The 286107-nt window shown below is 39.6% G+C and overlaps 7 protein-coding genes and 1 long non-coding RNA gene across 15 annotated transcripts in view; 6 read left to right on the top strand and 2 right to left on the bottom strand.

Moving 5' to 3' along the window:
* The first annotated feature begins 3061 nt into the window (after positions 1-3061).
* LOC122660173 (serine/threonine-protein kinase TOR) lies at positions 3062-114949 on the top strand. Its single transcript, XM_043855365.1, has 57 exons — positions 3062-3379; positions 6466-6804; positions 6905-6979; positions 12763-12935; positions 25988-26086; positions 40445-40604; positions 40733-40876; positions 41017-41186; positions 41267-41471; positions 41546-41743; positions 43676-43828; positions 56746-56867; positions 57055-57154; positions 57226-57321; positions 59481-59611; positions 61202-61304; positions 61386-61568; positions 61638-61730; positions 61817-61852; positions 64050-64148; positions 64244-64342; positions 64447-64609; positions 64730-64854; positions 64968-65020; positions 65532-65655; positions 65757-65942; positions 70532-70684; positions 70758-70910; positions 71496-71567; positions 71719-71853; positions 72230-72291; positions 72481-72578; positions 77828-77937; positions 78016-78189; positions 78276-78341; positions 79541-79609; positions 79699-79809; positions 80204-80344; positions 80452-80577; positions 80689-80854; positions 80940-81154; positions 83431-83637; positions 102061-102174; positions 102266-102469; positions 103158-103238; positions 108415-108489; positions 108585-108651; positions 108743-108903; positions 109048-109221; positions 109333-109461; positions 109677-109760; positions 109847-109908; positions 110004-110076; positions 110208-110342; positions 113320-113496; positions 113590-113861; positions 114691-114949. The coding sequence occupies exons 1-57, from the start codon at positions 3287-3289 to the stop codon at positions 114707-114709; spliced, it is 7407 nt and encodes a 2468-aa protein (XP_043711300.1). The 5' UTR covers positions 3062-3286; the 3' UTR covers positions 114710-114949.
* An 18853-nt stretch (positions 114950-133802) lies between these two features.
* Positions 133803-163241, top strand: LOC122658668 (transcription factor TCP8-like). Of its 6 annotated transcripts, none has more exons than XM_043853719.1 (4): positions 133804-134004; positions 134047-135408; positions 135474-135481; positions 135535-135715. In XM_043853719.1, exons 1-2 carry the CDS (start codon positions 133844-133846, stop codon positions 135392-135394), a joined length of 1509 nt encoding a protein of 502 aa, XP_043709654.1. In that variant the 5' UTR covers positions 133804-133843; the 3' UTR covers positions 135395-135408; positions 135474-135481; positions 135535-135715. The 6 variants fall into 6 exon arrangements, with proteins under 6 accessions (XP_043709652.1, XP_043709648.1, XP_043709651.1 ...); XM_043853718.1 differs by having other exon boundaries at positions 134044-135408; XM_043853717.1 differs by lacking the exons at positions 135474-135481; positions 135535-135715 and adding exons at positions 151419-151432; positions 163225-163241 and having other exon boundaries at positions 133803-135411.
* LOC122658669 (E3 ubiquitin-protein ligase CHFR) lies at positions 160442-237324 on the top strand. 2 transcript variants are annotated; one of them, XM_043853720.1, is made up of 15 exons: positions 160442-160578; positions 162385-162535; positions 166466-166563; positions 173165-173226; positions 173334-173425; positions 173520-173643; positions 177237-177323; positions 191202-191292; positions 203472-203579; positions 207970-208070; positions 208325-208390; positions 208466-208553; positions 214565-214625; positions 231953-232016; positions 237141-237324. In XM_043853720.1, exons 1-15 carry the CDS (start codon positions 160521-160523, stop codon positions 237270-237272), a joined length of 1383 nt encoding a protein of 460 aa, XP_043709655.1. In that variant the 5' UTR covers positions 160442-160520; the 3' UTR covers positions 237273-237324. The 2 variants fall into 2 exon arrangements, with proteins under 2 accessions (XP_043709655.1, XP_043709656.1); XM_043853721.1 differs by lacking the exon at positions 203472-203579.
* LOC122658671 lies at positions 196899-197181 on the bottom strand. Its single transcript, XR_006332476.1, has 2 exons — positions 197055-197181; positions 196899-196955 (listed from the first exon to the last, which is right to left on the bottom strand). It is a non-coding gene; the product is annotated as an uncharacterized LOC122658671 (long non-coding RNA).
* LOC122658670 lies at positions 198016-208977 on the bottom strand. The gene is made up of 2 exons (XM_043853722.1): positions 208971-208977; positions 198016-198701 (listed from the first exon to the last, which is right to left on the bottom strand). The coding sequence occupies exon 2, from the start codon at positions 198663-198665 to the stop codon at positions 198069-198071; it is 597 nt and encodes a 198-aa protein (XP_043709657.1). The 5' UTR covers positions 198666-198701; positions 208971-208977; the 3' UTR covers positions 198016-198068.
* A 15055-nt stretch (positions 237325-252379) lies between the features above and the next one.
* On the top strand, positions 252380-252841 carry LOC122659112 (protein PELPK1-like). Its single transcript, XM_043854260.1, has one exon. The coding sequence runs from the start codon at positions 252380-252382 to the stop codon at positions 252839-252841; it is 462 nt and encodes a 153-aa protein (XP_043710195.1).
* An 18740-nt stretch (positions 252842-271581) lies between these two features.
* Positions 271582-272856, top strand: LOC122659111. Its single transcript, XM_043854259.1, has 2 exons — positions 271582-272404; positions 272543-272856. Exons 1-2 carry the CDS (start codon positions 271582-271584, stop codon positions 272854-272856), a joined length of 1137 nt encoding a protein of 378 aa, XP_043710194.1.
* A 7994-nt stretch (positions 272857-280850) lies between these two features.
* The window catches only part of LOC122660586 (glutathione hydrolase 3-like), a 7442-nt gene continuing 2185 nt past the window's right edge, over positions 280851-286107 (top strand). The window contains exons 1-3 of one of the 2 annotated variants that reach the window (XM_043855958.1): positions 280851-280982; positions 285060-285382; positions 285475-285993. In XM_043855958.1, the coding sequence (XP_043711893.1) occupies positions 280871-280982; positions 285060-285382; positions 285475-285993 (954 nt within the window). In that variant the 5' untranslated portion in view covers positions 280851-280870. Of the gene's footprint in view, positions 280983-285053; positions 285383-285474; positions 285994-286107 lie in introns of both variants that reach the window. The other variant, XM_043855957.1, reaches the window with a different exon arrangement.

The following is a 286107-nucleotide window of genomic DNA, read 5'->3' as shown; positions in this document are numbered from 1 at the left end:
CATTTGATTTAAACGGTTGATTCAACTCCTTGTTGTTTGAAGAAAATCATCTAGTTCAATCCATACACTGTATGTACACTCACACTTGTGCCATGGAATCTTCATTCCTAGGTACACAAAATATAGCGACCATATGAACGAGGTGTCCAATCCTATCCCTACTCGTGAACAATTTTAGGTTAAACCATAAGGATTACCAAGCATGGTTTGTGGTATCTGGAACGGTGGCTATCAGTAACGGTATCACTAGCCACCGTTCCAGATACCATGCTAATACCGTATTGGTGAAATGGTATTTTTAGGAAGACCATGGGCAAGCTTGTCCGATATGGCTGATCGGTATAAGTATTGTATCGGTTTTGAAGGTAATCGATATCAATCTGATACTATACACTAAAACCATGCTACCAAGGCCCATAATTAAATTATGCAAATGAATCTATTTAATCCATACAAATATGGATTTTTTTTTGGTAAAGCGGAATTTATTGAAAGGAGGGACATGAAAAGCACAAGGCTTCATTTACACAGTTCATAGAGCCAGTGAGTAGAGTTTGGCTAGTCTATCTTACATATCATCAACAGGGCCATCTAGGCTAGGGAATGCTCCATACAATTATAACTCATATGAATGAAGTAGAACTAACAACTCTCAAGTTTAGATGCCACAACATGAATGTCTTCAATGATAGGGCGTAGGTGGAATGGGATAGCTTGGAGAGGATCACATAGCACTGAGATAATCTCCTTGAAGTATGATTCAACCAAGATATGCATAGAACCAACAGTTGATGCATGAATCAAACCAGCTCTAATAGTAAGGGCCTCACCCGAATCAACAAAGGAGAAGTCAATATAGTCAGAAGAAGCAAATAACTATGCTCCAAGATGATCACGAGCAATAAATCCCACACCACCTTTAGATCCTTCCAATGAAAATGTTGTGTCACTGTTCAACTTCACCAAACCAACCGAGGGGGGAGACCATCGATGTTGAGCTGAGGAGTTTTAATTCTGCCATTGAGGGATTTGTTTGGGGGGATGGTTGATTTATTGTTTAGAATTCTTGATGGGCTCATTGGGCTGAGAGAAAAACATCTGATGGGGACTAACATTTCTGGTTGAATAGTTGATTGTTTCTCGCCAACCATAACTACCAGTAGATGAATGACCATGAACTCAGATTTTAATGCGCCCTTTTCTTGTCTTGAGCAAAGAATTGATGCCAACTCAAAATCCAATCAGATAATTTAGGGGCTCCAAAGGGGACTAATAATGAGAGGGAACTGCCACACCAAGTAGCACTTGCTGGGCAGTCCATCAGCAATTGGTCATTGGTTTCAATGGCATGGCCGCACCTTAGGCAAGAGGGATCCAGGGATAGTTGTCGCACACGCAAACCGTGACCAGATTCCAAGTCTTACAATTATGGATTTGATGGACATATTTCCAAATAATTTTGATTGATTTTGATGCTAAAATAAATATTTATCAATTATTACAAAAAATAAAATTAAACCAACCAATTAAATTCAATATTAAATTGCAGGTAGGGATCTTAGGGCATTTATAAAATTTGGGTTATATCTAATTTGCAATATATCAAATTTTAAAATTTTTATAAACCAACTTCCAAAAAAAAACTATATTGGAAAGTTCTCCCTCATTAATTAATTTCCTACCAAAAAGTCTGAAGTTTGCATAATGAGGTTTTACATAAGTGAGCCCTACTGAAACCATCCCTAAGAAAGAATGTGATAGTAGTGGAACAATACAATTCTGACATCTTATTTCTTAGGGCTGATTTGGTATGATTTTGATTTCAATTTCGGATTGATTTCACTGAAATAGTCAACAAATAGATGTTTGGTCAAAAAATTGAAATTGTTTTGGTTACATTAATCTAAAAATCTCACGAATAAGAAATCCATTTGGTAGTTCAATTTATGAGAATAAAATCTATCTCTTAATCTTTGCCTATCATATGTTAAAGGCCCACTTGGACTTGTTTAAAAATAAACCAGATTTTATTTCAAATATATGATGCACAAGCCCATATAGTATTTAAGATATAGGTGAAGAGATATCCCCTTCACCCATACTATTTATTTTCCAAAACAATATAGACAAAAATATGTAAAGAGTCAATGAGAGCAATAGCAGTAGATGGGCATGGTTGTTGCAGGAATTGGATCCGTCAGCGGTCTCCAACTAGCAAGCACCTACCAAGAATTCATAAATGGGATCAAAATCCCATACAGTGCCCAGGAAAGTCTCCAGCGTAGAATCAAATTGAAAAGAAACACCATCCTCCATGATAGGTTTAATCTTCGAAAACCCATCACTCAAAAGGCCATGTTGCATCCCAATTTGCATAAATTCAGGATCCAAAATAGAGAAAAACATAAAAAATAAAAATAAGAAGATGAGCTATTGAAATTTCAATCTTTCTAAGTTGCGGGAACATTGTCAACAAATTCTTTTGGAACTGCAATCAAAAATAAAATTTAAGAAAAAAACTTTGGATTGATTATGTAGATGTGTTTCTTCTTTCTCTATTCACAATTCCGCATGTTGTAGTTAAAACACTCAAAAGTACAAAAGAATAAAAACCATAAGGAAAAGAAGGAAAATATGTTTGTTTTCATATGAAATTATTATGTTGTCCATCAAATTTATCATGTGCTTATTAAAGAACAGGAATGAATTTCTCATCTCTTTCAAAATTCAGTGATATTCGATTTCTATTTTACTGAAATAAGGTGTAAAAAGCAAATCAAACAACTTATGCAATCGATAGCAAAACACGCCTTAGGTTTACAAAAAAGAAAAAAAAGAAAGAAAAAAGAAAGAAGAAGACGACAGAAATGGAACATTTGATTCTATTTAAAAAAATAAGCGAGAGAGAGAGAGTGAAGAAATGGAACAACACGGTTTAATGAAGAGGGCAAAGAGGGTACAATATTGTTGGGACGGTTCGCCCAAATTAGGTGTACTCGTGTATGTATGTCCTAACTCCTATCTCTATTACCTAGAAGCGCCGCTTCGGATCAAAGTGGCCGAGAGCGAGCGAGAGCGAGAGAGAGAGAGGGGGGGGAATTTACAGTCCCTAAAGTAGCTCGCCGCCGTGATTATGGCCCCCTCCTACCTTGTTGTTCTCACCACCTACATTAGCAGCAGCTTCATTTCCTACGACAAACGTATCATTGGTTAGGGGGAGAGAGAGAGAGAGAGAGAGAGAGAGAGAGAGAGAGAGAGAGGAGGGAGGGCACGCGTAAGAGCGGAAATGAAAGGAGGTGGAGACGGATTTCTTCCTAAAGCTGGAAGTCTTGAGAAAGTTCCCTGCTTAATTAGGAAGTGCAGGGAGCTTGGCAGCTGGGTATGTTTCTTTTCTTCTTGATATTTTGCCCTAATAGTTTGTTTGGCGGGCTAATGTTTGTTATGTTTTGATTTTCTGTTTGGAGTTTAGATTGTTTTGTGGAACCTTGATAGAATTATTACAATTGATCTTGGAGTTTTTAAATAAGTATTGGGTTTGCAGTGTTTTTTTTTTTTGTGGGGGGTGGTGGTGGTGGTGGTTAATTTCAATGGGAATTTAGTGAAGCTGGGTGTAAAGGACAATTTTTTTTTGCTCTTTCTGCAATACACTGATTGTGGAGATGGGGTGTTGGAATTGTTTGGATTGTAGAGGGCGGGTTGGTATTTGAAATCCAAATCTTTTTGTCTTGATGGAAAAAAATCGAAAATAAATTCGGCCATGTATTCATCTAGATAGGTATTATTAGTTTTATGTACCAGATAGAGTTTAATGTAATAGGATTTCAGTCTACTAATTCTATGAGAAAATGATGTATATCAGTATATGTTATAATATTCAGTTAATTCCTCAATTTGGGTTGAATGATGAGATGGCTCTGGCTGTCACTTAACTAAGTAATTCTATCACAAATAAATTCAATAGCATTCTTTAATCAAACTAGACCATATTGTCTATTCAGGTGCCTCATCCCAGTAAGTTAAGGGGTAGTTATCTGTGTAACAATGGAAGGTGATGTTTTTGAAAATCACAAAACAAATCTGAGCCATTCATTAATCTAAACTCTCTGTTCCCACTCAGAGTTGGGAGAGTGCATACTAGTGTACTGGAAGACATACAGGGGATGTGTACCAATACAAAAGGTGGTATTTAATTAAATTAAACTCTCTGAAATTTGACACATGGCTAATCTTGACCATGTCCCCTTTTTCCAATGACTGGAATGGACATTATCATCTGTCCATGTGGCAGAATAGTTGCTTTGTGACATTTTGGAAAATAGCAAACCTTTGTGACAATAATAATGCACCATAAGTTAATAGACTAGTTCCAGTTGGTTCTGATCTCTGTGATGAAGATACTGATATTTCTGTCATTTCTTAAGGAACAAGAGATGGCATGATACCTTCTCAAACGGACTTAGGGCATTAAATAATTCCTTAGTGATCAACTTTTTGGCCCAAAAAATTCCTCTTCAAACCTAAGGCTGGGTCAAGAAAAGGATATGGAATTATTAAATAGTTCTTTTGCAGATGAGTAATAGTAAGAATTAAAAAAAATAAAAATTAATACGCATCTTTGTTGCACAAGAACAGAAGTAACTGACGAACCCTAGGATATAGATGGACATGCTCAGAGAATAGAAAATACAACATACAATAGAGATGCTAATGCTATGCCATAGGACGCAATCCAAAGCACATGGCTCACTCAATTTCCCAATATTTGGCGATTTGCTTGGCCAAGAATTGCTGGATCCGTCTCTCCACTAGAAGGAGATGTCCTTGGAAATGTGAAGATCTTTATAACTTGTAACTGTTATATGCCCATGGGCCACTTGCAGGGGTTTTGACCAGCCAGATAACTGATGAAGGATCCGCTTCCACCTTTAGGTGGAGTTTGTTGTAGACTTGTAGTATACCTGATAACAAAACCAAAAGTTGAAAACGTTGACCCCATCATTAATGAATCTAATGTGCTTAATAATACCATGGCAGTGTATCTTGATGAGCTGTAAAAGGTGTACCAGTTACTGCTGGACCAGGATTACCTATAGTGCTCCTGTCAAAGTTTAATTTGAGAACTTGAGGGTGGGGCGATCAGCTATTGGCTTGTACCATGGGTGATGGGTAGTTCTTTCAATCTCCCTTCAAATCTTGAATGATATTAGCAAATGTAATACCCTGGAAGGAGTTGACTATAGTCACCCATCTTGCTGCCCTGGTGATAATATTATTGATGCCTTTTTGGCGTTTTGCTGCATAACCCTGAAAAACCTGCTTTTGCACTATTAAATGTTCAAAATAATCATTGAGTGAACATCTACTGAACCTGTTCTTCTGCGAATAGTAATGTAGGGCCAGGGCCATATGAAATTTAGATCTCAATAAAATCATAGGTGTTGCTGAAAAATGCTGACAAAGGGGGTTCCTAGTGTCCTTTTCAAGAATTAGTGGATGGACCATGGACAGTTACACAATTCACCACTAGAAGAAAACATCTGGTTGGCAGTTGTGCAGAATGAAAGTCTAGTTGGACCTCCCTTGCAGCCCAATTGCTGGTGTACACTTTTTTGAGACCAGGTCTTTGCATAAAATTCCACCTTCACCCTTCTTCTTCTAATCCTCCATCAACACACTCCTACCAAAAAAAAAAAAAAAATAAAAAAAAAATAAAAAAAAAAAAAAATAAAAAAAAAAAAAAATAAAAAAAATTGTAACTGATCCCACTTAGTTGGGGTAAAGGCTTAGTAAAAAAGAGTTGAGTTGCCATGTAGTTGGAACAAGAATGAGTTAGATAAATCTGAACCATCGGAATAAGAAGTGGAGAGATATTTAGAATCTGCAAGCCCTGTTTAAAGTTGAAAAAAAAGGATAATGTGGATTAAATTGTTTATCTATGTTTGTGCACTAACTAAATGCTTATTTAATATTATAGTTCAGTGAGGTAGGATAAGCCTGGGCATTGCTGATTAGCTTAGTTCAGGCTCAGATCATGGAGTGGTGAGCTAGCTTTGGTTACTGACAGCCTTAGCTATGTCCATTCAATTACAGAGCATGTAGTTTGTTTCTCTTCACCAATGTACCAATACATGGAATGTTCTTCCGGGTCTTGAGTCTTATACTCCGAAGTTACACTCTTTTATATTAATCCATTTCTACGTTATCTTATGTTAGGCTGATTTTGAGGAATGCGATTATTTTCTCCCTGTTTTAAGACTAGGAAAGAAATTAATGGAATCTGTTTGTTCTTAGATATTTTGTTGAACTAGATACGAAAACGATTATGAAGATATTCCTGTAACTCAGATAATAGCTATTTTGAGAAGGTTCTATATTATGCTTTACTTTCTCTGTAGTTGCTTTTACTCATTCTTTCTAGAAAATCTTTATATGATAGTTTTGTTGGGCATTTATTTTCTTGGACAGGATGGTTTTGCATTATCTTTGAAGAAATATGTGGAGGAAGAAGCTCGGGATCTCAGTGGAGAAGCTTTTTCTCGCTTCATGGATCAGTTGTATGAATCCATTTCTGGATTGCTAGAAAGTAATGATGTTGCTGAAAATTTAGCAGCTCTACGAGCTGTTGATGAGCTGATAGATGTGAATCTTGGGGAGAGTGCCTCCAAGGTCTCAAAATTCTCTAACTACATGCGTAATGTGTTCGAGGTGAAGCGTGATCCTGAAATACTGGTTCTTGCTAGTAGGGTTCTTGGTCATCTAGCCAGAGCTGGAGGGGCAATGACTGCTGATGAAGTGGAGCGCCAGGTTTGTAGCATATCCTCTTGGTTAACTGGATTTTGTTTCAGTGAATTATTTATCTGAAGTCTCTTGTAAGAAGATTATCTGGAGTCCTTTGTTCCTTTAGGTAAAAACTGCACTGGATTGGCTTCATGGGGACAGAATAGAGTATCGTCGTTTTGCAGCTGTCCTGATCTTGAAAGTAAGTGCAATATTTTTCTTTCACATATGTAACTCATTGGGTGACATTTTATTCTTTCCCCTCCTATGGGTTTGTTAAAGTGATGTAGATGCAAGCCTCCTCGAGTTGAAGAAGCCACCCTAAGCATAGGGTCATAGTAGGAGCCATAGTATAGTCCTATACTTAGTTTTATTTCAGCTTTAGGTAATTCTATACTTGGTTTTATTTTAATGTGTTTTGATTGAACCGGTTCAAATTGGTTGCATTCAGTTGGTTCAATTTAAGTTGGTCTAATTTAAGTGAAGTGTTCCTATTGGCTATTAGGACATTATATCCTATTGGTTGATGAGGAATCTTCTTAGTTTAAGAGTTTTAAGTGTTTTAAGTTGATAGGGGTAAGTATGTCTTTTACTTTGAGTTGTTTTAATTAATTCACACTTCTTCCACAGTTTTGGAAGAGAGAAGAGTTTAGATTGTATTAAGGAATTGGGCTTATGGTCTTATTTAAAAAAAACATAATCGTGGGAGGCTGCCCCACAGTTTAGTTTTTGAAAAAAAAATATCGATTTATGTTGCTGCCTTTGCTGCTGCTGCTCTTGCTCTGCTCCAGTCGTGAGTGCTGCCTTGTGGATCTCAAGGTGAAGGGCTAGTGGATTCCAGTGACTCCTTGCATTTGTTCATGATCGGGAGGTCTTCTTCAATCAATCTCCAAGCTGTTTCAAGCTACTGCTTCTGGATCTGTGCAAATCCAGTAAGTTCTTTTTGTTTTCCTGCAATTACCTTCTTCTTCTTCTTCATTCTCCGCTTAACCCTAATTGATCCCCTAAGCCCTAACTCCATCTACCATCCAAAAACCCTAATTTCCCCTCATCTCTGTGAAACCTAAAAACTCCTAAACTCTGTCCAGCCTTATTCGTCCATCCAATCTCAACCAAATTCTTACCACAACCCCCTCTCATCTCCTCCTCCACTCGACCTAACTTGCAGCCTCATCCAACTACTAAAAAAACCCTATTTTACATTGTCTCTGTTAAACCCCGAAAACTCCAAATTCCTGTGTAGACCTAACCAGCCATCAGAATTGCATCATACTACAACTGAACATCCCTCTCATTGCCCCTAGCACTCAACCTTAGCCCCTTGCCCTAATTCCAAGTTTAAACACTAGTTTCAATCTAAATTCTAAAACCCGAAACCCTAACCCTAATTTCTGAAAATTTTAAATTTTGTTTAAACCTTGTTCGAACCTACACTATTAGCTTCTCCTAGACTTGCCCATTAAAACCATATAAGATTTAGCTCCATTCTCATAAACTTAAACCTAATTCTGCCCATTCGAACTAGTAGCCCCCTTTTGATCCTAATGCTTGGCCTCTAATAGGATTCCTCTCCTATTTAGAGCCATGGTACAAAATTTCGTGATATATCATCGAAATTTCGGTAATTTCGACACTACCGAGACGAGATGGGCTTCCGAAATGGAAAAAGTTTAAATTTCGTAGAAATTTTGGTATATTTTGTAGAAATACTGTGTATTGAGCAGTATATTTTGGTAAATTTCGTAGAAATACGTTGTGTATTGAGTATTGAACTATTGACTATTATGAAGTTTACGAGTTATGACTTATGCATTTATGATTTTATGAGTTTAAACTTTAAAGTTTAAACTAAAGGCTACATTTGACTTTATTTTTGTTTCATTACTTTGTTTAAATTTCTTATTATGTCTTTTAGTACTTAAACAATATGTATTTAACTATTTTATACATCAGGGTCCGACTGTATACAGTCAATCAAGGGTGCAAATCCAAAACACCACTTTGAGTTCATTTTTTTTTGCAATATGAAGGTTTAAATGTGTTTATTTAGTTTAAATAAGGGTGTACATGAAGTATCAGGCCTTAATATGGCCAAAAACCCATCGAGATGGAGTGCCGAAATATGGCAGAACAAATACCATATTTCGGCGAAATTTCGGTATATTTCGGATATCTCAACCAGCCCGAGATACCGAGATATCGCGAGATTTCAAACAATGTCTAGAGCTACATTAATTGGTATCAGAGCCATGGATCAACATGGCAATCCAGTGCTAAATACAGTGCTGCCACACCCACCTGATCCTATGGCAGCAATGTTAGAGATGTTTCAGAAGTTTATTGCTGATCAGAAGACCTTAGTTGAAGAGTTTAAAGCTAAACAGAGAGCTATTACTGAGAGGCTGCAAGTAATTGAACATAGCCAACTTGCACCTAATAGGTACCACAATGATCCTCTATTAGAAGATAGTTATCAAGTGAATTCAGAAGTACATGGGACTTTGGGAAGAGAAAGAGATCACAGGGATCATTCCGGAGATCACAGAAATCGCAGAGATCATTCCTGAGATCACAGAGATCACTCCAGAGATCATAGGGAAAGACACAGAGATCACAGAGACAGGCGCAGATATGACAGGTATAACAGAGATGGCCATAGAGAAGAAAGGAACAGAAACAGAGAAGAGCCTAGGAGATCTAATTTTGAAGAGTACATGAGGTCTTATTTTATAGATGAAGTTTCCAATCGAAGGTATGACACTCAGAAGGTGAAGCTCGAGTTAAAGGAGTTCTATGGGAATCATGATCCTCAGGTATTTAATGATTGGCTTGCTGCCCTGGATGACTACTTTGATTGGTATGACTTGCCTGAAGACAGAAAGATGAGATTGGCACGTACCAAGCTGGTTGGCCCTGCTCGAGAATGGTGGAGATCTGCAGAAAGGGACATGGAACTGGATGGCCATGCACCCACTACATGGGCTGATGATATGAGATATGATTTGAGTGAGAAATATCTACCCAGGCATTACAGTCTTACAGAGCACAATTACAAGATCAATTCAACTCCCTGCGCCAAGGGACCATGACTGTATCTGAGTACGTGCAAAAGTTTGATGCTCTTTCTTCTCGCACTGGCACGAGAGAAAGTGCTACTCAGATGTTATCTCGGTTTCGACTGGGATTGACGGCTGATATTATCAAAGATATTGGAGTAGCTGATGTCAGAGATGTGCGGGACTGTTTTGAGAAGGCATTGAAGGCTGAAGAATTATTGGCTGGGGACACCAACGCATCATTTCCAGCCCCCAAGTCTACCACTATTGATTACACACGACCTAGCAACTCTATTGCTGGTCCTACATGATCAGGATACTCTAATGGCAGTACTTCTCGGCCTACAGTTTCCCTACACGTGGACAACAAGGGCATAAACCTGCAGGTGCTATCACTGCAATGAGTTAGGCCACCATGCCAAGGAATGTCCACAAAAGCATAAACCTGTTAATGTGGCTGCAAATGAAGAGGAAATCTCTGATGATGAACAAGGTTTGCATGCTTATCCCCCATCTGATGATGATGACTTAGCTAGGTACTATGATGATTTGGGTGGTAATGATCAAGGTGTTCATCTTATTACTCAAGTCTTCATGGATGCTGTGGCAGAAGATGGAGAAGTGATTATGAACAATCCACAGGAAGACATTCAAGTTGCTGCACTTAAAGAAGTGAAGCTCGATGAGAAGGTTATCAACATTGAAGACCCTATGGAGGTTGAACACATAGAGTTTGTGATGCCCCCTTGGTTCTTTGAAGAGAAGGCTCCACAACTTGAAGACTATGTTCCTCATGTTCTTGCCTCACCAGAATTCTGCCCGGGAAATGTTAGAGCTGTTGCCCACATGTTGCTTCCCCCTCATCATCACAAAGTTCGTGGACGGGTTTCTTCCAAACAACATAGTACTTGGACTCCTACTAATGATGTCAAGAAGCTTAGCTCCTAGTTGCAGGAGTGTTGCATGGATTTCACCTATTCATCGGAGATGAATGTTTCTAAGTCGGGGAGAGTTGATGTAGATCCAAGCCTCCTCAAGTTGAAGAAGCCACCCTAAGCATAGGGTCATAGTAGGAGCCATAGTATAGTCCTATACTTAGTTTTATTTTAGCTTTGGGTAATTCTATACTTAGTTTTATTTTAATGTGTTTTAATTGAACCGGTTCCAAGGTACTAAAACTCGGGTCTCGGTACCAACTCGACTCTTGGAAAAACCAAGACAAGTCGAGATCTCATCGAGTTGATGTATTTTTTTTTTCCAACTCGAAGCCTCAACTTTGGGTCAACCCGAGATCTGGACCCGAGATCCGAGATCTCGGTGATGTCGAGTTTTGTCCAATCAGGTAAGGTATTTAAGTGGTAGGTGGGTTAAAATAATGGGTCGAAACCGAGATCCGAAATCTCGACAAGATATTGCACTTTTGAGACTCGTAGGCAGTCTCGTCTCGGCTTTTCCAAAAACCAAGAAACTCGGTGAGATCTCGGCGCGCGAGTTCTCGAACTATGACCGGTTCAAATTGGTTGCATCCAGTTGATTCAATTTAAGTTGGTCTAATTTAAGTGAAGTGTTCCTATTGGCTATTAGGATCTTATATCCTATTGGTTGATGAGGAATCTTCTTAGTTTAAGAGTTTTAAGTGTTTTAAGTTGATAGGGGTAAGTATGTCTTTTACTTTGAGTTGTTTTAATTAATTCACACTCCTTCCACGATTTTGGAAGAGAGAAGAGTTTAGATTGTATTAGGAATTGGGCTTATGGCCTTATTTTAAATAAACAGAATCGTGGGAGGCTCCCCCACAGTTTAGTTTATTGATTTATGTTGCTGCTCTGCTCCAGTCGTAAGTGATGCCTTGTGGATCTCAAGGTGAAGGGCTAGTGGATTCCAGTGACTCCTTGCATCTGTTCATGATTGGGAGGTCTTCTTCAATCAATCTCCAAGCTGTTTCAAGCTGTTGCTTCTGGATCTCTGCAAATCCAGTAATTTCTTTTTGTTTTCCTGCAATTACCTTCTTCTGCTTCATTCTCTACTTAACCCTAATTGATCCCCTAAGCCCTAACTCCATCTACCATCCATAAACCCTAATTTCCCCTCATCTCTGTGAAACCTAAAAACTCCTAAAATCTCTCCAGCCTTATTCGTCCATCCAATCTCAATCAAATTCCTACCACAGCCCCCTCTCATCTCCTCCTCCACTCGACCTAACTTGCAGCCCCATCCAACCACTCAAACCCTATTGTCTGCTTCTTCTCACGGCTTCTTCTCCCCCTTTCTTCTGTGTGATTTCTCCCCTCCCCCTCTGGTTTCTTCTTCTACCTCCTTCAATCGTCTTCTCGATTTCTGTCCCGCATTACTTACAATCTTTTTAAAATATTGATGCTTTCTGGCAGAGTTGAGGAGTCTTAAATAGGTAGATATATATAAATGAAAATACTGAACTTGATGAATTACATTGAATTTAATGTATCGACTATCGAGACAATCTCAAGTTATTTGTTTAACTCCTAATCCTGTGGCTGCTGTTGAATGCTTAAGAGTCTCCTTTTTTTTGTGGGAGGGGGATCGACAACAGAAAAGATGCGTAAGATTATACTTAGTGCTTGATCTATGTTTGGTGTTTATGGCATAAGTTGCAATTCCCTGACACTGTAAAACTAAATGCAATTTTCCTTGCAATGTTAGCTTATAAGATTAAAGTACTGATTGGTATGGTGTTTTATTCTTAAAACATCATTTTCTTAGTCTAAAACTTAGTAATTCAAGTATTCAACACAGTTATAGCATATTTAAGACATTAAACGTTGTTTTTGCACTATAGTAAGTTTATTTTCTTTCTTGGAGTGTTTAGTTTACTTCAACTTGAATTTCTCACTTTGAACTGTAAAGGTGATTTTTGTGCTGATATTATGGTATGACCATCCCCCTGTTGTAGGAAATGGCAGAAAATGCATCAACGGTGTTCAATGTTCATGTTCCTGAATTTGTGGATGCCATCTGGGTTGCATTGAGGGATCCAACATTGGCAGTCCGGGAGCGGGCTGTCGAAGCATTGCGTGCTTGCCTTCGTGTAATTGAAAAGCGTGAAACACGGTGGCGTGTGCAATGGTACATTATAAGCTTCAGAGCGAATTAAGTAATAGAATGTAAACATATTTATTCCATTGGTTCATCTATTTGCTTCTGAAATTGCATCTTAGAAGAGAGATGGGGGAAAAACTCAGTAACTGGAATCTTACTAATAACTATTAATGTAGAGATAGGTCTCTAGTAAGTAATTATCAACTCAGTCCACAATAGGATCGTCCAACATTAATAACAGTGCAATGTATCACTAGTTCCCAACAATAGAAACGACAGAAAAACCTAGACAGTAGGTAAACAACAAAGGTAATGTGGTTATCACAACCCTCCGCAATGTCTAGCAGTGTCTTAAGATGATGCCAACCACCATAGAATCAAGCAACTTCAGTTCCTGGTCTACTGCAGGACAGATAACAGGTTAAATCACCAGAAATTCAACAGGACTCAGATATAGTAACTAAACTTTTTTGCTGGGGTTGATATTTCCATCGAGTGCAGGTCTAATAGGGCTGAACCAACCTTCCATATCTCGGACCAGATTAATGGTTAGATTCTGAGATAACAGCAAGTCTCAGAATTAGAAGATTAACCCAGAAATTAGAAACTTTCATGTATCAGCCAATCTAGCTGTTGGATGGGGCTGAAATTAATATTGAAGGGAAGGCCCTTGAAGGGTATTACACTCACAAAAGATGTGCTGGAATGGATGACTTGATCTGGAGTTACAAGTTCTTGAGCTTTCTGCCTAAAATCTTCAGAACCCGGGAGCCACTAGGAAGAAAATTATGATCTGTAGGTCTCCTCCTCAACTGGACTTGATGGAATGGTATTCAAAAATGAACAGCAACTTGATAGTGTGTACAACACCTTTGAGTGCTTAATTGTTGCTTGATATTTGCAGACTCAACAAAATAGAAAGTAGAAATCAGTGGAGGGGGTGAAGAAGGGATAGACGGTTGAGCCTCCTACTCAACCTAGGCCTCTCACCTCACACTGCCTCTCACTGCAACCATGGCTAATTAGCTAACAACCAAGTTTCTTTTTATTCGTTCAAATCGTTAGGGGGAGACTCTAAGGTCTCGATTACATATAGCTACTGCTGCTACTCAGAAAATTGAAAGTAACAAATTAGATAGTCTCTAGAAAGTCTTTTACAAGGCAATATTGAGACTTGTACAAAAAGCTAAGTAAGATCTTAGCTATTAACCAAAATAGAAAGTACTAAGACACATAAATCTAAGCTTACAGAAAAATAGAAACTACTAAACATCAAAATAGAAACTAACTAAAAAGCAAACTTTAAAAGATCTTGGCAGCATCTTTCTTCCAAATCAAGCTGGCATTGGGGCAAACACCACTGTTCACGTGAATAGTGTTCCATGAACAGTAACCTCGAACTGCATCAAATATTGATCCTTAAGGGTTTACTCCATCATGATCATATACTTACCTGAATCTTTTGCGGTTGCATCCAGGATCTGTATATGTTCCTTTGTTTTCTTTTTGCTGATATATATACATAATACAATCTCTCAGATATCGGTTAGTCTGTTTTCCTCTTTTTTTCGTGATTGACCTATACATATGAATACAACTCATCTCTCTCTTGTTGCAGATAACACCCCCCTCCCCGCGAAAGAAAAATTTGCTGAAGCATATAAACTTTACAGCCTGTTTCATGACAGGTGTCATATGGATTTCAGTTTGATTTCCTAGATAAATATGCAGGCAGGGATCAATAATGGAAACTAGGGCAGTGGTTATAAGAAGAATAAGCAGCAGAATTAAGCATAAGGATTCTGGAAAAAAGAATTTAGAAAACAGACTTTCGGGTTTTAAGGAGAAATCATGTAACTTTAAAAAGACTACTAAGAAAGTGGTAAGGTTCTGGTCCAGTAGACTATGAGGGTCAACTGAACCATGCGGTTCTGGTTAGCCTTAATTATCTGGCTTCCAGTTAGGTCTGCCGGGTCCAGAAATGATTTTTGGTCAGAACTTCTGGTTAATAAATAGAGGTTAAATAAGAACAGATAGATGGACTTAACTGCTAGGAAAAGAAACCAAATTGTTGGTAATAAAGCCCACTATACTCATAGTTGTCACGGCGGCACGGCAATCCAAGTCGGTGGAGGGTTGTCACGTCGATATATCGACATGTCGCCCGCCACATGTCGACCATGGCAGAATTGTAATTAAATTCAAAGTTGAATGGCAAACTAGTAGATAAATCAAGATTTATAAAAGCAATGGCAGAATTGTAATTAAATCCAAAGTTGAATGGAAAACTAATAGATAAATCAAAATTTATAAGAGCAATGACAGAATTGTAATTAATCTGAAGCTGTAAAGGAGTGGCAGAACTGTAATTTAATGGAGTTAAAGAGAAAACTGAATGGGCTAAATAGAATAGCAATAGAGAATATAGGGGGTTTTATATAAATAATATAAGTTGTCCTTGCAATTTTAAAGACTTAATGTCTTCTTCAACCTTGCAATAACACGATAGAAAGAGAGGCAGAGAGGCAGTGAACTGGGGTAGTTCCAGCAGGGGAAACTCCTTATGAAGATGATTCTCCCTGCAATTTCTGGAATAAAATCACAGCGCCAAGGTCTGCCGATCCCAACGAGAAATAGCCCCAAAATTCTTCTGGCAACCGAATGGTGAGATCTGAAATCTTCAGATCTGGCGGATGTCTTAGTTGCAGGTTACTTTGGTGGAAGCAGTGTGATATGCATCTTCTAGGTTAAAATAGGAGATTTAGGGAAACAGGGAGTGGGTCTAAGGTTGGGGAAGAAACAAAAAATTAAAGAAGAAGAAATCGAAGAGCGAAAGAGAGACAGGACGCCATGGCGTAGGTCGATATGAACATGTCTCCAGCGCCAGGATGCCATGGCGACGATAGGGCGACGCCATGACAACTATGACTATACTATTTACGGCCCCAAACTGACTGAAGCCCACTATACCATCAAAGGCTCCTGGCAACACCAAAGAATACAGAAAAACCTGCACAAAAGTTAAGGATGGAAAACTGATCCTCTTAGATAATATGAATCTAGTCCGATCCACAGCCCTCACAACATAAATTCCCAGCGAATTGAAGTCCTTCACTGATGCGAAATTACTTCCAATCTACATGGACTATCAACAAATATCTTCTCTGGAAATAATCTGTTCTTTCTTTTAAGGTGGGATTTTGAATCTAGCATTGTGTGTGACATGGATGTCCATATTCTCGGGATAATAAACTATTTAAGTTGTTGCCACAGAACTTGAAATTGCACCTAAATATAAATATTTTCAAATTTATCAACTTGTTATTGTTCTTTTGAATGAACAATGAGATTTTTAGGGTAAAATGAAAGAAATAATAACTACTACAACAATAAAAAAGACCATCAGGGCAAGGGTTTATGATGTAGGACATTTGAGGGCTGCTCTTACTAGCCCTAGCCCTAGCCCTAGCCCAGGCCCAATTAGATACTTCAAGGGATACCGTCTCAGGCCCAAGCCCAAGCCCTACCAGCCTTGCATTTAGTTTATTTATGTTTTATCTTTTATTTTTAGAGTTATTTGGCAGTTATTGCTGTAAAAGTAGTTATTATGGGGCATAGTTGTCATGGCGTCGCCATGGCGTCCTGGCGTTGGGAGAGGGGGCATATCGAGCTACGCCATGGTGGATGTCAATATATCGTTCGATATGGCTTCCATGGCGACGCCATGGCGTCGCCATGGACGCCATACCACGATATGTTGGCATATCGGTCGATATTTGTACATATAAAAGTTAGATTAAAATTTTTTTTTTTTAAACCATTTAATAGCTTAGATGCTTTGCTCCAAATCACATACACTAAAGAAAGACTATTGCTATCAAGCTTCAGATGAAACAGTTAGCCTATCATTTGATTTTTACTATTGCTTTCAATTATTTGATAGGTTAATCTATATTTTCAATTTTTCATACTTTCATATACACTAATGGATATTAGTTACACTTTCATGAATTAAACCATAGTGGCATAGTATATTAGTAGTAGTGTAGTACACTTTCATGTTGATTTTTGATGTTATAGGACATATATTATAGCATACTAAATGACATTAAAAATACAGAAAATAAAAAATTAAACATGGTCGACATGCTCGCCATGGCAACGCCATGGCGGGCGACATGTCGATATATCGACGTGACACCCTTCCACCGACTTGGATCGCCGTGACGCCGTGACAACTATGTTATGGGGCAGTTATTGCTGTAGAAGTAGTTGTTAGGAAGTTATTTCTTCATATTTTTTTTGATTTTGAGTTTTTTGAAGACTGTATTTTGAGAATGAATGATGAACAGAATTGAATGAAGAAAGAATGAATTGAGTTTGTGGCTGTGTGCGTGTGCACTCGTCTCTCCCCCCCTCTTCTTCTTCTCACGGCTTCTTCTCTTTCCCCCCTGCAACTTTGATCCCCCCTCTTCTTCTTCTTCTCACGGTTTCTTGTCTTTTCCCTCTGCAATTCTGATTTCCTTCCCGGATTCTCTTTCTTCCTTTCCCCTCCTGCATTAGATTGGTTGCTAAAGGCTATACTCAGACATATGGTGTTGATTATTTTGAGACTTTCTCTCCTGTTGCCCGCCTGAATTCAGTTCGTATTCTTATTTCTCTGGTTGTTAATTTCGACTAGCCCTTATATCAGATGGATGTTAAAAATGCTTTTCTCTATGGAGATCTTCAAGAGGAGGTTTATATGGAGCAACCTCTAGGGTGTGTTGCTCAGGGGGAGTATTCAACCAAAGTTTGCAAGCTTCGTAAGGCAATTTATGGGTTCAAACAATTTCCAAGAGCATGGTTTGATAAGTTCAGCTCCATTGTCACTTAGGTTGGGTTCTCACAGTGTTATTCTTACCATTTTGTTTTTGTTTGTCGTCAGAATAACAAATTGGTGGTGATGGTAGTCTATGTGGATGATATTATTATATCTGGTAATGATGCTTCTGGTATTGCTTAAAGTTAAATCATATCTTCATCAATATTTTTCAGATGAAAGACTTAGCCGTTCTCAACTATTTTCTTGGTATTGAAGTTTTGAGAAGCAAGAAAGGTGTTAGCTTATCTCAAAGCAAGTGTGTTCTTAACCTTTTAACTGACACTGGCATGCTTGCTTTCAAGCCAGCAGAAACTCCCATTGATCCCAATCAGAAACTTGGGTCCATTGAGAGTGAAGATTTTTCAGATGTTCACCGGTACAAAAGATTTGAGTTATGTAACCCGAAAGGGTATTTTAGGCTTTTCCCCCATAGCTAGTAGAGTCGGCTATGAGGGGGGTTTATTTGTAATTCTGTCCATTCTTTGAATGTTATAAATAAAAGGGCTTGATGATCGCATTGACCATTCAAGCATTGCATCCTAAACTGTTCTGCTAACATGGTATCAGAGCTAACTAATCTGATCTAGGTTTCAGAACACCCCCCCATCGTTTTTCCTTCTCTTCATCTTCTTCTCTCTTTCTCTCGGTCTCTCCTTCTTCAACTTTTTTTTTCTTCTGTTTTTCCATCCTTATTAAAGGGCAGCATTGCAGCTCTAAGGAGGTGATCAAATGATCTAGTTGCTGCCCTCCTTCTTACCGCATCAATTAATGGTATAAAGAAGCTTTCTGGGATAGGTGTTGCTTCCCTCTCTTTTGTGATTTTTAGAGATTACTCTTTTTTGATGATCAAGTCTCAATTACCACTGGAGATTGATTGTTCGTATTGGAGATCCATTTGGGTAGCCTTGGACAGCATCTATCACAAGTCATCATCACCAATTGAAGCCCCCTACCCTACATCGATCTCAACTTTCAGGGTTTTCTAAAACCCTGACATTTATCGATTTTAGGGTTTGGGTTGTCATCTCTTGCTGATTTTTTGAGGGGAGTTCTATCCATAACAGAGGAGCACTCGACCCTAATATCAGCCACAACTGCTGAGTTCTTTTGAAAAAATTCATTTTTTCTTTTTCTTGGATCGATTTCTCTAAATATCGTTCTCCTTTTCTGGTTCCTCTTTGGCTGGCTGCATCGACACCTTGCTGCTTCGGTTGAGTTATCCATCCCTTGCTGGTTCTGTTGATTGGTGTTTGGAAATATGTCGGGTTCAGATCTTACTACTGCTACTTCTAGGATTGATGGGCAGACAAGGACTGAGTATTTACCCTTTGCTGCTCCTATGAGACTTGATGGAACAAACTACTTAATGTGGTCCAGATATACCTATTTGACCATTGCTGGTCGAGGATTTACTGGACATATCATTGGCAATGACACAAAGCCAGCCAAAACTGGTCCTCTTCAGGTTCGATGGGTTTCCAACGATGCTATGGTGATGTCCTATTTGCTGCACTCTATGCAACCTGACCTCTCCAACAACTACTTATTGATGGATACAGCCCATCAAATATGGAGTGCTGCCAAGGAGACTTATGGGCAGGTAGGGAATGATGCTCAGGTGTATGAGATTCAAAAGAAAGTTCATGACACCACATAGAAGGAATTATTAGTCGCTAAATACTATGCTTCCCTAAAGTGTTTATGGCAGCAATTGGATCACTACTCAACTTTTCAGCCTTCCACTGCAGCTGATATTGCTGCCTATTGTGAACACGTGGACAAAATTCGTGTATATGACTTCTTGGCAGGTCTGAATGTTGAATATGATCCCATTCGTGTGCAAGTGCTTAGCTGATCTTTTTTCCCTACATTAGAGCAGTCCTTTGCTTTGGTTCATACTGAGGAGACTCGTAGGGCTGCTATGTTGCACACCACTACTGTTGATAGATCTGCCTTACAAGCTGGTTCCAGCCCTACTCCCATTACCACAATCGATAGTGGTAATGCTGCCTCTAAGGAGCCTGTAAAATGTGAACACTGCAACAAACCCTATCACAGTAAGGCTACCTGCTGGAAATTACATGGGAAACCTGTTGACTTTGAGGCGAAACATGGTCATGGGAAGTCCAAGTCCAAGGCTAATCACATTGAAACTACTGTTGCTGCCCCTTCTATAGACATTGGTCTCACTTCGGATGAACTTCTAGCTTTCCGTTGCATGCTCAAGGCCTCTTCAACTTCACCTGCTTTGGCACCAGCACCCATGGTACTAAATCTCGTTTCTTTTCGGTGTTTCGGTCTGACCAAAATTTCCAATGTCGAAATTTCGTTGAAATATGGTATTTTTCTGTGGGTGTAAAATGCCAAAAATGACCAAGATTTCCGAAATTTTCGAAACGAGATTACCGAAATTACTGAGATTTCCGAAATTTTCGAAACGAGATGACCAAAATTTCCGAAATATTGCATTTTTTCATATCAGACATGCGTTTCGTTTCGGACAGGTCGAGATACTCGAAATATTCGATATCTCGACCGAAATTTCGCGAGTTTTAGTACTATGCCTGCACCGGCTGCCCCTTTTGGTTCCCACTATGCTTTAGGTATTCCAGTCGGTAGTCATTGTGCATCGGCTGTCTCCAGTCTCTGGATTATAGACTCCGGTGCCACTAACCACATGACTGGTTCTTCCCATATTTTTCACCAGTATTCTCCCTCTTTCAGGAAAGACACTGTTCGTGTAGCTAATGGTTCCCTTTCTCCTATATTTGGAAAGTGTTCCATTCATTGCTCTCCTACCCTTACATTATCTTCTGTTTTGCATGGTCCCTCTTTTTCTACTAATCTTCTTTCAATTAGTAGTCTTACCAAAGATCTAAATTGCAAAATAACCTTTTTTCCTTCTAATTGTGTCATACAGGATCTGGTGAAAGGGACGGCGATTGGGGGTACTAAGGTACATGGTGGTCTCTACTGACATGGGCCAGACTTCTCTTCTGCCAGCTTCATCTCTAGCTCATTAGTTACACTTAGCCACGTCTCCTAATGTCTACCTATGGCATTGTCGGCTTGGCCATCCTCTTATTTAGACTTGAGCTTTTTTATTTCCTCAGTTAGTCAAAGATTGTAAATCGGATGAGTTTTTATGTGAGGCTTGTGTTTTGGCTAAACAGACTTGTTCCAGTTATTTTCCTTTGAATAAAAAATGTGTTTCTCCTTTTGCTTCAGTTCATACTAATTTGTGGGGCCCTGCCCATGCTTCCATTTCTGGTTATAGATGGTTTGTTACTTTTATAGATTGTTATACTTGCACCACCTGGGTGTACACGATGTAGCACAAGATTGAGGTTTTTCGATGTTTTCTGCTCTTTCATCGTATGGTTCAGACCCAATTCAATGCAACTCTAAAAACTCTGCGTAGTGATAATGGCAGAGAATACATGGAGGGTCAGTTCCAAACTTATTTAGCTGATAGTGGGATACTTCATCAGACTAGCTGTGTCGACACTCTTGTCCAGAATGGAGTGGCTGAAAGAAAGAATCATAACCTCTTGGAAGTTGCTCGGGCCATTATGTTTGCACGATAGGTTTCTTCTCAATACTGGAGTGATGCTGTCCTTACCGCTGCCTACCTAATAAACCGCATGCCTACCCGTGTTCTTGATGGCCGTGCACCTACAAACATTCTCTAGGGTTCTTCTTCTTTTGTTGTTCCACCGAAAATATTTGGCTGTGTTTGTTTTGCTCGCAACCATCATCCTCATGGGAAGCTTGATCCTCGTGGCATTCGGTGTATCTTTTTGGGCTTCTCAGCTACCCAAAAAGGATACAAGTGTTATCACCCTCTTACTCTGCGTACTTTGGTCACTATGAACATTGTCTTCCATAAATCCCTGGCGTATTATTCTCAGCTACCTCTTCAGGGGGAGCATGATTGAGGTTGACTGTCATTTTGTTCGAGATGCTGTTAAGAAGAAGTTGGTTTCTACTCCCTTTGTTACTACTGCCAACCAACTCGATGATATGTTTACCAAGCTGCTGTTTGGACCTGCCTTCAGAAGAAATTGTTCCAAGCTGGGCCTTGGTGATTTGTACACTCCAGCTTGAGGGGGAGTGTTAATGCATTTGTCTATCGAGCTCCTAGGGTTAGTGTATCTCGATTAGAAGAAGGATATTCTAATTGAGATACTTAGTTCCTAGGTGTCTCACCTTATGGTTGTAATTAGGTGGTCAGTCGTAGTCCTAGTTCTAGTTTGATTCCTAGTATTTTTCTATTTCTTGTGATTCCTAGTAGGATTAGGAATCTTAAGTTGTCACTTGAATTCACATATAAATAAAGGGTTGTGAGAGGGGACTGTGTAGTTCGATCTCTCCTCACTTCAGTCCCCTTCTCTCTTCTCCACCCTCTCAGTCTTGGTTTTCTTGTGCTTATTCTGTTACTAAGTGGATTGCTTCACTATGACTTTTCTGTCTATCTCTTTCATTCATGTTCAATTTCAATATGTCGAGGGTAGACATTGGAATTTCACAAACTAAGAGAAATGTACTGAATCTCTTTTGACTGCCCCTCTGTCTCCCTCTCTAGGCTCCGGCTCCCTCTCCCTCCTCCCCGCCCTGACCTCTGCATCTCCTTGCTGCCCTTTGCATCTCCTATCCCTCTTCAGCTCTGGCTACCCTTACCATTTCCCCTCCCTCTTCGGCTCTGGCTCCCCTGCCCTCTCTCCCCCACCCTCATCTCACCGTTGCCTTTGGATCTGCTTCTAACTTGTACCGAAATGGCCCTGTTTGATGAGTAAAGTGATGGTTTGTTTTCTCTGGCAGAAGTCGAAGGGAAAAGAGTTGAGAAGCAGTTCTGATTCTGGTTCTGCATTTGGGTTGGATAGATTGAGGAGAAATCAAAGAGTAGATCCATCAATCTGTATTGCTGACATTGAACCGTGTTATGGAAGATCTGGAGCTATTACTGCTATCCCTGTAACTTGATACCACTCTTCTTTTCCCCTGCTTTTTGTACGGGGCCCTCTGTTTCACGGTCTTGCTTTCATCTTTGGGCTAGAAATTTTTAGAGAACCATTGCAACAACTGCCTGCTTCTGTTCTTCACTGATCTGATTCTCTTTGTTTGTTGGAGATGATGAACCCAAGTTTGGCACTAGACAAACTGACATAATCATGCTCAGATCTCATGGAGACATCAAATTCAAATCTATGGAAAATAACAAACGCCATAAGATTTTCTTTTTAATTGGGATAAGGCTGAGTTTTTGTTGTTGTATAAGATTTTCTTTTTAAAGGTACTTTGCTATAGAAGACCAGGCAGGCATGGCAACATTCTTGTCCGCTTGCTACTTTGTTTTCCTCGGTTCTCCTGTGATATTCATACTAGCATTCTCACTGCGGCCTCCCACATCCCTCTCTGGCCACTGACTCCCCTCCGCCGTGAGCCCCTGTTGCCCCCCATCTCCCATCTCTGCCATCCTGCAGCCACCACTTTGCCCTGTCCTCCCTTCGGATATCTCCCCGTGAGCCCCTGCTCTCTGTTCACTATTGCCACCGCTCTTCCAATCTCTGCTTGTTGTATCCACCACCTCGGCCCTCCGTCGCCCCTGCCCCCCGGCCTCTGCTCCCCATACCCATCGCCCCTCCTCGCTCTCTGTCGATCCCCTGCCACCCCTCTCCTCCCTCCTGAAGCCGACCACCACTTGATGTAGAATTCCAGCAAGAAGAGATGATGAGCCTGTTGTTTCGGGTTTGTTTTAATTTTTTGGGTCCAACTGAACCTATGGTTCAAGTTGACTTAAGTTAGACTTATTTTGAGTGTCTAATGGTTGTATGGGCCATGGGATTAATATTTTTGAGTTCACTATTGTAATGGATCAATTATAAGACCAAATTTTAGGGGTTTAAGTCTTATACGGGATTAAGTAGTTAATTTTTTTTTTTTGTTATTCTTCTAGATAGTTACTATTTTTGGAAGTTGTAAGGATTCTCCTTTCCTACACGAGGGTTTCTTATTTTGAGTTCTACCCTATTGTTATAAATAAAGAAAAGGGCTGTAGTATCCCCCACAATATTGTGAAGTAGAAAAATTCTGGTTTTGATAACCAATGACTTGTGACATGCCGCTGGACTGAGAATTCAAAACCATTGACTTGTGACATGCAGCTGGACTGAGAAACAGTTCACTACCTTGGTGGGATACTAGGGAACTGGTGGGAAGTTGGTGAGGTCTGAGTGAGAGGCTCAACCATCTGTCCTTCTATCTTTTCGTCTTTTAAATCTGTGATTTAATGTTCTTCTTTGAATTTGCACTGGTATGCCTGCAGTTCTGTGGTTCTTTTTGAAGTAGCTAATCCTTTTTAAGGGTTATTGATGAGGAGTTCTGCTGTGCCTTTTGTTTCTGAAGTTTCTGTTGCATTAAAGTACCCTGCGGTTCTCTTTTTTAAGTGTTTCTGCCTTTCTGGAATACTACTTCAAGGGACAGATGTTTCATCATCTGAACATCGGTTTGCTGTAACATTTTGGGGCTTCCAAGAGGTAAACACACACTACCATCGGCCTTAGTTGTAGCCTGATCTGACGTATGGTTAGAGAGATGCTAGAAGTTACTAATTCTGCTGCCTAGTTACTCAACGCTGAACTGAAGAATCTGGGCAATTGGATTAATATGTATGATATTACATATAATGTCTAGAGGATATGTTGTTAGTTCGATGACGATCTGCTGTGTTGATGTGAAGTTACAGCCTAGTTTTCAAATCAGGAACCATAACTATTTTGGTCCCTCCTATAGCACCCTATCCAACCATTGGATCGGAGTCAAACTTTCAGGAGTTGAAGGACCTAGGGCGACCTAGTATTGTTAGTAATTTGGGACCAGTAAGAGTTGAAGGACCTAGGGCGACTTTGTTCTAACGGTTGTACACTTCTACCATCCTGTTGTGAGTAGGATTCTGAAATCTACTATGGTGTTAGGTTGAATGTCACCACCGCCTTCCTGTTCCGTCTCTGTTGATCCCCTGTGCACTCCACCTCACCTCCCTCCCCATGCGGAGCTGGACACTATCTCTCTACAAGATTCAATTAGAGGTGAATTTACAAATTCTACCCCTCCACTTCAACTCACCTAATGATTTAAAAGGATAGATAAAAAGACAGTGAATTGAAGTACTTTGCTCTTTATGGTGACGCATGGAAGGGCCCTTTTTTTAAAACTACTTGATTGAAGAAAGTCTCAAATCTCTAAGAATATGGTAGACCAATGTGTTTGATACCAACTCTGTTTATCTTTCATGAACATAATATTGTCTTACTCTTATAAGAAAATTTGTTTGCTTGAAATACTGATATTCTGGGTTGATAAGTTTCTTCGATAAACCAAAATTGGAAATCATTGCATTTTGGTTTCAAATTAGTAGATGCTTCATATGTTTTGAATGTCTTAGAAAGCATATTGAAACCATGTACACTGTTCCATGTTGTCTTTCAGAGTGGCATGAACTGTAGTTTTACATTATAGTGACTCTGGCTGTGGATGAGGGGCCTGAGTAGTCAATTCACTTAAGAAATGGAAAATACAATACAAATTCTTCTTTGCTCATTAGCTTCCTTCACTAACTACTACTTGGACAGTTGGACTTGGACTAAGATTGACTAAACTTTTGTCACACCTAGATTTGAAATGAAGGACTTCTAAATCTGCCATGATTTGAAACAAAATTTAGGCTTTTAATCAAGAAAAACCATACTTGGACTTGAAAATACAAAGTAAATCCATATAACTGAATCTGCATATACTTTTCTCATGATATTATCATGACTTGGTCTGAATCATGTGATATTGGGCTAGTCGATAGCTAATTTATAGTCTTTCTAACTCTCTATCAGAGCCGTTGCATTCGGGAACTTCTTGAGGTGGAAAGTGATGACCCAATGTAAATGTGTGGATCTTTATCTTATACTCTTTGGTGATTAATCACTTTATTCTTGCACTCATATTTTCTTGCTTTCGTCTGAACCTAGTACGACATCTTCTGCATCCCTGCATATTCTTAGTTCAAGCCATTATTTTCCCTTATCTCTATTAGGAAAGTGGCAATGCAGTTATTGCTTGATAATGGCTTTGAGTTCATTCTTATATCAGTTGTTGAAGAGTTAATCATATCTTCTCACAGTATTGCTGTTAATTGGTCTACATTCTTTGTTTATTGTCTTAGGTATTATCGTATGTTTGAGGCTACACAAGATGGACTTGGTAGAAATGCTCCTGTTCACAGCATACATGGTTCACTACTTGCAGTTGGTGAGCTCTTAAGGTTGGTAGGAGATGGTCATGTTTTCTCTTCACCTTTTCATTCAATTTGTCTGTTCTGGATTTTATCTTAGGTGTTCAAGCATGCATATTCTCTTGTATTTCTAACTTTGTCGATTCAGTCAAAGTCCAGTTTTTTTTGTCTGTGGATCCAAACAAACAAAATTCTTCGCTTTGTGGAGAGGTAGGCGTTCTTTAGTGAATGATAAACAAGGGGAGCTTCTAAACTTAATTGCTCTGTACGGGCCATAGCTCCTTTAATAAGGGTAAATGGGATCGTCTGCGACAATTTTTGTCCTGTCCTTCACCTTGAATAAGATCAATAGCTGCCCCAGATGGTTGGTTACTTTAGGATGTGACGGAAATGAAATCGGGTGTTCTATAAGGTTTGCTATAGAAAGTTTGAATCGTTACTTAATAGTGCTTTTAGATAATAGGATTCTTGTCAGAATTCACTTGATGGGGATCAGCCTAAAATTATACAGAATAACCCACAATAACAAAATAGGAAAGAAAGCAGTGGAAGAGCTTAATTATCCAGGTGCTCACTATGTATCCATTTACCCCTTTATGCTTGTCGGTCTCTAGAAAATCTTTTTTATTTTTGTGGCTCGTGTAGCCCACAAACATATATTTTCTTGAAGGTTCTTTTGCTGAGGTGTTTTGGTAGTTATAAATTTTATTCATTATTTGGTTTCAGATGTAATTCAAGTGCAGTATATTTATGTTCATGAGTGGACTTGGTAACTGTCAGTTGGGCACTGACTTCTGAGTGGACTTCTGATGTAGAACTAAACTTGAACCAGGGTAACTTGTGTGAGATTAGCTTGCGACAGGATTACAGGAAGCCCTGCATGAGAACACTTCTTCAATTTTTGTATTTCTGTGATTTTTTGTTCCTGAGAACAAAAACATAATAGAAATACTTTGTTACCACCGGTTCATCTTTTTGTTCATGGGAATGAACCAGTTCCTGAGAAACACTAAAAGCTGCTAAGAAAAAAACGAGTGACCCGGTACACGAGGCTCCGCTACTGCAGGGTCTGGGAGGGGGCAAATCTACGCAGCCTTACCCCCTGCTTCGCAGGAGAGGCTGTTTCTAAGTTTTGAACCCGCAACCAATAGGTTGCAATAGCTGCTGAGAAACACAAAAAAGAAGCTTTAATTTGGAACTTCTCTGTTCGAGAAACAAAAGGGAGAAATGGGGGGGGGGGGGAACTACCTCCACCACCTCCATCACCACCACCTCAATGCAACTTCAACCACCACCAACCATAGTTCGAGAACTCGTTTCGTTTTGGTATTTCGGGCTGACCGAAATATTTGAAATTTCGGATATTCGGTCGAAATATTGTATTTTTTTCTGGTATGTTTCGATAGGTCATTTCGTTGGGTTTTAGGCCAAGTTAAGGCCTGAAACTTCATGGAAACCCTATTTTAGGCTATATAAACACATTTAAATGTTCAAATTGCAAAAATAGTCACCCAAAATGGTGTTTTGGATGTGCACCATTGATTGGCAACATACGGTCGAACCCTAATGCATAAGTGTATAACTTAGTTAATTACACATTTACACATACACATTGTACATTAAACAAGTAAATTGACTTGGAACTAAGTTGGAAACATAATGACTCATAAGTTAAGTCATAAATCATAATATTAAGTACATAAGACGTCAAGTCAATAACAAGTAAACAAATAACAACTTAAGAGTTAAGATTTAAGAAGATGATATCAAACATTCCAAATCACAGTATGTCAATATCCCCAATTGTCCCCTACAAGGCTACAAGTCAAGTAGTCAAGTAGTCAACTAGTCATCATTCATCTCAAATGTTTACAAATTTGCTAATAATAACTACTCCGCCGTCCAGGATCAACCCCACTCATGGTCCGCTGGAGCCGACGTGTATTGCTCTCTGACTGTAGGACAAATGCATGCCACGTCATAGTCTAGGAGAAGAAGTGAGTGTAGTCATCCACAGTGGCCATGTAAATTGCATCATCAACATGCTGAAGGTAACCTATCCTAGGATATAGGTCACCAAACTGTGAAGAAGTACTACCCACTGATCCACTGTGAAGAAATGAGCAAAAACCTTCAAAAACCAAGCAAAAGTGCAAAACCAGAGCTGTTTCTCAGTTAATTTCGACCGAGACTGACGAAACATGTTCATTTATATAAAGCAATTTCTCGAGAAACTCGAAATCTCGCGAAATTTTGAAAAAATCTCGAGATATCTCGAAATTTCGAGAATTTCGATCGAACTTTTGTATTTTTTTTATTTGAGGTGGCATTTTGTTTCGAGGAGGTCGAAATATCCGAAATTTCCGAAATCTCGATCGAGATTTCGCGAGATTTTGAACTATGCCACCAACACCAACACCTCTGCCACCACCACCATATTTGGTTTTTTTGGGGTATTGAATGACATTTTTGTAAATTTATAGAAGTTCCAGAAACAGAAATTACTATGCATTACCAAACGCATTTTTTGGGCCCAGAAACAGAAATAACAAAAGTTATGGAATAGAAACATGACCTAGAAACAAAGTGTTATCATGCTGGGCCTATACTGTTGGAACACTCTATTAGGTATAGGAAGCAAACCATCAAAGTTTGAAGCATTCCAAGTTTCCAACGGTCAGATTTTAAAATATGGCAGAATCCTTAATATATGAAACTGAAATTTCTGACAGGAAATCAGAATTCAAAATTAAGAATTGAAGCAACAAACAGAATTCTGAAACATAAAACTGAAGAAGAGTAGGATAAAGAAGAAGTTAAGAAGGATATGATCAGAAATCACCACCTGATCTGCAAGGCTGGAATCATCACCAGTATCCCAACCTTGGAATCATCACTGGGGAGCCTACTGAATCACCACATCAGGGTGCATTCTGAATAACTATAGAACCAAAGGGAGAAACCCAGTGGGCTGCAGATGGGTGTTCTCACTTAAGCATTACTCTGATGGCACAATAGAGAAGTATAAAGCTATATTGGTGGCTAAGGAACATAGCCAAGTGTATGGAGTTGACTATCAAAAGACATTTGCTCCAATTGCAAAATTGAACTCAATTAGAGTGCTCCTATCCCTAACAATGAATCAATATGGCCTCTATATCAATTTGATGTAAAGTATGCCTTCCTCCCATGGGGATTTAGCAGAAAAGGTATACGTGCAAACTCCACTTGGTTTCAAATTGACTACAGCTGGAAATAAAGTGTGTCATCTCAAGAAGGCTCTCTATGGTTTGAAACAGACAACAAAGGCTTGGTTTTACAGATTCAGACAAGCTATGATAAGGGATGAATACTCTCAATGCCTGGCTGATCAGACCTTGTTCATCAAACATGAATTGTTTATGTGCATGATATCATTGTGACAAGAAATGATCAAAAAGAGGTGAAGAGACACAAAACCTACTTGACAGTTGACACAATAATTTGAAACCAAAGACCTTGGCACCCAAAAGTATTTTTAGGGAATTGAAGTGTCAAGATCCAATAGAAGAATCCACATCTATGTGAGGAAGTGTAGAAAACCTAAGACCTGTAACCAGTAACTTGAGAGAGAAGAGAGAAAAGAGAGAAAAGAGAGAATAATAACTTGTTGTATTCATTGATAGGTAAGCCCCTCTATTTATAATAGAGGGGAAATTACAAAGAGACTAAACTAGGCGATGTGGGACTAAAGCCCACATAGCCGACTTAAACTTAATAACATAAAAATAAAATTACCCCAAAAGGACCAGAATACCCCCACGGTATTCTGGATTACATATTCCAACACTCCCCCTCAAGTTGGCACATACAAGGTACTAATGCCCAACTTGAACAAAATGGGAAAAAACTAAGTTGCAGCAGAATCCAGCTTGACATATGAATGCAGCTCCCAAATAAACCTTCAAGAACTTGAAAAAATAGATCTTCAAAACTTGGACAGACATAATCAGCAAACCGGGACTGGACTGTCTTCCAAAAAAGGCAGCTTTCAACGATTTTCAATTGCTATCCAGTGATGAATCTCAGGTTGTCATAGTGAGTCAGTGACAGAGAATCTTGAAGGGAAATAACTAGAGCAACAAGCAACGAAAACAAACTGAATCAGGCAAAAAAAACTGTATCAACCCAGCTGAAGGTCCTCAAATAGGCAACAACCAAATATCTTCAATACTCTTCAATACTTCAATCTCCCCCTTGCGGAAAACTCAACCCAATAACAAAGTAGATACCCATTGGCAATGGTGAAAACTCTGATCTTCTATGTTTTGCACCAAGTGTTCCTGCAAGTTCTGCTTCTACAATGTCTGCAGGTGTACTGTACATAATTCCCCCCTCACGTGTAGTACACGTGGACATAACAGAGATGATGTAAGAGATAGGGCAATAACATAATATTCCCGAATTTTCCAAGAGGTGCCAAGGGTAATGGAAAAGGAAGAAATGGCAAATTAAAGAATACCATTAACTTCCAAAGGGGTTATGGGTATATGCCAAATGTATGGGATATGAAGGGAATTAGAATTATTGAAAGGGAACGGTGTTGGAAAAAAGGATGGCATGGCTGTAATTTGGTGGAATTCCACTTTTAAATACAATCCAAGCCAAAGGGCAAACTGGTAATAAACCAGAATTTTCAAGGGTCAATTGGGTAGTAAAATAGGGGAATGTATGAAAAAATAATGGCAGTTCCGTAAATAACCAGAATTTTGCAAGGGGTCATTTGGTAGATAAAGAGGCAATGGGACATGATGGGAATTAAAATTATTGTAAGGGGACAAACTAGGAAGGGCAGTAAAATTTAGGCTAAGTGGAATAAAAAGAGAAAGGAGGGGTAATATAGTAAATAAACAAGACTGTCCTTCTTAGCAAATAAGAATAATAGTCTTCAACCTTCGATAGTTTGCTGGAACAAGGAGGGCGGTAGAGCCAAGTCTGCTTTCAGCCATGAGAACTCAGCAATAGGAGTTTCGATGGGAGCTGTTACTTTGGGAAGAGGTCGAAAACTTGAGTACCTTCAGGAAAGAGATTGAACTCCAGCCACATATGAGATAAACAAGAGATTGCAAAACAGAGGCAAAGAAACCCATCGAAACCAGCAATGTTTGCAGTAGAAACAGAATCCACGCAACTCCAAATGGAAGGTCAAAGATTAAACAAAAATCCTGCAACTCCAATCTGGCGGTAGGACTCAGAACCAGATATGATTTCCAACTGGTTTCTCACAACTAAAGAGGATTACACTTCAAAAAGGGAAGTAGCGGTAGATATTTGTTCAGTTGAAGGATGGTGGAAGAACAGCTTCAATCAAACCAACAGCAACCAATCGAACCAGTACGTTGATAACAACAAACCTACCAGTAAGCCAATAGCATCAAACTATCAACAAATAACAAATCAGGATCTGAAAAATCGACTTCAAACGATAGCCCCGACTAGCAATCGACAACAGCAAATCAGAAACAGAAAACGTAAATTCAGATTGGGTTTTTCTGAGGGTTTTGAATCGTTGCCAGCAACCAGCAAAGAGAGTGGAAACCTAAACTGGGATGCACGCCATCAAACGGGAGCACTCTCACCAGATATAAGAGCAGCGGCAGTAGGGGATGTGCACCATCAAAATGCAGTTGTGATAAATCTTCATCGAAACCATACAAAACCCTAGTTCTCCTTCTTTTATGAACTAGGGTTTCTCCATAAATCGGAGAAACTTGGAAAGACTCTCAAATCGGCAATCTTGGAGTGAATCAGTTACTGGTTGCCTAGCTCTGATACCATGTAGAAAACCTAAGACCTGTAACCAGTAACTTGAGAGAGAAGAGAAGAGAGAAAAGAGAGAAGGAGAGAATAATAACTTGTTGTATTCATTGATAGGTAAGCAAATAGAGGGGAAATTACAAAGAGACTAAACTAGGTGATGTGGGACTAAAGCCCACATAGCCGACTTAAACTTAATAACATAAAAATAAAATTACCCCAAAAGGACCAGAATACCCCCACGATATTCTGGATTACATACATATTCCAACAGGAAGTATGTGCTGGACTTAATGAAGGAAATGGAAATGTTGGGTTGTATATTTGCTGACTCCCCAATTGACCAAAATCACAAGTTAGGAGAAGATAAGGGCTTTCCACTGATTGAAGCAGAGATGCATCAAAGGCTGGTGGGAAAATTGATTTATCTTTCCCTCACATGCCCAGACATTGCATACACAGTTGTGTGGTAAGCCAATTTCTGCATGCTCCTCGAACAGGACATATGGAGGTCGTGTTTCGTACCATTAGGTATAGGAAGTCCAATCCTGGAAAGGTTTGTTGTTCACCAAACATAATAAGGATTTAAGCTTACACTATTTTAGACTGGGTTGGGTCTGTGACTGATAGAAGATCTACATCAGGATACTGCACATTTGTGGTTGAGAACTTAGTCACTAGGAGAAATAAAAAAAGCAGTCAATTGTGGCTAGATTAAGTGCTGAAGCTCAGTTCAGGGCCATTGCACATTGAATTTGTGTGCTCCTATGGTTGAAGTGGCTAGCGCAAGAGCTGAGATTTAAAGTTGATGGCTTAATGAGACTATGCTGTGATAACAAAGCTGCTATAAGTATAGCTCATAGTCCAGTTCAACATGACTGTACAAAGCATGTTGAAGTTCATTGTCACTTTATAAAAGTAAAGATAGACTCTAGGTGTATTTGTACACCATTTGTAAAGACTGAAGATCAACTGTCAGATGTGCTAACAAAAGGAGTCAATTTTAAACCATTTCATACTCTTCTAGGCAAGCTGGGCATACATGACATCTATTCCCTATCTTGAGGGAGAGTGTTAGAATAGTAGTATGTAAGGGTATAAGGGTATACATGGAACTTTATGTTTTTATGTCTTTAGTTGTAATATCCAATGTTGGAAGGGACATACTTGTACTTTTTTCTCGCATATATAAATGGTGATACTGTGTGGGTCATTAACCAGCACAGTCTTTTCCCTCGTATCTTCTTCTTCCACCAATTGGAATTGGTTCTCCGTCCGTCCTTCCTGATGCAGATCAAGGAATATACATTGCACAAAATACTGTTCATGTTTTACTGTTCACGTGAACAGTGTTGAGGGCCCTATGGACAGTTTGAAATAGAAGAATTTGAGAAGATATCCTCCAGATCTTGTGGGCCTCATGGCCAGTTGTGTGGAGGCAAGATTGAAGACTAATATCTGCTGCGTGGAGGAGTCTTACAACTGTTATAAGTTAGATTTATATTAGATAGATTTAGTCTTTGTTTCTATTTATAGATTTATTTATATATGATGTTATAGGTTTTAGAAAGCAATCTAGGATTAGTTTCCTATTTTAGTTGGGTTTTATTTTGTAATCAATTATAGGGGATTTTATTCCTAGAAGTTTGTCTTAGGTTTTATGAATTAGTAGTTTCCTTTTCTAGGATCCTTTAGTTTCTTAATTAGATTGGGATTGCGTTGCTTTGTAATTGGTTTTTAATTTGGAAAGGTCTAAAGAGCTGTAACCGATTATTATATAAGGAGCAAGGCTGAATACAGGGCACGGTTGAAGATTGAAGAAAATAGAGAGCTATGGCTTGAAGCTGTCAGGGGCAGTGGCTGTAGGATGCAGCAACAGTGAGAGGCTGTGGGTGAGAGACCCTGGACTGAGAGAGTCCCCTATACCCCTTTCATATCCCCTTCTTCTTCTGTACCCTTTTATGTTCTTCTTTCATATGTAAAGGAAAAAGAGCAATAAAACATTCAGTTATTCAATTTTGTTCTTCCTTATTTTATTGATCCTACTACAATCGATCTCCCACTGGTTCTTTCCCTGGTTCGAGTTCGAGTGTGCGTTACTTCCCTTCAACTTTTAAGTTTTAGTGGGCATCAATTCTGGGCCAATTGGTGTGATTCCTCAAGGGCAGACCTCTTCTCCATTTATGATTGAAGTACTTCTATCACATTTAAGGATGTGGACTTGATGCAGTGAATGCACTCCATGGTCAGGAATGGGAGGGTAGTTTAGTCCCACATCAGTTGGGTAGTGTGCGGCAGTTTGACTTATGACCTTGGAAGGGCCTGTCCATCCATAAGTTGGGCTTTTGGGTTGGTCGCCATTAAGTGGTATTAGAGCTGGTTGTTTGTGCACCGGCCATGTGGGGGTCCATGGCCCAAAGTTGGGGGGAGTTGATGCAGTGAATGTGCTCCATGGCCAGGAATGGGAGGGGAGTTTAGTCCCACATCGGTTGGGTATGTACGGCAGTTTGGCTTACGACTTTGGAACGGCCTCTCCACCCATAAGCTCGGGCCTTTGGGTTGGACGCCATTAAGACTTGACATAGAAGGGGCAATACACATTTTGGGAATCCAGATAAGAGATGTAACTCATTAAGGGAATCCAGATGGGAGATGCAGCACATCCTTAACCGTTAGAACCGTAGGGGTATTTTAGACCCCCTCTTCTTATGTTTTTTATGTTTCTGTTATGTGGGCTTTAGTCCCACATTGCTTATTTGTACTTTTGTTCTTTATTCTCATTGATATAAATAAAGAGCTTGGGATGATCATTAATCATCGTAGCCTTACTCTAATGCTAAATCTGTTAACATGGTATCGGAGCAGGTTTTGAATTAGGGTCCTCTACCTTCTATTTTCAGCTCTTTCTTTCTCTCTCTCTCTCTTGATCTCCTCTTCTCTTCTCTTTTCTTCTTTTGTTTTCTATTCTTCAATGGGACAGCACTGATGTGGTGATCCATAGATCCAGCTGCTGCCCTTTCTCACCTCATTCCATGATGAAATAAGTTTTTCGTTATCAACACCACCTTGGCTGCGATATTTGAAGCTTCCCATATTTGATTGATTCCACCTCAACTGTAAGGAATCAATCTCCCATATTGAAGATCAAAAACTGCAGCAGGTTCCTTTGTTGAAGTTTTTTTATCTAAGATCTGCCTTGAAGACCCCCTTGATCAATTTCTCCAAAAACAGGGTTTTTTTAAAAACCTGACAAATATCGATCTAGGGGCTGCTGTCCTCTGTTGGGGCTGATATTTGGAGGGGTGCTTAGTTTCTTCTAGACCCACACTCGAGCCAAGTTTCAGCTCAATCCAGTACTTTTTTTGCAAGTTTTTCTCCCTACATCGATCTCAACAAAATCAGGGTTTTTTTCAAAACCCTGAAAAAATCGATCTCATGGTTTTGAACCTCTGTTGGTGTTGGTTTTTCACTTATAATGACATATCTGCCCCAAATTTGAGCCTCAACAATTCAGTTTTTGGGCCTATTCTTCCCTACATCGATTTCAGCCTAGCTGGGTTTTTTTTCAAAACCCTGAAAAAATCGATCTAGGGGCTACACTTGTCTGCTGTTGCTGATTTTTGAAGACACATCTTGTGACATTGAAAGGTGATTCTCCCCCAATTTTCAGCCTTTAATTTGGAGGATTTCTTGTGTTTCTTGCTACCACAGCCTTCTTTGCGATTTGGTTTGTTCTGCTGCACTTATGGCTGAATCTGAAGTTTCTACTGGAACTTCTATTGATAATGGGTATAGTAGGAATGATACCTGTGATCTTCTCCCTAATCCTATCAAACTGGATGGGAGCAATTACCTGATATGGTCTCACTCTGCCGTGGGCTTACTGGCCGTGGGCTTACTGGCCATATTGATGGCACTACTGTCATGCCAGCTGAAGCTGACCCTTCTTTGACCAGGTGGATCTCCAACAATGGTGAACTTATATCCTATTTGATTGGCTCAATGCACTCAGACCTTGCCGATGGTTTTCTTCTCCTTGATACAACCCATCAAATTTGGTCTGCTTGCAAGGAGACATATGGACAGCTCAGTAATGATGCACTGGTGTATGAGCTCCGGAAGAAGACCAATAATACTACTCAGGGGGAGTTATCTGTCTCCAAATGCTATGCTACTTTACGTAGTCTTTGGCAGCAACTGGACCATTTTTCTAATTACCATCCCACTATAGCTGTTGATATCACTGCATATAAGAAACATCTGGACAAAACCAGGTTCTATGATTTTTTGGCTGGTTTGAACATGGAGTATGATCAGATTCGTGTTCAGGTATTGGGTCATTCCCCTTTTCCCACACTTGAACAATCCTATGCTTTGGTCTCCCTTGAAGAGAACCGTCGGGCTGCTATGCTCCACCCTCCTGTTACTGACAGATCAGCCCTCCAGTCTGCTGCCCAGGCTACTCTTGCCCCTGTCGGAAATGTTTCTCTTGGTGATTCTTCTACAAGAACTGTTACTTGTGAGCATTGTCACAAGCCTTACCAAATCAAAGAGAAGTGCTGGAAACTTCACGGGAAGCTAGCTGACTTTGAGGCTAAACGGGCTGCCAAGAAAAAGACAAAAAATAAGGCAAACCACTATGAATCTATTCCTACAGGCCCGGCTACTGACACTGGCCAATTCCAGGATGATCTACAGGCTTTCCTACGACTACTAAGGTCTTCCGCTGCTGCTCCCTCTACTACATCAGCTCATGCCACCTCTTTTGCTCCTTCAGGTTCACACTTTGTCCGGTCAGGTATTCCATTTGGTGGTCATTGTGATTCTGTAGCTTCCCATCATTGGATCATAGATTCTGGGGCTACGGATCACATGACTGGTTTCTCTAGCCTGTTCCATCGGTATTCTCCCACTTCTGGGAAAGACAAGGTCAAAGTAGCTGATGGTTTCCTTTCCTCCATATTTGGAAAAGGAATCATCAACTGCACTTTCTCCCTTACTTTGTCTTCAGTTTTGCATATTCCTAATTTTACTACTAACCTTCTTTCTATTAGTAGTCTTACTCGTGATCTTAACTGTAAAGTGACTTTTTTTCCTTCCCATTGTGTGTTTCAGGATATGGCCTCTGGGAAGACTATTGGATTGGATAAAGTGCATGGTGGCTTGTACCTGCTTGATGATGGTTGTCTCACTCCACCCCTGTTATCATTTCCACATCAGAATTCCTTAGTCTCTTCTGAAATTTACCAGTGGCACTCTAGATTAGGTCACGCTCCATTAGGAATATTAGCATCGTTATTTCCTACTTTGGTTAAATCATGTGATAAGACCGATTTTTCTGTGAGGCTTGTGTTCTGGCCAAACAGACACGTTCTACTTATTCGGTTTCAAATAAAAGGAGTTCTTCACTTTTTCAATTGGTGCATTCTGATGTTTGGGGCCATAGTCGTAAAACTTCCCTTTCTGGTCATCGTTGGTTTGTTTCTTCTATTGATTGTCATTCTAGGCATACATGGGTTTATCTTATGCACACTAAGAGTCAAGTTTTTTCCTATTTTCAGCATTTCCATAGAATGGTCCAAACTCAGTTCCAGGCTAATCTCAAGGTTTTGATAAGTGATAAAGGCACCGAGTATAAGGAACACCAATTTCAGAAGTATTTGGCTGATAATGGGTTTATTCACCAGACTAGTTGTGTCGATACCCCAACCCAAAATGGTGTGGCTTAAAGGAAGAACCGACATTTGTTGGAACTGACCTGGGCGTTGATGTTTTTGCGCCATGTCCCCTCCCAATATTGGGGGGATGCTATCCTCACTGCAACCTATCTCATTAATCGGTTTGTTTCTCGTGTTCTTGATTCTCGCAGTCCGGTTGAACTTTTACATGGGAATTCCACCTTTGTGATTCGTCGTAAGGTGTTTGGTTGTGTGTGCTATGCCAGAGACATGAAATCTCATGGTAAACTTGACCCTCGTGGGTTGCGGTGTGTTTTTTTGGGTTACTCTCTAACCCAGAAAGGTTATAAGTGTACCATCCCCCTTCCCGTCGTACTTTGGTCAGTATGGATGTTGTTTTTGATGAACGTCTTTTCTATTATCCATCTCCACATCTTCAGGGGAAGAATTCCAGTTCTAGTGAAGATGTGTTTGTGCTTTCTCCCCTTGAGGCTCCTCCTACTTTGGAGCCTATGGCTGCTATCTAGCCTACTTTGGAGCCTACTGTGGCTGCTGCCCCTTTTCCTTTGGCTGCTGCCCCGTCTCCTATGGCTGCTGTCCAGCCTACTTTGGAGCCTACTTTGGCTGCTGCCTCTTCTTCCACAGGGATTCCTCTACAAGGGTAGCTTGTAGAAAATAATGATGGTCATGTTCCTAGTTAGCGGGAGTTGTCTCCTGTCTAGAAGACCATTAGTGAATTTCAGAAGAGAATTGACAACTTGAATGTTATCACCTACCAAAAGAGATGCTCCAAAAGAGGGCAACATCAATCCACTGTGGCACCCATACCTATCCAATTGCTGGCTCAGGATCCAGATCCTTGTCCTCCTCCTCCTGGTGAGACTTCTCCTTCCGAACTACCTATTGCTCTTTGCAAAGGTACTAGGACTTGCACCTTGCATCCCATTTCTCGCGTTGTTTCTTATAGTTCTCTTTCTCTATCTTTTCGTGCATTTGTGTCTTCTCTTTCTTCTGTTTCTGTTCCTAAAAATTGGCAAGAAGCTTATGCAGATGGAAAGTGGAAGGCAGCTATGTTGGAAGAAATGAAAGCCTTAAGAAAAAATAATACTTGGGATCTTGTAGATCTTCCTCCAGGGAAAAAACCAGTGGAATCAAAATGGGTGTTTATGGTTAAACAGAAGGTTGATGGCACTGTGGATCGGTATAAGGCACGTCTGGTTGCAAGAGGCTTCGCTCAGACATATGGGATTGACTACTAGGAGACCTTTGCTCTTGTTGCAAAGTTGAATACAGTTCGGGTTTTGCTAACTTGTGCAGTCAATCTTGGATGGGATCTACAACAGCTGGATGTGAAGAATGCCTTCCTAAATGGAGAACTTGGTGAGGAGGTGTACATGGATATTCCACCAGGGTTTTCTTGTGACAGTAATCAAAGTAAAGTGTGCAAGTTGAAGTGAGCACTTTACGGGCTGAAGCAGTCACCTAGAGCTTGGTTTTGTCGGTTTCATAAGGCCATGATTTCTGTGGGCTATAAATAGAGTAATGTTGATCACACTCTCTTTATAAAAAGAGCTGGAAAAACCATCACTGTTCCTATAGTCTATGTGGATGACATTGTGGTTACTGGCAACAATGGTGAGGAGATCAACCGATTAAAGAAGTTTCTTTGGCAGGAGTTTGAGATTAAAGATCTAGGGAAGCTACAGTACTTTCTAGGGATTGAGGTTGCCAGGTCTTCTAAAGGCATCTTTCTCTCCCAAAGAAAGTATGTCCTAGACTTGTCTGAAATTGGTTTGTTAGGATGTCACCCTTCAGATACTCCTATGGAGGCTACTGTTCGTCTCAAAGAAAAGGAGGGTGAACCTGTTGGTAAAAGCCGGTACCAAAGACTAGCGGGGAAGCTGATTTATCTCTCACACACACGTTCAGACATTGCTGTTGTTGTGAGTACTGTGAGTCAGTTTATGCATGACCCCTATTCTTCTCATATGGAGGCTATCCTTCGGATTCTTCACTACTTGAAGTTAGCTCCTGGAAAAGGCATTCTTCCGTCTCCTCTTGGTCACCTACGGATAGAGGCATATATCGATGCTGACTGGGCTGGTTCTGCTGATCGGAAATCTATCTTTGGGTATTGTTCTTTAGTAGGGGGCAATCTTGTCACTTGGCATAGCAAGAAGCAGAATATGGTGGCTCGGTTTAGTGCTGAAATAGAGTTTCGTGCTACGACACAGGGCATTTGTGAGTTACTTTAGCTGAAAGGCTTGCTACAATACCTTGGTGTTCCTGTTCATCTTCCTATGATGTTGTACTGTGACAACAAAACTGCCATCAGCATTGCTCACAATCCAGTACAACCTGATCGCACCAAGCATGTTGAAGTGGACAGACATTTTATCAAGGAAAAGTTGGAAGACGGATTGATTTGTGTTCCCTTTGTGAAGTCTTCTGATCAGGTTGCTGATATTTTCACCAATGGATTGTCTGGAAAATTGTTCCATCCTAATCTAGTCAAGTTGGGCATGATTGGCATGATTGACATATTTGCTCCAACTTGAGGGGGAGTGTTAGAGCCGTAGGGGTATTTTAGACCCCCTTTTCTAATGTTTTTTATGTTTCTATTATGTGGGCTTTAGTCCCGCATTGCTTATTTGTACCTTTGTTCTCTATTCTCATTGATATAAATAAAGTGCTTGAGATGATCATTAATCATCCAAGCCTTACTCTAATTCTAAATCTGTTAACATTAACCTAATATTTTATAAGATTGTGTCATTAAATGAATGAAAGAATCCGACAGAATCTGGTATGCATCATAGGATCCTTTCTATTTCACATATTTAGCTCTCTACAGTTGGAGGTTTTGTAATATGTGGTATATCTTCTGATTATCTTCCTTTTTTTCTTCCACTAGAAACACTGGCGAGTTTATGATGTCAAGATACAGAGAAGTGGCAGAGATTGTTCTTAGATACCTAGAGCACAAGGATAAACTTGTTCGCCTCAGCATAACTTCTCTGCTTCCCCGTATTGCTCATTTTCTGCGGGACCGTTTTGTTACAAACTACTTGACGGTTTGTATGCTATCTTTTGCATGATATGTTATACTTCTAAAATTGAAGAAGGCAGTTTTGCTTGAGTATTATATTAATATTTGATCACCCTGTTCTCGTAATGACTGTATTTGTGATTTCTTCTGCAGATTTGCATGGATCACATTCTGGCAGTTCTTCGAATACATTCTGAACGTGCTAGTGGGTTTATTGCTCTTGGAGAAATGGCTGGTGCTTTGGATGGGGAACTTATACACTATTTACCAACAATTACTGTTCATTTGCGTGATGCTGTATGTTCTATATTTTTATTGATGAATTTTGGTCTCTAACTAGTTATTCTCTCTTCTTTTGTTATAGTCAATATATTTTATTCGTTTCTTTATTTCTATTTCTGTTCATAATGTTACTGGTCTTTATGGTTGATTTGTAGATTGCACCTCGTAGAGGTAGACCATCTCTCGAGGCTTTGGCTTGTGTTGGAAGCTTTGCGAAAGCCATGGGGCTGGCCATGGAGCCTCATGTTCGCAGCCTTTTGGATGCTATGTTTTCTGCTGGTCTTTCTCCTACACTTGTAGAAGCCCTCGAGCAAATCACCATCAGGTATACTTGTTTATTTCTGCTGTTTTGATTGTTAGATCCTTTAAGGAAGTCTAATATTCTGTTCTCTGGGGACCTTTCAGTATTCCCTCTTTGCTGCCTACCATACAAGACCGCTTGCTTGACTGTATTTCATTAGCCCTGTCGAGGGCCCATTATACGCAGCCCAGGCCAGGTGTTGTAGCAGTTCGTGGAAGTATGATCAATAACCCTCAGCAAGTTTCAGACCTTAGTGGTTCTGCTCTTGTGCAACTTGCTTTGCAAACTCTTGCTCGTTTTAATTTCAAGGTTAGTTTGTGGTTTTCTGTCTGAGCTGTACAACTATTCTTGTCATTTCACCACGGAATTAAATTTTGGTGTAGGGCCATGAACTTCTTGAGTTTGCAAAGGATTCTGTTGTTGTATATTTGGAAGATGAGGATGGTGCGACCCGAAGAGATGCTGCCCTATGTTGTTGCAGATTAGTTGCAAATTCCTTTTCTGGAATAGTGTCTACACAGTTTAGTTCTACTAGGTCAAATCGAACTGGTGGAGGAAAGCGGAGGCGTCTTATTGAGGAGGTTTATTTCAAAACTATTCATCTTGTATTCAAAATTATTCATCATATTTGTTTTATTTGTTTTTGTGTGTGTGTGCGCCCGTGGATGGGTAGGTAGGTGTTGGGGTGTGTGATGTGTGCAGTTTCGCACCAAATACACACAAGTTTTTTCCGTTTGTCATGTTTACTTTGCTGTTGCTGTTTGTTTTATGCATGCTACTTAGATCTTGAGTCTGCCACGATTTCTGATTTTTTTGAATTCTTCGATTGAACTGCATTTTCAATTTTCCCAATTCAGTCCAATTAATGCTGATTGAAGTTAGCATATGAAAGACTCCCCGTGGAGAGGTCTAACTCTTTGGAAAAAGGAGGTAAGGGATGTATTCAAAGGTTTATACATCAGAAGTAAGTTTTTGTGTTGGAGAAACTGTACAACTACTGAATAACAGTCTAAAATAAACTCCAAAAGTATGATTTATACTGCAGTGTAATCTTTGTGTTCAAAGTGGTTTAGCAGTATCTAAATGGAATCGTTTGGATTGAGAAGAATTTTTAGAGGTTGCCAATCTTGGGAAAAGCAAGTTGTGAAATTATATGAGCCGTGGGATTGTATAGGGTATGTTTAGAGTTCTGGGATTGAAATAAAAGGCTTACAGGATTATTGTAAATTTGTAAGGGAGGTGCTGTTGGGATGAAACTGAGATTTGTCAGCAAGCGCTAGGGGTTTCCTTTTTTTTGGGCGGGGGGGGGGCGGGGGAGGGTGGAGGGTGGAGGGGGGTTGGTTGCAAGATTTGGTAAAATAGGTATCTAGTTATAGGCTTAAAGGGTTGCTATAGGGTTTTAGGGGGTCAGGGTTTCTGGGGTCCTGGGGCTCAGTTCCAGGAAGCATGTTGAACTGCGATTTAGGAGTCTAATGGAAGGGAGGAATTGTTCTTAGGGTGAAAAGTTCTTGATTGAAGTCTGTGGGTACTGTCCAATTGTACGAAGTGTTGAAGTAGTTAAGTTGGGGGTCCCTGGAAATGCTGCCAGAAAAGCTGCCAAGATGAAAATTGCTGCCAGTAGAGTGAATCTGTGCCTCATTCTCCTTGGAAATGAAATTCTTTTGTGGTATTGTTTAGGGTCTTTGCTATTCCTTTGCATGCTTACATTAGGGCGATTTTTTTCCAGTGAAATTAAAAGTTACATCCAGACTGATGCCCCTGTGGGTGCTCTCATTGGCCCCCACGCTGGTGCAGGGGCTACATGACCAGGCAGCAATCTCTTGCCTATATTTTAATTAGTTGTGGGGTTCATTAGTGATTAGTTTGGGATTTATATAATAGTAGTTGTTATAGGGAGCTTGTGGGGCCAATTAACTGTTTTGTCTTAAGTAGTAGTCCTATTAGGTTTAGTTTCTGTTTTGGTGGTTTAGTAGTTTAGCAAGTTAGGAGTCCTAATAGGATTTTCTAAGTTGGTTTATTTATTTTGAGAAATTAGGTATTAGGTGGATGAAGAGGGCAGACCTCGGTGCAACGGTAAGGTTGCTCCATTGCGACCTAGTGGTCTTGGGTTTGAGTCCGAAAACAGTCTCTCCGCTAAGTGGGGGTAAGTCTGCATACATTATGACCCTCCCCAGAGCCCGCAGTGGCCAGAGCCTCGTGCATTGGATACACCCTTTTGTTTAGAATAGGGTGGGTGAAGTGGTCAGGAAACAGCCTCTCTGTGAAGCAGGGGTAAGGCTGCGTACATTATGACCCTCCCATATCCTGCAGTGACTGGAGTCTCATGCACTCGGTACGCCCTTTTTTAGGGTGAATGAAGTTGGGGGGGGGGGGGGGAGGTGCATTTGGAGTGTGGTGTCATAAATATTTTGGCAGAATTCTGTGATATATTGTCATTTTTGTTTGTTTTGAACTGAACTTGTTTGGAGTTGTGCCTATCGGTATGTAATGATTAATCTTGGTGTTACATGCAGATTGTGGAAAAGCTTCTCATTGCAGCTGTTGCAGATGCGGATGTTAGTGTTCGGGAGTCAGTATTTTCATCTCTCCATGGAAATGGAGGTTTTGATGAGTTTTTAGCACAAGCTGATAGTCTGAGTGCTGTCTTTGTTGCACTGAATGATGAGGTATGAAAAGCTGTCTTATATGGAATTATAAAATAATTGTCTCGTGATGGAGAGTAATGTCTGAGCAACAAGTCGCATCTTTTAGTTTAATTCGTTATTCTTTGTTCCGTAGGCAAATATGTTGTATCAACATCTTTCCATGTCCATGCTTGACGTAGAGGGTGTGATCAGTGTAATTCATTTCATAGCAAGCACGAAACATAAGATACTCTGAATCTTTCAGGCCATGTTGAAAGTTGCTTTAGACGAGGGGAAGTGCTTTCCTCAACTTATGAACTTCCTGAGTTTCTGAAGGAAAGGAGTAACATGGTGGCACCTTATAATAGGCCAAAAACTATACCTGGCCTACATACTTTGGGCTGTATAGTGCCTCGGCAATCACTTTCCAAAAATTGTAAAATTAACATGTTTCAACTAGCCTTCTCCACAATTTTGACGGTCAGGTTATTAGTTTAAACATTTTTGTCCATGCTCTGGACGGTTGCTCCATATGAATGACTTAATTTGTAGTTTGTGTTGAGTTTTAATCCAGATTGCATGCTTGGTCTATCCTGAGTAAAGCAATCCCTTCGGAGGCCCCAAAAAAACAAGAATTAATTACAACGATAAAGTCAAAAGACCCAATACATCAGAATATGGAGGATTTATAACCAGAAACCTTCTGAATGTTGTCTAGTTGTAACTTCTTAATGCACTGATATATTGGGCATTTTTTTCTTTTATGTCTTGATGGTTTAGGACTTAGTTATGTATGGGGATTGGATTAGATTCTGGGCAGACCTGTTGAGAGATTCTTTTCCTAGACTTTTCACCATGTCAGAGTGGTGTGGGTGTTGTGTATTATGGGAGGCTGTCATCAGTTGAAACCTCAGGTTCAGAAGAGGGTTTATGGAGTCCAAATTTTAGAATGTTCAGGAACTGTTAGACAGCTTGCAGGATGTTTTTTATTTTTTCCCTGATAAATTACAAATTATTGGTAAGAACTAGGAATAGAATACAAACTAGTAATCTGACAACAACAAAGGAACTCTACTGCATAGATAACTCAGCTTGCAGGATGTGATGTAGATTTATCACCAAATTGGGCTTCTTTTATTAGGAATAAGTCTAGGGTTGGGATAGATATATATGTTGGGCCTTTGATCCCAGGGGTTTTCTATGTAATAGGCCGCTTTAATGAGCCTAAACCATAGTTAATAAGTTCGGGAACGGCAACAATACGGGAACGGATACGTACGACAGTCAAATGGACTGTACGGCAATAATACTTTTCGAAAAATCCAGCGCAATAAAATGCTACGGCAATAATACTGTACGTGTATAATACGGTTGCTCTGTAAAAATCCGGGAGCAAAAATACGGGCATATATTCAGTATGCAATAGACATGTACACCTAAGAAACACAATAATAGCATTTACTAAGGTGCCTAAATATATAGTTTGATTGGTTAACAAGCCTAGATTCATTACATTCTTTATAGTATGGATTAGAATGGTCAATCAAAAGGGATGATTGAAATGAACACGTACCGTATTATTGCCGTGTATAATACGGTTTCTCTGCAAATTCAAAACAAACTTCTGCTTCACAGTGATAGCTGAAGGAAGCACAAGAAAAGGAGGAAAAACAAGGGGGATCCAACGAGCAACTACAGATCCGGAAAGTCTCGAGACTATTCCATCCAAATTTTATCTTGTTCAACTAGAAGATGATTAATATCAGTCTTCTGAACATGAAAGGATCCTTCATTAATATGCAGAATCTCTTCTCTTGTGAAAGGGAAAACAAATATGGAGATCAAATTCCAATATAAGAAACATAATCACAACTATCATACGAATTAAGTTAAAAATCCACCATCTACCATACTGTTTTTGTCTAAACTTTACAGCATTTTACATTCAACCAGAGGAAGAAAGCCTTGAAGAACCAGTTTGACGCACAAACACCACTAAACAGTTAACATAAACACTGAATTAAGGTCAACTAACTAATACTAACATCTATAGAAATGCACCTCTCAACCTCTCAAAGCAAAAGACCAACGTTGACAACCGTCAACTGCCTATCATGGTATCACCCCCATCAACAACCTTCCACCCCACTATCTTGGTTTCAGTCCTGAACAAGCTTCAGGTTTGTGTTTCATCAAAAAAAGAAAAGAAAAATAATCACCTATCTAGCAGGTGTACAATGATACATAAAACATTGTCATAAATACCTTAAGTAATCCACTGCTGCAAGTGCATCGTTGTAGTCGCCGGCCTGAAGAAAGCAAGAAGTAATGTTGCAATCTCCGGCGTGAAGAACGCAAGAAGCGTGCTGCAATCGATGGCCTGAAGAACGCAAGAAGAGGAAGAAGAGACAGAGACAAATGTGGAGAGTGAGAACTGAGAAGCAGCCGTTGGACGATGGACGGATGGAGTTCCTTTCGTTTTCCGCTGGAGAAGTCGAGAAGACGAGGGTTTGTTACTTTGGTTTGGTTAATTGGTTTTGGTAAGTGGGTATATTTTAATTTTTTATTTTATCTAACGGTTAATATTATTAAATTGGTTTAACGGTTAAGATCGACTTTAGGTTTTTTTTTTTTAAAATATTTAAGTAAACGTATTATACGCGTATAATACACGTATTATTCGTGTATAATACGTTAGGTCTTAAAGTCCGCGTATTTATCGGACTCTAAAGTATTATACGCAATACAGTGATTTTTTCATTAAAACGTTCGGGTACGTGTATTATATGCATATAATACGCGTATTTACTAATTATGGCCTAAACTAGGGGTATATAGGTTGCATACGGGATTAGCCCAATACTTAGTTTATTTTTATGTTTTTTAATTGAACCGGTTCAAATTGATTGCATCCAATTGGTTCAATTTAAGTGATCATTTGACTTGGTTAAGTGGTCATGTGACAACTTAAGTGATTATGTGATGTAAGTTGGGCTGGATTAGGACTCTGTAAGTCTAGCCATGTTTTGAGTCTATTTCCTTTATTATTCTAGTTTTCTAGTCAGTTTAAGTTACCTAATAGGTTAGGGATAGGGTTTGGCCTTTCCTTTTTAGTGTCTAAGTCTATTTTTGAGTCTTCTATATAAGTTTGTAAGGGAGGCCAGTATTGAATACGCATTTGATTAATAAAAATTAGCTTTATGCTTGCTGCCATTGCTGCTGCTCTTTGTGAGTGTATATCCTTGTGGATCTCAAGGTGGATAGGGTGGGTGGACTCCTGCAACTCCTTGCATCGTGAAGATCGGGAGGTTTCTTCAAGTTCCTAGCTGCTGCCTTGCTGGTTCTTCAAATTAGTAAGTTTACTCTCAATTCCAGAATACATCCTTCTCTCCTTCATCCTCCTACCTAAGCTATCCTTTCCCCATCAGACCTCAAAACCAGTTTTATATCCCCTCCATTCCTTCACTCCATTAAAACCCAAAACCTGCAACACAATTTTGTCCAAAATTGCAGAATTTTAAAACCTTCCCAAGTCCTACTATGTATATGCCATAAAAACACCCTAGACCTGCACATTAATACCCTATAAACCCCTTTCCCAAAATCCAACCCTAACCCTAGGAATTGACCTAAATCCTAGTGCTGTCCATTCGAATCAGCAGCCCCTTTTGTTATTTGATTCTGTTGTTTGGCTCCTAGTAGGTCTCCTACCAATTTAGGACTACATTAGGATGTTTTCCTATCCTTAGAGTTGGATAAATAAATGGTTATGTGGAGTGTAAATAGAACTAGATTTAATGGAGAAGAAAAAGAGGAAGAAGATGATGAAGAAGAAGAGAAGAGGTTGTAATCCTTTGGGGAGAACAACCGTTAAGTGTTGAACTCCCCCTTTCATTAATATATATATATATATAAGAATAGGGTACACAAGAGACAAGAGAGGATAAAATCCCCAAAATAACCCCACTAACCCAGACGCTAATACCGAGATGCTAAATCTCGATATCTAACACTCCCCCTCAAGCTGGACCATGGATGTTAATTATGCCCAGCTTGTTACAAATATAATCAATTCTCACACTTCCCAATGACTTGATAAAAATATCAGCAAGTTGCTCTCCTATACGAACATGTTGTGGAGCAATAAAACCTTTTTGTAGTTTCTCTCGAACAAAATGACAATCAATCTCTATATGCTTCGTCCTCTCATGAAATACAGGATTGGAAGCTATATGGATAGCAATGTGATTATCACACCACAGCTGTATAGGTAACTTTTCCTTAAACTTCGACTCAGTCAACAATTGCTTCATCCGCATTAGCTCGCAAGTAACTTGTGCCATAGCCCGATACTCTGCCTTTGCACCAGATCTCACTACTACTGGCTGTTTCTTGCTCTTCCATGACACCAAATTTCCCCCCACAAAGACAATACCCAGTAGTAGACCTTCTATCCACAGGGGACCCAGCCCAATCTGCATCACAAAACCCCTCAACACGTCCATGACCATGATCAGTGTAGAGTAGACCATGACCTGGAGCTTTCTTGAGGTATCTCGAAATCCGAATCACAACATCTCAATGTGATGTCCTGGGAGAGGACAGAAACTGACTTACTACACTAACTGGAAAGGCAATATCCGGTCGAGTCATAGTGAGATAGTTTAACTTTCCAACAAGTCTTCTATATTTTTCCGGATCATCAAGAGCATCACCACTGTCAGCTGTCAACTTCAAATTTGGATCCATTGGAGTATCCAAAGGTTTAGACCCAAGCATACCTGTTTCTGAAAGCAGGTCACCTTGTCAGTCTAGTCTAGTGGGTCTGTCAGCTAGTCTTTCATTTCTCACTCACTAGTCAAGCCAGTCTCACTCTTGTTCCCGTATGTTCCTCGCTCCAAGCTACCAGTCTAGCTAGAAAGCCAACCAAGAACATATTTTTCTTTGGGAGAGAGAAATACCTTTGCTAGACTGAGCTACCTCAACTCCAAGAATGTACTTCAACTTGCCAAGATCTTTGGTCTTAAATTTACGCTGCAAATGTATCTTCAGCTACTTAATGCCTTCAACATCATCACCAGTGATGACTATATCATCTACATATACCACCAAAAATATCCTGCCCGCCTTGCTATGCCGGTAGAATACCGAATGATCACTGCCACACCGAGTCATCCCAAATTCTAGAACAACATCCGAAAATCTCCCAAACCAGGCTCTGGGAGATTGTTTCAACCATACAACGATTTCTTAAGTTTGCACACTAGACCAGACTCTCCCTCAGCAACAAACCTGTTGCTCCATATAAACTTCCTCATGGAGATCACCATGAAGAAAAGCATTCTTCACATCCAACTGAAAAAGAAGCCAATGATGGGATGCAACAAGAGAGATCAAAAGACGAACAGATGCAAGCTTGGCAACAAGTGAAAAAGTATGAAGATAATTAACCCCATAAACCTGCATATAACCTTTGGCAACCAAGCGTGCCTTCAAATGAGCCAAGGAGCCATCAGGATTCACTTTAACCTCATATACTGACCGACAGCCAACGACCTTCTTGCCAATAGGTAACGGTACCAAGTCCCAAGTGTGATTGTCAGCCAAGGTAACCAATTCCTCCTCCATAGCTATCCTCAGCCAGAGTGGGATAATGCCTCTGAAACAGACTTAGGGGTAGGATAAGACTCAACAGTAGAGAGACAAGTAGAAAAGTTAGCAGACATGCCTATATAAGAAACAAAATTTGACAAAGGATGTTGAGTACAACTACGAACACCTTTACGAATAGCAATGGGAACATCAAGATCAGAAGAAGGAATACTTAACTAAGGAGCAAGATCTGCAGGCGAAGTTGAAGTGGGAGGATCAATCTAGACCAGGGGTGCTGTATCAACTCGAGGACGCCGAACAAAGGTGAACCGAATAGGAGGAGGTGCTGGCCAAACAGGAGGAGGCGGACGCAGAGACGGAGTTGCAGCCGGTTGACCCTGGGAAACATTACGTTGCACCACATATAAAGGAAGATCCTCGTCCAACTCTGAGGAAACAAAAGATGTATCATCATAAGTGGTGGACTAAAAAAAGTTAGCATCAGCAGATACAAAGTACTTTTGAAGAACTGGTGGGTAACACCGATAACCCTTTTGAGTGCGTGAATAACCCAAGAAAATACATTTAATAGCCCTGGGAATTTGGACAGACCTGGACGATGATCACGAATAAAGCACACTCCCAAAAATCCTGGGCGGTAAAACAAAGAGAGGTTCAGTAGGGAATTAAAAAGAATGAGGAATCCCACCCTGTAACACAGAAGATGGCATACGATTTATAAGAAAACAGGCAGTCAAAATAGCATCAGCCCAAAAGATTTTTGATACTTTCATCTAAAAAAGAATTGAAAGGGTCACTTCTATTAAATGTCTATTCTTTCATTCAGCCACATCATTTTGTTGGGGTGTGTCTGAACAAGAAGGCTAGTGCAACATACCACAGTCAACCATAAAAGAATTAAATGGAGATGAAAAATATTCATGTGCATTATCACTACGTAAAACACAAATATTCTTATTAAACTGAGTCTGAATTTCAGTAACAAAGGCACGAAAAATGGCAAACAACTCAGAACGACTTTCATTAAATAAATCCAGGTGACTCTAGAATAGTCATCGACAAAGGTTACAAAATATTTAAATCCCATCTTAGAAATAAACAGGGCAAGGCCCCCCATACATCAGAATGCACTAAAGAAAAAGGGTATGCAGACCGTTTATTGACTCTAGGGGAATAACTCACATGGTGGTGCTTTCCAAACTGACATGATTCAAACTCTAAACTAGAAAGGGAACTAAAATGAGGATCCAACTTCCGTAAACTTTGCAAAGATGGATGGCTCCGCCGACAATGAACTTGGTGTGGAGACAAAACACTTGAATACAACCCCCTTTCTCACGTCCCCTACCAAGCATCTTCTTCGTAATAAGATCTTGAAAAATATAAGATTCAGGATAAAAGGTCGCTGAACAATTGTAGGCTTTAGTAATTTTATAAACAGAAAGCAGGTTACAAGGAAAGTCAGGTAAATGGAGAACAGAAGACAAGGATAAAGACTTAGTTGGGTTGACAGTACCCGTGCCAGTGACTTTGGCAAAGGAACCATCAGCAAATGTAACACTAGATTCTGTAGACCGAAAGGAAGGAAAATTACCTGACTCACCAGACATATGATTAGAGGCACCTGAATCAATGATCTAAGGGCGAGAAGTGGAGAAACACACAATGGCATTACCTATCTGGGAAAAGGTAGCTGTGGGGGAAGATGTAGAAGGCTGAGAAATCTGAAACTGTGTGAACCAAGCATAATCCTCATCAGATAATCTTACCACCTTACCCTCAGAAGGTGTAGCAGGAGACTCGATACTAGCTGCTGAATTAGCATACTGCTGTTGTGGTGGCTTCCCATGAAGTTTCCAACAAAAGCGTTGGATGTGTCCTGGTCAACCACAATGATTACAGGTCTTCACAGAACCAGAATTTTCACCGCCATTACCACTACCATTGCCTCTTCGACCTCCACGGCTAGCTGTACCACCACCGTGGCCCCCATTACGTCTACCATTGCCTCTCCCTTGACTAGAGGCAATAAGGGCTGAACGCTCACCATGAGCAGCTGCTGATTCATGTGAACTATCATGAGAAACACGAAGAATGCGAGAAAAGGTTTCTGCAAGTGAGGCAACTTTATCACCTTTAAGAATAGTGGAGCGTACTGAGTCATATTCCTAGCTCAGTCCTCCCAAAAAGTCCCATGACTGCAAGTTGTTCACGTTGATCTTGCATCTGTTTCACATCCAAACTAATGGGCAGCAATGCATTCAATTATTCAAACTTTTGTTTATAATCCGCAAAATATTTGGTTAATAGACTCCCCTTCCTATCAGCACGATAGAATTCTTGTGACAGCTCATATATACAGGATAAATTATTCTGTCCAGAATACACAACATGTAAGTAATCCCATAACTCCTTCACAGTATCTATGTGAGTTACTAAGTCAACAATCTATGAATCCATACTATTCAACTTCTGTCCCAGAATGTATGCATCTACAATTTTCCACGCTTCATCATCCTCTAGTTTGGCCTTTGTAAGATGTTTCTGTTGGCCACGACTAGTTAAAACAACCCACACAATTTTCTTCCTTTGCTGGAAATTACTCACTCTTTCAATATCTTCTCTGTAATAGACTTGGAAGAGCCCGAAACAACCTCAGAAACAACACCTTTGGAATCATCACCTGGTTCTACCATCTCGACCAAGCAAAACGATGCAGAAAATCACCAACAACTAACAAAAAAGGAGCAAAATCGACGAACCAGCAAGCAAACACAATTGCCAACAGCCACTGAAAATTCAGAAATCAATTTTGTAACAAAATCGATTCAGGGAAAACCTTAAAAACAACCTTCAAATCACCAAAAAAAGGAACTGAAATCGAAAAACAATCTCTTCCCAAAACCCTGAATCGATATCAAGCAATCACCACAAAATCGACAAACTATACCAAAACGCAGCATAGGGTGCTGCAATCCCTTCAAACTGTGGTCACGAAAACCTTCAAATCTGAAACCTTCAAAATTGCAACTCTGTCTTGATCAATCTGAGAGTAATCGAGTAGGTCCTAGGATGTAGAATCGACTCCTAAGGGCCTTGCTCTGATACCATGTAAATAGAACTACATTTAATGGAGGGGAGGACAGGAAGAAGATGAAGAAGAAGAGAAGAGGCTGTAATCCTTTGGGGAGAACAACCGTTAAGTGTTGAACTCCCCCTTTCATTAATATATATAAGTATAGGGTACACAAGAGACAAGAGAGGATAAAATCCCAAAATTAACCCCACTAACCCTTCTCGATATCTAACATGGAGAAAGGAAGAGTCTGTGGATTCTATTCCTGGATCTATTATTTATGCACCGTTTGATAACGTTTCTATTCTGCAGGAGTAATTTCTAGATAAAAGCGTTGTTTTTTGTGATTCTGTTCCGTGGGAGTGATTCTGCGGAGTGGAATGGCGGAAGTGTCTCAGCACTTCTCCCCTTTCAATCCATTCGCTGAAGGCTTTGCTGCAGCCCACTCCCATCCACCATCAACCTCAGCCACCACCACCACCACCACCACCACCACCACCGCAACCACAACCACAACCACAACCACAACCACAACCACAGCTTCCTCCTCACCTCTCAACAACCTTGGCCCTACCACTGCCACTGGAACCAGGGGCAGAAGCCCTAAGAAGGTCACTGGGGCACAGACACATGCAGCAACGCCTGTGTGACGACAACTGGTCCTGTAGGGGACAACTATTTGATGGATTGCCAAAGCCAGAGAGAAAATGAACAGCGCCATTTCCATTACTCTGTGATAACCTTATTCGTCACCTCAACTGGTGCTTGAACCATCAAAGACATAAGAGGCCTTAAACGAAACAAAAATCACAGCCAGCAACGAACACAGAGCTGTTACCCCCAAGTATAGCCATGCGAAAGCATAGGCCATCACAGAAATAATAAGCACCTTAGACAACCAAACACAAGTCCTATCTATTATATGTTTTGGTAGATCCAAAGTTGAAATTGAACTAATTTAGAAAAGCAGATTTGGTGTTGGATGTGCTTTAGTTCTTACATATGATCATGGCTGGTCTGATGATTAAGATGAGAGGGATAAGAATTAGAGAGTATCAGAAATCGTTATTTCTAAGATGAGAAGAAAGTTCCAAATGAAAGAGGGAGTGAAGAGAGAACCACATCGGCTATGACAAGCATAGTTGTCAAGGCGTCGCCTAGGCGTCTAGGTGCCTTGACAACTAGGGTCGCCTAGGCGGGCACCTTGTTGGAGTTGCCTTTTGTCCAGGCCCCCTCTAGCGCCTTGGGTTGCCTAGACGCCATGACAACTATGATGACAAAGATGACAAGAGTAGAGAAGAGGATGGTAGAAATCAACATTGCTGCCAAGAAGAAGAGGGTCTTCAACCCTCTCCAAAGCCGTCTTGATTTCTCATCTTTACACGACCCCATCTCTGTTATCAATCTGTTTTCTTTCTCTCTCTTTATCATCCTCTACCTCAAATCTATTTAATAAGGACGTAAAATGGCTACTTTGGAGCAGCAATATTGGATAGAAAAGGTACAAAGACAGAAAATGGGAAGGTTAATGAGGAAGTCTAGAAGGTATTGGAGGGAGGAAGCATGGAAGTTGCAGACTTGCTGGACGGAAGGGAGTGATGGACTCTCTTAGTCTTTCAGGCTATATTGATTGTGAAAAGCACCAATACTTTATGGAGACACAGAGGACACACGTAGTTTGCCGGTCAAAGTGGAGGCTTCGATTTGCTCCCTTTTCAAATCAATGGTAATTACCACTCAAATAGAACTTCAATGGAGGTAGTACTCACAGCTTTGAAGATTTGACGCAGCGGATGAGGCCCTACCTGAGTTCAGGGAGCTGCAAGGAGGTGCTTTCTTTGAAATTAAATTTGGAGTGATTCTCCAAAAGAAAATCAAACCTGGAATTGCAAAGTGCAATTCCAGTCCATAAAATTGATCTGGTGGGCCTCTCAGTCTCCAGAATTGGAGGCTATTAATATTTCTGACATTAGGTGAAATAAAGGCTGATTAGGAAAAGGCCTTATGACCATTATAAATAAAGGCCAATTCGTGGGAGCTTTCTTCAACTCTCACATTTTTGAAAATTCTGCTCTAAAGCTGTTGCTGCAACTTGTCTTCTCTAAAGGAGATTGTCTTGTGTGTGATCAAGGCTGGTGGGATTGGTGTTTGATCCAATCGACACCTTGTGGTGCGAAGCCCGGGTGGTTCTTCTAGTTCTCTTGGTTCGCCATTGCTGTGGATTCAAGTTCTGGTGTTTATTCAAAGGTCAACATTCAAACAAGCTACTGCCCAAGACAGTTTGCACAACAGTAAGTTTGAATCATCCCAACCCTAGCCATTCTTCTTCTAATCCTAAACAACCAGACCTCCTAGATTCCTCTCCATCTCTAAACCTTTTCTCACATTCCATTCACTGCCCAGACCATTCCAGCCTTTAAAACAGCCCCATATTTGGATTGAATGCTCCCCTGCCCCCTTGGAGAACTCGATCCTAGTTGCAGCCCTAACTGACCACTCTAACCCTAAAAACCCCACTCACATCTCTTTCCCCAAACCTTAACCCTAGACTTCTACCTTGCTGCCGGTTCTAGTTAGCAGTCCTATACCTATTAAACCTTAATAAGACCTTCACTGATGACTCCCCTACATCAACTAACCCTAACACTACCATCAAATCGTAGACCCCACTAAACCTTAACTCTAATTTGATCAAAATCACCTATTTTACCCTGGCCGAATTACTGTTCAGATCAGATCCTGGTTATTTGGCTCCTAGTTTGACTATTCAAACCTAAGTCTAAATTATTAGGTCCCAATGGGATGCCTTCTCTGTATAGGTTTGAAGCTGTAAAGCGGATCTGTATGTAAAGGGTGAGGATATAATTGTGCATTCTGGCTTTGGTATTGAGTGGGGTTGCTTTTTTTTCTTCTGCTAGTTTCTGTAACCAGGCTCAATCCCTTTGTAAAATACTTTATTTACTTTTGGCAAAAAAATCAGGATAAGCGAATTTGGATGCTATGCTCTATAGTAAACTCACTTCCAACTTGTTGTTTTTTGCTTTGTTTGACATGTTTATCCATAGGATGAGGAGAAATCCTCGTAGCCCATTCTCCTTTAAGGTTATTTTGAAGCTGTATTTCCTTGGAAGTGCAAAGCATCGGGTTGGGAGACAATTCAGAATAGGGTGATGATCTTGGGACACATATTAGAATAGAAGGAAGGGTGTGGTTCATCTCCCCTTTTGTTTTTCTTATGCATACGGTGAGTTGTGAATAAACCGATCATCTATTTGTGTTTTGTTCCTTCGCCAAAGAGGTTTTGGCTCCATTGCTGATGGTGTTATGAGTTGATTGGGTGTTCCCAAAAAACATAAGGGAGTTGATGTGCTTATGCCATTTTACTCTTTTTGGGGCTAGATGCCTTTTTTTGGGTGGGGGGGGGGGGCATACCCCATTTTCTGCCGTAGGTGCCTATGGGAGGATTGTTATGCTAGACTTTTTTGGGTATGTCTTATCCTCGGTGCAAGGAATTATACAGAGAGCCAATAATTTAAGGGTGGCTCATTGGGCATTAGCTGGTGCTACCAACCACACCCTAATCCTAACCCTAACCCTGATGCAAGTTAGCTGCTGGCATTAGCCCAGCAATGGGGATAAACTAAAGTGCAAAATAGGGAAGAATAGAAACTGGTTGTGGTGTCTTAATGTTGCAACAGAAAACAATAAAAAAATTCTGGAAAATCTGGATATCAGAATCTTAGATTTTTTTTTTGGTAGAAGAATTTTAGGGTTTTAAGTTGAAATTTAATAACTCAGAAAACAGAAATCCAATAGGGCTGAAACTTAACGCAGTGGTCTGTGGGGCCCAGAGAAGCTTGCGATTCCCCAACTGAGTGCATGTCATTATGTAACGTGGTCCATGAGCAAGTTTGTAAATATGCATTGCTCACCAGAAAGAGAAGGAAATTTGTACCATCTTTGATTATTGTTGGTGTTTCTGGCATACTTTATTTAAATGTTTTGTCCTGTTCTCTTTTCCACTTCCCTGAGCAGTATCTTGTTATACACTTATACCAGCCTAGATATGTCTACTTCTGCCAACTCATGAATTTGTTCACCATCTATTCTGCATTGTTCTTTGTTGTTGTAGGACTTTGATGTTTTGAGAATATGCTTTCTTTCTCCCTCTTTGAACACTTGGATGTTATATTTGAGTCGAAATATGTCTACTAACACCTAATTATGAACATGCTCACCTTGTATTCTGCTTTGTTATTTGTTGCCGTAGGACTTTGATGTTCGAGAATATGCTATCTCAGTGGCTGGGAGATTATCAGAAAAGAATCCGGCGTATGTTCTTCCGGCCCTTCGTCGTCATCTGATACAATTGTTGACGTATCTGAAGCAAAGGTAATGTGAAGGATCTTACTTTCTAATGATGGTCCCCAATGTTATTATTGTTATTGTTACTGTACCACTACCACTACTACCAGAAGATTGCACTGCAGTAGTAGTAATAATGTTGTAATAATTATTCTTCATTTGCATATTTTACTGCTGAGTCTTAGGATATTGACTTATCTTGCTATGTCAGCAGTGCAGATAGCAAATGCAGAGAAGAAAGTGCTAAACTACTGGGTTGCTTAATTCGCAATTGTGAACGCCTAATTCTTCCATATATTGCTCCGATACACAAGGTTCAGCATTGCTGCTTTTACATTAGCCAGTTTAGTGAATTATATTTCTGACATTGGCTGTAATTTTTCAGGCACTTGTGGCAAAGCTTAATGAAGGCAGTGGGGCAAATGCTAATAATGGTGTTATCAATGGAGTGCTTGTAACTGTTGGGGAGCTCGCTAAAGTGGTGGGCAAACTCTCCCCCTCCTCCCCCCCCTCCTGGCTGCCATTTTTGTTTTTCCATACACACACACAAAAAAAAAAAAAAGAAGAAGAGAGTGGTAGCACCATAGGCTCAATGCCCTAATCGAAACTGCCTCTTGACAGTCCACTTGGCACTCAAAATTGGGGCATGGTTATGCCCCACCTGTTCAGTTCAACATTTTTACACATGGTTGAAAAGAGACTGAAAATTGGAAAAAAGTACAGGGTAAACAGTCAGAGCTGTATATATTGATAGTTGAAAATACATAAGGAAAAGACCAGTACAAGGTGGACCATATGGTTGAATTGGACCACCAATTTGACAAGTGGCTAATCCATAGAGGGCCCTACCTATCCAATGGCTGGAACTTGCCACAGCATCCACCGAATGGTTCAAACCAGTGAGCTGTTGGGTTAAGGCCTAAAAATTGACCAATTTGCTGGACTTTTGCCTTTTACTGAAGAAAGAAGAAAAACTTGAAAACTGTTTCAGTTAGAAAATGTCTAATGCCATTTAAAGTTTTAAGGGTCCTTATAACATTCACAAGTGCTACTGAACTGTGTAAAGTTCACAAACCTTTAAATCGTAGTACATTTTAGGCTTTGGGTGGGATATGTTTTAAAGGACCTCCACACATCTCATTGGTTAAATTTCAAACCCAAAATGAACTTGTTATATGTGGTATAAGTGTGTCCAAAGTTGTGGAAAATAGAAAAATGCCACAAAACTTCATTATTACATGATGAGGAGCAAACCCAAGGGAGTGTGGTGGGTGGATTTAATTGAAACAAGGTTATTCTATTTCTGATATATTAGGACAGAAACTAATGTGGAATTGATCTTGAACCAACGAAAGAACCTGTGGGAGATTAATTGTAACAGGAGCCGTGATATAGGGACGAACAAAATCAATAACAGAAACCTTTTTTCAATAACAAATTTTTTTTTTCTTTTTAACATCTGAACGCAAAAATAAAAAGGAGATGACTTGGGCATCCCACTTAAGCCTCGATCAGCATCACACCGACCATGCAAAGCCTCTCACCTTGCAACTGCATATCACAGCCTATCTTTTATCTCACAAGTCACAAGAAAAAACAGCATAAAACCATCATCTTTTCTTTTGTCTAAAATCGTAGGCTAGAGTACAGCGCCCCTCTTTTTATTTATAATCTCAGTGAAAATCAAAATAGGAAACCTCTATTATGGTAGGAGGCTCCCTTTCAATAATATAGTAACTCTCCATAGCTAAGGAAGAGTCACCAAGATAGAAAGTAACTAGTAACTAAAGTAGATCTTAAAACCAGATCTGCAGGTTTTGTACCAGAATCGTAAACCTTCTTTCTTTGCACTATGATCTGCATCAGAAGCAATAAACTCGAATAACTTGAAACTAAACAAGATTCAAGAGGAAAACTTGAAGATGATTGCAGTGTAACAAAGCAAGATCAAGAAAATATTGTGAACCTTTAGAAAATAGAAAAAGAAAGTTTGTAGAAGAGCTTTTGCTTACTTGATAACTCTAGCACTAATTGAACGTTAAGGCTCTATGGAACATTCATTCACCAACAGAAACCTTCTCATTTCAAAAAAACATCCTTACAAAATGTCGCGTAAAGCCGTTATACAAGCATGGGACTTCCCATTCCGTAACTTATCCATAAGATCATAACGCATAAGCCTTAATTCCTTATGTATTAAGCAACTAATTACTTGTACCATTAGCAACTAATTACTTGTATCATTAGCAACTAATTACCTGTGTCACAACTAACTCGTTACTTACACTATAAGTGGCTAAAACTTATCCTGATAAGAAGCTAGAACTTCAAGAGATTACCTTACAAAAATACCCTTATTAAAGGGCGTACCCAGTGCACGAGGCTCCTGCCACTGCGAGGTCTGGGGAGGGTCATAATGTATGCAGCCTTATCCCTGCTTTTGCGGAGAGGCTGTTTCCAGACTCAAACCCGTGACCACTTGGTCACAATGGAGCAACCTTACCATTGCACCTGTCACTCCTACATTGGTAAGGTATGCAGCCTTAATTGTGTGTGTGTGTGTTTTTTTTTAAGTTATTCCTTTTTTAAGCTTGTTGACCAAGTGAGAAATCTTACTTTCTGATTTTGATTTTGGTTTAGGGTGGTTTTGCAATGAGGGAGTATATTCCTGAACTCATGCCCTTAATTGTTGATGCTTTGATGGATGGTGCTGCTGTTACTAAACGTGAAGTGGCTGTAGGAACTCTTGGTCAAGTTGTCCAAAGCACTGGGTATGTTACGTAACTTATATGTAGATCTCCTTTGTATTGTCATGTAACCAGCCATTTAATGCAATTGAGTATAAGTTGAATTTTTCTAGCACTTGCTCTTTGTTCTTTTTGATCTCCAGCATATATTAAGCTGGGTCCTTTGTGGGGTCAATGTAGGAGTGACTTGATGTTAATATCATTCTTATTTGCATGGACACGGATCTCTGTGAGGTTTTGAATGTTGATGTATCTTTGCTCTTAAGGATTGAGGTTGGCTGATTAATGTTCCACTTGTTTTTTTTCTGGTGTTTGAAGCTCTCTTTTACCCCTCCTCTATTGTATCTTTTGTAGCCTCTTCTTTCATAGGTCTCTCTCTGATACTATAATTATGTCTGAAATAGTATTCATATAATTACATGTCAGTAGCAAAATTGACGCTTTTGATGTTTTTGTTACTAAACTTAAGGTTTTTCTTCTAATATTGCAGTGCTAAGAGCCATTTGCATCAGATTATCATAATTCATGGTTAGATTTATTTTTTTAGTTGGCCATGTAACATATTTAATTTTAATTACAAAAGAAGCATATAAAAGTGTGTGTGTGTGTGTGTGTGTGTATATATATAAAATTATAGATATTATTTGGATTGGCTATACCTGTATACCAAAATAAACCTTAGAACTGGTTAACAAAAGGTATTGATATATATATATATATATATATCAGTATTTAAACCCTTACAGTTGCAAAATGCTCACCCCTTAAGTCATTTCTGGAATTGGCCTCAAACTCTTTGGATTGCTCACACCCATTCAGCTTGTCCTGCAGATGTGCACAATCTATACCAGTCATGATATACTTTCATGACACCAAATATAATTTTAGTTTTCTTATTCCACAAAAGTGTGGGTATAGAAATAGGATGTGACCCTGTTCCTTTTCTGCTCTAGTTGGTAAAAGAATATGCATTTACTTAAGGATGGATCTAAATCACCACACAACTGATTGGCAACAAGCCTGGTTTTCATTACTCAAATTTTTATGGAGGCATAGCCCTTACATATGCTTAAATAGAAACAAAAAAACATGATTCAAACTAGGCCTAAAACTCCTTAGCCAATAGCTTACCTTGGAGGTAGTCTACTGCTACTAAAACTTGAAGTCTAAAATAAAGGGAAACAACTTTAAACAAGGCTGGATTCATAGAGACGTAATTCAACCTAACTAAAACACTTTAATAATAATTAAAATAATGAATAGACTCTCACTAGAATAACTAATAAAGTAAATCCTGTATTCATCCCTCCTTCCCATATTTAGGTGCATTAAAGTGGCCTATTACAATAAAAACCCATTGGACCAAAGGTCCAGCATGTATAGAATCCAATCCAAGACTTGATTCCATTAAAATATGCCCATTTATGTTATTTATTTGCATAACCTTGTATTAGGAGAGAGTTCTGATAATTTGAATTATCAGCTGCTGATTGGAGAAAATTTCCCAGCCATGAAATCCTTGTTTTTTACTGCTTTTTTGGTTTTTATCGGAACAGTAGGGAAAAAAAGTTTTTCTTTGATTTTTAGGTTGCAGACTGATTTTTCTCTTGGCAGGTATGTTATTGCTCCATATATTGAATACCCACAGTTACTTGGTCTACTCTTGAAATTATTGAATGGCGAGTTGGCATGGTCTACTAGACGAGAAGTACTAAAGGTACTTGTTTATGAAGTGGTATGCTTTGTGCTGCTTTCCTCGTATTGTTTCCGTATATAACTTGTTCTGTCTCTTCACTAGGTTTTAGGAATAATGGGTGCCTTGGATCCCCATGTCCACAAGCAAAACCAGCAAAGATTGCCAGGATCACATGGAGAGGTTACACGTGCAGCTAGTGACACTGGTCAGCATATTCGGTCTATGGATGAGTTACCTACAGACCTTTGGCCATCTTTTGCAACATCTGAGGATTATTTCTCTACGGTAACTATTTAATAGGACATTGCACCTCTTGTCATCTTTTCTTGTTTCAGTATTGATATTTTGCTGCAGGTTGCCATCAATTCTCTTATGCGTATCCTTCGTGATCCCTCACTATCAAGTTATCATCAAAAAGTGGTTGGATCTCTTATGTTCATATTCAAGGTATCATTTTCTTTAGTTTTTTACGTGTATATTATTCTTTTCAACTGTGGGTTTTTGATTCCTTATTTCCTCTTTTGCGAGATTAGTCAATGGGCCTCGGTTGTGTTCCATACTTGCCTAAGGTAAGCACATATATCCCAATAAAGTTGAGGTTCCCCCAGTTTATATTGATTTTTATTGTTATTTCGTTTCAAATTAAGGATTGTATTAATAAAAAAAAGCAGCATTTACAAGTATGCTGTACAGAAATCTTACAGTTTAAGGGCCCTCTAGATGATTCAAAACAATCTATTCTGCTACCCCCCCACCCCTTTGTGAATTCATCTCAAGTTTGCGACACAGTAGAAGCTTGCAAGCATTGTGTCTCCTGAACTTGGGGACAGCGGACATCCAAGAAGAAACCATTCTCATTGCTTTCCTTCCAACCCTACGCACCAAAGGTTCCTTAGCTTCAACGTTTTGTCCATCTATGTACATGAGAAAACAGCAAAACAAAACATTCTCCATACTAATGTTGCTTCTTTTTACAGGTCCATCTCCCCATTGTCCATATTGTTTATTTCTAATGAAGTTTCTTTCAATGCAAAGGATGCAACATAATGTGAACAAATTTGTTAGATTTATAAGCACAAGGTCTTTTTATTTTTGACCCAAAATAGAAAGTAAGAATTTATAATTGTGATATCGTTCTAGAATTTAGATGGATAACAGAGAAGTCAAATGAGAATCTCACTTTAGGAAGTACAAAGGTAATGTATCCTAGATTGGTAGAGGACCAACTAGGAGCCAAACAACCAGGAACTATTATGAACACGTGAATCGGCTAGGCCAAAATAAGGTTTTTGGTGAAATTAGGGTTAGGGTTTAATGTATGGGTTATGTCAAGTCAAGGTAGGGGAGTCTATTAGTGAAGATCCAAAGCTGTCTTCATGGATGGAAGTGTGTAAACTTGAATGGGCAGCAAGGTTAGGGTTAGGGTTAGGGTTTTGGGTTTTGAAAAGAGGAAAAGATGGATTTTTAGGGTTTATGATGGTCAGATAAGGGAGCAACTTGGATCGAGTTTTCCTCACGGTGAGAGGAGATTTCAATCCAAAAAAGGAGGGATTTTGCTGGCTGGTTTGGTCTGGGCAGGATTTAGGTCTTGGGAAAAGTGAAAGCAAAAAGTGGAACTCCAGGGTTTGGGCTGTGAGAGGATTAGAAGAAGAATTGTAGGGGATGGGGATGTCTCAAACTTACTGTAGTAGCAGATTACTCTTGGCAGCAGCTTGTTTGAGGATGAAACTTGAATAAAAATTGGATCTTTAACTAGAACTTCAAAGAAATCTTCAAGAAACTTGAATAAGAGCTTAAAAAGAACCACCCGGGCTTCACACCACAAGGTGTCGATTGGATCAAACACCAATCCCACCAACGAACCACCCGGACTTCCCACCACAAGGTGTCGATTGGATTAAACACCAATCCCTCCAGCCTTGATCAAACACAAGACAAATCTTCAATGGAAGAGAGCAGCAAAAAGCCTTTTCATTATCAAAATTCGTGTTCAATACTTGCTCCCCTTACAATCTTATAGAAAAGACTAAAAAATAGACTCCTACACTAAAAAGGAAAGGCCTAACCCAATCCTTAACCTACAAGGTAACCTAAACTGACTAGGAAAGTGAAATAACAAAGAAAATAGACTCATGGCTGGACTTATAGAGTCCTAATCCAGCCCCACTTAACTAGTCACATGACCACTTAACCAAGTCACATGATCACTTAAGTGATCACATGACCACTAATTACACAAAAATAAAACTAAGTAAGGAATCCCGTACACAACCTAATTACCCATATTTTAGGCTCATAAAAGTGGCCTATTACATAGAAACCTAAGGGATCAAAGGCCCAACATCTATAGAACCCAACCCTAGATTTATTCCTAATAAAACAAGGCTATTTCCGTGATGAATCTGCATCAAAAGGGGGTTGGGGTTATCTCTGGTGCTGCGGTGGATGTTTTGAAACATAGACGATGTCAAGGTTTGAAGTGCTGATTCTTGTCTGGTGCTGTAGCGGATTGGTGTAATAATTTAGCTTTGGTGCCAAGCATTCCAGGAAGCCGAGTGTTGGCAAATTATGCAATTTGATTATGTCTAAATGTTTATAGAATACCTTTTTTTCAGTCATCCACTGCACATTTTGTGGACCGTAGTTTAACTTCTATTTTTCAGTTTTTTTTGTTCACTTGAAATTGGTGGTGGTGTGATTACTGCTGCACTTGATGAGATATGATTATTCTTGAATGTGGTTGAGATAGTTGGTCCATGTCTATAGGTTCTGCCTGATCTTTTCATCACCGTTCGCAACTGTGAAGATGGGCTGAAGGAGTTTATAACATGGAAGCTAGGAACCCTGGTATCTATTGTGCGCCAGGTATTAATTGTTGTTATTGTTGCTTGTTTCAGCTAGTCATAGATTCATTGACTGTTGGAGTCATTCCAAGAATATTGATTTTGTTGTATCTGCAGCATATCCGTAAATATTTGGGGGAGTTGCTCTCTCTTATAGCTGAACTGTGGTCTTCATTCAGTTTGCCAGCTACTAACCGCCTTGTGCATGGCTCTCCTGTAAGTGTGGCATAGTTATTTTTCTCACACTACCAGCTGTTTTTGGCTTAAACTTTATTGAGGTCATCTTGTATCTTCTTGCTTGGAAAATATCTTCTTTGCAGATTCTGCACCTGGTGGAACAACTTTGTCTGGCTCTCAATGATGAATTCCGAACATATCTTCCTGATATTCTTCCCTGCTGTATTCAAGTGTTGATTGATGCAGAACGGTGCAATGATTACACTTATGTTCCTCATATTTTGCATACCATTGAAGTCTTTGGTGGTTCGTACTCTTCAACTTTGGTTTTGTTTCTGTGTCTATTCACGTCTATCTTAACTATTTCCCCTATATGTGAAGTATAACAAACAGTGTGGCAGTTCTCATAAAACATTCACAATGTAGGAACTTTGGATGAACACATGCATCTGCTTCTTCCTGCACTTATACGTTTGTTTAAGGTGGATGCTTCGGTGGATATACGACGTGCAGGAATTAAGACTCTTACGAGGCTGATCCCTCGTGTGCAGGTTGATATCTAGCTTCTATATGCTATTAATTTGGACTAAACAAGGATTATGATTTCAGAATTTTATTTTTCTTTCTCCATTCTAATGATTATTATTCTTTTCAACTATTTCAGGTTACTGGTCACATATCATCTCTTGTTCATCACTTGAAGCTTGTCTTGGATGGGTCAGTTATTTCTATTCTCTGACAAACTCTTTTCTTGATTCAGGAACTACCATGAATACAGTTTATGTTTATGTTTAATGTGCTTTTTTATTAGTCTGGATCTTGTTGGGTGTGGACTGGATGGGAAAAATCCCATTACCAATGGGTGATTGAAATGTCAAAAAGTGTCAGGGACTGTGGACCTGATTTGTATATGTTTTTCTGCCAAAATATGCTTATCAGATACTCAACTACTCAAATTTGATGTGTTACGGGTTCATTGCTAACAAATGTTCTTTTTCATCCAGTTTATACTAGACTGGATCCCACCTCTTCCTATGACATGATGTGCAAATTAGATTTTTGTTTGTCTTGCACACGTGTCTATGTTTTTTTTTTTTTGTATGTAAATGGGTATGCATTTGTGTCTACTGATCCTATATATTCTATGTTTTTTTGTCCTTTAATCTTGTTCTTTTTTGGTTGTCTTCTTTATTCTACACGTCCACTGTTTAAGTATTTCAATTTGCAGAAAGAATGATGAGCTTCGAAAGGATGCTGTTGACTCCCTTTGCTGTTTGGCTCATGCTCTTGGGGAGGATTTTACCATTTTCATCCCATCAATCCACAAATTATTGTTGAAATATCGTTTGCGGGTCTCATACTTTACCTTATTTTATCATTTTTATTGTCATTAATTTTTTGGTTGACTTCCAGCTTATTATGGAGGTGTTGAATGACACAATTTTCTTTCCAGCACAAGGAGTTTGAGGAAATTGAAAGTCGGTTACAGAGACGTCAGCCACTCATTTCAGGGAGTATCCCTGCACAAAAATTGACTCGTCGGCATCCTGTTGATGTTATTAGTGATCCCTTAAATGATGTAGACCATGACCCATACGAGGAAGGGTCTGAGATTCACAAGCAACTCAGAAGCCACCAGGTAGTTTATTTTCTTTATTTGATTTTTTTTTACAATTTTCTGTAGATACCCTGTTGAATGATCCCAGCCATGTCAAAAATGGACTTCGAGATATGCTTTCATCACTTTCATCAGTGTATGGATAACCTAAATAGGAATTATGCTATTCCTTCTGTTTGTTCAAAGATTTGGAGTTGTGAATGTTGTAGTTTGGACTCTGTCATTGAGCAAATCATTGGGCTTTCTTCAGTCCATGATTGTTATTGGAGTTGAGGTCTTATTCTCCCAGTGCTCGTGTAATTATTGTTTCAAGTGGTAAATTATGTAATTTTGGTAATCTCTGCTATCTCTATTGTCATTAGTGGTAAGAAATGTCTTCTCTTTGATAGTTTCTGTATGCTTCCAGCTTTGAACTGGACTTAGGTTCTATGCATTTCACATTCTTGTTGCTGTTGGGATTACATATCAGGCAATATTTTACAACTTTATTGCTTAAAACATCGTAATATCGTATAAGGTAGTTCTCTTTTGCACTACTCCCAGACCATGTTGGTACAACATTGAGACTTGAGAGCATGATTAAAGATTCTGAGTTCGTAGTTCGTACTCCAGTGGGCCTTCCTTATTTTAAATTTACTTAGGGATAAGCCATGCCTAAAATTTAAACCCTTTTTACTCCAGCTCTTTTGTTTCCATATTCAAACAATATATGCTCATTTTGGAAGTGTGTAGTGGAAGTTCTCCCTCATGCTAACTGGTGGGTGTGGCCGTGTGGGAAGAAATGAAAACGAGGAGTTGAGGACGTCTGGGAGAAACTTTCTGTTCCTCGTACTTTGATGTCATGCCGGTAATAACTCATTGGGCAATTGGTTTCAATGACTGTAAAAAAAAATATATTGACTTTATTCTATTGTGAGATATTGGAGACCTTTAGCTTGGTCATCTCCTTCCACTTGTTTATGGAAGAATACTTCTGATGGAGGGTTAAACTCAATTTGAGGACTAAGCTAGGACTTATGAGGCCAAGGATCTGTTTTGGGAATGATGTTCCTTTTGTGACAAGTAATCTTTGTTTTTGTTGTGTTCATGCTAGTTGTGAGTCTAGTTTTAGGTCTTCAGTCTGTACCTAATATATTCTTTTATCAATTCCATATCTTGTTGCTTTTATAAAGAAAGGAAATGAAAAAGGAACAAATATGCAGTCTTGAAAGAATACCCGTTAAGGATTCAAGTTCCTTCAGTCTTTACCCTCTATTTAGACTTGGAGTTTACTTCAATCTTCACTCTCGTTTGGAACTCTGCAGACATCACACGACAAGCATATATGTTTCTGATGTGACATACTTTGCATAACATCAAATGGAGGGGGTGAGAAAAATGTTTCTTTTCCTTACCATGTATCAGAAGGCTTGATGCAAACCAGATTGCATCAAAGTACCTACATCCACTCGATGGTTCCAAGGAACCACAGCAGTTTGAAATCTGATGTATGATGTAAGAAATCAATGAGGTTGTGGAGATATGTCTGGTTAGTAGGAGAAAATAAACAAAAGGTTTCTATGATATTGATGGAAGATTAAAGCTAAGTGGCCAAATGAATACAGATCAATGGCAAGGAATAGAAGTTGAAGTAGCAGCAGCAGTAGCATGTAATTTTTTCTCTAGGGTTAACTTTGGGTAGTAAAAAATTGTCCATTTTGTGTGATTTTGGTAGTCTGAAATGTTATTATAAGTTACCTATCCAACGAGAACAAGTTATGAATTGAAGATTAAACTCAAACCAGGGAAATCCAGTTGGAAACTTGGAATTTAGCTCAAACAGGATCGCAGGTGGGTTTGGAACAATAGGATGGAAACAGAGAAAGTCAATGAACAATTCAGGTCAGATAGGTCTGAAACTGTAGTTGATGGGTTAATTTAGCATGTAGATTAGGGCTGCAAAGTTTGATCAAAACGTGATGGTTGGATTGTGAAATCTGAAGCAAATCTACTGCAACTAGGGAACCTAAAAACTGCAGAACCGATAAGAGAATGCTAAGAGTTCAAAACAGAGTTTAGTGAGAGATTTGCTCATAGGTTATAGCAATAAATTGAGGTCATATTCAGCCAAATAAATCGGAGTTGAAAATAAGCAGAATTTTATTCTAACTAGGAAATCAGAATTCGACTAGAAGTTTGGGGTTTTTTAAAACTGAAGTTAAATATGAGAATAATGAGGCAACTTGAAATCATATTTGAGCAGAATATAGCAACTAGAATTCAAAATCAAAAGCAAACCTGAAGGCAGAACCTGAAGATATGTTAGAACAGTATAGCCACAGGTAATAGGGTTAAGAATTCTGACCTGAAATTACTTGGATGACACAGAAAAAACAGAGAACGATAAAAGAACAGATGGAAAAATAGGATAATGGGGCAGGAATCCACCAAAAATCAGTGAAGCATAGCTGTCAAGGTGCCGCCTAGGCTTTGAGGCGGGTTTATAAGGGCTGGGTGGTTAACCACCTTTCACAAACTCACCAAGGTGGGTGCCTTGTGTGGAATTCTTTTTTTTTAACATATTAATTTGATGCTTTTTTAAAACATTTTTAGTGGACAGTGTATATAATTTCAATGCACTGTTATGTATAGAATTGTTAATATGTATCAACAAAAATCAAATTGATACCCCATTTAGTTTTTTGATTGGTTGTGTACACTATTAAGTTACACTGCATTTCACTTTATCATACATGGTTATTAAAACACCCAAGGGCATCGAAGACGAAGTCAAAAAGAAAATAGTACTAGAAGAGGAACTCAATGGAACTCGATGCCGACGCAGATTCCTCTGCTGCAATCGACATAGATGCCGCTGCCAGGTAGGTTCTTTCAGGTATGTTTCTTCCTCCTCCTGTTTCTGGCTTCTATTTTTCGTTTCATTTTTTCTGCTTCTACCGGCCTCCTCTTCTCTATTTCCCCCTCCCTTTTTTTCTCTTCTTCTTCCGGAGTCCTCTTCTTCTCCTTCTGGTTCCTGGTTTCTTTTTGTTTTCTTTCTTTTTTTGCTTCTAATGCTTCTTCGGATGCTTGAGTGGCTACTTCTGGTGGCACTTCGGCACTCCTCCCTGAAAACTTCTTTTTCCCTGCATATTTTTTATTTCTTTATTCTTCTCATTCTTCTTCCCTTCTCTATTCCGTGTTGTGTTTTTTTTTTCTCTCCTCATCCTTTGCCGCCTTCTTCTATGGCTGTGGCAGTAGTGGTGGCTCGCTGGCTGGCTTCTGCAAGTGTTGGCCGGTGGCTTTGGCTGCTACTACTATAATTCCATGATTTAAAATTCTATGGTTGCTGGAATACTAACAAATGCATTGCATAACTAATAATAAATATGAATGCCATCGAAAAAAATAAATTCTATATTTTTTTCGATGGCATTGATATTTAGTATTAGTTATGCAATGTATCTGTTAGTATATGTTATGCAATTATATGACTGTAGTTTTGTGATTATGTGATTCACTGATTTTGTAATTCTGTGCTTATGTGATTTTGCAATACCTTGATTATGTAATTCAATTGTGCAATATGACCCTGAACATCAGTTTCTAGGTTTAACCCACTCATACATTCCTAGGGAGCCTTGTCGCCTAAGTGCTTAGGCTCCCCTCCACCGCCTTGGGTCACCTTGTCTCCTTGAGAACTATGCAGTGAAGAGAATCTACTCTTCCACTAAGGAATCCACCTTAGTTTTCACTTGGAATCCACCAAGTAACACCACTGAATCCACAGCAGTCAGTACTAAATCCACAGCAGCAAAATTTCACAAAAATTGAAAGCTATATTTTATAAATCCGTGTGCCTGAATGGCTGGATATATATATATATATATATTATCTAAAAAAAGGATTCCTAAGGCTTATTTCCGCTAAAATATGCTCCCTTTTGTAATTTTCCTGCATCACCAGCATCTTTCAATTTCGAGTTCTATCAGGAAAGTTATGATGGTTTATTGAAGGGATGCTAATTTGCAACGAGATTCCTACTTTGGATGCTTAGTTAGTTTAAGAGTTTTAGCAAGGTTATTTTAGTCTTTTATTTATATACTTGCCATCAGATTACATTAGAATAGACGGTGACGATTGGTTCTTAGTAGGGTTTTTCTTATATAAGCATTATAAAGGTCAGAAGCTTGGATTCTTGTTATTTTTAATGGTATTGCTGAGTTGATTCTCTCTCTCTCTAATTTTCTGCCCTTTATTTTTTGGGTTTTGGCAAGCTTCAGTGTTACTTGTCGATTCTAACAAGGTATTGCTGGTTAGCTTGGTTCCAGGCATTGATTGAACCTTTATGTTTGATGATATTTGCCAAATGAATAATGGGTGAAGTAGAAAACTCATGGTTCTCTTTTGGGTTCTTACGTGTAAGAGAAAGTTGACTGTTTAATCTTATTCACTATTGTTTCTTGTATTTGGCATTTTTCAGTTTAATAACCAAAAGCTCTTTAGAGAATCTCATATACAACCTGGATTATAGATAGTGGACAACAAGCCAGTTGTTTGAGTAATTTGATTTCTTCTTGTCATTTCTTGCTTTGGAGCCAGGATTATTTATATCTTTTGCAAGTTTCTTTTAGGTTAATGATGGTCGACTGCGGACTGCTGGGGAGGCCTCTCAGCGCAGTACTAAGGAAGATTGGGCAGAATGGATGAGGCATTTTAGCATTGAGCTTCTCAAGGAATCTCCTTCCCCAGCATTACGAACTTGTGCAAGGCTTGCACAATTGCAGGTGTGACAAGCTGTTTTCACTTTTATTACTTAAATCTTCACTGAGCCTTCAATTCTATCTTACACATTCGCAGCCTTTTGTTGGGCGGGAGTTGTTCGCCGCTGGTTTTGTTAGTTGTTGGTCACAACTGAATGAAAGTAATCAGCAACAGCTAGTTCGGAGTTTAGAGATGGCATTTTCTTCTCCAAATATTCCTCCAGAAATTCTAGCAACACTGCTTAATTTGGTAAATCTTTCTGCTTGAATGAATATCTTTCCACATTCTTAAAATGTGTTAACACGTTACTTTATTTCTTCTCTTACCCAGGTAGGTCTTGAGAGTTAACTAGGTACCAAGTCACTTAAACCTACACATATTGTAAGAAAGAATGGGTGCCCAAATGCACCTAAGCTAATTGGCAGTTGCTATGTAATTTAATGGCACAACTTTATGGTGTTATTATTTTTAAAATTACTGGTTATATTGACATCATATTTCCGAAGCATGACAGCTGAAATTAGCAATAACGTTCAGTTCTTAAAGAGAATGCTAGCTGTAAATAATAATAATTATTCTGACAAACTTTTCAGTCATGTAAGGGTGATAAATCTGCTCCATTTGAAGTAAATATGAACAGATTGATGAATGACCGACTATTGAAGCTAAAATTATGGGAAGACTCAGAATAAAAAATTTTGTTCTGCAACCCAAAGGGCTTAAGTTGGCTATATGTGGGGCTAGATTGCCTAGAGTTCACAGTATTCATTTAACTTTGGATGTTTGAATTACATTTTGACACCATGAAGAGGTTTTGTTACTGTATCTTTACAGGCAGAGTTTATGGAACATGATGAGAAACCTCTACCCATAGATATTCGACTGCTTGGTGCTCTTGCAGAAAAAGTAAGTTTTTCATATTGTGCGACTGATCAAACTCAGCAAAGATCCTCTATAGTGGGTTTTGGATTTCAGTGCCTATGCTATTGATTATTTTGCCTTTGAAAAGATTCTTTTTATTTTTAAATTTATAATATTGAATCATCCCTTCCTTCAGTGTCGAGCATTTGCAAAGGCTCTGCATTACAAAGAAATGGAGTTTGAAGGTGCTCGCTCCAAAAAGATGGATGCAAATCCAGTTGCTGTGGTGGAAGCTCTTATACACATAAATAATCAATTGCACCAGCATGAGGTCCTATATTCATCTTTTTCTTCTGTTTTTTTTTGTTTGGAGGGGGGGAGATAGGCAAGAAAGAGGAAGAACTTATCAGAGAATAATGAGAGGATAGAAAAAAACACGATCCCAAGACGGGAAGACCAGAATACTTTTCCCTAACCGTTAATAGCAGCCATATACAGCCATGAAACACAGACCCCTCTAAATCACGATCCTTACAATCCACATCCACTTCATGAACGAGACCAGGATTCTATATTTTTCTTTGTAGGAACCGATTTTGTTTCAGTTAACAAGCTGGTGCATTGTAAAATTTCATTTAAATCTTTGTCATAAACATTTGGTAGTGTGCTGGTGCACTCTATGTACTAATGAAAATTTGTTTTCTCAGGCAGCAGTTGGGATACTGACATATGCCCAGCAACATTTGGATGTTCAACTGAAGGAGTCGTGGTAAGTTTTTCGATGGATACTTCATATAATTACTCTAAATTCTTTTTCTTTTGTATATCGTTAAATAAAATACAGGATGATTGTTACGTATCGGCGCATTTTGGGCATCTCTTTCGTATTGTTGTAGTTTCTCTTCTCCTACTGCCTTTTCAGGTGAGACTAATTGTTCATATCCTGGATTTTGATTAGGTATGAAAAACTGCAGCGATGGGACGATGCTCTAAAGGCATACACTGTTAAAGCGTCTCAAGCGACGACTCCACATCTTGTTTTGGATGCTACATTAGGTTTGTAGTAGATTATGTCGTCTTATCGCCTAATGTGCATACCTGATTAGTTTAATTGTAGTTTATCGACACTATTTATCATTTTATCGTAGTTTTTGGTGGTTTAACCGTAGGAACTATCAATATTGGCTTTCCTGCTTGGGTGTAAACCGTAATTGGTATTGTAGTAAAATCAAATGTCACCAACTAGAATCTATGAAGAAGAAGACGAGAGGAAGAAATAAAGAAGAGAACTGAGAGAGAGAAAGAGATAGAGAGCCACCATAGGAATTGGAAAAATATCCCTATCGTGGTCTAGCCCCACAATATGTATTATATTTAGGAAACTGTGGAGATTTGAGAATGTCATTTTCCATTTTTCATTTCTCATCCCTCTCTTCTCATCTCTTCATTCCCCTTTTTTTGTCTAGAACTCAATTTTCCTTACGTTGTTTTGTTTGGATCCATGTAGCCGACCCCATTAAGTTGGGATAAGGCTGAGTTTGTTGTTGTTGTGGAGATTTGAGAATAATGGCTTGTGACTTTATGATCACAGCCCCTCTTTATTTATAATAGATGAGAGAACATTCTAGAATAGGTACAAGGACAGAAATACCCCTAGGACAAAAATACTGCCCTTAAACCCATTTTACAACACTCCCCCTCAAGTTGGTGCATAAATATCAAACATGTCCAACTTGCTGACAATAGATAAAAAAAACTTCTACTATTAGTCCCCTTAGTAAAGATATCAGCTAATTGATCACTAGATTGAACGAACGGAATGCATATTGCTCTTTGCTCCAGCTTCTCCTTAATGAATTGACGATCGATCTCAATATGCTTAATATGATCGTGTTGAACTGGGTTCTGAGCAATGCTTATTGCTGATTTGCTGTCACAGTATGGATGCATATGCAGCTCAACAGGAACACATTGATGTAGGCAAGCTGATGTTTGACAAGCATTATGCTAGGAGTAAGCATAAAAAAAGGGCTGGTTCACTTGGCCAATTGGTGAACCAACCCCTTGGGCCATGGGTCTAACGTCCCTTGAGTTGGGCTGGGAGTTGCTGGGTCTCTCAAACCCAGATCGTAGGGGGTATATTAGTCAACATCTTATTGTCATTCTTCAAGGATATCTGCTGGCCGATGGGTACTCATGGTGGGGACCACATTATTGCAACTTTGACAAAGAATATTCCAGTGGGGTTCACAGGAAAGGAGAGCTGGCTGCTGTATTTCTAGAAGACAATATTTAGTTTCTTTTTTCAGTAAATCCATCTATTTTCTAGTTGCTAATCTTAGAACATTGTCAAGTTAGTTTCTATTTTCGTGTAACTTGAGAGGCAAGCTATTGCCCTCTATTTATATGTAAAGCTTTTAGAAGCCAACTCCCATGATTAATGAAGTTGATTTGAGATTGCTTTGTGCAATTTTTATTGTTCTATTGTGAGGATGATGGGATTAGAGGCCTGGTTGAGAGAGCTGAATTCTTTTCCCCCTTTATCTTCTTTCCCTTCTTTCCCTGCCCTACTCGATTCCCTATAGTGCTGCTGTTGCCTGTGACTGCTACAACTACTGGAATGCATCTTGAAGACTAGAATCGAGCCCCCTCTCAGGTCCAGATCTGTTTCTGCTGCATCAAGCCAAAGGAGGACATTGATTTCCCATGGCTCTGCTGTTCTGTCCAGATTCCTCCACCAACTTTGAGTCTCAATATCTCTGCAACAATAGCTCATATTCAGCAGAGGTTTGGAGGGCTGAATCAGACCTTCAAGAGCCCCACTTGATCCCTGGTTTGGTGTCCTAAAATCCACTGGTTTGGAAGATCTGTCCTAACCTTCCAATTTTGACTCTACTTCAAATCTCAGCAACCAGCCATCACAACAAGCTGAAATTTGGAGCACAAGACTTACCCAGCTCCTACTCCACTCGATCCAAGTGTGATCCCACCCTGCTGGCTGGTTTGTTTCTACACACAAATCTCTACCTTCTAATTTTGGTGATCTGCTGATACTAGTGTTTCTGGCAATTCAAATCCGCCCCAACTTGGTGGCTTTATTGAAGATCCCAAGGCCTGCACTCGACCTTGATTACAGTTCCATTACTTGATTGAAATCTGAGTTTCAATTTGAACCCTAAATCTGATTTTTGGGTCTAGTTCATGCCCTGCTGTTATGGTTTATTGTTAGTTGACTGGTTGGATTATTGTGGGTATTTGGGGTTAGTTAGCTTGCAATTCTAGCCTTACATTACACATAAATCATGGAGGAGTCCTTTCAGCCAAATGAGCTCACAAATACCATGGGCCATAGCCCGAAATTCCGCTTCTGCATTGGATCGGGCAACTATATTTTGCTTCTTGCTCCGCCGAGTCACTAGATTCCACCAACAAAGGTACAATATCTTGAGGTAGACCTCCTGTCATCTGGAAATCCTGCCCAATTTGCATCTTTGTAGACCTCAACTCGCAAGTGACCCTAAGGAGAGAAAAGAACACCTTTTCCGGGAGTAGGCTTTGAATACCTTAGGATCATATATGCTGCCTCTAGATGAGTGGAATGAGGATCATGCATATACGGACTCACCACACTAACTGCAAGTGCTATATCAGGTCGTGTGTGGGATAAATATATCAAAACGACCAACCAAACTTTGATAGCTGCCCTTATCAACATGTTCTCCATCTTTACTTTTTAGGTGAGTATTTGACTCCAAAGGGGTATCTACAGGCTTATATCCCAGCATACTGTTTCAGATTAAAGGTCAAGGGTATACTTCCATTGTGAGAGGAAAATACTTTGAGCTGAATGAGCGACCTCGATCCCGAGAAAGTATCTTAGTTTCCCAGATCCTTGATATCAAACTCTGTCCCCAAATAATTCTTCAATGTACTTATTTCATCAGCATCACTTCTTGTGATTACAATGTCATCTACATAGACTATCAATACTATGATACACTAACCTCTCTTCTTGATAAACAAAGTGTGATCAACATTACGTTGTTCATAGCCAATCGACACCATGGCTCTATGGAAACGACCAAATCAAGCCCTTGGGGACTGTTTTAGACCATATAAAGCTTTCTTGAGACAACATACCTTGCCCTGAGTTTCTCGAGTAGCAAATCAAGGAGGGCTGTGCATGTATACCTCCTTTTCGAGTTCCCCATGAAGAAAGGCATTCTTCACATCCAGTTGTTGAAGATCCCATCCTTGGTTAGCTGCACATCGTGACTCTGACAGTATTCATCTTAGCTACTGGGGCAAAGGTTTCTTGATTGTCGATCCCATGTGTCTGAGTGAATCCTCTAGCAATAAGCCTTGCCTTATATCTTTCCATTGTTCCATTAGCCTTATGTTTGACTGCGAAGACCCACTTGCATCCAACTGGTTTCTTTCTTGGAGGGAGACTCACCAAGTTGCAAGTGTCATTTTTTCCCAGTGCTCTCATTTCTTCATTCATTGCTTCTTTCTATCTTAAATTAGCTATTGCTTCCTGCCAGGTGTTAGGAATGGGAACATAAGCCAAAAAGGAAACAAAAGCATGCAAAGATGGAGAGAGTAAGAGAAGACATTAGAAATGGGATGCTGAGTACAAGTTCTACGTGGTTTACGAATAGCAATTGGTAAATCTAGAGTAGGATCCAAAGAAGACTCACCAGGAGGAATGAGAGAATAACTTGGACCAAGTAGCAACGATTGGTTAGGAGCAGTGGTGGTGGTAAAATCAACATGCTTTTTTTTATGCCACGTTCCTTGAGTAAATACCTTCAAGATGTCAGATTTCCCAGACTCCCCCTAGAGTTGAGATTACTCTTGTTCCTGCCCCGTTATACCATCCTTGAGTTCAACAGGCATGTCTTCCACAGTAGGCACATCCAGAGAAGTAAAAGGCACCTCTTCACTGGCTGACTCCCCTTGAAGAGGGGCATGAGATGGAAACACTTGTATGCTTTATGGGTAGTAGAATAACCCAGAAAAATATAATGCAACCCTTTGGGATAAAATTTGCAGGACCACACACCCAAATACTTTGGGAGGCACCACAAAAGTTGACGAACCCAATAACACTTCAATAGGGCAGTGAGATGCCAACATCCTATAGGGCAGCCGATTGATAAGATATGCTATCAGAAGTACAGCATCGCCCCAAAAATGAGGTGGAACAGACATGGCAAACATGAGAGATCTGGCCACTTCCGAGAGATGATCTGCCTATTCTACTTGAACGCAGCCTTATTATTGAGTGGGGCCTCAGGTATGACCCCAGAACCCAATATTTTGTCCCCATCATCTCCAACCTAAACTGTGCCACTGTCCAGTAAACTCTATTTGGTAGGATTCGTATGACTTGGTTAAGGGTTTAAGTTTTTAAGGATTGGATTTTAAAGCATTAAAACCCCCTCGTTTTTCAATGTTTCTCTTCCATTACTTATCTAAACTCTCGTCAAATTGGGTAATAAATGAATACGCTCATCATTGTCAGAGGGCAAAATGGTAAATTTTATAATTTTAATTCTTAATTAGTTTGATAAGCAAAGAATTTCGACAGCTAAATTGGGAGGACTTTCCTTGCAGGATGGAGGTAGTAGTGCATATGAACATAAAAAGTATGCCATGCATATTGTACATGTGCATCTGACTAGTCTACATACATGTATTAGAATGCCCATGGAGGAAAATGTGATATGATCCTTCTGAACTGAATGAGATGGGGCCAACCAGATCCCAGGTTCTGAGACATTTTAATGTTTTATGAAATTCTTTTTCCAATGGTCTTTCATCTTGTACAGACATGGATACCACTGCAGGGATGGAATGTACCAGACATTTACAAAAGGCCCCTTATGATCTTAAGTAGAATGCTCTTTTTGAATTTATAATCCTTATACCAATAATAATTTGATGATTTTCCCCTAGCATTTAAGTCTGATGTCAAAGCAAATGCCATAGTTATCAAGGCGTTGTCTAGGCCTCCAGGCTCCTTGGTCGCCTTGGGCGCGTAGGTGGGCGGCTTTGCCATCTTCCTTGTTGGTGTTGTGGCTGTTGCCTTGCAGCCTTGATAACTATGATACCTTCTAAATGTCATGTCAATCCTGTAGCTTAAAAATAATACTTTATTGTCCCTATGAGTTTACTTTCACATTCGCATTCATATTTGGGTACACTTGATTATTATAAGGGTCATGTTGTAGTTTTCTGGTAGTTCTTTGTTCATCCTTGACATTTTTAGTGCGTGATTGATTTTTTTTCCTTTCTTGTAGGGAGAATGCGATGTCTTGCTGCATTGGCTCGTTGGGAAGAGTTTAACAATCTTTGCAAGGAATTTTGGACCCCTGCTGAGCCTGCAGCTCGACTGGAAATGGCCCCAATGGTTGGTCTTGGAATTTTGGTTCCGTGCTCTAATCTTTTTCATGCTGCTGCTTCTTACATACATGATGTTCCTGTACAGGCTGCTTGTGCTGCTTGGAACATGGGGGAGTGGGATCAAATGGCTGAGTATGTTTCTCGTCTTGATGATGGTGATGAGACCAAGCTTCGAATTCTGGGGAACACTGCTGCCACTGGTGATGGAAGTAGCAATGGTACTTTCTTCAGGGCTGTTCTGTTAGTTCGGCGTGGAAAGGTAAAGGTGTTTCTTATATATAGATTTGCCTTACACTTGTATGATTCTTTTTCCTATACACGGTGTCTTTGTGATTTTTTTTTCAGTATGATGAAGCACGAGAGTTTGTAGAGAGAGCAAGGAAGTGTTTGGCAACGGAGCTTGCAGCGCTGGTTAGTTTCTTAGACCCTCCTGCAAGCTTATTCTGTGGTAGAATTGTGTTTTCTAGTGGGAAAAATACTTCGATCCATGGAGCTTCTCCCCCCATCCCCCCCAAACAAAGGTAAAAGTCAAAGTTTTCAATTTTCGGTTATTGAATACTGAACAAGAAAAATCCCCATGCCAGGTTCTATTTTCTAAAAGCGCAAGCGTATATCATATGCTTCGTTTGTTTTTTCCCCTCCCCATGCTTCCTGTTCACAGGATAAGGGACCTCCAGGTAATATGTTAAAAGTATGTTGGGGGTGGGGGGGGGGTGAGCAAGTGGTAGAAAGTAAATGAAAGCATGCTTTACTTATGCCCTCAACAAGTGCAATACTAATTGCCAAGTGAAATGATACCAAATTACATTATAAAGTTGTTGGAAAGTCTATGATCTCTGGTGTATTTCTATTTTCTTTTAATAGATTTCAACCACCCGCTTGGTGATAAATACTAATGAAGCCATTTTAATTAAACTGCTTGGCCTACAATTTTTTCTAGGGATCCATGGAACATGTCCCCAAAGTGTTTGAGCTTGACTCAAGTAACCCCACCTTTTGATGAGCCTCATTTGTGTACAAAGTTACAATCAAGATCTATATGCATTGTCTTCCTATTTAATAACAGGTTTTAGTCATCCATTGACTGATTATTTTTCCCCATGGATGTCCAATAATAGTTTGTTGTCAGAAATCGACATTTCAAAACAGATTATGGTGGATTTGAAATTATTTGGATTCGTCTATTTAATAACAACATGTGAGGGACCTCTTAAGGTTTTCTTTTGTTTAGAGTTGACATCCAACTGCATTTTTTTGAGTTCTGCAATTATTTTGCGTGAATTCTCAGCTCTTTCCCCTTCTTTTGCTCCATCCTTCATCCATGCTTGAGATATTTCTTTCTTTATTTTTCTGTATCTCGTATTCAAAGTTCTCTGTACAACTGCTACTTGTGTCCTGCTGCTCACAATTTAATATTCTTATGGCAAGTCATTGGATATGAATGCTGTCTTAGGTTGCTTGCTGATTTATTCCTTTAGTTGTGGTTGTGTTCATCTTGTAATGGTTTTTCTCGCTTCAGAAACTTGGTCATATATGCATTTCTTGTCTTAGAATAGCATCTTTGTATCTGGCAATTTTGTACACTAAAGTTTTACATTATTCTTGCTTAGGTTCTTGAAAGCTATGAGCGTGCTTATAGCAATATGGTCCGTGTTCAGCAGCTGTCTGAATTGGAAGAGGTATGAGGTGTTTAATTTAACTGTTTATCAACTTGCCACACTTGAACCATTTTTATGGGTGAGAAGACCTATTTTTTGATGTATTACAGGTCATCGATTACTGTACCCTTCCAATGGGTAGCTCTGTTGCCGAGGGGAGGCGAGCTCTCATTCGTAATATGTGGACTGAACGCATACAAGGAGCAAAGCGGAATGTGGAGGTGGATATGCTGTTAGACTTCAAAATTTCATAATTGTTTAAAAAAAAATTTCCTCCTGAAATAGCTGTTGCCTTTTGACCTGAAATTCCAAAATTTATGGATGCTTGAGTAATTATAGTCATAAATAATGTACCATTCCATTTATTTTTGTTATCCATCCTTTTGCTATCCCAAAATATTTTTGTCATTTGTATTGACCGACTGTTGTACCTTGCTACTATTGGTGTATGTAGTTAAGGTCAATTATTTTATTTTGCAGTCACATAAATTCTTTGCCGACTTTTTTTTTTTTTGGGGGGAGGTTGCTGAATTCAGACTTCTTTGCTGCATCATTTCGTCTCAACATGGAATGCGTTGGTTTCATATGATTCCTTCTGCCTCTTTGTTTATACAGGTTTGGCAAGCACTTCTAGCAGTTCGAGCTCTTGTGCTTCCTCCTACAGAAGATGTAGAAACCTGGCTCAAGTTTTCTTCTCTCTGTCGAAAAAATGGTCGGATCAGTCAGGCTCGTTCAACTTTGATCAAACTTTTACAGGTCAGTAGTTCGGACTACCAGCAGATTGTTTACATACTAGATTTGGTTAACTCACTTTTCTGTTATATTGTCTAATTGTGCTTCTTTTTTTTTGGTATGTTATATAGTATGATCCTGAAACTTGTCCGGATTCACTTTATTGTGGGCCACCTCAAGTGATGTTTGCGTACTTGAAATACCAGTGGTCTCTTGGTGAAGATCTGAAGAGAAAAGAAGCATTTGTTAGGCTGCAGGTATGCAATACAGATCTTTTTCTCCAAAACCATTTGAGGTGACACTTTCTGCTGTAATCATCTACCTAGCGTTGCCCAAGTAATTTACTGTCTATTTGCTTTGTTCAATAGGACTTGGCCAGAGAGCTTTCTACTGTGCTAAACATTTCATTAGGGACATCAAATGGCTTAGTTAGTTCCTCAAGCCCAGGTGTTCCCCTACTTGCCCGTGTCTATCTGGAGCTTGGGAGTTGGCAGTGGGCACTTTCTCCTGGATTGGATGATGATTCCATACAAGGTTGTCAATGTTCTGATCTCTTGTAGTTTTGGATTTCTTTTTTATATTGTTGATTCTTCTGAACATAGATTGGTATCATTTGTAGATATCCTTATGGCATTCCGGAAGGCCACACAGTGTGCAAAAGAATGGGCAAAAGCATGGCATACATGGGCCCTATTCAATACTGCAGTGATGTCTAATTACACTTTAAGAGGCTACCCTGCTATTACAGGGCAATATGTTGTAGCAGCAGTTACTGGATATTTTCATTCGATAGCATGTGCGGCAACTTCTAAAGGTGTAGATGATAGTTTACAGGTAATCTATCCAGGTTTAAGAATATTTCCTGCTCTGCAGCTTGGTCTAGACTCAGCAAGTTTAGCTGTTAAGTTTAGTTGAACATGCCACAAATTTGGGTGATTGTTGCTTTCTTGTAATGTGGAGTCTGCTGTTAAAATGTCAAGTTGCTAACATGAATTGGAGGTATTTTATCCATAAAGTACCTACTCCCTTTGTGATTTTTGCAAGTTTTTGAAGTGGTGATTGCTTATGAAATTAGTGAATGTATCAATCATAGCTTCAAAACATCTGGTGTTTTTTTTTAATCAGTTTATCAATTAGATACATACTTTGTTGGAGGTTAGAATCCTCTGCCTTTTTCACTCACTTTGGTTGTCCCCATATATGATTTGAATATAAGTATTTCAAGTTAATTTTGTTAGAAACAGAGAGTGATCTTTGTGTATTTACCAGTGTACCCCATAGATGAAAGAGGGGGAAGAGAGGTGCAAGGAAACTACATGTTCAGGCAGTAAAAGTGAATCTTGTCACTACATAGATTCCCAAGATGGTTGTCTGCCTGTTACTATGATTTCAAATACTTGACTGTTTAATCAATCAAAAGATTTTTTTTTAGAAAAATTATACGGTATGAATTGTCTGATGGTCCAACCCCCTTCCAACAACAGCAACAAAAAGGGGAAAGAAAAGAAGAAGAGGAACATGATTAGGATAATACACTTGAGGGTCGACCTTATCTTCTAACATATTAGTTATGTATCTGGGTTAACTTGATTTCCCTCAACTTTTAGATGGAAGCTTGAATGAGTACTCATTGATTTTATTGGGTTCTAATGCTGGTTTTATTTCTCACTTCTCCTAATGAGTATTGGTCTATTGGAGTCTTAACATCTTCTATAAATCTCTACTCCTAATCAGTACAGTGCATTTAATTTATGCAATTGGAAGCAACTTTGCTTTTGAAAGTTTGATGCTGGCTGGGATCAAAAGACCCTAAATAGCCTGCGGGTGATGGGCTGATTATAAGGAACTAGGACTCAGAAGTATAGGATGGATAGGTAGCAGAAAATTAACAGAACTTCTGGAAATTTCAGAGATCTGGTTTAGGGTTGTATGGGAGAAAATTTATAGCTGTCAAACCCTAGCTCTAATGAAGACTAGAAATCAGGTCTTGTAGACTTTAAGATATAATGAACCATGCATTTCTGGTTAACCTGGTTTCATTGGTCTGCAAGTTCAGCCGATAGACCCAGATTGATTTCTGGTCAAGTTTCCAGAACAGGAATAACAAACTTAACAGATATATTGAGAAGAGATGAAACTGCAAAGATGAGAACCAGAGTAGAAAAGTAAATTGGTCTTATTCACTATCTATTAAAAAAAAAAGAAGTTATCTGATTCCAAGAATAGATAATGGAATAGTTTCTAAAGAAAATCGGAAGATGAGATGGTTGCAGAAGCAGGGTACTGAAACCAAAAAACAGAATATTTGTAAGATTAGAACGAGAAACAAGATATGACAGTGGTTGATATAAACAAAAAATAGTGGAGAAGAAGCAGAAGAAGAGAATGTGGAAGAAGAATCGATAGTGAGAGATAAGAGATTAGAGAGATACCTTTGCCACAGCTAACAAATTACGTAATCGGTCAAAACTACTCTAAAAGCTCAAATTTTCTCTCAATCAACTACACCTTACAAGTACAACATATATATTTAAATAAAAAGACAAACTTCCAAAACTAACTCAATGACTTGCTAGCTAAAGATAAAACCAGAACGGGGACTGTTTAGCACTATTCTACTAACAAAATAGGAATTATAAACTAAGTAAAACTCTGAATACCACACATATTGTATTGCTGAGTCTACTATTTAATAATAGACATTTCCTGACTAACTTTTTACTGAACTAAGCTACTTACTGGGTCTCACAAGGCCTAGACCTTTAAATTAAAGAAAATTCATAAACCTCCTTAACATCCCATATTTGGACCTTATCTTTAGGCTCATTACAAATATACCCAAAATAGTAAGAAGCCCAACCCATGTAATGTTATAATAGGCTTAGTTCTTCATATGTGACTGTTAAAGTTCCTTTTTGAATCTATTGTAGATTTCTGCGTGCATTTGATTTGTTATGAAATGTAGCCTTTCAAATTTTATCTGTTATCTGGTGACTCTCGCTGTTCTTGTTGTGATCCCTAGTTACGTATTTTATTTAAATTTTTTGCATATGTTTTATTTATGATTTCTTTCTAATCAACATTCTTTATTTTCCTACATCTGGATTTAGGATATTCTTCGACTTCTTACATTGTGGTTCAACCATGGAGCTACCACTGAAGTTCAAATGGCTCTGCAGAAAGGGTTTTCTCATGTTAATATCGACACTTGGCTTGTTGTTTTACCTCAAATAATTGCCAGGATACATTCAAATAACCACGCTGTGCGTGAACTGATACAATCTCTCTTAGTGCGGATAGGACGTGCACATCCACAGGTTTGCCTTGGATAATTTCCTTTGTGATATTTTCTAGATTGCAAAATGAGAAATCATGTAAAACATGAGCAATTTGATACATGATGTATGGCTTCTTTTTTTTTTTGTCAGAACAATTTCCATCTTGATATTATTATGTATGGGCATTATTTTAATCATTGGCTCTTGAGGGTAGAGTGATTGCAGTGGCTTCTTTCCTCTTACTTTTATCTTTCAGGCTTCATTTTTCCTTTTATTTTTCCATTTTTCATTTGCCACCAATTTTCGTTTAGTCATTTCTCATCTCATTTCCCATCCATACTGGGTTTTGTTTGGATCCATGTAGCCGACCCCATTAAGTTGGGATAAGGCTGAGATTGTTGTTGTTGTTGTTATTGTTATTAGCCATTTACTCAGACGTGAGGCATTGCTCAAATGAATTGGCTGAGATTGTTGTTGTCGATTTGGAGTTTCATTCTAAAATAAATATACTTTAGCTACTAATACCCACTCCATCACATTGAATTTCTGTAGCCTGCCATTTTCCACCATATGCCTCATTGCCTGGCACCTATTGTTATTTCATTAAATTTTTTGCCTTTCTACACCTTTTTTGAGCTTATATGCGTTGGTGGTTGGGTTGCTTCAAACAAACAGAGCATAAACTCCATCTGTTCAACCTGTCCAGTTAGGGGTGATCTTATTAAGCAACAAATCCTGCCTTTCAATTTTAGACATTCAATAGGTGAAAGACTTTAGGCCTTTGGTATCTTCTGCAATGGTTATATGTGATAGAACTTAGGCTTTGTTTACTTCCACATTAGTTATGTACTTCTTGTTGATTTCTTGTAACTTTGTTTAGTTCTGTGTTATTGTCATTCTATGTTAAATTTTTCATAGGCTATTGCACGCTATCTTTACAATTTTGTATATTTCATTTGGGTGCATTTTCTCTAAACGAACCCATCTAGTGAGTTATCAACAAAAGGACCTTCTGGGATGCTTTTATCTGCCATGTGGCAGCTGAGTCAAAATTTTGTGGTCATATTATCCACATCATCCTCAACTCATGTGGTAAAAGTTGAATGTCAGAGTATTCAGTTTGTCACTAGAGGACAGAGGCCTACTTTATTTATAGATTGAAATCAGACTACAGATAAGGAATGCTAGGTGGAGATGACTCAGCTCCACCTTAGTACACACAAGATACATTGAACCTGGACAAATACACACCCATTAACACTCCCCGTCTAGTTGGAGCATATATATCTCGTATGCCCAACTTTCATACTAGAGGGTGAAACACTTTACAATGGAGGTCTTTTGTAAATACATCAGCTAACTGATTTGCTGTAGTGACAGAAGGGATTCCAGTTTCTCTTTGATGAGCTGGATTATGAGTTATGCTGATTGCTGCTTTGTAGTCACAATATAGGTGCATAGGTGCTGCAACTGCTCTTCCCAAATCACTTAGTAACACTTTGAGCCATACTAGTTCGTAGACTCCCTGTGCCATTGCTCGGGTACTCGGCCTCTACACTAGATCTGGACACAACAGACTGTTTCTTGCTTCTCCAGGTAACTAGGTTCCATTCATGGAAAGTATAGTAATCTGAAGTAGAGCGTCGATCATCAACAGATCCAGCCCAGTTAGCATCTATAAAAGCTTCCAACTGAAGATTGTTGTTGTTGGAGAATAAGAGACTTTTTCAAGGGGCTGATTTCAAGTATCTCAAGATTCTGTAAACTGCCTCGAGATGTGTAGTATGAGGGTCATGTAAGAATCTGCTGAAAATTCCAACTGCATAGGCTATATGTGGCCGAGTGTGGGAAGGTATATCAACCTGCCAACTAATCGTTGATAGCTCTCCTTGTTCACTGAGTCACCACCTTTGTTGCTAAGATGATGTTTGACTTCAATAGGAGACTTTTCTGGCTTGCATCCCTACATTCCAGTTTCACTGAGGAGATCTAGGACATATTTCCTCTGAGAAATAAAGATGCCCTTGTTGGAGCGGGCAACCTCAATTCCTATGAAATGTTGGAGAGGTCCCAAATCTTTAATCTCAAACTCTTGTGCCAATTGGGTCTTGATCTTGGCGATCTCATCCTCATCACGTCCAAACTATGCTCGTGGGGATTGTTTGAGGCCGTAGAGAGATCTCTTCAGTCGCCATACCTTTCCTGTTGTGGAGGAGGTTTTGAACCCAGGAGGTATATCCATATAGACTTCCTCTTCCATAATGCATTCTCTACATCCAGTTGTTGGAGGTTCCAACCCAGATTGGCAGCTTGTGATAGTAAGGCACGAACTGAATTCATTTTTGCAATAGGAGCGAATGTATCCTGGTAGTCAATGCCATTCATTTGTGTGAAGCCTTTAGCAACCAACCTTGCTTTGTGTCGTTCGATGGTTCCATCAGCCTTATGCTTAACAGTGTACACCCACTTACATCCAAGGTACTATATCTCGCGATATATTGGTATCTCGGGCCTACCGAGATACCCGAAATATCCGAAATTGTGCCGAAATATTGCATTTTTTCTACAATATTTCGGAGGTCCATCTCGGTGGGTATTTGCCCATATCTAAGCCTGATACTTCATGGACACCCTTATTTAAGCTAAATAAACACATTTAAACCATAAAATTGCAAAAAAATGAACTCAAAGTGGTGTTTTGGGCTTGCACCCTTGATTAACAGTATACGGTCGCCGACCCTAATGTATAAATAGTTAAATACACATTGATTAGGCAGTTAAAGACATAAAAGAAATTTAAACAAACTAATTAAGACTCATAAGACATAATTCATAAATCATATTCTCATAAACTCCATAATAGTCAATAACTCAATACTCAATAGCTCAAATGCTTAAAGGCAATACACAAAGTGTCAAAGTCACAAACTCACAACTCACAAGTTCACAAATCAGTGAAATCACAACTTACAACTTACAACTTACAAGTGCTAATAATAGTTGCTATGCCTTCCTGGATCAACCCCACTCATGGCCCGCTGGAGTCGACGCCTATTGTTCTCTGTCTGAAGGACATATGTGGACCACAGTATAGTTTTGGAGAAGAAACGAGTGTAGTCATCCACAAGTGTCATGTAAATGGAGTCATCAACATACTGTAGGTAACCTATCTTAGGATATGGGCTAGGGTTACCAATCGATCCAATCTGTGAAGAAGATGATCCAGTATGATATGATGTCGGCGCCAGCGGAAGCGGCGTTGGCACTGGTTGCATGTATGGCTGGTGAGGTTGGTAGCTAGGGTATGTAAATATGTCATCTACAAAAGATGATCCAGTATGTCCCTGGGACTGGGACTGGTAGTCATAGTCTCCTACCCCACTCAACTGCCCATATGATCCATATCCATATCCACTGTGAGGTTGTGATGCACTATAATCCGATGACAATGGAGTGGTATGGGCGTCAAAAGATGGGGCACGCCTGTGCCCAGTCGGTCCTCCCTCCCTATCACCCAGACTCAAACCGCCAACAGAGCTAGATAAGTCATCAATGTCCATATAATCAGCTTGTAACTGTGTTTGTCGACCCCTACGCTTCCTGCTGTATGGTTGTAGGGGGTGTCTTGCGGGTGGGGGTACGGGGTCACGTGCTCTGTGGTCCGTATCTTGTGTGGCATGATCAAATTGTCTCTCCAGTGAATCAGACTGGCTCTACAAGCGCCGTATCCTCGCCTACCACATAACGCTCTCGCATTCCATGAAAATCTTCACCACCACCACCACCACCACCACCGCCACTACCACCAATACCATCACCACCACCATCATCATCTGAGGACCTAGACCAGTCATCATCATCAGCAACATTGCCACCAGTGGGCTGGAATGGTATGGGTGAGGCTTCCCGTGCATGTATCTGACCCTCGTCAGCTATATAATCATCCACATCAGCACCAATCTCGGAAGCTATCACGGGGTTGGGCCTACCTCCCTCCTGATCCAACACTGGCTCACCTCAATCCCTCACCCAATCCACAATAGGGTCCTCATCGTCTGAGTCAACTTGAAAGATGTCGGCGAGGTCAATGGTGCCCCTTTGTCCCTCATGTCCCATGCGTATGTGTTGCAGTTTCAGCCTCAAGTTGTAGTACACATACACCATGTCAGATAGACGTTCAGACCCCAATCTGTTGCGCCTCTTGGAGTGGATGAATGCAAAGGTACTCCAGTTCCTTTCACAGCCAGAGGCGAAACATGTTTGGGCAAGGACTTTGATTGCTATTCTTCTTAAATTCTCAGCCGATTCCCCATACAACACCCACCATTCAGCTGCATTACAAGTTTACAACAAAAAAAGACGTGTCAAATGTTGTTTCAACTTTCAAGTTCCAACTTTCAAATTTCAATACATATGTAATTTAAAACTTAAAAGAATTACCAGCATCACCACGTGCTCTGCCTTGTATTGCAGCATTAGTTCCAAAACTTCCTAATGCGTCCCTAAATATCTTGATCTACACCCATGTGGAAAATTAGTAAGTACTTCTTCACTACTTGTTTCACAGCATCAATAAGTTGAGTTTCCAAATGAATTCTAAGACTCACCTCATTCTTGCAAATAGCTTGTAGTGCACCATCTAGCTCCAACTTTTTCACTACTTGTTTCACAGCATCAATAAGTTGAGTTTCCAACCCAAGCCTATTATTATATTGATACTTGGGGTTCAAGTAGTATGCTGTAATTTGACATATACAAATGAGATATTGTCAAATGCATAGGTAATTAGTAAATAGTAATACTATGAATTAGTTACATAAAACAAATTTACTCACCAGCCTTATGCAGTGGATGCATAAGTTGATTCTCCCAGCGAGCATTGATGATTTCCAAGAAGTGCTTGCTACTGCGAGGAGCCACACTGTAGATACTATCTTTCATCAAGGCCATTGCAGCATATAGGACTAGCATGGTTGGGCCCTTGAGAGCGGAGTCAGCAATATGTATAACTTTAACTACTGGCTCCAAAACTTTCACCACTTTGCTTAGTTTTGTCCAGAAGTCTTCAGATGACATGGTTGCTTGTGCTTCCTTCCCACTTGCAGTAGTGGAACCCTTCCATCCAAACCACTCCTCAGAAGCAAACATACTTCTCAACCTGGTCTTCTTTGTCCTAATGCTTTTTAGGGCAATGTAGTTGGTGGCAAATCTTGGGATGCCAGGCCTAACCAAGTCACCTCCACATTTTTCCCTCACTAGATTGAGTGCATAGGAGTGGTTGTATACAAAGTTGGTGACTTGTCTTGCTCTTTCAACCACAGTCTTCACCAACTTTAACTTTCCCATATCCTTTAGCATTAAATCAATGCAATGAGCTGCACAAGGAGTCCAGAAGAGCCGGTACTCACTGTTGTTCATCATCTTCTCACCGGCCAGCTTGAAGTTGCTTCCGTTATCCGTTACAATCTGGACAACGTTCTCAATTCCCACATCTTTTTCAACTACTTCCATTAACAATTTGTAAATGTATTTTGCATCCTTTATCTCTTTGGATGCATCCACAGATTTGAGGAAAACTGTCCTCCCATTACAATAAACCATAAAATTGATGATGGACTTTCTTGTAGGCCCAGTCCATCCATCTGCTATTATAGTCACTCCATATGTCTCCCACATACTCCTCATCTCCCTAATGTATTCATCAATCTCAGACTTTTGTTGAGGTAGATAAACATTCATTACCTCATATGGGGTTGGGCCCTTGAATCCTGGGCTAGCTTTTGCAATTGTATCTATCATGGTATCATAATGGGGGCCTTGTGCAGTGTTTGCTGGGATGGTATGGTATAACATCCACTTAGCTATTGATTCTTTAACCAACCCCTTCATCCCCTTCCATGCTCCTTTGATTCTTGGTTGATTGTTTCCTTTCTTCCTATGCAGTTTAGGATCTGATGCTGATGGTGGTACTGGTACTGATAGAGGTGTTGGGGCTGCCCTCACACTTTGTGATCTTTTTAAAGGATTGAAAGATCTAGAACCTCCAGATGTGCCAGCTCCTCCACTACCCCCTATTCTCTGTCTCTGCTGATCATCTTGAAAACTAACTCTACTCTTTGAAACAGTCCGTCGAAAATCCCTAGCCTCCTCTGCTGTTTGTATATCATTAGGTACTGCAATGTCCTCATCATCATCATCAGAGGAGTCATCATCATCATCATGGTATTGTCTTCCTCCTCCCATTGAACTCCTCACTGTATCTTCAAGTTGTTCTCTTATCCTCTACTTGTCAGCCTTCCTCTTCTTCTTTCCCCTCAAACTGTCACCAATTTCTCTAGCTACTTGAGTAGGGACCATATGACAGCCTAGAACATCTTTAGATCCTCCAGTCAGATGTTGTTTAAGTCTACTGGACCCACCTCCCAAAAACTGCATGTGACAATAGTTACATTGGGATTTTCTCTTATCCCCATCAATAGGAGTGCCATGTAACCATGCAATGTCACTCCTATATTGGCTGGCTGGTCTCTCTTGTTCACTCTGTTCTCTTTGCTCCCTCTGCCCTCTCTATTGACTACTTTCCCCCCACCTTTTGCTTGCCCTTCACACGTTATCTTTCACACATAGTACTATATCTCGCGATATATCGGTATCTCGGGAGGCCCGAGATATCCGAAATTTGGCGAAATTTCTCTGAAATATTGCATTTTTTCTGCAATATTTCGGTAGTCCATCTTGGTGGGTATTTGGCCATATCTAGGCCTGATACTTCATGGACACCCTTATTTAAGCTAAATAAACACATTTAAACCTTCATATTGCAAAAAAAATGAACTCAAAGTGGTGCTTTGGGTTTGCACCCTTGATTGACTGTATACGGTCGGACCCTGTTATATAAAATAGTTAAATACATATTGTTTAAGTACTAAAAGACATAATAAGAAATTTTAACAAAGTAATGAAACAAAAATAAAGTCAAATGTAGCCTTTAGTTTAAAGTTTAAACACATAAAGTCATAAGCGCATAAGTCATAACTCATAAACTTCATAATAGTCAATAGTTCAATACTCAATACACAAAGTATTTCTACGAAATTTACCGAAATATACCGAAATTTACCAAAATATACTGCTTAATACACAGTATTTCTACGAAATATACCAAAATTTCGCCGAAATTTGAACTTTTTTCATTTCGGAAGCCCATCTCGTCTCGGCCCTACCGAAATTTCGCGATATATTAGCGATGTATCGTGAAATTTTGTACCATGCTTTTATGATCCACCCTAGTAATACTTGTTTACTGCAATGTAAGTAAAACAAATAATTAAAAACTTAATGTAGAAGCACGTCAATTGACACTTTTAGAATACTAAAACACTTGTATAGCTATTTAATATTTTTCCCCTAACCCTTATATTTTTCGCATAATTAAAAACAATTTTTAATATATAATTTTAATATAAATATTGACCTAACACAACAAAACCGAAAATTATTAAACATAATATATGTCTAATGCATTTCAAAACATGTAGAAATTACTTTCATATTTTGTCATTATTTTTCAAACCTAAAACTCAAAATTTTCCTTATTTATTTTTTTATTTTTTAAAGATTTTTCTTAATTTTTGAAAATTAAAATAATTATTTATGGGCAGAAAAATAAGTTCGACACCGTGAAGCCGTAGATCGGTCATTGGTGTCTAACATATATTTAATTCATTCCCATCTAAGTTATATTACCCTTAATTTTTTTCTATTTTAGTTGAAGGAAAATCAATTTTTAAAACCAGAAAATTAAAAAAAAAAATACATATGGAAAAAAAATTTCGACACCGTGAGGCTGTAGATCGGCCTCCGGTGTCTGACATATAAATATTTCATCATCATCCAACATGCATTGAACATACTATTTTCAAAAAAAATAGGTTTAGAGAAAAAAGAATTACCTTTAATAATAAAAAATGCTTGGAGGATGTGCTTGGATGAGGCTCCGACGTGTTTCCGGCGATAATGCGTCTAAAACTATGAAGAACAATGCTTGGAGAGTGGAAGAAAACCAAGGAGAAGAGAAGAAATGAGGAAAGAAGAAGAAGAAATGAGAGTTTTAGAGGTCTTGGTCGATTTACGAAATATGGTATATATTTTAGAGGTCACGTGACCTTTAAGTGACAAATCTGCGTTTTTGTAATATTTCGCCGATATATCAGTTTTCGACCGAAATATGCCGATATATCCGAAATTTCGACCGAAATTTTGAACTTTTTCATTTTGTATGTGCATTTCGTCTCGGCCTTGTCTAAATTACCGAAATATGGCAAAATTTCGCCTATATATCACGAGATTTAGTTCCATGCTTACATCCCGCTATCTTTTCCCTTGAGGGCGTGGAACCAATTCCCAAGTTCCATTTTTCTTAAGAGCTTGCATTTCGTCTAGCGTAGCAGTCTTCCACTTGGGATCAGCCATAGCATTTTTCCATCCCTGTGGGGTAGAAACAGAAGATATGGAGGAAACAAACGCCTGATACGAGAGAGACAAGGACTCGTAAAAGCAAATTAGAGATGGGTATTGGGTCTCTTACCTCTTTCCAAATAGCAATGAGAACATCAAGGTCAAATGGTGGAGAAGAATTACCTGGCTGAGGCGAAGGAGGTAGCTCTGGCTGAGGTGAGGATGTTGGATCTAGATCAGGAGGTGCCGTTGAACATGGTAGGTCGAGCATAGGCTGATTTTTCTTTTTCCGCCTAGAATACGTGATGGGATCCTTTGGCTGAGTGTCACCTGTAGCATTGTTGTTGACTTGAGGAACATGTCTCTCCTCCTCAATGCGTACATTGTCAATTATGGGTCCCGAAGGCACCTCTGGCAGTATATTGAGACGCTCCCCCTCAAGAAGTGACTAATAGTAAGGTTCAGTTAAGGGTGTCAATTTGGGACCAGAACTGGGAACCGTCCCGCTAAAACCCGGTACCGGACTGTCCCATTAATAAATGGGACGGTATTGGGTTCTGATTTTGGTACCCAATAATAAATGGGGTGGGACGGTTCTGGGACGGGATTCCCGATGGTACCAGTACCGAAATACCGGAGAGGTACCGGAACTATGAGTACCCTTTCAAAGGGTATATTTCATGTTATTGTGTGAAGTTTTATGGCTGTAGTTTGATGTATTTTAGTGGTATTTCTCTTATAGAAGTTTTGGGTCATGGACCTTTAGTTCTATTTCTATAAACTTGGTTTGTGATGGCACTAATACCATGTATGGGTTTGTTTATTTCTTAGTCATGAATTCTTAGACATCATTTTGAGAAGATTACATATGATCTTAGGGAGGACATTGAACAAGTAAATCCATGAAATTTATCTTAGTTTCATATTCTAAGTTGCTTTCAAATAATGGAGCCATCTCGGAACCATTAAACTTCTTCTCCCTTTTTTATCGGGCCTAGAACCGTTTAGGAACCGGTACCATCCCATCCTGTTAATAGTCTGGACTGGGACCTAGGTTTGGCCCCATTGACTAAATGGGACGGTATTGGGATTGGCACCTTTTGTACCGGTACCGGTATAGACCCGTCCCAAGTACCGGGAACCGTCCCAATTGACACCCTCATTCAGTCTCATTGAAGGTAACATTCATGCATGGTTTTAAGTATCGGCCCGTATCATATCGTATCAGCCGATACGTATCAGTATCACAAGCGTGCGATACGCTACAGGGCAATACATCTCTTTTTTTTAAAAATAAAGTGTATCGATTGGTATCGCATCGTATCGGCCAATACGGTATCGACTGATTTAAGGGGTTCAAAAAAAATAATTTAAATTATCGGTACATATCGTATCGATCCGTATCGTATCGATCCGTATCGTATCAGCGATACAGTGTGATATTGTCAATACATTGCGATACACTCATTAAAAGGCACATGTGACTTCAGAATTGTGATTTCAGAAACAAGAAAGCACCAACAACGCCTGGACGGACAAGCTTTCACCGAAGAACTTCAATTTTGTAACCTCCTTTTTTCAAATGGGCTTTGATCCCTTGCTGAAAACGATTAAAATCAAGAAAACAAACTGCACTTTGGCTGTATCAACACCTTATATCTCAAATTCAATTTAATGCACTTATCTGGTTATACCTTATTCTCCATTTTAGTGTTTATGTATGATACGCGTTATATATTGCTTATTTATATTATTTTTTGCTCCAAAAGTGTATTTCCATGTTTATCTTGACATTTCCATGCGTGTCTGTAGCGTACGATACGTATCTCCGATACGATACGTCTTTTAAAATCACTCCACTGATACGATACACGACACTGATACTTTAAACCGTGCATCCATGGTAACAAAGAGACGGTGGGAGGGAGGGTGATAGCATCAATTTACAAATTGGGAACATCAAAAGAGAAAACTGTACTAGTTTATCTGCCCCCACTGACGGAATCATAGAAGAACTCGTCTCGAATACAGGTTTCGACCAGCCAAAATAGCGAGTTGGGTCGAGATCTCGATCTTGCCGAGATCACGACGAGATGGGGTAAATTTTTTTTTTCCAACTCAATGGCTGGTTTGGATGGGTTTTAGACCTATTTTGGGGTTGAAGGTACTCAGCCTATTTTAGGCCATTTAAACACAATGATACTATTAGATTTTGCAAAAACCAAGTCCAAATAGGAGTTTCACTTCAGACCTTAGGTTGGTAGGTGACGACGTACTAATAGATCCTATTCTACACATAATTTAGTAATTAAAAGCAATCAAATCATACAATTAATATAAAACAACTTAAATAAACATTACAAATGTTAAAGTGTACAATACATCAAATCATCAATCGGTTTAACATATTACATCTATCATCCCATAAAATGTGACCGAATCACTCATTCAAAACGAGTCAGTCCACATATTCTTGCCATGTCATAATGCCGCTGTAGTGTTCCACATAGTTTGCCATACAAGTCGTATAAGTGTTGTCATCAACATATTCCTAGTGCCCTATCTTAGGGTATAAAAGAGCCGGTTGCCATGAGGCGTGAGATCCTCTGCTACTGTCATACTGAAGCATGTATAGGTGTAGCTGGTTTGGGACTGGGAATATGTTCTCAAAACCTGACCCAGTGCTTTGATTGTCAAACTCAAATGCTGCTTGCCCAAACTGACCATAGCTACTATATTCGGAACCTGGTCTCTCCTAGCCATAATCATAGTCATAATGAGGCAGAGATGAATGCCACGTTGATGCTCACTAGTAGTATCTATACTCATGCTTCCAAAACTTGCAAGCATTGTCTTCATACTCATGTCATCATCCTGAGCTTGTGATTGTTTGCGACTCTTCTGTCTCTTATACATAGTGGGAACACCATGGTCTTGATCCTGTGTGGCATGTGTAAACTGAGACTCGCCTGTGTAACGTACATGCCCCGCCTGCATCCCCAGCTCATACTGGTACTGCTCGTGCATCCCCTCATGACGATCATCATAATAACCACCACTCTGCATGCCACCACCACCACCACCACCATCACCATCACCATCACCATCACCATCATCATCATCAACACTTCCTGCTGCAACCTCAAAGGTCTCGGTTACTCTAAATGCACACGCCCCTCTTCTGACATATATTCCTCAACATCTATATCGGTTGCGGTCACAATGGCGGGGTCGGGCCTTACCCCCAGGCTGATCCATATCTAGTGCACCACGATCCTTCACCCACTGGAATAGGAGATCCTCATCATCATCATCGTCTTCCTGGAAAATGTTTGCTAGCTCAATGGGTTCTCTATCATTGGTGTCCATTCCTTCACATATGTGTCTCATCCTTGGTCTCATATTGTAATGCACATACACCAGCTACTCTAGTCGTTCGTGCCCCAATTTGTTCCTCCTCTTCGTGTGGATCAGTGAGAATGTACTCCAATTGCGCTAGCATCCGGAGGATGAAAAAGTCTGTGCGAGTACTCTCACTGCTATCTTCCTCATGTTAGGTGAACTTGTACACCATAAAGCACCCACCATTCGGCTGCATTACAAATATAGAATATTAGGAATATGTATATTTTAAAGGGATAAAATTAAAATTCATAAATGTAATGCCACCTACTAGGGTCTGACTTTTGTCTACCCTCCACTGCAGCTTTTCGACTAAAAGTTACTGTGGCCTCTCTGAAGTATTGGATCTGTTTTCATTTGAAAAATAAAAATATTTTCTATTTAGTAATTAGTACATGATACATTAAAAATAACTAATTACATTCCTTTACTTACTACCAAGTCCCATATTCTCACCTCATCATTGCACTCAGCCTTTGACGATGCATTGGGCTCCAACTTCTCAATAACATTTTGAACTTCCTTTATCAATTATGTATTTAGCCCAAGATCATGCAAGGACTGATACTTTGGATTCAGATAGTATACTGGTAAAGTGGAAATCACAAATATAACTTGTTAGTGACTTAATGCTTTTGAGTATGTAAATGTAAAAACTCATGTAAAGTGTAAAGTATGTTGAAGTGTTGAACTCACTAGCTTTATGCAATGGATGACTCAAGTGCTTCTCCCATCGATCATCAATGCTGTTAGTGTATGCCCTTGCACTCCAGGGTATCGCAACTCTGACCATTTCCTTCATCTTCTGAAGGGCAGCATAAATGTGGGGCAAGGTAGGCTTCTTCTTTGTATGAACCATCTGTAGTACTGCCACCACTGGCTCTAATATGGTAACAACTTTATTCAAGTCACATCAGAATGAGTCACTTGCAATGGTCTCTTGTGCTACCCTCCCTTCTGAATTCAACTCATGCCAACCAGACCACTGTTCACTTGCAAACATAGAGCTTAGACCTACCGCCTTCGCCTGAAAGCTCTTCAATGCAATGTAATAGGTGGCAAATCGAGTGACACCAAGCCTTACTAAATCACCATTGTATCTTTCCCTCAACATGGCTAATGCATAACCATGGTTGTATACAAATGTGGTCACTTGTCTTACCCTCTTGACAACACTTGCCACTAAGGTTTTCTTCCCCATGTCCTTCAACATCAAATCAATGGAATGTGCTGCACATAGAGTCCAAAACAGGTGGATCCTCCTACTCTTCTTGTTCATCAACTTCTCCCCAGCCTTTTTAAAGTTAGAACCTTCATCCGTCACAATTTGGATAACGTTCTTTGGTTTTACCTCATCCACCACTAGCTTCAGTTCCCTATACAAATATGATGCATCCTTTATTTCCTTAGATGCATCCAAAGACTTCAAGAATATTGTCTTTCCATTACAACTCACCATGAAATTGATAATGAACTGTCTAGTAAGTCCAGTCCAACTATCAACCATAATGGTAACCTCATACATCTCCCACCTTGGCTTCAGACCATCAATGTAATCTTCCTACTCCTCCTTAGGTAAATATACATTCATTAACTCATATGGTGTGGGTCCTTTCCTCCTGCGCCAGACCTCCCTGCTGTGTTAAGGAATGCATGATAGTATGTTCCTTGTGCTACATGAGGTAGAATGCTATTATAGAATATGAACTCGTTGAAGGCATCCCGTGCTTCATCTTGTTTACTACCATACACTTGCGGGATGGTTGGCTGGTAGGCATCTTGTTGCCTGAAAATAGATGGGTCCTGCTCAAGAATGGGATTTGGGGAATGTACTCGTGGTCGGGTTGGGGGCGGTGGGATATGGGGATTCTGTCTTGTGCCAGTGCTTTTCCTCCTCTCATCTTGTTGCACTGGTGCAGTTGAGCCAGATCCACCAGCTCCTCTTGCCCGCTCATATGTTATGATATTATCAAAATGAAAACATTGTCTACTTTGCCAAAGTCTGCTGGTAGATTCTCCACTTAGTCTCTGATTGGAACTCACCAGGAGGTAGCCTATATCCAGTATCATCTCCAATGATCTCTACACCAGGCCTCTGTAGCACTGCCTCATCAAACTCTCTTTGTTGTCTCGCCCTAAAGGCTTTCTTTTCTCTTCCTCTTCTCATTGGTGCATTTGAGAACATCCTTATAGCCACCAACCAAATGTTGCTTTAATCTAGTGGTTCTTCCAGAATTTAGCAACTTCCCACAATATTTACATTTGGATTTCTTTTTATCTTCCGACATCGGGGTTCCATGTTGCCATGCTATATCACTACGGTCCCCCATTGTGTATCAAATGTCTTACTTGTTACACTGTTACATAAAAAAGCTTGTATTAGTAACTATTAAAGACTTATAGTACTGAATTCATAACTATTAAACATAATGCCAAGCTACTAAAACAATCAAATAGCTATATCATATTTATCCCCTAACCCTAGTATTTATTTCTTAATTAAAAATAAAATTTAGAATTTCTATTAAAAATATTTATACCTTAAAGTATAAAACATTATAATGTAATGATGTATTTTACACCATTTGAATGTAGACATTTTGTTCATATGTTCATAATTTTTCAACAAAAATAGGCATTTTCCCTTAATATTATATATATATATATATATATATATATATATATATCTATATATATAGGGAAAAAGTTATCTGTCCGGGAGTGTAGCCTACGCCAGCACTCCCATGAGTCTATCTCTCTCCTCCCCGTGTGAATAGACACCTCTGCCCCCTTGTTTTAAGGAGGAGAGAGAGAGACACATGGGAGTGCTGGTGTAGGCCACACTCCCGTACAGAAAACTGCTTCCCATATATAAATTTCAAATTTTAATAATATTTATATTAATTCTGAAAAATAAAATAATTTTTTTAATGGGTGAAATAAACAAAATGACTCCATGAGGCCATAGAGCATCCAAAGCTGTCCAATTTACATGAAAATCACTTCCAAACAATCACTATTGATCCTATTTTTTCACTTTTTTTTAAATATAATAAAACAAATTTTTTTGACTCCATCAAGTGATAGATCGTCCAAAGTTATGTATCATACCTTAAATTGACATGAATCTACCAAGGTTTGAACAAATTTTTTTGAAAAAAAAATAGATTTGGGGAAAAATTGTTTACTTTTCAAAAATTCTTCAAATTTGAGATGATGAAACACAAATATGATGCAAATCCTTCAATTTTGTAGCTGAATCCACTCTCCGGCAGGTTGTACGTTGAAATCCAGGTGCAAAATGAGGCAGTAGCTTCTTACAGGGGAAGAAATGAGAGCCTCTGGAATTTCTAAAGAGAAAAAGGGTTGAAATCTCGGGTTGAGATCTAGACTCGACTGAGATTCTCCTGAGATATTGCACTTTTTCGTATCGCCTGCTATCTCGTCTCAAGGTTCTCAAAAAGCGAGAAAATCATCGAGATCTCGCGAGTTCTTCTTCTATGGACGGAATAATCTTCGGTGAAATATTGGTGCATCAAGGAAGGCCTCCCCATGTCAAAGACACTGGGAAACTAAGCGACTCATGTCATTCAAATGCCCCTCCACAAGTCCTAGCCTTTTTGAGAGCCATAGTACCCAAGGAATATGCACTTGAAGGCCCTGGGATCAAGCTTGGATGAGGTAGGGGAAGAGTTGTGTGCAAAACAGACATACCCAAAGACCCAAGGTGGGATAGAGGAGGTCATAGAAGTGTCAAGGAGAAGATTGACAGGGGTTTTAAAGCTCAGGACACTGAATGGAACCCGGTTTATGAGAAAAGCTCCAGTGAGGACATCAGCCCAACAGAACTTCAGAACATTCGTGGTAAAGAGGAGAGAATGGGTAACATCAAGGTAACGGTTTTTCTGTTCGGGAATACCATTTTGTTCTGGAGTTTGAACACAGGAAGTTTGAAAAATAATGTCTAGGTCATCAATATAGTGTTGAAAATGTTCGTCCACATATTCAGTACTATTATCGCTATGAAGGACTCAGACTTAGCCATTGAAGTGAGTCCGAATCATGGTGTGAAAATATTTAAAACAAGCAAAGGCTTTCGATTTAGTACGAAGCAGATACACCCAGTTGAGCCGTGTATAGTTATCAATAAAGGAAATAAACCACTTATAGCCATGTCTAGAGACAATACTAGAGGGCCCCCAAACATCATAGTGAATAACAGAATACCAAACATCATTTTTATTAAAACTTGGGGAATAAGAGGTCCATCTCACATTCCTTCTGAAAGGTAGCAGTATTAGCGCAACATGCCATAGGGACCGGATGATAAAAGTCCAGTTGTTGCTAGAGTGCGTTCAGAGCAAGCATAATAAGAGGTAAGGGACATATCTTTCTGTGTGGGTTCCTGAATCTGACGACGAAGCTCATAAATTTGAGCATAGTTACTGGTCTGAGCATATGTTTGATGGACAACATCCCATAGTTCTTGTGCAGAGTTCAACAGAACATAGGTGACACTAATTTGAGGTTCCATGGAATTCAAGAAGAAAGACTATACCAAGGCATCATTAGCAAGCCAGGCAGTCTTGGCAGTACCACTAGATGACATGGGGGTGTCTCCTGTCAAATACCCAGAAAGATGATTTCCACAGATAGTTAAGAGGCATGTTGGTGGTCATGCAAGTTAATTAGACACATTCAACTTGGTTGGACCTGGTTTAAGAGAGGTTATGGCGATAAGTCCCAATACGACTCACCTCACTACCCCCAAGTTCGCCTGTGGAGTCATTAACATCACTGTCCTCCGCCATGTAGTCGGAATCACAACAAAAAAGTTGATTGGGTACTGAAACAAATTTATAAAATAAGGAGTAGCAGTGTGGAGGGATACCGTATCATCCGTGAGATAGACTAGAAGTCATATGGAGACGAACGTGATGGGTAGCAAGGTAAATGGGGCTGAGTCATAGCAGTAGAGGGCCTGGAAGGGGCCAGGCAGTGATGAGAGACCAGCGGCAGGGGCCTAGGAGAGGCTTGGTGGATCACGACAAAGGGGCAAAGGCCCTAGGAGGTCGTGGCAGAGGTCGTGGCAGGGGGCAGAGGCCCCTGGATGTTACGACAGGGGGGACCAAAGAGGGGCGATGGCCCTTGAAGGTCGTGAGAGGGGGGTAGGAGCCGCTGGACTTGTGGTAGAAGGGGGCGATGGCCCCTGGAGATCACGACAGGGACCGTACCCTCGGCTTGCGGCGGAAGGAGGGTTAGGGCCCTGGGATGGTCAGGACAAGGGGGTAGGAGCCCTTAGCACTGGTGGAGAGGCTAGGACTTGGTGGCGAAGCCATCCTGAAAGGCCAGGCGCCGATTGGTGGGACCTTGTGGTGGTAGGCGGTAATGGTGATGGTGCAAGGGCACCAGTCAGTGGTTGTCAACGGTGGTCAGACGTGGTACGACATGCGTTGGCGGCTTGGCGCATGTTCAGTCAACCATGTTTGACGCGGAGTGGCCGGAGCCTCAAAATCGGTGGTAGAGCTCTACTAGCAGCGATGACGAAAGAAAACCAAAAAAGATTTTTAAGGGTTTTGGGGCTTTGATACCAAGTTGAATATAAGAATATTCGGCTTGTCACTAGATGACAGAGGCTCACTTTACTTAGAGATAGAAATGAGAATACAGATAAGGAATGCTAGGTGGAGATGACTCAGGTTCACCTTAGCACATGAAAGATAAATAGAACCTGGACAAATACATACCCATTAACAGTAAGTTTTGGCCCGAAAGTGCTACACCATATAGCACGATCAACAATCAATTTTGGTCAAGATTTGCAAGGTTAAGGAAGGGGTTCAATATATGGTGCGCCATAGAATTGATTTTGGCTTCAGAATTTGTTAGATAGCCACTCCACGTTGTCTTTTGTCTATCCAAGCTTAGAATTACTACATAAGCGCTTATCTGATAGCTGAAAATTCAAGCAGATAAAAATCACTAGTTGCTGAGCCATACGGTTGAGATGGGCCACAAAATTGGGGATTTTGAGAGTCAAATGATACTCTTTACCTAGCCAACAATTTGATCAGCCACAGCCGGCCTGCAGGCAGAAATTATCTGCTTGTCAAAAGAGACCCTCTAAACATGCTTATCTCTAGAAATGTTTGCCTAGTCATTCTCTGTTATTGTTCTAATATTTACTGCGTATATAATGTGATTCATGTTAGTCAGGTTGATGCCTCAGCTTGTGCCTGGCACTAGGAGGCCTTAAAAATGCTTATTCTCTGTCTTCTGACTTATTTTGATGATCTTAAATGATCAAACATCAAGGAAATCAACTTTGTCTTTCAAACCCAACCATCCATGGTACCCTGCTGTTTTCATGTCCAATGATGCAACACATACAATTTGAAGCTGTCAGTGTCACTATGAGCCCACATTTGCAGTAGACATTGACCACAGCTGGACCTAGCTTATGGCAGTACTCGCAACTGACCTCAACATGCGTTGGATTCCCCAAATTTGATGTTAAATCATTGTTTTTTTTTTGGTTCCTAAACTTGCTTAAACTGTATTTCCTTTTAAATTTTATATTCACAAAAACTGATTTTTTTTCAGGCTCTTATGTACCCTCTTCTTGTGGCATGCAAATCAATAAGCAAGTTGCGTAAGTTTGCAGCTCAAGAAGTGGTTGATAAAGTTAGGCAGCATAGTGGCACACTTGTAGATCAGGTGAAAATTAAATATCTCAGGTTGATTGCTTAGGCTGCATTTTTTTTTTTTTAATCTTATAATCAGACATGATTAATAATCTTTCATACAGGCACAACTTGTGTCAAAGGAGTTGATCAGGGTTGCAATATTGTGGCATGAAATGTGGCATGAGGCATTAGAAGAAGCTAGCAGGTTGTATTTTGGTGAACATAACATTGAGGCAATGCTCAAGGTGTTGGAGCCATTGCATGAAATGCTCGAGGAAGGGGCTAGCAGGGGGGATACCACACTAAAGGAAACTGCCTTCATTCAGGTAATTCTATTATTTATTATAGCCCGTAGTTTTTCCATGGCTCATTCATGCAACAAATTAGGGGAATGGTGCCGAAGCCTCCAATGTATGTGAATAGCAGTAAGATGCACAAAGGACTTGGTGTATATGTCATAAATCATCCCATGTGCCAGCTATAGTCATGTCACTGTGTGTGACTGTCATTTATTATTCTCAAAGTATGTCAAGCTCTAGGGTTAGGGCTAATATCGGTTCATATTCTAATCGGGATGCCTAACTCCTAGGTGTATCCTTTTATAGTTGTAATTAGAGTCAGTCAGTCCTAGTTAGTCTAGTCCTAGTTTGGTTTCCTATTGTAATTATGTTTCTATTTCTATTTTTGTGATTCCTAGTAGGGATAGGAATCTTTGCTTGTATTCTAATTCTATATAAATAAAGGCCTGTGTGGGGGAGGGGGGGGGGGAGGCACTGAGAAGTTCGATCCAACATAACTAATCAGTCCCCTCTCTCCCATCTCTCTCAGTTCTCTGGTTTCTTTATTGTACCTGTTACAATTATGTATTGAAAAGACAATCATAAATTATGAGTCTCTGAACAATATTAAGAAATTTTTGGCCTTTCACTCATGAACTCTTCAGGAATCTTAAAAAAGCTGGCATAGTTCTGTTGAGAGTTTTAGTAGTGTGACTAATAACAACTGTGAAAGCAGGCATATGGTCGTGAGTTACAAGAGGCTTATGAATGCTGCCAGAAGTATAAGAGAACTGGAAAAGATGCTGAACTTACTCAGGTATCAAACTTTATATATTTTCTTTATTTCTATCTTATGAAAGAGTTCAGCATGACGCCCATATTGCTCTTTCTCCTCTCTTGTCTCTCTTAGTCCCTCATTGATGGATTAGCATGACTGTAATCAACTTCCAAGCATTATTTTCAACTAGATGTACTTTGGTGTTAGGATTTTACATTATTCATGCGATCATCTATTGCCTTCCACTTCTAATGGATTGACGTATGGAACAATCACTGATTTTCAACTCTTTCACTTTTCTCAAGTTTTTAGTGATCTTTTTGTTTCACTGATTCTTCATCTTTAACTATAATTCCTTGCAGCATACTAATTGTACAATCAACTAAGCTAAGTTTCATTGCCCCAGAAGATTTCTGGGCAAATTTTTTCATGTATGCTGAAAATTATGAAGCTTGTCCTAGGGGTGAAAAGATTGATTTTGTTCCAATAGACTCCTTCCTTAACCACCCAACATAGAATGGTGGTCTCAGATATGTACCTCAGTGCACAAAAGCATAGGAGGGAACCTACGTACCCTAAGATAAGGTGGTGGATAGTAAAAGGGGAGTCTCTTAGGACATTTACTGATACTGTGGTCAAACAAGGGTAGTGGAACTTTGAGGGAGACACCAATGAGATGTGGAACAAGATGATGACATGTATTAAGAGGGCGGCCAAAGGTGTGCTAGGGGAAAGCGAAGGGTAGTCGTCAGGCCCCTAGGGAGATATTAAGACCAAGAAAGATTGTTTTAAGACAGGGCAAAGGACTAAAGAAACAGAAGATAAAAAAGAGATATATCGATACTAGAAACAGTGCTAGGAAGATTGTGGGGTTGGCTAGAGCGAAGAAATATGAGGATCTTTATACCAACCTAAAAGAAGGGGGAAAAACTATTTATAAGATAGCTAAGATGAGAGAAAGGAAGACTAAAGATTTCGATCAGGTGAGGTGCATCAAGAATGTTGATGGAAGAGTGTTGGTGAGGGATGAGGACATTGTGAAGAGATGGGATGAGTATATTTGTGACCTACGAAATGGAGATAGGTCGAGTAGATATGACCCGGATGATTTCATTTTTCAGCAAGACACCACTCGTCATAGATATGTAAGAAAAATTAGTGCATAGTTCAAAAACTCGCCGAAATCTTGGCGAGATGACATACGAGACACAAAACATGCATAGTTTCAAATAAGTCGACCGAAATTTTGAATATTTCGAGAATCTCGACCTCCTCAGTACTCAGAGTCATAGTATTGTATTGTTGGGACTTGGGAGTTGAGACATGGAAGACTAGGGTAGTAAGGTGTCTATGACTTATATATTATTCATTGTACTGTGGTTGGGTGTCTATGTGAACACTTCATTGTATCTTGTGCTTTTTAGTGGAAACTTAAAGTCTTTAACTATTTTTTAAATAATTATTCAATATTATGTCTTCATCCATTATTACATAATTTACTTGTTTTACTTGCCAATTATGTCTCATAGCAGTCAAACAATGTGTAGAATAGGCAATATTAAATTAAGGGTTCAATGATTACTACCAACCAAGGGTGCAAATCCAAAACACCAAATTGGGTGCTTTTATTTTACAATATGTATATTTAAATATGTTTATTAAGCCTAAAACAAGCTTCCCTTAAAGTTTTGGAGCCAACTATGGCCATTTGTCCACCGAAACAAAACAAAAAATACACTAACATGCCGAGATCCAAGATCTCGGTCATCTCGACCAGGTCGAGACAAGTTTTTACACCTTGGGTTAGCGTGGCGGAAGTTAAAGAAGCCTTAAGAAAGATGAAAGCAGGCAAGACTCCAGGACCGGATGAGATTCCAATTGAAGTGTGGAAAACCTTTGGTAAGTGTGGGGTTTATTGGTTAACCAATCTGGTTAATAGGATTAGGAGCACAAGGAAGATGTCTGATGAATGGAGGAGAAGCATTGTAGTCCTGATCTACAAAAATAAAGGTGATATCCAAAGTTGCATAAAGCTTATGATAAAACTTTGGGAGAAGGTTATTAAAGCCTGTTTGAGAAGAGAAATTCATATCTCAGTGAACTAATTTGGCTTTATGCCAGGTAGATCCATGACAAAAGCTGTCTACTTATTGAGGAGGCTCATGGAAAGATATAGAGATAGTAAGAAGGATCTCCATATGGTCTTTATTGACCTTGAAAAAACTTATGGCTGAGTCCCTAGAGATTTAATCTAACATGTTCTAGTGAGGAGAGGAGTTTCAAGTAAATATGTGGATGTAATTAATGATATGTATGAGGGCATAGTGACTAGTGTGAGATATGTGGAAGGTTAGGGAAATGAATTCCCAGTTATGATTGGGTTACATCAGGGATCACATTATGCCCTTATTTATTTGCACTTATCATAGACGATCTAACCAAAAACATTCAAGACGAGGTCCCATGATGTATGCTCTTCTCTGATGATATTGTTTTGGTGGATGAGACAAAATAAGGGATTCACTCTAAGTTAGAGCTTTGGAGGTCCACTTTGGAAACAAGAGGATTTAAAATTAATCGAATGATGGTGGAGTATATGATGTTTAATTTTAGTCACACTATGATGGATACTAATATGGTGCGAATTGAGGAAAGAGAAATACTGCAAAGTGACTACTTCAGATATCTTGGGTCTATCATAAGTAAAGAAGGTGACATAGAGGATAATGTTTCACAGAGAATTAAAGTGGAATGGATGAAGTGGAGAGGTGAGTCCGGAGTGTTGTGTGACCGACGTATTCCTTTAAAGCTTAAAGGAAAGTTCTATAGAACTGTTGTTCGACCGGCTATGATGTATGGTGCAGAATGTTGGGCAATTAAGAAGTGTCATATTGATAAACAGTTGTTTAAGGTGGTATGGTTATATTCAATGGAGGCCTAGGGACGCCTCAATAAAGAGGGAGTGGTATGATTCCAATTGAAAGAGATAAAAGAGCTAGGGGCAGGCGTAAAATGACCATAGGAGTAGTGAGGAAGAACATGCATAGTCTAGGTCTTGTACCAAGTTATGACCTAGATAGGGCCCATTTAGTTGAGATTCTCATGGCGTGCTGGGTTGTGCCTCTTTCCTCTTACTATCTTTCAGCTTTCATTTGTCATTTTCAATTTTTTCATTTCTCTTCTCCTTTCCCATCACTTTTTTCCAATCTTTTCTTTCCCTTTTTTTTAGTTAGAACTCAGTTTTCCTTACCTTGTTTTGTTTGGATCCATGTAGCCGACCCCACTAAGTTGGGAAAAGGCTGAGTTTGTTGTTGTTGTCTTAAGCAGTAATCATATCAATGCTAATTTTCTTTGCCTCCGTTATTAGAGTCTCTTTTATCATTGTGCTTCTATTGAATTGACGACGGAGCCCGGAGGACGTACCCAGTGCACAAATATCCCGTAGTGGCGGGATCTGGGGAGTGTCATAATGTACGCAACCTCTTACCTCTGCTTTCGCAAAGAGGCTGTTTCCAGATTCGAACCCATGACCACTTGGTCACACTGGAGGAATCTTTACCATTGCACCAAGGCCCACCCTCTTTCTATTGGATTGACATCAGGAATAATTGCCGATTCTTTGCATTTGAGATTAATTAATCTCTCATTTTCTATTTCTCTTTCCTTTTTACTATATATAGAGATATGTTGTTGGCATAAAAATATGGGTGGGTGGTTGATATTGTCAACCGTGTGGCTTTTTTGTGGGAGGGATTTGAGTGGTGTTTGTGCCTGGGGGCTGCCTGTTCAGGAGGGGTGGGTGTTGGTTTTGTTGTCTTTTCTCTTCCTCACTGTTGGTTGGAGGCAAGGTTTAAAGTATCGGTATTGAGTATCATATTGGTCAGGCGATTTTAAGAGACGTATCGTATCAGAGACATATCGATCAGTGCAAAAACCCATGAAAATTATCAAATACACATGAAAATACACTTTTGGACACAAAAAAACAATACAAACAAGCAATATATGTCATATATCATGCATATACACTAAGAATTTTGAATAATGTATAACCAGACAAGTGCTGCACTTTGAAATTGTTATAAAATGGTGGATTTGAGTTCTAATCTTTGCAAATGTATACAATGCATGCATTTAATAGTTAGTCGAACCTATTCTCCTTGAATCATAGCAAAAAAAAGAACTAAAATTCAAGATGTGTATTGGCAAAAGATCAAGTTTTTTGAAAGAAAAAAAAAACCTATCTTTCCCTTCAAGAACTCCTTCAATCTTCGATTTTTGGTTGTTGGATGCTGCAAATGATGAACTTCCACCACTATTTGATTCGTTTTTCACTATTGGAATGGAAGCCCTAACTAGATTTGGGTGAAAAAAGGGCCTAAAATCCAATTTTTCTGGGTTTCACCTTATCTGGAACCTGGTTTTTCCGTTGCAGATGCTCTCTAGTTCGTGTTTTGTCTAAAATGTGATTTTAAGTTGTGTATTGGTATGTATCGAGACACTTAAAATCCCAAAAAAATGGTGACTGTTAGTACATATCGTATCGTATCGACACGTATCGGTCAATACATATCGATAGACTCGATACGATATGTTTTTTTAAAAAAAAAAGATGTATCGATCAGTATCGTATCGATACAGACCAATACCGATACGTATCAGCCGATATGATACGGACCAATACTTTAATCCATGGTTGGAGGGATATTTACCTCTCTTTTCCTGTTTCTCCTTTGGCCTATGGTTTCATTTACTTATACAGTCTCTTTTCTGTACTTCTCTCTTCTCTTCTTCCAATAATTTCCGTTACTGTTTCCTGCCAAAATGAAAAGAGCTAAGCCTTATCCCAATGTGTATCCTGTTGCAGCATTCCATCCTATTGATGTCTTTAGAATGGATGAATCCAGTTGGCAGGCAGCATTCAAAAATTTTCAGACATTTATCATATTGATGCTAATTATCTGTCTCCCTTATTAGAGTCTCTTTTATCATTGTGCTTTTATTGGATTGACATCAGGAGTAATTGAGAATTCCATGCATTTGAGCCAGTTTAATTTTATTTATTTAATTTCTTATTTTCTAATTCTTTTTCCTTTGTACTATGTATATAGATTTCACATAGGCATAAAAATATGGGTGGTTGATGTTGTCAACCACCAAGCCCTCCTTGGTGTTTCAAAAATGTGATACTAATGATTTAGTTATTCTTTGCCAGGCTTGGGATCTTTACTATCATGTATTCAGACGCATAGACAAGCAGCTTCCTAGCCTTACTACGCTGGATTTACAGGCAAGAATCATATATTGCTATATTTATGGTGAATGTAGCCTCTTGAGTTTCTTCAGTCATGGTACTGACTTTACCATCAATGTGTAAAATAACAGTCTGTTTCCCCAGAGTTATTAAATTGTCGCAATCTAGAGCTTGCTGTACCTGGGACTTACCGAGCTGGTAATGGGGTCTAGTGTCTGATCTTATATCTTTTTTGTTCAGAACTCAGTTTCTGTGGTACTGAAATATGCACCAATGTATTGTGTTTCAGGATCACCTGTGGTTACAATTGCTTCATTTGCAGCACAGCTTGTTGTCATAACATCTAAACAGAGACCTCGAAAATTGACAATTCACGGAAGTGATGCGGAGGACTATGCTTTCTTGTTGAAGGGACATGAAGATTTGCGTCAAGATGAGCGTGTCATGCAGGTATTCTTTCTTGTCGGACAGATTTTGCCATTTGCAAATGCATGGATGAAGAGAATCCTTATTATTGGAGTTATCAAGGATTGGTTGCTGTGATAGCATAAATAGATGTTACCATGAGTTTTATGCTTTCTTTTCTGCTTGTAGCTTTTTGGGCTGGTGAATACTCTGCTGGAGAACTCGAGGAAAACTGCTGAAAAGGATCTTTCCATTCAACGATATGCTGTCATTCCATTATCTCCAAACAGTGGCTTAATTGGATGGGTTCCAAACTGTGACACCTTGCACCATCTTATCCGTGAATACAGGGATGCTAGAAAGGTTTGTTGAAATTTGTTTGCTTCTTTCTCTACCCCCCCCCCCCCTCCCCCCTCTTTGCAAAACTATCCAAGTTTCATCTTATTGTTTTATATTCATCTTATTATTTTTCAGATCACATTAAATCAAGAGCACAAACTTATGCTGGCTTTTGCACCGGATTATGACCACTTGCCACTCATAGCTAAAGTGGAAGTATTTGAGCATGCTCTGGCAAATACTGAAGGAAATGATTTGTCAAGGGTGTGTTTCTCCTCCTATATCTTCTTTTGCTTCTTTTCTTCTTCTTCGTCTCTTTCTTTTATTTATTTATTTATTATTATTATTATTATTTGTTTTGAAAAAATGCCATTTCATCTAATGGGAAAAATCTTTTGATAATCTCAACTTTAGAATCTCTTTATTTTGTACTTTTCAAGAATCTGTATCTCATGATAAGTAGTGTTGAGCATTGGCAGGTTCTATGGTTAAAAAGTCGTACATCAGAGGTCTGGCTGGACCGGAGGACAAATTATACTAGAAGTTTGGCTGTTATGAGTATGGTATATGTTCCTCACTTATACATATTATTTGGTGTTGTCTGAAATGTCAGTATGTAAGGCTTGAAGGTAAGTTGCATTTGTTCCAGGTTGGTTACCTTCTTGGGTTGGGGGATCGGCATCCAAGTAATCTTATGCTGCATCGCTATAGGTACTTTTTGATCTTTCATTTATCCTTTATTCAGAGAGAATGAGTTGGCAGTTAATTGTCATTGAAGCTTAACTAACTATTATATTGTTTCGAAGTGGGAAGATCTTGCATATTGATTTTGGAGACTGCTTTGAAGCTTCAATGAACAGGGAAAAGTTTCCAGAAAAGGTATGGTATACCACATGTCAAATGTTACTTCATTCCAAGCATTTCATGTTTATGGTTCCTTCTTTCATGTTTATGATTCCTTAGTTTCAACAATATGTTAAAGCCCTCTAATATTAAAAATCTTGGCACAGGTTCCCTTCCGTTTGACTAGAATGCTTGTGAAAGCTATGGAGGTTAGTGGCATTGAGGGCAACTTCCGTTCAACTTGTGAGAATGTGATGCAAGTCCTCCGAACAAATAAGGATAGTGTGATGGCTATGATGGAGGTAAGGAAAACAAGATTGACTTGTTCGGTAATTCTTCTTTTTATCTATTTTGCTTGACAGGTAACGCATTCTTAAAAATCAGCCACAAGTTGTCTCTACTGGTGATAATTCCAGCCTTACCTGACCAGGGTTAGAGGTCTTGGTATCTCAGCTGGTTTCGGTCAGCCAAAAGACCAAGTTGTCCTGGTAACTCAGGGAGATCTTGGCCGAGTTGGTGCATTTTTTTTATATCAAATTTCGGCACTTGGTTTCGGTGGCCATATGACCTAATTAGGTCATGAAACTTGCAGGACAGCCTATTTTAGGCCCTATAAACATGGTGGAACCCTTATTTTAAAAAAAATCACACATAAAATGGTATTTTAACTTAGGACCCTAGGTTGGTAGTATACATTGTATATATATATATATATATATATACTGATATGACCAATTCCACACAATCTTTAGTATTAGAACACATATAATTCAAGTAAAACCCTTATTTTTTTAAAAAAATCCACTTGTTCCAAGCTTGGTTGTGTAAGATTTGGTAAAAAAAGCAGCATTTTAGAGGGGGGTGGGTTGTGCATTTACAGTTGAAACCCACCTACACAGACGAGACTGGTTGAAATTTCGACCAACTCTCATCGAGTTGAGGCTTTTATATCAGGTGGATGGTAACAGTTTCAACCGATATGAGATTTCGGACCGAAATCTTACCGAGATGCCGAACTTTCGACCAAAACCTTGTTGATTCCCTAACTCACCTGTGGTTTCGACTCGGTAACACAAAAAACGAGATAAAAACCGAGATCTTGTGAGACCTCGAACCATGGACCTGGCTCTAGCGACGATTAATGGCATGCCTTTCCGCCAGATGCACCTTTCATTTATGAAGTAACAAAGAGCTTTGAAGGTTTTAGGATTGCTTTGGCCTTCCAAAATGTTCCATCTAACCATATTAAAGGAAAATTCAACTTATTGTATGTACGCTTTTCTTTTTCATGAGAATTGTATTGTCTGATGGGGGCATTAGGACTTTTTGATTCTAAATTTTCATAAACAATTAGAGGATTGGATAATGTTGTATGATACTTTGAAGAATTAACGAGCTAAAATTGTAGTGAGTGGCCAATTGGCTGATGAATTACTTTTGAAGTGGTGGTTGCAAATTGAGCAAGCTGCTGACCACCTTGGTGGTGACGTTCTCAAAGTTTTGATTTGCTATAGTTGAAATATTAGGACTGAAAGCCTTGATTTGCTAATTTTGGGCCCAAACGTATTCCTAGGAGCATATATGGATTTGATTCTTACTTTTCAGAACTTAAGGGTTGCACAAATAGGGAACATGCACAGGATGGTTTGAACTTAGGGAATGTCAATCAAGATGGTTTGACCATGTACAACAAGGACCAGCAAATGTACCGCCGGGTAACATATTACATATTGAATTTTGTAGAACTTCAAAGGCTGAAGGAAAAACCGAAAATGGTCGGGGTTTGAAGAATTGTTCATGTGCTTAAGAGTTGGTAGCTGCTGTGCCTCTAGATAAAGAGTAATGGAAACCACAATTAGTCAAGTCTTAATTTAGGTGAGGTGACGTGAGGTGAGCTATGTTGTATTGTGTAATTTGGTGAAATCTCTCTCTCTCTCCAACACTTTGTGTTGCCTAGATGCCGTGACAATTATGGATGAAGTATCTGGTAGTATGGACACACTATGGCCTAGAAATGAAAAATAGGCATGTCCCTATTTTCATTGTTTTGTCAATTCCTTAAGGGACAAATTGGCTGCAGACTAAGCTTTTGTGCTCTTTAAAAAGGATACTCCAAAATTCCTTAATCCATGGCTATACTCAACAACAATTCCTGAGGCTTCATTTTCAAGATTAGATTGGTCTGAGGAGTTGGACATACTAAGGGAAATCTATTCAATCTGATATGCACATGGAAATGCATCTATTACTTCTTGTTTTATTTGTCTTTAATCCATTTTCTCCATGGACGCTGAATGTACAGCCACAATTTAGTTCAGTTTCTGTTTAGTTTCCCAGTGTGATCTAATCCATTTGGGATAAACTTCGAATGGATTACCAGTACATATCTCTTATTTTCCACAGTTCAGTGTTGTTGCTGTCCAAAATCCATTTATAACAGAACCAATGGAGAGTGAGTTAGTTCTTCCTTTTGTGCATATGTATGTGTTTGTGTGACAAATATACAGCTTTTTTAGATTATGCAGTTGTACAATTTCCTCTTTTATTTTGTTCCATCTTTATTTTGTCGTTCATTTTCCAGCATGTTTAGATATTATTTTTTAAGGTTTTGGCCCAAGTTTCTTGCATCAACTATATAGTTATGGGTGTTCAAGAAGTGTATTTTACTGGATTAATCAAGATTGTAAAACCTTCAAATTTCATAACCTAATCCTTTGGACCTTAGTTTGGTTGGGATAACTTAATTTTGGGGCTCAATTTATGTATCCTAGACCCTAGTCTAGGTGTCCACCTCTTTTTGGATTTTTCATCAGAAATCGATTTTGATACAATCATTTCCACAATTTATACTGTCCTAATAAGAGGTTTTTCGTTTTTTTTGGGAAAGGGTTCTCTGAGCCGCCAGGGCAGGGTATTCTAGCACCTCTGTGTCTCTCTCTCCTCCTCACATGAAATGACATTGATGCCCTCCAATGTACGATACCGTTTTGTCGCACCTCATTGGGCCCCCATATGCCGCTTGCTTAGAGAACCCTCTGCCGTCTTTTTATATATGTATATTCCGAAAGTTAAAAAAAAAAAATACTGAGTAGTCATGTAGATGATTGGATTGAAAAGGTAATCTAACTTATGTCGTAAATCATAATAACTGCAATTGCATTTGTCCAATGTGTGGTGTCCTTTTCAATTGGTTATTTATTTGGTTGTTGAAATTGTGCCTTTATCTTATATTTCTTTTTCTTTCTGAAGGTAATAATTTTTGGTTCCTCCTATTTTCAGGCCTTCGTACATGATCCTCTCATTAATTGGCGACTTTTCAATTTCAATGAAGTTCCTCAAATGGCAAATTATGCAAGTACTCATGTTCAGCCAGTTGTGAATAGTGAAGAATCTGCAACAAGTAGAGAACAACTTCCTCAACCTCAGCGGGGTGTTCGTGAGAGAGAACTTCTTCAGGTGACTGCTGGTTATACTAGTGTATCCTTAATATTTAATACTTTGGTTTCTTGTGCTCAGTACTCGTGCTTTCTTTTAATTGGTTTTCTGTAGGCTGTAAATCAACTTGGTGATGCCAATGAGGTTCTAAATGAGCGTGCTGTGGTTGTTATGGCTCGTATGAGTAATAAACTTACAGGACGTGACTTTTCAACTAGTTCTTCAGTGTCAGGATCTACCAGCGCTGTCCAACACACAGTAGATCACAGTACCTTGATTTCGGGAGATACTCGTGAAGTGGACCATGGTTTATCTGTAAAACTGCAGGTTCAGAAGTTGATTCTCCAAGCTACGTCGCATGAGAATCTCTGTCAAAACTATGTTGGGTGTGTACCAATAACCACCTCCCTTTCCGCCCATTATTAATGTATCATATATCGGTTGTCATTTATGTTCATCTTCCCTGCTGAGTCCAGCACTACCTGAGTAAGGGCAGAAATTTCCAACAAGGGAATGAATTTGGTGACACATTTTTTTTGGGTTGAACTCAGCTTAACCCTGGTACCAAGGAGTCAAGCCAGCTTACTTGCTCCTATTAGGTAAAACTCATCTGATTCAAGGTCTCCAGTCCGATTGATTTTACTGACTCGGCCGAGTCTTAAACTTTCCAATTTTGGCATGAGAAGTGTAGTGGCTAGAACTTGAACATGAGACTGAAAGACAATTCCAAACACCTTTACCAATTTAAAATAGGGATCAGACTCATCTGAGCAACCTGCATATACTATGCCTCCTCGCGTGAATTATTTTATTAGTTCTTTTAATGAGAAAGAAACAAGTTCAAGATTATTTAAACCTAGTGACCAGATAAACATGAGGTTTATCCTGTTATTCAGATATTGTAGACAACCCTGTGTTAAAGCTTCTACATGTGGTTTAAGCCTCTAGATATGGTAGTGTGAACAGAGCACATACTAGTGGCTGTATCTGAGCAATGGGTCTTGTTTCATGCACTTACTGTTTTAAATTTTATTTCCATGTCGTTTGTAATGCATGATCTCTGTGAAACACTAAGATTGTCTCTTCCACTACCCTGTAGTATGTAATTTTTTTCTTTGTTGGTAAATCCACTACCTTGTAGGCTGTTGGCAGTCTTTCCTTTGTTAATTTCCTTTACAATGTTTGGTTTCTTATCCATACTGTGGTTTCTTTCAGGTGGTGTCCATTTTGGTGAGCAGCCGCAAATTTGTAAATATATGATGTGTATGAAGTGTACAGAGTTTCGCAGCTATTGTAATTATGTATGAGAATGATGTGCATGTACAGATTAGTCTTTAGAGCAAAGGAAATTATAATTTGTATTAGGGGCTCTCCTGAATTCACTATCAGTTTTTTCTGTTGTAAGTAGTGAAATGATAAAAAGCTGTTGATATGTTCTTTGAGAAACAAAATGAATAAAGCCATATTTACCTTGCTGCTTGAAACTCAGGATTGTGCTTTTCTTTTTCTTTTTCTTTAGGTGAATCTCAGTATTGTGCTTTAGATAATGTTTTCTTGCAGCCTTTGTTATCCCTTGCTACATGAAACTTAGGGTCTGTTTGGTAACATTCTTTGGGAGTATTTTTGTGTTTTTTTTTTCTTCCTTGGGTAAATTACATTTGAGGTGTCCAATTTTTGAGAAAAGGCCTGTTGGGGTGCCTGAAGTTCAAAAAGGAACATATGGGGTTCATTGTGGTTTACTTTTATTATCATATATTAAATTCATTTCCAATTTTACCCGTCATCCCCACTCCAATCTTCTCTGCAGCCCTGCCCCACCATGCCACAATGGTTCCTCCTCCAGCAACATGCAACAAACATCCTCTCCTCTCCCCTTACCCCACCCTTCCCTGCAACACTGCCCACCATGCTCTCCTACCCTTCAGCTCACCCGGCTCTGCAAACCCCGCCGCACACCACACCCTCATCCCCGCCCAACTACCCCAACCCATTCCTTTTCTGAGCGTATGCACCCCTTACTGCAACCCCTTAATCCCAACCCCTCTTCCATGCCCGTCCACAATGCCCCCACCCCATTTGCACTCCCACAGCCCCACCATTCCCCACCACTGCACTTTGTCTTCCACCACTCCTCGTAATCCACCCAGAGACGGATTAGACAAATGGGGAAAGAAAGGAACTGAGGTCACGGGGTGGAGGTGAGTTTGCAGACGGCTTGAATTCGCAGAGATTTGGTTCTGCAGGTGTTGAGGCAGCAGTGCCAGCGGTTGAGGATGCATGTGGTGGTGCTAAGGTTTGATCAAGGAACGGAGGGAGGTTGCAGTAGGGATGGATTAAGCAAAGGAGGGTTACTTTTTGTGCTGGAGTTGGTAGAGGTGGCGGTATTGATGGTGGGTGGTTTTGGTGGATTTGACGATGGAGTGGCGTTGCAGAGTTGGGTGCGATTGTATCAGGAACAGAGGCGGCATAGGGAAAAAAAACCCTCTGATAGTTTTGTTTTGGTTTGTATTTTATAGGTTGGTCAGTTATGGGTCCTGCAATCAAGTGAAACACCAGAAGAAAAATAAGAGAATCAATAGGTTGTGAAAGTGGAAGGTGATACAACCCTTGAAGCTACTCTTTTTTCTTCCTTTTTCCCTTATCCATTCCTTGATTTCCTTCTTATTTTTACTGACCAGAACTTGAGGTTTCACACCCTACCTTACTCACTCCATCAAGATCACAGTCATGCGTAGAACTAGTGGTCAATGATGAACCAGAACTTGAGCATGATGATGCGCAGAACCAGGGATCAGGACAAGGGGGTGGGTTTGCAATGAGTAAGCTTGTCTTGGAACAGTTTGATTGTCAAACCCATCAAATCCAGCCACCATCAGAATCGGGGTGGGGGCGGGGATTACGACAAGTGGAGCCTTTGTGACTAGAACTTAAGATTCACGGAGTTTGCCGGAGGAAAGACCACCGACGAGTGTGTCCGCGTGCAACCCTGCGCGAAGGAGAGAGTGGGGATGAGAGGAGTAAAACTCACCGAATTCAATTTGTTTTGCCAACCCCTAACTATGGCGTTGAGCATTGAGCATTAAGCACGAGAATCACAAGGATCACGAACGTAGGGGTGTTGCTGGTTCCTGGGGGAGTAGAGTCGGACTGGGTGGGGGTGATGAATTATTAGAAAGATAATTTAGTACATTGATTCAATTTGGGGTAAAACGAAGCTCCAAAGAACCTCAAATATTGGGCAATTTAAATGTACTTTACCCTTCTTTCTTAGAAACAATATTAGAAACTAAACTCAAAAGAACCTCAAACGTTCTTTTTAGAACTTAAGGCCCCTCATACGGTTTTTTTATCAAATATTGGGCATCTCAAATGTAATTTACCCTTCTTTCTTAGAAACAATGTTAGAAGCTAAACTCAAAAGAACATCAAACGGTGCTTTTAGAACTTAAGGTACCTCAAACGGCTTTTTGTCAAATATTGGGCATCTCAAATGTAATTTACCCTTCTTTCTTAGAAACAATATTAGAAACTAAACTCAAAAGAACCTCAAACGTTCCTTGTAGAACTTAACGCACTTCAAACAACTTTTTATCTAATATTGGGCACCTCAAATGTAATTTACCCTTCTTTGTTAGAAACAATATTAGAATAGCAACCACACCCACATCTGGACTGGCTCGGTTCGGCTCGATTCGCGCGCATGATTTAAAAGCACCCTGGACCAACTCCCACACAAGTGAGAAGACACACTTCTCTCTAAAAAACCTTATGTCCCTTAGGACGTGTTTGGTTGAAGGTGTCTGACGAGTCGAATTCTAATATTGGATCAGCTTCTTAAGAATCTGGTTCATGTGGATTTGTATTCGGAAAAAAAAAAACTGTTTGTTTACTTGAGTCTGTGAGATGGAATCCATCTGTAAAACTGTTTGGTTGCCTTGGGTCTGTCGGATGGAATTCTTCTGAATCTATCTGTAAGACTGTTTGGTTACCCTGAGTCTATCAGTCGGATTCTTCCTGAATCCATATGAAAAATTGTTTGGTTACCTTGAGTCATGCAATTGGATTCTACTTGAATTATAATTTTTTAATATAGCTTTAACCTTGTTTTGGTATACAACATATGCATACATTTAATTTGACTTTATTAACAATAAAATAAAATAATTTTTTGGATTGAAATTCTAAGTGGTGATATGGTACTACAACAAATGGTCATTCCCAATTTTTCATGTATCCATACTAATTTAAAATTTTGTACTGAGTGGTGATATGGTACTTCAACAAAGCAAAACGCATAGCAATAGGTCACAACCAAGTAGGGAATATATTCAATTAAATTTAAGTACATACATATGGACAAAAATGCATTTTCATCTTCTATGTAAGTACATACATATAAGATTTTTGCCGTACATCTTCTATTTCCCTCTTCTCATAATAATTCACTTGTTAAGATCCAATGTTTTTACAGCATCAAGGATCTCCAACGTCTTTGTATGTTGCTCACATAATCTTGTTTATTGTTTTGAATCTTTGATTTTCGTAGTTAGGATTTTCTCCCGATATTCTTTGGAATGACTTGAAGTTGGTGGGATGGTTGGTTCATTTTTGTCAGTAATCTCCGCTTGGTTGTTTGAGGACGATGTTTCTCCATCATCTATAAATTTAAATAATCCACAACCATTATATTTTCCCTACAAATAAATGAAAAAAAAAAAAAAAAGAAATTTGTTAAAAAAGAGCAAGAATGAATTATTAAACAATAAAGGTAGCATAGCCATACTGGGGTGGAATTGGGGCAACACCAAAAATCCCACCCTATGTCTGGTCCTCTTGTGCACCTACGGACCTTATACTGACCTTTTCCACAGTCACACATTCTTAAGTGGTCCACCCACATAAAAAAAGACCTGTGAACAGGACATTTGAATAATCTTTTTCCCGGATTATTCGTCGTAGTCGATGTAAATATGTTATATCGAATTTGACAAATTTTGCATCTACCAACAATATCCATCTGGATTGATTGGAAATTGAATAACATCAGTAAATAGCAAATGGTAGTCATTAGACAAGTAAAATGAGGGGATCATGTCACAGTCATCTAGAACTAAGTGATTCAGAGCTTCAATGGTATTAGGGCTGAAACAACGACAGATCTAGGGTGAGATCGAGAGAGAGAGAGAGAGAGGAAGGTTACCTTCACCGATTGTGAGTGAGGAATCTGAAGGAGAGTGACGATCGACAAAGATCTGAAGGAGAATGACGATCGATAGAGCAACGATATGGACTCGAGTCGCAATATTTTAGAAGCCACTAGAATCCATATTTAATCTCAATATAAATACCTAGGTCCAGAAACCTGGATTCATTTTAGAATTCGCCCATTGGGGTGAATTCTAGTGGATTCTAAAATTGCACAAAAAAATGGATTCATGTTGATTCTTAGAATCCAACACGGAACCGTGTTCCGAGAAACCAAACACGAAAAAAATTAAGGTATCCAGATTCCGTCGAATCCGTCTTCGAAGAAACCTTCAACCAAACATGCCCTTAAGGACTCATGAAAACTTATAAACAAGCTCACATCCTTGAAGCTAACCAATGTGGAACTAAATATTTTAGATTTTTTTACAAGTGCAACTCAAAAAAAAGAGAAAAACAAAAAATCGAATTTGAACAAAAAGTAGACATCAATAATGACAATGATAATGACCTTTACATTTTGAATCTTTTAAATCCAACATTCATGCTGCATCCTTGCATATATACTGTTGAAATTTTAAATATTAGAGGCCGAATTATTTACTCCCTTTATATTCTGTTTTACCCTTGTTGAAGTGTGTAATGTAACTAGGTACACTAGACTATCAATGGGAGCCTCCATTGTCAATAAAGGGAAGCTGCCTTCATTGTCAAAGTTAGGTGAAAGTTAAGGTGGAACCCTATTGTCAAAGATAGGTAAGAGTCTCCACTATTGTCAAAGTTAGTTGGAAGTTAACTAAACTTTAATGCTCTTTTGTTTTGAGAGTTTATATAAGATGTAAGAGAGTTGGTTCTAAAAATAAGAAAAATGTATTCTCCTTAACTCTATCATTTCTCTTCTTTCTTTCTTTTTCTTTGCTTAGGTCTGGTTGCAAGATTCTGGTATTGTAACATGGTATCAGAGCGATGTTAATTAGACCTGGACTTTTTTTCCCTTCCCTCTCTGCTGGCCTTTTTCTCGTTTTCATCTCCAGTGGTGTGCAGCCACCTATTGTTGCCTCTACCATAAAGTGAGCACTTCTTATCTTATATATGAAGTGTTATTTTTCTATCTACTACAGTTTCAGTATCTGGTGATTGGAGATTGATCTCTCAAAACCCTAACCAATTGATATTGTGAGATTGGTGTTATTCTTTTATTGTGTTTTGCTTTGGACGTCTGATTGATCTCCCTACTGATGACTTGTTTGTTGGTTTGGCTTCATTACTTGACTGCCTCTGCTGAATTTTCTAACCCTTCATCAAATTTTGGTTTTTCTCCACCTTGTCTGGTATCATTTTTTACTATTGCTGGTGATTAAGGCTTTGGTTTTTTTTTTTTTTGGCTATTTCTCTTACTATGGTTGAGGGCAAGCCTACCACCGATACAGTTAATGTTTAGATTACTTCTATTAAATTAAAAGGCAGCTCTAATTATTTGTTATGGGCTCAAGCTGTCCGATTTATATTATTGCCAAAGATAAGCTACATTACATTACTTCTGGTCCTCCTGCTTCTGATTCTAAGGACTACAATGAGGGGGTCAAGGATAACGCTAATTTGCAGATCTGGTTGTGGAATAGTATGGAGCCAGATGTGGTTGCCAATGCCATATTTCACACCACAGCCAAGGGTGTGTGGGATGACCTCAAGGAGATATATTCTCAGGAGAAGAATATGACTCGTATAAATGACCTGTATGAGAAGATGTTCTCTTTTCAGTAATCGAACAAGTCTCTACAGGAATACTGCAGTATCTTTAAGGGTATGATTAAGGAGCTGAATATATTTCATCCTATTACTGTTGATGTTGAGAAACTCAAGTCTCAACGGAATGAGTTCTATGTGTCTCTCTTCCTTGCTGGTCTACCCTAAAGCCTATAAAGGGTCACTTGTTAGTTGGGGAGTGTCCTTACTCTCAATGACATTTTCTCTAGGCTACAGCGCATGAGTCCTCCTATTGTGGCAAGCCCAATCATAACATTGCCATTTGCTAGGCCAAGAATGGCAAACCAGAATGGGCTAAACAGTTGGCCAATCATGCCTACTGTGATGATGGTTTTGATACAGTACCTCCCAGTGACTCTAAGTCTGGTCCACCTACTAGTGATAATTATACATCCAACCTTCGTGATGAGGTTTAGCAGTTGATGCGCCGTTTACAAAGTCTTAAGACATCCACTGGGGCATCTTCTTCTATTGTTACTTTGGCCCATGCAGAGACACCGATTTTCTTCACTACTACTTCTACACCCTGGATCATTGATTCAGGTGCCTCTACTCATATGACTGGTAAGTCTTCTTTTTTTAGTTCCCTTTCCCCTTATTCCCATACTTCACCTGGTATTCTTGCTAATGGTACCCCTACACCAGTCACTGGTCACAGTACAGTTTCCATTAATTCCTCTCTCAATCTCTCCTCTGTGTTGCATGTTCCTAAAGTTCTTGTTAGCCTCTTGTCTATTAGTCAGTTAACTAAGTCCCTCAACTATTCAGTAAGCTTTTTTCCTTCATACTGTGTTTTTCAGGATCTTCACATGAGAAAGACGATTGGTGGAGGGCGTGAAAAATATGGATTGTACTACCTCTCTAGTGCTACCCCTACTGTTTCCACTGCTACTATAAATGTTGATGGGGTGTCTGCTTTTCAGTGGCACTGTAGATTAGGTCATTTGTTTTTATCCAGGCTAAAACTTTTATTTTCGCAGTTTAAGACTTTGGTTATATTAGAGTGTGAGGGTTGTGAGTTGGGAAAGAACCATCATACTTCCTTTCCCTCTCGAACCATCTCCCGAAGTCCTTTCATTATGATGTTTGGGGTCCTAATCAGGTAAGTATAGATATGGTTTTCATTACTTTGTCACATTTGTGGACGATTATTCTCATCTTACTTGGTTATACCTCTTAAAGAATTGTTTAGAGTTTTTATATGTTTTCAAAAATTTTATCACTGAAATAAAGACTCAATTTGACTTACCTGATCAAATTTTTCGTTCTAACAATGCTTTGGTTAAACAAAAATTTATGATTTTTGCACTTATAATGGCATGATTCGCCAGATTAGTTGTTCCTATACTCCAAAAAAAAAATGGGGTAGCAGAATGTAAAAATTGACATTTATTAGAAGTGGCTCGTGCCATTATGATTCATATGCATGTTCCCAAGCTTTTTTGGTGTGATGCTGTTTTAACTGCTTGCTATTTAATTAATCGTATGTCATCCTCTTTACTTGCCGATAAGTCCCCGTTCTCTATTTTATTTTCTACTTTATCAATCTTTGGCTTGTTTCCCCGGGTGTTTGGGTGTGTGTTTTTTGTTTACAATTTACATTCCCATGGTGATAAGTTTTCACCTAGGTCTACTAAGTGCATTTTTCTGGGGTATTCTCGTACTAAAAAAGGTTATCGTTGCTATGACCCTACTACTCATAAACACTTTGTTAGTGCTGATGTGACCTTCTTTAAAAGCATGTCATACTTTTTCAATCCGCCCACATTGTCTGAGAATACGTGGATTGAGTCTGACCCTCATCCCATCCCTAGTTCCCATCCTTGCGAACAGCAATCTCCTCTCCAAATTTATACCAGACAGCACAGGAAGACATTGGGGTGACCTATTTCGGAAGTCACTCCTTCACCTCCTGTACCGACGTCAACCTCTAGTGCAGATTATAGTCCTCATGTACTTACTGATTTTCCCATTGCCCATCGTAAGGGTACACGCTCATGTACTCAAAAATCGTTGGTCATGTACCCAATTGATCGGTTTGTTTCTTTATCTCATCTTCCATTGTCTGTTCATAGTGTTGCTTTGTCTTTATCTACTAATCCTGTCCCTAGAACTCACATTGAATCTCTTACTCTACTTGGATGGAAAGCTGCCATGGATGTTGAGATGGATGCTCTTATGGCTCGTAACACCTAGAGGTTGGTGGATTTACCTCCTAGTAAGGACCTGGTAAAGTGTCGTTAGGTTTATACTGTCAAGTACCATTCTGATGGGTCAGTTGAATGGCTAAAAGCCCGTTTGGTTGCTAAGGGTACATCCAGACTTATGATGTAAATTACTTTGAGACATTCTCCCCTATTACTCGGTTGAATTCTATGTGTGTTCTTATTTCCTTGATTGTAAACTATGATTGGCCTTTATTTCAGCTCGATATTAAGAATGCTTTTCTCTAGTGACTTACTCGAGGAGATTTATATGAAGCAACCTCTAGGGTATGTTGCTCAGGGGGGAATAGTGGTTGTGTATGTAGGTTGCAGAAAGCTATTTACGAGCTTAAACAGTCTCCTCGATCTTAGTTCGAGAATTTTAGCGCTATTGTGACTTCATATGGATTCTCTCAGTGCTATTCTGATCATTCGGTCTTTGTTCGTCATCGTGCTAACAAGATGGTTGTCCTGGTGGTATATGTTGATATTATTGTAACAGGCGATGATGAAGTTGGTGTTGCAAAAATCGAGGCTTATTTACAATAACATTTTCAGACTAAGGATTTAGGCCAACTTCATTATTTCCTGGGTATTGAGGTGATCAAAAGTAAAAAGGGGATCAGTTTAACCCAAAGAAAGTACGTGTTAGATCTACTATTAGACACCGGTATGCTTGCTTCAAAACCAATTGGTGTTTCTATGAATCCTCATCAAAAATTTGGAGTTAATGATGGTGAACTTCTCAAGGACGTGCACTCTTATAGGAGCTTCATTGGGAAGTTGATTTATCTAAACAGTTACAAGACCAGACATATCTTTTGTTGTAGGGGTACTCAGTCAGTTTATGCAATCTCCTTAGAAGGCACATTGGGATGTTGCTGTTCGTATTCTTCGTTACTTGAAAGGTGCACCGGGTAAAGGACTTATTTATCGTCCTAATTGGCATATGGAGGTGGTGGCATACTCTGATGCTGATTGGGCTGGTTCAGCTAGTGATCGTCGTTCTACTATAGGGTATTGTACCTTTGTAAGGGGTATCCTAGTTACATGACGTAGTAAGAAACAGACTACCATTGTCAGGTCTAGTGCAGAAGTAAAGTATAGAACCATGGCGTATACTACTGCTGAATTAATGTGGATTCGTTCCTTGCTTCTTGAGATGGGTTTTCCTGTGCCAACACCGATGAAGATGTACTGTGACAACTAAGCTACCACATATATTTCTAGTAACCCCGTCTTCCATGAGAGGACTAAACACATCGAAGTGGATTGTCACTTTGTTCGAGATGTTGTCTTGAAGAAGCTGGTCGAAACTCCTTTTGTATCTTCATCTGATTAACTGGCGGACATGTTTACCAAGTCATTGTTTGCTCCTGCTTTTCGTGTGCCTTGTAACAAGCTGAGCATGAGTGATATATATGCTCCAGCTTGAGGGGCAGCGTTGAAATTTTGAATATTAGGGGCAGGATTGTCCTCTGCTCTTATTACTCCGTTTATATTTTATTTTACCCTTATTGAAGTGCGTCATGTAACTACGTATATTAAAATGTGAAAGGGAGTCTCCATTGTCAATAAAGGGAGGCTGCTTTCATTGTCAAAGTTAGGTGGAAGCTAAGGTTGAGCCCCATTGTCTAAGATAGATGGGAGTCTTCACCATCCTCAAAGGTAGTTGAAAGTTAGCTAAACTTTAATGTTCTTTTGTTTTGAGAGTCTATACAAGATGTAAGAGGGTTAGTTCTAAAAATAAGAAAAATCTATTCTCCTTAACTCTATCATTTCTCTTCTTCTTTTTCCTCTTCTTTTCTTCTTTCTTTTTCTTTGCCTAGGTCTGGTTGCAAGTTCCAGTATTGTAACATATATATATATATATATATATATATATATATATATATATATATATATATATATATATATATATATATATATATATATATATATATATATATATATATTGTTGGTAAATGCAGATTTATTCAGAAGAATGCACAGAGCTCATTGAAGCCAAACATTGTTCTTGGATCTATGGATCATAAGTAAGCCAAATTGTCCTACACGTCAAGGACAGGGCCTTCCTTATCAGGGAATTAGCTACTCTGTTAAGCTCCCTTGGAACAAATAGAAAATTACAAGACTCAGAGTAAGACTGGATATGGAGAATGTTTTCTAAAATAGGCGTGACTAGTATCGGTGCACCATTGAGACCATTTTGTAGATAAATTGTCATCTCCTTATTGTCTATTTCTACTATAAATCGTCTCAAAACTGGATTCCAATAAAGCGAAACGAATTGCCATAGCCTCTCCCACCATAGGCATCGTGAAAATGCTAGTATCCGAGATGGCAAAATGAGCCGCTCTTCTCCTTAAGTTCCTCTAATACTCTTTAAAGGAAGCAAAACCCATGGCTTGGTGAAAAAACAACTTATAAGCATATTCCTTGACAGTTCAATGTGCAAAGGCCAAACTGTTGAGAACCTCTTTAACAGTGTCCTGGTGGCTTGAGTCGATGAAACGAGTGAAACATATGCAGAAAGCTATAAGCTGAACAGGATTAAAGCGTTGGGATAGCTTGGTAGGAATCTGGTGGGTCGCGGGGCTAGGAAAGACGTATACCGAGCCAAGGAGAGGGAACCCAAATGGTTCCTGGTATCACCATTCTAGCTTGAGTTTGAAATTTCGAGAGAGCCTAAGCGAGCCTACAAGATGCAACAGTAAAGTTGCTCCATTGTGACCAAGTGGTCACGGGTTTCTAGAAACAGTCTGATGCAAGAGAATCTTGGACTGGGCCGACCTAACTGGTACACTACTTTGGACCGACCTAAATCTAGTTGCGTATCTAGATGGAGATGAATCGGATCCAAATATGGTTTTATCTAGTAGATATTTAGGACTTTATTATTTATTTTATTGGGATAGTTGTTTCCTTCTTTTTAAGTCTTTTATTTTTCCTATTTATATAGTTGTAACCAACGTATTGGGGAGATTATTGAATAATGAATAGAAAAGTGACTTTGTGTGTGTGCACTCCCCCCCCCCCCCTACCTTCTTCTTCTTCTTCTAAAGCTTCTTCTGCCCCCCCCCCCCTCCCCCCTCCCCCCTGCAATTCTGATTTATATCTAGCTTTTATTTTCTCCTTTCCCCTCTCCCATTAGAACCTTTGGGTTATGCCACCAAAATTAGGGTTTTCAAAATAGCTAAAATGTCCATTTTGCAATCGTTATGCTGCCAAATAGGTTTTTAAACTATTTAAATATCCTTTGTTTAGCCATTATGCTACTAAATTATGCCGTTATGCTACTGAATCCCCGCAGATCCATTGGTTAATCTGGGCCCTTAAAATGAAATCTTTTGTGAGAGTCCAATCGATGCCCAGTCAATTGTATTAGATTCCACATGGCATAAATAGTTGCTTTTGACCCTTAGAAACCAAAAATCCCCGACAAATTCCGTCGGCCAATATGGGCCCTCAAAATAATTTTTTTTTTTAGAGAGTCTGATCGACACCTAGTTAGTCTCATTGTTCAAACTATTATTTATGTAGATTAATAATACGTATATACTTTACCGATCTGAGCGCTTGGGTTAGGGTTTCTACCATAACCCCATGTATATTACTTTGATTATGTTATGATAATTACCATAGATAATCCAAACTCTCAAACTTCTGGATTTCACTGGTGGAGTTGAGGCCTTTGAGACCTGCGCCCAGTTCTACTATGGCTAATTTTGGGTTGTCTAGCTCTAGGTGTTCTGGAGAGTTGAGGAGGGAGTTGCCATTTTGATGCCAATGCTAGAAAAGGAGACCTACATGGTATAGATGTGCTAATGTGAGTACTACAGAGCAAAGAGTTTCCGTACGATGAAAAAAATTGAAATGAGATAATGGCAACTCCTCTGTCTGGGTAAATCCACTTGTCAGCCTACCACCACACGTGGAGATGATCCAAAATAGAAGGTAGGTGAGCACGTGAGTTGGTTAATAGAGAGGACAAAGGACTTCTTTTTTTTTTTTTGGGGGGGGGGAATTATACTTCAATGGTTCAGTCAAACTCTCAAAGCAATTGGTTTAATTGAACCAGTCTATTTAGAGAAGAGAGTAACCCGTTGGCAGCTGAAATAGAAGGATGATTTGGGTATTTTAAAACACCAAGGGAGAAAGAGGGGTGACTATTAACTTTTTTGGGAGGAGTCAGAAAAAAAATTTTGAAATAAGAGAGTTTGAGTAAATATAGGCTAAGTATAGGGGAATGATAATAATTGTCCCTACACTCCCTTGCCGCTTAAACCCACAAAGTTGTCTAGTCAGGGGTAATTGCCTCACAACCCCGTAGGCTTTGACTTTAAATCCCGAAAGGTATTTTGGAAAATACTAAAACCTAGGGGGTATTTGTGAACCCAAAAGGGTAGGGGATTATTCTAAGTTGGCGCCTATGATTGGAAGCAGCAGGAACATGGGTACAATGAGGTAGGAGCCAAATTTTTTCCTGCAACCCCAGCCCCCTTCCCTCCTTTGTCCTACTTCATCAATCTCTCTCACCATGATGTCCTTTTTTTTTTTTTTTTTTTCCATTTTGCTCCCTCTTTTGTTCCTTTTTATTTTTTACTGAGAAAAGAAATTTAGCATACATTATACGAAGTAGGAATATACAAACAGTGGAGATCGAAATTGATTAGACTGTGGTAAAGAAGTGGAACCAGTGGCCATTTGTTTTTGGAATGCCCTTTTGTAAGAGCCACTTGATTCGGCAGCGAGCTCTCTTATTGCCCCCAATGATAACTCTCCCAAGCCACTGTGTCTACTGTAGGTCTAGGACCAATTTGAGTTTCCAAGTCGGAAAAAAGGTGCCGAAGTTCTAAGTCAATTCTCCTTTGTGTGTCGGTACTTATGGCTTGCGGGAAATGATTTAGTCTTCAACAAATAAATCTTGGACTCCTATTGAAGTCTTCACTAACGCATATTGGGCTTTCCGAGAATTTAAGTCAATCACTGAGGAGGGGGGTAATGACCCCCAAGCCTCCATTACTCCCAGCCTTGAAGATCCTCAATTTTGGACCAGACCTCCCCGAGATTTTATGAAGTTGAGCTGCGATGCAACCTCACCGCTGAACAATGTCTATGGCGGTCTAAGGTTCATTGCCAGAGATCATGGAGGATACCTCTTGTTTTAGAGGTATCTTCCCTCTTTTATGAAGCACTCGCGGTGTTGATGGGGTTATGTGCAGCCGGATCCGAATCCTCTACTTCTGCCATGCCCCTACTGCCGTGCGTCCTACACACAGCAAGGCGGAAAGGACCACCTTACCCCCCACTCGGGCAGGGGAAAGGCGATCTTTTCGCGCCTTGCTGTGTGTGGGGCCACATGGAAGTTCTACGAGCAGGGCGAAAGTAGAGGACCCCGGTGCATGTGTAGATGGATCTTAATTACTCCCATATTCAGGTCAAGTTAGACAGCTTGGAGCTAATCTCTCTCATAACTGACCGGATAAGTGCCCTCCATTGAATCTTGCTAGTACCCTCGAGGATATCCGGTCCCAAGCTTCAAGGTTTATTAGTTGCTCATTCCTTATATTCCTAGAGGGGTGAATACTATAGCCCATTCTCTAGTTCTGAAGGCCTTGTCGATGGCGAGTAAGACAGTTTGACCCATTTCCACTCTCTGGCTTTGTGATCTTTGTAATCAGGATGCCTTGAGCTCCTCTTGCCCCGTTTTTCAATATAATATGTTCTTCTACCCAAAAAAAAATTTGATTAGACAGACCAATCGTTGGAGGGGTTAATTATGGGAATTCTTAACATATGGGGTGTTTTGGGGATTTCAAAGGGAGATGGTACAATAGAATAGGTGGCGACGTGCAAAAGGGGTTGGGACGTTAGTGTCGTCAAGATCTTTTCCCCAACAATTAACTAACGGGAAAATGAACACTGCCTGATCATGTGGATCTTGTGTCCAAAGTCAGTGGCATGCAAAATTTCCACCCCACCCCCATGAAATCCCATCGATATTGATACTCCTGCATACTCTCATTGGCCGCTATGCAAGTGCAAACTGTGACCAGGCAGCAATCAATTACTTTTAAATTAGGATTTCAGTGAAGTGGGGCCATTCCACCAGCTTTTGTGGTCCAATTAATTTATTGAGTTATGTGAGTTGGGTCAAATTTGACCCAACACATCAACTTTTGGTCGACCCAGAGTAGATCAAATGAAAACCAGTTGATGGAACATGTCGATGTAAATAAGGCCCAATAAGGCCCCACTTATAACAAGACTACCAACAAATAATCTGTTATATTTAATAAATTATGAATATTGTGAGGAATTAAATTGGTTTTTAGTCAAATTATTTATAGCTTAATGATTTTTTATAACAAATTTAAAAAAAAAAACTTATAACCAAGACTCTACCAGCAAATAATCTGTTATATTTAATAAATTATGAATATTGTGAGGAATTAAATTGGGTTTTAGTCAAATTATTTATAGCTTAATGATCTTCTATAACAAATTTTAAAAAAAAATTCCCACCATGATCATTGTTTTTGGCTTCTTTTTGAAATCTTTGATCTGATCATAGATTTTTATTTTTTTTTTAAAGATTGCATTTTAGATCTATGTTTTCCACCTAATCTGTCACTATTTGTAGATTAGATGCGAACAGGCCTAATGAATCCATCAATTCCCTAATTGTTGTAAAAAATTAAACATTAAAAAAAAAACTTTAATATGTTCCGATCTAGCTAAACTTACGTAATCCATTGAGTAGAGCCTATGCGATATATATAAATGAACGTGGAAGGGTGACGTGGCAATCTAGTATTTGGATTTTTTTTTTTTTTAAAAAAAATTGGTCATATGTCAAATTTCAAATTCAAATCCAATCAAATGCCTTCACAAGTATATTTATGCATCCTTGTATTTTCAGCTATCTAATATAGGGGTGTCAAAACCTAACTTGAACTAGTAAAACCAACTGAAAAAACCCGGACTTATCCTTATCAGACTGGGGTATGATGGGACCGACCGGATCGCAACAAACCAACTGATATCTAGATCAAAACCGATAACAAAATTCATTGAGTATAACATTATGAATAAATGAGTTGATTATCCATTGATTTCAATATCAGTGAGAAGATTTTTTGTTGTAAACAGAATTGTTACAAATAAATGAGTATAAGGATAAGGAAATAGATTTGTAACAATGCTTCTATTGATTTCCTTATTCACGATACAAAATTAGTTAGACATTTAAATGAATGATTTGATAGTAGGATTCATTTTATGATTTCAGTATTAGCTACTTCTCACTGATTAGTTATCCATTATTACCCAAAAAAAAGATTAGTTATCCATTGATTTCGATATTAGTTATTAGTTATTTTTCTCTTACAATGATAAACAATTATTTGATTTGTAACAATGATTTCACTACAAACTCTATTTATCCATTGATTTCAATATTAGTTATTTTTCCTTTACAATTTATTCTTTGTTCCGATTACAACATGAATACTTCATGTCTTGTTTACCAAAAAAAATTTTTCCTATGTCTTGTTGTTTACTTGTTTGACATGGGGAAGGTGATTTAAATTGTTTTTACCGCATCTTTCCTCACTACAAATTATGAATGCAAGATTTTATTGTTGTTCAAGCCGGTAAACAAACTGATCTAAATCGATATTGAAAAATAGAAATAAACTAAAAAATGGTATCAGATCAAAACCAAAATTGAGTGAAATCTGAAGTTTTTTAACGGTTTGATTTTGATCTCACTCATTTCTGGACTGAAACCGATTCAGTCCGATGATTTGAGAACCCTAATTCAATATATTGAGCATACGTCCTCTCTATAGTCTTAAAAATTTTCAATACCATTGAGCTAAAATTTGAGATGTGATAATGAAACTGAGGTTTTTAAACAAAAGGGTCAAAAGGCAGAAATTTCTAAAGGGAAGAAACCCCTCCTTAGAAAAGCAATATTTACAAGACCGGTGGTTAGAACTACCAAATTCGGAAGATCCCCAAAAGAGCCAAAACAGAGCTTCTCTTAGCAATGAAATGTGCCTCCCTATCGGCCAAGCTCAAAAATGAAACTATATTTCACAATAATAGAAAAAAAAGTGAAAAACAAAGGAGAGATATGTCTGTCTGCCTTCAGTTAAAAGGAGAAATTTATCCTTCATCCACGGTGAACATTTACCCACCACAGGATCAAATTACACTCCTACCCCCTGTTGATGAAGGTCTAAAATACCTTTGTCTTTGCCAAAAGTGATGGATGAAGAGGGAAAATTGAGTCTTTGAGTGAAATTAATTAATTTGGGGAGACATACAATAAATTATGTTTTTTAAATCTTTGAAAAGATATAAGATTCGATATGTTATATATGTTCTTCAAAATATATTTAAGGACAAGTGACAAGTGAATGAATAACCAAAAGAAAGGAGGATAAAGAAATTAAGATTGAATTGTTGTATTATCATATTATGTGTTGTTTTCATTAAATATTTTTTGGATTTTCATCCTCTCAAGTGTACTGGACAGGGCACCACACTTATGAATTCAATCGTAAAAACATGGGTAATGGCATCTTTTTATCCTCCCAAGCATTGAGTGGATGGTTAAGATTCTTAAGTGTGCACACTTGAGATGATAAATTTCCATAATTTTTAGGAAAAGACTACGCACAACGTTGGTGGTGTACCGTAAGCTAGTACCTATTATGTCTATCTCTCTTCCCTTTTTGAAATGACCTATTGTATGATAATCCATCCTACAACCTCCATTGGTGTCGTTTTCTATTTTACCGCACACAGGTTGTGTGCCTATTCTTCTCTCATAATTATTATATGATATAACTTAGGAGAGGGATAGGCACACCTATGTGCAGTAACATAACGGATGACATCAATGGGGGCACGAGATGGAGTATCATATAAGAGGGGTAGGGGTCACTTCAAAGGGGAGGGGGAAAGAGAGAGACACAGTGGGTGCCAGTTTACGGTACACTGGTAGTGTGTCCAGTCTTTTTCCTACAACTATTTATTAACTTTGTTGGGATCACTGTTTTAGGAATTTGTATCAGATCGTTGGAAATGTCCTATCCGTATCAATATCGGAGGTCGGCGATATCAACTCTTGGATGATCCCGAATCGATTGATCAATACGGACCAAGGGTAAAAAGGTAAAAAAAAAAAAAATCATTTTTATTGAAAACTAGGGAAGATTTAAAAACAGTGATAGGGATGGGCTTGAAGATTTGAAGGAGAAAAGGGCATGCATGGGAGAAGTCTCTATTGAGAATCCTTAATATGGAGAACCCAACAAGGACTCAAGGAGAAAATGAGTGAGTCGAGTGACCCAGTTTGCTTTTGAGTTTTAATTGAGCTGTGAGAATGAGTGACCCGGCAGTGACTGGGAGAAGGAGCTTGAGGTGAGAATTCAAGAGATCGTGATATGGCAAGGGAACCTTTTTATATATATGGGATTGTGCGGTTTGTATTACAATTATATATTGTGGGGTTGGGAACTTGGGATGAAAGAAGAAGATTTTTGAGCTGCAGGGTTTGGTTATAGATTTTTTGTTTGGGATTTGGATTGATGAGTTCTTTTATTTAATTTTTTTTTCACAAAAAATATTATAGTAAAAAAACTGTTTACGGAGAAAGTAGAGCTTGGTGGAGTTGACTGGCAGGAGAATATTGAACTATTTATCTTCTTTATTATTTTTGAATTAAAATTTAAAAAAAAAATGTTATACTGGTGGCTGTGTTTGTTATCCAAAAAAAAAAAAGTGGTTGTGTTGGGATGAGCTGTCCTTCATTAGATGCTTATCTGACGCTGAGCTCTGCTGTCTGGCTGCTGCCCTGGATACCCACCAAAAATTTACCACCTTACCTTGCCTCTCTCTCTCTCTCTCTCTCATGGCTGATTTTTTCTGACCCATTTCAGTAGCCAAGGCTCAAAGCCAAAAGAAACACTGCATGGGATTCTCTTTCTCTGAAACGCTTTTATATTGAGTTGGAGTTTGGTGGGAAAGATCTTTATAAAGTGAAAACTGTGAAAGAGGTAAAGAAAGAGAAAAGAGTTTTGATGAGTAGGGTTCCACGAAAGAAGGGAGAGCATTTGGGTTATAAAAGCAAGGAGAGATAGATAGATAAAGATGGCATTGTAAGGTTATAAGTAAATGGTTATACTTTACCCCAAAAAAAAAAAAAAAAAAGTAAATAGTAATAAACCCAACAGTATTAAGGGATTGTTTTTCTGAACTTTCTTTTGTCTTGAATCACTGCTCATCTGTTATTGTCTATTTCTCACAACCCTATTATTGCACTCTCACATTCACTCCTACTGGCTACTGCACTCACACTCACTCACTCATCACACAGAGATAGAGAGAGAGAGAGGTAGTTGGCTGGACTTGATTAGAGTCATCATCACTGTCAACAAATATAGACGGAACAGAAAGGGACCAGTGGAAGTGAGGGAGGAAAGATAAGGAAAAAAAGGTGAAAGAGTAGAGGTTAAAGGGAAGAGAGGTTATATAGTAGCTAAGAAGGGTAAATCTTGAAATTTCTTTTTTCATCTTGACATTCTGTATTTGTTGCTGTTTTACTTTTTATATATACAATACACTCACTCAATAACCCCCCCCCCCCCCTCTATCTCTCTCTCCTGAGAGAATCCCATTTAACATTCCTTACGAGACCCCACGAGTGGGCTACAGCTACTTTTTCAGTCCCCACTACGAAGAAAAATTTTGAGCCTCATGAGCTCAAGACCTAAGCACTCATCCATCTCTATCTCTCTCACAGACACACACACACACAGGACCCTTCTCCTCCCATCCCCACCTCTGTATGTATCTCACAGGCTTGCTCTCTGAAGGGGGTGGGAGTAAGAGTGGGAGAGAGAGAGACAAAAATAAATCAGAAGGAAGAGAACCCCACACAGAGTCTAAGCAAGACTCAGACTTGCACGTGTCTAGAGCAAATCCAATCTAGAACCTCATTAGTGTCTGTATTAATTTCTCTTTCTCTTCCTTCTCTCACTCATACATGAAGCACACTCTGGCCAAAGGAGAAGAGGAGAATGAGATCTTGAGATGGGTTTGATCAATCAAAGCAGCAGCAGCAGCAGCAAAAAGGAGAAAACAAGTGTCTTGTGTAATTCTTGAAGAAGCCAAATATGGAATCAACTGACTCACAGAGTAATAACCATCGTCAACAACAACAACAACAACACCAGTCTTCTTCTTTGCAGTTGGTCCCTTTAGAAGGCCGATCAGGGCCAGGTCCCGGCCCCGGGTCAGGCCCATTCATGGGCTCCATCTCCATCCAAGCTGGAGCAGTAGCAGGAACATCAGCTTCTGCTACTGGTGGTGGTGGTGGTGGTGGTGGTGGTGGTCTTGGAGTTGCTGGCTCTTCCACATCTACAAGCACTACTTCCAGTACTAGCCCTCGACCACCAAGACTCGTCGATGCTTCCCTTGCCATCTCCACCAAATCCGACTCCAACCCATCTAATCGATCCGTCACTCTCGTCGATCCTTCCAAGAACAAGCAACAACAGCTTTCAATTGCTACCACTACCACCACCACCATCAAGCGATCATCTAAAGACAGACACACGAAGGTCGACGGCCGAGGTCGCCGAATCCGCATGCCGGCCACCTGCGCTGCTAGGGTTTTCCAACTGACGAAAGAATTGGGTCATAAATCCGATGGCGAAACCATCGAGTGGCTTTTACACCAAGCAGAGCCTGCCATCATCGCCGCTACCGGCACCGGCACCATCCCTGCCAATATCTCTACCCTTAATATCTCTCTACGCAGCAGTGGCTCCACCCTCTCAGCCCCATCTTCTAAGTCCGTTCCTCATTCCTTCCATGGCCCATTAGCCCTCGCCCACCATCCCCACCACTACGACGAAAGCGACGCCGGTCGGAGGTTCATCACCGGAGGAGAGATGCTAGGTTTTCATCCTCAGCAACAGCATATATTGACTGGGGATGAAGCTCTGCAAGGTGGTGGTGCCTGTGGTTCTGGGGGAGATTCTTCTGATAGCTATTTGAGAAAACGTTTCAGAGAAGATCTGTTTAAGGAGGAAGGACAGTCGCGGCAGCAGGAAACTGGCGATGCAACGTCTCCCTCGGAAAGTAAGCCTCGGCAACAGCAGGAACAAGGAGGTGCGGTTGCGGCAGCTGGACTGATCCGGCCGTCGAATATCATGCCGGCAACGGCAATGTGGGCTGTCGGACCTGCCCCAACCAGCGGCGGCAGCGCATTCTGGATGCTGCCCGTCACGGGTGGTGGCACCGCCACATCTGGCAGCACCGCTGTTGCTGCTGCCGCCGGGGTTGGCCCTTCAGAACCTCTATGGACATTCCCCACTGCAGGAGGGCAGTATAGAGCAACTTCGATACCTACGGCTACTGGGAACACGCTTCAAGCGCCTCTACATTTCATGCCCACAATAAACTTTTCTGGTGGACTTGAGTTCCCCGGCGGACGTGTTGGTTCGGTTCCACTTGGATCCATGATTGCATCTCAGCATCTGGGTCTGGGAATCTCAGAATCGAACCTGGGGATGTTGGCAGCTCTTAATGCTTTCAATAGAGGTGCCGGATTGAGTATGAGTTCTGAGCATCAACATGCCATGGATCATCATCAACAGGTTCATACCCACCAGCCTCAATCCACTGATAGTGGTGATGAACACCCAAACAGTTCACAGTGACGAGCTTCATAAACCCAAGTCAGTTATAAGCTTATAGCTACTTTTTGTTTCAATATTTATTATATAATAATACACTGAATCATTCAATCTCTTCTTTCAGGCTTTTAATTTGTTTTTCTTTGTTTTCTCTGGTTCTTTGGTAGCAGGGAAGAGAGATTGTTGGTTTTGGTGTTGAGACGCAGGAGGTGAGTTTTTTGAGTTTTGAATTCTTTGAAACTTTGAATTCCATCTCTTACTCAGTCACCTGTTGGATGATCCAAGAAGACGTTCCCTACCTCTCATTTTCTGTGGCTTTTAATATTTATTTCTCTTTTTGGGTTTCTCTTATTTTTCTTCTTTTAAATTGATGTGAATTTGAAGTTTTATTTGTTTGTTTGGTCCAAAGGGACCAAAGGAGAACGAACAGATGGGCAGAGAGAGAGAGAGAGAGAGAGAGAGAGAGGAATTGAGAGGAGCTTTGTACAGCTAGGATATTTGTTTGTGTAGTAATATAATTCTTTGTTTTTAACTTTGTATGAGAAGAAAATTTTCAAGAAAAAAACAAAAACAAGAAAAACCCATTCTTCTCCTTTCTTTATTATGTTCCTTTTCATTATTTCTTTTCTGCAACCTTTCTTCTTCCTCTTTTTCTTAAAGCTTTTAATCTTCTGTGACTGTGGGAGTGTTTTGCAAGAACGATGGGATGTGTGTATAATTGTATATATTTAATCCAAGTGTCTGTCTGGTTCTCCTCACTTGGCTGCTTCATCCTTTCGTCTCTTCTCTCAAGGCCCAAGGGAGAGAGAGAGAGAGAGAGAGAACGAATAAAGAAAAGGGTACCATCACACACACTAAACGAGGCTTCCCTTCCATGAAATAATTGCAATTTGCAGAAGAAGCAGCAGCAGAGCATCACCACCTCTTCTCCTGATATAAATTTTGGAGGCAGTTAACTTAATTTCTTACTGTTTTTTGGGTTCAGGGTTTGTTGGAAATTGTCTGCAGACTTCAATGGTGTTTCAAAGGCAAAGGAAAAGAGGAATCTGCTGGTTTGGTGTCTCCCACTCTCCCTCATTACTCATTTCCTTTCCAAAATTAGGAAAACATGATTTGTCCCGTGGAGTTTATACATTTCAAGAGCCAGAAGTGGGGGAGGAGGCCGCAGGGTACCTTTCTTTTGTGGGTTTTTTTTTTTTCTGACTGAGATACCCTCCTCCCTGTTTGTGTTTCTTGTTGGAGAGATTAGGGAATTGGGGTTTTTTTCTGTAGATTTGTATTCTTCTCGACTCTCCGAGTCAGAAGCTGGGTCAACTCGTTGGACCTTGTTTCTCAAGTCTAGTGTGAACCATGGGAGTAAGAAGTATGAACACAAATGTGAAAATCAACAACACGAGAGTGACTCGTAGTTTGGACTTACAGAGTCAAATCATGTCTTTACAGTTTTTGTATATTTAATCTTTTCATCTTTTAATCATTGGGAAGATGTAAAAATAATTGGGACCATCCGTATAGCTTGCTTGGAACCCATTCAGTACATGCCACGTGTCCCTCCAGCTGTTTTGAGGGGTAAGGGCTTGACTGAGTTTAAAATTTTTATCCCCCAACTTCTCAAGGAAGCGAAAAGTTAATGGAATCCAGGCCCTGCCCAGCCCTGTTCGGGGTTAGGGCGGCTCAGGCTGGCCGGGTTTTTTTTTACACCCTTAGGATTTTGGGTTGATAAGGGATTTCTTTATTTTTCTATGAGAAAAGGCTGGGTATGTTAGTGGAATGTTTTAAGCTTGCACCCTATTCTTTCAGTATCCTCCCTTGGAGGGATAAAGGAATCATTTCGAGAGATATAGACACATAGAGTGGTAGTTTCGGATATACTCCTAGCATATCCATCTCTCTCTCTCTCTTTCTAAAGGAAGTTCAGAACACAAGGTTTGTCCATCCAAAAAGGAAAAAAAAATATAAAAGAGGGCTTATCCTGTTCTGCAGTCACTTTTGCCTTTTAACCTTGTCCCAACAGCGATCCCTGTCTAAGATGCCATTCCTTTATCCATTATTCGTTGAACTTTGGTTTTTTTTTTTTTTTTGTTTTTACTCTTGTTCGTAATAGCTAGATACATTTGTTTCATTATTTTTGAACAAATGCATTGATTCATCTCGTTGAAGTGAGTTTACTATGATAGAATTTTTTATAAGATCAATATGATGAATAAAAGAAGAATTCTTTGAATTCTCTTATCTTCCTCTTGTTAGTCTTGTATGTTCTTTTATCCAAAAAATAAAAGAAAAGTTTTGTACTCTTGTATGGTATCATTTTTTGTATTTTTTTTGGAATTGCCATTTAGATCAGGGTCTAGGATCCATAAATGTCTGGAAGAAAGTTGATTCTAATGGATAAGACAATGGTCATTTTGGATTTTTGGGAAAGGGTCAATTGTATGGGTTAGGAAGGTGTTAAGCATTCACACCTGAACAATAGCCGGTCCTTTTTCTATGTAGATCAAATTCTTAAGTCAATTAGTCATACTAACTAATCCTAATTGCTAAACTTGCATGATAATATTGTTTGAATGTAAGTTGATCTAACTTAGGAAGTTAGATCTGAAAATTGCCATGGTTGTGATGTAGGGACGGATGACTGATAATTTATACAGAGTTGCAAGGAGTGTTTGTAACAGGTGGAGCTACCGTTGTAACTCAGGGAAGAGGTACAGATGGGTGTTACAGGTTACAGAAGGTTTAGGCAATGAATAAGTGAAAGTATAGAAAGAAGCGACTGTCTTTCGTTTCGGATTTGGTGAGTGACAGTGATCTCTCGGTACGTATTGCAGTGGTAGGAGAGTAGGAGTCACGTTACATCGTGCGGTGGCTGTAAGTTGCACGTACAGGACACTTCAGCTAGGGGTAGGGGTCATGCTAGTTTTGGTATGACAAACAGACAAGGAAACCCTAGGTGGGGGTATGGGCCATGCTGGTTAGGCATGGCAGACAAGCAAAGGAAATGGCAGAGTTTTTAGAATCGACAACACCAGCTTCTTCAGAACGCAATGTAGAATCTAAGTGACGCAGATATGAAAAACCTAATTTCGAAAGAAGAAGAAGTCCAAGTTGTCCAAATAGTATTTAGATTGGTAGTAGTATATACTGAGTTTTTATTTGATGTAATAAGTCATATGACCACTTAAGGGGGTGCAAGTTTAATGATAAAACTGGAGTCCAATCACATGGCCACATCATCGGTTGATAAGAGATTTCTCTACTATAGTTGCTTTCAGAATTGGTTTCGAGTTGAGAGTGATTATTTCTCTATGGGTTGGGGTAAAACAGGTTATGTCCCCCCTTTGTTCTTATTGGCTTTATATCTTAATAAATTTTAGGGTCTTATCCGGGTCCCTAATATATTTAGGCAAAAAAAATTTTGTTATCATCAATCTCAATATAGGGGTAATTTTGTTATTTCAAAGATGTAACAATTAGTGTAGCTAGGTGAGATGAGTGATAGGGAGAGACGTAACATTAAGATGTGTCCTATTAGGTTGTAGTCATGTTCATCTACCGAAGGGCACTTAAGTTATGAGATAGGGGACCACGACAGAGTGCACACACATAGGGATGTAAACCGATCGGATTCGGATCGGATGTGACCGGATCCAGATATTCCCTGGCCGAATACGGATACCTCTAAACGGATTCGGATGCGAATCAGATTCTGATTTTTGACCATCCGTTTACATCTCTGCCTTGTGTAACCCGGACCTTCCTCCCCCTAGCGGATACAATTCACTCTCAATCCATATCTCTTAGATGAGGATTCTCTTTTCATCATATTCTAGAACCTGTTGAATCTTCAAAAAGCCTCAAAATCATTATTTATTTAATTTTTTATTATTATGTATTCGGATTTTTTTCAAATGGATTTTTATCGGAGTATTTGGATTTTTTTTTCCGGATATATCTAAACGAATACGGATGTCCCTAAACGGATACGGATGCGGATTCATATTCGGATTTCAGTTATCCATTTACATCCCTATACACACACACTCTCTGTAAAGGGCATTTTCGTCATTGGATTGTCACTTTCGTCTTCCTAAAGAGAAAGCGGTGTATATATGGGACTACGAGAGTGGCTCTATTTGAGCTTAATTTGTGGTGTTTCATAATATCCATCAATGAAAGGGATTTTTTTGTCATCTAATTTCCACCAATCAAAAAATTTTCAAGAGAAATTCACTAGCCTTCCTTTTTAGGAAACGACATCAGACCAAGCGGTGTCGATGGATGGTCAAGATCTAACATTGTCTTTCTCATTTATTATTATTTTAATTAAAGAATGGGATGTATGTTGTATACGGTATACCCTCTTCGAGGAACAATAGCAAATAATAGTAATAAGTGATTTCATTTACTTTTTTTTTTAATTTCACAAATCATCATCTGTTAGAGTGTTAACTGAATGAAGATGGGAACGCAACGGAAGGATTTCATACGGATTTGGTTACAAGTTTTACGAACTTAAATGATCTTCTACAATCTCTAGATATCTTAAAAGGCTTCTCCACGAAAAACTCCACATCACAAATCCTTGGGAATAGATGGAGTCCCAAACACACTAGTAACTTGGTGAACAAAATTGAGAGTGTGTGTGAAGTCAAGGTTGCATGTAAAGATGTCAACGGTTATTCAAAAATTTGTATTCAATCTACGTTCATATCTATTTAAGAGAATCTGAATCCGTCTAAAAACTAATCAGATACAAATACAATAATCCCCCTATCTGACCATTTATTATTTGATTTGTTTATCAATCTGACGGTAATAAAATATTTGAAATATATCTTTGTGACCATCTATCCGATTAAGTTTTTTTATTTTTATAATTTTATAAGTTAATATAATGTGTTTCTTTTTCTAGATTTTCTATTGGTTCATATATATATATTTGATGCATTGAGATACATAGAATCACATATCTATTGAAATAAATACAAGATAATATCAAAAGTAGAAAACGTAAGAAAATCAAAGACTAAGAAGAGTAGAAGAAAGGGTAGTTGCTTAAATCTCAAGTCTCAACCCTAACCCTCATCAACAAAACTATACGTTTGGTAGAATTGACAATCACAATGCTGATCTGCTGTCCTCTTATTCTTCTTTGGAGGACATTACTCCTCTCCCACCCCCCTTATGATGAGTTGATTAATCTTTCTTCTCAGATTGATTAGGTTCAAAAGGTTGAGGAGATCTTTTGGTTAAAAAAATCAAGACATTTGTATATCAAGGATGGTGACCGGAATACCAGATTGTATCACACTGTATCTCGAATCCACATTAGAAAAAGGGGTATCCAGTACATTCTTAATGATGATGGTGTTAAATTGGATATTCCGGTTGATATTGCTCAAGAATTTATTTCCCGTCTTCAAGGTATTTTAATGACCTCAAATCCTTTGGATGCTTCTTTTGTGGAATCTTTATTTGACCCTATCCTTTCTGTTGACGATAGGAATTTTCTTTGCCATCCCCCTACCTATGATGAACTACAAAGAACAGTTTTTTTCATTGGGTTCTCTTAAAGCTCCTGGGTTTGATAGTTTTCAAGTTTGTTTCTACCAAAAAATTTGGGACCTTGTAGCACCAGATGTGTTCAATTTTGTTTCAATTTTTTTTAATGAGAGCCCCCTTCCTTTTGGAGTAAACCATACTTTGGTCTGTCTTATTCCAAAAAAGGAGGATGCTTACAGAGTCCTGGATTTTAGGCCTATTAGCTTTTGCAATGTATCTTATAAAATCCTTGCAAAACTTTTGGCATCTAGGCTTAAAATCTTTCTACCCTCTTTCATCTCACCATACCAAGCTACGTTCATCCCTGGAAGACAAATTGTTGACAATATAGTCATTACCCAAGAAATTTTCCATTTCTTATCTCACAAGAAAGGAATGATAGGTTATGTGGCCACTAAACTTGACCTGTCAAAAGCCTACAATAGAGTGGAGTGGAGTTTGTTGACTAATTTATTTAAATTTATGGGGTCTGGCCATTAATGGAATACTCTTATCCACAATCTTATTTCAAATCCTTCTTTTTCCATCAAATTGAAGGGAAGTTCCTTTGGTTTTTTCTCTGAATCTCGTGGTATTCGCTAAGGTTCTCCCCTTAGTTCCTACCTTTTCCTTCTAATCATGGAAGTCTTGTCTAGATTACCTATGGCTTATAGGGAGTTGGGGATGTTCCGGGGAATCAAACTTGCCTAATCATCCCCTGAGGTATCTCATCTGTTATTTGTTGATGATACCTTTGTGTTCTGTAAAGCAACTGATAATGATATTATGACCATAAAGGTAGTTCTGGATCTTTTTTCTGATCTATCAGGTCAGGAAATTAATTTTGGGAAGAGTGGCATGTTCTTTAGTAAAATGTTTCTCCCCTGGACAAAATCAGACTTTGCTCAATTATTGGAATTTCTAATGAACAACCCAATGCATCTTATTTGGGCACAAATCTTCTTCCTATATGTTCTAAGACAAAGGGACTTGGAGGAATTGTGAACAGGTTAAAATCAAAACTCTCTATTTGGAAGGCTAACCATCTCTCTTCTGTAGGTCGTAAGATCCTTATTCAGTCTATGCTAAGCTCCATAGCTGCTTACCTCATGTCTTCCTTTTTATTTCCTGTAAAAATTTGTAAAGGTATTGATTCAATTTACCTTAATTTTTGGAATGGTAGTACAGATGGTTGTAAAATGGGTCATCTGATATCCTGAGATAAGATTTGTTCCCCTACTCATTCAAGAGGCCTAGGGATCAGGAAAGCAGAAATTCATAACAAATCATTAATTCTTAAGCTTGGTTGGAGACTTTTGAACCAACATGAGGACCTCTGGGCTAAGGTTTTACGTGCTAAGTACTTCCCTAACTCTTCAATTTTTAATCCTAGAGTTATGAAGAAAAAAGGTTCTTGGTCTTGGAATAGCATCGCCAATATGCTCCCCTCTCTAAAACAAATGGTCTTTCGTCAAGTGGGAGATGGATGCTCAACTTTCTTTTGGAATGATCCTTGGGTTAAATCCATCCCTGGCCTTAGCCTTACTCATGCTAATTAGGATCCTTTTCAGGATGATTTAATTTGTAATCTAGTTGATCAACATGGGTTAATTTCCCCAACTTTGTTAAATGTGCTCCTCACTTGCTATGTTGCATCTGTGTCTACTGTTGTGCTTACAAATAGGGATGATCTCTGGAAATGCTCTATTTCCAATTCAGGTAGGTTTTCTACCAAGGTTGCTACAAGGTTTCTTACAACTAATTTATGTCCTAATTTGCAAAATAAGCACTCTTCTTGGTGGCATTTCCTTTGGAAAATTCCTATACACCCCCAGTTTAAATTATTTTTTTGGCATGTCTTACATGCAGGAATTCCTGTTAAAGCGACCGTATTGAAATGGGTTCCGATCAATTCTTGTTGTGTTCTTTGTGGATCTAATTGTGAATCCATATGGCATCTGTTTATTCATGTGACTGGATTAAGCATATCTGGGTGAGGGGCTCACTAGGATTAAGAACTGAATATCTCTCCCACCCATCCTTGATTCAGCTATGTGATTCCCTTCTTTGTGGGAAATTTCGTAACAAAAACATCGCTAGATGTTTTTTTTTCCTGTTTTTATAATAACTAGCTATTTCATTTGGCATTTTAGGAACAGGGTCCTCCACAATGTGGTTAAGCTTGATCCAATGTGGGTTTTATCCAATATCCGAAAATGGCTTTGCAATCTCAAAATCTCCCCTATCCCAGATGTTTCTACTGGTTCCCTTGAGACTAAACTCATTTTCTCTCGTTTGGATTGCATTACCAATATGCCGATATATCATTATCCTATTCTCATGTGTGCAGGTTTGGCAAAAACCAATATAGACAGTTCAGGATGGGTATTTTCCTTTTTGCATCATGGTGAACTTAAACTGATAGCTACTGGTTTTTTGGTGACTAACAATAATTTGGAGATAGAACTTTTTGGACTGCTTCAGGATTTAAAGTAAATTCATGATTTCCATATCAAGGAAGTTTGGTTTAACGTAAAGGAGCTTGTGGATATGATCAAGAATCCAATGGATGCGCTGCGATCCTTGTCGTTGATTGGTATGCTGCTTAATGCCAATAAAGAACTAGAGCATTGATGAACCCAAATTCACACCCACCAATCGAAGGTCGCCACGTGCCCCTGGTCCAAGGGGGTGGACCAAAACCGAGCCAACAACGGACCGATCGCAGGTTCGCCCCACACGGCCCGCTATGAGCCCGGACCAAACAACCACCCTCCAGGGACCTAGACTAGGATACTACCATCTTCCCCAATAAGAGGTACACCATCACCTGGACTCTGTACCACTGTCATAGACAAGACTTATACCATCTTCCAGACTCTACACCATCCTCTACCAATTACATAATCTAAGACGGATACAAATACTTTACATTTATCCATTGGAAACACCATTCCTATCAGGACACTATCTCCCCGTAGAGAAGCAACTAACCAAGGAAGACCCCTGACACTCCTGAACTCTATCTGCTACGGGGATGATTCGCCATCAACTAGGACTCTCTGCACCACCATACTCCATTATAAAAAGGAAGGTATGTTACTCCATCAGCCATCTTGAATTCTATTCACTCATCTGTTTGCTCAGGGAGATCTTGTTATACCCGCACCCCGGGAGTATAATTAATTATTATTTTTTTCCCGTGACGTGTAATTATCACTGTCACATATGCTGATGAGCTGTTCTCACTAGTGGTCAAACCCAGCTACAAAATTATTGACCACAGTACGGGCTTGCCTGTGGAGGAAAGGTTCCTCAACCGTCGGTGGGGGAAATTCGTTGACGGCGACTTCATTGATTTTCCTCCAAGTACTAGTCCAGGAAGTGAAGAGTACTAGAGCGTGTACCTCGGAATGTCGCCTCACTTGGACACTTCGTTCAGTGATGAGCTTGAGACTGCCGTGGCGAGACTATTGGGGTCATGAGGGACAAACCATGATGGCTAAGAAGTAAGTTTTAGCCCTTAATTTTATTTATTTATCCTTTCCTTCGATGTTCTCGAAGTGTGGGTCAAGGTTTGAACCATCCGAGCTATTTTAATGGTGTAGGGAATATTCCATTTGTGGGTCCCACTTATTTAAGGGAGCATGTGATGGGCTTATAATCCCATGGTGGATGGATCCATCCCCAAGTGGGTTCTTTTCTATTTGAAACCTGTGGGCAGGCCCATTTAGTTAAGAGGCCCATTTAACTTGAGGGCCCATTTGACTCTATTTGACCAAAAGATGGGTTAACCCATTCCTTTACCCTAAATAAGACCATGGGTCGACCCATTACCTCTTGACCCATTTGACTTAAAAGATCCAAGACCCATTTTTACAAATAAGTCTAAAGGGGGAGAGAGCACTCATCCCTCATTACTTCTTCCATCCAACCTAAATCGTGGAGGAGAGAAAGAGGAGAGAAAGAGGAAGGAAAAAAGGGAGGAAGAAGGGTGGAGCAGCTTGATAGGGAGGCTTGAGGATCTTGCTTCTTGGAGCCTTAACGTGGGTGTTATTTCTTGAGGTAGGTAAGTCTTTAAGGCCCTCTTCCTTCTTCATTTTGGGTTTTGGGGTTGGGAGATGGTAGAGAAATCGATCTAGGGTTATCTTGAGACCCAAGGATCGATATGAGCTCATGGCCATGATCATGGTGGAGCTATTTGATTCCATTGGCTAACCTCAAAGCTCCCAATCCCATCCCCATCAATAGACATAAGGTTTCTACCTTATTATGCCCTAAATGAGGATTCTCCTTGCTTTCCTTTATTGAATCAATGGGTTGCATAGGCCTAATGGGATCTGAGGACCCTAATGTGCCAAGGAGAAAGCCTTCTTGGTGTTTCCTTTCCTCCAATCTACTTAAAAATGGAAGCCTTGGTGAAGAATCCTTTGATTTTGGAGTTTGGAAGCAGGTGGTTTTACCTGCGATTTTAAGACCTACGAGAAACCACCCCTGCAACCACCCTGAGACCATCTCTTAAGAAGCTCTCTGTTAAAGTCGATTTTACTTACGATTTCACATCTAAGGTAAAACCACATGTAAAATCGCACCTAGAAGAACCCTTCCTGAGCCCCTGTTAAAGTCGATTTTACATACGGTTTCATGCTCTCTGAGAAACCACCCATAAAATTGCCCGTCCCCAGAACTATTGACATTTGACCTTGATCCGCTGTTTTGACCATAACTTGGTCTATGCATATTGTATCATATGATTCAACTTGCATTATAAACTAGACTCAAAGGGCTACAATTATTATGAAGAAACCTTGGACCCAATATGAGTGTGTGATCCTTAAAAGTGGATTCAAACCTGACTGATGTGTTTAGACAGCAACTTTAGAATTTAAGTTTTATGTCGGTGACCTTGCCTACTTCGTGGCTATTGAAGTAGAATTTATTAGGGTTTAATGGGGGGGTTTAACTACAACCTAGGGGGTGACCTTGGTTCAATGTTGGACCTCATTAGTAAGGCCTTGCCTCTAAGTACAACCATAAAACCCCTCCTTGCAACCTTATTGCTTAGTTTGGGTTGCATTACTTAAAACCCTAGAATGTGACCTTTGGGAGTTCAATCCCTTAAGTTTTTTACACCCAATGAATTTAATGATGTAATCAGGCCCTAGTGGACCCTAGAACACCCTTCCCTTGTCCTTGGGACTTAAAGATCCAAGTGGGATAAATTGGGTTAAAGAACACCCTCAAAATCGTATCATGCCTTGATCGAATGCGAGGCCAGATGCAACGCCCTACCTACAACCGTGCTTGCATCCATGCTACCCTAAAGGCCTGCAGGCTATGTAATTTATGGGGTTTCCCCTAAGAGACTTTCTCCCACCCTTTCTAACACTCTTCTACACTATCCTAGGCTTCATTGATTGTGTGAGGAGAAGCACTTAGCGGTCATCGAACGACGAATCAAATCAACGGGACACGAACTATATAGTGAGTGGGTTTGGTTGTTTGGGCTTGATATTATTATTGCATTGTATATTATGTCATCATTATAAATTATTAAGCATGCTTGCGTATGTTGCATACTTTTATATATGATTATTATGATGTTGATTGGAGATGCTTTACTTTGATGGGTCTCGATGCCAGTGGGTGCCGGTGCCGGTGCCGGAACCCCGGATACTATATACACTTATGAAGTAATTATGTTGAATGTCATGTTGAACTGTATGTGCCGTGCCGTGCTGATAACCGGGCACTAAACTAGATGAAAAGTCGATGCGCCCGGATTATCTCTCGGGACGATAGGACTTGCATGTAGTATATCTACGGCTAGGATTTTACACCCTTATGCTACGACCCTTACCAACAGGGGTTTAGGTGTTGGGTAATCAGTACACCGGATTCTGTGGAGGTGGGAGAGGCCAGTCATGGCAGTATTGGTTATCAAGGGTCTGCCATTAAGTGGTCTTAGAGGCTTCGATCAGCATAGGTCCCAGGTGACAATTGAGGTTTCATTGTGGCGATAAGTTAAGTGACCCACAGTGTCTCTCGAGTTGTCACAGTAGTATATACCTCTGACTTAGTTGTGATGTTAGGTGAAAATTTTATTTAACATATGCATGCATCATTGAACTATGTGAATTGTGTGTTTGTGCATCCCCATCCCCTCACTGGCTCAGTGGAGCTAACCCCCTCGTGTACACAATTTTTAGATTATGATGCAGGTACAGAGGAGCCAGAACCTATGTTAGAGGAACATGGCAACGGGTGTCCTTGTGACGATTGTGCCTACGGCCGTGAGAATTCTAGGGACTTGTTCCCCTTTTGTTTATTTTAGGGCGTAGGCCCATGTATAAATATTTACTGTGATACCCTTGTTGATAGTTATTAGATGGTAATGGAAAATGGATTAACTACAGTATTTATCATCTAGGCTTTGATCATCTTGTAACTATTTGATTTTATACACTTTCACAAAACTATTGATCTTTTGGAATGTAATATTTTCCTTTTCGCACTCTGATATTATATTATTTTAATATTGGTTATGACTGTGCGTTGGGGCACTGTGTCAGTGATCCTGGCAGAATAATAGGATGACACGCGTCGTCCTAGTCACCCCTTGTATTGTATTTTATTCCTTGTTGGGATGGGGACGTGACAGAGTGGTATCAGAGCAATGATGCTCTGCACCGACCACAGTCTCGCGGACTCTTGATTTACTCTCCACAATTAGGTTCTAAACTAAAAATCTTCAAGAACATAAATGATTGTGTGCAGACATAAGAGAAGACTGATTGTGGTGAAACAAGAACTTAGAAGATAATAGGCAATATAGAACTTAGGACTTGAACCATAAGCTGTTAAGCTACAACTATATAATTGCTTGGTTGAGTCTTAAGTAGATCATAAATGGATAACTATATGTTATAATTCATAAACAATAATGAACCAACCACAATTATCAATAATGATTTAAATAAGAAATAATTAAGCAAATACATAGAGATACATATAAGATTAATTACAAATATCCAGTTGTTCCAAATCAGAACATTTGATTATGTTTATCTCAGATTAAATATATAAGTCTACCATTTCTAAAAGTTCCCAGTTGGTCATCTTAAGACAAGAACTAGAAGAACTGATCCAGAATAACTTCAATTTGTTGAGAGAAAGCTAGGCTAGACGTTGCACCACCGCCACCACCGCGACCAAGAAAGGTGTTGATGTCATCTACCCTTCTCTTGATACCCTCTAGGAGCCGAGTCTGGTCGGAGAGTTGCTTTGTGACCTCATCGAAGTGCTGGGTCCCCCACTAGGACCAGTGTCATTAGAGGCCCCATCCTCCTCAATAGCAGTCGGGGAGGGCAATGAAAGGATAGTGTCTGCAGGGGAAGAAGACCTTGACGAGGGCTCCCCAGAAGACTCAACCACAACCGTGGCAAGATCAGAATCGCCAGATAAAGACATGAATATGAGGCAAGCGACTTACTCGAAACAAAGTCCTCCTGACGATAGGCAACAGACACAAGAAGACCGCCAACCTACAGCCATCAATGGGCAAATTTGTCACAAAAAAAAAGAGAAGTAAAGAAAAATGGAACGAACCTATACCCATCACCAAGCGTCGATCGTCAAACCGCGGGTCACGGGCCCCAACTGCCAGAGGCGAACAAGAGGCCACGGGCACCGATCGCCGCAACCGTGGGTCACGTTTGTTGATTGATGAATGGGAGGCCACAGGACGCTGATCGTCGAACGAAGGTCGACGGGTGCTAATCGTTGAACGATAGTCGCGGGTGCTGATTGTCGAATGGAAGGCCTCGGGTGTCAATCGAATTGGAGGCCACAAGACGCTGATTGTCGAACGAAGGTCGCATGCATTGATCGTCGAACGAAGGCCCTGGACGTCGATCAAATCTGAGGTCGTGAGCACTGATCGTCGAACGAAAGGTCCCGGGCGCCGATCGAATCTGAGGTCACCGGCACTGATCGTTGAACCACAAGTCACGTGTGTCGATAATGGAATGCGAGTCACCAGCGTCAATCGTCGAACGAGAGGTCACGGGCCGCCAATCCTCGAACAAGAGACCACGGGCGCTGATCGTCAAACCACAGCTCACTGGCACAGATCGTGGAACGTAGGTCGGGTGCTGATTGTCAAGCCACAAGTCATGGGCGCTGATCGTGGAACGCGAGTCACGGGCGCCAATCGTCGAATGAAAGGCCAAGGGCGCCAATGGAGGGGCGTCATTGCCGAGCACGGACACCAGGCGTAAATCGCCATGGGCGTCTATCAAATGAGCCTTGACACCCAACGCCAATCGCGTGCACAAGCGTTGTCCTCGCAAGGGTGTAAACACTACCGAGGGCCCAGAAGCCGAACCGAAATACCAGCAACGCGCGTGAAAGGCACCACCATAAGCACAAAGATGGGCCGCCAAACCCAAGACTAAAGGCCAAGCCAAGCCAAGCACGCCACCAAAGCCTTACTGTTCCTTATGACCCAAAATCAAACACTTGGGGGGCACCAAAAAGCCATTATCCAATGCAAGGAGGGAAGAAGACCTCAAGGAGGAAAAGTGAAAAAGCAAAAAGCAAGAGTGAAAAAGCGAAAAAGGGGATGGAGAAGAAAAGGAGATATATTACAAAAAAAAAAAAGAGAGAAGGTAAAAAGAAGTGAGAGGAGAGGTTTGAACCCACAACCTCTCCCCCTACACCAAGCAATCTGCAGACACATCCTCCAACAGGAAGAATCTGTAACAAACCCCCTGAGAGGGTAAAAAGACAAAATTTACTCTCTTTGACAACCTGACCCAAGAGAGTGGGGGGCAAATGTTGAACCTAAATTCACACCCACCAATCGAAGGTCGCCACGTGCCCCCGGTCCAAGGGGGTGGACCAAAACCGAGCCAACTGATGAGCACATTTATGTGTGAAATCTTAGGGCATAAAACATACATTTTACCACATTGGACAGAGTTACTTTAGTGCTTTCTTGTGTTTTTCAGGTTTTGGGCTATTCTAGACTATCGGGAGCTGCATGTCCCAAGTTTCACGTAAAGTTGCTATTTTTTCTTCCATGGCTGTAAAGAGGACAAAATTTGGAGCAAGTTGGACATGTGGAACGCAAATACGCATTCGTCTAGCCCTCCATACAGTTGATTATTCTTTTTAGCCCAAGAAAGGATAATGGGTCAAAAAGGAGCTGTAGTGCAAGCCCATAGTCAGTCTACCACTGCCCAAGGATATTTTTGACATTATAGAAGATATTTCTAAGCAATAGTGGAGATCTACTGTAAGTACAGGGCCGTTTCGATAATTTTGCATTCTTGAAGAGAGAGAAGGACTGCTACCCACATAGAGGGACCCACACTGTCATTAGATTCCATTAATTTTGAAGGCCCACAAGGTGTCCACGATTTTTATGGGCTGCATTTAATGCCCCATGATTTTTAGAGGACACATTGGGGATTTTATTATTTGGTTGAGTGGAATCCTAGTCATCGCTCTCTCTCTCTCCTCCAACTTTTCAAGGGCATTCCTAGAATTTTACTTGGGATAAATTTATTTTGAAAGATATTTTCTCATCTATGGAAGGTTGAAAAATCAAAGATGCTTTGATTTTATTGCTTGGAGAAGATATCTACAAAGAAAAGGAAGCACAAATTAGAATTAGAAATTTACTTTTCTAGAAATAGAAGGTTTATGTAAACAATATTCTCTTATTTTCTTCTTTCTATTTTTTATCTTTTTCTTAGGAGCGGAGATAATGTAAAGGAGGAAGGAGAAGAGAATATTCTCTTTTCTTAGGGAATATTTCTCCTACACTTCCCTCTTCTCTCTTCTCCCCTTTCCCCTATAAATACCCCTACCTCTCTTGTAAAGTTTGCTCATTCACTTAGTAAAATTTCTTCTCTTCTTCTCCTTCTAATTTGTGCTTTTTGGCTTTTCTAAGTTCTAGTTTGCTTTTTGATTTTCATTTAATGGTTGTAATAGGTTTAGTTTATACTTAAGTCTTCAATTGGGTTATAATTTCTTAATTCTAGTTTAGGTTTTAAGCCTTCTAGTCTAAATTCTTAAGTTGATGATAAGACTTGAAGATTTAGAAGAGGAGGCCATGGTAAGTTTATGCAAGTATTCAAGCTTTTCAATTACATTCATGCAAGCACATCTAGGTTTTACTATCTAAACTCTCAATCTCATTCTCCATCTCCTCTATCTGTCTCTGTCTTCTTCTTCTTCTCCCTCTATTTCTTTTATTTTAATTTTATATGATTGTGGTTTGTGGATGCATTTTTATTCCCGTATTTCTTTTTATGTGGTTAGTATGTGTGGTTGCATTTTTATTCCTTTCAATTCGCTTTAGTTTGATAGGTTAGATGCTCATGTGTTAGGACACCAATTTAATTCCTTAATTTTGTTAGATGTTTATGAGTTAGGATGCATTAATTTTCATTAGTTTAATTAGTTTAATTTAACACTTTAATTTGGTTCACTTTGCATTATTTTTAAGTTAGTTAAATAGAGTGACGTATATCTCCTCGCGTTCGATCCGTAACTACGATTGACCCGTACACTTGCGGTTTATTTTAACTCAAACACCAACAACGGACCGACCGCGGGTTTGCCCCACACAGCCCGCTATGAGCCCGAACCAAACAACCACCCTCCAAGGACCTGGACTAGGATATTACCATCGTCCCCAATAAGAGGTACACCGTCACTTGGACTCTGTACCACCGTCATAGACAAGACTTATACCATCTTCCGGACTCTACACCATCCTCTACCAGTTACACAATCCAAGACGGATACAAACACTTTACATTTATCCATTGGAAACACCATTCCTAGGGGTGTCAATGGGTCGATTCGGTCCGGTTTGGGTTTGGGTTTTCTGGTTTCGATGTGGCTTTTAGAGAAACTGAGACCAATCCAATAAGAACTTTTCGGTTTCTGTGTGATTTTCTTTCATGTCGATTTCGGTTTATGATAACGGGTTGATATCGGTTTGGATTTGGTTCGGTACCAGGTTTTTTTAAACAAGTTGGATTCGGTTTGTGCCTATTTTCTTCTCTTTCTCTTTTCAACTACATAAAATATTTCATTGGCCCCACACTTAAAAAGGAGATCAATGGAACAAGTTATCTTAAAACCATAAATTTGCTCACTAATATTGAAATCAATTCAATGATCCATAACCTTATACTCATTATTTTCTTAACGGTTTCATTCGGTTTGGTTTTCGGTTTGTTATCGGTCGGTCCGATGCGGTTCAGTTTTCAACTAGTCCTGTCATACCCCAGTCCAATAAGGATCGGTTAGGTTCGGTCTCGGGTTTTTTCGGTCGGTTTCTATCAGTCTTAACGGTTCGGGCTAGGTTTTGACACCCCTAACCATTCCTATCAGGACACTATCTCCCTGTAGAGAAGCAACCAACCATGGAAGACCCCTGACACTCCTGAACTCTATCTGCTACGGGGATGATTTGTCATCAACTAGGACTCTTTGCACCGCCATACTCCATTATAAAAATGAAGGTATGTTACTCCATCAGTCATCTTGAATTCTATTCACTCATCTGTTTGTTCAGGGAGATCTAACTTAGGCATCGGAGAGTCCTAGGTCGGAACCACACCGATTCTCCTTTGTCACTCTGGTCCTTTTACAGGTTACGGCACTCGAGGGACCCCTGTACAATTTCCTGACGCAACAAGCATCTTCCTGTGATTTCCATTATGGATGGTCATGTCTGGGATTTATTTTCTTTCCTAACGTGTTATGTATCTACTAGAAGGACCCATCTTTTTGTTAGAGACAATATTGTACAAACTCTTATCTCTTTAGTTTAATAAAATTTCTTTTCTCATAAAAAAATAATATGTCAACGGATAGGATATTATCTGAATCCGTCCAAAAACTAATATGATATTATACGAATTCGTCATAATATAATCGGATACGAATATGATAATGGCACTATCCGACTGAATTCGATCCGTTTACATCTTAGTTGCATGACTGCAATTAGAGTTAAATATAAATTGATTATATCTATATATAATTAGTCTCTACCTCCTCACAATCTCCCACTTTAAATAACAAACACTGAGAGAAAAGAGAACCGAAGGAGGGAAGCCACCTCCATTAGTGGCTGACCCACCTGTTCCAATCGGCTGGCACGGGTGGGCGCCAAACTCGAACCGGGTCTTCCCTGGTCGTTTAACATGTGAGGCTCAGGAAAAAAAAAAAAAATTTTGTCCTTTTCTCTTTCTTTGATACCTTTATTTTTTTACCATTAAAAAAAAAAAATTCTTGATTATTTATATTAAAAATAAAAGTTTTATCATTTTCTCATATTTTTTCCATTTCCGCAACCCTACTCGTATCCTCGTTATCCTTTTCAACTTTCATTGTTGCGGCTGCTTTCTTGTTCTCCACTTCGAAACCCGGTCCATGTGGGTCCCACTGCTTATAAAGAATGAATAAGTCATAAAACGACCGACCATAGAACCCTATTCAATTCAATATATTAAGCGGGAATGCATTATGCGTATCAGCTTTCAGGTGGGGCAGTAAAGGTGTGAACGACAATCACTCCTCTCCTCCTCGAAACCAAGAATTCTAATGATTCAGAAAATTTTATAATCAAATATTGTATTAAAAATTAAAATATAAACATTAATTAATAGCAACATATTTTAATTGTTTTGATTAAAAATATTTATGTTCTCCTATAGTCAACCAGTTTAGATTTATTAATCATTTTCTAAAAAAACTTCTCAACTTAAATAGTGTAGTGTATTTTAGTGATTAACTATTGGGTTAATTGTAAAAGGGGAAAGAGAATGCCACGCAGTACACGTTAATCCTGTGCCCAAAGGACAAGCGAAATGACGGTCACATCTCTAGTCATTTCCATCTTTTTAGGGGTTCTGGCAATCATTACTTGCGTCCCTATGTTTGGCACAGAGGCAGACGGCGTGCGCTATACGATCGGTTGGCATTCTTTCTCCCGTAAAAGATTTAAATTGCCAGAACAAATATTCAGGTTTGAATCTTGAGGTTGACCATTTTGCACAAAAATACCAAAGGTTAAGAATCGACTTGAAACTCACTCCTCGACCTTACAATTGCATGGCACTAGGCAACAACGGGTAAGAGGCCGGTGAAAAATTCAGTGGACCATCTAACAATATTGTGATTTGTGAACAATAGCGAAAGGGTTAGGTTTCACCTTCTTAAAACAGTTTGACTGTGATGGAGCCAAATGAACTATAAGTAAACAACAAACACACCAAAGAACCATGCTTATCAGATACAAAAAGGTGGCACAAATCAAAGATATAGAGGCACACCTCAAAAATCGAGTTCCCCACAAGGCTCCCCTGTAACCTAAAGTCCTTTGATAAAGGCCTTTTTGTTTGGGCATACAAAGCTTCACTAATAAGAATGTGTAGCACACATAGATTCTGAATTACAAATTTCATGAAACCATGGAATGGAAATGGGCCAAAGTTCCACACGTCAAGAACTAGGTCCTCCTAACAAGGGTGTTAGCCAAGCTATTTTCTTCTCTTGAAATAAAAATGACAATAAATGATGGTAGAAGAGTTATAACAACCATATCCGTTGGGGCATTAGTTGTAGAAAGTCCTTGTAATTGTGCAATATTTAACATACCATTGACCTAGTTGTGCCATTACAGTTAGTGTTGTTTGATTGTTGTGAAATTGAAGATTATTATGATTCATAACTGAATGATTATCAAGATCATGCACTAATGCATGGGGCCAATGGAAGCATGCACAAAAGCATTAACATGGGGCAGAATTTCTGCTTTTCATGGGGGTGGGTGATGATTTAGCCCCACCTTGTGTCTAGGCGCAGGAGCTCTGTTCCCGAGCAGTGTTATTTTTCTCTTATTTTTAATTCACAATTCGTCTATGCTTCTATGAGTTATGGTTTTTCAGGGAATGTGCGATCACTGAAAGCCAGAGGGGTTTTGCAGGTTTGCAACATGCATTGGCCAAAGGGACCAGATGTGTAGAAGTTTGGGTCGATTCTAGGAGTTGGTGGAATGGTTAACTTTGAGCTCACAAGATGGAACGCCTAGGGAATGATTTAGGATTTTGTTTAATATCACTACTTTAACTATAGTTTTGGATTTGAATTTGAATTTGAATTTTATGGATGTTAACTGTATCCCTGTAGCTTCAATAGTTGCTTGTAAGGCTAGAATATGTAAACTAAATCATTACCATTACCCAGAGGTGCCCTGAGTTTGATTAAAGTACAATTGGGGTGCCTCAAGTTTAAAACATGTTTGGGATACCTTACTACCTTGTGAGTTTAGTTTTAATCTAAAAATTGACATTTTTTCAAGTTTGCCTTTCTCAACCCCACTCCCTTCCCCGACCCATCTTCACCTCCACCTCTGCCACCACCACTGTCGCCGCCACCTCCTCCACCACCTTCAACACCCTCTCTCTCCCCTCACCATGCTCCTCTGCCTCTTCAACTCACCCTCTCTGTCTGCAAACCCCACCTGCACCCCCTGCTGCAACCCTGCACTCCCACCCACTCCTCTTCCCTGTGCGCCTCTCCGTCTCCGGGACGTGAATACGATCACTCAAATGTCCAAGTTTTTATTTTATTATAGTCCAATCAACAGAATAATCAAAGATAATATAAGTTATAAAAAGATAAATCAATTAAATTTTTAAACAAACCCACATCGAGAGAATCAAGATAAATAATAATGAAAATAGAACTACCCACCCTTCTTTTGTGTAGAGATTGAATACCTAGAGGGAACAGTTGATTTTTTAGCAATGATTGAAGAAGCACAGACTGCTTCGATCCACATTTCTCCATTTTCAGCTTCTCTGTTCGCTCCATAATACTGTCGTCGTCATAGTCTGTGCTTCTTCAGATCAAGAACTCCAAATTCTTTAAGACCTCCCAAACTATTAGGGATGGTTCCTATCAGTCTGGCGTGCCCCAAAATTAGGACCTGGAGATAATACATGAAACCCAGATCATCTAGGATTGTTACAGACATCAAATTGGACGACAGATCCATGTAGATCATGTTGCCATTTCTTGCAAATGAGTACACTGTCAAACCAATGTAGATTCTAATGGACGGGCAAGCATGATTGATCGGAAAACTCGCCAGCCTATCTGTTTGATCCCTTTAAATTTAACTATTCTTCTGGAACCTCTGCAGGCTAGAGAGTGAGAGAAAGAGAGAAACGGAAGGGAATGGCACAGGAAGGGAGGGGTGGGGGTTGCAACATGGGTGGGTGAGGAAGGGGAGAGGGAGGGGTGTTACAGGTGGTGGTGGCGGCGGCTATGGGTAGAGGTGGTGACGGATGTAGTGGTGCTATGTGGCGGAGGTGGAATTGAAAGTGGAGGTGAAAATGGGTGAAGGATGGGAGTGAGGTTGAGAGGGGAAAACTTGGAATAACATAAGTTAGAGTTTGGACTAAACTCACAAGGTACTTCAAATGTCAGTTTTAAAACCCCAGGTATCTCAAATGTACTTTTATCAAACTCAGGGCACCTCAAGTGTAAGTTATCTTTTTTATTTTTCTAACATTTATTTTATTTGTTAAAAAAATAAAAATAAAAAATGGAGATGCCCAGGTCAGGAAAACTCAACTATTGTCTCCTTCTAGCATTATTTCTGAGAACAAGCCCCAGATTCAGGAAACTCATCAACCTGGCCTGGGAGGTTGATGAGCAAACATGATCTTCACATAGCCAATATTGAAGAAGCAAACTATACTTTAGCAGTTCAAATCAAGGATAGCCTCCGGCATCTTCATGAGGATAGTGAGGCTTTTGTTCTACCGGCAAATAATCGGTTCTACTATTTGTTCAGGAAAAGGTATATAACTATGTGCGTGGATCTTGGTGAAGAGAAAATAGAAAAATAAATAGAAAAAAAGAAAAAAGATAGGAGAGAACATAGAGATTTGACTTTACGGACGAAGTTGGGCTTCCTGGCGCAATTGGGAGGCCACCAATCTTCTCTCAAGATAAACTCAAGAATTAATTTTATAATTTCCGGTCCTCTTTCTACTTCTTCATTAATTAATAAATACATAGATAATCCTAACTACCCACTTCTCCATCGATTGAGCTCCTCTCCAGAGAGCCTAGCATGCTCAGGGAGCATCCAGCCGTTGGGCTGTGCCGCACACATCCCTACACGTGCCCCAAGATGTGTGCGGCACAGCCCAACCCTTGGATGCCCCCTAGGCACTCCCAGGGTGCTGAGCTTCCTGGAGAGGAGCCAGATCCCTTCCCCACTCCTATCCTACAATTTCTTCTTACAACTCATCCCACTTTTAATAACTACATATAATAACTAACCTACATACATAGAATTAATAATAATTAACCACACCTAAGTAAGAATAGACACATAACACTATGACAATTTACTTGGTGAGGCTGACGACTTGACTCCTGTATCCTCCCACCATATAGAAAAACAGGGGAAAGAGTGGTAGAAAATAAAGACTTACGGTGACAGAAAACAGAAAGGAGAGATAGAGAGAGTACCTGTGACTTAAAATTGTTGATGAGAGAGTACCTTGACTTAAAATTGTTGATCAACAACAAAGAATTCCCGCCCTAAGCATGTCAAGAAAAGAAAAGAGCATCAAAGAATTGGTTTGATTCAAATCATTTTAGTTAAATCGGTTTATTTAACCAACAGCTGCCTAATGCAGTTGGTGAGCTATGGTGCACTTCATGCCCATGATCACCAGGAGGTCCCGAGTTTGAGTCTCTTGGCTGGTACCTTCCAGTCTTCCACCCTGCCTCTTCCACCCTCCCTAGCATGCAAACATAGTCCTAAAAATCGGGGAGAAAGAGAGGTAAAAATTTACTTTTCTAGGAAATCATAATATAGGTTTAGAAGTAAAAAGGAGTGACAATAGAAAAACAAGATCCACATCCTCTATTTCCAGAACTGGTACTTCTATCCTACTTCCATGACATCCCAATGCGCCACTTGGCTTGACATGCATCCAATGATTATCATTAAAAAAATTCAAATTTTTTTTGAAAACCTCATGACATCCCTGTTTGAACCACTTTAGCCCCCAAACCAAACCATCCATTGGTTCAAACTCACCCAAACCAAACCCAACCCCAACCCCAACCCCAACCCTAACCCAACCCATTCTCTCTCCTCTCCACCCCTCCCCAAACCATCCCTCTCCGACGACTAGCCTCCGATCACCATTGCCCCACTCTCATCTCCTCTGCAACCCCTCTTAGGTCCCCACTCTCCTCTGTTCTTTCTCCCCATTCTCTCTTCGCAAACCCCACCCCTTGCACTAAATTAGTTTCAATTAGTGTATAATCTTAATTTTTGTCTCATTATATATATATATATTTTTTTATTTCTTAGCATGCAAACATAGTCCTAAAAATCGAGTAGAAAGAGAGGTAAAAATTTACTTTTCTAAGCCCACCCCTTACACTAAATCGGTTTCAATTAGTGTATAATCTTAATATTTGTCTCATTATATATATATATATATATATATATATATATATATATATATATTATGGATTAAGAGATTGTACAATAGGGGGAAATTAGGGGATGAGGATTGAGGAGTTGGTCTTTTGCCAACTGAGCTGACCCCCTTGGATTATATCTTTTCTTTTTATTTCTCATCATGCAAACATAGTCGTAAAAATCGGGAAGAAAGAGAGGTAATAATTTACATTTCTAGGAAATCATAATAGGGGAAATTTCTTAGATCTACGAGATTAAAAAAAGAATTACAAGATAAGTATAATTTAAATTTGTTTTACATCCACAAATTTAGATTTTGAAAAGATTTACCTAATCCCCAGATTAGTTAGTTTTTTTCCCGTTTAACAAGAAAATATAACTAAACTTCCTAAAATACCCTCTAAGATCATTTTGTTTCTTTACCGGTTATCACAGGAAAATCGGTAATTATTGGCTCTCCCTCTTCTCTCTCTCTCTCTCTCTGTCTTTCACACGAAGCTTGAGTGCGAGAGGTATAGCAGCACCTATAACCATGCACCCTTGCGATGTCTGGTCATGGTGGTTATGGGATACGCATGATATACTCGGTGCCTGGTGGCGTACAAGCGTTCTGTCCAGCTACCATGTGGTTTCACTTGCAAATTTGCAGTAGAAATAATTCCACCTTAAACTGCGAGTCAGGTGAACAATCCCGCTTCGGCTCATTATATTCTACGAAGCATGATCACACTCGAGAATTCTATCGAAAACCAGTTTTGCAGATTAAAACGAACTACATGAAGAAAGGACACATTTGAACCAAGAAACTCAGGATTTACACTTGGAAGGACAACCTAGGGGAACGCTGGTTCCAGGTCAGATCTTGAGATCACCAAAATTTCTATTTTCAAGGGATTCTTGCCATTAATATCGTGGAAATCAACTCTTCTTCCAGAAAGGTTTGTTGCCTTAGCGACATTGACTGAAATCCCAGCTTAATCAAAGGGATTTCCAAAAAAAAATAAAATAATAATAGCTATGTAAGAAATCAAAAGCTACTGTTGATGAAACTTTACAACAGAAGAGAGCGGGGGGAAGCAGAGTGGGGGAGGAGAGAGAGAGAGGGAATAGACTCGTGTTGTAAAATACAAAGAGAGGGAGGCGCTATGAAGAGTGCTCCAGTGTCAAACTACTGATATTTGACTAGTTATGCTGCCATTAATGGAGTTTTCTAGACGCCGTTACCCAGTTGATGCCGGAATTACCCCTTTAAGCAAGCAAACCTCTACAAGGAAGGGGGGAAAAAAAAAGCTACACTAGGGGCAGAGAAAGAGCAAATACTCATCAGGTCTGCCTGTGATAGCCACTAGAGGATTAAAACAGGGAGTCAAGGACTCATGAAGGTGATTAACCAGTGGAAGAAGGATAAGATAGAGTGAAGCACCTTACACTTAGTCAGCTCGGGAACTCAATGAGAGTTGTGCCAACGGTTAAACTATTAAACATTAATTACCACTAACCCTTTTTTTTAGGAAAAAAGTGATGACAAAGGGTATTTTAATAAATTTAATTATATTTTCTTGTTGAACGGGATGAACACTAATTAATCTGAGGATTGGATAAATCTTTTCAAAATTCAAATTTGTACATGTAAAACAAATTTAAAATATATTTATCTTGTAATTCTTTTTTAAATCTAGATCTAAGAAATTCCCCCATCATAATATAGGTTTAGAAGTAATAAGGGGTGACAATACAAAAACAAGGCTTTACGGTCGACTCTTCCTCACTTCTTAGCGTCAGTGCCGTAAGAGGTGCGCACGTTTCGTTCTCCTTGTGTCGCACGACATCGTGTCTTCCTCGTTGTTTTGAATATTTTTCTTTTTTTTTGATAAACTGTTGTTTTGAATATTTTTCTTTGCAGGAGAAAGGTGGGTCCTCCCCTATCGTCTTCCCTCCCAGTTCGGAGTCTTGCAGTTGCGTGCTGGGCAACACATCGTCCCGAACAAGCTTTTACTGTATTTTCTCGACCCTTTCTACCAAGTCCCAACCCAAATTTCAGGTACCTTTGCTCTATTCTGAAGAATGGAAGCCGGAGAGAGTTCTGGAGCGAAACCCTGTGACGAAGTCTGGGCGAAGCTTGGTGAGTTCTTTATTTTCCACTTAGTTTCATTATATTTCGTCCAGAAATTTTCGGGGTAGTCGATAATTTTGTCCAATACTATCTCCATTGTGTTCTGGGCTTCATGGGTTTTTCTCCAAGGATGATTCTTTGGTTTCTTTATAATGATAATTTTGTCCAATACTGTCTCCATTGTGTTCTGGGCTTCATGGGTTTTTCTCCAAGGATGGTTCTTTGCTTTCTTTATAATGATAATGGTACTGAAGCTGTTGGCTTTTCTAATTTTCTGATTGAGGCTGTATTTCTAATGCATTCTTCTGTTCCCTCCTTCAACGTTTTACATTTTGAAATCCAAGTTCTTATATAGTTTGCAATCTAAAGTTTCAAGAATCTACTTTTGCATTGCTAATATTGTTATGGTGACTCCAGATTGGGGTTTCTTATGGGTTCCACAATAGCTCACAGTTCTTATTCGAGTAGAATCCATGACCCTCTAATAGAATACTTCTAGCCGACAGCGAAGACATTGAGTAGAACAAAAAAAGAAGTCATCGGCACTGTTCCATCTTAGCTGCCCAGAATGTCAAAAATGTTTTTGTCATTAAAAGGAGTGAAAATATTTCTTGAATCTAGTCCTCTAGTAGCATTGTCTATTCCTGATCGTTTATAGGAGATATTTATCAGTGATACGAGAGATTGAGGTTCAATGTCCTTGCCTGAAAAGGGTGAGGTACAAATAGCCAGAGGCAGGTGTAACCGAAATGCATTTACACCTGAATTTTAATCCTATTGTACATGTCTACCATATTGCCTCTACCTTTAGCAAGCTATTAGGCAATTTGTGCCTCAGCCTTGGAAGCCAACATCTCTAGATTAACTTCCCTAGTTTTATTGAGAGGCACTGAACTCAACGACAATAAAAGGCCAATGCTTTCCTGACACTTCAGATAAATCAATCAACTCACACCAAATTGCTGATTTGTCAGACACTGGACAAGTGGCTGTGCACTTGATTCTGCTGTACAAATCCCCTAACTATGGGGTTAAGGTTGTGGACTTTTTTCTCCTTAATGGAACTTATCAAAGTGTAGACAATCTTCTTGCCCCCTTCAAACAATATCATGATTGTATCGAAAGCTGTGAGCCCTATCTAGTGTTATGTGAGAATTCAATCCATAGAAATCTATATACTTAGGATGCATAATACTCCTTTTATTGTACACATTTATTTTCCAGTCATTGGATGTCTCTGGCATATCCATGAGGGGGAGGAGCTAAGCTAGGGGATGGAACCATGATCATTACTAGATTTTGTGGAAGAAGGATTCATTCTTTACCTACACAATCAGGATTCTTGAATGGGAATGACATTCAGTAGTCAGTAAAGGAACCTCTGGCTGACAAATTTAAGAAGTCTTACTACTATGGATCCAGATCAATTCCAAAGGTCAGTTTCTTAATTGGAAAATGTTCTTGCTCTTCTTTCCAGGAAGTGGTCTCATCTATTAAGGAACATTGCCTGCCTTGCCAGCCATTCACCTACCTAATAATTCTCAGGACTTGCTATTTCCATGCAAACCATCTTTTGTCATATTAACCGAGCCAAAATTCAGTGATGTCAATCTTTCAGAACATAAAGTCCAATTGGTTGGTTTCTGAACTTACCGTATATGCTATTTGCATTCCAAGGACAGTCCTGTCCTTCAGTGTTCCGTTTTGGTGACAATTTATGTCATTTGAAGATCTGTTCAGGTATGGCCCATTGGTCTTACTATAGAGTATGGACAGAAAATCTACATGTTGCTCATTATCTTTGTTATTTTACAGTGCCATCAGACTCAAGATATCCAGATGTTGAGATACGGTTAGAGTGTATGGTTATATGCTCAGATATAACATGTTCTTCACCTAAAAAGCATGAGTGGTGCAAAATAACGAGGAACTTGGACCTGTGTTCAGCGACATTGCAGAATCTGAGGTTAGTTATGCATTTTTCTTGGACGACTTACTTTGATCTCTGCTGCATTAATGTTTCAAATATGAAACATTGAATGATTGAAATGATTAATATTTCATTACATAAGTAAACAAATTTTAGAGATTAATTCAATGCCAGTGTAAAGACATGAGCTCAAATCTGAGAGGGCCACCTTGTAAGAAAAATGCTTAAGTTTCGGATCGACCTAGTCCATCTTTCCCAAGACCCTGCAAAAGTGGGACTTGAACAGGCTAATGACCCCTTTTCTATTTCCATGTCCAAAATTTGACACAGCATCCCACTAATTATAATTACAATATTTCAGTTGATATTACAGCATATGTTGTAATGCTTCTGTAATGTCAATTGTAAACCTTATATTAATTTGACATAACATGTTCATTATTTCGGTGGACATATCATCATATACGATCTGGAAACATCCTATTAATTAAGAGTCAAAATCTTTTATTCATCATTTTGAACCCCTTCATAATTGAAGCTCTTATTCTTTGGAGACGGCTTCTTGTTTGCACTTATGCAAGCAAAGTGAGATGGAATTTGAACGGAATTGGAACTTCTTATTCACTGTCCATATCAACTAACCCATGGAATTCTATTCAGCAAATGAGGGACAAATTAAAAAGGATTTTAAGAAGGTTGTAAGAGGGATTTTCTGCAATAATAGTTTTTTTTGGGTTTTTAGTTTAAATTTGTTAGATGGATAAACAAGAGGGCTCTAGTAATTGCTTTTAGTCATTTGTATTTTGTTCCCAAGTTTCCAGTTTCTAGTTCTTACTTTTCTTATTTTTTAAATTGAATTAAAAGAAAGTTGTAGGAGCCTGTATGTATCTCATGGTACATCATAATGTGGTTCATGGGATCATGGAGTTGAAGAATTGAACAGTTCTAACACTGCCAATTTTTTTCCCTTCTATTGATGCCATATTGCCGTTGTTAGTGGATTGCATTGGCTAAATTTATTACAGGCTAATGATTTAATTTGCCTTGGTCTGTTACTGTTAGCTGTGAACATGTGAGTGCTAAAAACTGCTTCAAATCAATTTACTTTGGCCTAACTAATTGGAGTTTGGCATATGGCTGGACAAGGGGCACTCAGAATCTTGCTGGAAATTGGTTCAAATTTCAAACCATATTGGAAATATGATAAAGAACAACCATCACAGGTGTCCCAGGTAATAGCATTCCAGTGTAGTCGTGTTGGGCAGAAACCCTACCTAGGGTTGTCGACTCAAGCTGAAGCTTTGGGTCTTAGATCTCATTTTATGTCATCTAGCCCTAATTTTATATTCTTTTATTTTCATGCTGGGTCAATCTTGGGAAATTTCTAAGCTGGGCTGTTTTCTGGAAACGGAAATTGCATCGATTTGATATGATAAGATAGACCTACCTAGACTTACAAGTTTGGGCAGAATTTTTGTGTTTTGAAGTCTTTATAAGAAGTTTAACTCCGGAAAAAAATAAGACCAAGAAAAGGAAGTTTTTATTAGAGTACTGTCATATTCTTAAATTTCAGACAAAACAGTCTTCATTTGGTCCATCTTTGACCTGGTGACTGAAATTGAAATCCAAAACTATGTTAATAATAAGTGTGGATTATAATATAATAACCTATTGTATCTAGTTTGATGATGTGGATTATAATGTTTTAACCTATTGCTATCTAGTTGATAATATTTTATGAACAATGTAAGCAAATCCTGTCCACAGTTTTTTTAAAGTTGATCAATTTAATTCTGGATTGTAAATGCAAAGCGAAAATATATAGACAAACTTAAATAGGAACAGATAAGCGGACATGTTTAGTTGTGTACTCGTCAAATTATGGATAATTAGATCAGTGCCATATAAATATATAATTGAGGAACTATAGAAACAAAATTTTCAAAGGATATACTTACATATGTTCATCAAGATCAGTGCCATATAAATATATAATTGAGGAACTATAGAAACAAAATTTTCAAAGGATATACTTACATATGTTCATCAATAATATTAAATGGATAATCTATAGATTATCAGATATTATGACCTTGTAGACAAGCGTGTCTATACTGGTCTTTGTAAAGGACATTTTCCCTTTGAGAAAATAAAATATTTCATGGGAAGCATCAAGTCATTTAAACCGTGTCAGCTTATTCATTTAACATTCTTGGGAGCAGGGTTTTAAATTTCTTTTGAAATCTTGGAACTTTGGGGTTTCATTACAGTTTTGAGTGTCACTGTGATTTAATCTACAAAGCGATATACTTGAGTAGAATTTCATGATATAGGAAAGAAAAATGTAGAAATAGAGGAGAGATAGGGGAATAGTAAATATTAAGGAAGATGGAGAGAAAGAGAAATGAAAAAGACAAAATTGTGGATAAATAAGACGTTTGAATATCTTTTGTTCCTTTAGATTTCAACAGCGTCTTGAAACTGTGTTGAAATCTCAAATATAAGATTCAAAACATTGTTATAGACAAGTTAAATGATAGTTTTTCCCAATCCCTGGTGCGGGGTTAATAGGGTAACCTCCCAGGCAAAGATCTCAAGCAAGCCCAACTCAGATAAGTAACCCAAAAGTTAACAGAAAATCAAACCTTCTCAGATGAAGGTCAAATTCTAGGAATCAATCACAAATATGTAGATTAGGAACCCTTCAAAAGATGGCAGAGATTCAATCGTCAGATTAAGAGTAATTGGAAAACTCAGAATCAGAACACAAATTCCAGCAAATAGAGATTATGCAATTAAATCAAATCAACAAATCAGATTAGACTGGAACTTGGACCGAGTATCACACTAGGTGGGATCAACTAAACCTCCAAATCTGTTTTGTTTCTAAGGTCAGATTCAAAGTAATATAAAAGAAAACCATAGATAGGAGTTACGAATAGACTGAAATAGGGAGATTTCCAATAGAAACAAATCCACAGGTCAGAAGTCCTCAAAACTCAGATCGAGTTCCCCTTTTTTTTTTAATTGGGGGGGGGGGGGAGACTTAATAACCCCCAAACCTCACCCAGATCTGATGGACAGATTAGGGTGCGGTTAGGCTGAAAACTATGCCAAAACAGGGGAACTGCAGGGAGGAATAGATCAGTGGTGAAAACCTAGGATCAGAAGTATCAATCGACGAGGAAAGAAAACAGTACCTGATTTGCATAGAAAAACAGAGTATGAACTAGAACTAAGAAAACCAGGTTTCCCACCCACAGGAGCAGATTCCCTCTATCCTAATAGCTTCTCGCCATGCTGAATCTCACAGTAGTTGCAGAGAACAATCTTCAATTTTATCAACAATGTATTTGAGCTCTTGGCTCTACCAAGATTAAATAGAAGAACATCAAGCCTATTCCTAATCTGAATAGGAAAACCAAAGCCTAATTGAACTATGAAATATCCTTTTTGCTGATTACAACCATAACTTAAAAGAAACATAATCAAACTAGGAAACATAATAACAACTTAGATAAAATAACTAATGAGTCTCGGATGGGCTGGACCAAGGCCACGAATGGGCTGTAAAACAGCCTAGCCGAGCTAGGCTTCAGCTGGGCCTGTTCTTCTTCTTGTGGGAGTATGTTAAATATTCCTTCTCTGCATCAATCCCTCTACATCACGCAAGAAACCTCTCTCCAATTGCTTGAGCCCTAATCCCCATCTCACTGGTGGTCGGGATCATGAAAATAATCTTGAAGTGTATTATGACTTATGAGTCAGTCTCAAGGACTTTCGGCTAGTTGAACTCTATGTTCATGCTGAGTTATCATTGAAGAATTAAAATTTTCTCCCTAACTTTTTTGGCTTCATAGTAGAAAATTTTACGTGATCTTATCATTATAGTTTCTTATTTAACACATTTGTTCCTTTCTTAGCTAGGACTGACTTGTTTCCTTTTTGTTGGTTCTATTGATGTAGTTCAGAAACTATAATAGTTGATGAAACGGTTCTTGGGAGAGAAGGTACAATGGTAATCAATTGTGGGAGTGAAGTAATTTCTGGGCCAAGTAGAGACGGTAAAGACTTGTTCATGCTGATGACGTCTTTTATTTTTGTCAAGTGATTGTTAACCTAATATTGCTAGTTCTTAAATCAAATTGATAATTTTCTCATGATATTTCTGTTAAAAGTGGGAAGATTAGTATTTGTTTGATTTCTTATTCCTTACACTTTATGTTTATAATATGTTTGTAATTCAGGAGATAATTATTGAGATCATATCTGCTGATACATCATGTTAAATTTGGAATAATATCGCTAACAATGTGGTGCCAGTCTTCACTATTCAACATCATTCCCATATTTTTGGCATTGCTACTTGCTAACTTGCTTTTTTTAAATTAAGATGACTAATTTTGTATCATTGTTAGTTGTTTAGAATTTATCGGAAGGATGAACTTTTCTATTTTTTTTTTCTTCTGAAAAATTTCTTTTTGAGTCTCTCTCCACATCAGTTTTGGACTGAGCAGAAGCTCCCTTTCCTCCTTGAGTGACATAAATGCCAGAATTGCTTGTGACAAATTGTAATTCTGAAATTACCAAGGCATACTGGAGAGCATTCCCAAGAATTTTTAGTTTTGAACCTTTTGATGGAAACCATGCCAAGGAAAATTGTATTGCATGGAATGCTGAACTAGGAATGTCATCTTCTTCACTGCTTGAATCAAAGTTTCAGATTTCGGTTTGTATTCTGAGATACATGTTAGAGATGCATTTATTATGCAATCTGTTTTATTAATTTCTGATAAACTTGGGCTAGGGATTTGTGAAGGCATGGACATCCTTTAATGGTGCTTTCCTCTAGTTCATTCAAGGATTCAGGTATCAGTAATAGGGATTGTATTGTTTCTACCTATTCTGATCAAAATCTGTCTTGGTCAGTTGATCTGACAAGGGAAGTGTTGAATTGTATGATGTATACCGTGGGGGTATACTTGGTATTCTATTATGTAATTTTCCCTTTCTTTATTTCCCTTTTCCCCCTATCTAATAACTCTAAATATTAGAGTTAATTAGAGTAGGGGTAGCTGTGTAATTTGACTTCAAAGTGACTCTTTATAAATAAAAGCACTTCAGCTCTATTACTCTTCTTCTCAGATTTTAACATGGTATCAGAGCTGAAACTGATCTAGAGACTAGAACAAACATCTCCATTGTTTCTCTCCTTCTCTAACAGCTCCTTCTTCACCTTCGAACCTTTTTTCTTCTCCTTCCTCTCTTCTCCTTGGTCCTAAATCTGTACAAAGGACAGCACATATGAGGTAGACATTGATCTTGTGCTGTCCTTCCTTTACCTCAATCAGAATATGTCTTAAAGACAGTCCATTGGAGATTGAGAAGAGCAGTTGCCTTTATTTCTGCGTTTTTGGAGTCTTCATCCATTGAAGATCGAGCCAACTATTGGAGTTCGAGTCTTCCCTCTTGAAGATCCACACCAGCATACCTTGGCCAGCAGTGTATTGATCATCTCCATCAAAAATTTTCAGATTCAGCCCAAAAAAGTAGAAAAGTCGATCTCAGCATTTAGGGTTTTTCAAAACCTTAACACCCTAATCTATTTAGGGTTTCCCTTTTCTGTTGAGGCTGATTTTTTGAGGGTAGTTTCTCTCATATTAGGAAAGTACTCGATTCAAATTTGAGCCTTTTCTATTGGGTATTTTTGGAGTTACTGCTGGTGCACTTTTCAGCCCTTCTACATTGCTACCAGGGTGCTCAACAGGTGTTGATGAATTGCCTCTTATAGTTCTCCTTCTCTGATTGGTTTGAATTTTTGAGGACTACTTCCATCCTCATTGAAGAGTACTCAATCAAATTTTTTAGCTCAGTTCATTGAAGATTTCTTGGGTTACTGCTGCTACATTTCTCAGCCCTTCTCCTACACTGCTGCATCTTCAACATGACTGGCTCAGGGACTGTTTCAGATGTCATTTCAGCATCCTTCGATGGATAGCCTAGGAGTGATTATCTCCCTTATGTTGCTGCCCTTAAGCTTGACAGTACCAACTACTTGATGTGGTCCAGATCCATGTACTTGACTATTGCAGGCCGAGACCTTACTGGACCCATCACTGGCACCACTGTTAAACCAGCTGAAGAAGGTCCTACCAAGAAAAGATGGATTGCAAATGACTCTAATGTGATGTCTTTCTTACTCAACTCGATGCAATCTGATATTTCTAGTGGGTATTTGTTACTAGATACTGCAGCCCAGATCTGGGCAGGTGCAAAGGAGATATGGTCAGGTTGGGAATGATGCCTAGGTGTATGAACTCCGTAAGAAGGTTCATGACACCACTCAGAAGGAACTATTTGTCTCCCAATACTGGGCAGCCCTCCGAAGCTTATGGCAGAAGCTTGATCATTATTCCGACTACCAGCCTACCAATGCTACAGATATTGCTGCATATCACAAGCATGTGGACAAGATTCGAGTGTATGATTTCCTTGCTGGTTTGAATGTCGAGTATGATCAGATTCCGATTCAGATTTTGAGCAGAGTTTCTTTTCCTTCTTTGGAGTAGTCCTATGCATTGGTCCTCATAGAGGAGAGTCATCGAGTTGTTATGTTGCACGCTCCTACCATTGACCGACCAGCCCTCCAAGTGGGGGCCAACCCTACTCCCACTACAGAGATTTCAGCTCATTTGGGTGCTTCTTCGAAAGAGGCTGTTCGATGAGAGCATTGGAACAAACCATTTCACACAAAGGCTACTTGTTGGAAGCTCCATGGGAAGCCAGTTGACTTTGAAGCCAAACGTGCAGCCACGGGTAAAACCCAAGACCAAGGCTCATCACACAGTGACAGTTGACACTTCACCTCCTACTGATGTGGGTCTTTCCCCAGAGGAGGTACAGGCCTTCTGTCGTATGTTGAGGGCTTCATCTGCTTCTGTTGCATCCTCCACTGCCAATGCACCAACAACTTCAGGTTCCCATTTTACCCAGTCAGGTATTCCTTTCAGTAGTCATTATGCATTGGTTGTTTCCAATCTGTGAATTATAGACTCCGGTGCCACTGACCACATGACAGGTTCTTCAAATTTATTTCATAAGTATTTCCCATCATCTGGTAAAGACAAAGTTCGAGTAGCAGATGGTACTCTCTCTTCTGTATCTGGGAAGGGTTCCATAAGCTGCTCTCCCTCTCTTAACTTGTTTTCAGTTCTACATATTCCTAACTTTACTACTAATCTTCTTTCTATTAGTAGTTTGACTCGAGATTTGAACTGTAAAGTAACATTTTATCCTGATCATTATGTTTTCTAGGATCTGGCGCATAGGAGGACGATTGGATTGGGTAGGGTGCATGGTGGTCCCTACTTGCTTGAGGGCACTTCTACATCAACAACCTTGCCTTCTCAGCTTCATTCTCCTCATCCTCAGCTTCCGTTTGCATTTCTACTACTTTGTATCAATGGCATTGCCGTTTGGGTCATCCCCCCTTAGGGATTTTATCTATTTTGTTTCCTATACTAGTTCAAGAATGTAATCGAACCGAGTTTTTTTTGTGAAGCCTGTGTTATGGCTAAACAAACTCGTTCTACTTATTCTCCTACTAATCAAAGAAGCAGTGCTGTTTTTCATTTGGTTCATACAGATGTGTGGGGTCCCTCTCGTCGTACTTCCATTTTTGGTCATCATTGCTTTGTTACTTCTATAGATTTCCATTCCCATCTTACTTGGGTTTATATGATGCAACATAAGAGTGAGGTATTTCGTTGTTTTCAGCTATTCCATAAAATGGTTCAAACCTAGTACTAAGCTACCATTAAAATTCTTAGGAGTGATAATGGTACTGAGTACACTGAGGGCCAGTTCCAAAAATACCTGGTTGATCATGACATTATTCATCAAACTAGTTGTGTTGACACCCCTGCCCACCCAAAATGGGATGGCCGAAAGAAAGAACAGCCACCTCTTGGAAGTAGCTCGTGTTCTCATGTTTGCTCACCATGTCCCTTTCCAATACTGGAGTAATGCTGTTCTTACCTCTGCTTATCTCATAAACTGCATGCCTACTCGTTTTTTAGATGCTCGATCTCCTATTGAGATACTAGAGGGGTCTACCTCTTTTATTGTTCCTCCCCGTACTTTTGGATGTGTTTGTTATGTCCGTGACACACATTCTCCTGGCAAGTTTGAACCACGTGGGCTGTGGTATATTTTTCTTGGGTATTCTCCAACCCATAAGGGTTATCCGTGCTACTTTCCTCTTACTCGCCGTATTATGGTGAGTATGGATGTTATCTTCATGACTCAGTTTCCTACTATTCCCCCCCTCCTCTTCAGGGGAGAGTACTAGTAATAGTGAAGATGTGGCTGTCCATGAGTTTTTTCCTCCTATCATTACTGAGATTCCAACACAGGGGGAGCCTACTCCTCAGGTTAACAAGAAGTTGATAGATGATCCCAACCTCACAACCTTTTATCGGAAGAAGTTAAAGAAGAACAAGCAAGTTGAGATCACTACTACAACAACACCTGAACCTATCCAATTGGAGCCTCCTGAGCCAGAACCGCGCTCCACTAGTAATCCCTCTTCTCCTCAACCTTCTCTTGATCTTGATTTACCTATTGTTCATCGTAAAAGCACTAGGTCTTGCACTCAACACCCCATATCTCACGTTGTTTCTTATGATGCATTATCTACTTCCTATCGTACATTTGTTTCTTCTCTTTCCTCTGTTGGTATTTCGCCCTCAAAGATTTGAAGTGGAAAGCAGCCATGGTAGAAGAAATGAATGCCTTAAAGAAAAACAACACATGGGACATTGTAGCTCTTCCTCCAGGGAAGAAACTAGTTGGGTACAAGTGGGTGTTTGTGGTCAAGTAGAAAATTGATGGCAGTGTGGACAGATACAAGGCAATACTTGTGGCTAATGGATTCACTCAAACCTATGGGATTGATTACGAGGAGACTTTTGCCGTGGTTGCCAAGCTGAACACAGTAAGAGTTTTATTGTCATGTGCTGTGAATCTTGGGTGGGATCTACAGCAACTTGATGTGAAAAATGCTTTCCTCCATAGAGAGCTTGATGAGGAAGTGTACATGGAAGTTCCTCCTGGTTTTACCTTTGACACAACCAGTGGCCAAGTTTGCAAGTTGAAGTGTGCTCTATATGGCCTCAAACAGTCTCCTAGAACTTGGTTTGGTAGATTTCATAAGGCCATAACATCTATGGAGTTCAAACAAAGCAATGTTGATCACACTCTTTTTATCAAACGTCATGGTAATAAGGTCACAATCCTTATTGTATATGTAGATGACATAGTTGTGACTGGAAATGACAGTGAGGAGATAAATCACCTTAAGGAGTTCCTCGGACGTGAGTTTGAGATCAAGGACCTAGGAAAGCTCAAGTATTTTCTTGGATAGAAGTTGCCAGATCATCAAAAAGCATCTATCTTTCCCAGAAGAAATACATCCTAGACCTTTTATCAGAGACATGGCTGTTGGATTGTCATCCAAGTGATACTCCTCTTGAAGCTAACACTAGGCTAAAGGAAAGTGATGGAGAACCAGTTGAAAGAGGTCGTTAGCAGAGGTTGGTGGGAAAACTGATCTACTTATCTCACACACGACTTGACATTACCTTTGCTGTGAGCCTTGTAAGCCAGTTCATGCATGATCCCTATTCCACACACATGGAGGCTGTTCTTCGCATTCTCCGTTACTTGAAGGCAGCTCCAGGGAAAGGAATTCTCTTATCCCCACATGATCACTTGAGGGTTGAAGCCTATACAGATGCTGATTGGGGTGGCTCTCTAGATTGTAAGTCAGTGACAGGGTATTGCACCTTTATTGGAGACAATCTAATTACATGGCGCAGCAAAAAGCAAAATATGGTGGCCAGATCAAGTGCCGAATCTGATTTCGTGCAATGGCCCAAGGCATTTGTGAGTTGTTATGGATTCGAGGTTTACTTCAAGACGTTGGTGTTTCTACTCCTCTTCATATGATGCTATATTGTGACAACAAGGCTGCAATTAGCATAGCCCACAATCCAGTTCAGCATGACCGTACTTAACATGTGGAGATTGACAGACATTTCATTAAGGAAAAGCTTAAAAGTGGTCTTATTTGTGTTCCTTTCGTGAAGTCTGAAGATCAACTTGCTGATGTGTTCACTAAGGGTCTGAGTGAAAAGTTATTTCATCCTTTTGTATCCAAGTTGGGCATGATTGATATCTATGCTCCAACTTGAGGGGGAGTGTTGAATTGTATGATGTATACCGTGGGGGTATACTTGGTATTCTAGTATGTAATTTCCCTTTCTTTATTTCCCTTTTCCCCTTATCTAATAACTCTAAATAATAAAGTTAATTAGAGTAGGGGTAGCTGTGTAATTTCACTTTTAAGTGACTCTTTATAAATAAAAGCACTTCAGCTCTATTACTCTTCTTCTCAGATTTTAACAGAAAAGCTGTTCAATGATTTCCACAATAAAATTTTTTCGACCAACAGTTTGTTAGATTCATTTTAAGTTGTTCCCATCGCAATATGCTAATTCCACCCAAGGTTACTGTTTGTGCTAGTCACTGGTATGCTTTAATTATAATATATGCAAAATATATAATGGACCGTGGACTTGCTGATGCTCTTTTATATGGTTTCAGGTTACCTGTGTTATAAATTTGAAGTAATGCCAACCCAGGAACTTTGCAACAGACGGTTAGAGGTCTAAAATCACATATGATTCTTGGAACTTTAAATAATTCCATTGAATGATCCATTATTAGTATCATTATTTGATTGTTCCTTCCTTTCTTTCTTTGGTTGTGCTAGATCTCCTTAGATGTTGAGAATGCTAAATGTAGCATTTGCTTGAATATATGGCATGATGTTGTGACTGTTGCCCCTTGTCTCCACAACTTCTGGTATGTGATTCACATATCTGTTTCTAATATAAGCATTTCGATTTGATTTTTCCTGTTTATTTTATAACCAAATCCTGCTTTTTTGTTATTTTAGCAATGGGTGCTTCTCGGAGTGGCTAAGATGGTGTCAGGAGAAACGGTCAAGTGTTCTTTGTCCTCAGTGTCGAGCAGTTGTATGTTATGTTGGAAGAAACCATTTCTTACACAATATTGAGGAGGTATTTTCATCTTATGCCCTTACATGATTGCTTCAGCTCTGCTTTCATTGTGTAGTATCGTTTAAGTTTTATTAAATAGGTAACATGAATTGCAGCTTAGGGTCAAGTTAAGGGGGGTGGCTGGGGTAGATTAAAATGACATGGAAGGTTTTCTGGTCAAAGCGCCAATTCTCATGGAGCATCTTTAGGCTGGCTGTAGATAGATTTAAGGATTTTTGGCTCCATGAAGCTAAAAATTATTGTTGGTTTTTTATTTTATCTATTTAAGCATTTATTTGTTTTGGATAAAAGTTTCCTGCATGGACAATGTGGGAAGAAATTCTCACATGGAGAGCTCTCTACTGTGTGGACTGATTGTTTCTTTGGATAGATGGGGAATGCTGTGGATAGGTCAAATGTCAAAATTGGCATTCCATCTCAATCATATGGCCCGCCATATATGGGACTTTGCTCCTTGTTTTCAATAGTCCCTCCTCTTCAAACAGTCCAGCCAAATTTGACTTCTAAAGCAATAAATTGACATGTATAGAAGTCAGATTGGTATGAAAATTAATTAATGAGTAGATGATGACATCAGCAATATGTCCACAAAGTTTTGGCTCCAAGAATTAATACCATGAGTGAAATAAGCTGTCCATATGAGGAGTCTCCCATACTGTTCACATGGGAAACCCACTTTCTTTATCTATCTATTTACTATGGTTTGTTTGGAGGCCCAAAACTTCTTTCAAAATCTTTTGCAAATGCTACCTCATCATGGCTCTTCCCAATTAGTTCTATAGCATAGTTATCAAGGCGGCAAGGCGACCACGGTGTTTGAGGGCCTTCTAAGCGCCTTGGCGATAGGGCAGCCGCAAGGCTTCGCCTTGGCGAACAAGGCGTTCTAGTGTTCTTTTTTTTATATAACCATTTTATTTGGCACAAATAGCATATTAAAAATTATATAATTCTACTTCTTTGCCAAATAAATATTAAAGAGTCAAACCAATGCAAGATATTCATCCAAAAAAACAAATTAACAAACTAAGTTCATCATATTATCATAGCAATATAGCATATAAATATGAAAATTAATTGCATAAATGACCAAGAGATGCCCCAAGAACCCATTTTCTTTATTTCGTTCAATCATCCACAGTGTGAGGAAATTAAAGAGGATATTGCCAATAGAATAAGGAAGGGCTGAAGGGATGGATGAAGCAAAAAGGTGCTTCTGGTGATTGAAGGAATAAATATACAAGTCAGGTGTAGGAGCACCTTATCTTTGCAAAGAAAAATTATGGGCAACGAAACAGCAGATTCAGAACAGATATGGGCAACGAAACAGTAGATTCAGCACCTTATCTTTAATCATTAACAAAATAGACCAGAAGAAAGGGAGTACGAAGAACTGAAATCAAAAGAGAAGAACTGAAATAAAAAAAAAAAAATCAAAACACTTACTGTCGTACAGCAGTGCTGGCCGGAATTTGTTGCCAGAGTAAAGGAAGACAGCTGGTTTCCGCTGCAAAAGGAAGAAATAGAAAGATGTGGTTAGAAGAAAAGGGTTTGGACTTTGGATATTAGAAGAAGAAGAAAAAAAAAGAATGCATAAGTGCACAAAATTACAATACTTACCGGTGGAGGCAGGGGATGTCGCCGGAAACCCGTGGGGGTGGAGATGGAGAATGAGATGTCGGAAATGAAGGGCACAGATTTTAGAAACCTTGATGGACTGAGGACTGAGAGGGTAGTGATGAAGTCTCAACTCTCAAGTTGCCACTGCAAGCCTGCAACTCCGGCAAGTCGCCGCTGCTGCTGCTTCTTTTCTCTGGAGATTGAGAATGAGATATTGAGATGTCGCAACTTGGAAATAAAGGGGTCGAAGGACTGAGGACTGAGAGAGAACTCAGGGAAGCCTCAAAGGAAGTCTCAAGGTCGCCGCTGCCGCTGCCGCTGCTTCTTCTCTTTCGTTTTTTTTGTTCTTTCGATTTTGGAATGTGAAGGAATTCGATTGATAAGTTACTTTTTAGGTTTTGTTTTTTTATTTATTTTAAATTTTAACTTTTTACTTATGATTCCATGCTTCTCAGAGCATGGAACTAAAAATACACCCCCAATGAGATATTTCCAATTAGAATATCTTATTAAAACATAAAAAAAATTAAAAAACAAAAGTAAACCAAAAAAAGGGTCTAAGGCGACCGCCCAGAAGAAAAGGCGTCCCAAGGCGCTTAAGGCGACGCCTTGGTGTCCAAGGCGCTCGCCTTTTTGTTACACACTAAAGCGTCCAACCACCTAGACCCTCTAAAACCGCCTGGACGCCATGGCGCCGCCTAGGCGCCGCCTTGATAACTATGATCTATAGTTGAAGTTATTGCACTCTGAAAACTGAGAGAATTCTCCAGTTGCAAATTCATAGAAATTCATTTGCTTGTGAAAAGAGAAGCAGTGACATTTATAGGTGGCTCCATTAAAGTTCCAGGCTCCAACCTCCACTAGGACTCAAATCCAACTTGGCTGGAAAGCAGAACCCTGAAAAACTGCTTACATTTGGACTGAACCTAACTGACCAACTTGACCCAAAATGAGACCAAAAGAGTGGACCACTTGTCTCAAACCAATGATGCCTTTTACCCAATTATCTAAGAGAAAGTAAAACAAGAAAAAATGAGAAATATGGTTGACCAATTTATCTCAGCTACATGGCACAATTAATGTTCTTTGATATGCTCACAAGTGGTTCCACAACCTGCAAAACTCCCACATGGCCTCGACGTCCTTATGGTAATTCTAAATGAGGTTTGGGCGTTATTATTGTGTGATAAGGTCTTACTCTTCTAGATCTTTGGGAACTTCAACTTATCACATGAAAGGAGATGCATTATCCCAGGTGCTTCGGTTGATAAACATACTAATATGTTTTAGGAAAATCTCTAATCCTTTATTAATTTTTTGAAACTAGGAACACTTATATTGTATTTGCTGACCAGGACATGTTCCAATGTTACGCCATAGATTTATTGGACAATTCTTCACCTTTCTTTGTATTGACATTGTATGTGCAAGACTGCATGCAATCTAACTGTGAGGTTAGGAATGTTTGACATATCAATTTTTTAATATTCTTTCCTGATCGAGGAACAGTAATCCTGGAACTAATTGATTTAGCTTACTTAAGTAGATGCACTAGCAAAGAAATGAATTTGTGAAACTTGTATTGGTTATTTAGCTTGTCATAATGTCTTTATAACAAGGAGGTTCGAAGGACAAAGCACATGAATGCTATTTTACTTTACCTGATATGGAAATATCCACTGAAATCCTTCCACTTTTTTTTTTTATAATAATTTTCCTCCTAAAACACATAATCTGCTTTTATGCATTTGTGGAACCTAAACAAAAAATGAGGCTGAGTACTTCTACAAAAATGTGTTAGTGAATATCACTGTTGTTGACCCAATCTCTGAAGCCAAGTTCTTTTGTTTATTTAGATGTGTGGTTGCATTTTTCGAGCATTTTCTTCCTTTTTATTCTAGTATTTAAATAATCACTTCTTATCATGTCATCCTTATTGTTTGTCATTTACTGTGAGTCTGTGAGTCATTTTGTAGAATATACTTCAAAGTTATTCGTCTTTAAAACGTTCCAGTGACGAAGTTGCGGCTCTAGATGCACAAGCATCTATCAAGTCAAATCTTGTGAGTAATACTTTTGGACTAAATGACTAATCAAGAAGATATAAGTAATAGAAGGCATATTTGTATTCAGATGATCAGTTACAGGCTTGCAATTGATTACATAAGTAGTTTGTTACTTGTAACATATGATGCATGTGGGTCTCTCCCAGCGTGGATTTAGAAGATAATTTTCAATAAATATGTGAATAACTTTATTTTACATTGTTTACTTTGTAATGTTTCTCTAAGAAGCAATAGATAATCTTTTAGGCATTTTGTCTGTGGAACTGAAAACAAATCTTTGCAAAATAATTTTGGGTGATGCAAGGCAAGTTTCATTTGTTAAAGTATACTGTTGGGGTACTTCAGGTATTCTTGTTATGTTGGAGGTAATTATGTGATTCTATCATATAAATATTATTAATAAAGCTTACTGGAGTCTAGTTGGGTAATCCCAGCCCTGCCGATCTCCTTCCCCTACCTTTTTTTCTCTCTCTCTCTCATTCTCTACCACTGTTAGAGATGTTCTGAATTCAGTCAAAAAAGATTTATAACGATTTAGGCTTTCTAGTACTCTTCATTCATGGAGAAGGAAGAATGAGGATGGGAAGCCTGAGTAGTAGGCTGCAGAAAGTGATCAATTTGAGCAAAATATTCTTTCAGAAGTGAGGCGAACCCAGGTTCCAAAACCCTGATGTAGGTCGCTATGGGCCCACTATGGTGATGATTGATGAAAATCCAAGCATAAAGGACCAGTGGCTTTCTTGTAATTATTCAGAATATTTCAGTATCCTTTTGGGTGAGAAACAGAACATAGGGACAAGACAGTAAAATAACTTGAAGGGAGGATATTTCTTGGATTTCAGAACATGAGAGGGATAATATTGACTCAACTGAAGAAAGGAAGGGTAGTTTGGTAAAACAGCAATAATATGTAATGTAGTCCTAGGTAGGTAGGGGACCTACTAGGAGCCAGACAACAGGATCAATCGCAAAAGGGGTTGCTGGTTCGGATGGACAGCACTAGGATTTAGGTTAATTCTAGGGTTTAGGATGGGAATTTGGGAATGGGTCTTATATGGTTTTAATATGCAGGTCTAGGGGGTTATTATGGGATAAAAATAATGGGATTTGGGAAGGTTTTAAAATTCTGCAATTCTGGACAGAATTGAGTTGCAGGTTTTGGGTTTAATGGAGTGGAGGAATGGAGGGGATATAGTGGGGATTATGGACTGGGTTTAAGGTCGAGTGTAGGGAGAGGTGTGGGGGATATAGGCTGGAAGTATGGTTCGAAATTGATTGCTAGATCTGTAGTTATAAGGGAGTCCTAGTTGAAGTAGGAGTTGTAGGTTTAATGGAGATTAGGGTTTGATGGATGGAAGGGGAAGGTGGATTAGATCTAAGGGAAGGATAATGGTTGGGTAGAAGAAGGTTTTTAAACAAGGTGCAGGTTCAAACTTACTGTAATGCAGAAACAATGGCAGCAGCTTGATATCTTGAAGGAACCTCCCGATCTTCACGATGCAAGGAGCCGCAGGAGTCCACCCACCCTATCCACCTTGGGATCCACAAGGATATGCACTCACAAAGAGTAGCAGCAATGGCAGCAAGCATAAAGCTAATTTTTATTAATCAAATTCGTATCCAATGCTGGCCTCCCTCACAAACTTTTATAGAAGACTCAAAAATAGACTTAGACACTAAAAAGGAATGGACTAACCCTATCCCTAACCTATTAGGTAACTTAAACTGACTAGGAAACTAGAATACTAAAGGAAATAGACTCAAAACATGGCTGGACTTATAGAGTCCTAATCCAGCCCAACTTACATCACATGACCACTTAAGTTGTCACATGACCACTTAACCAAGTCACATGATCACTTAAATTGAACCAATACAACCAATTTGAACCGGTTCAATTAAAAAACATAAAAATAAACTAAGTATTGGGCTAATCCCGTATGCAACTTATATACCCATATTTTAGGCCCATAAAAGTGGCTTATTACATTAGAAACCCATGGAATCAAAGGCCCAACATGTATGTAACCCAACCCTAGACTTATTCCCAATGAAACAAGCCCCTATTTGGTGATGAATCTGCATCAATATGTCTTTGTAATTTCCAAAAGTATCAATCTTAGAATATCAAATGATTCACGATAGAACTTGAACATGGATTAGGGAATGCTTCAACATGAAAGAATTGGTTGATAGAACACCAATCGGCTTGAAGCCTTCCCTTATTCTGGAACCAAAGCAATACCAGACCGGAACATTAAGTAATAACTTTCAAGTAAATCTCTGAAATAGCAGCTGGCTGTAGTGTTAGTAATGTAGTTCTAGATAGGGTAAAGCCCTACTAGAAGCCAATTAAACCACGACCAATAACAAGGAACTAAGGGGCTATTGATTCAGCAATTCCAGTAGGACAGAATTGCAGTTTTAGGTCAAATCTAGGGCTTAGGTTAGGATAATGGAAGGGGGGCTTCAGGGGTATGGCTAGGCAGGTTTATAAGACTCTAATAATGTAGGTATTATAGAGTTTTAAGTGTTTTGAAAATTCTGTAAAACTGGGCAGTAAGTCAGGATCGACTATGGGTTTTGGGGAAATTAATGAAGGATGAGGGGATTAGGGTTTTGATGGACAAATATGGTTGAGTAGCAAGATCTAGAGTTTAATGGAATTCAAGCAAAAATAAAGGGGTATCAATTGGGAAAGGGAGTAGAGGATTAGAAGAAGAAATTCATGAACAAGTTGCAGCAGAAATCCACTAGCAGCAGCTTGGACAGAAGTGAAGGATGGAACCACCTTCGAATTGGGATCCTCCCGGCCGTTAAGGCGTAAAGTGTTGATCGGATTCCACCAATCCCTTTCCACCTTGATAGAACCACAAGGATGCACACTCACAAGGAGCATAGGTGCAACAACAATGGCAACCAACAAGCAAAAACTTTTTTCATTAATCAAATTCGTATTCAAGGCTTTGCCCCTCTTACAACTTTATATAAAAGACTCAAAAATAAACTTCTACTCTAAAACGGAAAGGCCTAACCCAATCCTTAACCTATTAGGTAACTTAAACTGACTAGGAAACTAAAATACTAAAAGAAATAGACTCAAAACATGGCTAGACTTATAGAGTCCTAATCCAACCCAACTTACATCACATAACCACTTAACCAAGTCACATAATCACTTAAATTGAACCAATTTGAACTAGTTCAATTAAAAAAACATAAAAATAAACTAAGTATTGGGCTAATCCCGTATGCAACCTATATACCCCTAGTTTAGGCTCATTAAAGTAGCCTATTACATAGAAAACCCTTGGGATCAAAGGCCCAACATATATATATCCCAACTCTAGACTTATTTCTAAAGAAATAAGCCCATTTCGGTGATGAATCTGCATCAGTTAGGTATCGTTTTCGGTGCATATCTCACAGCAGGATGGTACAAAGGGGGAAAGGCTCTACAGTTTAGGTTGCTCTAAGGGTGAGTTTCAGGTCCAAGATTTGAGTCTGAAAGGAGAAGACTTGAGACTTGAGAGAGAATTACCTGTCAAAACAGAGTAACACCAATAATAAGAAAAAATAACTAAAGAAACTGAACAGAAGAATGGAGAGGAAGGAGGAAAATAAGGAACAGTTTAGAAGAAGATAAAGGAAAGGATCTAGGGGAGGAATCAAACCTGTGAGAGAGAAGAGAACATGGAGACCACCCGCCTGGGTTTGCGCAACAGCAACGTGAACTTTTATTCCACATTCAGCAACCCTTATGTGGATGGGTTCAAATACATATATAACAGGGAAAAAGAAAAGAAAGAGAAAGTCTCCTAACCAAACTCTTAAAGAACGGTAGTGTTGAGAATAGGAATAATGGTTTGTGATGATGTGGTCATAGCCCCTCTTTATTTATAATGAGCTGGAGAACATTCCAGAATTGGTACAAAGACAGAAATATCCCTAGGACAAAAGTACCCTTGAACCCATATTACAACACTCCCCCTCAAATTGGTGCATCAATGTCAAACATGCCCAACTTGCTAAATATAGAACTAAAACGTTTACTACTAATTCCCTTAGTGAGAATATCAGCTAATTACTCACTAGATTGAACAAAAGGGACACAAACAACTCCTTGTTCTAGCTTCTCCTTGATAAAGTGACGATCAATCTCGACATGCTTGGTTTGATCGTGTTGAACTAGATCATGTGCGATGCTGATTGTTGATTTGCTGTCACAACTAGAGGTGCATAGGCAGCTCAACATTGACACATAAATCTTGAAGGACTTCCTGAAGCCAAAGGAGTGCACAATACAGACTGCTTCTTGCTTTGCCAAGTAACCAAGTTTCAAGTGTCATTTTTTCCCAGGGTACTCATTTCTTCATTCATTGCTTCTTTCCATCTTAAATTCGTTAGTGCTTCCTGCCAGGTATTAGGGATGGAAACAGAGGACAAGGAAGAAACAAACACATAGAAAGATGGAGAAAGAGAGTTCTATGAAATAACATTAGAAATGGGATGCTGAGTACAACTTCTATGTGGCTTACGGATAGCAATAGGTAAGTCAAGACTAGGATCAAAAGAAGACTCACCAGAAGGAACAAGAGTACTTCCAGGACTTGAGATTGGTAATGCCGACTGGTTAGGAGCAGTGATGGTGGTGGTATTGTCAACTTGCTTTCTTTTATGCCACGTTCCTCTAGTAAAGGTCTTCAAAGTAGGCTCACCATGCTCCCCGTGGATTAAAGGCTGTTCCCGCTCTCCCTGTATTAAAGGCTGATCCTGTTCTTGTCTTGTTATACCATCTTCAAGTTCAGTAGACTGATCTTCTATTGTAGGCACATCAACTTTGATACAGGTCCAAGCATCCGCAAGAAGAAGAACCAGCCCTAGAAGTAGGGCTGATTGTTGGAGCCTTAGTTTATTTTACAGCTTAATTGTAACTTAAATTGAACCGGTTCAGCTTTTGGTTCAATTTAAGTGATTTATTCTCATTGTTTGTTATAGAATCTTCTAGTTTAAGGTTAGCTTTAATTTAATTGTTCCTCTCCCTTCCACGATTTATCTAGGAGGGAGTATTTCTTTTTGTAATAGAAGTCAGCCTTAGGATTTCAATTCCTAAGCTGAATAGGTGTAAGGCCATTGACCATTGACTATACATAAGAATAATTGTGGGAAGGCTCCCCCATAGTTCAAATTTTCAAAATAATCTTGGCTTCTGTGTTGCTGCTACTGCTGCTGCCTTGCTCCATTGTGAGTGTGCCTTGTGGATCTCAAGGTGAAGGGATTGGTGGACCTCCAATTGACTCCTTGCATCTGTTAAGATCGAGAGTCTCTCTTATCCATCTTCAAAATTGCTGCCATTGAAGACCTGCAATTCCAGTTAGTAATTTACAGAATTCTGCAATCAACCTTCTTCTTCTAATCCTCCAACCTAAGCCTACCTATCCCCATCGATCGTCATTAAACCCTAGCTCCATCAATCCCTAAAATTCCTGTCCAGCCTTATCCCACCATCAGAATCCAACCAAAATTGGATCACAGCTCCCTCTCACCACACCCCACACTCGATCCAGCATACAGCCCCATTCCACCACTTAAACCCTAATCCCCCTCAACCCCAGTAAAGCCCTAAAATCCTAAAACCTACCTAGAACAAACCATCAAAACCCTCCCAAATTACACTCGAATCACCCCCTCACTGCCTATAACACTCGATCCAAATCCCTCTTCAGAAATCCAATCCTAAACCCTAATTTCGCCTATTTTCCTATTTCCCAAAACCCGAAACCCTAACCCTACTTTGCTGCCCATTACATGTAACCTATTTCCACCCATCAAACCATCTCAGGAGTCGGGACCTTCACTGGAAGACTCCCTTACACCTGCCTAGCAAAACCAATACCTCAACCCTAACCCTAATTTTGACCTAACCGAACTAGTAGCTTTACTAGATCCTGATTTACCTGGCTCCTAGTAGACCCTACCATCTATCTAGGACTACATTAAACTTCCAATGGGGCAATTAAAGGCATATCTTTATTTCAAGACTCCCTATGAAGAGGTGCATGAGATGGAAAATAAGCCTCTATTTCCCCAAAAATAACATCCGTAGTGACAAACAATTTCCGGGAAGGAGGATGGTAAGATTTATAACCCTTCTGGGTAGCAGAATATCCCAAAAAAATGCATTGTAACAACTTTGGATTGAACTTTCCACTTACATGATGATTGCGAGCAAAAACCACAACCAAAAACTTTGGGAGGCACGACAAAGGAAGATGAACCCAACAACACCTCAAGAGGGCAATGAGAGGCCAACACCCGTGAGGGTAGCCTATTGATAAGATAGGCTGCCAAGAAATCCGCATCACCCCAAAAACAAGGAGGAACATTCATTGCAATCATCAATGATCTAGCAACTTCCAAAAGGTGACGATTCTTCCTTTTAGCCACACCATTCTGGGCAGGGGTGTCCGTATAGGATGTCTGATGTATAATCCCATGAGCAGACAAATAGGCCTGAAGAGAACCATCGATGTATTCCTTCCTGTTGTTAGTCCGAAGAATTTTCACCTTGGCATCAAATTGTGTCGGATCATTTTGTGGAACAGCTGAAAACAGGAGAATACATCGCTCTTTTGCCGCATAAGATTCACCTAAGTGGTACGGCTGAAACAGTCAATAAATGTGACAAACCAGTGATAACCAGATGTAGAAACACAACGGGTAGGACCCCAAACATCAAAATGGATTAAACCAAAAGGAATTAAACTTCTATTATCCGAAACAGGGTAAATAGCTCTAGTATGCTTTGCTAAAATGCAAGCTTCACCACTCAAATTGTTCGGATACAGTGCTTTACTAAAGTAGGAAATAAAGTAGATAAAATGCCTATAGGGGGGTGACCCAACCGACAATGCCACCTATGTAGATCATCCAAAGCAGATGCAGAAGAGTCAGAAGTAGCGGCCAAAGCAAATGGAGAACTATCAAGCAAGTAGAGACCACCAACCACTTTACCACTGCTAATCGTATGACCTGTCACCAAGTCCTAGAAAAGATAATGAGTAGGAAAGAAAATTACTTTGGCAATTGAGATCCCATGTAAGACTACTAATAGAGAGTAAATTAGTAGAAAAGTTGGGGACATGCAATACTGAGAAAAGGGATGAGGAAGGAGTGCACTTAATGATGCCCTTCCCAGAAATAAGGGAAAGGGAACCATTAGCCACATGAAATTTACTATTACCTGATAAAGGAGAATATTGACAAAATTGAGTAGTAGATCCGATCATATGATCAGTAGCACCTGAGTCAATTATCTAGGAATTAGATACGACTGAGGTACTATGGACACAAAAGAAAATACATAGATTATGGGAGGAGGACGAAGGCTGGTTAGAGAACCCTGGCAGGGAGGAGTCCAAAGCTGCAGATGGAGCCAATGAAGAAGATGAGTCAAGTCTGGTCATCGGACGACGTAGTTGCTGAAGTTCCTCCTGAGAAAGTGAATGGTCAGAGGCAGTGTCCTCAGATGAAGTTTGATTAGTTCTGGGTGAAGAAGAACGACTCTGCCTACGTCCCCGAGTATCATTAAGATGCCCATGTAATTTCCAACATCTGTCTTTTGTATGTCTTTCCTTCCGACAAAATTCACACTTCACCAGAATACAATTAGGAGTGGAACGATCATCGATATGGCAATACTACGAGAAAGCCCCCCACGAGATGAACTCTGTGGACTAGAGAAGGCTGGTTGTTCTTGGGTAACTGGGTGAACCATAGCATTGCGACGATTGTCCTCTGATTGCACCATGGCATAAGCCTGCTCTAGTGTAGGAAAGGGATCACGATTCAGGACATGAGCCCGAATATGATCAAACGCAATGTTGAGGCCAACAAGGAAATCAAAGACACGGAGCCATCTTCCCATGTTTTGAAGGCAGTAGCATCAACATCACAAGTAGTGGTGAAGGGCCCATAAAAATCCAATTGTTTCCGCATGCTACGCAGCTTGGAATAATATTGGGAAAGAGATAACTCCTGTTGTTTAGTAGCATGTATTTATTGGCGAAGTTCATAATATTGGGCAGCATTATCAACTTGTGAGTAAGTGTCCTTGGTAGTCTTCCAATTTTTGGCAGCAGTATCGCGAGGAAGATAACCCCCACGATTTCAGGATCCATGGAGTTGATGAGATATGGCATAACAAGAAAGTTGGATGTCACCCATTTATCTTGAGAAGGACCAGCTTCAGTAGGCTTAACAGACGTCCCTGTAATGTAACCAGAAAGACCACGAGAACCAATAGCGAGGAAGCAAGACCACAACCACATCAAATAATTGCTCCCATGCAATTTAATGGAGCTGGCAGGGAATGGAAAAAACTCACGTTGATTAGCTCCTTCGTGTCTAGATGTGATGGAGATATCAGAATCAGTCATAGTTGGTTAGGGAAGAACTCAACAGAACATCAACACCATACAAGGGATTGTGAAAACATCAACAAATCCCTATGGAAGAGGGATTTAAAACATGGCAGGGATGAAGACCTTTGGTGGGAGATAATTCACCACCAAGGGTGAAGAGAAGGAGACCGAAGCATGCGGTAGAGTCGCGATCGAGAGGAGGGGGTGACGACGGTGGTGATGGTGCTTGACGGCGCTGGAGGTGAGACCAAGAGGGATAGTGGGTGATGGTGCTGGTAGCGGTACCTGGTGTCGTTGGCGGAGAGACCGAGAGGGAAAGAGGGTGACGACGGAAGGCTTGGTGGTGACTGGTGGCGCAAGAACCGAGAAAGGGAGGAGGAACAAAGTTCTAGGGTTTCGTGATGATGGGCATTAGGGTTAAGATCCCGATGTGGATCCCAACTCTGATACCATGTTGAGAATAGGAATAATGTCTTGTGACGTTATGGTCACAACCCCCCTTTATTTATAATGAGCTGGAGAACATTCCAGAATAGGTTCAAAGATAGAAATATCCCTAGGACAAAACTACCCTTGAACCAATATTACAATAGGTACAAACAAACTCCAACTCGTACTTATTGACTACTAACAAGAATAGAAAAGAATGACTACCAACTGACTGAAATAATGCCTAATTAATCCTATTGGACCAAATAACTGCATCGAGAAGTCTGCATTAGTGTTGGACTCAATCAAGGCCTTGAGGCACAGTCCATGGATGCTTGCTGGTCACAGCCATCTCCAAAATCCCTAAATCATTAAGATGATATGTGGAATGAATTTGCACCATATTGAAGTTTTTGGGAGACAATCAACAAATTGGAGATTACTTGTTTGTAAAAATTAAAAGTTTATTTTGATTGGATATTTGTTTAATGGTCCAGCATAAATAGGATAACTCAAAGAATTGGTCTAGGCATAAGCTTGTTGTTTTGTAATGGTGTTAGCATAGTTCGAAAACTCGTCTTGAAATTTCGAAATTACAACAAAATTTCGCCGAAACATTGCTCTCTTTTTTTTTCCCTGTTTCATTTTGATGTTTCGGTTGGTAAATGGGTATAGTTGGCTCTGAAACTTTAGGGGAAACTTGTTTTAGGCTTAATAAACATATTTAAATCTTCAAATTATAAATAAAAAAACAACCAATTTGGTGTTTTGGATTTGCACCCTTGGTTGGCAGTAACGTCGAACCCGTATGTAATATTGCCTATTCTACACATTGTTTGATTGCTATGAGACATAATTGGCAAATAAAACAAGTAAATTATGCAATAATGGATGAAGACACATAATATTGAATAATTATTTAAGAAATGGTTAAAGACTTAAAGTAGAAACTACAAAGTACAGTGAACAATGGATATTACATAGACACCTAAGTACAGTGAACAATACATATGTCATAGACACCCTAGTCTTCTATGTCTAAACAGTACAATACTGTGAGTCTATAACTGTCTACTGATATGAACTATGATGTGCTGGATCGAGTCCACTCATGGTTTGATGGAGCCGACGTGCATTGTCCTATGTCTATATGACTTGTGAATGCCATGTCATAATGTTCGAGAAGAAATGAGAGTAGTCCTCCACAAATTAACATATATAATTGAGCCCCATCTAGTTTATATTAATCGTAATTTTTCACATTTTTATTGTAGGAAAATCAATTTTTCTTACCAGAAAAAGAAAAAATCAATATATAAACAGAAAAAAAAATCGACACCGTGATGTCGTAGATTGAGTGATTGACCTCTAGTGTTCGGCATATAAAAACTTTACTCCCATACAACAAGTATTTGCCATTTTTTTTTCAAAAAATAGTTTTTGGGAATAGTAAGTTTACCTGAATAGTTGAATATGGCCAAATCTTCCCCAATAAGCAGCAATTGATGTCTTTGTAGTGATGGGGTAACCCCCAATAGTGTATCCTAGATTCCTAGTAGTATTGAGTGGTGATGTGGCAAAAAAAACACCAAGATTCCAGGCTTTCCCCCCTTCTCTAGGTCGAAACCCATGAAAAAATTGAGTTTGTCAAAATTTCAAATAGAACTTGCAAGGCCATACCTCTTTATATAAAGCATTGTAACATTTCAACGAGATGTTACAAATAGTACCAAAATCTCGCCGAAATTTCAGTTTTCTCGGTCGAAACATTGCATGTCTTATGTTTCGTATATGGTTTCATCTCGAGCAGGTCGAGATATCCGAGATTTTCGATATTTTGCCTAGATTTCGGCGAGTTTTCAAACTATGGGTGTTAGATGGATATAAGTGTATAAGTCAAAAGCAGTGGGTTAGTATTAGGTTGTAGAATTCAAAAACTTTCGTGGTCCAATGTCTCAGATAGTAAAGTAACAATATTTAGGGCAAAAACTTGTTAGCACTAAATGAGATCCTTACTTTATTTTTTTTGGGTGAATAAAAATTTCATTACTAAAAGGAAACAGCCCTCAAATAGGAGGGAGGAAAGCAAGAACCAGCAGTAGAAGCTCAAACAGGGGAGCCTGCTAGGACAAGGGAGAGAGTAGAAAGACCCCAAGATACAACAATTAGTTTGTTCCTTGGGGTGTCATTACAAGAAGTCGGAGCAACCAAACTAAGCTTAGATTTGATTTCAAAAGAGATGGACTCCCAAATCTGATTAGCAGATCTGGATTTGGAGGTCCATTTCCGAAGATTGCGCTCCATCCAAATGTGGTTGATGGCAATAGAGAAAGCCATCTTCCCAATAACATCACAAAGAGTAGAACCACCAAAGGTCATGTCCACCCAAATCCATTCACGGTCAAAAGGGAGGATCCTCCGGTTTCTTGGCCAGCATTTGGAGAAATCCCTTTCCAGATAGAGCAGGAGAAGGGGCACTCAAAGAAGAGATGGTTAGTATCTTCGATCCCATTCCAACATAGGTCACAACTGGGAGAGACCATAATGTGGCGATGTCTGAGGAAAGCTTGCGTTGGGAGGCAGTTGGAGAAGACTCTCCAAGCCGTGAAGCTGTGTCTAGGGATGTGGTGCTTGAACCAGACGAGTTTCCTCCAAGGAACAAGCGGGAGATGAGTTCTAACAAGATCCCAAGCAGATTTGGAGCTGAACTTACCCAAAGAACTAGGCAGCCAAGAAACACAGTCATCCCTTATGAAGGGTCTTCTGGAAATAGAAGGCAATAAGTTCTAGATAGAGGTTAGAGCTGGAGTAGAGGAATCAGGGGGGTCCCGTCCGTCAGCATTAAGAATATCAGCCACCAAGGCATTTCTAGGCAGCCCAGAACCATAGATCAATCTAGGGTTGACATGGTGAAGCAGGACTCCCAAAAGATGCCAATGATCTAACCATAGCTGAGTGGAGTTCCCATTACCAATGTGAGCTTGGATAGAGCCAAGAACCAAGGGCCGGATATCCATAATTTTGCGCCAGGTCCAAGAAGCATCCGAAGATAAATGGATAGTCCAAATAGAGTCAGAACGGAGAAGGCCCGAATATATCCACTCTACCCAAATACTTTTAGCCTTAGACACAATCTTCCACAACAATTTGATAATGCTGGCTTGGTTCACTTCCTTTATGTAGGAGGCTTGGAGGACAGACTTGACAAGCACCAAACGACCTGCATAAGATAGAAGCTTGCCCTTCTAGAGTTGGAGCCGTTTCTTGATAAGATCCAGCATAGGAGTGCAGTGATGAGCCGAAAGTCTTGCCGGGATCAAAGGAAGGCCCAGATATTTCACAGGAAGCTGACCAATACTGAAATCACATATACTCTTCAGAACTTCTTTTACCTCATCAGGAACTCCAGCAAGGAAGAGAAGAGACTTGAGGGGGTTGGTTTGAAGCCCCGATAAGCCTTGAAAGTGCTGCAAACAGTTCATGATGGACTCAAAGGAGGCTATGGAAGCCTTGGAGAAGATCATGAGATCATCAGTGAAAGCCAAGTGGGAAAGCTTGAGGGCTTTGCATTTGGGAATAGGGGAGATGAGCTGCTGATCAGTGCATAATTGGATTTCCCTGGATAGAACTTCCAAAGCTAAGGTGAAGAGGTATGGAGAAAGGGGGCAGCCTTGACGCACACCAACAGTAGAGGAAAAGTAACCAGCTGGGCTGCCATTAACTAGCACCGAGAACCTGGGGGTGGAAATGCAGCAGTGAATCCAATGGATGAATACCATAGGGAACCTCATCTTGATCAAGACTTTTGTAATAAAATCCCATCTCAGAGAGTCAAAAGCTTTATGAAGAGTGATTTTTCCTTTCAAAACCTCGGACAATCTCATTACAAAGGCGGATATTGTCAGAAATACTTCTACCAGGGATGAAGGCGGACTGATTCTGACTGACAAGAAGATCCACCACATCCTTACTTTATTAGTCCTTATATATATGGCCCTTATGGGGATGATCGTGGAATAGTTCCAAACTTCCAACAAAAACAATTCCTGTGGGTAATGAGTCCAACTGATTAAACGCGGATAACCTCTTTGTCAGTAACCACTCCTTACTAGGGTTATCTTTAGAGGCTAGGAAAAAAAATGAAGAACTGAAGAAACTTAATTTCAAAATAAAGAAGATGAGATACAGGGTCTCAAGGGAGTCAATTTAAGAAAGTTGATCAAATGATGCCAGCATCGGATGAAGTTTGAAAAATAGAACGAGGAAAAAGTGGAAAGCGTTGTTGAGAGAAATCAGTTTTTACTCAAATTCATGGAAGATTGTTATAGGCCTGTTTTCTAAATATGATATTGAAGAGAAAATTTAATTGGCAATGAAATTCAGGGGAAGCAATAAATTGGTTGAAATGTATAGAACTAGGAAATACACCAGTTCGAAGCTCTTGATTACTAAAAACTAATTAATAATTTAAAGAAAGAACAATAGAAGAAGGCTTTAAGTTGAATTATTAACCTGTGTATGAAAATCAGATGAATGAACCAGGCAATTTCAATGAATACTGAATTTAACGCTTAAAAATCATAATGGCAGTATAGCATCAAAACAGTAGCTAGTAAAATTCCCCGAGGAACGACAGTGTGTATGCTTCATCCTATTCAATTCTGAAAATTGGTGTTATCCTGTGACCTGTAATCTTAGACTCTTTGCTGATTCATACTGAAACTTGCAGTAAAGACCTTACTTTAATCTAAACTTGGACTACTTAAACGAAGGGGGTTTGCCACACGGAAAGGGGTACCCCGGGTAACGTTTGGACACTTTTTGTGTAGCCAACTCAGTTTGACATTTTTCTGACTGTTCCTGAAGTATTATACTCAGATGACTCTAGTTATTTTTTAGATTGATTTCCATTTGTTGATTGTGTTTTGGTGACATTACATAAATTTAGGTGCTCTAATTAGGTTCCGCAATGACTATGTTCGTTAATATCCTCATATATATTGTATTCATGACTCATTTTCAGGTTGTAAGGACTGGAAAAACTCGTCGAAAAAGGCCATATTCACCACCAAACGAGGAAAGTATTGGCCCAGAGTTTCCTTGCCCTCAATGTGGTAAGATTAGCTTCTTAAACCAATTTTCATTAAGAATTTTATATGTTATTAACTCGACTGCTAGTTTTTGTATTACTTTCATTGGCTAACCTCTATCACATATGTTGTAATGACAATCTAGGTTATTAAAGATATACAGCTTAAGGGAATAGGTGGTGGGAACGGGTTAGCGGTTAATTAGGGTTTTTTTAAGAGGGTTTAGGATTCTAGTTTCGGGGTCAAATGTCGATTATCATTCTTCATTTTATATTGTCAAGGATGTTAAGAATAGTTGTATCAGGGGTATATATGTACATAACCCCTACTTATGTACTCTATGTTTCATTTGTATTAGGCCAAGGGCCTCAGTGTAATTATACATTCTTTTCAATATAAGCTTGTTAGTCTCTAGTTTTGAGGCATAACAGATTTACCCCAAGAATCGTGTTTGAACTCTTGGCTCTCTTGGAGTTTTTTCCTTTCTTCTCCTTCTCCATCCACTCTAAAACCTAACATGGTATCAGAGCAGTTTGTTCCTGGAGTTTGAAGGTGTTTGAAGGTTGCTTGGAAGGCTAGGGCTAGCCTTCATTTCCTGGTTTTTGCTGGTACTCGAAGGTAACCTTATGGTATCTTCATAAAGCTGTTTCTTGTTTGTTTGACATCCAAATGGAGAGCAACCAGAGGCTGTAGCTTCGTTTGGAAGTCCCTTTTCTTCTCTTTGGATCATCTCAAGCCCATTTGAAGCATCAAAGGGTAGAAGCTGAAGTTCGGCCAGACCTGTTCTACAATTTTTTCCGCCAGCTGGGGTTCTTGAAGTGACAAAGCTCATCAGTAGAGCTTTGTTGGTTGTTTTTTCTGGGCTACTTGGCATCATTTTTTGCTGAAGAAGGTTTGTCTTTGTCATTTCGCTGCAGTTTGATGATTGTTTGAAGTTTTACATGCCTTTTTCAGTTCTTGCCTGTGTTTTTCCTCTGTTTTTTGACTGTTGTGTTTGAGGAGAAGCTGTTGTGCTTGAAGTACTGTTGTTTGGACCCTTTAAGTGTGTGATTTGGGATCAATATGGGTGACAAAAATGTTGAAACAGACCTGCCTTTATTTGCAGACCCTACGGCTGCATCCTCCCCAGTCCTTTCATATGAGAACCCCAATGTGCAGCTTCCGATTGTCAAGTTGGACAATACCAATTACCTTGATTGGCCCCGATCTATGAAATTGATTCTTCGTTGTAGGGGAAAGATGGGGTACATAAATGGCATCATCAAAGTTCCCCTTCCTACCTAGCAAGGGTATCCCAAATGGGACATTGAGAATTCTCTTGTGATGGCTTGGCTTCTTTTCTCCATGAAGCTTGAGATTGCCAGGAGGTTTATGGGCAAAGAGATTGCCAAGGCCATTTGGGATAATGTGGCTCGTATCTTTAATAGAGTTTGGGACTCTACAAAGGTGTACCAACTTCCCCAACAGATTGTCAGCCTGTGTCAGGGTGATAGAAGCATTTCTGATTACTATAGTCTTGTCGTGGGCCTGTGGGAGGAGTATGATCATTATAGAGATCTTCAGTTGTGTCCTGAGGATGAGGTCAAGGTGCACCGGTTGTTTGAGAAAGAGAGGATCCTATTTCTTCTTGGCGGCCTTAACTCTGAATTTGAACCTTTTAGGGTACAAATCCTTGGCCGACCAAGTCTTCCCTCACTGGAGGAGGTTTGTGGCTATCTACAGAGTGAGGAGACCCATAGGGGTGCCATGGGGACTACTCCTAACTCCACTGTTGAGCATTCTGCTCTTATTTCTTCCACCCCTCAGGACTCCATTAAGGGAGCTGATAAGGGGGCTGCTAAGGGCTCTACGAAGGGCCGATTCCTCTGTGACCATTGTGGCAAATCTGGGCATACAAAGGATTTTTGCTGGGATCTTCATGGGAAGCCTTCTCCTGGTTCATCAGGGGGACTGAAGGGACAACGGAAGAAGGGGCCTAAGGCTCATGTTGGGGTCACTGAAGCTGATTCATCATCCCTATCCAAAGAAGACATTGCTGCCTTTCGTCGAATTGTAGCTCACCAGGATGGGTCCTGTGCTACTCCTACTTCCACGGCATTGCAGGCCTCTTCCTCCTCCGGCACCATACCTTGGGTCATTGACTTGGGTGCCACGGATCATATGACTGGTAGGTCTCAGCTGTATAATTCCTATTTTGTCTGTTCCGGGAAAGATAAGGTAAAAATTGCTGATGGTTCATTCTCTATCTCTGGTAAGGGCGATATCCGGGTTACACCTTGTTTACCCTTGAAGTCAGTCTTTCATGTTCCCAACTTTGCTACTAACCTTCTTTCAGTTAGCCAATTGACTAAATCCTTGAACTGCTTTGTCACCTTCTTCCCTACTCATTGTCTCTTTCAGGATTTGGTGACGAGGAGGGTGATTGGCAGTGGTCATGAAACTAATGGTTTGTATGTTTTGGAGACTGGTGCTTCCTCTGTTGTGCAAGCTCAATCCTATGTTTGTGGGCAAGGAGGTGGATGTACTCGGGAGGATATTTTGTTGTGGCATCGTCGTTTGGGCCACCCTTCTTTTTCTGTTATGAGGAAACTGTTGCCTCATTTACTTTCTTCTTTTCCTATCACTCATGTTTTTCATTGTGAACCTTGTCTATTTGCCAAAAGTTGTAAAACAGTTTATGCATCTAATGGTAATAGATCTACTTCACCTTTTCATCTTATCCATACTGATGTTTGGGGACCTTCCCCTGTTGCTTCTTTGCGTGGCTTCCGATGCTTTGTTTCTTTTATTGATGACTATTCTCGGTTTACTTGGGTTTACTTGTTGAAACACAAGAGTGATGTCTATGTTGCATTTAAAATTTTTTATGAGTTAGTGTATACCCAATCTCAAACTTGGATCCAAGTTGTCCGTTCTGACAAAGGTGGGAAGTATATGTATAGTGGTTTGGAAACCTTCTTTTCTGACCATGGCATTATTCATCAGGTGGCCTGTGTCGATACCCCACAACAAAATGGGGTGGCTGAACGCAAAAATCGCCATCTTCTTGAAGTGGCTAGATCTTCTTTGGTTTACTATGCATGTTCCCAAAATTTTTTGGTCAGATGCCATATTAACTGCTGTCTTTCTTATTAACCATATGCTGTCCAGTGTCTTGAACTTCAAAGTTCCCCTTGATGTCTTACTTCCCTGTTCTTCTTCCTTCTCCCTTCCACCAAGGGTGTTTGGGTGAATTTGCTATGTCCATATTAGCAAATTTGCCCGCACTAAATTGGATCCTAAGGTTCTCAAGTGTATCTTTTTGGGGTATTCCTCTACCTCCAAAGGCTATAAGTGCTATCATCCCCCTACTCGTCGGTGGCTTCTCTCCAAAGATGTCCGGTTCTTTGAAACCATCCCATATTTTCAGTCACCTCTTCAGGGGGAGTGTTCATCTCTTGGTGGTGTTGAGGGTGAAGAGGTTCCAGAGTTTGTTTCTGTTCCCCTTTCCTTCCCTGTTCTTATTTCTCCTTTTCAGATTGACAAGGGAAAGAAAAGTTCTGTGGATAATGTGGTTGAGGGGGAGCCTCCTAGTGCACAGGTGAACAGAGAATAGGGGGAGCTACTAGTGTATACGAAGGACAGGAGAACTCCGGCTACATGGCTTCCTATAAAGAAGACTGGCCAAAACCCTTCTTCGTCTCCTCATCCTGAACCTCCATCCATCGAGACAGGTATGCCGCCTTCTACTTCTCTATCCTCAGACTTAGATCTTCCTATTGCCCACCGCAAGGGAACTCGGGCATGTACTAATCCCATTGCAAAGTTTGTTTCCTATGATTCTATCTCCCTTACAGGTATATCCTTTTCTGTGGCTATCTCTTCCATATCTATTCCCAAGAATGTAGCAGAGGCTATGGCAGATCCAAAATGGAGAGCAGCGATGAACACAGAGATGTTGGCTCTTGAGAAGAATCACACTTGGGACCTTGTTGAGCTCCCTAAGGGAGAGTCCCTGTTGGATGCAGATGGGTTTTCACGGTCAAGTTCAAGTTTGATGGTACTGTGGAGAGATATAAGGCAAGACTTGTCGCCAAGGGTTATACACAGGTGTATGGCATTGACTATCTGGAGACCGTTGCTCCAGTGGCCAAGCACAACTCCATCCGTGTACTTCTCTCAGTGGCTGCAAATCTTGATTGGCCATTGTACCAGCTTGATGTGAAGAATGCATTCTTACATGGTGACCTAGAAGAAGAGGTATATATGCATTATCCTCCTGGGTTCAAGCATACTGGTGACAATGGGAAAGTTTGTCGTCTTAGGAAGGCTCTCTATGGACTCAAACAGTCTCCTAAGGCTTGGTTTGAGAGGTTTAGACAAGCCCTCCTCCAAAATGGGTATACTCAAAGCCAAGCTAATCACACATTGTTTATACCATAGTTGTCACGGTGGCATGGCGGTCCAAGGCGGTGGAGGCCTGTCTAAGCGCTTAGGCGGTAGAGCGGCCGCCTAAGCGGTAAAGGCGGTCTAGTGTTAGTTTTCTCCCTCCCCTCCCCCCAAACATTCAATAGTCAATACATGATGGCATGATGCATCATAGTATCATACCTTATATCATTAAAAATTAAATTTAAGCCACCTTAAGTCATCAAAATGAAAAATCATACATGACACATAAAAATTCAAAATAATCAAACATCATAAATTAATTAAAAAACTAAAAGACATAGCACAAAATCACAAATGACTAATCAACATTCTCTTATTTAGTAATCGGTTAATCACTAAGTCCTAGATAAAAAATGTGTTATTATCATCATTTCATAAAAGACATAGTTGCATAGCATACCTTAACCAGGATGCTACCAAGAAAATGAAAAAATTGTAGAGATGTCAACTGTCAAGACTCAAGACTCAAGACTCAAGAATCAGGATGTTCATGTTGTCCATGACTCCATGTATCAATCCTGAAAATTAACAATGCAAGTAAGCATGCTAATTGTTAAAAACAATTAATAGAGAAGAAAGAAGAAATAAATCAAATGAAGGGAGGAAAAAGGAAATAAGACGAAGAAATGAAGAATATGAAAGACTCAAAATATCCTAGTTTAAGCAGTCAAATACTCAAATACTCAAGACTTCAAGAGTCAAGTTAAGTGTCAATGTCAAAGACTCAAAATATCCATAATATCCAAATACATTTGTCAAATGATTTAATCGAAATCATCATAAAAAATTATGATCATGATCTTCTTCTTGTTGTTCCATGGAACCACGTGCCCTTTCTCCAAAATTATCTATGACATCCCCGTCGTCATTCACATCTTCCTCTTCTACCATTTCTCCATCTGATCCTGAATCATCTTCAACATTAGCCGTCTGGGCTATCCCTCGATTACGACGTGCGTAAGAGTTGATTGCTCAAGAGGTTGATGGTTGAGCTCTCTTTGCTCGGTTTTGGCCTTCAAATGATGTAGATGCCCCCATTGCTCTATTAGCAGCGCCCCATGTGAGATCATCCTGGGGATGGACTAAATCATCCATTGGTTGACTAACCATCCACTCACTAGTCCAGTCTAACTCATCAAGCAATAGGGGATCATAATTTCTATTCTCCTCACGCCTTGAAGGCGGCGATTATATTGAACATAGACTAGATCATTCAAACGTTCATGTTCTAGTCTATTCCTCTTCTTGGTGTGAATCTGAATTCAATAGAGGATCCCAAGTCATTCTTCTATAAACTAATAACAAAATTAAAAGTCTAAAAATAAAAAAAATAAATGTAATCACAAAATACTTACAAAATCAAATGTGCTTCAGTTGCGCTCACAACCAGAAGAGGTACAACAAAGGCCCAGTAAACGCCGTGCAATCCTTGAAAGCTCAAAAGCATCACCTCCATGTGTATCCCACCAAAGAACTATAACGTATAAATATAATAAAAAAAATTGGATTAATATATCATACAAAGTAGGTGCAAACTACAAACAAAATAACTAAATAATATAAAATAATTAGGCAATTAGCTACTTACTAGGATTCATAGTTGTCCGTTGTCTAATGGCCATACTACTCGAAAAAAGACCTTGAGCATTTCTATATTCACCAGCCTGATGTAATATCTTGTCTTGTAAAGATACATCAGGCACTAATCTTAAGGTGACTTGATTAAAAGTCGTTTGTGAAGTCTGTTTCATTTGATAATCCTCAGCTTCTGAATACTGAAAAAACTTCCCAGGATTAAGAAACAATGCAGCAGCATACAATGGGCGCTCCATTTGACACTCCCATCGCCTATTAACAATATTTATGACTTTCTTCCACAACCTCTCTTTATCCCCAAAATTTTTCTTAATCATCTTTTTAGCCTCTTCCATGGCAATATAGACTTCAGGCAAGGCAAGCTTCTCATCAGCATCTACAATCCTCAAAACAACAATAAGTGGTTTTCATGCTCTGATACAGTCTTCCACACCATTCCAAAATGTAATAGCAAAGACCGTTTCAGCCACTTTCTTTCCTGCCTCTGTCTTTGCCAAATAAGAATGCTTCCAATCATCAGAAATAAATAAATGCCTCAAGTCATCCTTATGCCTCAATAAGCTCTGGAGTGTTAGAAATGAAGTTGCAAATCTTGTTACAACAGCCCTCACAGGATCTCTCCCATTTGTTTTAGCTCTCATGGCATCTAGAAGGCGTGTGTGTCTGTAGATGAATGTTGTTATTTTCCTAGCCTTCACTATCACCTTCTTGTATGCCTTCAAGTTACCAATATCTTCCAACATAAGATCAATGCAGTGGGCTGCACAAGGAGTCTAATAGAGCCTTGTCCTCTTCTTCATCAACAATGCACCAGCTGCTTTATAATTGGTAGCATTATCTGTAACAACTTGCACAACATATTCTTCCCCAATTTCTTCTACCTTGCTATCAAGTAATTGAAACAAGGTATTTGCATCTTGTACATAACTTGATGCATCAACAGAACCCATAAAATAAGTCCCCTCCGGACAGTTGACAAGGAAGTTGATCAAATGTCTTCCCTTTTTATCTCTCCACCCATCAGACATGAGTGTACATCCAAACTGCTTCCAATACCCTTCATAGGTCTTTTTCATCTCTGCAGTTCTCTCCTTTGCTGACTTTAACAAAGGCACCCTCGCTTCATGATAAGTAGGGGGCTTATTTCCTGACCCATATTGTGCAACGGATTCAATCATCACTTCAAAGCTTCTTGACTTTAGTGCATTAAATGGAATCCCACACTCATAAAGCCAATCGACAATATGATTATCAACTCTCTTTTTCTCTTCAGCTGATCTCATCCGGTTCTCTATTGTAGTTTGGTTACGGCCTTTAAGCCTCCTATCAGCAACCACTTGTTCAGGTGTCCGTCTCACATGAGCATCCATGGGACCCCTTACTTGTGGCTGAATTATGACATTCCTCTTTCTCTTTTCAGCTGTACCAGAGCTTGGAATCACTTTGGAAGAAGATTGAGACCTACCAGTACTAGGACCAGATTGAGACTGTATCTGCTCAACCTGTAGAGATGTCTCTTCTCCTCCTCCTCCCTCATGATCATCATCATCATCATCATCATCATCATCCAATATATCTGCTGCCTTCTTCTTCCTATTGCGCATTAAAGCTTCATTCATCTCTTGAGCAATTGCTGTAGTTGTCTTGGTGCACTTCGCAACATCTCCATAGCCACCCACCAAATGTTGCTTTATCCTTTTAATCCCACCTCTGAGATCTTTTTTGCACAGATTGCATTTGACAAGATTTTTGTCTGTAAGGTCAGGCCAATACCCATACTTCCACCCTGGGTCATTTGATTTGGCCTTCCTCTTTGGGTCTTTGAATGGATCATACCCCGCAGTACTGCCATTATCAGCCCCACTACTAGCGACGCCAACATTACCACCCTCGCTGTTGCTATCCATTGTGTAATGAATCAATATTCAATACTTTGCAGGCTTGCAATGTGCCAACTGCCAAGGGATAAAAGTAACTACAAAAAAAGGAAAAGGAAAAACATAGAAGCAAGAAGGGTAAGAAAAAAAAAGGAAATCATGATTTTGATTCATCATCATGATTCTGAAATCTGAATCTCTGATTCATACTTTCAAAGAAAAAAATGTTGCAAAGAAAAAAAAAGCAGCAGCAGCATCAGCATCCATTGCTCTAACATCAATTCATCATCACATCATGTCATTGCAAAGGGGACAAAAAAAATAGAGAAGCAGGGAAGCTACATCAGTATCTAATATTCTAGATTTCTAGTATCTGACTAATCTATTTTAGTGATGCAGGTATTCTCCACTACAAAGAGAACATCAAAACAGAGAAGAAGAAGCAGCAGCAAGTGTTAGACTGTTAGTACTTAGTACAACGGAGAAGAAGAAGAAGCAGTAAGCAGTTAACCAATATAAAAAATAGAGAAGACGCAGCAGCAGTAAGCAGTTAACCAATAAAAAAAACAGAGAAGACGCAGCAGCAGTTAGAGGCTTAGAGCGTTACAGAGAAGCAGCAGGCAGCAGTTTACCAAGTTAATATAAGTCTATAATACCATTACCAAGCCAAAAAAAAAAAAAAAAAAAAAAAAACAGCAGAGAAGAAGTAGCAGAACCAAATCTCTTGAGCAATTGCTGTAGTTGTTAGTACTACAGAGAAGAAGAAGAAGAAGAAGAAGAAGCAGCAGCAGTCAACCAATAAAAAAACAAAAACAGAGAAGAAGCGGCAGCAGCAGCAGTAGGATGTTAGTGCGTTACAGAGAAGCAGCAGGCAGTAGTTAACCATGTTACCAAGCCAAAAAAGAAAAAAGCAACATAGAAGAACCAGAAGAAGCTTAGAAGTTACAGTTACAGACTTAAAAAAATAAAAAAAAAAGCAGCAGCAGCAGGCATTACACGCTACAGAGAAGAAGAAGCAGAAGAAGTTACCAAGCAAAAAAAAAAAGGAGAGTTACCGTTACAGACTACAGAGAAGAAGCATCGATAGAAGTTATCAAATAAAAAAAAAAAAAAAAAAAACAGAGAAGAAGTTACCGTTACTCTACAGAGAAGAAGAAGCATAGAAGTAGAACTATATAAGTTGCAAAGCAATGAAGCCAAAAAAAAAAAAGACAAGAAGTTACCGTTACAGACTACAGAGAAGAAGCATCATAGAACCACGAAGTTACCAAGCAAAAAAAAAAAAAAAAAAAGAAGATCGAAGTTACCGTTAGAGAAGAAGCATAGGGAGTAGAGACTTACCTTGCCGTAAAGGTAGGAGGAGGAGGAAGCTTCGACTTTTGCGCAGAGGACTCGAGAGGTAGGAGGAAACTTTGCCTTCGCCTGAGTCGAGTTGCTGTTGCCAGAGCCGGAAAGGAAGGAGGAAGGTTGCAGTGTCGCACAACCTCTTGCGTAGAGGAGTCGAGGGTTTTACTTTTAATTTCTTAGAGAAGAAGTTAAAGGCTAAAAGCCTTTTACAGATTTACGTTTTAACCTTTAGGAATTTATGGATTTTAGATTTTTAGTTGTAAAGGCTATTTATCCCATGTAGCAGCGTACGTGAGATAATTATACACCAACCAATACCAATTAAACAAAAAGAATAATATATAACTGCATGAAAAAAATAAAAAACAAATACACACTCCATATTGGCTTTCGCCTTGCCCTCATGGCGTCCCAAGGCGTCGCTTTAACCGCCTTGGCGACACCTAGATGGTCAAGTCGGCCGCCATTCACGAGTCTTGTTAAGCGTAGGCTCGCTTAATACCTAGGTTTCCGCCTGGACGCCAAGGCGGAGCCTAGGCGACGCCTTGACAACTATGGTTTATACAAAGGAAGGGCAGCACCACTACAGCTCTCATTGTTTATGTTTATGACATTGTGGTCACGGGAAACAGTGAAGCTGAAATCTCAAAACTTAAGCTTTATTTGGCTCGGCAGTTTGAGATCAAAGATCTCGGTCCATTGAAGTATGTTTTGGGGATTGAAGTCTCAAGATCCAAGCAAGGGATCAATGTTTGCCAAAGGAAGTTTGTTCTTGATCTACTTATAGAGACAGGCTACTTAGGATGCAAACCAATCTCTGTTCTTGATCTACTTATAGAGACAGGCTACTTAGGATGCAAACCAATCTCCTCCCCTATTGAGCAGAACCACAAACTAGGGGAAGATTGTGGTGAACCTCTTGTGGATGCTGAAAAATATGCTGATTGGGCCGGGTCTATTTCGGATAGAAGGTCCACTTCTAGATACTGTACTTTTGTTGGGGGAAACTTAGTCACTTGGAGAAGTAAGAAGCAACCTGTGGTAGCAAGGTCAAGTGTTGAAGCAGAGTTTAGAGCCATGGCTCATGGTGTGTGTGAAATCTTGTGGTTGAAGAAACTTGTTCAAGAATTGGGGTTTGAGACACCTGAGCCTATGAGTCTATACTGCGATAACAAGGCAGCCATCAGTATTGCTCACAATCTGGTTCAACATGACCGGACAAAGCATGTTGAGGTTGACAGACACTTTATCAAGGAGAAGATAGAATCTAAGACTATTTGTACTCCTTTTGTGAAGACAAATGAACAAGTGGCAGACATCTTCACTAAAGGACTTAGTTCTCATCACTTCAGTTTTATGTTAGACAAGCTGGGTATGTATGACATATACCACCCAGCTTGAGGGGGAGTGTTAAGAATAGTTGTATCAGGGGTATATATGTACATAACCCCTACTTATGTACTCTATGTTTCATTTGTATTAGGCCAAGGGCCTCAGTGTAATTATACATTCTTTTCAATATAAGCTTTTTAGTCTCTAGTTTTGAGACATAACAGATTTACCCCAAGAATCGTGTTTGAACTCTTGGCTCTCTTGGAGTTTTTTCCTTTCTTCTCCATCTACTCTAAAACCTAACAAAGGATGTAATATAAGGGAAGATGTTTTGAGAAAGCCTATACCTTGAACCCTTTCCATCATCCCTGGCATTTTTCTGCCATTTGGACAAATTATTTGGCAGGTTGACTGTCGAATATATTTGGAATTCCCTTGCTAGGCTGGCCGTCAAATCTGGTGTCCTAACTCATCCATATGGGCTTTCCCCCCATTGTATTTTCAGTGGTTTCTAGTAAGCTCCCGTCGAGTCTAGTTCCCTAGACTTTTCAAACTTTTTTAGACCTCTATAAAACATATTGGGATTTCAGATGGATCTTAGATTACAATACATTGGGATTTCAGATGGGTCTTAGTTTTGACTATGGCTAGGTGATGATATGGAGAGCATGTTTGCAGGGTTGTAGGAATCATGAGGTTTAGGGATTCCACTCTTTCCCAATACCCACCCCAGAACAGGGTATCTCTAGTAAAGGGAAATAACAGGAGAGGAAACAAGAAGAAAGGAAGAGGAAAGAAGAAGAATAGAAAAAAACGAAAGAAGAAAAATCAAACCTGAGAAAGGAAGATTGGGGGAGGGAAGGAGAAGATAGTACTAAATCGAACCAACCGTTCGGCTCTCACAGCAGCATACATTTTAAATTCCATTCCAATCATAGTTGTCCAGGCTACCTTTGCTGGAATGGCATCTTGTTGGTGTTGCCTTGTTTTTCCCCTCCTATGCCTAGGGTCGACTAGACTCCATGACAACTATGATTCCAATCTTTGAAAATCGATTACAACTATATTGACTCCAACAAGGAAACTAAAACTGAAACAAATCTCCTACATTTCCAACTCCATAATATAAAATAAAATAAAACTCAAATTACATAACCCCTTAAATAAAAATAAATTCCCTACCAACAATCCCTATTGAAGCAATATCCTTGTTTGGATCTGGGTTTTCAGATTGGGTCATCTGGTCCAGCCACACACATGTAAGTGTATCATAAGCTTTTGCAAATTGTTCATTAAGTTTCTCTATTTTCTTCTTTAGATGGGGGTTGCATGTATATGGATATTGCATCAATTATACTTATATTTCATTTATTGGAGTGAAACAATTCTATTTTTTGGTTACTGAAAAAAGAAATTAATCCCTTATGTTTGTGACAAGGTTTTTTTGTTTTTTTTTGGGGGGGGGGGGGTGGGGTGGATTAGAAATCCCTGTATGAGTATGAGTGTATAGCAAAATTACTTTGTGTGGAGAAATATGGTTGGGTTGGCTTATTTACTTCTCATCTTTGTTCTTATCTCTGATTTTGTTACTCTTCTAACTCGTTAAAAAACAACGAACAGGAACTGAGTTTGGTGGATTCCAGTGTAATCAGACTACAGCTCATCTACAATGTCATGCATGCGGGGGAATGATGCCATCCAGAACTGATATTAGTGTACCACAACACTGTAACCACTATTACCATCTGATGAGAAGTTTCTCTGTTCTATATCATTTCCCTTAAAAGTTGGATATGCTTTTTCTGATTGTTCAAAGTAATCAGTTCTACTTGCTTGTATGAAGCCTTAATGTCATGGTGGAAAGTTATTTTGATAAATATTGGATTAATTCAGGCCAGTTGAACACAATGAGTTCAAAGTAATCAGTTCTAATTGCTTGTAGGGACATTGGTTTTTTGTCATTTCTTTAAATCTTTTAGTAGCTACATATTAAAAAGTCTAGTCATGTTTGGTGTCATCAGTTAGAGTCATATCTGGTTTTTTTTATTAAAGTGTGAGTCTGAATTTACTTTTCCAGAGATTTGTTTTGTAAATACACCACTGATAATCAATTGTAAAGATGATTTTAGGTTGATTCATAGTTGTCAAGGCATTGTCTAGGCATCTAAGCTCTTTCTTTGGTCCAAGGTGACAGCATGCCTTGTTGATACTTCATGAGTTTACGTTTATTTTTGTAATGTCTTTGTTTTTCGATGAATGTATTTATATTATATCCTATGCTTTGTTTATTATATGTTGGTTTTCTCATATTGGGCCATTGATAGCATAATTATTTCATATTGCATTGATATGATGTCTATGTTGCATATAAATATGATTATATAAAATTATCATTTCTATATTACATATAATCCATAGTTACCAAGGCATCGCCTAGGTGTCCTGGCTCCTTGGTTGCCTTGGGCGCCTAGGCGGGCACCTTGCTGCCTTGTTGCTGTCACCTTGATTTTGGACCCTCTCCAATGCCAGGGTTGCCTTGCTGCCTTGATAACTATGACATAATCATCAATGCACACCTAGAGTGCATCGGCCGACGTCTTGTCACCTAAGTGCTGCTCCAACGCAGTAGGTTGCCTAGTCGCCTTGACAACTTTCGGTTGATTATATTAGTAAAAGTCATGTGCATTTTCTTGTTACTGTTTTGCTGCTGCATTCTCCTTCAGTTAATTGTGTGGCATTTAGTTAGTGCTAATCATCAGTCGAACTCTGGTCTGAACGATTTTTCAGTTTAATTAATGTAGTTTTGCTGCTTCATTCAACCTCTGTTGGATGACCTGCTTGTAGGCTGATTCAACAGGTCTTTTTTCTGGATCTGATTTGAACTTCAGTTCTATTTTTTGTGCAAAAAATGCCAAGGGTAGGATCGACCCCAGTCCGCCCCTCCGGAACCCTGCTAAAGCGGGACTTGCACTTGGTTACGGCCCTTCTGAAATTTCTATTCTGGTGTTGCGCAAATTTTCTTTGCTATATCTCTTCTCCATTTGGTTTTACTGTTCTAGTACATTAAATACTCCTTTTGCTCATCAATCTTGAAGTTGAATTCTGAGCAGAATTGACAGCTGTCAGATCTCAACATTCATGCTGAGGGAGAAGTTTAGCTTTCTAAAACCTCATGGTTCTGTGGGCCTCTAGACCTTCAGTTCAAATTTGTTTCAATTGTGAATCAATTCAATTAAGTTCTTTCAATTTCCCCCTATTGCATAAATTGTGTTCCCATCTCCAACTCTCCAAGTATTGTTCTACTAAAGTTTCTAATTGAAATTGTATTTCTTTCTCCTTGTTCTACTTTGAGTTAGGGTACTTGGCATTCATTCTGAGGGAAGTGAAATTAGTTAAATCGGTTTGAGTTGGGATAAGCCTGAATTATTAGCCCAACTGGATTCTGTTTTTTAATCACAAGTTGTCTTTTCCTTTATCTGTCATAGGGAATGAGAAGAAGGGTTAGTGTGGCCAAGGTTAGGGAAAGAGAAGCTACAAATTTATTTGAGTTTGGAGACAATGACAAAATTTTGGCCTGGTTACATGCTTTATCTTGCTGTATAGGTAGCAATAGCATACTTCAGTTTTGCTGGAATCATTGTCTTACTAGGCTACCACTCTAGTTTGATATCCATATATAGGATGGCATTAGAGAGTATTTTGGTAAAATGAGTTCTAGGAGTTATGTGAGAGTGTGAGACATAGTTCTAAAAAATTATTATAACATGTACTATTGTGGTAAATAACTTCCTGGGTTCTTCTAATAGTTATTTACATTTACTAATATGTAAGATTTTAATATTACAAGTAGTAGTAAGCATAGTACTAAAACTCGTGAAATTTCGTTTGAGATCTCGAGAATTTCGAGTATCTTGACCTGTCCAAAACGAAATGGCAATTCGATATGAAAAAATACAATGATCAAAATTTCAATCATCTCGCGATATTTCGAGCCAATGTACCATCTCGTGAGATATTGAGCTTTAATTACAAAAATTCCCTTCTATTTATACACTATCTTGTGACTCTCGGTCGAAATTTCGACCGAGAGCTCACAAGAGTGGTATTTTTCGAGTTTTTGATGCAATTTGCTCATTTTTCACTCATTCTACATCGGAGTTGGGGAAGAGAGACCAATACTTCCCTTGCTAATAACTCCAACAATGGTTACCTTCAGCATGTTGATGAGGCAATTTACATGGCAACTGTGGATGACTACACTCGTTTCTTCTCCTAGGCTATGACGTGGCATTCATGTCCTATAGTTGGAGAACATTGCACGCCGGCTCCATCAGACTATGAGTGGGTTTGATGCTGGATGGCGGAGTAATTATTATTAGAATATTTGTAAACATTTGCGTCACTTGATGACTACTTGACTTGTATTGGGAATTTGGGATATTAATATCATCTTGTTAAGTTGTTATTGACTTATTGTACTTAATATTATGACTTTAGCTATGACTTATGAGTCAATGAGCTATTCACTTTATGTTTCCAAGTGAATTTACTTGTTTAAATTGCTTATTAATTATTAATTTATTATGTCCTCTAGTACTTAAAGTTTTAAACAATGTGTATGTGTAATTAACTAAGTTATATATTATGATTTGACCGTATGCTACCAATCAATGGTGCAAATCCAAAACACCACTTTGGGTGACTATTTTTGGAATTTGAACATTTACATATGTTTATATAGCCTAAAATAGGGTTTCCATGAAGTTTTAGGCCTTAACTTGGCCTAAAACCCACCAAAATGACCTATTGAAACCATGCAAAAAAATGCAATATTTGGACCGAAATATCCGAAATATCGGATATTTCAGTCAGCCCGAAATACCAAAACGAAACGAGTTTTCGAACCATGGTAGTAAGTAACATTTTGTTACTTATTACTACTTTTAATAACTTAGATTGGAAAACATTTCCTTTATAGCCCAAAAATCTTACATATTGCATGTCTGGTGGGGCTTATATTTGTTAACATGTTGTCCACAAAATCATTTATCAGTCTGGTAAATTTCTGCCATATCCCATTTTCCAATCTAGAGATATAAAGTTTTAAAAATTGGTTGAGAATTCATTTTAACAACTTTCTTTGACTTGTATAGTTGTATTAATACTTTACAAGAAAAGTAGCCTTTAAACTCAAGATGTCAAGAAAAGTAATCAGGACCCATCTTCTAAAATCATTTCCTCCCATCTCTATAAATTATTAGAACCAACCATGGCCATATACAAAGAGGACCCAAAACTTTGGCAACTTGGTGGCATCTTCTGTTTATCCATTGAAAATGCGAGGTTAATAGTTCAAACATGGTGGGCCCATACAGTGGAGGTAAGACCCAAAAATTGAGGCAAGGCTAATCCGAGGGCAGAGCTTCCTATCAATTTCTTCTGGTTTCTATCAATCCCTACTTCGATTCTATTCCCTGAGTCTGCTTTATTCATTGCCCTTAAGTTCTGGTTATAGATCTATTAGAAAATCACTTCTATTTATTCTTGTCTGGTTTCTGTTCTATAACCTGGCATATATGTTAGATGGACAAGGCAAAAGAAACAACTTGGGTGTGGCAAAGATGCCATTTCGTTCATTCTCATTGGCTTATATAGAGTTCTGGACATGGATACAGCTCATAATTTTAAGTGTCCAAGTAACATATCCTGGAATTTAGACCACCAGAATTCAATCTAGCCCGACAGGGTTTCCAAAGAAGCCTGAGTTTTCTGTTAATTGGGCCATTATCTGCAGGCTATTTTGTGTCTTGTGATCCCTGCCCATACAACAAAAATTTTGTAACTAAGTATTCAGATAGAATTTTCTTTACATTTTATTAGTTCTTGATGAGATATTATTTACGAACTGTAGAACCTACTTGGTTTCTCAAAATTTATGAGATACAAGATTATACTTGTGTACAATATATTGATTATAAGAGGTCCTACTAAAGTTTAATTTAAACTATTAGTCTTGTTTGATGTAGCGTTTGGATTTGATTGAACCTAAATCTTGGAGTATGCTTTTGATTTGATGTTGCTTTGGAGTTTGCTTTTGAATTTTTCTATCTTCTTGCAGGTTTAGGATGTGATAGAGCTTTTTGTGCTGCATATTGGCAGGCTCTAGGGGTTGTTGGAAGTGACTTTCACACAGTTTGCATTCCCGGGAGCTTCAAGCCTGTATGCACTAATTGGTTCAAAGGCCTAAAACATTACATCTCCCAAAATATGCACACACATGTCTACCATGCATTAAGTGGTTTGAAATTACACTGGATTCATAAATGAATAAAATATAAAGGACGACAGTGAGAAGAGTACATAAAATCTCAAAATGTTCCATCTAATTTACTTAACCCCCTCTGAAAAAAAAACTTTTTCTTTGATGTGCTCTAGTTTCTTTTTCTAAAATATGGTTTTTGGTGTCTTTGCAGATTTCAGAATATGCTATATCAAGAATTCCTTTTTCAGCACACCAAAATAATCCAGTCGAGCAAGATGTATGGATTCCTGTGGTTGTACAATAAAGCTGAAATTCATTCTTTTGTCTCTCATATAATAAATTGTTTTCTCAGATCACAGAAAGGTGCATTAGACAGACTGGGAAGACATTGCAGGATATTATATCAGATTGGATAGTTAAGTTGAACAACAGAGAAATTGGTAATTGCTCTTAACTGTTTTATTTACATCTTATTTGCAAAGTTTGAAAGTCAGGTGATGGTTAATTTTGTTAACCTGTGTCGTCTGTTTTACTTTGTCCTTTTAGCTGAAATGTTAGTATTGCACCCACATCTGGAGCACATATAAGAATATTTTAATTTTTCATTTCTACCTGTAGAAGTGTCCATCATCAGATGTTGAACCTCCAACCTGTTACTGTTGTTGTTATTGAAGTGTTACAATTAGTTTCTGGTTTCACCGTCTTTCTATTTCTTAGAATCCTCTATTGAGCTATGTTTTGTGTCAATTATTACATGGAGATCAGATGCTACCAGAATCACTTGTGTCCGTCCACAGCTTCACAAAATTCACCTGTTTTGCAACTATTTTTTGGCCATTATATAAATGTCATCTAACTTTCTTAGCTTATTCATAATGCTTAACCATTCATGACCAAGTATACCATCCAACTTATGGACCAAATCTTCAACGCAAAGGCAGTGTACCCTTGGATATGATTGATTGAATTGTTAGATTTTGATTAATTTTGATGCACTGACATAAAAGGAACTTTCATTGATTTTCAATGGTTTATTTGGTGTAAAGTGGAATGCTACTACCTTTTTTTGTTGTATACAAGGCAAATACTTATCTAGTTATCTGCCATGGTTGTAACTCATTAACTGTATTATGGCTAAAGGGTAGTTTACAGTTTCTTCCCTAAATACGAAGATAAATCATAACTACAGAGATACAAAGATTGACCTGCTTAAATTGGCAATAAGTCAGGCTTATTAGTTTATGGATAGCCTGCTGTGACACACCCCTACTTGTGTGGGTTTTAGTTATGATAACATTTTTTTGGGTGAATAAAAATTTCATTAAACCAAAAGAGAGAAAGGCCCCAGAGGGGATACAAAGAGGAGGCTTAAAAGCCCCGAAAGCACAAAGAGACAGCCAAATACAAACCTCAAAGTGAAAAATCCAAGAGGATACAATATGCCTATTTCTTTGGGAATCTATGAATCGAACAGGAACTGCTGGAAGTTTGGTTTTGATAACTAATGACAGGGTTAGGTTAGAGTGATGTTAATATATGCTGACTCTGACCACCTGTTATTCTACTGATAATGCCTCGTCTAGGGCTCTAGGCAGACTATTATCCTCCTCAATGAATATAAAATGGATTTTATTTTCTCAACTCAACCTTATCCCAACTAAATGGGGTCGGCAATATGGATTCTTATGCTCCAATCAGCTCTATTCAAAGCCATATATGTTAAGGCCTAAGCTATGCATGTATTTCCTCACCGCTTCTCCCAGAGTCATTTTACGTCTAATCTTGGCTCTTTTAGCTATTTCAATCTGAATCAAATCACTCCTCCGTACTAGAGCAACTAAAGGCCTCTGTTGTACATGGCCATGCCACCTCAAACGACTTTCTTGCAACATATCATGTATCAAAATTACTCCTAAATCAGCTCTAATTTGTGCATTCCTTATTTTATCCTTCGTAGTTTACCACACATCTATCTCAACGTCCTCATCTCAGCTACACTGAGTTTATCCATATGACATGTTTCTTAACTGCCCAGCATTCTGCATCTTAGCTAGTAGTATGACTGTATCATAAAATTTACCTAGGAATACGTTGACCATACAACACGCCAGACACACCTCTCCACTTCATCTATTCTATTTTAGTTCTCTATGTAACATCATATCTATTTCTCCTTCTTTATTTATGATTGAGCCCAAATATCCGTTGTATTGAAACTAAAGTTACACACCATATACTCCCTGTTTATTCTACTAATCTTGGAACTTTTTTATTCCAAGATTGATCTCCATAATTCTAGCTTGGCTTCAATCCCTGCTTTTGTCTCATCCACTAAAACAATATCATCAGCCAAAAAGACATACACCAAGGGACCTGATGTTGAATGTCTTTGGTTAATTCATCTATGATAACTGCAAACAAATAAGGGCTTAAAGCTGATCCTTGATGTAACCCAATTGTAATTGGGAATTCGCTACCTTATCCCTCCACAGTTCTTACAATAGTCACCACACCATTATATATATCTTTAACTAATGTCCACATATTTACTTGAGACACTTCTCTTCTATAATACTTGCCAAATTAACTCTCTAGGGACTTTGTCATAATATTTTTCATAGTCTATAAATACCATATAGAGATCCTTCTTGCATTTTCTAAATCTTTCAATGAGTCTCCTAAGTAAATAGCATATGTCGTTGATCTTCTTGGTGCAAAACCAAAGTGGTTATCAATAATAGTTTCTTGTCTTAGGCAAGTTTCAATAACTCTGTCCCATAATTTCATAATATAACTCGTTAGTTTTATGCCTCTATAGTTATTATAGCTCGAAATACCACCTTTATTTTTAGGGGCAATTTCCTAGATCTACGAGATAAGAAAAAGAATTACAAAACAAGCAGGTTTACAAGACAAAGAAAGTGTAAAACAAAGTCAAACCTAATTTTTGTAATTAATTTTCTTATCTCGTAGATCTAGGCAATTTCTCTTTATTTTTACAAATCTTAACCGCAATGCTTCTCCATTCATCTACTATTTTCATTGTGCTCTAATCTCATTAAACAATTTGATTTGTTAAGATAAACCATAGATTCCTAAGCTCTTCCACACTTCTATTGGGGCCCTTTCTAGACCTAGTGCCTTGCCTACTTTTATCCTCCTTATTCCTTAAAGCTTCTTTTACTTTAGCCACCTCAAACTACTTTCATGATAAGCTACGGGAAAGTTGTTTGAGGTGGTATGACCATGTTCAACAGAGGCCTTTGGATTCCCTAGTACGGAAGAATAATTTGATTCTGATTGAAGGAACTGACAGAGTCAGGGGCAAACCTAAAATAACCTTTAGGAGTAGTGGTGAGGAAAGACTTGCATAGTTTAGGCCTTGTATCAAGTATGACCTCGAATAAAGCTGATTGGAGGGCAAGGATCCATGTAGCCGACCCCATTTAGTTGGGAGAAGGCTGAGTTGTTGTTGTTGTATCTACGAAATATGGTGTCTTGATGGGTAATGCAACCTTCCGGGACATTATTACTCGAAATGTCTTCATTGTAAGTTGTAGAAATAGTTTTTCCATCTCTCTTTAATGTCCTCATCCCATATTAGAACTTTATCATTTTCATTTTTAATGCATCCAACATGGTTGAAATCTCTATTCTTTTCCCTCATTTTGGTTATCTTATAGATAGCTTTTTCCCTTCCTTTGTACTCAAATTGTTATAGAAAAAAAGGGCGTACACAGTGCATGAGGCCCTTGCCACTGCGGGGTCATAAAGTATGCAGCCTTACCCCTGCTTTCGCAGAGAGGCTGTTTCCAAACTTGAACCCGTGACCACTTGGTTACAATGGAGCAAACTTTCCATTGCACAATGGAGCAACCTTACTGTTGCACAAAGATCACAATGTAGCATCCTTAACATAGTTGTTAAGGCACCTAGGCGAACCAAGGTGATTGAGGGGTTTAAAAGTCAAGCTGACACCAACAAGGCGATAAGGCGTCGCCTAGGCAACCAAGGCGAGAGAAAGTTGCTTGGATGCCTAGGCGACGCCTTGACAACTTTGATCCTTAATGTACTCAAATTGTTATAAAGATCCTCATATTTCTTTATCTTTGCTTTTCGCAGTCTTCTTAGGTTCATTTCTGGCAAATTTATTCCTTTTTAAATCCTGTGCATCCTCATTCCTTTGCCATGTCTTAAAACTAGCTATCTTAGCCTTAATGGCTTCTTTTGAACCTCATCATCCCACCACCTAGTCTCCCTAGATGAATAGCGTTTTCTTTTAGATTCGCCTAAGGAATCTTTAGCAACCTTCTTAATACAAGTACTCATCTCATTCCACCTTGTATTAGTGTCTACATTAAAGTCCCACCTTCCTTGTTTGATTAATTTATCAGTAAATGATTTCTAGTTTACTCTTTTTAAGCTCCAACACCTTATCCTAGGACAAATAATCTTACCTTTCTAATGATTTGGCGTTATGGGACACATAACCATGAACACTAATCTATGTTGTGTGGCTAGGGTTTCCCCTGGTATAACCTTAGAATCCTTACATAACAACCTATCGGTCCTTCTTGTTAAAAGGAAATCTATTTGAAATCTATTTGGCTACTATGATGCTCACTTTTGAAGAAACTAAATGATCCTCTCTCTTTTCAAAGTATGTGTTTGCTATGGATAAATCATAAGCCACAACAAAATCTAAACTGAACTCTTCTCCTCATTCCTCTCTCCAAAACCATATCCTCCATGTACTCTTTCATAGCCTCTACAATCACTTCCAACATGTCCGTTAAGATCTCCCCCTATAATAATCTTTTCTCCTTGCCTAAAACCTTGCACTAATCCATCCATGTGTTTCTAAAATTGTATCTTACTATTTTCATCTAATCCTACTTGAAGTGTGTAGGCGCTAATTATATTGACAAACTCTTTCTCCAACACAAGCTTGATGGATATATTCCTATCACCAAATCTCTTAACATCCACAACATCATTTTTTAAATATTTGTCCGCTACTATGCCCACTCCACTTCTATTACTTTTATCCCCCGTATACCAATGTTTAAAGTCATCAAACTCCTTAGTTTTTTTACACTTCCACCTAGTTTCTTGAATACATGCTATGTTAATCATTTTTTTCCTCATAACATCTATAAATTCTAGACTGTTATCCATTAAAGATCTTATGTTCCAAGATGCTAATCTAATCTACGTTTTTCTCATGTGTGTTAAATGTTCTTTGGTGTATAGTGAGGCAGTACTTTTGTCTTTATCCACTGTCACTGCACAAGGGAGAGCTGCACCCATTTCCTTTGTATTTTGTTTTTCCTTGTCGACTCTCGTGGTCATTCCTTTGCCTTTTCTGGACTTTATATTTGTGTCCCTTTAGCAAAAGTGCCAAGGTTTTTTGCAGATTAGTTCTCCTATTTGGGCTGTCCATTGGGGAGGAGCCAAACAACTGGAGCTCAGGAGCTTTACTGATCTCAGTGATTTCATAGAGATTATTCACGAGAGCAGCTTGGTGGTCTTTTTGTGTCAAGACTGTCAGATTTAATTGTGCCATTCATATTTGTTCCATCACTAGGGATTGGAGTGTGATTATTAGATAGCCCCTTTCTTTTAGGCACCAGTTTTGCCCCCACTTCTCAAACTTAAGTTTGATGCATGGTTTAGGGGTGCAGAGGCCCATCTAGCATAGGTGTAAATGTTAAAGTCATGAAGAACTTTGTGTTTCCTATGAACCAACCAGGACAGCTGGGTTGGCTGCTGAAGCTGAAGTTATCTCCTTGTAGTAATTGCGGGTCACTCTTCTGATTTGACACATCTCGAGGTGGAGGGCAATTCTTTTTCAGTTGTAGGGGGGAGCCTCTCAAAGGGAAGACCATTGGCGGCTTAATCTTTTCAGTATGAGTATTTGTTCTCTAAACTCATATATGGGCGTACCCAGTGCATGAGGCTCCCACCATTGCGGGGTCTGGGGGGGGGGTCTAATGTACGCAGCCTTACCCCCCTGCTTTGCGGAGAGGCTGTTTCCTGACTCGAACCCGTGTCCACTAGGTCTCTAAATTCATATATGAATATCTTATTTTGATGGATAGCAAGAGCCAGTAATTCCCTTAATGATTTACTAATATGGACTGGGGAGGTTTCTGTTTATGTACTGGTTAGTATACATTATTTGAATGGTGCACATTGGGATTGTTTCTTACCTGCTTACAGGATTGTATTGATTTTCTTTCTCTTCCATATGAAGCTCATTATTCATTGGAAAAACCAAAAAGAAAAAGAAATGGAGAAAGAACATATTGCCCGAACTGTTGTTTGACTATAATTATCAATCTGATATGTATGTTCATTTTCTTGTTATTATGGTCTGCAGTGTTCCAGTTTAACATAATTTATTTGTTACCCTCTTTTCTTCTTCCCTTAATTTTTGTTTTCATTGTAGACCGAACAAGGATGCCACTGAATCATGCGGAGATGATAACTTCTCGGACACACTTTTGCAAGTGAGTTTACATATTTTTTCTAATCTTGTTGCATGGATTGCTTTTCTACATGACAATGCTCTTGTAATTTGAAACCTAAATATGTCTGACGCACACCCTGATTATGCAGTAGGAAGTGATCTCATACATATCATATGATTATTGTAGCTAAATGCTTACTTCGTTTATTCTCTTTATTTTATTATTTTAATTTTACCGTCAATTATGTTTTAGAATACATTTTAAGTTTTGCATGGTTTTTTATAACATTCAAGGTCTTATCTGTCGTTAAAATTTGGTGCTACAGTTAAATTTTTTTTTTTCAGTAACGTGAGCTGTTCATTATAGCACATCCATCCATAAAACCCCATTTCTATGATTTACTTTGGTGCTTTATCTTCTATATGGCTTTCCTTCTATGTGTGGCTATTTTAAAATTATAAAACCATTAAGAAGATTGACACACTTCTTTGATTCTCAGTGATGGAGGTTATTCCTTAAAGTTGGCCACTGAGCCTCTTCAATATTTCTTTGTTTTTGTGCCCTATCTTTTCCTCTATAAATATAAAAAAAGAAAATCTTCACTAATTCCTGGTTGAAGCTATGGTGTGTGACATTGAATAAAGCTACTCAGTTTACATTTGCAATTTATCTTCCCCAGTGGACATGATTACCGGCACCTAACTTGAAACATGATCCAACAGTGGAAAATTTCCACGCATTCTCATAAAAAATGTTCCAAAACAACAGTCACATGTAGTTATGACCTTTCCTATCCCATCAATGTTTGCCAGTTTTATATAAGGCATAACTTTACATTTTCTAAATGGTGCAAACTCTCCACAATTACCATTACTATTGTTCATTGACTTACTATTCTAGAACTTCCCAAAAGTTTAACCAAATGAAAACTTCTATACCAGTTGAATATCAGAGTGGGATCAGGATATTTGGCTTGTCTCTATAGGACAGGCCCACTTTATTAATAGATTGCATTAAGGAAACAAATAAGGTATGCTAGGTGGAGATGACTCAGCTCCACCTTAGCACACACAAGGTACATCAAATCTGGACATATTACACTCAGTAACACTTCCCCTCAAGTTGGAGTATATATATCTCGCATGCCCAACTTGTACACAAGAGGTTGAAACACTTTACAGTGAGTAAAGGCATTTGCTAATTGATTAGTTGTGGTGACAAAAGGAATGCAAATGGTGCCTTGTTCCAGTTTCTCTTTGATAAAGTCCCTATCGATTTCGATGTGCTTGGTTCTGTCATGTTGAATCGGATTATTTGCTATGTTGATTGTCACAATATAAGCGCATAGGTGTAGCCAAGGATAAAAAACGTGGGTTTCGACCTGGCTGAAACCGAGTTTTGGTCAAAACCAGTCGAAACCGGGGAATTTTTCCCATTGACGGGGAAACCATGGTTTTGACCCCCCAAAAGGCTTTTTTAGGTCTTATTTTTTTGCAATCCATGAATTAATTTCACCAAAAAATCACTCAAAATGGTACTTGTGGTTATTGACCCAAGTTTACTAATGAACATGCTGATACAGACACTAAAGTGGTATTATAAATACTTAGTTCACATAATTTTAAAGTACATGAACCCTGAATAATACATATTATCCAAATAAATGTTGTAGGAAAATGGCATTTATGAAACAAAAAATTGAAAAAATAGTTCAACTATAAAAAAAAACAATTCGCTCGGGTAGAGTTGTAGATCAGGCCATTGTAACTCACATATGAAAAACTGATAGCATTCTACCATATATTTACTAAAAAAGTACAAAAAAAAATGTTTTTTTGGGTTTGAAACACTATTAATTTCTTCAAGAGATGATCAAATTGGAGTCCAAGATGCAAATCCAAGCTTTTTGTAGCAACTTTGTGGCAAATTTGGTGCTAAAATGCAAAAATCTGGGTGAAAAATGGTATTGAAGGGTCGAAACCACCAAAACCTTACCCTTTCTGTCGAGTTCTTGGTGAGAAATGGCATTTTGAGTCAAAATATGAGATTTTAATGATTGGTTCCATAATGGTTCAACCAAGTTTCAACCGAAACAGTGGTTTCAGTCAAAACCTGGTCGAAACCATCAAGTTTCGGTTGAATCCAGGGATTTTATAAATTCACGCTTCAACTCATCTCGAAAACCTGCGAAACTGAGTTAACTCGGTCGTTTCGACAGGTTTCGATCGAGTTTTTCTTCCATGGTTGTAGCAACAGTTAATCCCAAATCTCCCAGTAATACCTTGAGCTAGACTAATTCACAGACTCTTTGGGCCATTGCTCGATACTCGGCTTCTACACTGGATTTGGATACAACAGCTTTTTCTTGTTACTCCAGGTAATCAAGTTTCCTCCAAGAAAGGTGCAATATCCTGAAGTAGAGCGTCGATCATCAATATAGCCAGCCCAATCAACATTTGTAAAAGCTTCCAACTGAAGATTTTTGTTGTTGGAGAACAAGAGGCCTTTGCCAGGTGTTGATTTCAGGTATCTCAATATCCGGTACGCGGATCATGTAAGAATTGGCTGGCAATTCCAACCACATAGGCTATGTTTGGCTGAGTATGGAAGAGGTAGATCAATCTGCCCATCAGTTTCTGATAACTCTCCTTGTCAACTGGATCACCCACCCGTGCTGCTTAGATGGTGATTGACTTCAATGGAAGACTCTGATGGTTTGCATCCCAATTTCACTGAGAAGATCTAGGACGTATTTCCTCTGAGAATTAAAGATGCCTTTGTTGGAATGGGCAACCTCAATTCCCAGGAGGTATCGAAACGGTCCCAAATCTTTAATCTCAAACTTCTGTGCCAGTTGAGTTTTTATGATGGTGATCTCATGCTCATCACTACCAGTAACAACAATATCGTCAACATATACAACGAGGGCTGTAACCTTGCCGTTTCCATGCTTAACGAACGAAGTATGATTTACCTGGCTTTGGTTGTAACCAAATTTTAACATAGCCATTAGGAATTGCCCAAACCAGGCTCGGGAGGATTGTTTCAGGCCATAGAGAATTTTTTTAGTCTACACACCTTTCCTGCTGTAGAGGTAGTTTTAAACCTCGGATGTATGCCCATGTAGACTTTCTCTTCAAGATTCCCATTTAAGAACGTGTTCTTGACGTTCAACTGTTGAACATTCCAACCCAAATTTGCAGCACAAGACAGTAAAGCTCGAACAGAGTTCATTTTGCTGCAGGGGTGAACATGTCTTGATATTCAATGCCATATGTCGGTGTGAACCCTTTAGCAACCAATCTTGCTTTATATCATTCAACGGTTCCATCAGCTTTATGCTTTACTGTGTATACCCACTTGCATCCTACCAGCTTTTTCCCATGAAGACGCGATACAAGTACCCATGTGCCATTTTTCTTAAGATCCTGCATCTCTTCTAACATAGCAGCCTTCCACAAGATAAGGAGGCGCCGTTGAACATGGTAGGTTGTCGACAACGGGCTCTTTCCCTTGTTGCTCTATTTTTCCGCCTAGAATATGTGATAGGGTCCTTTGACTAAGTAACACCTGTAGCATTGGTATCACTTGAAGGTTCAAGAGATCTCTCCCCCTTAATGCGTTGGTGTCACTAACAGGTCCCGAAGGACCTCATGTAGTATGTCGAGACGCTCCCCCTCAAGAGGTGATTGACAGTAAGGCTTAGTTTCGTGGAAGGGGACATCCATGGTAACAAAGAGACGACAAAAAGGAGGGTGATAGCATTTATAGCATTTCTAAGAGCCTGAGTACCTAAGGAAAGTACATTTGAAGACCCTCGGATCAAGCTTGGAGCGAGTATGGGAAGAGTTATGAGCAAAACAAACGCACACAAAGACCCGAGGAGGAACATATGGAAGAATCAGGCAGAAGGCTCGCAGGTGTTTTACAGTCTAGGACACTGTAAGGAACCCGGTTGATGAGAAAAGCAACTGTGAGAACAACATCAGTCCAATAATATTTGGGAACGTTCATGGTGAAAAGGAGAGACCAAGTTACTTCAAGAAGATGACGGATCTTCCGTTCAAGAATACCAATATGTTCTGGATTGCAAACACATGGGATTTGATAAAGAATGCCCAGTTCATCAAGATAGTGTCGAAACGAATGATCCACATACTCGGTGCCATTATCGCTGCGAAGGACTCGGACTTGGGCATTAAACTGGGTCAGAGTCATAGTATGAAAGGATTTAAAACATGCAAAGGCTTTCGATTTACTACAAAGGAGATAAAGCCAAGTGAGTCGGGTACGGTTATCAATAAATGAAATAAACCAGTGATAGCTATCTCTAGAAACAATACGAGAGGGCCGCCAAACATCAGAGTGAATGATAGAAAAAGGAACTTCACTTTTATTAAAACTTGGGGAATAAGGGATTCTAGTGTGTGGCTAACTCACTAACATCACAATGAAAAATATTAGAATTAAAATCCTTTATTAAAGAAGGAAACATTTACCGTAAATTGTGAAAAAAGGTATGACCAAGATGCTGGTGCCAATGATGAACCTGTTGGAGAGAACTTTCAGCATGAAGGATATGATTAGAGAGAGGAGGCGTCGATTGAGGAAGACCCGCATCCAGGTAGTATAGCCCATCGCAAACCCTACCGTATCCAATTGTTGCCCCCATCACCATGTCCTGAAAAGGACAATGGGTGGAATAAAATGAGACAGAACAATTCAGATCTGTAGTGAGGCGGTAAATAGAAAGTAAATTTACACTAATTAGGAACATGCAAAACAGATTTTAAGGGAATATGGGGGGGGGGGACAGTGAATGGAACCTTCACCAGATATGAAGGATAAAGATCCATCAACCACACGAACCTTGCCCTTTCCTGATGTGGGATGATAAGAGGAAAAAAGGGTCAGAAGAACTAGTCATGTGGTCTGAGGCCCCAGAGTCAAGGAGCCAAGAAGAGCTAGAACCAGAGGAAACATAAAAAATACTTGACTGAGCTAGATTGGAAGTAAAGGCAGGGGAAGGTGCAGGAGGTGTCCCCAAGTGGGACATCATGCGCTGAAGTGCCAATAGCTGATCCGAAGAGAAGGGAGCTGTAGAGACAGATGCAGGTGCAGACAGTCCAGTGGAAGAAACTTCGGAGGATTTAGTCAGATTTGCTTGATTTCGAGTAGAACCTTGTTTCCACCATGCTCCCCTCCTTTCGGGCAACCATGGAGCTTCCAACATGTTTTTCAAGTGTGCTGAGGCTTGCCACAATAAGCACATTTAACTGGTTCTCGAGTGCCAGTAGAGGCCTTAGGAGCAGCAGATTCCCCAGAGGCAGGCATAGTAGGGGGCATCATTACAAAACGATGGTGGTCTTCATGTTGCAGAATATTATATGCCTATAGAAGAGTGGGGAACATATCTCGTCCCAGAATTGGCACTCTAATCTTGTCATATTCTGGGTGCTTGTGAGGAAATCATAAACTCTATCCATCTCACGTTCCTTTTGAAAGGTAGCATGCCAACAATACACACCATTGGGACAGGATGATAAAAATCCAATTGTTGCCAGAGTGCAGTTAGGGCAGCATAATAAGAGATAAGGGACATATCCTTCTGGGTGGTTTCCCGAACCTGACGGCGGAGCTCATAAATTTGAGCATAGTTGTTGGTCTGAGCATAAGTTTGTTGGACAGCTTCCCATAGTTCCTTTGCAGTGTTGAGAAGAACAAAGCTAGCACTAAGTTGGGGCTCCATGGAATGAGAAAGGACATCACCAAGGCATCATTAGCAAGCCAAGTGGTTTTAGCAGCACCACTAGAGGGCATAGGGGTGTCTCCAGGCAAGTACCCCGAAAGGTCATTTCCACGGATGGTCAAAAGGCATGCCGGTGACCTTAACATCACTTTCATCCGCCATGGGATGGAATCACTTCAAAGAAGCTGATATGGAACTTTAACAAATAGATAAAAGAGAAAGTAGCAGAGGCTACCGTTGCGTTCCCGAGATGGGTAGAAGTTACAGCAACAAGTAAACGAGCAAGGTCACAGCAGCATAAGACCAAGAAGATGCCAAGAAACACAGGGCAAAGGGCAACAGGCCCTAGAATGTCGTTGCAGATAGGGCGGCAGGCCTTGGAGGAATAGCAACAAGGGGTGGGAAACCCCTGGAGATGCTACAGAAGGGGGCGGAGGCCATAGTTGTCAAGGCGTCGCCTAGGCATCCAGAAGGATTTCTAGGTGCCTAGGCGTCTGCCGCCTTATTGTAGGGCGCCTTGCATTGGCTTAATTGGTATCGAACCAGGTTCTGGCACTTATTTATGCCAAATATCATTTAAGTAATTTCATTTACTTTAGATATTATTCATAAATGAGCAAATACCCCCTATTTGAATGCATTAAAAATAGTTCCAAAATCAAATTCCAAAAGAATAAAAAGTCAACCCCCTAGTTCAAGAAAGGTTCAAGAACTGGTCTCGAGTACAGGTTTTGACCTGGCCAAAAAGCGAGTTGGGGTAAAAAAAATTTTTTGAACTCGATGGCTGGTTTTGGTGGGTTTTAGACCTAGTTTGGTCATGAAAGTTGGTATACAGCCTTCTTTGGGCCATTTAAATAAAATGGCATTATCAGATTTTGAAAAGTAAAGATCTAAATAGGAGTTTCACTTAGTGGGAAACAAGGACAAACACTTATGCTAGAAACCAGGATAGACATTTATGCAAAGTAAATGTTTTTGTATTTGTATTTCATTTACTGAAGATATTATTCATTGATGAAATCTGGAAAAATGGGAGAATGACTTGTGTCAATGAGACACAGGCCAGCTTTATTTATAATAAAGAATAGAACAATCTAGAATGAGTACAAGACCAAAATACCCCTATTGACAATTCTACCCTTGTACCCATATTACAACACTCCCCCTCAAGTTGGTGCATAGATATCTATTATGCAAATTGATAACAATAGAACTAAATAACTTAGAACTTAGGCCTTTGGTAAGAACATCCGCAACTGATCATCAGAGGAAACAAAGGTAATGCACATCTGTCCACTGTCAAGTTTCTCCTTAATGAAATGATGGTCTATCTCCACGTGCTTTGTTGGATCATGATGAACCGGGTTGTGAGCAATGCTGATTGCAGACTTACTATCAGAGTACAATCGCATAGGTAAATCAACCTCAATTCCAAGGTCTTGTAACAATCCTTGGAGCCACAAAGCCTCACATATACCTTGAGCCATAGCTCGAAACTCAGCCTCAACATTGGAACGAGCAACAACATTTTGCTTCTTGCTCCTCCAGGTAACAAGATTTCCTCCAACATAAGTACAGTAGCCAGAAGTAGAACGCCTATCATCAGGAGACCTAGCCCAATCTGCATCTGTATATGTTTCAACCTTCATGTGTCCATAAGGAGAAACCGAAATTCCTTTTCTAGGAGAAGCTTTTAAATATCTTAAAATTCTGTAGACAACATCCAAATGTGTAGAGTAGGGACATGCATATACTGGCTTACCAGACTTACTGCAAATGCAATATCAAGACGAGTGTGGGACAAGTAGATCAGATGTCCAACCAGTCTCTGATACTGCCCTTTGTCAACAGGTTCTCCATCTTTTAACCGAAGGTGACAATTAGGCTCTACAGGAGTGTCAGTAGGCTTACTTCCCAACATACCTGTCTCAGATAATAAATACATGGTGTACTTTCTTTGGGATAAGGAGAATCCTTTGCTAGAGTAGGCAACCTCGATACCCAAGAAGTACCTAAGCTTACCCAGATCTTTGATCTCAAACTCAGTACCCAGAAAAATCTTCAATGCACCTATCTCCTCCTGGCTGCTCTCTGTGATGACAATATCATCAACATATACTATCATCAACTTATACTATAAACATTGTCACATATTCGGTAGTCCGTTTTCAATAAAGAGTGTGTGATTTGCATTACTTTTCTTGAACCAAATGGAGACCATAGCTTTATGGAACCTACCAAACCACGCCCTAGGAGATTGCTTCAACCCATAAAGAGCTCACTTGAGTTTACACACCTTTCCCTGAGTCTTCTTAGAATCAAAACCTGTTGGAACGTCCATGTAGACTTCTTCAGCCAATTCACCATGCAAAAATGCATTTTTTACATCAAGCTGAAATAAGTTCCATCCCTGAATGATGGCATAAGACAGGAGAACTCTCACAGTATTCATCTTAGCTGCTGGAGCAAACGTAAACGTCTTCTGATAGTCAATCCCATATGTCTGGGTAAAGCCTTTAGCAACCAGCTTGGCTTTATATCACTCAATACTTCCATCAGCCTTGTGTTTGACAACAAATACCCATTTACACCCTACAACTCTCTTTCCCGAAGGAAGCTGAACTAAATCCCACGTGTTATTTTTGCCCAGAGCTCTCATCTCTTCCTCCATAGCTTCTTTCCAGTCCAAGTGTGTCACTGCCTCATGCCAGGAGTTAGGAAGAGAAACAGGGGATAGGGAAGCAAGAAAAGTTTGGAAACTAGGAGACAATGAGTCATAAGAAACCACATTAGAAATCGGGTGATGAGTGCAATTGCGTTTACCTTTCCTAACAGCAATAGGAAGGTCTAAAGTAGGATCATAAGGAGGAACAAATGGAAGCTTACCAGAGGGTTTAGAATTAGTAAAACTTTTAACCGTGTTAGTCAATCTTATAGGAAAGATGGTAGTAGGCCTGTTCTGGTTGAGCTTACTCTTCTTGGCAAACGTTTGAAGTGATTTATCTCCTTGAACTGCCTTCTCCTTCTTAGGCTTAATAATAGTTTCACTAGGCACAGGAGTCTCCCCCTGAACAGAAACCTATTCTTGGCTAGTAACCCCATCCTCAAGAACATCTTCTTCTTCCCATGGAGAATCAATAGGAATTTGAAGGACCTCTTCCCGAGGAACAGACTCCCCCTGAAGAGGGACAGGGTAAAAGGGAACATCCTCCTGAAAAAGAACATCCATGGAAACAAAAACTTTGCGAGAAGAAGGGTGATAACATTTATATCCTTTTTTGGTAACAGAGTAGCCCAAAAAATACATTTAAGCCCTCGGGGATCCAATTTCCCATGGACATGATGATTACGAACAAAACGACACAGCCAAAGACTTTAGGAGGGACGGGAAAGGTAACAGTAGCAAGAAGAGTTTCTACTGGGCTCTTATTATTGAGGACACGTGAAGGCATCCTATTAATAAGAAAAGCAGCAATAGTAACAACATCGCCCCAAAAACGAACAAGAACATTCATAGCAAACATGATGGACTTTCAACCTCAAAAAGGTGACGGTTTTTTCGTTCTGCCACTCCATTTTGAGGTGGAGTATCAACACAGGATGTTTGATGAATAATCCCATGGGCAGAAAAATAGGACTGAAATGTCCCAACCATGTACTTAGTGCCATTATCAGACCAAAGAATTCTGATTTTAGCATCAAACTGAGTGGAAACTGTGTGGTGAAAATGCTGAAAAATAGAAAACACATCACTCTTTTGGTGCATTAAATAAACCCAAGTTGTACGACTAAAACAATCAATAAAAGTCACAAATCATCTATAGCCAGAAGAAGAAACCAAACGGGCAGGGCCCCACACATCAGAATCAATTAAACTAAAAGGAACCATACTACGATTATCTGACACAGGATAGGTATTCCAAGTTTGCTTTGCAAGAATGCAAGCATCACAATGAAAATTATTCAAATTACATAACTTAGTAAAACTAGGAAATAAACTAGAAAGAATTCTTAAGGGTGGGTGTCCCAAACGACGGTGCCAAGTGTGCAAATCAGCAAGGGCTTTCGAAGCAGATCCTGGGAGAGAAGCCACAGTAGAGAACGCAGTAGGAAGCTGCTCTAACAGGTACATGCCACCTTCTATCTTACCGCATGCAATCGTACTACCCGTTTCCAAGTCTTGAAATACACAGTGAGAAGGAAAGAAAATTACCTTACAATTCAGCTCACGTGTAATACTACTAATGGATAACAGGTTAGTTGAAAGATGGGGAATATGAAGAACAGAAGATAAGGAGGGAAGGGGAACAATAAACAACACCCTTGCCAGATATAGGAGAAAAAGAACCATTAGCAACCTTGACTTTATGGTTGCCAACTAATGGAAAATACTGAGAAAAATTTTTAGGAGAACTCGTCATGTGATTAGTAGCCCCCGAGTTAATGATCCAAAAAAGATTTGGTAGAGGAGCTATGACCAAAAAATGAAATACCTTTGGAAGGACTGTCAGAGGAAGAGGTAGTAGTGGCAGAGGCAACATTGGTGTGGGCCGAAGGTGCTGGAGTAGTAGAGTCCAGCCTTGACATCAAACTCCGCAGGTGACTCATCTCATCGGTAGAGAGGGGTATACTAGAGGAAGCATCCTCAGAGATAGATTGGTGGGCAGCACTGCCTCCAGTTCTCGACGGACCACGCCCACGAGGCTCGGGAGGGCGACTATGGAGTTTCCAACAATGATCCTTGGTGTGGCACTCATTCCCACAGTAGTTACACTTCACAGGAAGGAGTCCAGATGGGGCAACAGGCACAAAGGACCACTAATCTGAACCCCAGGAGAGCCAACAAGAGAGGGCCGAGTCCCTTTGGCAAGAGAAGTATATAGGGCAGCACACTCCACGGGCGGAGGATGCACCATAGTAACACGCCGGCTTTCTTCAGAGGCTACAATTGCATAGGCCTGGACAAGGGTAGGAAAGGGATCCTTATTCAAGACATGAGATTGGATCATACTCCATATTTAGCCCTACCAAGAAATCATATACCCGAAGCTTCTCTTCCCATTGGCGATAGGCAATAGTGTCAGCCTGACAAGTAGCAGTAAACTTTCCATAGAAATCCAGGGTCTGCCAAATACCCCTCATGGTATTATAGTACTGACTAGGAGTGAGATCTTTCTGTTCCATCTTATGGATCTTCCGACGGAGTTTATAGCACTGGGCAACATTACCAACCTTAGAATAGGTTTCGGTGGCAACACTCCAGACATCGGTAGCAGTCTCCAATAGAAGATAACTTTGAGAGATAGACTGATCAATCGAATTGAGGAGAAAAGACATCACAAGGCACTCATCGAGATCCCATTTATCCTGGGCCTTCCCTACAGCAGTAGGACGAACAGATGTACCTGTCAAATGACCTTTCAAACCACGGGAACCAACAGCGAGCAAAACAGACCTCGACCACATGAGGTAATTATTGCCATCGAGTTTAACGTAGTTAGTCGGAAGGTAGGGAAATCCTTTTCACGGTTTACAGAGGACCCTCCTTGTCCGAAGAAATGGCAATTGGCGACATGGGGGACGGCGAAGGAAAAAAATAATCACAAAGCTTCACCAATGGCAAGACATAAAAAAATCCCAAAAACAAAATAGAGATTTAAGGCATAGGTGAAGGCAAAGAGCCCTCGTGGGATACACTCACCCATAGTTGTCATGGCGTTGGGAGAGGGGGCATATCGAGCTACGCCATGGTGGATGTCAATATATCGCTCGATATGGCTTCCATGGCGACGCCATGGCGTCGCCACGGACGCCATACCACGATATGTTGGCATATCGGTCGATATTTGTACATATAAAAGTTAGATTAAAATTTTTTTTTTTAAACCATTTAATAGCTTAGATGCTTTGCTCCAAATCACATACACTAAAGAAAGACTATTGCTATCAAGCTTGATAAACAGTTAGCCTATCATTTGATTTTTACTATTGCTTTCAATTATTTGATAGGTTAATCTATATTTTCAATTTTCATACTTTCATATACACTAATGGATATTAGTTACACTTTCATGAATTAAACCATAGTGGCATAGTATATTAGTAGTAGTGTAGTACACTTTCATGTTGATTTTTGATGTTATAGGACATATATTATAGCATACTAAATGACATTAAAAATACGAGAAAATAAAAATTAAACATGGTCGACATGCTCGCCATGGCAACGCCATGGCGGGCGACATGTCGATATATCGACGTGACACCCTTCCACCGACTTGGATCGCCGTGACGCCGTGACAACTATGCACTCACCACCAAGGGAAGCCGAAAGAGGAAGGCAGGGAAGGGGACCCCTGTGGCTTAGGTTGTAGAGGCGGAAAAAAGAAGAGGAGGGAGGAAAACGGTGGGTGGGGAAAAAATGGAAGAAAAAAGTGGGGAGGGGTGGGCGGTGGTCTCGCGAAAAGAGAGAGACGCGAGAAGAGAGAGAGAAAGAGGAAGAGGTGGTGGAATTGGGAGGCGGAAGTGGTGGTGGTGCTGCTACGGTAGTGGTATTGCGGCGGCTGTTTTTTTAGTCTCAACCATGACCAAAAAATCTAGATCGATTTTCCCTTGCTCTGGATACCATGATGAAATCTGGAAAAATGGGAAAATGACTTGTGTCAATGAGACACATGCCAACTTTATTTATAATAAAGAATAGAACAATCTAGAATGAGTACAAGACCAAAATACCCCTATTGACAATTCTACCCTTATACCCATATTACGACATTCATAAATAAGCAAATACCCCCTATTTGAATCCAATAAAAATAGTTAAAAAATCAAATTCGAAAAGGATAAAAAGTCAACACCTAGTCCAATAACAAAAACTGGATTTTTGGCGGTAGGTCTAATTTCAACTTTCTAATGCTGGGTTTTTTGTCAAATCTAAAATTTTTGTAAAGCTTAATATGGTAAAGCATTGCTAAAAACAAACAGTGTGGTAAAATATTCATTTGTTTTGATGCCCAAAAAAATATTTTCATTCAGAATGATTTTGACAGCATTCACGCACACCAAATTAAGTTTGACCGGTACCTGATAGTGACCAATTCCAAGAACATATAAACCAAATGTGTGTTTTGATTGTTTCACAAATATAACTGATATATTTAAAAAATAATACTGGAACGTGATTTAGGCTGCCTAGGTGCCTAAGCGCTTAGGGAGGACCTCGAATGCCTTGGAATGCCTAGCGCCTTGACAACTATGGCGGAGGCCCTTGGCAGTGCGACAAGGGGGGCGGAGGTCCCTGGCAGTGCAACAGAAGGTGGCAGAGGCCCCTGGTGATGTGGTAGAGGGGGCGGGGGTGCCCAGACAAAGAAGCTGAGAGGACGGAAGGCCCCTGGCGGTGAAGCAGAGGGGGCGGAAGTCTCCTATCGGTGAAGTAAAGGGGGCAGAGTCCCCTGTGCTTACGACGAACAGAGGGCTCAAGCCCTAGAAGCGTCACGGTAAGGAGGGAAGGAGCCCTAAGCACCAACTGCAGTGGGTATAGGCCATCAACGATGGGCGGTGGTGGTAGGCGGTAGTAATGGTGGTGTGGGAGCATTGGTCAGTGGCTGTTAGCGGCGATCAGACGTGGTGCGACATGCGTTGGCGCATGTTCAGTCAACCATGTTTGACACGGAGAGGCTGAAACCTCGAGATCAGTGGTGGAGCTCTACTGGCGGTGGCGGTGGAAAAAGCAAACAAAAAAGATTTAGGGTTTTATGCTCTGATTCCAAGTTGAATATCAGAGTGGGATCAGAATATTTGGCTTGTCTCTATAGGACAAAGGCCCACTTTATTTATAGATTGCATTAGGGAAACAAATAAGGTATGCTAGGTGGAGATGACTCAGCTCCATCTTAGCACATACAAGGTACATCGATACTGGACATATTACACTCAGTATCAAAACCCATTACCTTTTGGAATAAAAAACTCATATCACCCAGACCTCTCCTTTGCCGCCTTCCCCCCCCCCCCCCCTCTTTTCTTTTGTAAAATGCATTTCTCTGAGTTTTGGAGAAAGCTGCAATTGTTAATAGGGTTGAGCTAGAATGGTGTCTTGTTAATGTAGTTCTAGATTGAATTAATCAAACTGGAAGACAACCAGAATCTGTTCTTCAAAGGGTGACTCAGTTAGGGTTAAACTAATGGTAAAGACTAAATTTAAGGTTAGGGTTTAGTGGGGTTTAGGATTTGAGGTTAGGGTTAAGGTTAGGTGATATGTTGGAGTGTTCCAGTGATGGTTTAGTTAAAAAAAAATGAACCTGTGACTGCTGGACATAATTGGCAGCAAGGTTGAGAAGGGATATGGGTTGAATTAGGTTTAGGGTTAGAGAAGAGAGAAAGTGGAGATTCTAGGGTTAGGCTGGGCAGCACCAGCTGCAAAGTGGATCGAATTCCCAGTTTCCCACTAGGGCACGGGAGTACTCGACCTCAATATGGGAGGAATCCCACAGCTGGTTAGGGCTGGAGAGAATGTAGAAGTTGGGAAAATTAAGAGAAAAGGGGAATCTAGGGTTTGGGGCTGTTAATGATGTAAACAAGTCACTTAGAGGGCTTATTTTATTGAAAATAAGCTTTGGGTTGGGTTATGTAGATTGGCCAATTTATTGGGCCTAGAATATGGGTAAAAAATAGGAAAACGGTATTTACTTCCTTAGTTTAATTAGAGTCCTATTTTGAATTTGTTTTCTTTATTATTTCACTTTCTTAGTCAATTTAGGTTATCTTATCAGTCAACAAGGATAGGGTTAGGCCTTTCCTTTTTAGTGTCTAAGTCTATTTTTGAGTCTTCTATATAAGTTTGTAAGGGAGGCCAGCAGGTTACACGAATTTGATTAATGAAATTTGTCTTTGGCCTTTCTAAAAATCCTGAGATAGGTTGGGTGAGATGCCCAGACTGAGATAGCCATTCCCTTCCCCAACCCTATTCCATCGATTTCCATTAAAGTTCGATTCAAGCTCCAGTTCTGCCCTAGCTGATCTCTTGAAGAAACATATTCACTTGCTGGAAATTCTCTGCAAGGTCCAAGATATTTTCAAACAAGAAGTAAGTTTGAAATTGAGATTTTGCAATTATTCTTCTTCCCTTCTAGAAGGTCACATGCAAGGTGATTTGAGAATTCTGTCCAGACAAATCTAATCGTTAGCCGAAATTTTGATTGAATCTTTCTAAAACCCTAAGAGAGACTCGATCCAAATTTCAGTACCATCCATCCAGCTGATTGTCTGAAATTACCCTTTTACCCCTCAATCCTATTTCTACTAGGAATCCTCAATAACTTCAGATTGAGTCATTTAATTTGACTATAACTTTCAGCATCTCTTCTCTCCCATATAATCCACACTCTCCTGACTTAACTCTAACGTCAAACCCTAGGTCACATCAAACCCTAACCCTAATTTCACAATTTCTCATATTTTAACCTAGCCGATTTCCCTAAAATCCCTAGCAGATCCTGGTTATTGGTTCTAGTTAATCTCCTACCAATCTAGAATTACATTAGTTAACACTTGTTGATGAAGAACAAACTTGAACAGAATTTTTGTTGATGTAGAATACGTCTTGAAATCAGAACTTGAATGTAGACAGCAATGGAGAAGACAAAGTACCCAATTCGAACCACCTGGGCTTCCCATTGCAAGGTGTCAATCAGATCAAACACCGATTCTGTCAGCCTTGATCAAACACAAGACAAAATCTTTTGGAGAAGAAAAGTTGCTGCTGAGAGTCAATTTTTCAAATTGTGAGGTAAAGGAGAGCCCCACGATTCACTTTATTTACAAGGGTCTAAATCCCAAAAACCTATTCAGCCTAGGAGTATAATCCCCAAGCCGACTCTAGATACAAAACACATCCTCCCTATGAAACCGTGGGGAGGAGTGGATGACTTAAAAAGTCATGTGATCACTTAAAGTGTCACATGATCACTAAACCAAAATAAACTAAAAACTACTTATTCCACTTAAATTGAATCACTGGTTCAACCAGCTTTGGACCTGTTCAATTTAAAACACAAGTTACATCAAAACAAAACTGAGTATAGAAATCTACTAACAATTAACAACTCAAACAACTACTTGGACTGCTTGGACTTCTCTTCTTCTTCTTTCAAACATAAGTCTTCAGATCTGCGTCACTTATTATTACTGGCATTTCATTGATTTAATAGATATCAGCCTTTGTGGAGGCCTGAGGCCATGACATCCAAACTTGGCTGTGAGCCCTGACCTTATAATGGTGATTAGCACCCCCCAAGTTGTAGGTTGGTAATAGTTGGTCCTTTAATTGTTTTTTTTGTTTGTCAGGACTTGTGGTTCTAATATATATTATGAAAGAGTCCAATCTGATAATTAGTGTTGGTGGTTGCCCTTATTTGGTCTGAAGAAAGTTGGGTTAAATTCCCTAGGTAGGCTGGTTTTACACATGAGCTGTCCAACCATAATTCCATGAATTCTCCATTTATCTACACGTTTTGGATTCAATTAAGCTTATGCGTTTTTAACCAGTCTAAAACATGGTGATAAATGGAGAATTCATGGAATTATAGTTTGGACAGCTCATGTTTAAAATTGGTTTGCTTAGGGAATTTTCTCTTTGTTCGTAAATTTTTCGTTCTTCTAATTATTATTATTCTCTATTATTCTTCAATTCTTTTTGGTAATAGGCGTGTTACAGTTTTCCTACAGAGTCTGTTTGGGAAGCCTTTCCAAAATGGTCCTAAAACCTTCCATGTGGCAATTGAGATGGGGCCCAAATTTCGTGGACAGGTAGACGGTAGACCCATAGGTTCCTGCTCACATATCAAATTCAGCCCAAAAGGAGTTTACCAAGTGGCAGAATAGAGCTTTGAAAAATCCAGGATGGAAGAGTGCTTGAAAGTGGTTGAGAGTATAGCAGGTGTGCATGGACATACATGCGAGGGGAATCTGTTTGGATGAGTATGAAATTTGATACGTGGATAATCCAGACCATATCCTCTCTATCGAAGTATCGGAATTGCCTAATCATCTGTCCATGTGGCTCAAAAGAGTGGACTGTTTAGGAAGCCCTTCGTAAAATGGGGCTGTGCCGAACATTTTTCCTCTTTTCATCTATTCTGTGGAATATGGTTTCTTCTTTATTTTTTCTATAAAGCTCTTACTACTCATTTTCCTATTTCTAAACCAAAGCCCTATTGCCTACTGCAATTGGTTCCTCCAGTGTTTGGAAACATGAGAGGACAAGGATGGTTGAGCGGATGTACCATCAACAACCATGTTCATGGCCTGGTTGGTTATAAACACAGATTTAAAAACTGTTTTGAACCATTTGGACTGTGGTATTTCATTGAACCAGCTGATTTAGCTAGAAAAATTCTTTTGTCCAATTTATTGTATGAGAACCACATATTAACTGTTTCCTTTTATAATCAATATTATTATTATATCTTGATTCAGTTCTCTTTTGATATATTTATTAGCTACAGCATTTTTTCTGTTTTGGAGCAATTTTCAAATTTGGGTTTTAACACGCTAAGTTTAGTGGTTTGTACTGAAACAATGATTTGTACTTACTTGGGTCTCTTGTCTATGGATGCAGCGATTGCTATGAGAAATTGGTCTCATACCTCTTGTACTGGTTTCGGGTTTCAGTGCCTAAATATGTAAGCTTTTTCCCATATCAACCATCATTAAAAGAGATAATAGTGGAGGCTTATTGACCTTAATTATTGTATAGTTGTAGTCTGGCAATGGATGAGCATTCCTTTTAAAAACTATTTAGTATTGTTTTTTTTCCCTGCTTGTTATATGGTTTTCTTTTTATCTTTTGTTCTTAATATTGTCTATCCATTCACATATCAATGTGTTTGGAGATTAGGAACTTAGGATAAGGAAGGCCCCCATTGTGTTTGACGCATGAATATAGATGCTTTAACATAAATTACCCCTCTGTATTCAATTCTAAGATACTTGTTCCAAACAATTATAACAAGCCTAAATAAACATGCAACTGAAAGAAACAAGCCCTGGCCTACCTAAAGTTGCTATGGTTCAATAAAAAGGGTTTGGTCCTGGTGAGACTGCAAAGAAAGGGCAGTCCCTTTAGCATCACTCAGACATATACAACTTAGGGTATATCATTCAATATCGCATCACTCATATACATATACAACTTAGGGTGTATCATTCAATATCGGTTGCTTGTCTAGTTGACAACATTTAGGGCAATAAAACCTAGTAAGGAGGATAGATGTGACTTACTCTTTTGTTTTCCACCTCCCGTTCTTGTTTCCTTCTGTGCCTCCCATCGTATGTCCCCTGCGTAATTGAGAACTGAGAAGAGCGCTGTTATTGTCATTAAGCTTTGTTTGTTTCTGGGAAAAAGCCATGTAAAAGGAAAGTTAGCAGGTAAATCAGTATAAAAAGTTAGGATTTTACTTAGGATATTTTCCTTTTACATGGTTTTTACTTGGAAACAAACCCAGCTTTTAAAAAGAGGAGGAAAAAAAAAGGTTTCTGGCATGTACTGTCATAGGTGCCACACTGGATCATAGTTATCAAGGCGGCAAGGCGACTAAGGCATTTAGAGGGTCTTCCTAAGCGCCTTGGCGATAGGGCGGCCACAAGGCGTTGCCTCGACAAACAAGGCATTCTAGTGTTCTTTTTTTTTTTTTTATAATTTTTAGATAACCATTTTATTTAGCACAATTAGCATATTAAAAATTATATAATTTTACTTATATGCTAAATAAATATTAAAGAATCATTAAAAGTTGTCATTAGACTCATTACAATTAAGTCAACAATCCATCGCTAAAACATTAAAATGAAGTCAACAGTCAAGAAATTACATAATCATATAATCACAACATTACAAAATAAGTGAAACACAAAATCAAATAGTCTCAGTTTACATAATCATATAATCAGAAAATGATAAAATTACATGACTTATACTAACAGTTGCACAATTTGATTTGAATAACAAAATCACATACCACAGAATTACAGCCACCGGCCACACCACCAGCAGCCGCCACTACTGCCACCGACATAGAAGAAGAAGGAAGATGAGAAGAACAAGGAGGGGAAAACAGAGCAAGAACATTGAAGGTTTCAGAAATTTTAAAAGGGCATATATGCCTTTGTTTCTGAAAAATATGGAGATCATGATTGTCTTCAGAGAACTGTAGCAGGGAAAGGGGAACCAACAAAAATTTTTTTTTGCAACAAACTGTTGACAATCGAAAGAGGAACAGAGAATACTTCAGAGAAATCTCGCAGAGAAAGGGGAAGAAGATGATGATCCAGTTCCTTAGATTATTCATTCGATTCTGTTACCTGATTCCTTTCTTCTTCGGAGAAGTGTCGCAGGAAAGGGGAAAAAGAAGAAGAAGAATATTAAAAAAAATAAAAAATGTATCACGTAACTGAATCGAGTAACAGAACAGTACCAGAAAAAAAATAGAACATCACAGCAAGGATTCAAGGTCGCAATCTGTCACCGGAGTAGGGTTTGTGTTCACGATTCATCACCATCGAAGGTAAGGTTGTCAAACCAAAACGAACCGAACCGTTTAAAATCGAAACTGTGAAACCGTTTAATAAATGGGTCGATCATGGTTTCAAAATCGAGACCGTTTAATTAAACTTTTTGAACCGAACCGAAACCGGACCGTTTAACACCCTTAATCGAAGGAAATGGCGATGCAGTCGCTGAGCAAGAGCCGGCATCGCTGGAGCAGGAGGCCGAGGGTTTTATTTTCTCTTTTAAAGAAGAAGAAGAAGATGGAACATAGAAGAAAAGAAACTTACCGGGAGATGATTCGAGGTCGCAGTCCGTCACCAAAGCAGAGTTCGTGGTCGTGATTCATCATCATCGAAGGCATTGGAGTGGCTAAGTAGGAGTAGGAAGTCGAGGGTTATTTTCTTAAGTCTCTTTCGATTTTGTTTGGTTTAGGTGTGTTGAAATTATTTATCCACCCGTGTCCCCCTGTGGATAGTCCGCCGTGTTAGAGCTCCTGTTTGATATACATATTGTTTCCTCCCTTTCCTACAAGGTCGGCCTTTTAGAGGAAGCGGTTCCAACATGGTATCAGAGCAAGTAGGGGTCACGGTATCGAATCCTCTTGGGAGCAGGCAAGTGTTGAAATTATTTATCCACCGGTGTCCTCCTTTGGATAGTCTGCTGTGTTAGAGCTCCTGTTTTGATATACATATTGTTTCCTCCCTTTCCTACAAGGTCGGCCTTTTAGAGGAAGCGGTTCCAACAAGGTGATTCTATGTAACACAATGTACAAAAATAATGTATACAAGCCTATGAAAATATAAGAAATGAAATAGAATTATACATTTTTATTTTGTTTTGTTTTTAAATGATTCAGTGTATTGCAGTGTATGCAAATCATTAACATTGAAATATGAAGTCAAATTGGTCTGAAAAAATTAAGTCATGACTATGATGTTGTGGACAGCATGTCCAGTAAATTCAAGCCTTAACCGAACTGCCACGTCTTATGGCTGTAGGTTTGGGATTGGCTTCAGCCTTATATCTGCTGGAACACTGACCCCCCAACCCCATGAGAGTAGAAACCCTAACTTGAATGTCATGTGTTAGTTATGGATGCAGGAGCTGGATTCGCTTCTGGTCTTATATCTGCTTTTAGTTGTTTACTTTCTTATGGATGGATTTTTATTTTTCAATAAACTTTACTTAATTTTATACCCTTGAGAGATTTTTACATTCTCTGTTTATTGCTTTTTGTTAGGCGAAATAATAAGTTAATTCACATTGGTATCAATTTTAAATGTCTCTAGGACCTAAAATTTAAGAGGATTTTAGCAGTATTTCTACTAATATTTACATGTGTTCTTTCCCTCTCTTCTTTAATGCCTTTGCCATTTTATTTGAATTACTTTTTTTTTTTGAAGTCATGTTTGTTCCATTTTACAATTTGGTTTTAATTTTGTTGGTTTTTTTTTTTTCTAAGACATGTTTGTTCCATTTTACAATTTGGTATGGAGACAACTATTTTGGAAAACCAATTCGGATTTATGCCAAGAAGATCCTCGATGGAGGCAATTTTCCAACTTAGGAGACTCATAGAAATATATAGAAAGGGCAAGAAGGATTTCCATATGGTCTTTACAGACCTAGAAAAAGCCTACAACAGAGTCCCTAGAGAGTAACCTGGAATATCCTAGAGAAGAGAAGAGTGTCATGTAAATACATAGATGTAATTAAAGATATGTATGCTGATGTGGTGACTAACGTTAGAATTTAGAATGGTCGGGGGCCAAGGCAGTGAATTCTCAATCTCAATTGGGTTACACCAGGGATCAGCCTTAAGCCTGTATTTGTTCGCGCTTATCATGGACGACTTAACTAGAGGCAGATAAGATGAGGTCCCATGGTGTATGATCTTTGTTGTTGATATTGTATAGGTAGACCAAGGTTTTAAGTCTCTTAACGTATCCGCCGATATGATACGTCACGATATGATACCTAAAAACAAATATCAACTGTATAGGGTCAATACGTGACCCAATATGGTCAATGCTGATTGATACAGTTGATACATCTCTTATAAACTATATTTTACATGTTATTATTTATAGTATTTTATGTGTCAAAATTGTATTTCACCCTATCCTAAACATTTCCATGTGTATCTTGCATCTCTTCGATACAATACGATACGTCTCTTAAAATCACCCTTTCGATATGATACCCAATACCGATACTTTAAACTTTGAGGTAGACGAGACAAAAGTAGGGATTAAAGCCAAAGTGAAACTATGGAGATTAACCTTGGAATCAAAAGGTCTGAAGATAAGTAGAACTAAGACCGAATATATGGTGTATAACTTCAGCAACTTTGGGATGGAAAATGAGGTGGTGGATATTGGTGAGAGGGAGATCCCGCAAAGTGATCACTTTAGATATCTGGGATCAATAGTAAATAAGGAAGGTAACATAGAAGACGACGTTACCCAGAGGATTAAAATAGGGTGGATGAAGTGGAGAGGTTCGTCCGGAATTCTGTGTGATCAGCATATCCCTTTAAAACTTAAAGGAAAATTTTATAGGATTGTCATTAGACCAGCTATGCGTAATATTGGGTTGTGAAGAAGTGTCATATTGATAAACTTGGTGTTGCTGAGATGAGGATGTTGAGATGGATGTGTGGGAAAACTAGGAAGGATAAAGTAAAGAATGACCATATTAGAGCTGGATTGGGAGTAGCTCCGATTCATGACAAAGTTAGACAAAGTTGTTTGAGGTGGTATGGCCATGTACAACGAAGGCCTCCGGATGCCCTAGTTCGAAGGAGTGACCTGCTTCAGATTGAGGGAATCAAAAGAGCTAGGGGCAGACCTAAGATCACCATAGGAGAAGTGGTGAAGAAAGACATGCTTAGCTTGGGCATTGGTCCTGGTATGACTTCAGATAGGGCTGATTGGAGAGCAAAATCCATGTGGTCGACCCCATTTAGTTGGGTCATGATGTTGTGATGCTGTTTTTGTAAGAATGTTGAGCAGTTAAGAAGCGGTACGTAGCTAAGAAGGGTCGATGCCATAGAATTTGTCTCGATGTTGTTTGCCACTTCCCTTGTATTTTTTTATTTTTTGTTTCTACTTGGATCCATGTAGCCGATCCCATTAAATTGGGATAAGGCTGAGTTGTTGTTGATGTTGCTAAATAACTGTCTCTAACTTTTAATATATGACTTAGCAAGGTACTCTTTTGTTACATTTGTGCTGATATTTTTTGCACTCTTTTGTAGCTTTTACCTCCTGATGCATCTCAAAGGGAGGACTGCTGGTATGGTTATACATGTCGCACTCAACATCATAGTGAAGAGCATCGTCGTAGAAGGAACCATGTTTGTCGTCCTACTAGAGGAAGCAATATTTAATTGTACCTACAGGTCTGAACATGTTTTGTGATACCCTAAGAGTCTTGTGTTGGTCCAAGAGCGCAAATAATGGGTTTAACCATATTGACATAGTGTTAAACCTAAAGCTTGTTATTAATTTCAATGAACTGCATGTCTGTGTCTTATGTCCCCTCCCCCCCTCCTTTAATGTGTGTTTTCTTCTTTTTCTTCTCAGGGAAACAACCTTCTGAGTTTGATAATGTTAAAAGCTTCCAGATAATGCAAGAAGCCATAAGCAAAGGGTATTCAGAAACCAACTCATGTAAAATGATAATATAATCTTAAATTTGGCTTCAGATTTCAATTGTAAAGGATCTATTTTCAATTACTTGATTGGTGAGGAGTAAGAATTGAATAAAGTAATAGAGAGTTTCCCATTGGTATTTTGGACAGTAGATGTGATTATTGGAAAAGTTGTCATTTTGGGAGCTCATAGCAACTTAATATGAAACAAGATTTTAAATAGTAGATCCTTTTGATGAGGCTCCATTAACTGGTACTTTTTAATTTCTGAAAAAGAATGGTAACAGCAAGCAAGTTATGTGACTTCAACGATTCTACCACGGGGAGCAGGTGTTCATACACGGTGACCATAAAAATGAGCTGTTCATCAGTAAGATCGCCCGAGACAGAATCAGCCTCTCATTCAGCAATGCTTAGGTTGTACACCTCCCTCAGTCCGTCTCCTCCCCCTTGTCTTACGCACTTTTTTCTCGTTCTCCCAATCTGTGTATTTAATAGTGTCTCACATCCCCCAATTAGTGGAGTTCGGATCACCTCTCCACATGGGGGACAAGTGGGTCCCACAATTCCATGGAGGTTGGAGATCTGTCCCCACCCAGCCCCATGTAGGGAGCTGATATTTTCTCCAATTGGTGGGGCATGTAAATAACAAGGCGCACGTTGACAATCTCTTGCTCATATATATCATTGGATCCTTACATTGGACTGGGAAAGGGTATTTCGGACCTTGAACAATAGTGGTGGGAGTTAATAACAACATTCACCGTCCCCCAAAATCTAATCAAATGATAAAATCATCATGAATGAAGATTTTATGAAAATGTTTTGGTCCGAAAATTTTATGAAACTTTTGTTGGCAAAAAGTTTTATATTTTGGGCGATTTTTAGGGGTATATCCACTATATATCTAATTGTACCAAGGGGATGGGTGATGTTGCAATTCCATTCATTGAATATCTAGGAAATGGCTTGGACTTGATTATATGCCCTCAAGGTTTTAAAAGTTGGATGAGAATCGATAGAATCACCCAATTTGAATGAGAACCGAAACTATTCCAATCCTGATTAACCTCTAATCTAAGAGAACGGGTTCCGACCGTGTTAGATTGAGTCTTAACTGAGTATGAGTGATTTCAGCCGATTCAAATCTGAATCAATGGAGATAAATTTCATACCCATGTTCCAGACTTGTATCCTCTTCTCAGTCCTAAGCTTTTGCTACAGTGTCAAATCCTTTTGAGGTTGAAGCTTGACATATGAACAGAGGACCTTGAGATATATCTATTTACAAATTTCTACCCCATTTGGCTTGCCACGTGACAATATTGATGCATAGATTAGGGAAACCATTGAAAAGTAAAAATTTTGGAAAAATTACGATACAATAAGCATGAGACAAAAAAAAATTATGCATCAAGATTACTGAAGGTACAATGGATCGGGGAGGATCCGAACTGTATCTGGGGGTAATGTGTGAGATTGCTATGGTACTTTCTCATACTACCCTCTCACGTCGCAAGAGGGTGGATCAGGAAAAGATGAGTCGTCATCTAGATTAGGGTTAAGGATCCACAAATCACTGGGTAAATGTCAAATGATGCCAAAGGGAAGATGTTAGGCACCCCCACAATGCCGGTCTGGAATCAGTCTTTTTAGACCAAACACTTGTTTTATATTTGCTGTTTATACATATTACACACCTAATTAATATAATTTGTAAGGCTTAGTTTATCATGGTTAAGGTTACGAACCTTATTACATTAATATTTTAATTCTATTTACCATCCCTAAATTGGTAATTAAGTACATTATGAATCCTAATTAATCCAATTAATGTACTTTAACCTAAGTTTTAATACAGTGAAAAAATGCCACAACACCTAACTTATGCTAAGTTGGTCAAACAAGATGTAATTGCCCCAAATTGGCCAAAATATAAATTGAGTGCATGAAATTACATTTAAATATCAAAAGTAGCTGAAATGATTTAGCAATATTAAAGACATAGAAAGAATAGGCTCGTGATATTGTGCCTTCACCCTCTCTCTTAGTACGTTCCCTTTCTGGGTGGAAAGAGTCGGATAGTATCTGGCACTGAACCGTCTAAACGGTCGAAGGAGTGTAAGTCCGGGAGACGACGGTATAACACCAGATAGTGCCTTTTCCTATTTTAGGAAGGTAAAATGCACTTTTAAAGGGGGGATAGTACCATATCATGGATCGATTAAGTAGGACAATATCTTCGTGAACTATGGAAGACTGGAGTTCAAACTGTAGCGTAATAGGTAATGATGAACAAAAGAGAGACGGAAGTCTCAGAAAATGGACCATCCCCAAAGTTCCGACCAAAGATGTTTATAAACAAGACTTGTACAGCTTCGCTGAAACCATCAACACCGTTGAACAAACAGTTGACTTCAGCCCAAATATGCAGGAAATCTGCCTGCTAAACCCCCAAAAGTCTTGAACAACTTAAACAAAAATATAATTATATTCACATAGGACTCATCCAAGTTGCCATAAAACCCCTTCATAGAGAAGAGAAGGATTAAACACATCAATACTCTTAGCCTTAAGAGACACAAGATTCCTCATATTTGATGATTCCCTCATTGGAGCCATCGAAACAAGTATGTGTAATGGACCTGTCCATTTCAATTGTTATCCTGACATAAGTTTACCCTGAAAAGATGAGAACATCTTAGATGCTCTCAAAATCAACCTCAAATCCCATGGCTACAATATGAAGCCTGGATCAATACCCATAGCTGTTGTCCATAGAATCCAGTACAAAGCTATGAAGAAGATTTCCTGCCCAAGAGCCTTGAGGAAGTCAGAAAATGGCCAAACTAGGTTCATAGAAACAGACTTCGCTCATGCTAGGACCATTCTCCCTAGGATTTCAAGATGGGATGAAATTTCATTCCCAGAAGAATAGAAGCTGCAGTGCCAAATTCCGATCCCACAAATAGATAACCGAGAAGTTGAATATATCACCCAGACCATTGACGAAGAAGTTTCAATCAAATTTAATAGGGCACAGGGAACCCAAAAGGGAAAAGAACCTGTAGGATCCTTAAAACCCAAAGAGCAGCCTGCCAGAGCTTCATACTCCGGCACGCCCTCAAAATATAGCTACCAAACAACAAGTAGTGGCCTTACCAACCTTAGGCAACATGGAAACATTTTGCATGGAATGTACCAAGAATATAAGACTGAAACTCAAAGATCTGATTCAACTCCATCACCCCCTAGGTCACCATCTTATTCTCAGATGGCAGCTCCTACTCAGGATGCCTCAATTAGAGTCATTCTTTGCGAAACCATTACTAAGAGAAGACTTTGAATCTCCAAAGAACAAAGATAAAAAAGACTGGTTCTTTGAAACAACTTCAGAAGACCAACGAAACAAGATTATGGAACATTGGTATAATACCATGACTAGTCAAAAGATCAATATAGTTTTCTTTACCTATCTAGAAATATATGCCAAACACCATGAATTAGACTACCCCTTTGTCAGTCTAAACACAAATCAGAAAACTACCACCTCTTGGAAGACTGACTTAGATGAAACTATAGAGTTTGTCCATCCCCCACTGGCAAACCTCAAATTAACAATCAATGGAGCAGAAGTTCTTGCTACCCCATTTAGAGCAACAAGCGGAGCCACTGAAGGTGAGAAAAAACTCATTGGCTTAACAAATTATACAAACCAACATCTCCTAACCATAGGAAACCAACTATCTAGAGTTGAAGCTTTAGTACAACCAAAATTAGATCCCCCAGATCCAGGACCAGGAACTAGTTCAACCAAAGATCTCCCAAGTTCCTCAAAAACAAGACCAATGTTCAACCCCCATAACATGAACAAAAGAAACATAAAAGCGCTAAGCAAAACCGATGTCTTAAGAGAAATCAAACAAAGACTAAGTTCCTTAGTCATCCCAGAAACTCCCCAAAAGGAATCCCAAAATCAATCTCAATTCTCAAAGATTGCAAGAACTGTTGGAGTCATAAACCTCCAAGAAATCAACAATGAACCAAGTACCATAAACGCAATAGAAGAAAATTTCCAAAGGTCTTACCCAAAACCAACCTTCCCCGATTTACAAATGGAAAATCAAGGGATTTATTCCCAAGCTTCTTATCAAAGTGGAGTCATCTATGAATGGAACATAGATGAAATGTCTGAATACAACGTAATAAACAAGTTACAAGAAATGACCATGGTAGCCAATGCCTACCGGATCAAAGAAACTTCCGACCAAGCCGTGGTTGATCTCCTGATCTCAGGATTTACTGGCCAACTAAAAGGATGTTGGGACTATGTCCTAACCATTAACCAAAAAACTGAAATCTTAATAGCAGTTCAAACTAGTAAAGAAGGAACGATAATTTTAGAGAATGGTAGAGTTGTTGAAGATGCAGTCAACACTCTCATCTTTAGTATCACCAAATACTTCTTAGGAGATCCATCCAGATTAAAAGACAGATCTTCAGAACAACTAACAAATCTTAGATGTAGGAAACTACATGACTTCAAATGGTATAAAGACATATTCATGATCAAGGTCTTAACTAGGGAAGATACTAACTCTCCCTTCTGGAAAGAAAAATTTATCACTGGATAACCAAATATTTTCTCAGAAAAAATAAAACAAAGACTTAGGAAAGAAAATAATGGTGAGATTCCTTATGAAAATCTTACTTATGGAGACCTGATCAATACAATTCATGAAGAAGGCATTGCCTTATGCACTGACCTAAAATTAGCAAAACAAGTAAAAAAGAACAATAGAGTATCTGGCACTGAACCGTCTAAACGGCCGAAGGAGTGTAAGTCCAGGAGACGACGGTATAACACCAGATAGTGCCTTTTTCCATTTTAGGAAGGTAAAATGCACTTTTAAAGGGGGGATAGTACCATATCATGGATCGATTAAGTCGGGCGATGTCTTCGAGAACCATGGAAGACTGGAATTCAAACTATAGCGTAATAAGTAACGATGAACAAAAGAGAGATGGAAGTCTCAAAAAATGGACCATCCCCAAAGTTTCGACCAAAGATGTTTATAAACAAGATCTTTACAGCTTTGTTGAAACCATCAACACCATTGAACAAACAATAGATTTCAGCCCAAATATGCAGGAAATCTGCCTGCTAAACCCCAAAAGTCTTGAACAACTTAAACAAAAATATAATTACATTCACATAGGACTAATCCAAGTTGCAATAAAACCCCTTCACAGAGAAGGACTAAACACATCAATACTCTTAGCCTTAAGAGATACAAGATTCTTGAAATTTGATGATTCCCTCATAGGAGCCATCGAGACAAGTATGTGTTACGGACCAGTTCACTTCAATTGTTACCCAGATATCAGTTTACCCTTGAAAGATGAGAACATCCTAGATGCTCTCAAGATCAACCTCAAATCCCATGGCTATAACATGAAGCCTAGATCTATACCAATAGTTGTTGTCCATAGGATCCAGTACAAAGCCATGAAAAAGATCTCCTGCCCAAGGGCCTTGAGAAAGTCTGAGAAGGGCCAAACTAGGTTCATTGAAACGGACTTCGCTCATGCCAGGACCATTCTCCCAAGAATTTCAAAATGGGATGAGATCTCATTCCCAGATGAATGGAAACTGCAGTGCCAGATTCCTATCCCTCAAATAGACAATAGAGAGGTCGAGTATATCACTCAGACCATTGACAAAGAAGTTTCAATCAAGTTTAATAGGACACAGGGTACCCAAAAGGGGAAAGAACCTGAAGGATCCTCAAAACCCAAAGAACAACCTGCCAGAGCTTCGTACTCCGGCACACCTTCAAACTATAGCTACCAAACAGCAAGTAGTTGCCTTACCAACCTTAGGCAACTAGGTAACATTCTACATGGAATATACCAGGACTATAAAGATGAAACACAAAGGTCTGATTCAACTCCAACACCCCCTCGGTCACCATCCTATTCTCAGATGGAAACACATACCCAAGATGCCAAAGTCAGAGTCATTCTTTGCGAAGAAGACTTTCAAATAAACAAACTTTTATTAAGGGAAGACTTTGAATCTTCCAAAAACAAAGATAAAAAAGATTGGTTCTTTGGAGCCACCACAGAATATCAGAGAACCAAAATTAGAGAACACTGGTACGATTTCATGACCAGCCAAAAGATTAATATAGTTTTCTTCACCTATTTAGAAATATATGCCAAACACCATAAATTAGACTACCCCATTGTTAGTCTAAACACAAATCAGAAAACTACAGTTTCTTGGAAGACTGACTCTAATGAAACTATAGAGTCCGTACATCCTCCTCTAGCAAACCTCAAATTAACAATCAATGCAGCAAAAATACCTGCTACTCCATTTAGAACAACACATGGAGCCACTGAAGGAGAGAAAAAACTTATTGGCTTAACAAATTATACGAATCAACATCTCCTGACAATAGGAAACCAATTGTCTAGGGTTGAAGCTTTAGTACAACCAAAATTACATCCTCCAGACCCAGATCCAGGAATTAGTTCAACCAAAGAACTCTCAAGTTCCTCAAAAACAAGACCCATGTTCAACCCACATAACATCAACAAAAGAAACACAAAATCTCTAAGCAAAGTCGATGCCCTAAGGGAAATCGAACAAAAACTAAACTCCTTAGTCATCCCAGAAACACCCCAAAAAGAATCCCAAAGCCCATCCCAACTCTCAGGAGTTGAAAAATCAATAGCAGTTGTAAACCTCCAAGAAACCAATAACAAACCAAATGCTATAAATGTGATAGAAGAAAATTTCCAAAGGTCTTACCCAAAACCAACCTTCCCCGATTTACAAATGGAAAATTGAGGGATTTACTCCCAAGCTTCCTACCAAAGTGGTGTCATCTATGAATGAAACATTGATGGCATGTCTGAATACAATATAATCAACAAACTTCAAGAAATGACGATGATGGCAAATGCCTACCGGATAAAAGAAACCTCCGACCAAGCTGTGGCTGATCTCCTGGTTTCAGGGTTCACTGGCCAATTAAAAGGATGGTGGGACTATGTCCTAACCATTAACCAAAAAACTGAAATCTTAACTGCAGTACAAACCACTGGAGATGGAACAATAATTCTAGAAGACGGTAGGATTATTGAAGATGCAGTTAATACGCTAATCTTTAGTATCACCAAATATTTCTTAGGAGATCCGTCTAGATTGAAAGACAGATCTTCTGAACAATTAACAAATCTTAGGTGTAGAAAACTACACGACTTCAAATAGTATAAAGATATTTTCATGACCAAAGTCCTAACTAGGGAAGACGCCAACTCTCCCTTCTGGAAAGAAAAATTTATCACTGGACTACCAAACATCTTCTCAGAGAAGATCAAACAAAAACTTAGAAAAGAAAACAATGGTGAAATTCCTTATAAGAATCTCACCTATGGAGATCTAATCAATACCATACATGAAGAAGGGATAGCCTTATGCACTGACCTAAGGTTAGCAAAACAAGTGAAAAAAGAAAATAAATCCTACAAAGAACTAGGAGGGTTTTGCGAACCATATGGGTTCCCAATCCCAAAACCTCCTTCAGATAAAAAGCATAAACATAAAAAACATTTCAAGTCTAAACATAAGAAATATTCTAAAGAACATTATAAAGAAAACCCAGAAAAGTTCTATACAAAACCTAGATTTTCTAAGAAAAAAGGGTTTCATCTCAAGAAACCCCAAGAGGAAACAAAACAAGATAGACCTACAAGTTCCGATAAAAGAAAATGTTTTAACTGTGGAAAAATTGGCCACATTGCAAAATATTACAAGGTTGCCAAGAAGGTAAGCCTTCTGAACCTAGACCAAAAGACTTATGAACAAATCTTCAAAATATTCGCTGAATCTGACTCGGACATAGAAGACTCCGATAATGATATCTGGGCATAGAAGACTCCGATAATGATATCTTCTATGAAGTAAATCAAATCAACCAAGAAACTAAGTCCAGTGATGAAACTGACTCTGAACCTGATGCTGTTGCTTGCAATTGCATCACCTCTGCTATAAAAACCTATTCCTCCTCTGAGGATAGTTCAGAAACCAAAAGCATCAATATGATAAGACAATCCTTCTTTGATGCAATAGAACAAATAGCAGACATCCAAGTTAGAAAACAATGTCTAGAAGAAGCTAAACAGGCTTTAGAAGAAAATAAAGAAAGACAAAAACCCTATGACATTAACCAAGTCTTCAAAAGGTTTGATAACAAAAAATCTGCAGAAAAATCTGAGAAAACCAGAATCACAAATCTTGAAGTTACAACACAAGAATTAAAAAGAGAGATAAAAGAAGTCAAAGAAGAATTAATAAGACTCAAAGGTAAGGCCAAACAAGCTGAAGCCCCAGAACTAGAAACTGAACAAACAAACTAAAGTTTTGCTGCAAATATCTCTCCCCAAAAAGGGTTTGTCAAGATTTCCCTAACCATAGCCTCATCTTATAAGTTCACATCCATTGCCCTGATTGATTCAGGAGCCCAACTGAACTGTATCCAAGAAGGATTGGTTCCTACCCAATATTTTGAAAGAACTGGACAAAGGTTAACCACCGCCAGTGGAGCCTGCCTAGATGTCAAATACAAAATTTCTGAAGCCCACATTTGCAACCAAGGGATATGTTTTAAACAATCCTTCATCCTTGTTAAAAACCTGGATTGCCAAGTAATACTTGGACAACCCTTCATAGAACTAATAAAATCTTTCAAGGTAACAAACCAAGGGCTAGTCACAAAAATAGGTGGACAAAAAATAAGGTTTGACTTCTTAGAACCCTCCGATATGGAATAAATAAGAAATCTTAAAGCCTTAGCCATACATAACAAAAGACCCAACTATAAACAGAATAAAAACCAAAGAACAACACTTAGACCACTTAAAAAAAGAGATCATGCACATAAAAACAGCTGAAACATTGCAGAAGAAAGAAACTTAAAACCAAATAAGCCAAATAAAAACCCAATTTGAAAATAACCTTTGCTCAGAATTTCCCGATGCCTTTTGGCATAGAAAAAAACACATTGTCAAACTCCCTTATGAAAAGGAATTCTCCGAGAAGAATATCCCTACAAAGGCAAGACCAATCCAAATGAGCCAAGAGCTTCAAGAAACCTGTAAAAAGGAAATTCAAGACCTCTTAGATAAAAAATTGATTAGAAAGAGCCGATCCCCTTGGAGTTGCGTCGTTTTCTATGTAAACAAAAACTCAGAAATATAAAGAGGAACCCCTCGATTAGTAATCAAGTACAAACCTCTAAACGAAGTTCTCCAATGGATTAGGTATCCAATTCCCAACAAAAAAGATCTGCTCCAAAAGATTCATCAAGCTAAAATATTCTCAAAATTTGATATGAAATCTGGATTCTGGCAAGTCCAAATCCATGAAGAAGACTACTATAAAACAGCCTTTACAACTCCGTTTGGACAATATGAATGGAACGTAATGCCTTTCGGATTGAAAAATGCTCCAAGTGAATTCCAAAATATCATGAATGATATCTTCAACCCCTATGGCCACTATGCCATAGTTTATATTGATGATGTCCTAATTTTCTCTGAGTCAAATGACCAGCACTTCAAACACCTAAGGAGTTTCTACCAAGTTGTCAAGACCAATGGACTCGTCCTTTCAAAAAAGAAAATGGATTTATTCCAAACCAAGATAAGGTTTCCAGGCCACTATATCCACCAGGGAACAATCATCCCCATTGAAAGGACCATTATTTTTGCAGAAAAATTTCCTGATCAAATCCTAGAAAAGAAACAGTTGTAAAGATTCCTAGGAAGTCTAAATTACGTTAGAGACTTCCTTCATTCAATAAGCAAGATTTGTGAACCCCTATACCAAAGACTCAAGAAGAAAGCCTTTGCTTGGGGAGAACCACAAACAAAAGCCATCCAGGAAATAAAGAAATTAGTCAAGAAAATTCCTTGCCTAACCTTAGCAAACCCAAAACTTCCTAAGGTTGTTGAGACTGATGCCTTAGACTTTGGATATGGAGGAATCCTCAAACAAGTCGACCAAGGAACAGAAAAATTAGTCCAATATACATCTGGACTATGGAACAATGCACAAAAGAATTACAGTACTATCAAAAAGGAGATTTTATCAGTTGTGTTATGTATCCAAAAGTTTCAAGGAGATTTGCTAAACAAAAAATTCTTAGTAAGAGTAGATTGCAATGCTGTAAAACAGGTTTTGAAAAATGATGTTCAAAATATTGCCTCAAAACAAATTTTTGCAAGATGGCAAGCCCTTTTATCAAGTTTTGATTTTGAAATAGAATACATAAAAGGAGAGTTAAATTCTATCCCTGATTTTCTCACCCGAGAATTCTTACAGGACTCCAGAGTTATAAACCTCATCAGAATCATGCCTCCCAAAGAAGACAACCCCCTTTCAAAAGTCAAAACAAAAGCTGCTTATGCCAAGACCCCACCAAAACAAATAGCAAGCTCCTCCCAAAGCACATCAATTGCCCCATTTTCTCATGTTGTTGTAGGGACATCTCAAACAATCATCAAACCAAGTTCCTCCCAATCAGTGGCTAATTTCCCCTCTCAAAGGCCCAGCCAACAAACAACCAAGCCCAAAAGTCAGTACATAAATAAAGGTATCTTCCAAAACCTCCTCATCTTAGAGGACTTTTATACTAAAAAATGTACCTCTGCTTCGGATGTTGCCAAGAGGGTTTTCTACCAAGATTGGCAATTCTACTCTCCAAACCCTATGAAGTCTCAAGAATTCTACGAATTCATCCTCGTAGATACTGACTCCTTCAGGATCAAGCAAAACTTCGACAAAGAAGACAAGACTCTTGTGACCCACTCCACGGTCACTATTCTCAAAATCATCAATGCTGAAGAATGGGGAATGACTCCCCTACACCACAAAGATTTTTCTCAAATCTACAATCCCAAAGGATACAATTATTTCGATTACGTGGATGCCTGGCATCACGCCTTCCTTTGGCAAAATACAAAAAGAAGACATTCATGGTTCTTCTGTTTCGACTATAAGTTCAAAAGCAGCATCCCAAATTGGTTCTCCAAATGGTGGCACACATACGGGCCAATAGAAGAAGTTCTCCCCCCTTCTCTTGTAGAAGTCTTCACCAAGTTTTGTGAGATCACCCAAAAGATCCCAGGACAAGCAGACCTGTTTAGGTTCTTCCTACAATGCCACCTGGCTTGGATTATGTACTGGGAGTACCAAGTCCAGCATTTAGAAACCCATGAAATAACCCTGCCAGTTCTGGCAAGGATCTTCTATGTCAAATGGTGGGATGGATGTAATATTACCCACTGCACCACATACAAAATCATCAAAGCCATCACAGGGCTAAAGCCCATCCCAAGAGTAACCCACTCCCAGGGATCAAGTGAACAAATCCGCCTCAGATGGAAACAACTCAAAGAAGAACTTGCTCGACTCGGCCCAGCCAGCGAGAAAGATGAAGAAGAAGAAAGGTTCAGCATGGACTCCTTGTCCCACCATCTTCATGAGGGACAATTTACCCAAGACCTCGATGACCATGAGGACTTGCTCACCCAACAGGCAGAGTCAGTCTCCTCAGCCCTTTCCACAAACAGGGGCCGCGGCAGAGGACGCGGCAAATCAAGGAGGACCCCCATATAAAAAATAAAAAATAAAAAACCCTATTTCAAAATCCCGTGGACCCGGGTCGTGGATCCTAGCTAAAGGACTATCCGGGCAACCTGTTTGGGAAAAGGATATCTACGTTGGTGTGACGTAAGGATGATTCCTATCATACTATTGCCACAACTCGGCAATTAAATAATTGAGTTCAAACAGTGCGAGCACAATGTGGAAAACAGTCTGTCCCCCAGACATGAAATGCCACATGTCCCCACTATTATCCAAGACTACTCCAAGACAAAACTTCTTTCAATGCACTCTGCCCCACTCGCCTCCAAAGTCAAGAAAGCAAGCTCGTGATTCACGATTCACTGTCGTAGCCGGCCATCTTTTCAGAAAAAGAAGACCGTTTTGTCAAAAGTAAAGATGCCTCTTCACGTGACCATGGCCAGCCTGGAGCCTCATCCAAAGATCCTCTCCGCCTTTAAAAGACCAGCTTGGATCTCATTCGAGGGAGGAGGAAGTTTTCGGAGAAGAGAAGAGAATCACTTTGCAACTCTCTCCCAACTTCAAACATCAAAAGAACTAAGTAGTTCTTCCAAGTTTTTAATTTTATTTCAATTATTGTAATTCAAAGTTCAAGTCCTATATACAAGTTCAAGTGTTCGTCCAAGTTCGAAGCTTTTATCTCAAGCTTCCAAGTCTTCAAACGTACTTGTAAGTAAACCTTTCCGGCAACCTTACTTGTATCCAAGTCCATTTCAAGTCCTTATTCCAAGCTTACATCTGTAATCCAAGATCTCTCCATTAATATAAATTTCAAATTTACTTTTCAAATATGTCATCTTCTTTATTTTGCCGGCTCAGCCGCCTTCAAAGGACAACAGAAGACCACCTGCAAATCGGTGGATCTCTGAGGGTCACCCCCTCTGAGTGTGACAAAGGGTCCATTCTTGGATCAGCAGCACCTGCTAAGCACACACACAAGTTTATTTTATTTTCCGCTTGCTTTTCTTTGATGTTCATCACACACTGAAGCACAATATAGTTAGATCCTTTCGTTTTCTACTTAGTATATATATATATATATATATATATATATATATATATATATATATATGTAAAAGTGATCACATAGATCAAACAATGAAAAATGGTAAATTTACCAGAATACCCTTACTTGGTAAAAAATGCATGTATGCATGGGATGGCCTATGATGCAAGAAACCATTGGAAATGATTCCTAAGTTTTTCTAATGCCAAAAAGGGAGAATCCTAACAACACAAAACTGAAACTAGGCTCAATTATTACAAAATAACCAAAATGTCCCTCATGCCGTAAATTGTGAAAAAGTGAACAAAAATTAATTGAAATCTTTGAAAATGGGCACATGTGTCGGAACGTTTGTGAATGGTGATTCAATATTAAATAACATTAAAGGCATATTTAGAACTTGACATCTCCTTTTAATTGTCCATTTTCTTATTCTCAAAAGGCTTTTAAGATAGGGGTATAAAAGAGTTTTTAAAAATTAAGTTGAAAGTGACATATCATTATCTCATCATCAAAACGTGTCATTGCCATATACATTTTTTGAGTATGCTTGTCAAATGATATTTTTACCCTCATTGGAAAAAATTTGTCATACCAAAAGGAAAAAAAAAAAAAAAGTAAGGTTACAAATTATTTGTCACCTTGAGGGGTGCCAATAAAAAAATCCCTTATGGGAGGATTCCCCGAACCAGCAATGTGGGAAGGATCTCCCACGCCACATCTGGGAAACAATTTCGTGAACAAGAGATCACATGGTAGGGAGGAGAGAGAATGTCAGTGCAAGGCCATATGTCCAAGATTTGAGAGATTGTGGAAAAGCAACCCAACATTGTAGGTGTGGGGATCTTTTGCCTTAGCCAAGGGTTTCCCATTCTGCTTGTATTTGGGGGGGGGGGTGTTCTCCTAAGCAACACTAATCACGTGGAAAACACTTTCATAATTAGGGGCACATATTTTCAGAGAGGAGAGAGTGTATCACTGCAAGGCCCATGTGGTTAGAATGTGAGATTGTCTGGGAAAAGCATCCCCACACTGCCTGCGTGAGGATATTTTTCTCGTAAAATATTTATGGGAGAGGGTTCTTTGACAAGCAAGATAGATGAGCGCACCAATGAGGTGTGACAAAATAGTGTCATACATTGGAGGGCAACAAAGTCATTTTATGTGAGGAGGAGAGATATCACTGAGGTTGCTAATGTACCCTACCAGGCGGCTCAGAGAACCTTTTTCCCAATATTTACATACAAGAACAAAACATAGCTTTTGTATATGATATAACTAAAAAGTCTTTATTTGCGTCTATATTTGCTTCGTTGTAAAATTTCTTTATAAATTACATTTTATATTAAAATTTTCTTCTTTTTTATTTTTTCCTGTTTTTTCAATCTGACAGCCGTACCTCTGGTCATTTCCCCATCCGCTTCCCATTGAAAATAGATAATTGAATTTGGGTTTGAAGTTTAAAACATGCTGATCTAAACCATACCCTATTTATCAAGCGGTCGAAATCTGCACGCCATTCCTCATAACACAATTAAGTACACCACAGCCATACCCTATCGATCCATCGATTAGAATCTCCATACCTGCCACATGGCATAATCAAGTAGATGACATAAAAGCCTTCCAATATGGGTCATAGAAAGAACTTTTGCATATATTTATATGTTGTTTCTTCTTATATACTTCTAAGCCAAATACCTACTTTGTGTTTGGTATGTATTTTCGGAATAGATTTTGAGTCTAGAATGCATTTTTAAATTCAAATTTTCTCTATAATGCATTCTAAACCAAGCATCTATCGCGAAAGAGCTTACCAAACACAACCCTAGACTATAGCACTTAGCTATAGGTTGAAGTTTTGAGTTAGCTTTCCAACTCCAGAAGTTCCTATTTGACCTTTGCTAAAGCTGTGTCTGAGAAGGTAAACAAACAACTACTTCTTTCCACTGCTCTCAACCCCATCTCAACAAACTCAACTCCATGTTTCTTCCAGTTCCCATTGGTTCCTTCAATGTTTATAGTCATCTATAAAAACCCATCATCTGTTACCATTCTTCATCTCAGAGAAAATCGTCAAATCTTCTAGACGAATTTTCTAGCTTGGTTTTAATTTGCATCTCTTATCTTCCAACCATGGCTGCTTCAAGATACTCCTTCCTTCTGTATTTGATCGTGGCCCTGTCATTATCAAGCATCAGTACAAGCACAGCGGCTCGCCGTCTACTGGATACAGCAGCTCCACCCCCTGTTCTGCCTCTCCCCACCATACCAACCTTGCCTCAGGCTACACTGCCTCCATTGCCGGCAATGCCGACATTTCCTCAGGCAACATTACCACCAATGCCGACAACCCAGGTGCCTCCTTTGCCTACTATTCCCTATATGCCAATACCCACCACAATGCCACCCCTTCCAAGTACCCAGATACCTTCTTCTTTGCCGAAGCCCACATTGCCACCAATGCCTTCAATGCCCACCATACCCACAATTCCAAAGGTTGCTCTGCCTCCATTGTCCACTATCCCAACAACAATTCCTTCCATCCCTACCACAATCCCTTTTCTCTCCCCACCACCTGCAACCACTAGCCCTTAGAAACCCACTTTGCTATTCATTTCCACTTATTGTATTGGGGAATTACTAGATTCCATATTTTAAAAGAGAAGAAATCAAGGGATTGGTACATATGAATATTTCTTGCTGGAGTTTTTACTTCATTATTGAGGTTGCTGGAACCTGTTTTTGCTGGTTTCTTGGCACCTTAATTATTAGGTGGCTCAAATTTTTTTGAGTTTCCAGTTTGTGTGGTTTGTATTAGCTTCGATATTTTGGGGGCTTGAGTTTCAATCCCTTATTTTCATTAATGTAGTATCTATTTGTGTATTATTATGAAAATTCCCTTGTCATGTATGACTGCATTCTAAAGTTTGGAATTGGATTTGAATGGTTATATCTTGTATCAAAACTCAAGCTTTTTGACCTTGCAAACTCGTACTGTTTTTCATAATTAAACTTGTCTCAATAGAAACTGAAAGGAATAGAATATTACATCCCTAAATACACATCAGGAACCAAAAGGCAAATCAGAGTCCCTAGCCACCCGGAAGTTTTGACACCCAACACCAGTAACTATCGATGATGCACATTATATTGAGGGAGTGTTGGGGGTACGATGTCTTGTATTCCGTTGTTTGGTTTGTGGATTGATTCTGAAGGGTCGTAGCCCTCAAGGCTTGGAGGAATCAGCCCACTTGTGCGTTAATTAACTGTTCTGGCAAGACTTCAACAAATTAGCGGGTCCATGTGGGGGGTTTAGGGGCGGGAGCCCTGAAGAATTTTTTTTTAAGGACTATATGGGTATTTCGGAAAATTCATGTATAGGATTTCGCTATAAATATGTATCAATGGTTCTTTCTCTGTAACGAAATCTGAGAGAAGTGTTGTAACCCTATTCTTCATTGATAGTGAAACAGATCTCATCTCACCGTGGATGTAGGCAATCTTGCCGATTGAGGGTAGATTGAAGGCAAATCTGGATACTCGAATAGGTGTATTAAAGAGAAATTACGGACAATGTATTACGCCAGAAGCTCCAAAGTTGATGGAACGCGTTAAATCAAGCCATTTAACCTATCCCATACTAAACTGGCCCAATCTAGCATCCATATACTAGATCGACCGAACCCCATTAAACACATAAAAAATCACCATGCTTCCACAACCGTCGTCCTCGCCGGCTTTCATTCTAGGCAGCTTTGCTGACCCTTGTGGGTCCCTCTCTCACTCCAAGGTGGGCCTAGCACCCAAAAGAGAAAATTACTTGGACACTCCTTGTACTATGGCCTAATTACTTAGTCTCCACAACGTTTGAAACAATTACTTGAACACCCCTTGCAGTTTACCATTTCTTTCAAGTAAGTCATGTCCGTTAGTTTAGTGATGATGTCATCAGTTAAATTTTTTGTAATGCCTAAACTACCCTTAAAAGGTAGTGAAGTGACCCCTTTTACCCTCTTCCTCCTCCTTCTTCCTACAACCCAATTTCATATTCAAACCCTAATCGGTTTCAGGAAAAAAATCTATTTTCTTAAACAAATTTCAAATCAAAATAACCCAAAACCCTTAATCGATTTCAGATTTAAACCCTAATAAATCTCTTTCATGACCGATTCAAGTACAAAAAAAAATTTTAATTTGAGCCAGAGCACCACCATACCTGACTGCTTCGCCACATCCTCCGGTTGCCCCATCCATTTCAGAACAGGAATAGCAAATACGTACATGGGTAGAAGTAGAACAGAGCAGAGAAACAGAACAATCCCTAATCTATGCATATAGATTCCCAACATATGGAATTTCTTGGCTCCAAATGCCTGACCACATAGTGTCTCCAATGCACTAGCCATTCCTAACTAATAAATCTACAAAAAAACAAACAAAACCCAGAACAGAGATTGCAATGAACATTCAATTAAAAGATTAGAAAGTGTAGCAGAGTAGAGAAGATTAAGTACCAAGAGACCGTAATTGAAGCCAACAATGACATTATTGGCGATGGAGAGGGAAGCGAGCTCGAGATCACCAAGATGGCCAGCGAAAGCTTGGGTGATGACATTCATGGAGTAGGAGGAGACACGGCTGAAGATGGCTGGATCAACGATGTGCCATAACAGTTTTGATTCGATCCAAATCCTTTTCCCTAAATCTTCCTCTTCTTCGTTCTCTCTTATTGATGGTATTTTCTGCAACAAGAGAACAGATTCTTTGAGCATGGTATGGTCAGTTATGGGTTTGTGATGGAAATTACTTTGCTTCCTTATTTAATTGTCCATTTTGATCTGGTGTCTTAATCTTCCCCCTTCCCCCTCCTCAATTTGAAAGAGAATGGAACCAAGGTGAAATGCCCAAATACCCTGGTTGTGAAAATCTTTCGTTTTCCCTTACATCCATATGCACCAACATATGGCAAATAGAGTCAGCCTTCAGAGATATGTTCTCTGCCACTTGGGCTATGACAGCTTTACAAATCTTGGAACCAGCCTTCTGTTCACAGGCTGTAGATAGTATGGCAGTTTGATTTTGGCCATTCTGAGATTATTTCTGCAATCGATTGACCTTTACAAATGGACTGTTGGGTTCCACCGATTGAAAATTTTGACCTCTACAAATGGACTGAGATTATTGATGCATGTGTGGATTATTGCTGTGAGATGAACTGAGATTATTGATGCATGTGTGGATTATTGCTGTGAGATGAACTGAGATTATTACTCCACCCCTACTCCCTCTAGGGTTCCACCGATTGAAAAAAAAAAAAAAGGAGAGAAGAAGAAGAAGAAGAAGAGCAGAGAGGGCGAGAAACCGAGAATCCCTTCCGATGTACCCATCATGCGTTGATGGTGACGGTGGTGAGGTTTGGTCCTCCCTCTACAGTTGAACTGTAGTTGCAGGAAGAAGAAGAAGAAAGGAGAGGAAGGAGAAGGAGGAGGGTAAGTTGGTTATTTAACTGCATAAGTTTAAGTTAAATAACTCGTAAAGGTAAAATGGACATTTCCATTTAAACACTAACAGCAGACTAACACCGTCAGGTCTCGGGGGATGTCAAGTAATTGTTTCAAACGTTGGTAATCGTAAGCAAAATGGTCATAGTACAGGGGGTGTCCAAGTAATTTTCTCATAAATTTCTTTTTTCTTGTTTTTTAACAAAACTGTTTGGATCCGTCACCACTCACCTACCAGTCATACTCCAAACAAGCATGTTTTTCATTGATCAATAAAATAAGGGTGGGTGGTCGCAGGACGTACGAGTATACGCCTAATTCACACGATCTTTGAGTATAGCCGTAGATTTTGCAAAAAGTTAATCTACACCATCGATTAAATTTTCATAGAAACTGGCTCTCGACTGTTACGGTAACAACATGTTGCCTCACTTCTCAACTAACGCCCCCCATGAAATTAGTGTGACTATGAAGCGGCTTTGATGATAGAACAGGGTGTCGTTACTTGAGAAGAAAGAGACGATGACTCTGCAAAGATGCGAATGAAATGAGAAACTTTGGTTCAAACTTATTATCAATAAATTAGTTGCAAAATCTGTGTCGTAGTGGTCGCAAGTGAAAAACTAAAAAAGTAGGTGGGATTAGGCAGAAGAGTGGAGAAAGAAAAACAGAGAGTGGGAGGAAAGACAGAGAGAGAGAGAGAGAGAGAGAGACCCAAGTCAGTCCTAGCGGGAGGGAGAAGACAAGTGAAAGCTGAGTTTTTATCCTTCAGTCTTTTCAGAATCTGAAGACCGTGGAGGTCTTTGCTGGAAATCCGGGGAATTTTGTCTGAAATTCGGTGACAGATCTAGCTCTTTGCAGGGGAAAGTTATGAGACGATGAAATTGATGGGTTTCTGTGATTAATTTAATGACGAGATAAGAAGAGATGGACAGGAACAGAGAAACTAGAAAAGGAAGTATTGCAACAACTGCATAATGGATTGTCTATATGGCACGACAGAACTAGTAGCTTTAGAAACTGTTACAAAACTTCCTCCTGGTCTGTGGATTAATTGAAACCGTAATATAGCGAATTAGTGGTAGATTTGTTTTTTGCTTACAGTAAATGGTTGTCAAAGGTAAATCCAATCTGCTTTACTTACTACCCTATTGGGATCGCTGAGAGCGAAACACGGAAGTAGCAAAGAGTATGTTCTGTGAACAGTTAAAATGATTGCAGACCAGAATCGACTTACTCGTCGGCTACCTGAGGGTCGGCTTTGGTTGGAAATTGTTGGTACTGGAACTAATCCTGCAGTGTACACCTTTCTATTCATCTTTTGTCCCTGTATCCTCCCACAATACAATGAACGATCCTTTTCTCCTCCATAGATAAAAAATCACACAATAATCCATGTGCAACCAACCGTAAGGAGAACAATTTAATGAGAAGATAGGAAGAGACAATATTACAGAAGAAAGTATAGACGAAGAAGAGAGGAACGAGGAAGAGGATTCTAGTGCGCTTCAGATGCTTACTCCAAATCCTGCAATGTAGTCGTCTCTATCAAAATCATTGGGAAAGGGGCTGCGGGGATGGGGGATGGTAGAGGTGAGAGGGCGGGGTGGAGATGGAGAGGCGGCAGGGGAGAGATTATGGTCGCAACCGGTCTCAGGTAAGTAGCTCAACGGATGAGATTGTATTGAATTAAATCAACGGTTATTAGTTGAAAAACGTACTGTCAAGCTTATTTATGGGTACGTACTGCGACCTTTTAGCGATAAAATAAAACAAAATATTTAAAGAATTGGGAAAAAAACCGCTTAAAACTACTGTCACTTTATCCCTTTTTTCAGAAAATGGAATCTTAGCTGTCTTTGAGTGACAAAGAAAGGCTTTCGTACGCGTTAGTTTGTAAATAAAGTGGACAATGCTAAGAGCTTACTCGTGCTTAAACACCCTCCAATATCTCGTATATTTACAAGCAGCCCTAGACAACGGTCACATTAAGCTCCCCGTACATGGAGTTTAACGATCTTTCACATATATTTCGTTATAACACTTTTTTTTTTCACCAAATAAAAACTGTTTTTTTCTTCTTTTACAAGTACCCTTTAAATGTTTAACAAAAAAAAGTACCCCTTTAAATACTCTTAATAGCACCATGGAAGGATATTTATGAAAACAAAAGGACACATACTGGCACAAACCCATATGTGAAACCTTCATGTGGGGAGATTAGGGCGTCAATCGGTTCAGTTCCATGCTGTGATGGTGTGATCTGAAATCGAGTTGGTTTTGGAAGCGGAAACCGAATCTAAATCTTTTCGGTTCAATTACGATTATAATTTGGTTCTCCAATACAGTTCTATTCTGCCAGGTTGCCAGTTGTTGCTGTCTTGCTATGTTCTCAAGAAACTCCATTTGTATAAATGAAATGCTCACAAAACCTTAAAGGAACCAGAAATATTAATAAATAAAGGGAAATTTACACATACCATCCCTGAGGTTTGACGAAAGGATATTTTCACCCCCTACTTTTGGAAAATTCTGCGTACCCCCCTAAGGTTTGCAAACGGTAACAAATAAGCCCATTCTGTTAGTTAATGACTAACACTGTTAAAAATTAGACTTGAACTGACGGAATTACCCTTCTCTAAGAAGAACCCAAAAAAAAAAGAGGTGAATGGACAAAATTACCCTTACAAAGGAAAAAAAAAAAAAAAAAAAAAAAACCTACAACTCATCTTCCCCAATTCAATTGGGGAAGATGAGTTGCAAGTTTCAAAACCATAAGGGTTTTTCTTTTGTTTCTGTAATTATGATTAAGAGAAATAAAATGAATGAGTTTTAAATTGGAAAAACCTAGGCAAACTGGGAAAAAATCCCAAATCAAGGTCATTCAATACACAAGAACTCGATCCATTGAAGTTAAAAATAAAAAGAAATTGGAAAACAGCAGGAGAAACAAACAATAGGTATGGTCGATTCAATCCAGAATTTAGATTCCAGAGTCTCAGATGGGCTCAATCAAAGAAAGAGCAAAAACCCATATGTCGTTCAATAATCAATTAATTTAGGTCTCATTCTCCAGTTCTTCGTCTCTTCTGCAATTGGATGTTCCATCACTTCTTTCTTGCAATTGAAGAGCACACTTTTAAGATACAGCCTGTCCTTCCATTTTCAGGAGCTAACTACTGATTCTAGGAAGCGGCCCTCTACCTTTTATGATATTTTGAAGGGGAATTAGAGCACTGTAGAACATTTCCGCACTGTGCCAGTTTCCTCTCTGGAAGGTTGTCTCACATAATCATCATAAGTTTGAAGAATCTACTCATTCTCCATCGGAGTGTGAGCACAAAGGCACTTGTATTTCACAAAGTTTGAGAACCATTCCTCAGTGTGCTCTGAAATAATCTGTTTTCTGTTGAAAATTCTAGGATATGCTCCTCATGATTCCCAAGAAGAAAGCCCAACTCATCTTCCCCATTTTCAAACCCTAAAAGTTTGGGGAAGATGAGGGGAAAGCGAATTGTAACCTCTGGAACCGTCTCAAATAGCTTGAAATCTACAGATTTGGTGTCGCCTAGGTCTGCTGGAACGATCCAAAACACCACAGCTCTAGAAATCAAGTGCTCTTTGGACTACAGAATTCTGAAATTGAAATCAGCGGTAATCACTTTAGGTCTGCCCCAAATGCATATTCCACTTCATGAACTAAACACTCAAAAATCAAAACTGAAACTTTTAAACCCACTAGATCTGGATTAGACAGGGGAAAAAAACCCATGAAGTGGAGGTGAGAAGAAGAATCTGAGAAGTCATTCAAGTAGGTTCGTCCCCTCCTCTTCTTCTTCTTCGATTCTGATACATAGTCATCCGGTTCTGTAATCAAAAGTGATAATATTTCTCTCGCCTGGAGTATCTCAGGTGCGCAAAAGGGTTTTGATTTGGGATTTTTTTCCAGTTTGAAACCCAAAAAATTTTTTTTTTGGGAGTTCTTTTAAGGGTAATTGATGAATCAATGGGGCGCTGGGATGGTTGCAACTCATCTTCCCCAATCGATTTTGGGGAAGATGAGTTGCACATTTTGGTGTTTTTTTTTTTTTTTTTTTTTGGGTTATTCTTAGAAGGGCAATTCCGTCAGTTCAAGTCTAATTTTTAACAGTGTTAGTCATAAACTGATGAAATGGGCTTATTTGTTACTGTTTGCAAACCTCAGGGGGGTACGCAAAATTTTCCAAAACTAGGGGGTGAAAATATCCTTTCGTCAAACCTTAGGGGTGGTATGTGTAAATTTCCCATAAATAAATAAGAATCCCAAGTGAGTTCTCCTTTCAGATCTTATCTTTCAGCTTACCCATCAATAAAGTCAGAGAAACACACCAAAATTATGGTTCTAAAAGGAAAGGCAACACCATTAGAAAAAACAAAAGATATAGGGTTTTGGATTCAGTTGTGGTATTCAGTTCGGTTTCAGGTTCAAATTGATGATTTTTAAACTAAAACCGTAACCGAATTAAACCAAATTAAATGCTCATATACTAGAACCGAAACAAACCGAATTTATTCGATTCAATTCGATTAGGTTAATTCGGTTCGATTTCACGTTCGGTATTCAATTTCGGTTTGGTTTTGACACCCTTAGAGAGATTATCTGAGTTCTATACCTTACCCTTGGGCAGCATGAGATCTTTTTCCTTATGGTATATCTTAAGGTTCCATTTGTTTTATGAGTAAAAACTATTTATACACCTGGTAAAATTGTGTTATAATATATATATTTTTTTGGTGAATAAAATGTATTACCAATGAGAAGAAGGAAAGAAGGGGGGGGGGATATACAAAGGGAGGAGAGGTGGAAGGGGAAGCGAACCAACTAACAGGTTCTCAAAAAAGAGCTGTCTAAACCCCAGGATACAACAATATGCCTGTTCCTTGGGGAGTTCGGAAGGGCCTTCAAAGGCAAAACACCAAGTTTGGAGGAGACATCAAAGAAGATGGCTTTCCAAATCAAGTCGAACGAACGAGAATTGGAGATCCATCTCCTAAGGTTCCTTTCCATCCAAATGTATTACAGGGTCGCACCAAACACAAGCTTGCCAATAGTGTCGCATATAGTTTGCCTAGGAAAACTCATGTCCAGCCAAAGCCACTCTCTAGCAAAGGGGAGGGGTCTCCTTCTGCGAGGCCAAATAAAAGAGAGGGCTTTTTTCTAGATCGTAGAAGAGAACGGGCAGTCAAAGAAGAGGTGATCAATGTCTTCATGGCTGGTCCAACAAAAGAGACAAGAGGGGGAAACTGGGATTCTTCTGTGAAGAAGAAAGTCTTGGGTTGGGAGGCAAAGGCTGAGGTTTCTCCAGGAAGGTATGGTGAGGGATGTGACCTTTGAACCAGACTAGCTTGTGCCAAATGACAGATGGGGCTTGGGATCTAGCTAGGTTCCAGGCAAAACTGAAAGTGAAGAGGCCATTTGGAGCGGGAAGCCAAATGATCTTATCCGCATGGGATGGGGGGGGGGGAAGGGGGGAAGGTAGGAGAGGGAGTTCTAGATTCGGGAGAGGGTGGGAGGGGGGGGGAAAGGGGAGGGGGGTCCAAGTGCCGTGGGCAATGATGACTGAAAGAGGGGTGGACTTGGGAATGCCGGAGGTATAAACTGCTCTTGCTTAAGTGGATCATACATAGTTTTAGTAATTGGAATCGGATCATGTGAATTATCACATTTGAATCAAAATCAGCCTAGCCTAATATTATTGATTCTAATCGATTTTTGCTATCCTTTTTTGTGTGTGTTTTGTATGGAGAAAAACAAACACTAGCAAAAAACGAAAGAACATACATGATCATCTACATGCATCATAATCTTTTTCATTCCAACCTTTACTTTTACTAGATGGTAAACTACCGAAATGTAAGTATTATCTTGCTTTAACAATAGTTACAATACAATCTTGTTCATAGTATATTTAAGCATCATTTGGTATGCATTCTTGGTCGATTCCGCATACTTGGATGATAAAAACAGTTGTTTTTCTCGTCCAAGAATGCGAAATCGTCCTAAAATGCATAACAAACGTAGCCTTAATGTCTAACAAAAAAGTAAAAACCTCCCAAGACCATCAATCCATATCACATTCCAACAGATCTACCATACTCTGATAATCAATCCAAATGGTAGTAGTATTGACTCTTAATTGTCTTTCTTTTTGCATTCCCTCGAGCACTTCCTTTGCCTCCCTATTTGATCTTCATTTTTTTTCATTGTAGATCCTCCCCCTCACATTAACTGTGATATTGAACAACACAGATCTTCTACAGCACACTACCTTGTCCTGCTTGTGCTGCACAGACACAGGGCCACGTGCAATGACTGCCTTACCCCCACTTGGGCAAGGTGTTTGGGTAGGGGTAAGGCGGTCATTATGTACCGCCTTGTGTCTGCACAGCATGGCAGGACAGGCAACCCGCGCGTAGAAGATCTGGATCCAATATTGAAACTTGGATGTAGATTGTAGATCCTTGGACACGGAGGAAGGAAATTAATGGGAGGATGGGTATAGTATACAACTTCATTTATATTTTCATGATAAAATCCCAAATTGAGGGGCAATTCCGTCACTGAGTCCCCTCTGTTGTTCCTATTTTGTTTAGACATTTTCTGCCCAGAGTCCAAATTCATTCTGTGGCCTTCTGTGATTCCATTATTCCTAATTCCCATCGGCCTTATCTAGGCCCCATTAGTTAAGCATCACCTCTCTCTCTCTCTCTCTCTCTCTCTCTCTCTCTCTCTCTCTCTCTGTGTGTGTGTGTGTGTGTGTGTGTGTGTTAAGGTTGAGTAACCAAATTGGATTTAATCACTTGCTTTGTATAACTATAAAGATATGTATATATACAAATACAATCCTAACTCTTCTCCTATATAAAAGGAAATATACTACAAAATTGGAATACAAGATAAGGAAGGAAACGTGGGGATCTCGGTGGAGATAATACGATAAGACTCCCCCTCAAGTTGGAGCGTGGAGGTTACGAACTCCCAACTTGGACAGTAAGAATAGAAATTGCTCATGACCAAGTGCCTTGGTGAAGATGTCAGCAAGTTGATGCTTGGAGGCAACCTTACTAGGAATGATGAGACCTTGCTATTGTCGCTCATGAACTAGATGACAATCTATCTTAATGTGCTTGGTGTGTTCGTGATAGACAGGATTAGCAGCAATGTGGAGAGCTACCTGGTTGTCACAATACAATGGCACCAACGTATGAAAGGGGAGACTGATATCGCGTAGTAGGTATGTTAACCAGATAAGCTCACAAGTGGCGATAGCCATGGCGTGGTATTCAACCTCAGCAGAAGATCTAGAGATGGGTTGTTGCTTCTTGGTTTTCCAGGAAACCAAATTGGAACCTAGCATGACACAGTAGCCGGTGGTAGATCGCCTGGTCATGGGGCAACTAGCCCAATTTGAATCACAATAAACTTTGAGGTCCAGGGAGTTATGGGAAGGATAATGGAGACCTTGCCCTGGAATGGCCTTAAGATACTGTAACAAGCGAAGGGCAGCATCCAAATGAGGCTGTCACGGCTGGTGCATAAACTGGCTGAGAATGTTGACGATATGTACAATATCGGATCTGGTGACCATGAGATAAATTAACCGTCCAACAAGGCGGCGATAACTGGTAGGATCGGCAAGAATGTCACTCATACCATTAGAGAGCTTCAAATTTTCTTCCATAGGGGTGTCCACTAGTCGGGCACCGATGTAACCACAATCATCAAGGATGTCAAGTACATATTTATGTTGACATAAATATAAACCCTGATTGGACCGAGCAACCTCAATCCCCAAGAAGTACTTAAGCTGGCCAAGATCCTTGATGTGAAATTGGCGGTGTGACATATCCTGAACTTCTTGAATTAAGTGTGTATCTGAACCGGTGATAACGACATCATCAACATATAACAGTACAAAAACTGCCGAGGTTCCCTTGTGGAGAATGAAAAGGGAGTCATCTGCAGAACTATGGCGGAAACCACAATCACATAGGGCAGTGGAAAACTTGGAATACCATTAACGCGAAGCTTGTTTCAGGCCATATAGTGATTTATGGAGGCGACAAACTAGCATCTCCCCCTTACGATGATATCCAGGGGAAAGAGACATATAAACCTCTTCGTGCATATCACCCGTGTAAAAAGGCATTATTGACATCCATTTGGTGAAGGGGCCATCCCTGGGCAGCAGCAAGAGCTAATAAAACCCGAACTATGACGAGCTTGGCTACCGGAGCATAGGTGTCATGGTAATCAACACCTTCAATCTGGGTGTATCCTTTAGTGACAAGACGGGCCTTGTAACACTCAATACTACCATCCGAGTGACGCTTGATTTTAAACACCCATTTAGAGCCAATGGGTTTCTTACCAAGGGGGAGAGGAACAAGAGACCAAGTGTCATTTTGAGTTAAAGCCTGTAATTCAGTCTGCATAGCATCTTTCCATACCTGACGGTGCATGGCCTCACTAAACAAAGCAGGTTCTTTGTCAAGAATAACAGAAGTAATAAAAGCATTATGGGAAGAATTAAAGCGAGAATAAGAGAGAAATTTTTGCAAAGGGTGAATTAGGGAAGCACCTGAAGAGGGCGACTGCGCAAGGCTGCAGAAGTAATGATAGTCCTGTAGGCAGCAAGGGGGATGGGTTTGACACTGTGGGCGAGTGTAGAGGGCAGGGGATTCGGGAATGGGAGTAGGGACTGGTTCGGCAATGGCTGTAGGGACCGGTTCGGTAGAGGGAGGGTTGGTAGGGGAAGGCGATGTTGGGATAGGGTGGGTTTCGGTGTCCATAGGGGTGTCATCATGGGAAGGTGGGAGGGGAAGGACGGGGGAACCAAGGGGTACTTGGGTTGGCAGTATGGCATAGGGAAATATGTGTTCATGGAACACGACATCCCTGGAAACATAAATCTTCTTTGTTTGGAGGTCAAGAATCCGATATCCCTTTTGACCATAAGGGTACCCGATAAATACACCCGGTGAAGCACGTTGATCAAATATGTGTTGGGTAGCATGATTGCGCCCAAAACAAAGAGAACCAAAAACTCTCAAATGGGAGATGGCAGGTGGGTGGTGATGGAGGATTTCATATGGGGAACGTCCTTGCAAGACTTGAGTTGGAAGGCGGTTAATTAAATAGGCAGCGGTCAAAATACACTCACCCCAAAACTAAATAGGAAGACTAGACTAGAAGCGAAGAGCACGCGCAAAATTAAGAAGATGTTTGTGCTTGAGCTCCACGACTCCATTCTGTTGGGGAGTAGCAACACAACTAGATTATTGTAGGATCCCCAAAGACTTGAGATAATGAGAAGTGGGGTGATTAAAAAATTCAGAGGCATTGTCAGAACGAATACATTTAATTGTAACATGAAATTGGTTATGTACCATGGCAAAAAAATTGGGGAATTAAAAAATTAACTTCAGATTTAGCAGTCATAAGAAATATCCACGTACTGCAAGAGAAATCATCCACAATAGTTAAAAAATAACAGGCGCCGAATAAAGAAGTTGTCCGGTAGGGTCCCCAAACATCAAAGTGAACTAATTCAAAACATGAAGTGATGGAAATTAAACTCTTAGAAAAGGGAAGACGGTGTTGTTTAGTTAAAGGACATACGGTGCAGGTGCACTTATTAGAAAACAAAACATCAGGAAAAGTGCGATGTAAGGAGGAAACAGAAGAAGGACCCAGATGACCCAACCGCCAATGCCAAATGTCAAAATGATTTTCAGGGACTGCCGTCGATGCAAAGGGTGGGGTTGAATCAAGGATGTAAAGACTACCACTATTAAATCCGTGCCCAAAACCCTATTTAAAACCTGGTCTGACCATCGGTCTGGTTTGAACCTTTTATGTAGAACCGGGAGTGGAGTACGCTCGTGAACTGTGGGCCATGATACTCAAGCCATCCCACAAGATTGTTGACCGTGACTCTGGAGAAGTCGTCGAGGATAGGCACATCGACAGAGATAGGGGAAAGTTTATCTTCGAGGGTGCATTCCTAGAATTTCCTCATTCCGAGGATCCGCCCGGCCCTCGCCCGATGTACCCGTTCCCACTTACAGATGATTGGGAGTAAGTTAATAGCCTAATAACTCATGAGTATAAATACTAGAATGGGCTTAGGACCTGATGTTCCTTCTAATCATATTATGGGCCTAGTAGTATAATGGGCCCAATAACTTAAAATGGACCTAAAGACCTAAGACAACCAAACATGACTTAAGACTAAAGTGAGGTAAATAGGGGTCAATCCACTATTCACCTCACAATAGAAAACCTAAATTGTGGAGAGGAAAGGAGAGAAGGAAAGAAAGAAAAAGAAGAAAAAGAAGAAGAAAGGAGAGAGGTGGAACCCAAGCTTGCTCTCCTACATTGGTGAGCATTCTCTCTCTCTCTCTCTCTCACTCTCTCACTTCCTAATTTATAGACCTAGGGTTTGGAATTATGAGCCATGAATGCTTCACCTACCTTATTAAAAGAGCTATTAATGGTAAATCCTTGATGCTTAACGATGAAGCACCTAACCCTACCTTAAACCCATTCACCCTTCTCCAATTATGAAACCAAAATTGGGGATTTACCTCCATTTATGCATTTCACCAACCCTCATGGAAGACCGTAGATGTGTGGTTTGAGGGGTGTTAAATAACATTGATTAAAGACACTTCAAAACCCCAATACCCATACCCATGAGTTCCCTTCCCATGTGTATTTTAATGGAGGAAAACCCAATCAATCGATCATTGGGTTTACAAACCCATGTTGGGGGTGTGCTATGGCACCTTAATTGAGTTGTTTTCATGGCCAAAGAGACCTCCAAAAAAACCCCTAAGAATACCCCATTTTACCCCAAGGTAAAACCATTCTGAGAATGGCATGAATAGCAAGACTGGCACATGGACAGGCACATGCAAGTGCCTGTCCCTGAGAAACCAGATCTGCCGGTGGGAAGTCCGAGAGGGACAGGCACATGGACAGGCACATGCAAGTGCCAGTCCCTGAGAAAGATCTGCCGGTGGGAGGTCCGAGAGGGACAGGCACATGGACAGGCACATGCAAGTGCCAGTCCCTGAGAACCTAGATCTGCCGGTGGGAAAGTCCGAGAGGGACAGGCACATGGACAGGCACATGCAAGTGCCAGTCCCTGAGAACGGTGGGAAAGTCCGAGAGGGACAGGCACATGATATAGCCTTCTTTGTATGTGCCGGTCCCCTATTTCACTTGTTTGATAACTTATGGGGCCCAACTCTTCTAGCCCTAAGGCACTAATCTCTTTCCACGTTGTACACTCTCTTTAGGTTGACTGACCCGGCTCGAGGGCGTATTAGTACGTGGGACAGTGTACTTGGCATCAAACGCAGATTTAAAGAACTCTGTACTGACGATTGACTGAGAATTAATGTGAGTGAGTTAAGCAAACGTCTTAATTTATGGAATGTTTATGTGTCGTGTCTTGCGAATGCCATTCATGCATGTATGCTATAATATATAATTATTGGTAAGATATAGGACGATATAAATGTTTAGATGTTGATAGGACTTTACATTTTTGTCTTGCGATATTATTTATTTCATTGCACTATGGTGCGAATGGTATTGGATTTAGTTATGGGACTCAGGTGCCGGTTGGTGCTGGACCTGGGGATTCCATAATATGGACTCACTCATGGCATGTAGATCTAGGGCTTCGGAAGCGGGATCCAAGTGCCGATGGGTGCTGGGCTTGAGATTGCCGTACTTGAAATTGCATTAGAGTTGTCCATTGCATTAGGTGGAAACGGGATGGTGACCGATCGACTACCTTCGGTATTCACATCTCGTACTTGTATACGTACGCATGGGCTCGAGGGGCGAGAGGATAGTCAACCGACCGTATTTCGGTATCTATGGACTTGGCCTCTGGCCTATGCACATGCGCACCTCACTCATATAATAGGTGAATGCTGGCTAGGACAAATGTTTACCCAGTACTATGACCCTTACCGATAGGGGGTTAGGTGTCGGTCAAATCCGTGGGTTCCGACCGTTATTCGGGTATACCCACCCGGGAAGTTCGAGCATCGACCTTATTTTGGGCCGAATGCCAGGACGGGATTTGACTTGGGGGTTTGCGTATATCTCTTGGTGGAGACCGGTATGGCAGGCTTCCAACGCAACTCGGGTTTGTCATCGCCGGTATACCATCCGTTCATGGTACCGATGTCGGGGATGTTACCTAAGGTGTTGCTATAGTACTATACCTGATTTAGTTGTGTGTTAGGTGGATAACAATAAAACTATACATCATCATTCATTCATATAGCATGATTGTAAATTGTATGTGATGTACGGTCTACCTTGGTGGTATGGAACACCTTGGTATCCGTCCATCATGCATGGTTTACAGTCAACCCCATTCATTATATTATTGTGAATGCTTGTGTGGCTTAGCCACTCATTGGGCTCAGTTGGAGCTCACTCCTCAAGGAAACATATTTTTAGTTGATGCAGGTACATTCGAGCAGTGTGGCACGGAGTATGAGACTCCTGAGGCTAGTTACGTTGATTGGTGGGCTCCGGAGATCGTGGAGCACGGATCAGAGTGTTGCTGTGACGTGTGTTCCTTGGCGGGACAGTGACTTATGGCCGGTGGCCATCTTTTGATGCACTTGATTATTCATTTTTGAATTATAGGTGTATTCTTTTGATTCCTTTCATGATAGATGTATTATTTATATAGTAGGTAATACATAGGTCCTGATTGGAATGATTTGTACTGGGAGGATTACTTAAACAACATTATATAAGTTATCAGGTAGATTCTGTAGACTTTGATATTACTATTTTAATATATTTTAATCTTTTGTGGTCATGTGTATGAGTTAATCCTATTTACTGCATCTGTGATCTTGGTGGTTTGGGAGCGTATTGATACGCTCTGATTGCATTCCCCGTGGTTCAGGAATGGGGGTGTAACAGCTTGGTATCAGAGCGTGATGCTCTACCATGGGATTAACTCAAGATTCACGCGACCTGATTTACTCTTTATTAGGATTGTGTAATAAAAGCCTTATCAACACATAAGATGTAAGAAACCAAATGAAAAGACAGAACTTAGTTAATGTGTTGATACGTCACTGACACGTACAAAAAAAAAAGGGTGGAGAATTTTTCATAGAACATAAACAGATCGAAGTAAAGTGAACAAATTACATGCCAAAAAAAAAAAAAAAAAAACCAGGAAATACATAAAGTCTTAATGGTGTTCTCGATGAGAAGCCATATATAGGCAACAAAATGGGGAACAACTCCTAGACTTTCATCACTGATCTGCTGGCTGTGGTGGTGTGGAAGCTCTCTGATGCTGGCGGCGTTACTTTGGACGACCTCAGTCAATGTAGCCAGCTGGGCAGCAATGAACCCCAAGCAAGGCTCTGCTACTCCTAAAGATGAGGCCTCAGCATTGTGCCTACCGGCAAGTCGGGCGCATCCACCGCGGCGCCTAACTGTGGGAGAGGGCTCTCGACTGTGTTAGCTTTCCTGAGGCTGCACATCAGCTCCCTGCTCCTCACCTACCTCCTCATTTAATTCCTCCTCGTTCTCACCATCATCATAATTCCTGCTGGCTTGTCTCATTGTAGGCTCCGGGTCATCCGCACTACCCTCATTACCCTTCATGCGCATCTTTCGTATGCTGACAAGGTCGAACCACGACTCTCCCGTCTCCTTCCAATCTTCCTCGTCAACCTCAATGCCAAAATGACGAAAGACTTTTGTCAATAGCCTTCCGTACAGTAGGTCGGTCTCCGTGGGCTTATATCCCTTGCGGGCCATGTTGCGAATGATGATGTTGGGCAGGTTAAGTGGTCGCCCCTCGTATAAGCAAAGAGCAATGTAGGAATGCATCAAGGAAGCCTGATGCAGGTGACCAGCGATAGGAACAAGATTTTGTTACGCTGGTCGAGCCAATACCTTGAAGGTGGGGCGAAACTGTGAAATCAATAAATCCTTTTCCCTCCCATCACTTCTCAAACTCTTCCTAAGATGGGAGTTCTCACCCTTAGTCAAGTGTTTTAACGGATTAGTCTTACCAGGGAAGTACCGGACCTCCCCTTTGTTGGGAACACCAATGATGGCCGCTAACTCAGCCATACTGAAGGAAAAGTCTTGACCCTTGACCCGACTGGATATACGGAATCCCCTTCTAACATGCTCCTCGGCAGTGAGATTACTGTAGAACTGCCTAACAAAGTGGGGGTACACCGTGTCAGGAGGATGAAGCATGCTGGTCCAACCCTGGGCTGCGAATTGTTGTGCTATCTTGAAGGAACAAAGCTCTTTCTCATCAACTTTTCGCTCACTAAGGACCAACTTTTCCTCGAGGAGGCTCCAACGGTCGGCATGCTCTACCGTACGGAACATGACATGGTTGAATTCACGAGGTTGTGCACCTCTACCTCTACCCCTACCTCCGCCTCTAACTCTGCTGCCCCCACCTTGGTCTCCCTCTTGGTCTTGTTGGAGTCGAGCCCTGCCCCTTGATGTCCTTGGTGGCATGGTAATGACCTACACACCATAAGAGAGAAAACATGGACGACAAGTTAGGTTATGTATAAAGAGATTAGCTATAAAAAATAAAAATAAAACAAACCACAATGCACAAAGGTTAAATAAGAGGATCATTGTGCAAGAACCCTCACGACATCGAAGTATGTTGTTCAACTAGAGTTAAATCTATGAGAAATAAACCAAACACCATCAACCACTATGCTCATCATTCACATTTCACAAAAAAAAAAAAAAAAATTCCCAAATCCCAAAACCCATAATTGTTAGAAGTGAAAGAAGTTTAGAGATGAAGAGAGGAAGCAGAACCCTAATTTTTTATTTTTTTTATTTTTTTTTTTTATAGGGGAAAGTTAAGACCAAATGGGGTTTTTAACTTTTATAGGGACCGGCAGGAACAGGTTTAGTGGGACTGGCACATGCAAGTGCCTATCCCACTAAACCTGATTCATGCCGGTGAAAACCCAAGAGTGACCGGCAGCAACCCCATGACATCTGTCAGTCGCATAACCCATCTGCCGGTCACCAAAAAAAAAAAAAAGGGGGTTTCATTTTATTTTATTACTATTTTGATTGTTGTTCTTATTTATTTAATTTTATCTATTGCTTTATTTTATTTGGCCTTGTTTTGATTAGTTATATCCTTGTGGGACCCACCCGCCATACCAAGACATGTATGTATGCCTGGTATTTTAATCATGTGTGATTTATGCGTGTAATTTATTTTATTTTATTTATTCATGTATTATTCTAATAATTTGAAAAATTATGACTACGCTTAGGGATTCGAGATGGTTCAAACTTGGCAACAACAAGCCAGGGATCCCGCTGCGACGGGCAATGAGATTGTCGTGACCCCTGACTTGAGTGATCCACCCCCTCCTCTGCCTCCAGCTGCTAGTCATGCCGCTGCGGGAACTTCAGGCACTTCCATTCCTCCTCCTCCATGGCCGGGGGTCTCAGTTCACGAGGTCACCACACTTGTGGGTGACATTCTTAGAGACTTTCGGGAGGAGCAAAGACAATATATGGAAACCATGATGATGCAATTGAAACAACGTCAAGAGCATCTCCTGGCCGAAATTGGGAATCAGTTTTAGACTGCCGCTGTCGGAAAAAGCACCTCAAGTCCGAGCCGCTCCTCCATCACCTGTGGTTCATACAGGAGTTGCTATACCTTCTAAGTAACTCCTGCATGAACCAATGATGATTTGCTCTTTCCTTCTAAGTGGGTTCAACAAATGGAAAAGATCTTTGATTTCCTGGGCTGCACGGACGAGCAAAGAATAGCTTGTGCCGGCTTTCAACTTGAGGGAGACGCCGAGGCTTGGTGGAAAAGTACTCGACCCAATCTCATGGCTCTTCATCCCAACCTCACTTGGGACCAATTTAAGACCGCCTTTTACAAGAACTACTTCCCTCGGAACTTTCGAGAAAAGAAGGAAGCTGAGTTTATGTCACTTGTTCAGGGGTCGAAGTCGGTACAAGAGTACCAACAGAATTATGAGGAATTACACCACTCCGCTCCTCCTTACCTCAGAGATGACCAAGGGAAGGCGAGCAGATTTGAGAGAGGCCTGAGAAACACTATTGGGGCCATAGTGTTGAGTCATAACCTCCAGCGGTATGCCGCAGTGGTTCAAATGGCGAAGTCCATCGAGGATCGACAGAATGAAACTTCTTACCCACAGTCTAGTATCAGAAAGCGGTCTGCATCTTCACAGAGCACTCAAGGGCCTAACAAATATCCTCGGCCATATTATGTGAACCCTGCGCCATTTCAGTACAGGAAGCCGGAGGCACCTCAGCCCATCAAATCTGGACAAGCTTCATCTGCACCCCAGTCATCTATGCCAGGAGCTTGTTGTTACAACTACAACCAGTATGGTCATTTCTCTAAGTCTTGTCCGAGCAAGAAATCGGAGTCATCACATCCTCTAGCTCGACCACCTATGCCTCGTCATTTCAGCAGCGCAATTCAGCCTTACACTGGCAATAGGTTGCCCGGACAGGTGTATGTTGTCACCAAGGAAGATGCGGAAAGCGCACCAGGAGTAGTGACAGGTATGACAGCTATCTTATCAATAATAGCTTTTGCTTGTCTTTTCTCTAACCATACATGCATGCCATGAAGTAAATCGTATCATGTGTCAGGTACTTTAACAATTTCTAATTCACTTGCACATGTGTTGTTTGATTCAGGGGCATCCCACTCGTTCGTATCCCCTTCTTTTGCAAAGGAGATGCACGTCTCCCCAAAGAACCTAACCCAGGGGCTAGCAGTCAGTACACCTACAGGCAGTGTTGTGCAACTAGACATAGTCTACGAGCCTTGTATGGTGGAAGTATGTGGTCAAAAAATAATGGCATGTCTCATCGAACTTGAGATGATCGACTTCGACGTTATCCTAGGTATGGATTGGTTGGCAGAGTACCAAGCAAATGTGGTGTGTGCCAAGAAGCATATAGTCTTCAAACCCAAAGGAGAGAAGAAATTCACATTTGTTGGGCACTAAGGGAAGCATAAGAAAACAATCATTTCTGCTCTCCAAGCACAGAAATTGATGAATTCAGGCTATCAGGGCTACCTTGCCTCGGTATTGGATACAGAAGCTAAGATCAGGCCTTTGACCGAGATTGCGGTGGTAAGGGAGTATCCGGACGTGTTCCCAGATGATCTGACAGAGCTAACTCCCGATCGAGAAATAGAGTTCATGATCGATCTGACCCCGGGGGCAGCACCAGTGTCTAGGGCTCCATATAGGATGGCCCCTACGGAGTTGAAGGAGCTTCAAACCCAGTTGCAGGACTTACTAAAGAAGGGTTTTATCTGACCCAGCGTGTCCCCTTGGGGTGCATCGGTCCTTTTTGTTAAGAAGAAGGACGGAAGCATGAGGATGTGTATAGACTACCGAGAGCTTAATAAGCTAACCATTAAGAATCGGTATCCACTACCAAGGATAGATGACCTGTTTGACCAGTTGCAAGGTGCAAAGGTCTTTTCCAAGATTGATTTGAGGTCAGGTTATCCCCAGCTCAAGATCAAGGAAAGTGACATAAGCAAGACGGCTTTTTGGTCCCGATATGGACATTACGAGTTCTTGGTAATGTCGTTCGGACTGACCAATGCCCCAGCTGCCTTTATGGAATTAATGAACCGAGTGTCTCAAGACGTATTGGACAAGTTTGTCATTGTCTTCATTGATGACATTTTAATTTATTCCAAGAATGCAGAGGAACACTCCCAACACCTGAGGATGATACTACAGAGACTAAGAGAAAAGAAACTATATGCCAAATGTAGTAAGTGTGAGTTTTGGCTCCCACAGGTGGCATTTCTATGGCATATAGTTTCAGAGAAAGGTATTGAAGTGGACCCTGGTAAGGTGAAGGCTGTACTTGAATGGGAAGCGCCAAAGAATGTCGGCGAAATTCAAAGTTTCCTAGGGTTGGCAGGATACTATCGAAGGTTCATTGAGAACTTTTCTCACATATCAGCCCCAATGACTAAGTTGACCCGAAAGGGCGTGAAGTATGAATGGTCTGAGGAATGTGAAAAGAGCTTCCAAGAGCTGAAACACAAACTTGTCACTGCCCCAGTTTTGACACTCCCATCGGGAACTGGTGATATGACAGTGTACAGTGATGCATCGAGGCTAGGGCTTGGCTATGTCTTAATGCAGAATGGCAAGGTAGTGGCGTATGCTTCTAGACAGTTGAAGGACTATGAAAAGAACTACCCCACTCATGATCTTGAGCTGGCGGCAGTAGTATTCGCATTGAAAATTTGGCGTCATTACTTATATGGTGAGAAAAGTGAAATCTTCAGCGATCACAAAAGCCTGAAGTACTTCTTCACTCAGAAGGAGTTAAATATGAGGCAGATGCGATGGTTAGAACTGATAAAAGATTATGATTGCACCATCCAATACCATCCAGGCAAAGCCAATGTGGTGGCAGATGCACTTAGTAGAAAATCACAAACCCTTTCCTTGGCAGCCTTAACAGTCAATGGGCAGCTCATAGAGGAGGCTAGAAGAATGGAGTTGGAAGTGTTAGTTGGTGATGCTACTATGTTATTCGCCACCCTGACAATACAACCCTCATTAATAGAGAAGATCAAAGTAGCCCAACCTACTGATGCAGAATTTCAAAAAGTGATGGATGGCATTCGGAAAGAGATGCAGGAGGAATCAGATTTTACTTTATCCAAAAATGGCATCCTTTGATTCAGGGGTAGGTTGTGTGTACCCAATGATGAGAAGTTGAGGGAAGAAATTATGAGTGAAGCCCATTGTTCTCCATACTCAGTACATCCCGGCAGCACCAAGATGTACAAGGATTTGAAGCTACACTTTTGGTGGATAGGCATGAAAGCTGATGTGGCAACATTTGTATCGAAATGCCTCACCTGTCAGAAGGTAAAGGCGGAGAGACATCGACCCTACGGATTACTACAGTCGCTTCCCATCCCAGAGTGGAAGTGGGAGCACATCACCATGGACTTGTCACAGGGTTACGCCGCACAGTTAAGGGTGTTGATGCCATATGGGTGATTGTGGATCGGCTCACCAAGACCGCACACTTCATTCCGATTAAGGTAACTTACCCAATGGAAAAGCTAGCAAAGCTGTACATGGACAATATTGTTCTCCTGCATGGGATTCCAGTAAGCATCATCTCTGATCGTGATCCCAGGTTCACATCCAGATTTTGGGATGGTTTCTAGAAGGCTATGGGTACACTGTTGAACTTTAGCATGGCCTTTCACCCACAGACCGATGGGCAGTCAGAGAGGACCATACAAATACTGGAAGACATGCTCAGGGCTTGTGCCATTGATTTGAAGGGTAGTTGGGATGAACATATCTCACTTATTGAATTTGCTTACAACAACAGTTACCAAGCTACCATTGGTATGGCACCGTACGAAGCATAGTATGGCAGAAAGTGTAGGACACCACTGTACTGGGACGAGGTTGGTGAGCGAAGAATTTTGGGGCCCGAATTGATACAAGCCACATGTGAAAAGGTAGATTTGATTAGAGACCGAATCAAGGTGGCGCAGTCAAGGCAGAAAAGCTATGCTGACTTGAAGAGAAAGGACCTTGAGTTCACTATAGGTGATAAGGTATTCCTTTGGATATCACCAATGAAAGGCGTGCTGCGATTCGATAAGAAGGGGAAACTGAGCCCTAGGTACATCGGACCGTATGAAATCCTGGCAAGGATTGGACTAGTGGCATACAGGCTGGCACTGCCCCCATCTTTAGTCGGTGTTCATGATGTATTTCACACATCTATGTTGAGGAAGTACATTGTGGATCTAGCCCACGTGTTGACCCAAGAATTACCTGAACTCTCCGAGGGCCTGACTTACGTCGAGGAGCCTATGAAGATTCTTGAGAGGAATGAGCATAATCTTTGAAATTGTGTCGTCTCTTATGTTAAGGTACGATGGAGAAACCATTCTGACAAGGAGGCATCTTGGGAACGCGAGAGCGAGATTCGAGCAACGCATCCCCATCTATTCAACATGACAGGTACGCCTTAATTTTGAGGATGAAATTCTTATAAGGTAGGGAGGATGTTAAATTTGTGCCCAAAACCTGGTTTAAAACCCGGTCTGACCACCAGTCTGGTTTGAACCTTTTATGTAGAATAGGGAGCAGAGTACGCTCATGAACTGTGGGCCGTGATACTCAAGCCATCCCACAAGATTGTTGACCGTGACTCTGGAGAAGTCTTCGAGGATAGGCACATCGACAGAGATAGGGGAAAGTTTATCTTCGAGGGTGCATTCCTAGAATTTCCTCATTCCAAGGATCCGCCCGGCCCTCGTCCGGTGTACCCGTTCCCACTTACAGATGATTGGGAGTAAGTTAATATCCTAATAACTCATAAGTATAAATACTAGAATGGGCTTAGGACCTGATGTTCCTTCTAATCATATTATGGGCCTAGTAGTATAATGGGCCCAATAACTTAAAATGGACCTAAAGACCTAAGACAACCAAACATGACTTAAGAATAAAGTGAGGTAAATAGGGGTCAATCCACTATTCACCTCACAATAGAAAACCTAAATTGTGGAGAGGAAAGGAGAGAAGGAAAAAAAGAAAAAGAAGAAAAAGAAGAAGAAAAAGAAGAAGAAGAAGAAGAAGGAAGAAGGAGAAGAAAGAAGAAGAAGAAAGGAGAGAGGTGGAACCCAAGCTTGCTCTCCTACATTGGTGAGCATTCTCTCTCTCTCTCTCTCTCTCTCTCTCTCTCTCTTCCTAATTTATAGACCTAGGGTTTGGAATTATGAGCCATCAGTGCTTCACCTACCTTATTAGAAGAGCCATTAATGATAAATCCTTTATGCTTAACTATGAAGCACCTAACCCTACCTTAAACCCATTCACCCTTCTCCAATTATGAAACCAAAATTGGGGATTTACCTCCATTTATGGGTTTCACCAACCCTCATGGAAGACCGTAGATGTGTGGTTTGAGGGGTGTTAAATAACATTGATTAAAGACACTTCAAAACCCCAATACCCATACCCATGAGTTCCCTTCCCATGTGTATTTTAATAGAGGAAAACCCAATCAATCGATCATTGGGTTTACAAACCCATGTTGGGGGTGTGCTATGGCACCTTGATTGAGTTGTTTTCATGGCTAAAGAGACCTCCAAAAAAACTCCTAAGATACCCCATTTTACCCCCAAGGTAAAACCATTCTCAGAATGGCATGAATAGCAAGACTGACACATGGACAGGCACATGCAAGTGCCTGTCCCTGAGAAACCAGATCTGCCGGTGGGAAGTCCGAGAGAGACAGGCACATGGACAGGCACATGCAAGTGCCAGTCCCTGAGAAAGATCTACCTGTGGGAGGTCCGAGAGGGACAGGCACATGCAAGTGCTAGTCCCTGAGAACCTAGATATACCGGTGGGAAAGTCCGAGAGGGACAGGCACATGGACAGGCACATGCAAGTGCTAGTCCCTGAGAACCTAGATTTGTCGGTGGGAAAGTCCGAGAGGGACAGGCACATGGACAGGCACATGATATAGCCTTGCTGTATGTGCTGGTCCCCTATTTCAGCCTTGTTTGATAACTTATGGGGCCCAACTCTTCTAGCCCTAAGGCACTAATCTCTCCCCACGTTGTACACTCTCTTTAGGGTGACTGACCCGGCTCGGGGGCGTATTAGTACGTGGGACAGTGTACTTGGCATCGAACACAGATTTGAAGAACTCCGTACTGACGATTAACTGAGAATCAAGGTGAGTGAGTTAAGCAAACGTCTTAATTTATGGAATGTTTATGTGTCGTGTCTTGCGAATGTCATTCATGCATGTGTGCTATAATATATAATTATTGATAAGATATAGGACGATATAAATGTTTAGATGTTGATAGGACTTTACATTTTTGTCTTGCGATATTATTAATTTCATTGCACTATGGTGCGAATGGTATTGGATTTAGTTATGGGACTCGGGTGCCGGTTGGTGCTGGACCTGGGGATTCCATAATATGGACTCACTCATGGCATGTAGATCTAGGGTTTCGGAAGCGGGATCCAAGTGCCGGTGGGTGCTGGGCTTGAGATTGCCGCACTTGAAATTGCATTAGAGTTGTCCATTGCATTAGGTGGAAACGGGATGGTGACCGATCGACTACCTTCGGTATTCACATCTCGTACTTGTATACGTACGTATGGGCTCGAGGGGCGAGAGGATAGCCGGCCGACCGTATTTCGGTATCTATGGACTCGGCCTCTGGCCTATGCACATGCGTACCTCACTCATACAATAGGTGAATGCTGGCTAGGACAAATGTTTACCCAGTACTATGACCCTTACCGACAGGGGGTTAGGTGTCGGTCAAATCCGTGGGTTCCGACCGTTATTCGGGTATACCCACCTGGAAAGTTCGGGTACCGACTGTATTTTGGGCCGAACGCCAGGACGGGATTTGACTTGGGGGTTTGCGTATATCTCTTGGTGGAGACCGGTACAGCAGGCTTCCAGCGCAACTCGGGTTTGTCATCGCCGGTATACCATCCGTTTATGGTACCGATGTCGGGGATGCTACCTAAGGTGTTGCTATAGTACTATACCTGACTTAGTTGTGTGTTAGGTGGATAACAATAAAACTATACATCATCATTCATTCATGTAGCATGATTGTAAATTGTATGTGATGTACGGTCTACCTTGGTGGTATGGGACACCTTGGTATCCGTCCATCATGCATGGTTTGCAGTCAACCCCATTCATTATTATTATTGTGTATGCTTGTGTGGCTTAGCCACTCATTGAGCTCAGTTGGAGCTCACTCCTCGAGGAAACATATTTTTAGTTGATGTAGGTACATTTGAGCAGAGTGGCACGGAGTATGAGACTCCTGAGGCTGGTTACGTTGATTGGTGGGCTCCGGAGATCGTGGAGCACGGATCGGAGTGTTGCTGTGACGTGTGTTCCTTCGCGGGACAGTGACTTATGGCCGGTGGCCATCTTTTGATGCACTTGATTATTCATTTTTGAACTACAGGTGTATTCTTTTGATTCCTTTCATGATAGATGTATTATTTATATAGTAGGTAATACATAGGTCCTGATTGGAATGATTTGTACTGGGAGGATTACTTAAACAACATTATATAAGTTATCACGTAGATTCTATACACTCTGATATTAATATTTTAATCTGTTTTAATCTTCTGTGGTCGTGTGTATGAGTTAATCCTGTTTACTACATCTGTGATCTTGGCGGTTTGGGAGCATATTGGTACGCTCTGATTGCATTCCCCGTGGTTCAAGAATGGGGGTGTAACAACCACTCTTACTCCTCGTCGCAATAGTCCTCTTTGCATGCGGGTCCATGAAAAAACAAGAATCAATGGTAAATGCCACAATAAGGTTGGAAGAAGTAGTAATCTTACTGATGGATAACAAGTTGTATTTAAAGGAAAGAACCAGCAAGACATGGTCAATAATGAAACTAGGAAACAAGGTAATAGAACCAAATTGAATAACATTAGCGAATGATCCATTGGGCAAAGTAATTGGCAAAGATGTTTGACAAGGGGTTAAGGAATGAAATAAAGAAACATTATAGGAAATGTGTGTAGTAGCACCAGAATCCAAAATCCATGAAGAAGAAGATGGGGAAGAAGAGGCACTACCTGCCATATTGACCATAGGGTGATTACCAGAAGGAATGAGGGCAAGAAGATGCTGAATCTGCTCGGCTGAAAGAGATGGAGTGTTGACCGGGGCGGATGATGGGGCATTCACGGCAGTCGCAGCAAACCGAGGGGTTGTGCCACGGGAAGGGGCAACAATATTAGGTTTTTTTGAGTCATGGGCAAGCAGTCCACCAATCAAGATACCCATGTTTCTTGAAGCAGTGGCTCTCCGAGTGACCGTCCTTATCGCAATGGGTGCAATGGTATTGCGGTTTGGAGGGTTGCTCGGACTTGCGAGTCGAGGCAGCAGAGACACGACTAACGGCTATGGCGGCTTGGTAAGGGAGGGAGGATTGACCAACAGTGAGGGAGCGCTGGTGTTCCTCTTGAGGAAGTAGTGCATATGCTTTGTTCACAGTGGGCAGTGGTTCCATGAGTAAGATTTGGCTATGAATGGCTGCGTAAGAGTCGTTTAGGCCTTGGAGAAAATCCATCAAATAATCAGTCTCCAAGATTTCATGAAGTGGCTTCATCGCTCCACACGTACATGAAGGCAAAGCACTATAGGATAATAACTCATCACGGAATCCCTTCACAGCAATATAGTAAGTCGAGATGGAGTCGGTGCCCTAGACGTGGGTGGAAAGCAAACGGCGTATTTCAAAAACCAGAGGAGCGTTCTTGGGAGAGAAACGCTCACGGAGATCAAGCGATGCATCACGGGCAGAATCAATCCATAAAATACTATGAGAGATTGATGAAACAGTGGAATGAACGATCCATGACCGTACCATGCTGTTGCATCTAATCCAGTTGGAGAAATCTGTGGAGGTGGGATCCGGCTTGGCCAGAGTACCATCAATAAAAGACCATTTATTTTTTGCTTCAAGAGCCATGAGCATGATAGGGTAGTTGTCTCCATCAAGGAGAGGCTGAACGAGTGGCGATCCAGGCTGAGCGGAAGATTGAAGGAAGTGTGGTGAGGACACCGGAATAAGGGAAGAAGAGGGCATCGCCGCCGTGGGTTGTTCGTCTCCAGGCATGGCGAGAATGAAAGGGAAAGCTAAGGATCGGTTATTTGGCTGATACCAAGTTAAGGTTGAATAACCAAATTGGATTTAATCATTTGCTTTGTATTACTATAAAGATATGTATATATACAAATACAATCCCAACTCTTCTCTTATATAAAAGGAAATATACTACAAAAATTGGAATACAAGATAAGAAGAGGAAGGAAACGCGAGGATAGGGTGGAGATAAATAAATAATACGATAAGACTCTCTCTGTATGCAAGCGCGTGTGTGTGTGTGGGAGTGGGTGGGGGTTGCCTGCTCTGAGCCTCTGATGGATCAACAGCAGAGAATGGAAAGACCGCTTTTGGGCGATCGAGCGGCGGCAAATAAGAAGAGTCGGAGAAGAGCTGCTTGGGTGTTCGTTACAGTTCTCATATTTATTGGTAAGTTCTGTTTCTATTTGCTTTTCTACCTCTCTCTGGTTTCAACATGGAATCGCCCGATGATACCCTTTCTCTCTCTCTCTCTCTCTCTCTCTCACTGTGCGTGTGAAGTACCTTTCGATTGGTTATTTTGCTTTGATTACCTTATGCATCTGTTCCACACTTCCACTTGTTCATCGGATGTATTTAACGGTTTTCAGGATCTCTGTTCTCAATTGTTTAATTCAATTCGAGTAGTTCAGGAAAAATTTACTTTGATTTCGACTGTTTGTTTCTCTTCTTTTTGATTAATTTTCTTCTTGAGTCTTTGAGGATCAACAGTTCATGGATTTCTCGAACCCTCAATTCTTGGGAACTTTTAGAAGCTAGGTTCCGTTCTTTCAGGTTCCCTTCTTCGAGTTTCAGTTCCAGGTTAAAAAAATAACAATTTTCGACTGCTTTATTAAAAAAAAAAAAACAAGTCCATGGAACATGTGGTTATTGAAATTATTTATTTTTTCTTGTGATTCAATCAGTACTTACGTTAGAGCCCATAGTGTTTGGCATGGCGCTCCTTTTTTTTATTTTGCTTTCTCTGTTTGCTGGCTCATCGGAAACTTCTTTTGTTAATTTTGCTTTTTATGTTTGTTGATTTTTCGGAAACTTTGCTCCTTTGTTAATAAAGATATGGGGACAGTTTGCGTACACGGCTGTATAAGGCGTGCATGTGAGAGGGTGACAGTTTCAAAGCATTAAATATGGGTTGAGGGGTTTATGACTTTTCCAACCCTTTGTGAGAGGAGACATTACCGTTCGACCGTGTATGAAATCTTTGGCCCAAAACTATTTTACCAAAACAAAAAGTCAAAGCCCAATTGATAATTGCAAAACCACAAAATGGTATACTTAATGGGGGAGAGTTCAGATCCCCTACACGTACGTTCACCTCAATGTACGCTTGTATTGGCATCTAAAGTGTACATGTAGATAACATACGTGCAGGGGATCCATCTAGTTGTGGGTCCTCAGATGTCATCAACACAAGCAATATGTCAGCAGTTATTGGATAGGGTATGTAGCCCAGCACCGTTGATCCTTTGGTTAACATTTTTGTTTGATTGATGACATAATGAGTTATCATCTTCAAATTATTTTTGAAAATACTTTTATACATTTACTTTAAGGAACTTTTTAATTAGAAACAAACAAAGGCAATTAAAAGGAGGTGTCTAGCTTTAAATACACCAATAGATGCGATTTAGATATTCTCTTACTAAAAAGAAGAATGAGAAATTTTGTTAGAGGAGAAAGTAAAGCTTACAGCGATATGAAAGAAAGGAAACACCCTTGGCAAAACAAATGTGCCTCCCTAATAATAGAAAAAGGAACGAACAAAAACCTAATATGAGCAAAAGAATGGTTAAGAAATAAAATGTCCACTATAACTTGAGCAATCCAATCAAGAGAAGAAGAGAAGAATTTAAGAAAGCAACCAAAGCCTTAGAATTAGAAAATACAACCAAATGTGCTAGCTAAGAGCTTCAGCCTCCATAGCAACAACTGATATCCCAAGACAATGTTTGTAGTTCCCAGCCACAAATCGACATTGATAATCTCTAATAATAACCCCCCTACCAGTAATAAAGCCATTAATATGAATTAAAAATGATTTACAAGGTCAAATTTTACTTTATTCTGTTTTGTTTTTTTTTTTTGGTAATAAAATTTTACCTCATTCAATCACGCAATAATGTGTTTCCTTATCACGTCCAACCAAAAATAAATAAATAAACGACACAAAATTATAAAATAAAAGTTAAATTGTTTTTTAAATTTTCAAGAAAATATTTTGCATCAAAACAAAATGGAGATTTAGGCTCAATCTAGTTTAACAAAATTTGTTTGAAAAATATCTTTAAAAAAAACTATGTAAGAATTTAAAATTTTTTATTAAATGTAAATAAAATTCTGAGAAATAAAATTTTTAAATTTATTTTTTTGAATTATTTATTAGGAAAATATAATGTTGACTTGGTTGATCATATATTTCGATTCATAGAAGAGACTTCGAATATCATGTGGTTGGATTCTTTTTCAAAAGTACTTGAATGTTTTTTTTCATATACAATAATAAAAATGACAATAAATCAAATAAATATACAAAATAAATTTTATAAGGAAAGATGATGCATATTGCCTACAGTGTTGATATCATGCACTCTCTCACATTCTCTCTCCACTCCTTGACATGTCGATGATCCTATTTTTGAACCATGTCATGCTCCCGTTGATTTGGTGTGGGTGATTCTATCTCACACCGGTAATTTTTCAATCCCCTGCATATTTTTATAATTGGGAACTAGTTTTTAGCAATACTCCCATGTTTCTTTCTCTCTATTCCTCAAAATAAGGGGGTATAGGTGTCTTTTCATATGGAAAGGAGAGAGATAGACTCATGGGAGTGCTGGCATAGGCTACATTCCCGGACATAGCTCTTTTTCCCTTTATAATTACAAATTGATTTTTGGAGAAATTATTCTACATTGAAATAAATAGAGCTCAAGAAATTGTAGACAACCTCTTTGAAGAACGGTACTTGTGAAATTGCAGTTCCAAGCATAGTTGGAAAACTGGGTTGACTGGGGCGAGTCGCCCGAGTCGAGTCAAAATTTTGAAAAACTTGGTCAAGAGTCGTGTAGACTAGGCCAGGGTAAAAAATGACAAGACTGGATCATAAATGGTCCAAATCAAATAAGACTTGGTATTTTTACCCAAGCCATGACAAAATCTGTGAGTTTAGTTATTTTTAAAAAAATCATAAAACCAGTTCACTTAAAAACGATAAGAATGCCTCAACTCCTCGACTCACTTTTCTTGTTCAACGGTATAAACTCAAAATGCATTGATATGTGATTACTTTTTCTTCTTTTTCTTTTTTTTTTTGGTTTTCCTCATATTTTTCTGTATTTTTTATGATCTTTTACTAATTTATATATATTTATTGTATTATAAAATTAAAAAACATGACTCATCTTGACCGGGTTTGACAATGCCAAGTCATCAGGTTTTTCTAAAAGCCGAGTCGAGTTAGAAAACTTGGTTTTCCAACAATGGTTCCAAATGTTTATTGTTTGTATATTCATTGTTTTTAAAGTTGGGAGTCAGATCGGTCTAATTGGATTAGATTCTATTGTGATTGACCTTGATTTCGCCTGATTTGACATGACCAATTCTTGGTCCTAAACCCTAGATCGTTGAGTTTCAAATTTGAGGACCAATTCTAAGGGTTTTGAGACGATCCCCGATTCTATGTTTTGAACGCTTGGTTAAATTGGGAACAAGAAGGCACCCAGGCTCCAAAGGATTGTGCCCAGACATTGGAATGGAGAAATGATCGTCTCAACCCCTATGAAATCAAAAATCTCACCCTTATAATGTGAGGGCCAGGGGCCATGTATCCTAGCAGCGATCCCCAAGCATACACCACGAGAGTCTAGTATCTATTCTAACATACACCATCTCACATAATGGGTTGTGGGGTCTACACTGACATTCTCTCTCCTATTCTCATCATGTAGTTCTCATGTAGATAATACCATTCTCCAAACCCGTATTGGTGTAGTGTACAGGTTTCTTCTTAAACTATCCTCGTGGAAAACACACTTAGAAATCTAATTAAGAGAGGAAGTGGGATCCTCTCCAATGACATTTAAAATGGAATGGACAAGATGTCTTGTTTGGGTTTGTAGTCCCTACACTAGTGGGGGCCAATGAGAGTGTATATAGCAACATGAACATGGGTGGAATATTTGATTTCATGAAGGATGGGGTGGTAAATTCATTCACTCCTGTGTGAAGGTGCAGGGGCCACACCCGCATTAGCATTCTTTTTTCAAAATGGATTTTTTGGAAATGTTTTTTTTTGTTTTTGTTTTTTTTGGTAAAACAATTTTTGGAAATGTTACCTCTAGATAAAAGAAAGGGGAAAATAATTTCAGAATTGTTTTTTTTGGTAGAATTTCAGAATTGTTTAGTTCATGGTTTGATTGAGATCACTGACCAGGCTTCTGGTGGTGGCACCGTGCATTATACTGTTAGGCCTTGTAGTTTACCACGGTTCAGCCTATTGGGGACTGAGAGAGGAGAAGTACGAACAGAGGAGAGATGCAAACGACGTTGCTGAATCGGAGAATGGCGTCGTTGCTGCAGACGACGGCCGTTGCTCTGACATTGGCGTATCTGTGCTTAAAGATGGTGGCCATGCGGTTGATGCTGCAGTGGCAACAGCATTGTGTTTGGGTGTTGTCAATCCAATGTCTAGTGGAATTGGAGGTGGTGCCTTCATGGTTGTTCGATCTTCATCAACCTCGCAAGCTGAAGCTTTTGACATGAGAGAGACAGCTCCATTAGCAGCTTCAAAGGTCTGTACTTCTCTGTATTTCAAGTTAATACAAATCAATTTTATTCCAACATTTGGAAGATAATAAATTAATTCTGTTTTCGTTATGAACAGGACATGTATGAAAATAATCCTCAATCAAAGTACATAGGTGCACTTTCCATGGGCGTTCCAGGGGAGATAGCGGGCCTTCGTGAAGCATGGTCAAAATATGGACGATTGGCATGGAAGTCTCTTTTCCAACCTGCCATACGGCTTGCTAGAGATGGGTTTGTAGTTGCTCCTTATCTTGGTTCAGCTATTAAGAAGAGTGAGAAGCTGATCATGGCTGACCCTGGCTTACGAAAAGTGTTTGCACCAAATGGGAAATTGTTGAGACCTGGGGATACTTGCTACAACGTTGAGCTTGGGCACACTTTAGAGGCAATTGCAGAAAATGGGCCGCAAGCATTCTACAATGGGACCTTGGGAGAGAATTTTGTGAGGGATGTGAGACAAGTTGGGGGGATTTTGACAATGGAAGACTTGAGGCATTACAAGGTGGAGATAACAGATGCAATGGCTGTCAATGCTATGGGTTACACCATACTGGGAATGCCTCCTCCTTCAAGTGGAACTCCAGGGCTGGCTCTTGTGGGTATTTTTTTTTCTGTCCTTTCCGGCAGTTTTCTTTAGTGTTTCAAGGTCTAGTGCAATAAAATATACCTTCTTTCCTCGACCATGGCCACAATGAATCTTAAAGGAGCA

Source organism: Telopea speciosissima, chromosome 4 (genome assembly GCF_018873765.1).
Source record: "Telopea speciosissima isolate NSW1024214 ecotype Mountain lineage chromosome 4, Tspe_v1, whole genome shotgun sequence".
Lineage (NCBI taxonomy): Eukaryota > Viridiplantae > Streptophyta > Magnoliopsida > Proteales > Proteaceae > Telopea > Telopea speciosissima.
Note: the sequence above shows the minus strand (reverse complement) of the source record. Positions and strands in the feature narration are given on the sequence as shown.

Bases quoted from the DNA above. Each gene is read 5' to 3' on its own strand.
- LOC122660173 (XM_043855365.1), top strand. From the start codon at position 3,287: ATGAAAGGAGGTGGAGACGGATTTCTTCCTAAAGCTGGAAGTCTTGAG. The intron at 61,305-61,385 runs GTACTTGTTTAT...TCTCTTCACTAG, and splicing joins CTAGACGAGAAGTACTAAAG to GTTTTAGGAATAATGGGTGC. The intron at 78,342-79,540 runs GTTAGTTTCTTA...ATTCTTGCTTAG, and splicing joins CAACGGAGCTTGCAGCGCTG to GTTCTTGAAAGCTATGAGCG.
- LOC122658668 (XM_043853717.1), top strand. From the start codon at position 133,844: ATGGAATCAACTGACTCACAGAGTAATAACCATCGTCAACAACAACAA.
- LOC122658669 (XM_043853720.1), top strand. From the start codon at position 160,521: ATGGAAGCCGGAGAGAGTTCTGGAGCGAAACCCTGTGACGAAGTCTGG. The intron at 162,536-166,465 runs GTTAGTTATGCA...CTATTGATGTAG, and splicing joins GCGACATTGCAGAATCTGAG to TTCAGAAACTATAATAGTTG. The intron at 214,626-231,952 runs GTGAGTTTACAT...CTATGGATGCAG, and splicing joins TCTCGGACACACTTTTGCAA to CGATTGCTATGAGAAATTGG.
- LOC122658670 (XM_043853722.1), bottom strand. From the start codon at position 198,665: ATGGATGCTCATGTGAGACGGACACCTGAACAAGTGGTTGCTGATAGG.
- LOC122659112 (XM_043854260.1), top strand. From the start codon at position 252,380: ATGGCTGCTTCAAGATACTCCTTCCTTCTGTATTTGATCGTGGCCCTG.
- LOC122659111 (XM_043854259.1), top strand. From the start codon at position 271,582: ATGGAAAAGATCTTTGATTTCCTGGGCTGCACGGACGAGCAAAGAATA. The intron at 272,405-272,542 runs GTATGACAGCTA...TGTTTGATTCAG, and splicing joins CGCACCAGGAGTAGTGACAG to GGGCATCCCACTCGTTCGTA.